This window comes from Pelobates fuscus, chromosome 5 (assembly GCF_036172605.1).
Source record: "Pelobates fuscus isolate aPelFus1 chromosome 5, aPelFus1.pri, whole genome shotgun sequence".
NCBI lineage: Eukaryota > Metazoa > Chordata > Amphibia > Anura > Pelobatidae > Pelobates > Pelobates fuscus.
In genome coordinates this window covers 334587112-334875469 of record NC_086321.1, presented here as the reverse complement: position 1 = coordinate 334875469, position 288358 = coordinate 334587112, and the positions used below count along the sequence as shown (strand labels likewise).

The window sequence follows — 288358 nt, the reverse complement described above, 5'->3', positions numbered from 1 at the left end:
GATAGTGGCTATAGTGGAGGGCCAGTGTGGGATAAGGGCTATAGCCAAAGATAGGGACTAATGTAATAGGGACAATAGTGGGGGGATAGGGGTAGATAGGGGCTACTGTGTGAATAGGGTCTTGCAGTGGGGCGATAGGAGCTTTAGTGATGGGAATAGCGGCTGTATTGGGGATATAGGGGCTGTAGAGGAATGGATAGTGGCTACAGTGGGAGTGAAGAAAATGGACTTTATTTTGACATTTTCTTCTATATTCGTGTGTTTCCTCCATTTACTATATGAATACTGGATATTAGTTTGGCAGTTTGAAACTACCGAACACCGACCACTCTCCTGGCTCGTTAAGTTCAAAAGAACCGTCATTAAGTGTTCCCTGGGTGGCCGCTGTTCGTATAGCCGAACGCCACGTGTAAAAGAAAATGGCGGCCATCTTGTTCGCACGAGGAGAGTCAGCAGGACTTGGTCATCGAGTGTCTGGAACTAAAATCGTACACTCGACCTCACGAACCACCGCTGAAACTACCGAACGCCGGCTTCTCCCACTTACCGAACAGCCAGAAGAGCGGCATTCGGTAGTTATGTTTGTGCAGACAAGGGGAACAATCGCTACTATGAGCCAGGAGGATCTATTCTGTATTTTGCTCGTTTTTCGCCTTTTTCCTAAGGAACTGGGCGAACTGTTTTGGGCAGGAGCCTCGTGTGTGTCGGTAAAACATGACTTCCACACTTTTTAAGAACCCCTGAACCGATCTGGGTGAAATTTGGATATGTTTGTCCCCCAGATTGGGGCTATCAGGCGATATGTATTTTGTGGGGATACCTTGTGGGGAAAGGGGTGTTCTAACTTTTGGGGAAAATGTGTGCCTTTTGCCTGGAGATAATTGATTTATTCCTTAACTTATCTCAATATCTCCCAGGCAGAGGGAGGGCGTGTATTAGTGCAAAACTGTATAATGATTGGTTAATGTATTTGTTTGCTGTGGGAGGTCCTCTTGCAGGAGGATTTCTCATAAAAGCCAGCCTGTTTTCAATAAAGTTCCTTCCTGTTACACCCTTATGAAGTCTAGGCTCATGTTTGGGAAATATTCTATTTGCTGGGGAGAATCGTCTTGGAAGCTGCATTCATCTCTATTATTCCTCTACTCCCTGCTGTAGCTATAATCTCTTAGGCTCAGCTATTGGGAAAGGAATAGAAGACCGCAGTACCATAACCACTGCAGGTCTTAACAGTGGGGGTATAGTGAATGCAGTGGGAGACAGTGATTACAATGGGGGGATAAGGCATATAGTTGAGGAATAGAGATAGTAGAAAGGAAACTGGGTCTGTATTGGGGGAATAGGGGCTGTAGTGGTGATACAGTGGACCTTGGGCCAGGGAAGGGGGAATCCTGATCTCTGGTGGTCCGGTGTGAGATGTGGGTGCAGACAGCTCCTTCTGACCAGCACCGGGAAATGTATCAGAGCGTTGGCATAATCCTTGGCAACGCTTTAATACAATGCAGGAGGAGACCAATTACAGTCTCTCTATTAGAGCCCTACAGCAGAAGAACAGGCTGGCTGGTGCGGTAGATCTTTGATCTCCCCAATGGCCGTGCCATGCCTTTCCTGCCTGCTCCCCTGAGGCTGTGGTCTTGGTGGACTTGTGCGAAATCTGACCCTGGCAATTCTGGCACTACGGTTATATTTTGTGGAAGAGCTGGGCATATCCGGTAAACTTCTGTCTAGCTACAGCACCAGCTTTATTTCTAAATTTTCCCATATCTTCTTATGGATGCCTATACCCTAATTCTTGCTTTATCACCAATTCTTGTGCAGCAAAAATCCCTGTAGTTCCCGAAAATCAAAAAATTGCCTTTGTGCTACAAAAATTGTGTTGTAGCTGTTTTTAAATGCTAAACAGAATAACCTTTAAAATTCAGATATTACAACGATGATTTCCTTTGCTAAAATGAGCCGTGCAGTGGTTATACCTGTTCCTGCAGGTTTTTAAATATCATATTGCGGATACTTATTATATACAATATTTAGTGGATTCATTTAGTTTTTGAAAAGGTAAAAGTGGCGAGGTTTGCAGGATAAAACCAGTGTTCGGTAAATATGTCGAAGTATACGAACGATTGGTGAATGGAGGCAAACTATGCAGCATTGAAAAGAGCTACATTGAAAGAATTATTGCAAGCAAGGGGAAGAAACGCCAGCAATAACACAAAAGCAACCCTTGTGGCAGAGCTCATGGAGGGAGACAGAGCAACCCCTGCAGCAGCCCCACAGGAGGCAGAACGCAGTGAATTTGACAAGGAGCTACAGGGCAGACTAGCCTACTACCCAGAGCCCCACACAAGAGAAATAATAGACCGACTGATGGCGGACGTGCAAGAATACCTGGTGGTCAAACACCAAGCAAGTCAGCAAGCCGGGGAGAGAGCTCCAACGCCTGTCCACATAACCCAGGGGAAGGCCAAGATTCCGTACCAAGCGTTTAAAAGCTATACGGAAGCGGACGGCGAGGTAGATGACTACCTGCAAGATTTTGAGAGGTTATGCCATCTGCACAACATCAGTGCGGCGGATAGGGTACCTCTACTGGCAGGGAGATTATCTGGCTGCGCAGCAGAGGCATATCGTGCCGTACCAGATGAGGACAGTACAGACTATGCAAAGGTGAAGGAGGCCATTCTAGCCAGGTATGCGATTACCTCAGAGGCCTACCGCCTAAAGTTCCGAGACATTAAAAAGCTCACCAAAGTCACGCACACAGAATGGGCACACCGCCTACAACGTGGCATGTGTACGTGCATATGCTGACGTATCGATCAGTTGGTTGCACGAGGCAAGATACGATCAGTAGTGTACGGAGCATGTGCAAGAATACAGGATGTAGTATTCCCCTCCTCCATTGTGCTGGACAGGCCATGCGGTCAAGCAGGAAGTTAATTCTTATTTGTATTGATTGGTTAAGAGAATGTGCGGGTGGAGCTTAATATGGGAGGAGTTATGTGCCTATATAAGGAGCCTGCACTATTGTCCGGGGCTCAGAACTTGCTGTATTTTGGTGACATTAGTCCCTCTGAGTCCCGATCGGTGATCCAATAAAGAATCTCTTCCTTCCTGAAGAAACCTGTGTCCATCTCTCTGTGCTTGGCTTCCGTCAGTTTCTCCGGTATCATTTGGTGCATTGGCCGGGAATCTCATCGTTCAACGGTAGCTGAGAGGCAGAGGCGTGAGACGGTCTATCTTTGCCCACGTTCTCTACGGCTGCACCCCTGAACTTCTGCGTGGACCTCCCTTCGTCTCGGCGCCTCTGCTGGGGTGTCCCCGTCGATGAGTGTGAACTCAGGTTCAGGAACGAGGAGGTAAGACAACTGCTGTTTTAGACGGCAGACCCACTAGGGGTATACCGATTGTGCGGTAGGCCCAAAAGGGGTTTAAATCTGTGTATGGAATCTGCCCCCTCTGTCGGAGGGAAGGAGCGAAGGCGCACCGCTCAATCGAACGCTCTTTAGTAAGACTGTTTGATTTGGTTTGGAGTCAGGCGGGGTTCTGTGTAAATAGCCCTAGCCGGACACCGGTGTCTTGTCTAGACTAGCGTTCTAGGGTGTATATCTTGTTCGCTAGGTCGGAGGGACCGGGAGACTAAGCGGCGTCTGTGTAAATTCGGTTCGCTAGATCTCAACCTATCTTGGCTAAGTGGGAAGGCGTGTAAATTTGGAACCCACTAGATTTTTGATAGAGTAAATAGACTAAAAGGGTGCTGTTGTAAATTCCGCCCTCTAGTTCGCTATATGTGGTGCTTGGGCAGTGTGGCTAACCAAAACGGATGTAGATAGTTTTAGGTAGTCCATTCAAGGTACTGGCCAATAGTTTAGTTGGGATTGTAAATGTGTTAAAGAGTGTTAGTTAAGTGTATATCTTGTTAGATAGCGCGAGCTCAGCCGTCTAGCGAGAGTGTTAATAGTGTGTTGCTGTATCATAGTGCACGGTACCATAACCCTGTATATTTACTGACACTGTATATAAGTACTAATCATTGTCGTCTATTGCATGTTTAACACCATAACCACTAATAATTGTATTGTGACCTTAAATTGTGCTTTGACCTATGCTAACCGTACTGTAACCGCTATTTGTAAAAGACGATGTTACTGGGGTGTGTTATAGACGGGTAATTCGTATATAGAGAATTATAGCGTGGGTGACTGTATAGTTTCGCCAAAGGGCATAATATTGATTATTTAGTGACTGGTGTAACAGCTGTGTGTGTACGGGAATTCCCTGAGTGTTTATTGTGTTATTGTGTACGTTTCACTTGGTAACCGTACCACGTGGTGCTGTTGCCAGAGGAAACGGGTGTGACTGTTGAATAGAGCGCGTGCATAGTATTCGTTGTCAACGACGTTCCATTGATAAGTATGGGCGCGTCGGAGTCAACGATTTTGGATCCCTTAGGTTGTATGGTAAAGCATTTTAAAAAGGGATTTAAAACATGTGATTTTGGGGTTAAAATGTCTCCTGTACGTTTGGTCACTTTGTGCACTAGGGAGTGGCCTATTTTGGTTGCGGCATGGCCACCACGTGGTAGTTTGGATCCAACCCTGATACAGCGTGTACACGTGGCTGTGTCAGGTAGGCCTGAACTTTACGGACAGTTTCCATATATTGATTGTTGGAGACAGGCCGTAAACGACTCGCCAAAATGGATTCAGATATGCCACGAGGAGCAATGTCGCCTCATGGTGGCCAGGACTTGTTTGTCCACTAGGACTGTGGTTAGGCCCATTTTGGACACGCCCCCTGAGTCCGAGATCCCTTTGCCGCCCCCTTACTTCCCTATAGGAAGAGGTGACGCGAGTGCAGGAAGTTCTATACCCCTCCCCTCATTGCCCTCATCCACTTCCGCTTCCTCCTCCAGTACAGAATCTACCCCCCCTCGTATTAAACCTCCCCTTCCGGAACCAGAACCAACCCCCGTTAGATCTGAATATCCTGATTTGGCCCTACTTCAAACTTCCGGTCAAGCTTCTTCTAGCTCGGCTGGGAGTATTCTATTTACTAGCTTTTCCCAAAATCAAGCTCCCACATCCTCATGCCTTATTTCCCCCCGACTGGAACCCATAACTGACGCCCCTCCACGTAGCCCTATACTAACCCGACAACTGACCGGTACCCAACAACTTAGACATTATCAGATGCCTCTTCGTCTGAATCCTGGGTCAGCCTATCTCGATGCCGCAGGTCAAATGGCACATGCTGACCCAGTCTTCGTATATGTCCCGTTCACGACTACCGATCTCTTGAATTGGAAGACCCACAATTCCTCGTACACTGAGAAACCACAAGCTATGACCGATCTGTTCACCTCGATAGTTCAGACACATAATCCGACATGGGCTGATTGCCAGCAGTTATTAATGACATTGTTTAATAATGAGGAAAGGACAAGGATTAACCAAGCGGCCATTAAAGCGCTAGAGGATAGAGCCTGTGCTTTAAATCAAGCCAATCCGGCAGCATGGGCCGCAACACATTATCCTAACACTGATCCCGACTGGAATGTTAATGGCGCAGATATGGTCCAACTCAAAGCCTATAGAGACACTATAATTGCTGGCATGAAAGCCGGAGGGAAGAAAGCTATTAATATGTCGAAGATAGTTGAGGTGATTCAGAAAAGTGATGAAGCGCCCAGTGTCTTTTATGACCGATTATTGGAGGCATACCGCTTGTATACCCCCTGTAATCCGGAAGACGCAGATAATTACCGAATGGTAAACTCCGCCTTTGTCAGCCAAGCTTACGGAGATATTAAGCGCAAGCTACAAAAGTTAGAAGGGTTTGCAGGAATGTCTATCACCCAACTAATGGAGGTAGCAAATAAAGTATATATGAACAGGGAAACAGAGACAAAGAAAGAGGAAGAGCGCAAGATGCGTAGAAAGGCAGATATGCTAGCGGTAGCGATCGCAGGCGTAGATAGACGGGGCCCAGATAGAGGCGATAGTAAGTGGAATGAGGAACCTCTGAGTAGAAATCAGTGCGCATACTGTAGGGAAGAAGGGCATTGGAGAAGTGAGTGTCCACGAAGGGAACACTATGAGAGAGACAGACCTAGGACAGGTTATGGAAACTTTAGAGGCAGAGCGAGAGGTAGAGGAGGCCCCGGAGGGAGCAATGGTAATAGAGGGAGTAATGGGAACAGAGGAAGTGTAAGGGAAGATAGGTATTATCCAGCAGCGCAAAGGTCCCGCGATAGAGAAGGTAGGGACTTTGTAGGATTGGCTGACACGGTCATGGAGGACTATTGATACCGACCGGGCTCCATCCCCCTTGGTCGAGCGGAGCCTATGGTCGATGTATCAATAGGGGGAAAAAGGAGTGCGTTCATGATCGACACTGGTGCTGAACATTCGGTGGTGACTGACCTAGTTGCTCCTCCATCTGGAAGAACTATTACTGTAATAGGAGCAACTGGAAGAAGTGCTGCAAAACCGGTTCTTAAAAGTCGACTCTGTACATTGGGAGGCCACGTAGTAAAACATCAATTCCTTTATATGCCTGAATGTCCAGTCCAATTGCTGGGATGTGATATGCTATCTAAGTTACAAGCGCAGATTACGTTCCTACCAAACGGAACAACATCCTTAAAGTTTAATGGACCTTCAGGTATTATGACATTATCCGTACCAAAGGAAGAAGAGTGGCGACTTTATACAGCGTTGACTATCCAAAACCCTAGGAGTGATGAATCCTTATTCAATATACCAGGAGTTTGGGCAGAGAACAACCCACCAGGACTGGCCCGCAATATTGCACCTATTAAAATCGAACTAAAACTTGGGGTTTATCCAGTGAGCCTAAGACAATATCACATCCCGCAGAAGGCTAAGAAGAACATCCAATCTTATCTGGATAAGTTCATACGGTATGGTATCCTAAAATTCTGTACTTCCCCCTGGAACACCCCATTGCTGCCTGTTCAAAAGCCCGGTACAGATGAGTATCGACCTGTGCAGGACTTGAGAGCAGTCAATGATGCGGTTGTTAGTATACATCCAGTTGTACCCAATCCATATAACCTGCTTGCTTTAATTCCGGGCAGGGCTACTTATTTTACAGTCTTAGACCTCAAAGATGCCTTCTTTTGCCTCCGAATTGCCGCAGAAAGTCAATGTATCTTTGCTTTCCAATGGGAAAACGCTGTAACGGGCTCAAAACGCCAAATGACCTGGACAAGACTGCCCCAAGGGTTTAAAAATTCACCTACCCTATTTGGTTCAGCTCTAAGTCAAGATGTACTGGATTTCGAGTCCATCCCAGGAAAGTGTGTATTGTTACAATATGTAGATGACTTGTTGATAGCAGCAGTTACAAAGGAAATATGTCAGCAAGCAACGCACGATCTACTACACATTCTCTGGAAGGCAGGATACAAAGTGTCTAGAAAGAAGGCTCAGTTGTGTTTGCCAACTGTCAAATATCTGGGATTCCATATCTCTGAAGGTCAAAGAATCATGGGGCCAGAGAGAAAAGAAGCTGTATGCCAAATACCGATACCCAGGAATAGAAGACAAGTGCGAGAATTCTTGGGGGCAGCAGGCTTCTGTAGGATATGGATTCCCAGCTACGCGATACTGGCAAAACCTCTGTATGCAGCTATCAAGGGTACAGAGCACGACCCCTTCTTATGGACTCAAGAACAGCAAACGGCATTTGAAGATGTGAAGAAGGCTTTGATGAGTGCCCCAGCATTAGGTCTACCTGATCACACACGACCATTCTACCTGTATGTACATGAGCAAAGAAGAATGGCTGTGGGAGTATTGACACAGTACTTGGGATCATGGCAAAGACCTGTTGCCTACATGTCTAAGCAACTGGATGCAGTGGCCAGCGGACTTCCACCTTGTCTGAGAGCCGTGGCTGCAGCCGCCCTGCTAGTAGCTGAAGCCGATAAACTCACTCTGGGTCAAGAACTTTATGTACGAGTCCCACATGCAGTACAGACGTTGTTGGATTACAAAGGAAATCATTGGTTTAGTAACAGCCGTATGACCAAGTATCAAGCAATGTTGTGTGAAAACCCAAGAGTGCATTTAGAGACTGTAAACACCTTAAATCCAGCTACCCTTTTGCCACAACCTACTGAAAGTCAACATGATTGTTTGGAAGTAATGGATGAAGTATTTTCAAGTAGACCAGATCTTCGTGATTTTCCCATCCAGAACCCCGATGTTCAATATTACACCGACGGCAGTAGTTATGTGAAAGAAGGGATCCGCTATGCAGGATATGCAGTAACAACGATAGACAAGGTGATAGAAGCTCAGCCACTGGCAAAAGGAACATCAGCACAAAAGGCAGAATTGATAGCACTGACACGAGCGTTACAATTGGCTGAAGGTTTAAGAGTGAACATCTACACGGACTCCAAGTATGCGTTTTTAACCACTCATGCCCACGGAGCTTTGTATAAAGAAAGAGGACTATTGAATTCAGAAGGCAAGGAAATCAAGTACGCAGCTGAAATCCTACAACTATTGGAAGCAGTGTGGGAGCCGAAAGAAGTCGGTATTATACATTGTCGAGCGCATCTGAGAGGAGATGGTGATGTAACCAAAGGAAATCGGATGGCAGACAGTACAGCTAAGCGTGCCGCTGAATCGGGAAGACAAGAGTATGTGGGGCATATAGCTGCTCTTATACCAACTCCACTGTCTCAATGGACTCCAGTTTATACAGCTCAAGAAGAGGAGTGGTTAAAGACTGAACCTGGAAAATATTTGGAGAACAAATGGTATCAGTTAGAAGATGGAAGAATAGTCATTCCAGCATCACTAGCGGTAGAAATTGTCCAAAACTATCACAACGGGACACATTCTGGGAGAGACAGCACAGAAGAATCTCTCAGAAAACATTTTTACATACCAAGATTGTCCAACAAGACTCAGGCCATTGTACGAAGATGTGTAACGTGTGCTAAAAATAATGCAAGGCAAGGACCAGTAAAGCCACCAGGAGTCCAGTTTATGGGGGGACTCCCCATGTCCGATTTACAAATTGACTATACAGTAATGCCTAAATCTGGTGGACATCGCTACCTGCTGGTAGTTGTGTGTACCTATTCAGGCTGGGTAGAAGCATTTCCTACTCGTACAGAGAAAGCAGAGGAAGTTGTGAGATTCCTGCTACGAGAAATAATACCCCGATATGGACTACCCTGCTCTATAGGATCGGACAATGGTCCAGCTTTTGTTCATCAGTGCCTACAACAACTGACTCATATGCTTGGTATAAAGTGGAGGCTTCATACGGCATATAGACCCCAGAGTTCTGGTAAGGTAGAGAGAATGAATAGAACTATTAAGAATCAGTTGGCTAAAATGTGTCAGGAAACCCAACTTAAGTGGAACGTTCTCTTGCCCATAGCTCTATTGCGAATCCGCAGTACACCTACCAGAAGGATGGGCCTCTCTCCTTTTGAAATCATGTATGGGCGACCACCTCCCGTACTTGGTAACTTAAGGGGGGATTTGAGTCAGATGGGAGAAGGAATAACCCGGCAGCAGGTTGTAGAGTTGGGTAAGACTATGGAGGAGGTACAGAAATGGGTACAAGATAGATTACCTGTGAATATTTATCCCCCAGTTCATAGTTACCACCCAGGAGACCAAGTGTGGATTAAAGAGTGGAATAATGTACCGTTAGGGCCCAAGTGGAGAGGTCCTTATGTTGTTCTTTTGTCTACCCCTACAGCGATAAAAGTAGCCGAAGTGACTCCGTGGATACATCACTCCAGGGTTAAACCAGCAGCAGTCGATTCTTGGCAAGCTACAGCAGATCCAGAGAATCCCTGCAAGATCCGGTTAAAGCGCACGACTCAGTCGGAGTGACGAGGAACCTTGTGGATTACAAATTTTATTGTTTCAGAGATTTGGTAAGTGAGTGAGAAGGCCATAATAAAGCCTGTCCGCTCACCAACGAGTGTATAAGCCAGGAAAAGTCCCGAAGGGACCCCTGTGAAGACGAGCAGAACTCCATTCCCTGCAGCCCTTACATCCTGGAAACTGAGGTGCCTTCGCACGGACGAAGACTGAGGATGACGACGAAAGATGTATTCTTAATAATGTTTTTATATGTGTATTTTTATATTCAGGAAGGTAGAGGTACCGACACTCCTAGCTGTGAGGTATGCATTAAGACTACAAGAACAGGTAACCATATTTCCCAAACCCTAATTTGGCATTCGCAATACGAGTGTAAAGGAGATGTATCAAGATGTAGATACTTAAATATAGAATATAGTGTGTGCCATTTAGGAGTAGGAGAACCTAAGTGCTTCAGTCCAGAGTATCAACCTCGTACAATTTGGTTGACTCTCAGGAATGGAGATCCACAGGGGACCCTAATTAATAAGACGGTATTAGAATCCGTACATTCTTCGGGTGTTCTGCTATTTGATGCGTGTAAGGCGATATCAAGTGGTAGAAAGCCGTGGAATGTATGTGGGGATCTTAGATGGGAGAGGACGTATGGGTCTAACGATAAATATATTTGTCCCAGTAGTAAAAATAAGTATGTGAGCCCTAGATGCCCAAATAGAGATTATAACTTTTGCCCATTTTGGTCTTGTGTGGGGTGGGCAACTTGGGGACAGACAGTAGACAAGGACATGATTGTGACTAAGTTGCCTGCCAGTCCATATTGTAAGTCTATGGAATGCAATCCAGTCCATATACTTATAAATAACCCCGACAAGTTCTTAGATAAATATGGTAATTTATTTGGGTTTCAAATATATGGGACGGGCTTAGATCCTGGGACAGTATTGTTTATAGGGATAGAGACTGATACGGTATCCTCCCAGACTCATCAAGTATACCATTCCTTTTATGAAGAGATGAGCATAGATAATAAGATCCCCCATAATGCTAAAAACCTGTTCATTGATTTAGCTGAAAGTATTGCCGGTAGTCTTAATGTTACCAACTGCTATGTGTGTGGAGGTACTAACATGGGAGACCAATGGCCTTGGGAAGCAAAGGAGGTAATGTCCGGTTCTGAGGCAGTTGACCAATTAATATCTACACAAGCCGATTATCATATGAGTGTTAGAGGTAAATCTGAGTGGAGATTAAAGACCTCCATCATAGGTTATGTTTGCATAGCGAGGAAAGGAATGATGTATAATACTTCTGTAGGAGAATTAACTTGTCTAGGGCAAAAAGCTTATGATGATGATATAAAGAATACAACTTGGTGGTCGGCTTCACATGTCTCAGAACCATCTAACCCGTTTGCTAGATACGCCAATTTAAAGGATGTGTGGTTTGATCTATCCATCACATCTAACTGGAGAGCCCCAGCAAATTTGTACTGGATCTGTGGTAAGAAAGCCTATTCGGAGTTGCCACAGGACTGGGAAGGGGCATGTGTGTTGGGTATGCTCAAACCATCCTTCTTCTTGTTACCTATTGAAACAGGTGAGACTTTAGGTGTTAAAGTGTATGATGTGAATCATAGGAAGAAAAGAGGACCCATAGAGATAGGCGCCTGGGAAGATAATGAATGGCCTCCCCAGCGTATTATAGATTACTATGGGCCACCCACGTGGGCAGAGGACGGTACCTTTGGTTATAGAACCCCAATTTATATGCTCAACCGTATTATAAGATTACAGGCGGTGGTTGAGATCATTACTAACGAGACATCACAAGCGCTCAATCTTCTAGCGAAGCACAATACCAGGATGAGGACAGCAGTATACCAAAATAGATTAGCCTTGGATTACCTTTTGGCAGTAGAGGGAGGTGTATGTGGGAAGTTTAACCTGAGCAATTGCTGTCTTCAAATAGATGACGAAGGGCAAGCAATAGCTGAGCTTACTAGCCATATGGTTAAACTAGCGCATGTGCCTACTCAGGTATGGAAAGGGTATAATCCAAGTAGTTGGTTTGGTAGCTGGTATGAGTGGTTTGGAGGGCTTAAGGCAGTGGTAGGTGGAGTCCTACTAATTTTAATGTTGTGTCTACTCCTGCCGTGTCTTATACCCTTAGTAGTTAGGTCTGTGCAAAGCCTGATAGAAAATATAGCAGAGAGGAAGGCTGCTGCACAGATAATGGCAATTTATAAATATAAGGCTCTAGATCAGGGAGAACCAATGCAGGAAGATGAGTGTTGAAGATTCACATCATAGATAAGTCTGGTCTGGTTCATGGTAACTTGTGGTGTATGCAAACCAAGGTTAAGTGATGCCTCAAGTAATTGTGAAATATCAAGAGGCATCAAAGGGGGGAATGTGGTGGAATCTCGGTAAAAATAAATTTAGTAGGCCGAGATTACCACGTGGCATGTGTACGTGCATATGCTGACGTATCGATCAGTTGGTTGCACGAGGCAAGATACGATCAGTAGTGTACGGAGCATGTGCAAGAATACAGGATGTAGTATTCCCCTCCTCCATTGTGCTGGACAGGCCATGCGGTCAAGCAGGAAGTTAATTCTTATTTGTATTGATTGGTCAAGAGAATGTGCGGGTGGAGCTTAATATGGGAGGAGTTATGTGCCTATATAAGGAGCCTTCACTATTGTCCGGGGCTCAGAACTTGCTGTATTTTGGTGACATTAGTCCCTCTGAGTCCCGATCGGTGATCCAATAAAGAATCTCTTCCTTCCTGAAGAAACCTGTGTCCATCTCTCTGTGCTTGGCTTCCGTCAGTTTCTCCGGTATCACCCCCTCCTGCCTGGGAAGTGTATTGTGTGGAATGCAGACCCCCCTGCGGAGGTCTGTGCTTAAGTAAGCTGTAATGAATAAAGAGAGTGACTCAGCCTGGTGAGATGTCAGTGTTTAAACCTCCAAGCTAGGTGTCGTCTCATTCTTGGGAGAAAAGGATTGTAACTACGCTACCTGCATTTTACCTACATTTTACCTGCTTCATCCTGTCTACCGTGGATAATACTACTACTCCGCTACAGTAAACAATGGACCTACTTCATTTTAAAAACACAACACTGTCACGTATAAAGCTACAGCTGATAAATGTCCTTTTATTGGTTGAATGGTGAGTCTAAAGATTTCATCAGCTGCAGAGAGTGAGTTGCATGCAAATGATCACGTATAGCTACACATTGCCAAACAAACTCTGTCTATGAGCTAGCTGTACTGCAGACTGGCTAGCTAACTCATCCGACAAGCAGGAAAAGTTTAATCTAGATATCTATTGATCTATACGTTTGTTAAAGGGACACTCCAGACCCCTAAAGCACTGCAGCTTGCTGAAGAGTGTGTCCTTTTTTTCTTAATTTTACAAAAGTGCAGATTTTAATAGAAATTAGAACTTTTATAAATTAACTTTGTTACATCCGAGTGGAGCTAAACTCAAGAGGCAGCAATTGCTCAAAGCACCTGCCTTGCAAAGACTTTTTATGAGCTGCATTGGGAGGTCTGTGGTTGGACAGCCACAGAAAGTCTGGGCTGAGGAAGAAGGGGAGGGCTGGCAAAGGATACAGACAGAGGCATAACTAGAAATCATAGGGTCCTGGTGCAAAAATTGCCCTAGGGCTCCCCTTTGCGTCTCATTCTCTCCCAGCCCCTCCATGCATCTCATTCCCACCACCCAGCCTCTCCATGAATCTCATCCATCCCCAGTACTTGATGTGTCTGAATACCCCCCAGCCCCCATGTGTCTCATTCCCTCCCCAGCCCCTCCATGTGTCTTATTCCCTTCCCTTTACCTCTCCATGTGTCTCATTCCCTCCCAGACTTTCCATGTGTCTCATCCCCCAAACCTCTCCATGTGTCTCATCCTACCACTCCTTCATGTGTCTCATTTCTTACCTCCCTCCCAGTGCCTCCATGTGTCTCATTCTCTCCCTCCCAGCCCCTCCACGTGTCCCATTCCCCCACCCTCCATGTGTCTCATTTCCCCTAGTCCCTCCATGTTTCTTATTCCTTTCCCCTTGCCTCTCCATGTGTTCTATTCCCTCCCTCCCAGTCTCTCCATGTGTCTCATCCCCCAAATTTGTCTCATTCTACCACTCCTCCATGTGTCTCCTCCGCCCAGTCAATTTATGTGTCCTATTCCCTCCCCTAGCCCCTCCATGGGTCCCAATCCCTCTTCCCCGAGTCCCTCCACGTGTCTTATTTCCTCCATGTGTCCTATTCCCTCCCTCATGCCCAGGGCCGGCCTTAGGCATTTGGGCGCCCTGTGCAAAAAATCTTCACAGCGCCCCCCCTTCCCGTCCCCCCCTCCCCCACTCCTTACCCCTTCCCACACACCCTGTCACACACACACAAGCAGACAGTCCCACACACACACGCGCAGACAGTCTCACACACACACGCGCAGACAGTCACACACACACGTGCAGACAGTCTCACACACACACAGGCAAACAGACACACACACAGGCAGACAGCGCCACACACACACACACACACTCACTAACAGACAAACACACTCACAGACACACACTAACAGACACAGACACACACTAACATACACAGGCACACACTAACATACACAGACACACACTAACATACACACACACTAACAGACACAGACACACACACACACTCACCCACATTAACACATTTTTTAAAATTTATTTAGACACCCCCCCAGCCTCCTTACCTTTGGGAATGCTGGGGGGGGGTCTCTTTCTCCCTGGTGGTCCAGTGGCTGCTGAGCGATCGGGCGGCACTGCCTGGCGGGCGGGCGGGCGCACGGCGAGGGAGCACTTCCTCTGAGCTGTATGCTCAGCTCCCTCGCGCGCCGCAGAGTGAGGCTGGGAGGCGGAGCCGGAATATGACGTCATATTCCGGCTCCCAGCCTCACTCTGCGGCGCGCAAGGGAGCTGAGCAGACAGCTCAGAGGAAGTGCTCCCTCGCCAGCCGCCCGCCAGCGCCGCCCGACCGCCCAGCAGCCCGGCATGTCTGTTAGCCGCAAGGCTAACAAGACATTTGCCTTGGGCATTTGGGGGGCGGCTTTTTTTGCCGCCCCCTGGAAAATGCCGCCCAAGGCAAATGTCTTGTTAGCATTGCGGCTAACAGACATGCCGTGTGAGCTATGCGGCCGCAGGGCGCCCCCTGCACCATGGCGCCCTGTGCGGCCGCACAGCTCGCACACCCCTAAGGCCGGCCCTGCTCATGCCCCTCCATGGGTCCCAATCCCTCTACCCCCAGTTCCTCCACGTGTCTCCATGTGTCTCATTCTCTCTCCCCCCAGTCAGTCTCTCCATGTGTCCCATTCACTCCCCCCCCCCCCCCAGCCTCTCCATGGATACGAGTACCAGGACTGACCGGAAGTGCTCTCTCAGTGAAGTGGGCAGTGGAGTCTCTTTAACAATCTGGCTTCTGCAAAATTAGGATTAATATACAAACTATAAATGGAGCAGACCTCTATTGTTCGTTCTTAGGTTCACTACCAGTTATGCCATTTATAAGAAATGTCCCAAGTCATTATTATGGTCATTGGATAAATTGCGATAAATTGCGAATTGCCAAGAATCGTGAGAGAAATCCAAGTGGCTTTAAAAATTTTAGGATAAAATAGTTACGTTCAAAATATTATGCAAGTCAGCCGTGTCTTCATGAAGATGCCCGATGCCGCCCGATCGCCCAGCAGCCACTGGACCACCAGGGAGAAAGAGACCCCCCCCCAGCATTCCCAAAGGTAAGGAGGCTGGGGGGGGGTGTCTAAATAAATTGAATAAAATTTGAAATTCACGTTAAACTTCCTTTGAATTCCTGATAATTCAGACTTTAGTGTATGGTATATTTAATAGATTAAAGAGTAAAGGGAGTCTGTATACAATGAACATGTCCTGTAAAAATACAATAATTTTATTATAGTATTCACTTTTATCTCCAGAGTGGAGTTACATGGGTGTTCTCAAACTTCTCCCTTGTTGCTCAACGTTGGGAGAAATGAGCATGTGGAGATGGGGTGATGTGAATTGTGTCATTGATGATGCCAAAAGATGCAGGGACACCCCAAATGGGGACTATCTTGTCCAAAAAGGAAGAAAAGCCAACAGCCTGCTTGGCCAACCCCAATCAGGCAGCACATGCGTTTTTGAAGTTATTTGGGCATTGGGCATAAATCTTTGAATTTGATCGACATACCATGAGTGTGTTTAATGAAGCCCTCTCGCTGAACAGATTGGTAGCAGTTCCCAGCGTATCTGGATGCAGGACAGGAACCTCAATGCGATCACACAGAGTGCCACTCAGACAGATCCCTGCCAAGTTATGGTGAGTGGGTCAGTGAGAGTAACTTGGACATGCTACAAGATGTGAGGAGACTGTAAGAGACTGGTAGATGGGTGGAAAGAGACACAAGCGGGGCATAGAGTGAGACATATTGAAACAGGGGATAGGAAAGGGCACACGTAATGTTCGCCCAAGGTCAACCATGGTGATGTGATCAGCTCATATTTTTCTTGCATTTACTATAACTGTCACTAAGTAAAATCATGATGTGGTAACCCTATATTGAGGACAGGCCCAAGTTCCACAAAAACAGATTCTAGAGTCCTTCAAAATTCATCAGGTCCTACGTTCTACAAAAAGTACAAATCCAATAAGCAAAATGGACAAAACCCTGGACTGATATCATTCACAGACAGATCATTAGGTTTAGTGCAGCCCGGGCTGTTTTGCAGTATCATTATCAAAGGCTGTGTCTACCGAGAGAAGGGATAGAGTGCAGTTAGTAATTTGATAGCTTATGGTTTTATGAAATACCTGCTACTGACCTTTTATCTCAGTCTAGACTAGTGTCTGGCAAACCGCTACATTTCCTTGCAGAAATTATACACACTGAAGTATAGCATCACACGGGGATCACTGATCTCTTTACAATGCAAACAAATTCGAATTAGATTTTTTTTTTGGCCCATATGGACATGCCTCCATTGATGACAGGTCTATCTCTTGGCCATTAGTTTAATTTAACGATCATAACAACTGTCCATGGATAAAAAAACAAAACCTTTATTTCATATAAACAGGCTTTCAAATTATGTTATTTTCCAGTATTAAACTATTTTATGTACCGTATATATATTTTTTCCTATAGACTGTTAGCTCAATTGAGCAGGGTCCTCTTCAACCTATCGTTCCTGTAAGTTTTCTTGTAATTGTCCTATTTATAGTTAAATCCCCCCTCTCATTATATGTTAAAGCTTTGCGGAATCTGTTGGTGCTATATAAATGGCAATAATAATAATAATAATAATAATAATAACGTCTTTATCTTTTGATTTTCACCATGCAGATAGGAATCAGCAAATCTGCAGACTGCTTCTATAGGATTCTTGACAGTTTGTGATTGTTTTTACACACCCCTATTTACCTCTTATGCCTGAAACGTTTTCTCAGATGCTATCAAACCTGAAAAGCAGGTTTGTTCGACGTACATTAATTTTTACATGATCAGATTTTCATTTATTATTGAGCACAATGAAATTCTCCACTAACTGCAGTGCTCCAAATGACCAGTGTGTGTCGCCATTTCTCCAAATAAATACGGTGTGCTCTGAAAACCACAAAATACATTTTAATTAAGGCTGATGAATAATAATTAGAGGAACACACTTATGAGTATCTCCTTCTTTTAAATATATATTTATTTCAGTTCTATTTTGTTTATTTTAATGATCTTTTTAGAGGGAATAATTCCAAACGCACACAACATGGAAAACATTTTAGCTTTTTTGCTTTAATGTCATCTTGATTAAAGATTTCTTCAGCATTACAATTAATAGAGCATTATAAAAAACAGCTATTGTGTGAAGATATTTGGTACCCAACAGAATGATACCCATCAGCTTCAGTGTGGCAGTTGCCCCTGGACTTCCCACAGGAACCGTTGTGATGAGAAAGTGATACAATTACCCATGACAAGGTTACACCATGATAAGAAATGAATATAGTTCCTCTGTCAGATACAATATGCAGAAGTAGAACAACGAACAGCAATAAAGTGACTATACTTGGAAAATGTTGTGCTACCACAATGACTGTAAACGTTCCTTGAGAAGATGGAAGATCAACAATAAAATGCATAGTTATGTGTTGTTTCGACATTGTTGAGATAGGTAGAAGTATCAAAAAAAAAAAGAGAAATGTAATAATGGTTCAAACTCAATCCAGTGATACATACTGGACGATGCCATACTTATCGAAAGATGGACTGCTACCCCAGATCACAGAACATGCACAATGTATACAAAAATATATAGGAATGTAGCAGATCTGAGAGGGTACAAAAAAAATAGACAAATAATGATGTGGTACTTCCGTAACACCACCACCAGTGCACGCAATATTTGCACTCATAGGCACAAATTTTAACTGCCCTAGTGCATTGAAGCTTGGTGAAGTTGATTATTTGCTTTTCTACCTGTTTTTAAGTTACGTACTGTGAGGGAAAAAAGTATTTGATCCCCCTGCTGATTTTGAATGTTTGCCCACTGACAAAGAAATGATCAGTCTATAATTGTAATGGTGGGTGTATTTTAACAGTGAGAGACATACTAGCAAAAAACAAATCCAGAAAAACGCATGTCAAAAAGTTATAAATTGATTTGCATGTCAGTGAGTGAAATAAGTATTTGACCCCTCGACTTAGTACTTGGTGGCAAAACCCTTGTTGGCAATCACAGAAGCCAGACGTTTCTTGTAGTTGGCCACCAGGTTTGCACACATCTCAGAAGGAATTTTGCCCCACTCCTCTTTGCAGATCCTCTCGAAGTCATTAAGGTTTCGAGGCTGACGTTTGGCAACTCGAACCTTGACCTCCCTCCACAGATTTTCTATGGGATTAAGGTCTGGAGACTGGATTGGCCACTCCAGGACCTTAATGTGCTTCTTCTTGAGCCACTCCTTTGTTGCCTTGGCTGTGTGATTTAGGTCATTGTCATGCTGGAATACCCATCCACGACCCATTCTCAATGCCCTGGCTGAGGAAAGGAGGTTATTACACAAGATTTGATGATACATGGCCCGGTCAATCGCCCCTTTGGTGTGGTGCAGTTGTCCTGTCCCCGTAGCAGAAAAACATCTCCAAAGCATGTTTCCACCTTAATGTTTGACTGTGGGGATGGTGCATTCCTCCTCCTCCAAACATGGCAAGTTGAGTTGATGCCATTTTGGTCTCATCTGACCACAACACTTTCACCCAGTTCTTCTCTGAATCATTCAAATGTTCATTGGCAAACTACAGACGGGCCTGTACCAATGGCGTATCCTGGTTTTGTGCTGCCTTTTTTTTTAATTCAATCCCCCCCCCCAGCCTCCTTACCTTTGGGAATGCTGGGGTGGATTAGCATGTTCCCTGGGGTCTAGTGTTGCTGCTGGGCGGCCGGCCGGTGACTGCGGGCGGCGAGGGAGCACTGATCCTCCTGTTCAGCTCCCTCGCGTGCCGCAGAGTGATGCCGGGAGCCGGAATATTAAGTCATATTCCGGCTCCCGACATTACTCTGTGGCATGAGAGGGAGCTGAGCAGAGAGCTCACTAATCAGTGCTCCCTCGCCAGCGCCGCCCGCCTGCCCGGATTGTCAGTTAGCCGCGAGGCTAACAAGACATTTGCCTGGGCATTTGAAAAGTGCCGCCCAAGGCAAATGCCTTGTTTACCTCGCGGCTAATACGTCCCTGGCCTGTACATGTGCTTTCGTGAGCAGGGGGACTTTGCGGGTGCTGCAGGATTTCAGTCCTTCACGGCATAGTGTGTAACCAATTGTTTTCTTGGTGACTATGGTCCCAGCTGCCTTGATATCATTAACAAGATCCACCCATGTGGGGCGTGGCTTGGAGGCCGAGGAAGATGGCGGCGTAAACCCGGAGCTCCCTTGCAGGCTCAGCTAAAATCCTCATTCTGGCACTACCAACCAGGCTACCATGGGCAAAACTCACCGGGCAACGCACTCTGCCAAGTCCGCCGATACGCCGAAAGGTGCCACTTCATCCTCCATGCGGCAATACCTGCTATCCCATGCCGACACGGCATCCCAGGCCTCTAACGGCTCAGAGGCATCTGGCGCCTCCCGCCCAGCCTCACCACGCGGTGACCGCCAAACCTCGCCAACCCAGGCGCCCCTGGACCCCCAACCGGACTGGGTGCAACTCTTCCGAGCACTCCCGACTAAGCAAGACCTTAAGGAGGCTAACTCCGAACTGCGGACCTCCATTACAGCGGAGCTGCACTCCCTCAGGGAGGACATACAAGGCCTCCGCGCTGGAAGCGGATTGTGACCACCTGACGGCCACTCAGTCTGCCACAACGACCACCATGCGGAGCCACACTGGCCTGATGCAACAAATGGCCCTACATTTGGAGGACTTGGATAACCATGGCCGACGACAGAATATCTGGGTAAAGGGCATCCCTGAGGATACCGACCAAACGACACCAATCCTGGACACTCTCAAAGAACTATTTAACAAAATACTGGGCCGCCCAGCAGCCACCAAGATTGATTTTATCAGAGCCCATCGGGCACTAAGACCGAGAGGCCCACCGGAGGCCCCCCCCAGAGACGCGATCTGCTGCCTGGCAGACTTTCAACTCAAGGAGGACATACTGCGCAAAGCACGCGGAATGGAGAAGATCGTACTACACGGAGTGGAGGTACAGCTTTATCCCGACCTATCCCCGGCTACCCTAGCCTACCGGAGGGCGATGAGGCCCCTCACCAGAGCGACTGGGCTACAGGCCATCACTGCTGAGGGCACCTTCACAGTCTGCCACCCTAAGGACTTAACTGACCTAATTGTGGAACTGCAACTCCCTCCCATCCACATGGCTTGGACCCCGCCGCCTTTTACACAACGAACTCCGACACACGGGGGCCCCAACCCCCACCCCGCAGGAGCAGGGGAGCCCGCCAGCAGGCCACCAGGCTCTCAGGGACCGCAGCCTAAGCGATCTGGAGGCGAATGCAGCGCATAACCGCAAGTAGCACCCCATGGGACTCTCTCTTCATCCGGGAATGCAATCCTATACTGACTTTCTGAGGCCTAAACTGGCTGACATGTGGTAACCGAAGTACAAAGGGGGGGGGGGGGGCTGGGGGTTGAGGGGGTTGTCAGCAGGGCCGGACTGGGAGAAAAATTCGGCCCGGGCATTTTTTATCACAGCGGCCCACTAATAAGGGGGCGGGGCAGAGAGGGTGTGCTTTGTCATCACTAATGACAAACACACCCCCTCTCAAAGTGAGCATGTTGGTTCAATGCTCTTCCAGGGCAGACCATGCGCAGAGCTCTGCTGAAGAGCTCTGCAGAAAAGGGCCCTGTATATGTTCTGCACAGCGCAAGCAAATTTAATAACATGCTGCGCTGTGTTTCCTTGCAACTTGTCTCTGGTGTCTCTATAAATGGATACCAGGAGACAAAAGGGCCAGGAAAGAGTATTGTGCATGTCGGTTTTAGTCGTGTTGTGTTTGTGGTGTAATGTAATGCATATGTGGCTAGGGGCTGTAGAGAATGTGTGTATAGGGGATGTAGTAAGTGTGTGCATACAGGCTATAATGTGTGTGTATAGGTTGTAGAGAGTGTGTGTTTAGGGTTGTAGTATGTGTTTGTTTACAATGAATCTAGTGTGTTTATAAGGGATCCAGAGTGTGTATTTTAGGAATGTAGTGTGTGTGTGTAGATGGTGCAGTGTGTGTGTATACAGGAGTCTAGTGTGTGTTTGAAGGACCCAGAATGTGTAGGAGATCTAGTGAGTGAGTATATATATATATATATAAAACAGATTCAGAGTGTATAAAGGGATCTAGTGTGTAGCCCACGGAGCAACGCAGGGGGGGAGTGGGCCTTGACAGGGCCAGAAAGTTGGCAGGTGAACTGGAGTTCAAGGGGTGGGCCTAGCTAGTGTGGGGAGGAGAGGGTTAGTTTAAATAGCGGCCATTTTAGGTTGAGGCCATCTTAATCTGAGCTGCCCTTACCTGTGAATTGTTACAGGTCAGAGTAGCTCTTCTTCTTTGTCTTTACTGCAGGTCATGGCGTCCGCCGAAGAAATCATGGCAGGAGTACGATCGTTGGTGCAGGAGAGAGGCTTCGGATGGTTACAGGAGCAGCTGGGGGTTCCGAGCACGTCTGCTCCCCCCGTCGGTGCGGCGGAGAAGAGGCCTGTCAGGCGGGCGAGACCGCCCCAGCGGCTCAGTCCGGGTGCGGTGCCGGCGGCGCGGAGGAAGAAGAGACCTGCGGTCAGGGAGCGTGAGGTGGCTGGTGGGTCTGGAAGCCGGGTAGGCTCGGAGCGGCGGCCGGTGCTGCATGGTCGTCACGTTGCCGGTCAGGTGCGACGGAAGGCCGGGAAGGGGCCTCTAGCCCAGAGCGCCCTCTGCCGGAGGGCGGAAGAAAGGACACCCCTGGATGTTGCTGGTGCCCAGGGCAAGGAGGCTGAGCAGAGGATCGGAGGAGGAGCAGTGCTGGTGTCCCAGCGTCCCGGTGAGTCGCCCCCTGGGGGCAACACTGAGGGGCAGGGGGGTGTCAGGGGATCGGGGAGGACCATGACAGCGGGCTCACATGGAGGTGGTGGGGTCCAGGCGGGCAGCTCGACAAGCAAGTCAGCCCTGTCAGGGGTTAGGTCCTCAGCAGTGGATTCCGGGGAGGAGGGGAGCCAGAGGAGAGGGAGTGTGCCACAGCCCAGCGGCAGGTCAGAGGTGCAGAGGGACTACAGCCAGGAGCGGAGTGTTGGAAGGGGAGTAAGGGAGATGGTGACCGGGAAGGACAGTGCGAGGCGGGATAGTCGAAGCCAGAGGAGGGGCCATGCAGACGGGGACCCCCGGGGGTGTGATGCGCGGGAGGCCTTCTCAGGTCGCTCCCAGGTTCAACGGCGCAGGGCGAGACCCACGAAGAGGGCAGATAGAGCCACACCAAGCAGCGGGAGGGATGGATATGGCAGTTCAGGACGATCTTCGGAGCCAGGCAGGTCCAAGGACAGGAGTAATTCGAGGAGTAGGGATAGGAGGAGGAGGTCCACCACTAAGGACGGATGGAGGAGGTACCGGCGCAGCGAGTCAGGGTCGAAAGACAGTGTTGTGTCCAGGCGGAGTGAGACTAGGAGCGACCGTGGGTCCCAGGCCAAGCGGGGGACGGGGTCTGGTCGTGACAGGACAGGAGACAGATGTGACGGACGGGTGAGGCTCAATATGGACAGACTACCCAGGTCACCTTCTCATTACAGGTCACGAAGTGTGTCGCCTACAAGATTGGATCGCAGCAGGGCGGGCAGGAAACGGCGTCCCCTGGACGCTTCGGAGCCGGTCGAGGCGGCCGAAAGGACGGTACCCCCGCGGCCATCCGAGGTCCGGGGAGTGGGTGGTGAGTTGACATCTACACCTCATTCTGGGAGTTTGTTAGGACGCTTACAATCACTTTTGGGGTCCTGGTCGGGGGAGGCTGGGTCCCCTGGGCACTTCGGGAAGGTGTGGGCAGCGGATAGCGACTTGGGTGTGGGAGGGGGTCCCGTGGCGACAACGGCGGGGGGCGCGAGAGGGGGCGCCGCGGATGCGGATGCTGGGAAGGTCGACTGTGCGGGTGCTCGGGAAGACCGCGGCGATATTTCGGAGGCAGCTAGACAGAATGTACACGTGTCCTTCGCAGGACCGTTAGGCTGTCATTTGAAGGCTGAAGTTAAGGAGAGGATAGGAAAAGGGGAATTTGTCGAAATATTTTCGCTTCTTCCCTTAGAGGAGTTTTTAGATTTAAAGGAGGAAGACAAGAAGGACGCAAAAAAGGAGGAAGAGGAGAAACGGCGTAAGTATCGAAAAATACCTAAGACATTCGGTAACTGGCTGCGTGCCTTCTGTATACTGGCGAGCGTGATCGGGGAAAAGAACCCGGAACGGTGCTCACAGCTTTTTTGCTATCTGGACGGCATTGGGGATGCATACAGGACTTACGGGGGACTCGCTTGGTGGAGGTATGATGAGCAGTTTAGGCAGCGCCTAGCGGCGAATCCGGCCATGCGGTGGGACCAGATGGACCTGCCTTTGTGGATGAGGTTGATGATGGCCCAAAAGAGTGCCCCCTTTCTCGGGACAGCCGGCGCGGGCCCTAGTGGTGGCGCGTCGGCGGGACAGAAGAAGGGGTTGTGCTGGCTCTTCAACGAGGGGCAGTGCAAGTGGGGAGCGTCCTGTAGATTCAAACATGAGTGCTCCGGCTGTGGCGGCAATCATGGCCTCTCCAGATGCTTCAAGAAAGGAAAAGCTGGCACTGGAGGGGGGGGCACTGGCGCGGCACCCCCTGTTGCTGCGGCGGGGGGCATCTCCGGTGAAGGCAGACGCGATGTTGCCGTGGCTAAGGCAATACGCTAATCGGGAAGTAGCCAGATTTTTGTGGGACGGGTTCACGAACGGTTTTGTGATTCCGTTCCAGGACAGGGGTCCGGGTGTGCTTTGCGGGAACCTCAAATCGGTGCTGGCTCATCCGGGGGTGGTTAGGGAGAAGTTGCAGAAGGAGGTGAATTTAGGGAGGATGGCAGGCCCGTTTGCGGCTTCGCCCATGCCGGGTTTGAGGGTGTCCCCGCTAGGGGTGGTCCCTAAGAAGGAAGTGGGCAAGTTCCGTTTGATACATCACTTATCGTACCCGGCTGGGGCGTCGGTGAATGATGATATCGACGCGACCTTGTGCTCTGTCTCCTATACATCATTTGACAATGCTGTCGAGTTGGTGCGGAGGGCGGGGCGCGGGGCATTGATGGCTAAGGTGGATGTGGAGGCGGCGTTTAGATTGCTTCCCATTCACCCGGATTGTCATCATTTACTTGGTTGCTACTTCGACGGGGAGTTTTTTGTGGATCTCTGTTTGCCTATGGGTTGCGCTATATCTTGCGCATACTTTGAAAAGTTCAGCACGTTCCTGGAGTGGGTGGTCCGGAAGGAGTCGGCCGGGGGTGCGGTGGTACACTACCTAGACGACTTCTTGTGTGTCGGCCCGGCGGGGTCGGGGCGTTGTGGGCAGATACTGAAAGTGTTCCAGTGGGTAGCACATAAGTTTGGGGTGCCGTTGGCGGCAGATAAAACGGTGGGACCGGTAACGTGCCTCAGTTTCCTAGGGCTGGAAATTGACTCGGTGCGCGGGGAGTGCAGGTTGCCGCTTGACAAACTGCACGCCCTGCGGGAATCGGTGGATGCGGTGGCAAAGGCGAGGAAGGTGACGTTGAGGGGTTTGCAGTCGTTGATAGGGAGCCTTAACTTCGCTTGTCGGGTGATTCCCATGGGGAGAGTTTTTTGCCGGCTGCTGGCTCACGCAACGAGCGGGGTGAAGCGGCCGTCGCACTACGTGAGAGTTTCAGCTGAGATGAGGGCTGACTTAAAGGTGTGGGCGCGTTTTTTGCGGGATTTCAATGGTCGGGTGTTTTTCCGGGTTCCGGTGGGGTCCTCGGAGGATGTGAGACTGTTCACGGACGCTTCGGGTAGCGTAGGGTTTGGGGCCTTTTTCGCGGGTCGGTGGTGCGCGGAGGAGTGGCCGGTGGCTTGGAGGTCGAGCCCGCTGATTAGGAACCTGGCATTCCTGGAGTTCTTTCCAGTGGTGGTGGCGGTGTCGCTGTGGGGTGGGGACCTTGCTAACAAGAAAGTAGTATTTTATTCGGATAATATGGCAGTGGTGCAGGCCATTAATGGCTTGTCCGCGTCCTCGTTGCCGGTTGTTCGATTGCTAAGACAGTTGGTGTTGTTATGCATGTCATTTAACATTGTGTTCAGGGCTAAGCATATTCCGGGTTTGGAAAACGTTGTGGCTGACGCGTTGTCTCGTTTTCAGTGGGATCGTTTTCGGGAGGCGGCACCGGAGGCGCAGGAATCGGGACACGCTTGCCCGGAGGAGATGTGGCAGCTCGCGACATCCTGCTTGGGGAGTACATAAAACATTCGCTGGCCCCGGGCACATGGTCTTCTTACGTTAAGGTTTGGCGGGTTTGGGATGAGACGGTGCTTCTGTTAGGCTCGGATGTCTCCGCATCTAGCCGGTTGGATGTATTGTTATGGATTCTGTGCCGTTTGTTTGCTGAGCGTTCCTCCCCCTCCATGGTGGATAGGCACCTCGCGGCCCTGGCGTTTCTCTTTAAATTCAATGGTTGGGTGGATGTGACCAAACATTTCCTGGTAAGACAAGCGGTGCGGGGCTTTCGGAAAGGTAAGAAGGTTCGGGATGAGAGGAGGCCGGTTTCATTTCAGGTTTTACAAGGTTTGGTGGAGCGGTTACCGGACATATGTTTTTCGGGGCACGAGGTGGCTCTGTTTTCAACGGCGTTTGTATGGGCCTTTTTCGGGGCCTTTAGGATTGGGGAATTGGTCAGTGCAAGCAAGGCGGGTAATGGGGGACTGAGATTGGAGGACGTAGCGGTGTGTTCGGACAGGGTGAGGATACGGTTGGCCCGTTCCAAGACGGATGTCTTTGGGAAAGGTTGTGCGGTTACACTGGGTGCGTTGCCGGGATCGGGTGTGTGCCCTGTGGCCTGCGGGGCCAGGTTCCTGGAGTTAAGGCCGGAAGTCAAGGGTTGCTTTTTAGTGCATGCGGACGGTTCAGCGCTGTCGCGCTTCCAATTTACTAAGATTTTTCGGTTGGGGCTAAAGGGGATGGGGTTAGACCCCTTACAATTCGGAACGCACTCCTTCCGCATTGGGGCGGCCACGGAAGCCGCACGGTTGGGTTTGGGGAACGAGCGGATCAAGCGTATCGGTCGTTGGGAATCGATGCGGTTTCGATCGTATGTACGCCCAGACAGGTTGGTGTGAACATAACAATATGGGGGTGCAGCTGGGCTGCTGGGGTGATACTTACTGTTGTTTTTGTCTCTCCTAGGTTGGACGGCATGGATAATTGGTCATTCTTACGTCTATTGGGCTCAGAAGAGAGCTGCAGTTCGAAAGAATGGGTTACAGCTGGGCTTTCCTTTGGAGCAAGTGGAGATATACTGGTTTGGGTATCGGGGCTTCGACTGGAGGAGCGTCAGTGGGGAACTTTTTCGCAAGGTGGCGGGTCGGGCATTGCCAGACGTGGTGGTGATCCACGGCGGGGGTAATGACCTGGGTCTGGTGCCGCTGCGCGGCTTGGTAAGGCAAATGAAGCGAGATGTGGATCGGCTGCGGGACCTGGTCCCTGGCGTGACAGTGGTGTGGTCGGAGATGGTGCCTCGGTGCAGGTGGAGACACGCCAGGGACACGGCCGCGGTAGCACGATCCAGGGGTAAGATCAATAAGATCATGGCTAGTTTTGTTCGGAGAGTGGGGGGCGTAGTGGTACGGCACAGGGAACTGGAGGAGATGTTACCTGGTTACTTTAGGTCGGACGGTGTGCACCTTTCTGATGTAGGTTGCGACTTATTCAACTTAGGCTTGCAGGAGGGGATCGCGCAGGCCCTATTTATGTGTGGTGGGGGTCGCACATGAGCTTAAGGGGTCAAGTCATGTGCTGTGGCGGAAATAGGGCTTGGGTAAACTGGCTATTTGGGGGTTATGAATGTGTTATGCCAAGTTCTAGGCTGGAGTAGGACGGAAGTTAAAGTGTTTGGTAGGTTCTAGCCCGGAGGTGGCGACGAACCTAGGGGTGTAGGGGTGTCTGGGTACACCCCTGCAGGTAAACAAATGTTGGGGGCCTCTTTGGTAGGCCAGGTATTATTCGTTATGTATCAATTGTTATGTTTGTATTGTTTTGGTAGGGTCATTGTCGGGGGTATTTGGGATCGAGAGGAACGGAGTTATTACTGTTGACAATGACCCTAAATTGTTAATTTAAATAATTTTATAATTAATAAAGCTGTGGACGTTGTACTCCAACAGAAGAAGCGGTGTCTGTGTTTTATTTATAATTTTGCACATGCCGAATAACGTCTGTGCACATGTCATGTAGCCCACGGAGCAACGCAGGGGGGGAGTGGGCCTTGACAGGGCCAGAAAGTTGGCAGGTGAACTGGAGTTCAAGGGGTGGGCCTAGCTAGTGTGGGGAGGAGAGGGTTAGTTTAAATAGCGGCCATTTTAGGTTGAGGCCATCTTAATCTGAGCTGCCCTTACCTGTGAATTGTCCCTCCCACCCTCCCTTTATGTTATGTCTTGGGGTAGTTCCCGTTTGGTCACAGCGGCGGGAAATAGGGCTTGGGTAAACTGGCTATTTGGGGGTTATGAATGTGTTATGCCAAGTTCTAGGCTGGAGTAGGACGGAAGTTAAAGTGTTTGGTAGGTTCTAGCCCGGAGGTGGCGACGAACCTAGGGGTGTAGGGGTGTCTGGGTACACCCCTGCAGGTAAACAAATGTTGGGGGCCTCTTTGGTAGGCCAGGTATTATTCGTTATGTATCAATTGTTATGTTTGTATTGTTTTGGTAGGGTCATTGTCGGGGGTATTTGGGATCGAGAGGAACGGAGTTATTACTGTTGACAATGACCCTAAATTGTTAATTTAAATAATTTTATAATTAATAAAGCTGTGGACGTTGTACTCCAACAGAAGAAGCGGTGTCTGTGTTTTATTTATAATTTTGCACATGCCGAATAACGTCTGTGCACATGTCATGTATATGATCCAGAGTTGGGTAAGGGATCTAGTGTGTGTCTGGAACGTAATGTGTTTAGGAGTGCAGTATGTGTGTGAGGGGTGCTGTAGTGTGTACATATATATATATATATATACAATATAAATATGTTCGCAAGTATTGTGAGTGTGTGTGTGTCTTTGGTGCAGTAGGTGTCTGTGAGGGATGTAGTGTGTGTGTGATGGATGCTGTGTTTGAGGGGTGCTGTGTGTGAGGGTGCTGTGTGTGATGGGTGTGAGAGTGCTTCACGATTTTTTAGGTCCCACCATCCCACCTTATTTCCCCGGTGTCCAGCTTTTGGGGAAACCTTGGAACAGTTCCCAACAAGTATAGAGAGATCGCATCATTAGATGCACTCGCCAATGCGTCTGAAGCAATATCAGGGCACTAGGATCATGCAGAGAGCTCTGAAACAGCTTTCCCTACAGAATCTGCTCTCAGTGATTTTGCCTGAATAATAGAACTGCCAGAAATTAAGGCGGGCCTGCACCCTTTACAGGTGGGTCCTGCTTCCTTTTGGGCAGAGTTGGTGGTGCAATCCTATCACTGGTCCTCCTCCTTACCCTCCTGCCAATGGCATCCAAATTCTCAGCACAACTCTATCTCCCCAACTCCTCTGCCAGCACATCGCCACCACAAAAGGGATCTAAATTCATAAAATTTGGCAGTTGCTCCCTGGGTACATAACACCCACCAATCTAGAACACAAAGTTAGGTTTCCTTTAATCCCGGTTCTGTCTTAAAGGAACACTATAGGCATCCAGACCACTTTAGCTCATTGAAATGGTCTGGGTGCAGTGTCCCAGGTCCCTTAACCCTGCATAGGTATTTATTGCAGTTTTTAATAAACTGCAATAATTACCTTTGAGGGTTAACTTCACCTCTAGTGGCTGTCTGCAAGAAAGCTACTAGATGGACATCCGGGTTGTTAGGAGCTGTAATCAGGTAAGTGACAGAAGGGGGTTTTAATGGACAGAGGGGGGCATTATAGGGAGCTATAGTGCCAGGAAAACAAATTTGTATAGTTCCCTTTAAGGAAACCTAACTCTAAATGAAATACGTTATATAAAAATGACATAACAGCGAAATATGTATTAAGAGAAATGAATGCCATCGTGGAGTTCTGATGAAATTCTTAAACTTTTTGACATTTGGTCTTGTGATTGATTACAATGTCTCCAGAATCTTCAAAGCTTTATTTTCCCATAATGCCTATCTCACCATTATACATCCTGTACATAATAGCATATTATAATATGAAAAGATCTCACAAACTCTCACAGTATAACTATTTAAGGAAGACTAAGAAAATAAACCATTAATCTGTACTATTTATTTGTAATGCATGTCATTTTTCTGTTAAATAGCTTGATTTGACTTATTCCCATGCTATAACCAAGTTAATGGTAAAACTAAACACAACACTAATCAGAAGCAAAACATTTTATTGGTAAATGCAGCACAGTTTCCTTCACATGAAATGCCTAAATTGCTGATTGCAACATGTGCTGTGTGTGATGGGTGTGAGAGTGCTGTGTGTGATGGGTGTGAGAGTGCTGTGTGTGATGGGTGTGAGAGTGATGGGTGTGAGAGTGCTGTGTGTGATGGGTGTGAGAGTGCTGTGTGTGATGGGTGTGAGAGTGCTGTATGTGAATGTTTGAATGGATTGTGTGTGTGTGTGGGGTAAAAAATAAAATTAAGCAGTTATAATGTCCCCCCCTCCCTTCTTACCTTTAGCCTGGGAGGGGGGGACTGGCACGCTGGAACCTGGGAGAGGGAGGGGGGGGGACCGGAACTCGCACTCCGACACCATCCCTGGTGGTCCAGTGGTGAGTGAACTCTAGCCTGCGGGCTAGAGTTCACTCTCGCGAGATCCGGTCGTTGCCATGGCAACGCTCCGGATCTCGCGAGAGGAACCCGGCGGAGCTGCAAGATAGAGCTCCGCCGGGTCCTCTCCCTCCCTCCCCGGCCGCAGGTCTATTTAAATGGGCCGGTGAGGGAGATCTTTGATCTCGGATAGTGCCGGCCCTGCATAGACCGGCAGGGGAAGTCCTGGGACCTTCCCCTGCCGGCCTCGGCCCCTGGCCACTGTGGCCCACCGGGCATTTGCCCGGTGTGCCTGATGGCCAGTCCGGGCCTGGTTGTCAGGTTATTCAACTATTGTTGCTCTGGTTCCAAGCATGGCACCCAAGCCATCTCTCACTGACCAAGCCGAGGGCCTGGGGAGCCTCCAGGGGGGGAAAGGAGGCACACATGGGCAGATAGGGCTCAGATGGGAATGGGGAATGGAGTGGATCAGGGCCTAGGAGAGGGACACTTTTAGATGATTGCAAGGTATCGGACTGATATGCTGTATGTTACCGATGGGGTGCGGCCTACCCTGGCCACATGGGGGGGGGCAGCCCAGACTGGGCCACGCCGCTGGGGCCCCAGTAGACTTGTGATGCCCCGAGCGAGCAGGCGGGGGGCCTCACCGACGGGGCCCACTCACTCACCCACAGCCCGAAAACACTCGTGACCCTCAGGGGGGGAGAGTTGACACACTAGGCGACCTGACAAAACGGCCCTGACCACCACCTCCGCAGCATGCAGACACTGGATGACTCAACCCCCACGCCATGCACCCCACTTTCCGACTCAACCTGACGCCCTCACAACGAGGAGCACCAGGGGGGACTTAGAGATGAGGGGGTTGCCCCATGGGGGACCCGGGAACCAATCAGAGATAGGGACACGCTCACCTGGGGGGGGGAAACAGGGGACAGGGAGCAACCGCCCGAACACTCTGAAAGGGACTCCTGTAATGTGGAATATGCTGTTGATATATGTATAGGTTTATATGTTATTGCATTTGTTTTTGTGCACAGTTATGATGTACTACACCTGCCTACTCCCAAGGCAGACACCCACGGCCAGCCCATGGCCACATGACCCGAAAACACACCGACGAGGATCATATTACAAGCACGACTCTCACAAATAGAGCCGACCAGGGAACTCACAGGGACCCGACGAACAGGGACCGAGACACTACTCACAGGTAATTGCCGACCACACAGTCACGGGGAGGGCTGGACCCACCCGCACTCACCTCACCTCCTCCTACACCCTTGTAGGGCACAGCGACCCTCAAAAGGTGAGTGGAACCCACGGACCGCAGGAGGCCGCGGGCCTCCCACTCCCCGTCGCTGACTCCTCCTTGTCACCCACAGGGGACAAGTTCACACACACACACTCCCCATTCCCACCGTTTTCCTTACCCACCAACCCTACATAGACAGACCCACCCGACGCACCATTCCCCAATATCCTTGACCAGACCGGGACGCATAGACCCACCGACGTATCCACCACCCCACTACGACGCAAATGGCTCTCACACCGGACGACCTCACCGTCCTTACAATTAACGCCAGAGGCCTCAACAAACCAGAGAGACGCTCTGGGGCGCTGAGAGACTTCCACGCTAACAGAGCATCCATCGTACTGATACAAGAGACACACTTTAGAGAGGGATGTAGGCCGAAACTGACTAACCACCACTTCCCGACGGGATACTATAGTGATTACCACGCAGGGAAATCCAGGGGCACAGCCATTCTGATCAACAAACGAATTCCCTTTGAGGAGGGGGGTCAGATGACGGACAGGGAGGGTAGATACTTGTTCATAAGGGGCTGTAGCGGTACTTACCCTCTCCAGGGGCCGGCCGGGGTCCTCTCTTCTCGCCGCGCGTGGTCCTGCTCCTGCACGAGCCGCGCGCGGCTCAGCCAACGATAAGATCTGTCAGGCGGGCAGTGACCGCGAGAAGCGGTCACGTGTCCCGCCCGACACTAAGAGCGCGCCGCGCGTCTCGGGCGCGCTCTTAAAGGGACAGTGGGAGACTAAATTAGAATCAGTCTCCCATTGGCCCCTGTCATACCACGTTCCCCATACACTCACGTTTTGGGGGCGTGGATATGACAAGGGCCAATCAAAGTGAACTTTAGGGTATTTGTACTCACCTGTTTCCCTTGCTCCTTGCCCTATCGTGGTTTCTGTCCAGTTCCCTTTAGTGCTTGTATCGTTCAGTTGGTTTTTTGGTGCTTGACCTTGGCTTTGTTCCTGACTCCGCTCTCTCCTTATCCTTGCTTGCTTATCCGCTGTTTTGTCCTCTGTGTACCAGTCCTCGGCTTGTTCTACGTTACGCTGTCTCTCAGTTCCCTTGACCTCGGCTTGTTCTAGACTCTGTCTTTCTTACTCGTCCTAGTCCGGCCATTCTAAGGTCCGGTAAGACGAACCCTGGTTTCTTGTCTATTGACTATTGAACTATTCCTGCGTGTTGGGGTATATTACCGTGACATTACGATAGGGCCATGGACCCCGCAGGTTTAGGACAACAGATGGCCACTCATGAGGCTAGATTCGCAGAACAGGATCACCGTATGGATCAAATGGCTCAAGCCACCCAGACACTGTTATCCAGATCAGCTCCGGTACCTGTACCTGCGCCTCCTGTAAACCCTATACCAGACACAGCTAATATGCCTAATGCTTCAGCACATCTAACCCCGCCACCTAGGTATGGAGGGGACGCTAAGACATGTAGGGGATTCCTTAATCAAGTGGAGTTCCACTTTGAAATGTACCCACGTTCATTTCCCACTGATAGATCTAAGGTGGGTTTTCTTATGCACCAGCTTACGGATAAGGCACTAGAATGGGCAAATCCTATTTGGGAGGCTAATGGGCCTATGGTACACGACTTCACTAGCTTCCTCACAGCGTTTCGTAGAACATTTGACACGACTAAAAGGTCAAAAAATGCCGCCAGGGCATTAATGAGAATAAAGCAAGGATCTAAATCTGTAGCCGATTATGCTATTCAGTTCCGTACCCTTGCCTCACAGGTAGATTGGACTAATAATGGGCTTACTACTGCGTTTATGGAGGGTCTGTCTGAAACTATGTTGGATGAGGTAGCAGCTAAGGACCTCCCTGTACCCCTGGAGGACCTGATTGACTATCTTATCGATATAGATAACAGGATCCGTGACAGGTTATATACCAGGTCCAGAAATAGACGTTTTGTTCCCGTTAACTCCCCTAGAGCTGAGACTCCCGAGGGATCTAAAGGTTCTGAGGAGGAACCTATGCAGTTAGGGGTTGCCAAACTTACTGACGCTGAAAAGCTTTATAGGAGAAAGGAGGGACTTTGTCTTTATTGTGGTAGGAGGGGTCATATGAGACAAGAATGTCCCGTGCGTCCGGGAAACTATCGCACCTAAGACCGTATAGAGGCCTTGGGTGTGACATCACAGTCCTCACATTTGCCTCTTAATAAATTACTTCTACCTGTTTCCCTGCACCTTGGTAGTAACTGCGTAGCAGGGAATATACTAGCCCTGGTTGATTCCGGAGCGGCCGAAAACGTTATTGATTCCAGTTTTGTCAAGGAGAATAACATACCCACCAGAGAGAAGGAGACACCCTTGGCCGTTGAGGCCATAGATGGTAGACCATTATGCTCTCCAGTTATCACACATGAAACTGTTCCACTACATATGTCTACAGGGGTGTTACACTCTGAGACCATTCGGTTTCAGATCATTACTTCTCCTTCTTCTCACCTCGTGTTAGGGTATCCTTGGTTACGTACTCATAATCCCACCATTGATTGGGAGTCAGGACAAATAGTTTCTTGGAGTGATTCTTGCCAAGAGTCTTGTATTGTTAAAATCACCCCTTTGAATTCTACTAATATTCCTCCCGTGCCTACGGTCATACCCCCTCAGTACCTGTCTCTTAAATCTGTTTTTGATAAAAGGGAGGCTGAAAAATTGCCACCTCACAGGCCTTACGATTGTGCTATTAATTTATTACCTGGTACGATGCCTCCCAAAGGGAGAATATATCCTTTATCTCCTCAGGAGAATCTGGTTATGGAGGAATATATTAAGGAATCTCTAGAGAAGGGATTTATAAGAAGATCCTCTTCCCCGGCAGGGGCGGGTTTCTTCTTTGTATCTAAGAAAGATGGCGAATTAAGGCCTTGTATTGACTATAGGGGCCTAAATAAAATCACCGTCAAAAATGCGTACCCCATACCTTTGATCACAGAACTATTTGATAGACTTAAACAGGCCACAGTTTTTACTAAATTGGACCTTAGGGGTGCTTACAATCTTATACGTATCAAAAAGGATCACGAGTGGAAGACCGCATTCAATACCAGGAGTGGCCACTACGAATATACTGTGATGCCCTTTGGTCTTTGTAACGCCCCAGCAGTTTTTCAAGAATTTATTAATGATGTCCTACGTCAATATATACATACATTCGTTATAGTATACTTGGACGACATATTAATTTATTCTACTGATTTACAGACTCATCACATGCATGTTAAATTAGTGTTGAGAACTCTTCTGGTTAACGGTCTCTATTGCAAACTCGAAAAATGTTCATTCGATCAATCTGAAGTCCAATTCTTGGGTTATATAATCTCTGCCAAGGGTTTTCGTATGGATCCCAAGAAACTGTCTGCCATTATGGAATGGCCTCTACCTCAGGGTTTGAAAGCCATTCAGCGTTTTCTGGGGTTCTCTAATTATTATAGGCGTTTTATTAAAGGGTTTTCTGCCATTGTAGCACCTATAACCAGAATGACCAAGAAGGATGGTAATACTCATGTCTGGAAACCAGAAGCACTCGAGGCCTTTGAATTCCTGAAGGCTTCATTTGCCTCTGCTCCTATTTTACAGCATCCTGTCCCTTCACTGCCCTTTATTCTTGAAGTTGATGCTTCTGAGATAGGGGTAGGTGCTATCTTGTCTCAAAGAGATTCACCTGAAAAGCCGTTACACCCTTGTGGCTTCTTTTCCAGACAGATGTCTAAAGCAGAGAAGAATTATGATGTAGGCAATCGTGAACTCCTGGCTATCATTTTGGCGCTCAAGGAATGGAGACATCTGCTAGAGGGTACTAGGGATCCCATCCTCATTTTAACGGATCACAAAAACCTCTCCTACCTTAGTGAAGCAAAAAGATTGTCTTCTAGGCAGGCCAGGTGGTCTCTGTTTTTGTCTCGTTTTCATTACATAATCACATACAGACCGGGTGATCGTAATGCTAGTCTATTGACTATTGAACTATTCCTGCGTGTTGGGGTATATTACCGTGACAGGGGCACAATAGCAGGCCAGACCTATACTATCGCAAACATCTATGCTCCTAATCACGGGCAGCATCGATTCCTCGCGATTACACTTAAAAAACTGCAGTCTTTCGCGGAGGGGATCCTCATAGTGGGGGGAGACCTAAATGTCGCACTTCACCCACGCTAGGACTCATCCTCCGGCACCTCCCGCATACCGACGCAACAACTCAACCAAATCAACTCACTCCTGACCCTCCACAAGTTGATAGACTGCTGGAGGGCTCACCACCCCGACAAGAAAGACTACACTTTCTTCTCACACCCTCATAACGTATACACCAGACTGGACTATATCTTTACCATGCACTATCACCTGCCACTAACACGCAGTGCGGAACACGGCACAGCGACATGGTCTGACCACGCCCCTCGTGACTCTGACACTCGCATCCCCTCTCTACAGACCGAGGTTCACTAAGTGGAGACTAAATGACTACCTCCTCACCAGACCAGACCTGACAGCAGACATAGGGGACACACTCAAGGAATACTTTCAGATGAACACGGCCGAACACACATCGCCGACCATTAGATGGGAGGCGCATAAAAGCGTAGTCCGCGGACATTTTATCAGACAGAGCGCCGCTCTCAAAAAACAGACTGACTGCCGTATGAAAGAACTGGTGACAGAAATACAAACCTTAGACTCCCTCAATAAAACTGCGCAACACCAGACACCAGGCGACGTTGCTACAACTACGACGTGAACTGACCAGCCTCCTCCACAGGAAACACCACAGAGATGTGGTCAGACATAAAGCCTTTTTCCTACTTCATGGCAACAAGAGCGGAAAACTACTGGCCAGAATGCTCGCCAAAAAGAGACAGACAACATATATTGACAAAATGAGGGACACTAGTGGCACCCTACAACGCCTGCCCTCTAAAATCGCAGACATAATACGGGGCTATTACTCAGACTTGTACGCCCTCCCACAGCCCCAATCGGACAAGGCGAAAGCCGGCCTCCAGACGAAAATCGTTAACTACTTGACGTCACACCCCCTCCCGACAATAGACACCGACGCCACTAACCAACTGGACGAACCCATCTCAATGGACGAACTAGCCCTGGCCATCAAAATGACAAAGAAAGGCAAAAGCCCAGGCCCAGACGGGTTACCACTTAAATACTACACGACGTTTGCTGAACACCTCTACACCCCCCTGCTAGACGCGCTAAACGCACTACGAGAGGGACATCGCCTCCCTAAACAATCACTGACCGCCCACATCACACTCATTCCAAAGGGGGACAAAGACAGGGAACATTGCGGTAACTTTAGACCGATCTCACTAATCAATAGTGTTGTTAAATTACTGGCGAAAATTCTTGCCACACGCCTCCAAACACACATCCCACACTTGATACACCCAGACCAGGCGGGATTCGTAATGGGCCGGGAGGCGAGGGACAACACGGTTAGGGCGCTGACTCTTGTTCACGGTCGGGGGGGCAGCGACGGAGGCCTTCTCCTGCTGTCCACGGACGCGGAGAAGGCCTTCGACAGAGTTAACTGGCAATATATGTTCCATACACTGACTCACATTGGACTGGGACCTCACTTCAGGAGCTGGATTGAGGCACTATACGACGGACCCACGGCGCATGTCGTTGTCAACGGGGCCGTGACACAAGAACTGACGATACAAAACGGCACAAGGCAGGGATGCCCCCTGTCCCCCCTACTATTCGTGCTGGCACTCGAGCCCTTTCTGGCCCATGTGCGGCACAACGCGGACATAGGGGGCATCACAAAGGGAGGCACACAACATTAGGTAGCGGCATACGCCGACGACCTCTTGTTCTTTGTCACCAACCCTGAGATCACGTTACCGAACATCTTGAGAGCGTTCAGGGAATACCGGGCAATCTCCAACCTTAAAATCAACTTTTCAAAGTCCTATGTCCTAAATATTAGCGTGCCCGAAGCCAGGGCCGTCCCACTGAGACAGAGCCACACGTTCCAATGGGCGGACCGCAAGATCCAATAACTTGGTACATGGCTGACCAAGAAGGCCAAAGACATCTACAAAGAAAACTTTGTCCCGCTATTAGACAGATTCAGACGAGACCTATCAGATTGGGCGTACCCACATATCTCTTGGTTAGGCAGGATCCAAGTTATAAAAATGAATTTTCTCCCACGCTTACTTTATCTTATGCAGGCCCTCCCAACCATTATTCCCAGGCACTTCTTTTCCACCCTGAGACAAGCAATGGGTAAATATGTCTGGAACCAACGCAGGCCAAGAGTCAGGATGTCCACGCTGACGTTACCTAAAGACAGGGGAGGCCTGGCTATGCCGGACCTCACCCTGTACTATGAATCCTGCCACCTCCAAAGAGTCATGGAGTGGTCAAAAGGGAAAGTGCTCAAACTTTGGAAGGACGTGGAAGAAGCGGAGGCCGGGAGGCCACTGTCCACCCTACCATGGCAAGTGGGGGGGGGGGGGAGGGGAGGACGATGCTCGCCCTACACAGCAGCAACGCTGCAGGTGTGGAGGAGGGTAGCAAAAAGACACAGACTGGCGCCGTACCCATCCCCACTCCTCCCTTTGACCCACAACGACAGCTTCCCCCAAGGCTCAGACCCCAACGCATTCAGAGACCTGCTACACCATGTCACCCCCAAACTACACCACCTACTCGACGGGACTGACTGCAAACCACTCCCTGACATACTGGAGGGAGCCACCCCCACGCTACTACACCACCTCAAATACAGTCAACTACGAAGTTATGTACGTACACTTACAGGAGGCACAGCCCTGACGAGAAACCCCACCACGTTTGAACGCCTATGCATGGACCCAGACCCCCAACCACACGGGATCTCCCTCCTCTACTCCACACTCCAGAGGGAATCCCCGGCAGAACTACCGAAGTTCATGGGGAAATGGGAACAGACACTAGGCAAAACATTCACTGAGGGAGACTGGGAGAAGATGTGCTATTTAACGCATCACTGCTCAGTCTTCAGCAAGACACAGGAAACGGCATTTAAGCTCCTCACAAACTGGTACTGCACCCCGACCACACTCCACGCAATCAACCCTGAACACTCAGAACTCTGCTGGAGATGCAACACTGCACCAGGCACCACACTTCACCTCTGGTGGGACTGTGAGGCTATCCGACCCTTCTGGAAAGGCATACACGGTCTCCTCCAAACATTTTCTGACGCACCACCACCCTTCTTACCCAAGGCCATGCTCCTACATCACACAAAGACCCCCAGATCGCGCTACAAGAAATCATTAACCATACGAATCCTAAACGTAGCCAAGCAGGTGCTCCCACAGTTCTGGAAGCAGACAGTTACGCCCCCACTGACGACTTGGTTCTCCCAAATGGAGGAACTTAGGGCAGTGGAAGAACTCAATATGTGCGCCACTAACACCTCAGACAAGTATCTAGAAATCTGGACACACTGGATCCTGACGACTTCCAAAACGGACTTTGCACACAGGCTCAGATATGAGGCCCAAGTGACTGCAGACGGTGACACATCCCAACAGCGACCCGACCTCCCACAGACAGAACCCCCACCCTAAATCCCCACACACTACACGCACACCGTTACAGTCCACATAAACCAACACTTAGACCTGGTGTATGACCACCCACGGTTATCACCAACACTCATAGCGACACATGCAGAACCACAACACCACGCAGAAGCGCTACCCGCAGAAGGGGGCCATACCTGAGGGCAGAACTGACAAGTAGGGCTCCAGTTGCGCACACACGACACCGCAACAGGTCCGACGCCACATGACAGTAAGTGGCGGAGCGGACACGGTCCAGGCACCGTGTGCCCACCACTCACAAACACCGACAGACACACGCAGGAGACCTGAGCCTAGACGTGACTCTCTATAATGCGGACATCTGAGACCCCTCTAGATGCAACACCCAGACCTACGGGCCACTGCGACACTGGTTTACGAGTCACGATACACTACTATATCCTAAAATCATGCACCACACGACAGGCGACAGGTACGAGATCCGTGTGGCCCGAGGCCTTAGACTTATGTGTCGCACAGAAACCTGCAAGTCTCACTAGCCTCTGCACCTACCCCAAAGGTAACCCTATCACGACACCACCTGCCGCCTACGGGCCCGCGAGCCAAGGCAACAAACACACAAACCCGCAATGACGCATGAAAGGGCTCGTAGCACCTCACCACGAACACTAACCTTGAGTACAAGGGGACCTGCGTGTCCACATAATCTTTCACTACACCGCACGGAAAAACTACTTAATACTTATGGTGTATGGGACCTGCGAGTCCAACAAATAACTGCCATTGTTGATACTCAGTGACCTGCGCGTCACCACTCTAAGTTTGCATGTTCAACTGTTTCACTCTCTCAATTATCTGAACGTATTGGACTCTATCTGTTGGGACCTGCGCGTCCGCACTATATGTTAACACTAAAAATTGAAACTACCTAATAAAAATATATTTACAAAAAAAAAAAAGATCCTCCCATGTAGTTCTCTGCTGATTCCTCACCATTCTCATAATCATTGAAACTCCACAAGGTGAGATCTTGCATGGAGCCCCAGACCGAGGGAGATTGAAGGTTATTTTGTGTTTCTTCCATTTGTGAAAAATCGCACCAACTGTTGTCACCTTCTCACCAAGCTGCTTGGCGATGTTCTTCTAGCCCATTCCAGCCTTGTGTAGGTCTACAATCTTGTCCCTGACATCCATGGACAGCTCTTTGGTCTTGGCCATGGTGGAGAGTTTGGAATCTGATTGATTGATTGCCGCTGTGGACAGGTTTCTTTACTACAGGTAACGAGCTGAGATTAGGAGCACTCCTTTTAAGAGAGTGCTCCTAATCTCAGCTTGTTACCTGTATAAAAGACACCTGGGAGCCAGAAATATTGCTGACTGATAGGGGATCAAATACTTATTTCACTCACTGACATGCAAATCAATTTATAACTGTTTTGACATGCATTTTTCAGATTTTTTTTTAATTTTCTTTCTTATTCTGTCTCTCACTGTTAAAATACACCTGCCATTAAAATGATAGACTGATCATTTCTTTGTTATTGGACAAACGTTAAAAATCAGAAAGGGATCAAATACTTTTTTCCCTCACTGTATAAATAAATGCTCTATTTTTTACTATACTGACGTCCTGCACTATTTGGTTTTCTTTTTTATCATGCTGAAATTCTGCAACAACAGATTTGATTGAAGGCTCTTTAAAATTGGTGTCTGTGAGCGCAAATCTTATGTGCAGAAGTATCAGGCCAGTCGCTACCGGACAGGCAAACCAAGAAACTGCTTGGGGCCCCGAGCTGGCCCGGGGCCCCAAGCAGAGCTGGGTCGTCCGGGCCCCACATTCAGTGGGTACATACCGGGTCGCAGGGGGCCCTGCGACCCCAGTATGTACCCACTGGGCCAGCCTCTTCTCCTGGGGGGCCCAGCAGCCGGTCACCTCAGGGCCCCCAAAGGCTGGCCCTGCTGACACCCGGCGGGCGCGCGAGGGAGCACTCTCCCTGGCTGAGTGCTTCCTCTTCAGCTCCCTCGCGCACCGTACTGATGCCGGAGCCGGAAGATGACGGAATGAAATTTGAGGGGGGGGGAGGAAATTTGAGGGGGGGAGGGAGGAAATTTGAGAGGGGAGGGGGGAGGGAGGAAATTTGAGGGGGGAGGGGGGAGGAGGACATTTGAGGGGGGAGGGGGGGAGGGAAATTTGAGGGGGGAGGGAGGAAATTGGAGGGGGAGGGAGGAAATTTGAGGGGGGAGGGAGGAAATTTGAGGGGGGAGGGGGGGCGAGGGAGGAAATTTGAGTGGGTGGGGGGGAGAGGGAGGAAATTTGAGTGGGTGGGGGGGAGAGGGAGGACTTCTGAGTGGGGGGGAGAGGGAGGACTTTTGAGTGGGTGGGGGGAGAGGGAGGAAATTTGAGTGGGTGGGGGTGGGGGGGAGAGGGAGGAAATTTGAGTGGGGGGGGAGAGGGAGGGAGGAAATTTGAGGGAGTGGGGGGGAGAGGGAGGGAGCAAATTTGAGGGAGTGGGGGGAGAGGGAGGGAGGAAATTTGAGGGAGTGGGGGGGAGAGGGAGGGAGGAAATTTGAGTGGGTGGGGGGAGAGGGAGGGAGGAAATTTGAGGGAGTGGGGGGGAGAGGGAGGGAGGAAATTTGAGGGGAGTGGGGGGGAGAGGGAGGGAGGAAATTTGAGGGAGTGGGGGGAGAGGGAGGGAGGAAATTTGAGGGAGTTGGGGGGGGGGAAGAGAGGGAGGAAATTTTGGGGGGGAGAGGAAGGAGGAAATTTGAGGGGGAGAAGGAAGGAAATTTGAGGAAGGGGGAGAGGAAGGAAATTTGAGGGGGGAGGGAGGAAGGAAACTTGAGGGGGAGGGAGGAAGGAAATTGGGAGGGGGGAGGAAGGAAATTGGAGGGGGAGGAAGGAAATTGGAGGAGGGAGGAAGGAAATTGGAGGGGGGGGGAGGAAGGAAATGAGAGGGAGGGGGAGAAGAAGGAAATTGGAGGGGGGAGAAGGCAATGAGAGGGAGGGGGAGAAGAAGGAAATTGGAGAGGGGGGGAGAAGAAGGAAATTGACGGGGTTAGGGGGAGAGATTAACATCCATCACACACACACACACACAATGCACCCCTTGCACACAGAAAAACACACAATGCATTACACACAGACACACATACACAAGCAATGCATCCCTTACACACAGCAACACACAATGCACCCCTTCCACACACTCAGTGCATCCCTTACAGCAGTGTTTCCCAACCCAGTCCTCAAGGCACACCTACCAGTCCAGGATTTAGGGGTGACCCAGTTGTGTCTAAGGTGTTTTTTCTTTTTTTTCTAAAAACACCTTAGACAAAACTGGGTAATCCTTAAATCCTGGACTGGTAGGTGTGCCTTGAGGACTGGGTTGGGAAACACTGCCTTACAGACACACACACTGCATCCCATACATACACAAACTCACCTTGCAGCCCTTACACATACAAACACAGATTCACACAATGCATTCCTTACACACATCAGGACCCCCCCCCCCCACACACACACACACACACCCCTGTGAACAAACTCATTGGTGGAACATGAAGGTGGACCCTGGGACCCAGACCTTGAGCTGTGTAAATGGCCCTCAAAAAATGGAGCTGCTTCCCGTTCTCCCAGAACATTGATTTTTGTGACCACAGTTACAAACCACCTCCAGAGAGCCTGTTCTACACCAGACCAGTGGAGCCAGACAGCAGCTGAAGCCCATCATCATCCTCATCTGGTTGTAAGTAGGCAATCTAGTATATTATTCGTGGCACTAATCTCTAATTTACCTCACATTAAAGGGACACTATAGTCCCCAGAACCACTGCAGCTTAATGTAGTGGTTCTGGTGTCTATAGCCTGTCCCTGCAGGCCTTTTATTGTAAACACGGCGGCACTGCAGCACTGTGTTAGTTAACATGGCAGATCATATGGGTGGGGCACTGTGATGTCACATGGGGGGCGGCAAACTTTACTTTTGCCTAGGGCGGCAAAAATCCTTGCACCGGCCCTGCAGACACTGCATCCCTGTGGCGGACATCGGGGGAAGGACCCAGGTGCAGGCGCCGGGGGACCCAGACCTTGAGCGTGCATGTGGGGGGTGGGGGGGTTGGAGTTTGGGGGGGCCTCCATGTCCGTTTTGCTTGGGGCCCCCAAATTCCTTCAAACTGCCCTGAGAAGTATTAACAATTCATGTGGTTTTTATGGGGTATTTTCTAGACTGTAAGGTAATTTGAGCAGGGTCCTGCAACTTATTGTTCCTGTAACATTTTATAATTGTCTCTTTTATTGTTAAATTTCCCCGTTTATCATATTGTAAATAGCTGCGGAATAATTTGACGCTATACAAATGCCAAAAATAAATTAAAAAATCTTTTGTTTACCATAAAACTGACTAGAGGAGTGATCTTTAGCACACGTTTTTATATGGTGGGTATAGAAAAAGAAATAATAACTTGATACATTTTCATATTTATGTATATTCTTTCTTCTGGTACAAAAGGCCTGTCTGCTATGATATACAAACATATGTTCTTCTGTGTCACACAAAAATAGAACGCAATTATTATTATTTTTTTTACAAAAACAGATTTCATCTTGCTTCGCAAATACAAAGTCAGTTCTTACAGTGTTGTTGTTGTTAAATGTTCAAGAGCTGATGGTAATTACTAGACATTCAGAGTGTTAGGTGGAGTCACCCTGTCCTTGACGTTCTGTGTCTCAGTGTCTGTGTCTCAGTGTCTGTGTCTCGTTGTCTCCCCTAACACTTATAATACATTCTATTTATATACACCACCAAAGCGAGTGTACAAGAATACATTAACATTACAAAGTCCATTTGATTGATACAATACTGTTGTTGACAATTCCAGTAACCTTATCAGGTCATGCCAATGCTCAATGGACCCTCAGAAACAGAAAAGAGCTTGAAACTTGTATAATATGCTCATATCGCTTAAGATCAAAGATATGGATGTGAAATGCATGTAAGAAAAAAATCAAAAAATGATACATTGGGTAACTCGAATATATGCTGAATGAAGTTATTGGCTATGTTTGGCAGTACTGATACAGCTCTGTAAAAAGTAAACCGTAAAAATACCTATATATAACCAGAACATGGCTTCCTCGGTAACCCGCTTGGAGAAGAGTGTATCTTTACTGATGTTATGTTTCTAATACCACACTGTTTCTCTCCAAGCTCCAAATTGTTTACTTCTGCAATTAATGGACTGTAAGTTCAAACTGTCTCAAGATGGGGCTGAAAGGAAGACCATTTTGAGATTCTCAAATGCCAATATAGCTTGAAGAGTTCTTAATTTTTTTTACCTTGTAAGCTGATCTCAGGGCCTTGTTGTTCCAGATGATCTCATAGGCTGAGGTAAGGAACTGCCAGTTAACCTTTTCGGACTTTTGGACAAGGTCATATTAATTTTTTTCATTGATCACAACCAAAAATAGCTGTAATGCTCCCAATGTTATACATCTTTATTGACTTACAACTGATTCCATAACCCTAAAGTGTGTTCTCTTTTTCATTTTGCAAAAAGTGCAGATTTCAATAAACATTTATAAATGAATCTTGTTAAAACCCCCGGCAGTCAATCAGACAACTGGTCTTGTTACTTCCTGGTTGTTTAGCTCAATGGAACTAAATTTAAGAGGCAGGAAATCCCCCATTTCACCTGAACTGGACAACTATGTGGTGCTGTGAGGCTTTATCGTGTGACAGCTGGCCAAGCTCAGAGTTCTCTGATCTGTCCACCCAAAGCAGAGTACATTTCTAGCAATTGGACAGCAATAACTTTTGCAGTTGCTAGTCTTTCATTACAGTCACTGGCTGTTTGCCGTTTAGCATACATGCCCCCACTCATTACATATGAGTGGAGGCATGGAGAAGGTATAAAACCTCCTTTGTATAAATGTGGGTAATAGTGACTCCCAAAGACATATGTAACTATTTGTCCACTGGCTGTTAGTGCTGCATCGTCAGCTGGCAGGACAATGTGGCTTGGCCCGTGAACTATGCTTACTCCCCTGCTGAAAACTGGGGAGAGGGGGTTTAACGCCTGGAAGTGGCGGTGGGGACTAAAAGCTAGTAGTCCAGAGGCACAGAGGCTGGAGAAAATCTCAAAGCCCTCACTGGCCTACGTAGTGTGGATTCAGCCTTCCACTGTGGACATGGTTTCCAAAGTTTGCTGTTGCAATGCTGGAAGATGGCACCAAGTCTTGTTACACCCCCTGACTGTCTTCTTGAAAGGCTTGCCCTCACTGCAGGCAGCAGGCTTGGCTGGCTGGCTGCTGTGTTTTTATGACATCCTTAGTGTTCCATCAGCCACAGGGAGGGAGAAAGCTGTCCCTTACTAGCCGGCTGCCTGCTTGCTGTGGCCCGATGACATCCTCAGTGTTCTGTCATCCTTTGTGATGTCACTCTGTCAGCTTGTCCCCAGCCAGCAGATAGTTGAGGTCACAAACCAGTCCAGGCTAAACTCTGACAGAGCAAGGAAGCAGAGGGCAGAGCTCAGCGCCAGGGAGGGATGGATCATTCTTGTTGAAGATTTGCCAGTGTAGACAAGGTAGGATGGAAAGAAAGAGAGAGAGAGAAGAAGGTTTGTGAAGGGGGCAAGTCTGCGCCCAAATGGGGTGGGTCTGCTCCTAAAGCAGGTGGCATGCTGGCTGATGGACTACCCCTTAAAGGTAAACCTTACTCAACTGAAGTGTCCTTTCTGCATATATATTAATGTTATCTCACATATATATTATTATTCTTATTATAGCCAAATTTACCACCCTAACTCCTCCCACAGTTTTTACACTACATACCATACATAAAATATACCAAAACGTGCAGATTGTTCCCGATTGGTGTGCTATTACTTTGTGGAACGTTTCGCCGAATGGTTCATGGAATATCGTCGTTCTCGAGGCAAAATTGGTCCCATAGGAATGAATGGCAATATGTTCAAAGCTAGAGTGGGAGCTGGCAAAAGCTGAAAAATCAGGACATGATTTCTAAACTGCCACCACTCCCTCATTTTCAAGCCCACCTACACAAATCTTATATCAAAATGTTCAGCTATCCCTGCTGCCACAGCTCAGCCATAGTCCTGTAGGTTTTATCAATATGACCATGTGTTTGCAACTCACGCCGTCCATTGACATTCATTGAAACTCCACTCAAGCCAGCTCAAATTTGAAGGGCAATTTCTAAACTGCGACTGTGCCTTCATTGTTAATATTTCAGAGACATACTATATATCAAAATGTAGGTCTGGGTCTTGTGATTCTCACAATATTAAGCTCTTCGCTGTAGGATTTATAGTTTTTAAAATACGACCGTTTGAAGATGGCAACCACCAAAATACCCTGACCTTTGCCAGGCTGGAGCAGCAAGTGATGTCATAGACAGGGCCTTTTGTACACCTGCTAATGTTTTTATAAATGTATGTTTTAATGTAACTGTGAAGCACTTTGGGCAACAACGTTGCAATTAAATGTGCTATATAAATAAATAATAACAGTTACTCCGCCCACTCCAGTTGTAAACTACTGGTGGAGGCAAGAACACTTCACACAATTTCCCCAGAAATTGTAGCTTTTCTAGTTTGTTTTTTTCTTTCCAAATTGTGGGCAGTGCCCCAACATGCGGCAGCACAGATTCTCCTGGCTGTGAATGGCCTAAATAATTTGCCAAAGTCCTGGTTTGTGGCAGCACAGCTACCCCAGCTGCTGTGCTTGTGGCAGGGCAAGCCTCTAAGTGGCTAAAGCACAGAAACTGGATGTCAGCCTACCCGAGCAGCCTCAAGTAGAGAACTGAGGAATTGAAACCAGCCAGGGCTCTAGGCGAAAAAGGTGGTGTGCCCCACCCCTGCTTGTCTCGGATCCAAAGAAGGACTTCAGGACCTTCCCCCAGGCCTTCCAGGGACAGATGCTGGCTGGGGAGGTGACTTCCCCGCAGCCTGCGTTGGTACCCCCCTAGTGGCCGAAAAATAGGGAAAAGGGCGTCCGAACCCGGCTCACTCCTAGCTTCCCCTTATCCTTTCTGATCGCTCAGACTCCCTGCTCTAAAGCGGGGGAGAGGATTTCGCTCGGGACAAAAGGCTCCCTCTCCCCACGTCCTTTGGCACGGTCCTGCTGCAATTGAAACTGGACATTGGGAGTTTCAGTTGCTTAAGGATTAGTTCAAGTGTCAGATCAGAGTTTGTTTTTGGCAGTATCGCTAATAAGTCTAATACTTATACTTTTCCTTTTTTTTTATTCTTTATTTTGAAAGAGAGCATATATGGAGTTATTGACGGCATGAAAAAAAACATACATTAAGCATAATGCCATTTGGTTAAGCATCAAATTACATTCACAATGTGTAACTCATTCAATAGTAAATATCAGCAGTTGTTGCTCTACTGCTCCCTTGTGTATTCTAGATCAGAAATGAATAAATAGAACAAAAAATAATAAAGGGAAAAGGAGAGGGGGAGGAAAAGACAAGTGTGGAGGAGGGAAGAGGTGTCCTGGTGTTGTTTACCATCAATATAATATGATATATCTTTCCTCCTGGTGGGTGACAAACATCGAGTATTTTGCTGCAGCTTCCCACATGTCTTCACAGTCTACACCCTCCAGAGTCAGCCTCAGGTCTACTTCCCTCTTATCTGTGTATTTGAGGCTTTTACCCCCCCCCCCTCCCCCTCCCTCCCCCCCCCCCCCCTTGCAGTGTCTCTAAGACGTGCATTTAAAGTAGTAATAAGCCCTTTCTGCATCTTTTTTTCCATGCAAAGTCGCTCAAAAAAGGTCAAGAGCGATGTGGCCATTGTCTTGATAACCTGCCTCATAGTGGAATCCCTCAGTTCTAAAAACCTGAAAGAAGTCACTGGTGGTTAGGGGAGCCAGTTGTTTGAGATTGTCATATGTAACCGGCCATTCCTCTGGGTACAGGTGACAATACCTCTGGGCCCCTGTGTTCAGGTGACCATACTTCTCAGAAGTCTCTGTCCCTTGGACCTGAAAAAAATGCTCTATTCCATAAAAATGGTGTTAGTGGGGATGGGGTCATGGTTACTGCATATTTAAGCGCACATCTGCCCCAGATGCAGATTGAGTTCAAAATGGTGGGGCAGGTTGTTTGCAGCATTGGAACCCAGATCCAGAACTGTGGTAAATCACATCCCATAATTAGGGATTATAAATCGACCCATCGCATTACATCTACTGGTGAGTGCTACTATCTGGGTCAGTTATGCGGCAACATAATAAAAATAAAGGTTTGGGAGGCCCAGTCCACTCTTGTTTTTGGGTCAGTGGAGGAGAACGTGTGTTACCCTATGTCTTCTACATTGCCAGACTATAAAAGGCTATCTACAGCCTATTGTAATAATTTTGCTTTTCACTGTCATAACAGTACAGAGGGTGACGTGTTTTGGACTACGTTGTGATATACCTGCTGTACATACAGAATAAAATGCCTACAGTAATCAGCAGAATTTCAAGATAATAACACTTTCATTAACCCCTTAAGGATGCAGCTTCAAAAACTGGACTTACCCTTAAGGACACAAGCCATTTTTGCTTTTTTTACTGTTTGTGTTCAAACGCAATTTGCATCTCTGTCATTTATTGCACATATTATATACCGTTTTTTAAAGGGCAAAAAGGGCTTTAATTTGATGTGACATATACATAGATAAATTCTCATTAATTATAAAACAAATGCCAAAACATTTATAAAGTACATACTATGTATAGGATTTCAGCTTATTTTGAAAGTTACAGGTCACAAAATAAAAGGACTAAAATACAATTTCAATGTGAAGCAATTTTAGAAGTTGGTATGTTTGTCTTGTAGGTTTAGTAGCCATCACAGAAAAAAAAAATTCCACACAAAAAATGATCTTTTTATTTAAAGTAGACATCACAGGCTATTTACCTAAGGTTATTTTGACACTTTTTACATAGCCATTTCATCGACAATCTCTGCTAAATATTGGAGTAAAATTGTGTTTTTTTTCTATTTGGCATACAAACATATAACAAGGTTTTTGTAATGTTTATTTCGTAAAGCTGGTGTGTGCTATTCCTGTACAGAAACGCATATTGTGTTCAGCTACATCTGCTGAGTATAACGATACCCCCATTGTATGCCTTTGGCACTATTCTGTAAAGCTACAATACGATATAATAGACAAGGCTATTTCAGTTTCTATAGTTAGAATTTTCATAGATGGATTTGACAGGAATATGTCTAATTTTGGGGTATTTATATCTGTGTGAGTATTCAAATAACCCTTCAAAAGGCTTCCATTTGCTAAAGCAGACACCACAGGGCATCTTATATGGCATTTTAGTGCCTTAACATTTTTTCACCAATTTATGTCAATGTTTGTGGTGAGAGGAAAAAAAATGGAATTTTTACATACATGTTGCATTTTTGCGGAGTATTTCTTACACTTAAAATGTACCACTGTCATAAAATCCCCCAAATTAAGTTCAGTTACATCTTCTGAGTAAAACAAAATGCCCAATGTATTTTGTGAAGGTACCTTGCTGTAAAAGAGACGTGACAAGTTCAGGTTTTTAAGTGTGAATTTTCATGGAGGGTTTTGATGTGTCCGTGTCCCACTTTGGAGCACTTGATCAAGCTACATATTCCAGCTACGCCATAAAGCATACCATTTCTTCAAGAAGACATCCCAGGGTATTTCAAAAGGCATATTTTGAACCTTAGCATGGGATCATTTTTCCGCTAGCTTGTACCAAGTGAAGTGGTAATAGGCATTTTTTCTGCCTTTTTGACACACAAAGTGAGTTTGCACAGTATATTTTGCAAACCTTGTTTGCTAGGACTGTATACTTCATATGTTGTTCAGCTTTGTCGTCTGAGTATAGCAATAACCCCCGTATGTACCTTTGCCAGGTATATGTGGATATTGAAGGGGCACATTTGAGACACAGCCATTCCATTTTTTTTTTTCAAACTTTGAATTTTTACGCTGTGTCCAGGTCCCATTTTGGAGTATTTTAGCAGGCTATATATTCCTACTATCCCATAAAGACATACCATTTATTAAAGAAGACATCCCAGGGTATTTCAAAAGACATATTTTGAACCTTAGCATGGGATCATTTTTCCGCTAGCTTGTACCAAGTGTAGTGCTACACTGTGTCTCAACATTCAAGAGTTGAAGGGACACCTTATACAAATTAGCTTGATTTAAATTAGCTCGAAGCATTGGTTATGTTCCCTGGTGTGTATTTAATCTTCCATGGTTTCATTTTACACTATCTAGAAATGTTTTAATAGAAGCCAAGACTATTCTCAGTGCCCGAGAGGGATTCACACTCGAGAATGTAGAAATGTGAGTTCTGCATTATTAGTGTGCAGGGGCGGACTGACCGGTCGGGCACTTCGGACGTGGTCCGAGGGCCCGGCCGGGAGGGGGGCCCGCCGCAGCCGTGCACATAATGTGCACGGCTGCAAAGTTATTCAGTGTGGAGATCGGGGAGATCGGGGCCCGGGCCCGGCGCTGTAATATTCACTTACTGCTGTATCAGGAGGAGGAGGAGGAGGGGCCCGGTCCTGTGCGCGGAGGCGCGTCGACGTCACTGCGTGACGCGATGACGTCGACGGGCGCCGCCTGCACGGGACCGGAATCCACATGGGTCGGCCATCTTCACATCCCAGGCCCAGCAACCAGCCAGGTAAGCCACAGACCCCCCGGCCAGCCACAGACCCCCAGGCCCCCCGCAGCCACAGACCCACAGGCCCCCCGCAGCCACAGACCCACAGGGCCCCAGGCCAGCCACAGGGCCCCCGGCCAGCCACAGACCCACAGGCCCCCGGCCAGCCACAGACCCACAAGGCCCCAGTTCAGCCACAGGGCCCCCGGCCAGCCACAGGGCCCCAGCCACAGGCCCCCAGGGCCCCAGCCACAGGCCCCCAGGGCCCCAGCCACAGGGCCCCAGGGCCCCAGCCACAGGGCCCCAGGGCCCCAGCCACAGGGCCCCAGGCCCCAGCCACAGGGCCCCAGCCACAGGCCCCAGGCCAGCCAGCAAGCCACAGGCCCCAGGCCAGCCAGCAAGCCACAGGCCCCAGGCCAGCCAGCAGGCCCCAGGCCAGCCAGCCCCAGACCCCAGGCCCCAGCCAGCAAGCCACAGGGCCCCAGGCCCCAGCCAGCAAGCCACAGGGCCCCAGGCCCCAGCCAGCAAGCCACAGGGCCCCAGCCAGCAAGCCACAGGGCCCCAGGCCCCAGCCAGCAAGCCACAGGGCCCCAGGCCCCAGCCAGCAAGCCACAGGGCCCCAGGCCCCAGTCAGCAAGCCACAGGGCCCCAGCCAGCAAGCCACAGGGCCCAGCCAGCAAGCCACAGGGCCCAGCCAGCAAGCCACAGGGCCCAGCCAGCAAGCCACAGGGCCCAGCCAGCAAGCCACAGGCCCCAGGCCAGCCAGCAGGCCCCAGGCCAGCCAGCCCCAGACCCCAGGCCAACTAGCCGGCCAGCCAGTCACAGGCCCCAGGCCAGCCAGCCACAGGCCCCAGGCCAACTAGCCAGCCAGCCACAGGCCCCAGGCCAACTACCCAGCAGCCGGCGACAGGTCGGCCACAGCAGCCAGCCACAACCCAGCAGCAGCCCACAGGCCAGCAGCCGGCCACAGGCCAGCAGCCGGCCACAGCCCAGCAGCCGGCCACAGCCCAGCAGCCGGCCACTACAGGCTGCCAGCCTGCCTATAGCAAGCCCACAGCCTGCCAGCGAGCCACAGGCCTACAGCCAGCAACAACACAGCCTGCCAGCCAAAGCCAGTAGGCACACAGCCTGCCAGGTGCAGCCTGCCAGCCGCAGCCAGCAAGCCCTCAGCCTGCCAGCCGCAGCCAGCAAGCCCTCAGCCTGCCAGCCGCAGCCAGCAAGCCCTCAGCCTGCCGGCAGTAGCCAGCAAGCCCACAGCCTGCCAGCCGCAGCCAGTAAGCCCACAGCCTTCCAGCAAGCCCACAGACTGCCAGCCAGCGACAGTAATTAAGGTAAGAGGATATCAGCGAGCTATGTTGTGTTGCTATATTGTGAATAGGAACCAGAGTGTTGGAGAGACCCCCCCTCCAGGCCCCATTGGACTCCATTGTAGTCTCTAATGGGACCTGGAGGAAATTCTTTCTAACACACTCTCTAAATGACACTGAGATAGCCTCTGCTAGAATGCTCCCCCCCTCCATGGTCCATTAGCCCTCAATTGTAGTCTCTACAGGGGCCTGGAGGCGACTGTTTCCAGCAGGGACACTGAGATAGCCTCTGCTAGAAAGACCCCCCTCCATGGCCCATTAGCCGTCAATTGTAGTCTCTACTGGGGCCTCGAAGGGATTATTGCACTTTTGTTCCTTGTGTCTAAAGATTGTGTAGGGTGTGGCTGGAGGCGGTGCATGGAGGCGGGACATGGGTGGCGCTTGCTGTGGAGTATGGGTGGGGCCTGTAAGGGGGCCCTTGATTTATTTTGCCCAGGGGCCCTGAGGGTTCTCAGTCCGCCCCTGTTAGTGTGGCTGCAGAGAGAGCAGGCTATAGATGTCAAGGAAAATTATACTTTTATTTAAAATATCTCTATAATAACAGCTTGACAAAAAAATGGGGGTATGGCATTCATTGACCTGTGGCACCATAACTACGACAATCATCTCTGGAGTTATGATGCTTAGAGATGGCTGTGCTCACAAACATTCAGGTAATATATGTTTACAATACATATGCTTGGTTTTTTAAACTTACAAAAATCATATGAATGATAAACTGGAAAATATAAGATTTGACTAAGTGACATGTCCACTTCAAGTCAGGAAGTACTTCAAATTATGTGTAGTTTACAGGACATTTTTCAAAGAACAAAAATTGAGATGGTACAAATCATAATTAACAAACTTTATAATTTTTTTTGAGCAAACTGTTTTGCTCATCAATCTATTATGCAATATTTTATGTAATTGCATACTTTCTTTAGAGCACCATAACCACTACAAATTAATGTGAAACACTGCCATTTTAGAAAAATGGAAATACATTCAGAATATGTCTCTTGTGACTGTCAGAAAGCCACTAAAGGCACTCGCTCCTTAAGACTTTGTGTTGCTAATGCGCTTCATAGAGAAGCATTAAGAACCATTTGATTGGCGGAGGGCAGCAACTGTAAAAGTCCTTAATGCCATTGATGCCAACAGTCTTGAATTTGCCAGGACAGTCTTGCAATGATATGCAGAAAGGACACTTCAGTTGAGTAAGGTTTACCTTTAAGGGGTAGTCCATCAGCCAGCATGCCACCTGCTTTAGGAGCAGACCCACCCCATTTGGGGGGCAGACTTGCCCCCTTCACAAACCGATTCTGCAGCCTGTTCTCTTGCCTGTTTACCTCAGCTCCAGAAGGTGGGCGAGGAAGATAGGCACGTGTGCAATGCCTTTCTGCAAGAAGCATCTGATTAGACCAGACGTCATATGACTAATGATCTCAATGAAGCAAAAAACAAAAAAGTTATGGTGGGAAAAAATTGTAATGAAAACCACTTCCACCTGAAGTCTGTGGATAGCCAATACAATGTTAAACAAAAATCTGCACACCAGTCAAGCCATAAGACTTGCTTTCCCCACAGAAATCACAAATTTGCAGTGATGTTACTACCGCAATGAATTCTGGGTGGGCATATGCAAATTAGTTCAACAAAGAATCACATTTTTGCCTCATTCCATTTTAAACATGGATAATTTTGAGTCTGTGTGTCTGCTGTATACAACAGCTTTGAAACACAACTTAGGAAAAGATGCAAAGCCAGTGAACCACTCATGGACAGCTGTTTCATTGTTAATGCAATTAAACTGATCTCAAAGAAGTAAGATTAAGCTGTAGCGAGAAGACAGTACAACATTGGAATACAGGTAAGTTTAATGTTTATTTATTTTTTTTAACATAAGGAGGGCCCTGAATCTAGACTAACACAGGGACCACTGAATGTTAAAAATAACTATATTTATTTTTCCTTTAAGAGAAGCTTTTATTATGTTCAAAGACATGACAGGTGATATTCACAATAACAGCAGTTAATTCAAGAACAAGAATTACTGACATTTTGGAGCCAATTAATTGTTTTCTTATTTTGCGGCAGAATTGGAGATTGCCTTAAGCTGTGTCTTTTGCCTCTTTTGATTACAATGAGAAATCATGCTTTTTTTAAGGATGAACTTGATGAAGTTGAATTTTTATCAGCCGATAATACTATGTAACTATGCAAAAGTGCAGGAAAGGGTTTGACATCAAACGAGAAAACTAAAGATTAAAGTAAAACTGTCATCACATTTTCACTTCTCGACTTATTACATTTAATGAAACTTTATGATTTTAAGAGAATTATATTGGATTTTTTTCTGCTCATCCTAACATGTATATTGCTGGAGGTTAACTCAGGGGGGGCCACAGCAGTCGGCAAATTAGGTTGAGCTAAAGTTGATCAGATAACAGTAGAATCTAACCTAACATGGCTGCTCAGCCAAATAAAAAAGTGACACTTTCTAAAAAAATAAATAAAAACTCATTAAGTTTCATTAAATGCAATAAACTTTTTTAAAAATCCAGAATTTAAGTTATGATGGCAATTGTCCTTTAAATTATCATGGTTCCATCAAATAAATGTTGGATGTAAAAACAAATGTCTAGGAGGCTAATCCTTTTTTGCCAGAGAGGACTGTAAATCATTTTTTGAATTTTCAATACAGTTTTCCAAAACATAAAATCATACAAAAAAATAAATAAAGTAATTTAAAAGAACAATTTGGAAACATTTTCATACTTTTACAGAACTTAAGACAGATAAAATAAAATGTCTGTCATTTTCATTAATGCTATTCACTTCCTGTTGTAATTTACAGTAACTTCCTGTTGTAATTTACAGTAACTTCCTGTTGTATAGTACAGCAACTTCCTCCAATATACTTTTAGACGGTGCAATGTTTATCCAAAGAATGTATTTTAAAATAATTGTAGTACGGGTAGTATGCTTGTAAATATTTAAATATATACTGTCGGCACAAAAGTCATAAAACATAGCACATTAAATTACTAACATATTGCATCACATCTGTAAAAATCACTTTTTTTTTGTTTTGCTTCCGGGGTCCAGAGCTGCTTGTTTGAGATTTTCTTGGGTTTATGGGACAAGTAAAATGATAAAATGGGGTGGAGGGCAAAGAGGTAGAAAAGGACAGTTCACTGAGGATAGGAGAAGTTTCAGGCGTGCATTTAGTTATATAACAGATTCCTTAAACCGGAAATCACTCGTTGCTCAAATTCCACCAGGAAGCTACAAACAATAAATAAAGTTAAGGTATATACATTCAAAAATATAATTTAAAAAAACTATATAAAGTTTGTAACATTGTATGGAAGATTGTATATGAGGAAGACATATATACTACCAGTAAGGAGAGAAATAATGTAATCGGATTCAATTCAAATTTTGGAAAATGTGTTATATTAATCAACAAAATATGTGGGTGGACTATATATCTTTAATCATCAGAAGTGGTCAGTACGCGCAATAAAAGACTGAACTCAGGCTTTATGTATTTATGTTTATTGATGACCTTTTATTACAGGGACATTCCAGACCCCTAACGCAGTTTAGCTTGCTGAACCGCTTTAAGTGTGAACGGTTTGTCCTCTTTTCTTTCATTTTTTAAAAAAGTGCATATTTTACTAAAAACTAACCCTGTTGCAACCCCCTGGCTGTCAGACAACATGTTCTGTTACTGCTTGGTTGTTTAGCTCAGTGGAGCTAAACTCAAGAGGCAGCCATTGCCCAGAGCACCTGCCTTTGCAAAGACTCTTCATTGAGCTGCATTGGGAAGTCTGTGATTGGACAGCCACAGAAAGTCTGGGCGGGGTTAGAAGGGGAGGACTTGCAAAGAGATCTGTCAGTGAGTGAGTGTATGTATGTCACTGCGTGTCTGTCAGTGAGTGAGTATATGTCTGTCAGTGAGTGTGTGTGTGTCTGTCAGTGAGTGAGTGTATGTATGTCAGTGAGTGTCTGTCTGTGTGTGTGTCTGTCAGTGAGTGTGTGCATGTCTGTCAGTGAGTGTCTGTGTGTGTGTGTCAGTGAGTGTGTGTCTGTCAGTGAGTGTGTGTCTGTCAGTGAGTGTCTGTGTGTGTGTGTGTGTCTGTCAGTGAGTGTGTGTCTGTCAGTGAGTGAGTGTATGTATGTCAGTGAGTGTCTGTCTGTGTGTGTCTGTCAGTGAGTGTGTGCATGTCTGTCAGTGAGTGTCTGTGTGTCTGTCAGTGAGTGTGTGTCTGTCAGTGAGTGTGTGTCTGTCAGTGAGTGTCTGTGTGTGTGTGTGTGTGTGTGTGTGTCTGTCAGTGAGTGTGTGTCTGTCAGTGAGTGTGTGTCTGTCAGTGAGTGTGTGTCTGTCAGTGAGTGTGTGTGTCTGTCAGTGAGTGTGTGTGTCTGTCAGTGAGTGTGTGTGTCTGTCAGTGAATGTGTGTGTCTGTCAGTGAGTGTGTGTGTCTGTCAGTGAGTGTGTGTGTCTGTCAGTGAGTGTGTGTGTCAGTGAGTAAGTGTATGTCTGTTGGTGAGTGTGTGTCTGTCAGTGAGTGTGTGTCTGCAAGCGTGTGTCTGACAGTGAGTGAGTGACATGAGGGGGTGGCAAAATGGATCTTTGCCTAAGGCGGCAGAAATTTGTGCACCGGCCCTGAAAGAGATCTGCAACTTTTGCAAGCTGTTTTAGATATACATCCAATGAACATATGCACAATTAAATGCATGAATGTTTTCATTGGTAGCATATCTACAAATCAGTGATTTTTGTATTTGGGCCATGGAGTGTCCCCTTAGGTTTTGAGAATACACAGGTCACCCCACATAAGAGATGTATACAAAATTATCTGTACTTGTACCTGGTAATAGCATTGTCCTGGTCTGCTCTGGACTGTCCAGACAATCGATGATCACTCTCTGAAAGGTTTTGCTCTGGTTTGATTGCAGATGGCTTTAAAAACAAGCAAACAAACAAAAAAATTCATAAGAAGCCATCCTGATTTCAGGTTCTGTCCCACTTAATCTGGTTGGTTCTCTGTTCCCACATCTGAGGACACCAGTGAACTGTCCCAGCAAGCAAAGCATTCGCACTGTGCTGATTGGTTGTCAGGGCAGTGGGACCATGCACAGAGCACTTAATGAGCAGTTTGTGCATGACCTCCCTAGGGTGGGGATAGCCCCTTCTTTTGACCTCCTTTCCATGCAGGATTGCCCATTTTGTGTGTAAAATGACTGTTGAGATAACATAACTCACATGTATGTCTGCCCAGTGATAACAGTACACCCAGAGCAGTGACATGTGTTTACTAGAGTCAATGATTCATTTCAATCCCCATTCACATGTCTTGTTCCAACTCTCTGTTTTTCTATTTCCTCCGTTTATTTTTTTGTTAATCATTAACATTTATAGCATTTGAAAAGAAGAAGTTACAAAACAAAGCAACATCTATAAACAACTCCATAAGAACATGAATCGAGAACAAGATAATATAATCTGAACGCAATGCAACATATTCTTCAATAGTACAGCATGCAGTCCATCCTTTTTCATTTTAACCTCATCTCTTACTGTGTCTACCAATTTGTATTCCATCTAGCTACCGGACCTATCTGTCTGTCCATGAGTCCTTATTGCCCCCTTTTCCATTCTCAAGATTTTTTCCAACCTCTTTGTGTCAGTTATTAGTCATATTGTTCCTGCTCCTTCTCCTGTTTCATTGTCTATAGTTTCTACCCATTTTCTTATCCATTGAATGTCTTTTTTTTTTTTACCTCTCTTGCTTCCCCATCTCTTTCCATTCTTTTTTTTTTTTTCACCTCTGTCTCCTATTCTCTCTTTTTCAAATTTTATCAACAAACATTTCTTTCTCAACCTTTGCTACCTTTTTTTTCTCTAAAAAGAACAAAACACAAAAACAGGATCTGTGGAGAAGAGGATACACACAATTGTATGTTTATATATATATATATATCTCCATGGAGCCTGTAACCAGTGAGACACTCCAGGGGAGACATCTCCGGGCTTAACTCTAAATTGTACTCAAAGAAAAACAGGCACACTATTCACAGAATGTGAAAGGATGCTACCTGGAAATATAAACAGTTTCTATTTGTAGTATCTGATTTGTATGTGTAATCGTACAAATGTAGCAAAAGGGAGATCAAAAACATCCATACAGATTCAAAATAATAATATGTACAAGCCTTATAAGGCTTCTCTTAAAAGAACACTATAGGGTCAGGAGCACAAACATGTATTCCTGATCCTATAGTGTTAAAACCACCATCTAGCTCCCCCCCCTTGTATTCAAGTCTGCAGTTGCTGGCTCTGCCCCTCTCGGCCTGCTGTCTCCTGATATCATCAGAAGTGGTGGTCTGAGCCAATCACAATGCTTCCCCATAGGATTGGCTGTCAAGGAGGCAGATCAGTGGCAGGGCCAGCACAAGTCAAACACAGCGCTGGCCAATTATCATCTCCTCACAGAGATTAATTGAATCAATGCATCTCTATGAGGAAAGTTCAGTGTCTGCATGTAGAGGTTGGAGACGCTGAATGGCAGTGCTGCTCACTGTGCAGCACTGCCCCAGGAAGCACCTCTAGCAGCCTTCTGAAACTTGGCCAGTGGAGTAATTACTAGGCTGTAATGTAAACACTGCATTTTCTCTGGAAATACCGTGTTTACAGCAAAAAAACCTGAAGGGAATGATTCTACTCACCAGAACAAATAAAAGAAGCTGTAGTTGTTCTGGTGACTGTAGTGTCCTTTTAAACTTGGGTGGTAGTCTTGAAGGATAATCTTCCTTTTGCTACATTTGTATGATTACACATACAAATTGACATATTTCTGGATAAACTTTAAAAAAATTTAATATTATGAAAAATATTTAAATGTAAAAATATTTAGACTTTATTATATATTAGTATATAAATATGTGAATGTTTGTAAAATGTTTGATAGTTTAATATTTCAAAAATATATATAAATTTTAAAAAGTTTACCCAATATAATAAATCATTTGAAAAGCTTGTCCAACAATCGAGACCTCTATTTAGTATTCTTAAAAACGTTACACCTAGGCTTCATATCTGGATACACCAAAATCCAATATTCATAGATTATGCTTCACACCTTCCAACTTCATTAATATTATAACAGATACATTTTGCTGCACACAGCCGTCTCCTAGACATCATTCCGTTGTCCCACATTGCAGATATGACTTTTAGGCAATGGGCTTAGAAATTAAATGAAGCTCTCGATCTCAATATCATCCTCCTGACAATTATGGCAGGCATAAAAGACTATATTAAAATGAATGCTGCCTCTTTTATCTCACCAGCGACCCTCTCGGCTACACTTTAAGCAATCATTAGCTGTCATTTAATTCGCCTTGCAGCCTACTATAATATAGACAATGTAAGCAAAACAAAACTGTGAAAACTTGAATTAAAGTACACTTTTCATGCCAAATGTGACTTTATATACTTTACTAGGTAGGGAAATGTATGGATGAGGTGTCATTTCACTATATTTATATATTTACCTATTTAGCTGAGATTTAATATTTTTGGCAAAGCTTTCCAAATAGTTTGATATTTTTGAATAAACCTTTAAAATTATTTAATATTATTTTTTAAAAATCATGTTTTATTATTTTGATTTTTTTTTTTCATATATTGATATATTTTTTTCATGGATGATATGTGTTTGGATATCTTAATGTGTTTAAAAAATCATTTTAAAAAAATGTATCCAAAAATATTAAATCATTTAGAATTCTTATCCAACAATATTAAATTGAGGCACTAGTCTTTTACCCCAAGGACCCCAAATCTGATCATCTTTTCATCTAAAGACTGTTGCAAGGAGAAACTGATATGTTATTAGTATGAACATTACTGCACTTAATCTAAAAAAAAAAAAACCTACAAGCTAATAGCCATAAATGTCATAATGTCGTAATTAAGTAATACTAAGTTTAATGTGTGTATGTATTTCTATGTATATATTGTATTACCGTACATTTTAAAACTTTTACTGGTAATTGTTTGTGGGTATTAATGACTTGCCTATATGGTGTCTAGTGAAGTTTAAAAATGGTGGGGAGCTACATTTTGGGACGGAACCTGACTATTACCTGACTTTTAGGGCTCTGCTCACTTAATTTAAACCCTTGTTCCCAACTCCTGACTCAGTAAGGGGCCATGCAACGTTCAACAACAACATAACCCTATAGATACCAATATTACAATGGGTGTCTCTTGGTCCACCCATTGTACAGCACTACGGAATTTGATGGCGGTATATAAATGATAAAATAATAATAATAATAATCTTGATATAATTAGCTGCATCTCTGACCATCAAGCGCTGCGGAATATGTTGGCGTTATATAAATGCCAAAAATAATAGTAATAATTTTTAAAAAGGACAAAGTGCAGAAGTAATCACGACAGACACAGGTTCTTTTCTAATACACATGTCCTTAATTTTCACCAACCCAATACATTTTTTTATTATTATGCTGCCCCATCCTTTGGACTAGCCTACACTGTCCGATAGACAGCTTAAGAACATGCAGAGATTGTTGACAGACATTTGATGCGATACTGCAATTAATGTAGTGGTGGGGCCAAATTTCACACCCCCAAGCCAATAACTTATTTTTTATTTTTAAAGAAATATTTGAAGCACCATAACCACTACAGTGTATTTCAGTGGTTATGGTGCAAAACATGCCATGTTAACCCTTCAATGGTGCCCCTCCCTGCCTTCTGTCTAGTTGAAAACTCTAAACTCTGAGTTGAGTCTAGTGGTGCAGGGCTTGGCTTAATGGCTGAAAGAAATTAAGCAACACTCTCAGCCAATGAGGGCTTAGCTCAGGAGAGCTAAAGGAAGCTCCTAGCAGGAGTTTGGGGCTCCGCTTCCTGCTGAAGCAGTGAGCAGTGCCTGGCAGACCTGTGTAAAAAGTCAAAACATTTTGGCTACTTACATTGGAGCGCCACCAAGAAACTCTTGGCACCATAACCACTATGGCATACTGTAGTTGTTATGGTGCTTGCAGTGTTCCTTTAAAGTCAAATAGCCATAGTTTTTTTTTCTTTTTTTTTTTTTTTTATAAATGGTGTTATTAACACCGATTAAACTTCCTTTGAAATGCAGGAGACCCCTTTTCATTCCCTCTGTGTTTGCCTCTGTTGAGGGTCCTATATTATTGTAATCACAGACTGGTATAGCAGCGTTTTATATAAGGCCAAAACTGAGTTTGCAGTGAATGAGTTTCTGTTCATTCTTTTTTTTTAAATGATGTATATATTCTAAATAAATATATTAACATCAGAGCTATGGAATTTAGATTTTTCCGTTAGGGACAAGGAGCAGTATTTGGGATACAGACAGGGATCTAGCAGAATGAATGATATGGTCAGGGGAAATATGTACATGACTCCAGGAGTCTTGTAGCATAAATTATCTTGTCCGGAATTATCTTGCTACATCAGTCACTACACAAGAGCACATCCAGTGACTTTCAATTAGTCTCTCATGTATTCACAAATTGCCCTTTCTAGATGAATGGAACGCTATTCACTTGCATTAAACTATGCGTAAAATGAGTTAATTAATATCTAGAATGTGATTTGCTTTTACTATTGTAGAAAAAAAGTCTATACCATTGCAAATTAGTCGCACTAAAAAGTGTATCAAGGACAAGAAATAATATTAAAGGGTTCCTCCAACGGCTGTCACCCCTTCTGCTTTTAGAAGTGGTCATGGTGGAAGGAATTTCTGCGTGTTGCATTTGTGCTTGAATTTTTTTGTTTTTATTTTTAATTTACAGCGTTTATAAGAGGGGTGACCTAAGTACTAATGCCCCATAGTGCATTCAAAATCATAAATAATATATATATTTAAAAATGGTTGGAGTAGCCCTTTAAGAAGGAAAAATGTGGCTAAACGTAAAAAAAAAAAAAAAAAAAAAAGAATTAAAATCCTGGCATAATTAGCTCTTGGCGTTAGCAGATAGGTAGCAAGAACTTCATTGGCAAAGTAACCCTTTTACAAAATAGACAAAACAGAAGAATCCAAATTACACCAATGAAGTGGACTTGGTTGCAAATGTTGCTTTTAGTATCAGGTTTTATGGAAACCTCAAAAAAGAATAAAAGTATGTAGTGTAACTCTGTAATCACTAAGATAGACTAAGTATCACATAAGGACTGCATTCTCAGTGAATGACTAGCCCAGTGTCATTCAGCAGGAGGGGTATAATCCCCGCTTCAGATAACAGTGTGTCCAACTCATTACAAAATACATGTCTGTTAATCCTCCTATTGTACAGCGCTGCAGAATTTGTTGGCGCTAATAATAATAATAATAATAATAACAGTGTAGCACAACTGCCCAACCACCACCATAAATATTCATAATTTATTCTGCTTCTGTAAGTGAAGCAAGAGGACATTGGAAAACACAATACCCTATAGATCATGCCCCTCAGAGTTTACTGTTCAATTCACTGCCATTTAGGAGTTAAATCACTTTGTTTCTGTTTATGCAGCCCTTGCCACACCTCCCCTGGCTATGATTGACAGAGCCTGCATGAAAAAACTGGTTTCACTTTCAATCAGATGTAATTTACCTTAAACAATTTTATCTCTTGCTCTGTAAATTGCACCTTAATCACATACAGGAGGCTCTTGCAGGATCTAGCACGCTATTAACAAAGCAGGGGATTGAAAAAAAAAAACTAAATTAAACAGACCTTGCAAAAAAAGGAAGACTCTTTACAGGAAGTGTTTATGGAAGGCTGTGCAAGTCACATGCAGGGAGGTGTGACTAGGGTTCATAAACAAAGTGATTTAACTCCTAAATGGAAGAGAATTGAGCAGTGAGACTGCAGGGGCATGATTTATACACCAAAACTGCTTCATTAAGCCAATGACTATAGTGTCCCTTTAAAGCCAAGCTTTCATGGCCTTGACATAGTAATGGTTTTACTGTATTCTATTACTTCTGATACAATGGTTGCAACTATTGCAGCTTCAAAGACCAAAGAAGAAAAGTCTTTAGATGTTTTTATTTTTTGGGGGGCTGAGACATTCACCTTGTCTTTTTATATTTATTAGTCAATTAATTATTGATACAGTTTTAATCTCACCTATTCCATGATTCTTGATCTTCCCAAATCTCATACAAGACATATCCTGACTCTGACTGAAGTCTTTGAGCGGAAATACTGAAAAAACAAAACAGATAAAGGTTTGAGTGATTATCGTGATTATCTCAAATATTGTGCCACAAAACACACAACATTAAAATAAAAGCTAAATTTAAAATAAACTGAAAGTTTCCTTCACGTAAAATTCATCAGTACTTGTGTATAAAGATTTATTATGATACGGAAACATTTACCCATATACATAAAAAGAGCTTGATTTACTAAAGCTTGTCATTTTTTTCTGCTGTCACAGCGAACCTATACCACAATGACATTGACAACCTGACATATTGAAGGTGCGTAAGCACATAAAAAGCGTTCAACTGCATCATGATCCATGACACCATCACAAGATTAAAAGATGGTACAGTGATTAACTGGAGTAAAAAAATAGCACATTTTGCATAAAAAATATACTTTATATATTAAACATGTATGGGATCTGTGAAACTCCACTGTAAACCTGAGAGTGGTGAATGATCCCCCCACCTTTCCCCCGTTGCATTATAAGCAGGGGATTTTAAAAAAGAGAAGCAAAGTGGGGGCGCCTAAGGATCTAAGAATAACCAGAGAGGGCTACAAATTACCCCCACTCTTCCTTCACCCCTGTGCAGGAAGAGAAATAAGACAATAATAAACTGTTCAATCAAGGGGGCATTTCTTAATATTAGCTAGTAGTTAAAATTGGAGTCTAGACCATGGGCGTAGGACCCGGGGGGAATAGGGGGGAAGCATCCCCCCCAGCTCCGCCGGCCCCCCTCATGCTGCAGCCGCCCAAGCGCTCTGCAGAGAGCCTCAGGTGGCTGTAGCTGTGCCCGGGCTGGTGCGTCCATGAGGGCGCACCACCCGGGCGCAGCATGAGGAGAGGGGCTGACAGGAGGGAAGTGCTCAGTGCTCCCGCCTGTCACTCCCTCACTGTAGCGTGGCCGAGCCCTGTATGGTCCGCGGGTACAGGGAGCATCTGTCTCCTGTACCCGGCCGGACTAACAGAAAGTGCACACTGAGTCAGTGTGCACTTCCTTTTAGTCCGGCTGGGTACAGGAAACAAAATCTCCCTGTACCCGCGGACCATACAGGGCTCGGCCACGCTACAACAGAGGTAGGGGAGGGTGGGGGGATAAATTGAAAGGGGTGGAGGAAGAAATTGACAGGGGTGGAGGAAGGGGGAGTAAGAAATTGAAGGGGGGAGGAAGAAATTGACAGGGGGAGGGAAGGGGAGGAATAAATTGAAAGGGGGGGAGGAAGAAATTGACAGGGGGAGGGAGGGGGGGAAGAAATTGAAGGGGGGAAGAAATTGAAGGGTGAGGAAGAAATTGACAGGGAGGGAGAGAGAAAGAAATTAACAGGGAGGGGGGAGAAAGAAATTGACAGGGAGGGGGGAGAAAGAAATTGACAGGGAGGGGAATTGATGGGGGAGGGAGGGGGAATGAGAGTGGGGAGGGGAGGGGAGAAGAGAGTGACAACGGGGGAGGAGAAGAGAGTGACATGGAGGGGGGAGAAGAGAGTGACAAGGGAGGGGGGAGAAGAGAGTGACAAGGGAGGGGGGAGAAGAGAGTGATAAGGGAGGGGTGAGAAGAGAGTGACAAGGGAGGGGGGAGAGGAGAGTAACAAGGAGGGGGGGAGAGAAGAATGTGACAAGGGAGGGAGGGGGAGAAGAATGTGACAAGGGAGGGAGGGGGGGAGAAGAGAGTGAAAAGGGAGGGGGTGAGAGAGTGACAAGGGAGGGGGGAGAAATTGACATCCATCACACACACACACAATCACACACAATGCACCCCTTACACACAAAGACAATGCACCCCTTGCACACAGAAAAACACACAATGCATTACACACACAATGAATTAGACACACACACACAAGCAATGCAACCATTATACACAATGCATCCCTTACACACACAGAAACACACAATGCATTCCTTACACACACTCAATGCACCCCTTACACACACTCAATGCACCCCTTACACACGCACACACTGCATCCCGTACATACACAGAAACACACCTTGCAGCCCTTACACATACAAACACAGATTCACACAATGCCTTCCTTACACACATATCAGGACATCCCCTACACACTCCACCGCCTGTGAACAAACTCATTGGTGGAACATGAAGGTGGACCCTGGGAACCAGACCTTGAGCTGTGTAAAGGGCCCCCAAAAAACAGAGCTGCTTCCCATTCTCCCAGAACATTGATTTTTGTGACCACAGTTACAAGCAGCCTCCAGAGAGCCTGTTCTACACCAGACCAGTGGAGCCAGACTGCAGCTAGAGCCCATCATCATCTTCATCTGGTTGTAAGTAGGCAATCTAGTATATTATTTGTGGCACTAATCCAATTTACCTCACATTAAAGAAACACTGTAGTCCCCAGAACCACTGCAGCTTAATGTAGTGGTTCTGGTGTCTATAGCCTGTCCCTGCATGCCTTTTAATGTAAACACGGCGGCACTGCAGCACTGGCGTTAGTTAACATGGCAGATCATATGGGTGGGGCATTGTGATGTCCCATGGGGGGGGCGGCAAACTTTACTTTTGCCTAGGTCGGCAAAAATCCTTGCACGGACCTGGCCGGGTGTCACGTGACTACCCGGCGCTCAGTCTGACACTGCGCCTGAGGTCCCCCTGCTATGTCAGGTAAAAGGGGAGACAAAGGTAGAACAATAATTGGAAGGGTTTAGGGGGGCTACTAATATGGATGTGGGGAGGGGTAGGTAGCAAAAATAATTGGAAAGGGTTAGGGGGGCTACTAATAAGGATAGGGGGAGAGGGGTAGGTAGAAAAATAATTGGAAGGGTTTAGGGGGGCTACTAATATGGATGGGAGGAGGTAGAAAAATTATTGGAAGGGGTTAGGGGAGTACTAATATGAATGGAAGGGGTAGGGTGGGTTCTAATATGCATGGAAGGAGTTAGGGGGTACTAATATGCATGGAAGGGTTAGGGGGGTACTAATATGCATGGAAGGGGTAGGGGGGTTAATATGCGTGGAAGGGGTAGGTTGGGTTCTTTTGTGCATGGAAGGTGTAGGGGTGGTTCTAATATTTATGGAAGGGGTAGGTAGGGTTCTAATATAAATGGAAGGGGTAGAGACGGGAAGTAAAATGTATGGAATGCATTTCTGACAGTGTCACTGAATGGCAGTTAGGAAATGTGGTCACCCTAAGTCAGGGGAAGTATTACACAATATGTATATGTATAAAAAAATATAAAAAGTAATCTGCAAAGTACAAAACGTTTGTGTCATATGTCGTGCTAAAAATTAAGCTGGGAATGTGCATATTTTTTTATTTTTTTTAAATAATTTTTAGAATAATGATACAGACATTTTATTTCTTGCATTTGTGATGATTCTTTTTTCCTCTCTATATTCAAGGGACACTATAATCACCAGAACCACAACAGCTAAACGAAGTAGTTCTGGTGTCTATAGCATGTCTTTGCAGGCTTTTTAATGTAAGCACTGCCATTTCGTAAAAAGGCAGTATTTACATTACTGCTGAGGAATACCTCTAGTGGACACTCAGATGGCCACTAGAGGTGCTTCCTAGTCGAGACATGAATGCCGCCCTATGAAGTATCTGCGCATGTGCGGCAAAGCTGCGCATGCGCACCAGAGAGCAATGACGCTTCTGAATAGAAGCATTTTATTGCTCCCTGCTCGCATCCTCCTATTTAGTCCTTTTGACGAAATAGGGGGCGCGGCATCAGGAGGATCCCAGCGCTGTATCCGGGTAAGTAAAATCCCTTCCCTGTAGTGACCCTTTAATGTTATTATTTAATCATTTATATAGCGACTGCAAATTCCGTAGCGCTGTACAATGGGATAAACAACTCCTAGTTTACGGAATAAGAATATACTCGGTGAGTAAAAATGCTATCCCCCCAGATTTTTTGGGGTTCCTACGCCCATGGTCTAGACGACCCCCAGGTTGTTGTTAAGACCCTAAGAAGGCAGGCCAAAGGGTAGCCCGGAAAATGGATATGTGTAAGTGAGGGGAGTGTAGATTCAGGGCAGGGGAGGTCTTGAGTGAGCATCAGGAGTGGAGCCCTGGGTAAGGGGTGGGTATCATATATATATATATATGTATATATATATAGGTGGCCATTTTCTGTAAGGGTTTCAACCATCTTAATAATCTCAGTTTGTGTTTCTAACTTGTGTTTCTTATCACAGTGTTCGGCGGAAGCGGTCCCTCGTCAATTAGGGTTGGACCAGTGGTCCAGTGAAAAAGGATGATCAGGACTGATCCCTCCCCTAACCTCTGTTACGATTATGGGTAATGTAATGTATGTGCCCACTGAGCCAGAGGCAGGCCAGTGGTTAGCATGGAGTTAATGTTAGGCCAGTTGTGAGGCAGGTTGGTGTATAGGACGAGGGGGGAGGGCAGGTGCCCACGATCAGCAGGAATGGTTGGCAAGGGTGTGGAATTGTGAATGTTTATGGTTACATTATGTTAATGTATGGTGTTCAATAAGCTAATGTTATCTATATATGTATTGATATTTAAAAAGTTGTGACCTGTTTGTCACCATCAACGTCTTGTGTCTGTTTAAAAAGGTAAGCTAATGAATGGGTATTCTCATCTCCACGGTCCCCACTACCTGCACACAAGAATCCTGCATGCATAATTAAAATCATACCTGTCAATCTTTCCTGCCTATCTACCAAGACGGAGGTGGGAAGGAAATAGAGTAGACTCTGTGCAGGTGGCAGGCCCAAATGTCAATGGAGCAGACCGGTTCAGCAAGGGGAAAGGCCTGCCTGACAAAGGGACAAAGGGATGTGTCAGCCACAGGGCCGGACTGGCCCACCGGGATACCGTGAAATTTCCCGGTGGGCCGTTGGCACCTGGGGCCGGGCAGACACCTGGGTCTGCTGGCGGCCGCTGGGGGAGGTCTGCTGGCGGCCGCTGGGGAGGTGTGCTGGCGGCCGCTGGGGGAGCTGCGGGGCCCCGGTCTCATTAGGCTGCACACTGGGGAGCAGAGACAGCGCAGCTCCCCCAGTGGCCGCCAGAAGACCCCCCCAAGCGGCCGCCAAAAGACCTCCCCCAGCGGCCGCCAAAAGACCTCCCCCAGCGGCCGCCAGCACAGGTGCCCCAGCAGCCTCCAGCACAGACAGCCGTCTGCACTGCACGACCCCCTGGCAGGTAGGAGTAATGTGTGTCAGTGTAAGTTTGTCTGTCTGTGTCATGGTGTGTGTGTCTGTCTGTCTGTGTCATAGTGTGTGTGTCTGTCTGTGTCATGGTGTCTGTCTGTATGGTGTGTGTCTGTCTGTCTGGCATGGTGTCTGTTATGGTGTGTGTCTGTCTGTCTGTCATGGTGTGTGTCTGTCTGTCTGTGTCATGGTTTATGTCTGTATGGTGTGTGTGTCTGTGTCTGTCTGTGTCATGGTCTGTCTGTCATGGTGTGTGTGTCTGTCCATCATGGGGTGTGTGTCTGTCCATCATGGGGTGTGTGTCTGTCTGTGTCATGGTGTGTGTGTCATGGTATGTGTGTGTGTCTGTGTGTCATGGTGTGTGGGTCTGTCTTTGTCATGGTCTGTCTGTCTGTGTCATGTTCTGTCATGGTGTGTGTGTGTGCCTGTCATGGGGTGTGTATCTGTCATGGTATATGTGTGTTTCTGTGTCTGTCATGGTGTATATGTGTGTTTTAAAATTAGTGTTTTTGCTCACCTTTTTTTTCCCCAGGCAGCGTGCTGGTCTCCCCTCGACTGGCCCTGCCTCTATGGCTGAGATCATCAAGCTTGATGATCTCAGCTAATCCAATGCTTTGCCATAGGATTGGCTACAAAACGCTACACCAATCAGCATCTCCTCATAGAGATGCATTGAATCAATGTATCTCTATGGGGAACGTTCAGCGCCTACAGAGTGTGGAGGCCCTGAATGTAGGTGCACTGACACAGGAAGCACCTCTAGTGACCATCTGAATGACTGTCACCAACGGTGTCACTTTGAAGCTTTGAAGCAATGTAAACACTGCCTTTTCTCTGAAAAGTCAGTGTCTACGTTGAAAAGCCTGTAGGGACATGCCATAGACACCAGTACCACTACATTAAGCTGTGTGTGTGCGTCTGCTAGTGAGTGAGCTTGCTTGCATGTGTGTGCCTGCTAGTGAGTGAGCTTGTGGTTTATGTCAATTAGCTGATGTATATCAGTGAGATTGTTTGTCTATGAGGCTGTGTATCAATGAGCTTGTGTGTCATTGAGATGTCAGTGAGATTGTCTGTGTCTGCATGTGAGTATGCTTACTGTATAATTAAACGTTTTACTCTGAAAGGACCAATATTTTTTACTCTGAAAGGACCAATATTTTATATTAGAAAAAGCAATATATATATATTACTCAATCATCTGTCATGGCAAGACATAGCCTTACATATTACACGCGACAATATATGGCGCAGTAACTTATGGGGCTGGCATAATTGTTTTTTTCCAGGGCTGCTTTGTATCCCCAGTCTGGCCCTGGTCAGCCACTAAAGAGAGTGACAAGGCTGACTGACAGCCTGTCCCCTCAAGTAGACCATGCCAAAGCACCCTGTGCATAATGCTAGTGCCCAGTCCCCTTCTGCATTCTGAAGTCTACTGGCAGATTTCAAAAGGCCAGACAGATCCCCAGGACCAATTTTTGCAGAAACAGTACACTAAAATGTGGGACTGCCCCAGCAAATTCAGGACTGTTGGCAACTACGAGTGAAATGAGTGTTAAGGAGATAGTTGCATGCTGAGGCACCTTGGACCCAATATGAGTTACGTCACTATTTTTCTTCCAGGTGATTACCTATTTGCAGCTGTATGCTCAAAATTATGCCCATGGACCTAAATAGTAAAAAAGCATGGATTTTTCTGCATTGTCCTCTTTTAAAGGGACACCACAGACCCTTGAAGCACTTTAGCTTGCTGAAAAGCTTTATGTATGAAGAGTATGCCCTCTTTTTTATATTTTGCAAAAAATGCACATTTCAATAGAATTGACATTTTTATAAATTAATTTGATTACACCCAAACAGACAACATGTTTTGTTACTTCCTGGTTTGTTTAGCTCAATGGAGCTAAACTCAAGAGTCAGGCAATTTCCTTGCAAAGGCTCATTGAGCTGCATTGGGAAGTCTATGATTTGACAGCACAAAGTCTTGGCAGGGTTAAAAGTGGAGGGCTTGCAAAGTCTGCAGACAAGAGAACTACAGATTTTGCTAGAGGTTCTTAGACATACAATGGAAAAAACACATAATTAAATTCATGCATGTGGTCATTTGGAGTATATCTACTAAACACTGAATTTTATTTATTTTGTATTCGGGCAGTGGAGTGTCCCTTTAAGTGCCAAGTGTTTTTTTTTTCTGCTTTTTTGTAAATCAATTTAAAAAAAATTCTCTGCAGTTTCGATTTTAGAAGTTTATATTTTTTTGCATTTTGTTTGCTAAAGGAATGTGAATAGAATGTGAAAAGTTTGATTTTAAATTCTAATTTATAATTATTCATTAGATTTAGGTGGGTTATACTCAACCTTTCTCATTATATTCCAAACCAAAATGTTACTGTAATGCTCAGAGAAACACTCGGAGTATCATAATCCACTGCATTGGTTATGGTACAAGGAGTGCTCTGACACCAATCCATAGTAAGTAGTTAAACCGTTTTAATATGGTTTGACAATTTATATAGGTCCCTGGGAGGCCTTCACTACATCCAGTCTTCTCCTGCAAGAGAAGACAGATGCAGAACAAACTATGGTTGGAACTCATTCCAAAACAGCATCCCACCATGTAGAAAATGTGGTTAAAATGTAACATGTCTATGAATTAATGTTTCTTGCATGTCTTAGAAACAATGGGATAAATTAAAATCCAGCTTGCTGGTTGATCAATAACGTTTTCTGACATTCGGTCAATATCGAGTGTGTACGTTTTCAACGTGATCATAATCCAAAAATGTCACAGTCTTTATCTTCCGGTAACAGAATTGTTATTGACTTACAACTGGCATTTACTACAGTTGTCATTGTTAATCACACAATTTCGACATCGATATTCCAAGTCTGCGAAGGTAAAAACAAAAGAAAATTGAAACACCTTGGAAAGATATGACCTGTCTATTTGATCCCATTCACGGTGGTGGTGATGGTAATGGGTGACTTGTGTTATTAACCGGTTCGCATTCCAAATCTACAATGTTACTCATCTATGTTTCTATAAGCATTGTCAAATTGTATAGTTTGTTTGGTATGTTATCGATTTTTCAATTTTATATTATTTTCATGTTGCTCACTTGTAATTTATTTGCTTTAATAGATTAATGAGGAATCGCTAGTTAAGTTTAGTGACGTTGCTTGCACTCGCTATCAACTCAGGGGAGTTCTGCTCATGAGAAAACACTTTAAGATTGTTTAATGTTTAGTAAAACATGCACAGAAGCCCTGTTCACCCGACGGGACATGAAGAGATTCCTGGTGGAATTTAAAAGGACCGTAGCGGAGAAACTGGACAAATGCCTGGTCCCGATTAAGGAAGGCATGGTTGACCTGGTAGCATGGGCCCAGGCAACAGAACACAAAATGGAAGAAATGGCAGAGGTGGTGAGCACACACGACACTGACCTACAAGACCTCAGAGAGCAGCTTCGCCTCCTGGAGGATACCAACGAAGACCTCAGCAACAGGATACAACGGAATAATATAAGCATAAGCGTAGGCAGGGCCGGCCTTAGGCATTTGGGCGCCCTGTGCGAAAAATCTTCACGGCGCCCCCCCTTCCCGCCTGTAACGGAGCTCCGTGTACCCCGACCGAGTACCCTCCGTTGATGGATGCTCCTAGCGCTCTCAGAGGACTCCAAGCACTGCAGACGACACCACAACCACCGCAGGCTCCACAACCGCCGTAGCTTAACTGGAGCCGCGCCGTCTTCCTTCCACCCTGGATCGGCTTCTGTCCTCCAGGACCGTGTGGGGAAGACCTCTCCTCCAGGAGAGCGTAACAGGAACAAGCTCTTAAAAGAGCTAAGTGATTAAGAGCTCAGGGGAATATGCAGCGCATAGCAATCCCCAGTGTGATATAGCAGTTCCCTCCAATAACGAGACACGGCTACGTATTGAGGGTCAGAAGAGGTCTGAGGACTGGAACACCCAGCCTGCTTTTTATTAGAAATAGATACACACAGAACACTCCCAGGGGGAGGATGAAAACAACCAATAATACAGATGGTAACACCCCCACGTCTCCTCCCCTCAGATAACTACATAACCCAATTAAAATGTCCACATTTTTCCACCAGTTCTGGATGTACCCCAAAAACAGGGGGTACAGCTTTAAATCCGGTAGCGCTGGATAGCTCTCCTTCAGGGGGACAATATATCCAAAAATCACCCCATTCGGATGTACAGTTCGGGAGATACAACGTTCCAAAGTTTTGACCGACCGCACAGACCAACTAGCCGAAATTAGTTCCATGAGTTTTGGCCTTGCGGTCGGTCTCCGTTCGCACGGTAAAAAGGTATGATACTCTGGCCATCCATGCGAATCGCGGGGTTCGCTGGAATCCCCATAGATGATTGCATATAACTACCGAACGAGGGGACGTTCGGTAGTTTCCGTACGAACTTATGGAGGTCTGGAGGATTCAGCGGTGTTCGCCTGTTTGCGTATCCGTTTTCAGTTCCATGCGGTTACAGGCAAACACCGCTGTTCGCACACAAGATGGCCGCGAACACGTGGAAAGTCCCGAAATGGCGGCCACCTATTCAGAGCACAAAGAATTCGCATGAAATCATGCGAACGGCTGTATTCTCCAGTAATGGCATTCTCATGCACTATATTCGCCTAAATCCCCTGGCTGTTAGGTTATATTAGCAGTCCAAACCTACAGCATAGATAAAGGGAAAAAGACAGTCTAATACAAGTCCATATGCCGGAATACAGGGTTTGCAGTGCAATATAGTCCAGGACCATAGTCGCAGGGGAGGAGGCGGGCAAGCAGGCCTCTCCAGGACAAAGTGGCGAAGGGCACCTCGTCACACATCTCCCCTTTGGGGGGAAGACTAACCAGGCACCTGACCTTCTGTCGGTCAGTGCCTCCGTTAGTCGATCCACCAACCCACAATAAACAGATGTCCGAGTGGCCCCCCCACAACATCAAAGTACAGGAACAGCCTACCCACAACACACAGTTACTGCACCTGGGTATTTGGCTGTGGTAATGAGGCCACATGCCGAGGGTACTTGAAGGGCAGAGGCCAACTGCACTCTGCCCAGATGCCAGCTCTTCTGCTGGGGTAGCCTGCAGGACATCAGGCTCTGGACCAGGGACAAAGGTAGGGCAGAGGCCGACTGCACTCTGCCCAGCTGCCAGCTCTTCTGCTGGGGTAGCCTGCAAGACATCAGGCTCTGGACCAGGGAAAAAGGTAGGGCAGAGGCCGACTGTACTCTGCCCAGATGCCAGCTCTTCCACTGGGGTAGCCTGCAGGACATCAGGCTCTGGATCAGGGACAAAGGTAGGGCAGAGGCCGACTGCGCTCTGTCCAGCTGCCAGCTCTTCCGCTGGGGTAGCCTGCAGGACATCAGGCTCTGGACCAGGGACAAGGGTAGGGCAGGGGCCGACTGCGCTCTGTCCAGCTGCCAGCTCTTCCGCTGGGGTACTGAGACCATAGTCCGGCTCAGTAGTCAAGGGAACATGGACGTCAGGAGGGGTTAGCATCGCCTCCGTTAACCCTGGTGCCACGCTAGGGGTTAGCTGGGGAGGGGAATTTGTACTTACCCCCTCCTCTGGGTGTCCTGGTGAGGGTAGTTGGGGATCTGGAAGGGCTGTCCAGCATCCCTGTAGGTCAGGCACAGAGACCACGGTCCCATCTGCGCCGTCTGGAGGATTGGTGTCTCCCCTTGTTGGGGGAAGCTGCCGCTGGGGAGAGGGGGTGCTGTGCTCCTCTCCTGGAAACACAGGCTGCCGCTGGAGAGGGAGACCGCCTGTCTCCACTCCCTTACCATGGTCCTGTTGCTGTAGAGAGGGACCAACTGTCTCTGCTCTCTGTAGGACACACTGCTGCTGGGGGGGAAGAACGGCACCTTCGGCCCCCTGGGGTACACACTGCCGCTGGAGAGGGAGACCGCCTGTCTCCGCTCCCTTACCATGGTCCTGTTGCTGTAGAGAGGGACCAACTGTCTCTGCTCTCTGTAGGACACACTGCTGCTGGGGGGGGAAGGACGGCACCTTCGGCCCCCTGGGGTACACACTGCCGCTGGAGAGGGAGACCGCCTGTCTCCACTCCCTTACCATGGTCCTGTTGCTGTAGAGAGGGACCAACTGTCTCTGCTCTCTGTAGGACACACGGCTGCTGGGGGGGAAGGACGGCCCCTTCGGCCCCCTGTAACTCACGCTGTTGTTGGGGCGCAGGGACGGAATACTTTGCCCTCAATGCCCGATATTCTGCTTCCATCTGCAGATACTCCGCCAGTTCTCTCCTTATTCTTGGTACCATTTCCTCGGTTAGAAGGGACCCGTAGAGATCCAACCGCCGCTTCAGCATAGCGTCAAACTGTACGTGACTATACCAATAGTCCAGTTTTGCTGGGTGTTCCCAGGATGCTGTTCCTCGCCCTAGGGAAGCCATCCTGTTGTAGCCAGGGGCGCTGCCCAATGGCTAGCGTTGCCCTCAATTGTAACTCCAAACGTTACCAGTGTCTCTGAGCTGCTTTTCCTCGCACTAGGACGCCATCCCACCGCTGCCACCAATGTAACGGAGCTCCGTGTACCCCGACCGAGTACCCTCCGTTGATGGATGCTCCTAGCGCTCTCAGAGGACTCCAAGCACTGCAGACGACACCACAACCACCGCAGGCTCCACAACCGCCGTAGCTTAACTGGAGCCGCGCCGTCTTCCTTCCACCCTGGATCGGCTTCTGTCCTCCAGGACCGTGTGGGGAAGACCTCTCCTCCAGGAGAGCGTAACAGGAACAAGCTCTTAAAAGAGCTAAGTGATTAAGAGCTCAGGGGAATATGCAGCGCATAGCAATCCCCAGTGTGATATAGCAGTTCCCTCCAATAACGAGACACGGCTACGTATTGAGGGTCAGAAGAGGTCTGAGGACTGGAACACCCAGCCTGCTTTTTATTAGAAATAGATACACACAGAACACTCCCAGGGGGAGGATGAAAACAACCAATAATACAGATGGTAACACCCCCACGTCTCCTCCCCTCAGATAACTACATAACCCAATTAAAATGTCCACATTTTTCCACCAGTTCTGGATGTACCCCAAAAACAGGGGGTACAGCTTTAAATCCGGTAGCGCTGGATAGCTCTCCTTCAGGGGGACAATATATCCAAAAATCACCCCATTCGGATGTACAGTTCGGGAGATACAACGTTCCAAAGTTTTGACCGACCGCACAGACCAACTAGCCGAAATTAGTTCCATGAGTTTTGGCCTTGCGGTCGGTCTCCGTTCGCACGGTAAAAAGGTATGATACTCTGGCCATCCATGCGAATCGCGGGGTTCGCTGGAATCCCCATAGATGATTGCATATAACTACCGAACGAGGGGACGTTCGGTAGTTTCCGTACGAACTTATGGAGGTCTGGAGGATTCAGCGGTGTTCGCCTGTTTGCGTATCCGTTTTCAGTTCCATGCGGTTACAGGCAAACACCGCTGTTCGCACACAAGATGGCCGCGAACACGTGGAAAGTCCCGAAATGGCGGCCACCTATTCAGAGCACAAAGAATTCGCATGAAATCATGCGAACGGCTGTATTCTCCAGTAATGGCATTCTCATGCACTATATTCGCCTAAATCCCCTGGCTGTTAGGTTATATTAGCAGTCCAAACCTACAGCATAGATAAAGGGAAAAAGACAGTCTAATACAAGTCCATATGCCGGAATACAGGGTTTGCAGTGCAATATAGTCCAGGACCATAGTCGCAGGGGAGGAGGCGGGCAAGCAGGCCTCTCCAGGACAAAGTGGCGAAGGGCACCTCGTCACACCGCCCCCCCTCCCCCACTCCTTCCCCCTTCCCACACACCCTGTCACACACACACACACAGGCAGACAGCCATACACACACACACACAAACACACTCAGGCAGTCATACACAGACAGCCACACACAAACACACACACACAGACATAGAATGTGACGGCAGATAAGAACCATTCGGCCCATCTAGTCTGCCCAGACAGTCACACATAGGCAGTCACACACAAACACACACACACACAGGCAGACAGCCACACACACACACAAACACACACAGGCAGACAGACACACACACAGGCTGGCAGTCACACACAGACAGACACACAAACACACAGGCAGACAGCCAAACACACAGAGGCAAACAGCCACACACACACACACAGTCACACACACAGACAAACAGTCAAACACACACTTGCAGACAGCCACACACACACAGGCAGACAGCCACACACACACAGGCAGACAGCCACACACAGACACACACTGGCAGACAGTCACACACACACACACACACACGCAGACAGTCTCACACACACACACACACACACACATAGGCAAACAGTCACACACACACAGTCAGACACACACTAACAGACACACACTAACAGACACACACTAACAGACACACACTAACAGACACAGACACACACTAACAGACACACACACACACTCACCCACATTAACACTTTTTTTACATTTATTTAGACCTTCTCCCCCCCCCCCCCCCCAGCCTCCTTACCTTTGGGAATGCTGGGGGGGGTTGTCTCTTCCTCCCTGGTGGTCCAGTGGCTGCTGGGCGAGCGGCACTGGCTGGCGGGCGGGCAGCTGGCGAGGGAGCACTTCCTCTGAGCTGTCTGCTCAGCTCCCTCGCGCGCCTCAGAGTGGGGCTGGGAGCCGGAATATGATGTCATATTCCGGCTCTCAGCCTCACTCTGCGGCGCGATAGGGAGCTGAGCAGACAGCTCAGAGGAAGTGCTCCCTCGCCAGCCGCCCACCAGCGCCGCCCGACCGCCCAGCAGCCCAGCATGTCTGTTAGCTGCAAGGCTAACAAGACATTTGCCTTGGGCATTTGGGGGCGGCTTTTTTTGCCGCCCCCTGGAAAATGCCACCCAAGGCAAATGCCTTGTTTGCCTCGCGGCTAATACGCCCCTGCCGTGTGAGCTATGCGTCCGCAGGGCGCCCCCTGCTCCATGGCGCCCTGTGCGGCCGCACAGCTCGCACACCCCTAAGGCCGGCCCTGAGCGTAGGATAGTATAAAGGGAGCAAGTCGGTTGTGGTGTGCCGAGACCGACGATACGGTAGGCCTGTAAATAAAGAGGGCAAAAATGAATAATCAAAGATTTAATACAGTCAACAAATATATACAAATTAACCAGACATTTCCTTAAATGCATTACAGTATTTAATTCCTGGAAGAATTTTGAAGGTCGGAATCTAGGACCGAAAGTGGACACCATTTGTTGTGGGTAGGATAGTATGTTATCTCTACTGTTGGTCCGTGTTGACTCGTTTCAGGATGTGGCAAATGCCCGGTGGGCCGCGGTGGCCATGGGCCGAGGCCGCAGGGGAAGGTCCCAGGACTTCCCCTGCCGGTCTATGCAGGGCCGGCACTATCCCAGCGCCGGCCCCGCTGTATTCCATGGAGGGCCGGTGGGGAGATCAGAGATCTCCCTCACCGGCCCACTTGAATAGATCTGCGGCCGCCGCGGGGAGAGAGGGAGGGAGCCAGCCTGCCCGGAGAGAGGACCCGGCGGAGCTCTAACTTGCAGCTCCGCCGGGTTTCTCTCGCGAGATCCGGAGCGTTGCCATGGCGACCGGATCTCGCGAGAGTGAACTCTAGCCCGCAGGCTAGAGTTCACTCACCACTAGGACCACCAGGGATGTGCGAGCATCGGTCTCCCCCTCCCACTCACCAGCGTGCAGGTCCCCCCCTCCCAGGCTACAGGTAAGAAGGGAGGGGGGGACATAATGGCTGTTATATCATTTGTTTATTTACCCCCACCCCCCCACACACACAAAATCCATTTTAACATTTATACAGCACTCTCACACACAGCACTCTCACCCACATCACACACAGCACTCTCACACACAGCACTCTCACCCACATCACACTCAGCACTCTCACACACAGCACTCTCACCCACATCACACACAGCACTCTCACCCACATCACACTCAGCACTCTCACACACATCACACTCAGCACTCTCACCTACATCACACTCAGCACTCTCACACACATCACACTCAGCACTCTCACACCCATCACACACAGCACTCTCACACACATCACACACAGCACTTTCACACACATCACACACAGCACTCTCACCCACATCATACACAGCACTCTCACACACAGCACTCTCACACACAGCACTCTCTAACACATCACACACAGCACTCTCACACACATCATACACAGCACTCTCACACACAGCACTCTCTAACACACAGCACTCTCTAACCCATCACACACAGCACTCTCACACACATCATACACAGCACTCTCACACACAGCACTCTCTAACACACAGCACTCTCTAACCCATCACACACAGCACTCTCACACACACACACACACATTCACACACACACACACACACACACACACACAGCACTCTCACACAAACACACACAGCACTCTCTCTCACACACACACACACACACACACAGCACTCTCACACACACATCATACACAGTACTCTTACACACATCACACTCAGCACTCTCACACTCGGCACTCTCACACACAGCACATTCAGCTCTCTCACACACAGCACTCTCACACACAGCACTCTCACACACAGCACTCTCACACACAGCACTCTCACACACATCATACACATCACTCTCACACACAGCACACACAGCACTCTCACACACAGCACACACAGCACTGTCACACACACATCACACACACCACACACAGCACTGTCACACACACATCACACACAGCACACACAGCACTCACACACCACACCCATCACACACAGCACCCCTCACACACAGCACCCCTCACACACACATACTGCACCCCTCACATACACACAGAACCCCCCCCCCCAACACACTGCACCACACACATACACAATAGTTCCAAACACACACACACACACATATATATATATTGTATATACAAATACAATATTCAAAGTCTGGCACTCTACCTTAAAATGGATTCAAATGCAAAAAAGCCTCGGTGCTGCAGAGCGTGGATATATATGTAGGAAGTAGATAGAGCACTCCAGAGGTCTTATACAAAATTATTTATTCGGTGAAGAAAATCAACGTTTCGACCCTAAGGTCTTTATCAAGATATTAAAACAAGTGCTGTGTTACTTGTGGCCATATGCTCACAGGCTCCTCATTCGCCCACCCACACTCAGGGAAGCATTATCCCATCAAACACTACATCACTTGCCTCACCACCCACGTAGTTTATTTAATATCTTGTCCCTGCGGACTATACTACGTGGGGAAAACTGATCTTACAGTACGGGACAGAATGCGAGGACATCGCTCAGGCATCATGACTGCGTTCAGGGACAGCAAGACAGACAAACCGGTGGCCAAGCACTTCTTGGAGATGAACCACCGGCTACCCACTCTCAAATTTATGGCCATCGATCACATCCCCCCCCTCTCTAGGGGGGGTGATCGTTCTAGGATCCTGCTCCAACGGGAGACATACTGGATTAAAACACTGGACACTGTACACCCCAGGGGCCTTAATGAATATGTCTCTTTCAACGCTTTTTTGGACACTCGTTGAATAAGTTTTGAATATATATTTTTCGAATTTTTTATTCTTCATATAGATTTGGAATACTTTTCCAAGTGATTTGTAATTATGTTTTCTCTATTTGCTATGTACTATTCGGATACTTTTCTGTCCCTTTTGAATATATTCACTGGTCTGAATCTACATCTATCCATACCTGGACATATTTATTATGCCAGACGTCTATTATCGGTTCAGCACGAAAATCGGGCACTGTCCATCTTCTTTGATTTTCTTTGATCTCTCCATCCTGTCAGTTGCTTAAGGCTTTATAATATTATTATTTGTTCTTATGGCATGGGTACATACCATGCATATACTACTGGATGTTATACTGCATAGCTAGATATAGCCACTTGCAGATTCTGTGGTTATTATGTATTTCACACATTAGATTCTTTTTTCCTCACCACTTTTCTATGTTCTTCCACACACTCACATGCTCCACACTCTTAACAGTAGTCTTAGCTTAGCGTCTTCTCTTTCACACATTCTCTCACTTACTTTTCTGGTCTTTATTAGTTTCACCATTTAGTCACACTCTCACTGTTATCTATATATGCATATAGGACCCCTCAGAATCACTCTTCGCGGGCTTGTTCACTCATTTAGATTTTATTTTTTGCTTTCATCACGTTTTGTCTTCATATACACATTATATACTTCACTTCTTATTTATTTTATCTTCTCTATCACTCTTCTTATGAGGGTCTATACACCTCTCATTCTCATGCTTCACACATCTCGGACTTTTTTCATTCTTTCCCTTTAGATATACATCATTTTGCCTCCTGCAACCATCAATAATCATATGGCTAGTCAGTACTTATATATTACACATTTTACAGTAACTTCCAGTTTTATTAGCAGTTTAGTTTTCTGTCCATATTCCTCTTAATACTGTCTCTTCACTATCAGCACGTATGGGTGTTCACGGACCGTCTCCTAGGTTACTCAGACGCACTTTCACGACCTCTTCCGGTCGCACTTCTGTGACGTCACTATTCCTCGACAGGATCACCACGGCACCGTCTGTTACTACACATTAGCGTCTACACATGGCTTGGGGATACACAACTTTCTCAGGTTAGTGATTACTGTCTTATTGGTTAGGTTATATAATGTCACTGTTGCACTTGTTTTAATATCTTGATAAAGACCTTAGGGTCGAAACGTTGATTTTCTTCACCGAATAAATAATTTTGTATAAGACCTCTGGAGTGCTCTATCTACTTCCTACATATATATTGTATATATACATACATACACACACACATACTGCACCCCTAAACACATTACATTCCAGACACACACTAGATCCCTTACCCAACTCTGGATCATCTACACACATACACACACTAGATCCCTATATACACTCTGAATCCGTTATAAACACACACTCACTAGATCTACACATTCTGGGTCCTTCAAACACACACTAGACTCCTATACACACACACACTACACTCTTAACATACACACTCTGGATCCCCTAAACACACACACACTAGATTCCTTGTAAGCAAACACATACTACACCCCTAAACACACACTTTCTACAAACACTACATCACCCATACACACACTCTATAGCCTGTATGCACACACTTGCTACATCCCCTATACATACATTCTCTACAGCCCCTAGCCACATATGCATCACATTACACCACAAACACAACATGACTAAAACCAACCTTATTACACAATACCACACCACAATCAGCTCACTCTACACACACGCAATACCACAAGCAGACTCCAAACACATGCACAATGCTCTTTCCTGGCCCTTCTGTCTCCTGGTATCCATTTATAGAGACACCCGAGACAAGTTGCAAGGACACACAGTGCAAGCATGTTATTACATTTGCTTGCAGTGTGCAGAACAAATACAGGTTTTTTTTTTCTCATGCTAGAGCTCTTCAGCAGAGCTCTGCGCATGATCTGCCCTGGAAGAGCATTGAACCAACATGCTCACTTTGAGAGGGGGCGTGCTTGTCATTGGTGATGACAAAACACACCTCCTCTTAGTGGGCCGCTGTGATAAAAAATGCCTGGGCCGAATTTTTCTCCCAGTCCGGCCCTGTTTACGTATGTGGGATTGTTGAAGACAATGATCTGTCTGAGTGGTGGTGATGGTAGTGGATTCTCTGGCCCGAGAAAGGCATAAAAGGCAATGTGCATGGCTGGTAATGGCCGACTTGGTAGTATAATTGAATGGTTGTAGATCTAATAGGTCCGATAAGGATGAAAAGTTGGATGGCTATTGGTAATCTCTGAGAGTATCGTGGGGGAATGGATTCCTGAAAACCTCCGAGTATATTCTTGTCTGGTATGATAGCATGACGTTATGGTAGTTTTGGCCATAGGTTATCCTGTGTTGTTGAATGCCTGTAAAATATATACTTAATGGTGTGTGAGATAAGGTGGCAAAAAGAAGCAAAACCTAGGATAAATGACACAGGTTGTTATGAGGTTGTTAGGAGTTATGACACAGGTTGAGATATGTTGTGTTCCAATGAGATTCTTTAAGCCAGGTAAAAAGCTGTGTTATGTGTTCTACAATTATGGGATGAAAGTGCTAGATGAGATAGTGCATGCTATGTATATAATAAATATATATAATATAATATAATATATATAATAAAAATCTATGCCAGCCCCATAAGTCATTGTGCTATGTGTGTATATATATATATAGGCAATATATATAGGCAATAGAAATAGTTGGCTGCACTCTTGGATTTCAGTGCAGCTAACTGTTTCAATTGCCTGGATATATCTATATATATTGATACATTTCTTCTAATTCAAAATATTAGTTCTTTCAGAGTAATTCAATTATACAGTAAAGCATATGCACATGCAGACACAGACAGACAATCTTACTGATGCACACAAATAGGCTCATTGACAGACACTCTCAATGACACACAGAGACAAGGTTACTGGCACACACAAAATTTAGTACAGACAAACTCTGATACACACACAAGCTTACTACAGACAAGCTCACTGTCACACACACACGCTCACTACAGACAAGCTCACTGATGCGCACACGCTCTCCCTACAGACAAGCCCATTGACACACACATGCTCCCTATAGAAGAGCCCACTAACACACAGATTCACTACAGACAAGCTCACTGACACACACAAACTCACTAGCAGGCGCACACACACACACACAGAGGCTCCCTCACTAGCAGATGCGCGCGCACACACACACACACACAGATGCTCGCTCGCTCACTCACTAGCAGATGCACACACACAAAGGGAGACAGTCACTGACACCGAGGCCAACATCCACACTTACAGAGACAGGCAGACAGTCACTGACACTGAGGCAAACATCCACACATACAGAGACAGGCAGACCGTCACACACACAGGCAGACCGTCACACACAGGCAGACCGTCACACACACAGGCAGACCGTCACACACACAGGCAGACCGTCACACACACACACACACGCAGTCACACACACACGCAGTCACACACAGACGCAGTCACACACAGACGCAGTCACACACAGACGCAGTCACACACACGCAGTCACACACACGCAGTCACACACAGACAGTCACACACACAGACGCAGTCACACACACAGACGCAGTCACACACACAAGCAGGCAGTCACACACACACGCACACACACAGAGGCAGACAGTCACACACACACAGACAGTCACACACTCACAGGCAGTCACACTCACAGTCACACAGTCACACACACAGACAGTCACACACTCACAGACAGTCACACACAGACACACTGACCTGCTTCTTACCTCCACATCCCTTGGAGCTCCTGGAGGCTGGTTGTTGGGGAAGCAGGGACTCCCTCCTGCTTCCCATGCTGCAGTCAGTCAGGCCCCGGCCGCACAGCAAGCTCCGCCCCGCCGCACGCTAAGCCCCGCCCCCTCCGCCGGTACCTGGACGTTCGTTTGTTCAGCGTTCCAGCGCTGGAAGTGCTTCGGCTGAGTTTCCCCGAACGGAGGGGGAGCTCTGAACTGGCGGGACGTGCGGCCGGAAACCGGAAGTGCGGGGTCATCGAGGAGGACCAGTGAACAGCGTGCGTACGGCAAGGTAGGAAGGGGGGAGTAGCGTTTATATAGGAACGCTTAACTCCTCCCACAAATACAGGCCTTACGGCCTTAAACATAAAATATATATTATATATATATACATATATGATATATATAAAAATGCATTTAATTTATTTTATAACATGTTTAATATTTTTTTTTACACTACCTACCAGGTAGACATTTCAGACAGTCCCCCTGCTGGCAGATCCACAGCCAGCTATAGGGGGCCATGTGATCGCTCTTTGAGGCCTGATTTGCTGGGAGGGCTGCCTGGGCTGTCAGGCAGCCCTCCAGAAGAGGATCGTGGTGAAGGTGACTACGCCGGACCTCCAGGGGCTGCAAGCCGTTACGGCGTTCTATGCCGCCGCAACGGCTTTAAAGCCCTTTAAAGCCGCGACGGCATAGAACGCCGTAACGGCGTTAAGGGGTTAAATGGACACAGTGACTGAATTAAAAGTATTATTTTGAAAACAAATACATATAATGCAAAAGTCCCAATGCAAGGGTAAACAGTAAATAAAGCAATTCCTTCATAAGAAATAAAAGTCTTTAACCCCTTGAGGACCGATGATGGTCCTGAACCGTCATAACGGAAAACAAGCAGCGGGAGCGATCAGAGATCGCTTCTGCCTAAATACCGCTGTTAGTATCTGCCAGACATGCGAGGCAGATAGTAACAGCCAATTATGTAGTTTGAGCGACACGCGATCGCTCATAATTGGCTCTTACAAACACTCACTTTGACAGTGATCTCTGCCCCTCTCTCCTTTGTAGCGTTTTGAGAGGGAGAGAGACAGAGATCGTGATAGTTTGTTGCCAGCAGTGTTGCCAGAACCTTTGAAAAAGAGTAAAACATTTATACAATTCCTTTTTAACCCCTTCCCTGCCCAATCCTGTTGTTTTTTGCCCTTAAGGGTTTTTTGGGGGTTTTTTTGCCCTTAACCCCTTAAAGGACCAAACTTCTGGAATAAAAGAGAATCATGACATGTCACACATGTCATGTGTCCTTAAAGGAACACTATAGTCACCTAAATTACTTTAGCTAAATAAAGCAGTTTTAGTGTATAGATCATTCCCCTGCAATTTCACTGCTCAATTCAATGTCATTTAGGAGTTAAATCACTTTGTTTCTGTTTATGCAGCCTGCATGAAAAAAAAGAAAAACTGGTTTCACTTTCAAACAGATGTAATTTACCTTAAATAATTGTATCTCAATCTCTAAATTGAACTTTAATCACATACAGGAGGCTCTTGCAGGGTCTAGCAAGCTATTAACATAGCAGGGGATAAGAAAATCTTAATTAAACAGAACTTGCAATATAGAAAAAGCCTAAATAGGGCTCTCTTTACAGGAAGTGTTTATGGAAGGCTGTGCAAGTCACATTGTCAGGGTACCTGTAGTCTCTACCTCAGAGGAGGTGAGAGACTTAGACGTTTATCCTCCCAGAGGGGTTGTTTCTTCCGTTCCTCGCGGTCCTCTCGGCCATTTACAAGCCGACCGCGAGGGATCCACTTCCTTATATGACGCGACGCTCAGTAGTCGACGTCATGACGCCAACCCGGGTCGACCTGTCAGTCAAGTCCCGAGCACTAATCAGGACTCGTCGGGGGCGTGATTACCCTCTAGAATCAAGGTATAAAGTAAGGCTTTCGGCATCTGCTCATTGCCCTGTCGTGATTCTAGCCTGTCTAGTCACTCAGTGCTCTTGTATTCTAGTTGTCTCTTTGGTTCTGACCCGGCTTGTTTGTACTACCCTGTTTATCTCTGTTACCCTTTGACTCGGCTTGTCTCTCGCTTACCTGTCCTCTCGTTCCCTCGACCTCGGCTTGTCCCTAGACCATTCTCTACTTACTCCTTACGTTAAGTCCGGCCATTCTAAGGTCCGGTATACGTACAAACAACCTGTTTGTACTCTGCGTGTTGGATCCCTGTCCCGATCCTGACACACATGCAGGGAGGTGTGACTAAGGTTCATAAACAAAGGGATTTAACTCCTAAGTGGCAGAGGATTGAGCAGTGAGGCACTATGCAGATAATTGTAATAATACTTTAATTATTATTAATTCTAACTACTGCCTTAGTAGAGGCTATAGCTTAAGGAGAGCATGGCATGACAAGTTCACTTTAAGTGAAATTTTATCTATTAAAGGACCACTATAGTGCCAGGAAAACATACTCGTTTTCCTGGCACTATAGTGCCCTGAGGGTGTCCCCACCCTCAGGGTCCCCCTCCCGCCGGGCTCTGGTGTGAGGAAGGGGTTAAACTTACCTCTTTCTCCAGCGCCGGGCGGGGAGCTCTCCTCCTCCTCTCCGCCTCCGATCCTCCTTTTCGGCTGAATGCGCATGCGCAGCAAGAGCTGCGCGCGCATTCAGCCGGTCTCATAGGAAAGCATTTACAATGCTTTCCTATGGATGCTTGCGTGCTCTCACTGTGATTTTCACAGTGAGAATCACGCAAGCGCCTCTAGCGGCTGACAGGGAGACAGCCACTAGAGGATTTGGAGGCTGGATTAACCCTTTTATAAACATAGCAGTTTCTCTGAAACTGCTATGTTTATAATAAAAAGGGTTAAACCTAGATGGACCTGGCACCCAAACCACTTCATTAAGCTGAAGTGGTCTGGGTGCCTAGAGTGGTCCTTTAAATGCACTCATAACATTGTATAGTTCAAGGATCTCTAAATGTAGAATTTTACAATTCTTCCCAACAGTGCTATGTCTGAACTTATTTAGACTGCTTAGTGGTATTCCTATCCATATATATTCAGTTTTTCAAATTTATTGAAAGATATGAATTCTCAGAGCTTGAAAACAATAATTAAATGTAGTTATGCAGGTATACATTTTTATATATTCATCCTTTATATAAATCTTGATGTTTCAGCACATGCTCAAGGCTTTAAGCAAAAGCTTGACTGCTACTCATCCAAATTAAAAAGTTGAGTTCTGTATAAGCATTTTTTGATGACCTCCTCCTAGGTGCGAATCTCTTTTTTCAGAAAAACTCTTGACACTAGTGACACCAATTGTGTGAAATCCCCAGTGCAGACTCTTTGAAAATCTATATATAAAAACCTTCCTCTATATATCTATATTCCTGTAAAAAGGGAATTCTGATGGGTTCAGACTAAAAGAGGATTTTTAACGAGATATTATCTGTAGAGATGACATATTCTCTCCAAGCTGTTGAGTCACATCTAATGGGAATTTATTTTTATAAGACAGTCGCGACGTGCCTCATATAACCGTTTTTCAGGTAGACAATATCCGCCACGAAGGATTGACCTAATAACAAGAGATCTAAGCTCCTTAAAGGGACACTATAGTCACCAGAACCACTACAGCTTAATGTGGTGTCAACAGCATGTCCTTGCACTGTAAACATTGCATTTTCATAGAAAAGACACTGTTTACTTTGGTGGCTTGTACCACCTCTAGTGGCAGTCACTCAGACAGTTTGTAGGTAAGTTTGGCTCATCTGAAGGATTTAAATAATTTTCATTTATATGTTCCGTTTCCATGTTCCAATATTCGATTATTATTTTAATTTGCAATGCCAATGCATCTAGTGCGATAAAAATAACTACATTAAGCAAATATTCAGAAACAATTGGAATGATTACATTTAATTAATTTAAAAATATCATCAAGTAGCGGATTGAAGTGACCCATGGTTCATGCTAGCATTTATTTCTCTGTAGGCAGATATAAGAAACAGAAATTTCTGATCTTGCAATCTCAATTTTAATGGGACACAACATGTACTATAACCACTTTGCCTCAATTAAGTGATTATGGTACCTGGAGTGGAGTCCCAATGGCTCCATGTTGAGCTGTTTTCAAGTAATTTATTGCCAAATATGGGTTCCCAACCTCCTGTAGCCTGTCTCTGTTATCTCAGATCAGCGATGGTTAGCAGTGATAGGTTTAGAATATCAGCTGAGTACATTTAGACTATTACTGCCGCCTATGAATTAGCATGGCTAATGTGGTATAACACTATGCCTTACCCACGAATAAATAAAAGGTGTGCTGTTCTTTTATGACTATCATAATGTGTCTGTGACTTTAAACACACAATCTATCTCACAGTAATTGGGGAATATAAAAAATTGTGTCTCCTGCCTTAGACGGGAAATGTTGGCCTTGATTCAACAATATGAGATATTTCTTTGGAATTGTCACCCTAAAAGTATATCTTGTTTTCAATGTTATTGCTACATTTTACAAATGAAGTGCTGCTTGCCTCAGTGCCTTTTGATACTGTTTGCAAGTAGTGCGGCTGTTTACCAACTGCAAAATATCACTACTAGGATCGGGGAGTTACCGGCTGCCACTAAATAGCAGCTATCAGCTCCCATTACTCTCTACCAGAGCTGCCAACTGTTACATAATGACTGGTCTCTGACTGTTGATAGGGACTGTTTAATGGCTGTGGCTAGCCCTCAATACATCAGCCCCTTGGCTGGTGCAAAGAAGTTAAAGGAACATTATATTATTTGGAATACAAATATACATTCCCAAGACTATATTCCTGGAGTGGCAGTTTAGGTACCTGGCCCTACTCAGATTGCATTAAAAAGGTATTTAAGCTTACCTTTTCTCCCTAGCCTATCCCTGCCTCCATGGCTGGGATCTCAGCCAATACAATGCTCTCCCATAGGAAGTGCGTGGACTTGTCTGAGCCCGTGCCCCAGGCAACCACCTTGGTCACCTAATGGGTAAGAGACTCTGATCTTGTGGAATACATCTCCCCTGACGCTTTGCTAGCATTATGGCTGTAAGAGCATTATGGTAGATGAAGTCCACAATACCTGGAGTGCCAAGCCTGCCAACCCCAGCCTTTGTGTGTTGTGTCCTTCACTTGACACTGCTATCAATAATATCAAGTGAAGGACTCAAGACCAGTTATGATTACAGTTACACCTAAAATAATATATAACTGGTATAGGGTACGTGAAAAGTTTACATGGCAAACCTTTTGTATCCCTGCTCACAAAATCTCTTTGCACAAATTCATAGGGTTTCTACAAATAGGTATCCACACTAGATTATTGTTTTTTTTTTCCGTTCTCTCCTGTATATTGTCTTGTTGCCATTATAGTAGCTCTGTATTTATTATCAGGTGATTGTTTTCATATCACTTCGAAGAAAGTGAAAAGACCTATATGCATTCTATCATTGCGAACTTGTCTAAGGTTCCCTGCTATTGAGATAAAATTATTGATTTCGGTATACAGTGTCTCACATTATTGGTCAGCTCCTCTTGGACTGCTAGGGCCCATATGACTTTGTGTCCTCCACTCAACTCTACATTGCCCCATCAAAATTAAACTCTACCTTCTAATTAGCTTGATAAGCCATATGAGCACATATATGTTGCGTTCTTCAACACAAGGAGCAAAGTTCATTTGTATATATATATCCATTGAAAAATTCTTATATGTTTTCAGGTTCCGTATATGGAAGGAGTGATACTCACTGTAAGCAGTGGCTTTGGGTGCTGGTTAATTCTGTATAGCGTCTAAGAGACTGTTTGAAAGTGTCGAGATGATGTTCATTCACTGTCAGCTGTTTCTGGGCAACCAGGATATTCTGCACAATGAAAGACACATGCAAAGTTATTAGGAAGAATAAACTATATATACAGATTGCCATGTCTTTGGGTAAAGAATAACATTTGTGTTGTGCATGTTCCTATCTAATATGCAAAATTGCATAACTGTCACCAATCTTTCGTAAATACGTAATCTTTAGATTCTTTATTAAAAATGTTTATATGTTGTTAACTTCAGCAACAATTTCATCATATGCTTAAATTTGTGGGAAGTAGTTTGCAGTGGATTCACTTGCATGAACCAATTAATTCCTTATCATTCACTAAGTGATCAAAACAATGAAGATGGGACAAATGCTTCGGGATTGACATGATTTGGGAGTAAATAAATATTAAAAGCAGACATTATCTGTCAACAATTATTTTCCCATAAAATGTTTTTTAATATGTTTAATTATACAGAGCATTATGATATTCAAAGTTCCACCATGACACAAGAGAGAACTCAAAAAGTTCAATCTAATCACTCATAATACACAAAGATTGGGGACCCAATAAAATGGTTAGTCTGGATTTTTAAAGGTGATTGGATGGATGGGCTTCCATATTAATCTTATGGCTGTGATAGGCTTTCACACTATCAGACTTTCCAATCACTAGAGAGACAGCTGATGCACCTCTTCTATTCAATAAGGTGAGTGTTGTGTTAGATATTGCAACAATCTCATAAAATGACTAAGCATAGAATGTAAAGTCTTTTCAGGATTAATTGTGGGGGAAACTGATGTGGATCAGTTTTTTACTAACACTATTAAAAGTCCCCTGGCTCCATTTACTGTGCCCAATCGTGGTTTCTCTTTCAGTATCGATTTAGTGAATTCCTATTACTTTGTCTGTTTTTCTGGTATTGATCTTAGTTTGTTTCTGAATTTTGAGTACCTCTGTAACCAAACTAGTTTATATGTCTTTCTGATTTTCTGTTATCTTAACCCCAGCTAGTATCTACAATTATATGTGTCTCTGTTACTCTGACCTTGGCTTGTATATTGACTATAATTTTTTCTTCTGCATGTTAAGCCGACCACAGTAATCCGTCTATTTTATATTCTCTGTTTGTTGTCATGCATTTTTTTAGCTTGATTACGTGCTTTATGTGTGTAGAGTGTGTCCTCTTTTTCATTTTACAAAAAGTGCAGATAGAGATTGACACTTTTATAAATTAACTTTGTTACAACCCCCCCTTCCCCCCATCCCAATTGTCAATCAGACAACTGGTACCGTTGCTTCCTAGTTTGGTTAGCTCAATAAAGCTAAATCAAGAGGCATCATTTGCCCAGAGCACCTGCCGTGCAAAGACTTCTTATTAAGCTGCATTGGGAAGTCTGTGATTGGGCAGTCACAGAAAGTCTGGGCCAGGTTAGAAGGGGAGGGCTTGCAAAGGTTTCAGACAAGAGATCTTCAGCCATTAAAAGCTGTTTTTAGACAAAATTTTAAAAAAAGTATAATTATGTGCATAGATGTTTTCATTAAGGGTATATCTACTAAATAGTGGTTTCTTATTCATTTATTTGCTTATTATTTATGCAGTGGAGTGTCCCTTTAAACTCAAAGGCAATTGCAATTTTGTGATTTTGATTTAAAAAACTGCCATGAAAAAATACATAGTTCTTCATCTGCATTAACACAGTACATTTTCTCTATTGCATGATAGGGCCCATTGCTTATTAGTTTCAAGCAATTTAATCTCTAACTCACTGATGCGGAGGCCAGATTCCGTACCATCTGTTTGCAAACTCATGTTTAATTGAATCTATTTAAAAATATTAATTTCTATGATTTGACTTTTGCCAAATTTAGCTCGTGGACAGAGATGATTTATGACTTTAAAAGCAGAAAAAAGCTGTTGTTTTTCCAAATTTGTATAAATAAAATATAGAGTGCGAGTGGAAAAACCTATAATTAGACTGATATGTAGATTTTTTAAAATTACTTTTCTATTTTGGCCTATATTTAGCAAATGAGATGTCATCTCACTGAATAAACCTTAACTCAACTGTAAAATTACAAAACAAGTTGCAGGTAGATTAGGGCACATTGTATGTATTAGAAATATGTATTTGTGAGGTATAACAATATTTCAATATAGAAATCAACATTATTCTGATATCGGAAGCCCCCTTACTAGTTCCATGTCAATCATTGTTATAAACTCTGTTCTACTTTGCACCTGGCAGTAAGGATAAAGAAAGCATACCAAAAGGAGGAGGAATTAAACAATGCGGAGGAAAAGGAGGAGGAATTAAACAATGCAGAGGTTATGGATTACGGAGTACCCTGGTTCCCCTAGTTCCTTTGACTTCTTACCTGGGGTACGCCAGGTGCTGCTCGCTTTCTTTCGTTTTCCGATATGGACAGTGGAAGCTCCTGCTAGGAGCATCCGTAAGGTCTCCTGAGCTACACTCTACTGTGCAGGCCAGCACATTGGATGAGGGTGTCAGCAGATCACTTTCAGCCAACGAGTGAAACCCTGCATCGCTGGGTTTAGCTCAGGGATAGGGCTGCCTGCAGAAGGCTGGCTCTATACTCTCCTCCTCTCCTTCTCTCTTATCTCCCTCAGAATCAAAATATCCCATTCCACCCACTTCCCTCAACAACACACTCACATTTACATTAATCCCTCTTTGCTACACTCCCCCCTTCTCTCATCTCAAGCCCCGCACTCATTTCTCTATTCTCTCTCTCCTGCTCTAACCCAATCTCACCCTTGTCGCCACCCATATAAAACCCATTCACACCTCCTGTCACTATCTCTCCTCCTACTTCTGGCAGCTGGTGACGTCTCTCCCAACCCAGGGCCCCTCACCTCATCTGCTCACACCAAAATAACTAGAAACCATGCAAACCTCCTCCAAATACCCTGCAGTTTATCCTCCTCTACCAAAATTCAGTGTGCACTCTGGAACGCTCGCTCCATTTGTAGTAACATCAAATCTACAGCTATACATGTAGCCCCATGTAGCTAGAGCGCAGCTAAGCGGAAAAAGCCCTTGACAGGGGTTAGGAGGCGGGCTTAGGAGGAAGTAAGCAAGGGTTGGAATTATGGGTAAGTGGGATTGGCTATTTAAATGAGCAGCCATTTTAGGTGAGTCATTCTAACTTTCTACCTGGTGGAGTTTGTGTTCACCTCGGTGTGCGCGGACTTGCTTGGTCGGATTTCTTTTGTCTCCTCTGCAGGGCCAATGGACGACGTGGAGCGTTTGCTGGAGGGGATCAGGTCGGCAGCACGGCATCAGGGTGTGGACTGGCTACGGGCACAGCTAGGCCCTGCCCTGGCGGAGGCGGCGGATCGGGACGGTGATGGCGGGAGACCGGTCCGGGCCCAGAGGCCCCCGAGGAGGCTAAGCCCGGGCGCGAGGCCCGGTGAAGTTGTCCCCGGAAGCAGTGGAGTTTCGGTTGCGACCGGCAGCAGGCCCAGGAGCCGCGTGGTCGAGGCCTTGCCTCCCCACGTGCGGCCGGAGCCTCGGATGAGCACTCGGCGGCAGAAGGATGTCGTGGACGGGGGCGCTGCTGCTTTCGGGTCAGAGGTGGCCGGGCGGCCCCCTGGTGGTGCGGGACCGACGGAGGGGAGGTCTAGGAGGGCTTCCCCCCATCGGAGAGTGACGATGATGATGAGGCTGGATCCGGGAGACCGCATGGCCGGCCTAGGAGGCAACAGGCAAGTGCAGAGGGCTCCGGCCGGGGCCCTCTTGGCGGGAAGGTCGCTAGGGGGAGCTCTGCCACGGAGGGAGGCGGGAGTAGGCCGGTGGGGGGCGCCCAGGCCATAGTCCTAAGGGGGGAGGGTCCTGGGGCCCCTAAGCGTAAATGTGGATCGAAAGGAGTGAGTTCCAAGGGCGGGGGGGGTTCTCGGGATGCGGCCAGGTCAGGGAGCGGGTCCCCCGAAGGGGTGGTGGGTAGGTCTGGGCCGACGGGGTCTGGTAAGCATGGGGGTAAAGGTAAGGGGGCAGTGGCGGTAGGTGCGGGAAAGGGGGTTCCGGAGGCAGTTAGGCAGAGGAATAGGGGAGGTCGGGGACTGGGATCCTCCGTAGTGGTCGGGCGGCGGGGGGGCCCGGGTTCTGGGAGTAGTAGCGGCAGTCCCTCACCCGTTAGATCTCTGGGGTCCCGGGATGCGCGGGGGAGGTCGGGTCGGCACTGCTCCCCCTCGGACAGCTCGGCAGGGGAAGGTGCGGCAGCGCCTAGGTATGGTCGGCAGGGGCGGCCTGCTGGTAGAGACGGGAGGAGTCGTAGCCCCAGGGGTTCCCGGGTGCCACGTGGTGGTAGAGGTCAGCGGGAGGCTTCGGTGCAGAGCAGGCGCTCCCGGGGTCGTGACGGGAGGGGTATTGATGTCCGTTACACCCTACCCAGGACTTCTTCTCCTTGTCCTAGATCTCGGAGCCGTTCTGCCTCCTCGCAGGCTGGTCACCGGGTGGGCTCCCCGGTCGGCGAGACAGCAGCGGAAGTTCCTCTTCCTGGACGTCGGGCGATCTGCACTGCAGCCCCCACCGTTCCGGTGTCGGGGGGCTTGGCCGGTGAGTCCAGTGGGTCACTACACTAGCGCTTTAGTTACCACACTTCAGGCACTACTCCACTCATTGGGGGCGGGGGGTGACACTAGCGGCATTGGTCAGGTGTGGGCTCCGGGTGCTGTGGCTACGGGCTCTCGGGTCGGGAATTCCACAGGGCCTAGTTCGGGCGGGGACATGGTGGTGCCGCAGGAAGTAGGGGAGACTGGGAGTGAGTGGGCTGAGTTGACTGGGGGTATCCCCGACGCGGCTAGACAGCACGCGTATGTATCTTTTGCGGGCCCGCTGGGGGTTCATTTGAAACAGGACGTAAAGGATAAGATATGGAAGGGTGAGTTCTGTGAGATCTTCTCCCTCCGCCCTTTAGAGGACTTTATTGACCTCAAAGAGGAGGATAAGAAGGACGAGAAGAAGGAGGAGGAGGAGAAGAGGAAGCGGTATCGCAAGATTCCTAAGTCCTTTGGTAATTGGTTGAGGGCCTTTTGCGTGCTGGCTAGCGTGCTCGGCAAGAAATCGCCGGGGTTATGCTCCTCTCTGTTTTGCTATTTGGATGGCATTTGGGAAGCGTACCGGACTTACGGGGGGTTGGCGTGGTGGCGGTATGACGAGCAGTTTAGGCAGCGGCTGGCGGCTAACCCGGGTATGCGGTGGGACCAAATGGACCTGCCGCTCTGGATGAAGCTGATGATGGCGCAAAAGGCGCAGCCCTTTCAGAACTCGGCCGGCGCTAGGGGGCAGTCCGCCTCGTCGGCCACCTTACCAAAGGGCTTATGTTGGCTCTATAATGAGGGCCAATGCAAATGGGGGGCCACCTGTCGTTTCAAGCACGAGTGCTCCGGCTGCGGAGGCGCTCATGGGCTCAACCGCTGCTTCAAGAAGGGTAAGTCCGGTGGCGCCGGTGCGGCTGTCGCGGCCGGGGGAGGGGGTGCATCCGCTTCCCCTGGGTTTAACCCCAGTGAGGCTAAGCGCGATGGAGCCGTGGCTAAGCCGCTACGATAACAGGGCGGATGCCGCTGTGCTCCTGGCGAGTTTTGCGACGGGGTTTTTTATTCCGTTTCAGGAGCGGGAGGGGGGATCGGGGAGGCTGCGCAACCTGAAGTCTGTGGCTGACTTCCCGGACGTGGTTAGGGAGAAGCTGGGCAAAGAAGTCGGGCTGGGCCGCATGGCGGACCCGTTCGCAGTGCCTCCGCTGGAAGGCTGCGGATTTCCCCACTTGGGGTGGTTCCCAAGAAGGAGCCGGGTAAATTTAGACTCATTCACCACCTCTCGTACCCGAAAGGGGAGTCGGTGAATGACGGTATTCATAAGGACTTGTGCTCGGTGCCATATGCATCTTTCGACCGGGCGGTCGATCTGGTCCGGCGGGCTCTGATGGCGAAAGTGGACATTGAGGCCGCGTTTCGGCTGCTGCCGGTCCACCGGGACTGTCATCACCTACTGGGGTGTTTCTTCGAAGGGGCCTACTTCGTGGACTTGTGCCTGCCCATGGGTTGTTCCATTTCGTGCTCCTATTTTGAGAAATTTAGCACTTTTCTCGAATGGGTGGTACGGGTGGAAGCGGGGAATCGTTTTATTGTGCATTATCTGGAGGATTTTCTGTGTGTGGGGCCGGCTGATTCCTTGGATTGCCTGCGCCTGCTGCGGACGGTTGAGTGGGTGGCGGGCCACTTCGGGGTTCCGCTGGCGGCGGATAAAACTGAAGGCCCGACCACGTGTCTGAGTTTCCTGGGTCTGGAGATTGACTCTGGGTTGGGCGAATGTCGGCTGCCCCGGGATAAGCTGGACAGGCTTCGAGGGGCGGTGGCTGCTGTGGCCGGGGCGCGCAAGGTTACTCTGCGGCAGCTCCAGTCTTTGATTGGGCTGCTCAATTTTGCGTGTCGGGTCATTCCGATGGGAAGGGTCTTCAGTCGTAGTTTGTCGGCCGCTACCGCGGGGGTTCGGTCCCCGCACCATTTCATCCGGGTGTCGGCGGCCATGAGAGCGGATTTGGGCATTTGGGATGCCTTTATGCGGGACTTTAATGGGACGGTGTTGTTCCGACAGGAGGGCCAGTCGTCGGCCGAGCTTGAGCTTTTCACGGATGCATCGGGCAGCGTGGGCTTTGGGGCATATTTTGGTGGCTACTGGTGTGTGGAGAGGTGGCCGGACTCTTGGGGTTCGAGCCCTCTTATGCGCAACTTGGCTTTCCTTGAGTTGTTCCCGTTGGTCGTTGCGATGGCACTGTGGGGCGACAGGCTGCGCGATCGGAAAGTGGTCTTTTTCTCGGATAACATGGCAGTGGTTCACGCGGTGAATCGTCAGTCTGCGGCCTCGAGGCCGGTGGTTAAGCTGCTTAGGCGACTGGTATTGCTGTGTATGTTTCGGAATGTTGTTTTTCGCGCGCGCCATGTTCCCGGCTATTTGAATGAGGTGGCTGATGCTCTGTCTCGTTTTCAGTGGTCCCGATTCTGGCTGGTGGCATCGAAGGAAGGGCAGGCTTGCCCGGACGAGATTTGGCAGCTGGGAGCATCCTGCTTGGAGGACTTGTGAAGGCTTCTCTGGCACCGGCCACTTGGGCCTCGTACAGTAAGGTTTGGGGCTTGTGGGAGCGGTCGCTGGACGGGTTGGCCATGGATAACGGGGATGCCCTGCGGGATGCTTTCCTGTGGTAGACCTGTCAGTTGCTGGCAAAAGGGGCGTCGCCTGCCATGGTAGACAGGTCCATGGCGGCGATGGCATTTTGGTTTAGGTGGCGCGGGAAGGAGGACTTTACCAAGACCATCGTCATCAGGCAAGCCCTGAAGGGTTATCGCAAGGGACGCAGGTCGCCGGATACCAGGCGCCCGGTGTCGGTTCGGCTACTGGGGGATTTGGTGGGCTTATTGCCTGAGATCTGTTTCGATGGGTTCGAGGCTTCGCTGTTCAAGGTGGCGTTTATTTTGGCGTTTTTTGGGGCATTCCGAATTGGGGAATTGGTGAGCGCTAATAAGATGGTGCAGGGGGGCCTGCAATTTTCGGGGGTTCGTGTCGTGGATGGGAAGGTGGTGGTGCACCTTGGCAGATCCAAAACGGACGTCCGCGGCGTGGGCCGGGACGTGGCGCTGGGGGCCTTGCCGGGCTCGGCTTTGTGCCCGTTGGCTGCTACGGCAGAGTACCTGGCGCGGAGGCCAGCGATGGGGGGTTCCTTGTTGGTGCATGCCGACGGATCGTCCCTCTCTCGGTTCCAGTTCACGAAAGTTTTTCGGTTGGGCTTGGGCAAGTTAGGGCTTCGTGCTGAACGATTTGGAACGCACTCGTTCCGTATTGGGGCGGCCACGGAGGCGGCTCGGTTGGGGTTGGGGGACGAGGTGGTGAGGCGGATCGGGAGGTGGGAATCGGTAAGATTCCGTTCCTATGTCCGGTTGGGTCTGTTGGAGTAATGGACTTGGGGACCGTTTTATGCAAAAAAAAAAAAAAAATGGGAATAATAGACTTGTAACTGGCTGTACTGAAATGGTTCACTGTGTTGTTTGGGCTGGGGCGGGGGTCTCTGTCGGACTTCCCTCATCATTTGTTTTTTTCCCCCCAGGGCGTGAGGCATGGATCGTGGGCCATTCGTTTGTCTTCTGGGCCGGGAGGAGGGCCGCAGCTCGAGCGCAAGGCCAGCAGCTGGGTTTTCCGAGAGGCCAGTTGGCAGTTCGCTGGTTTGGGTATCGGGGTTTTTGCTGGGGGGATGTTTGTGGTAAACTGTTTGGGATGCTGGCGGCGGGATGCACGCCAGACTTACTGGTCCTACATATTGGGGGTAATGACCTGGGCCTTACGCCGCAACGCCGGCTGGTGAAGTGGATGAAGCAGGACATCAATAAGTTGAGGGGCCTGCTTCCAGGGGTCATGTTGGTCTGGTCGGAGATTGTCCCGAGGCGCCGGTGGCGGCACGCTCGGGATCCGGTGGCTATGGATAGGTGCAGGAAGAAAGTGAATAGCTTGATGGCAAGCTTTGTCCGGAAGGTAGGGGGTGTGGTGGTAAGGCACCTTGAGCTGGAGGAAGGTTTGCTGGGATACTACCGCTCGGACGGTGTTCACCTCTCGGATGTGGGTTTGGACCTGCTCAACTTGGGTTGGCAGGATGGTATACGGATGGCTCTGCTTCTTCGGGGTGGCGGAGCTCAGACAGCTTAAGGGGTCAAGGTCTGAGCTTGTGGCGGGACGGGGAGCTGAAGGAGAGGAAATAGGCTCCCCTGGATGAACGTGAGGTGGAATAAACAGATTGTGGTCATCGGTGGTTGAGAGGTTTCGAGTCCTGGAGGTGGCTCAGAACCTGGTGGGGCAGGGGTATCCGGGTATACCCCTGCCGTGGTTAATGGATGGTTGGCACTTTGGAATGTTGGTGTATGTTATAAATATGTATATGTGTTATTATATGGGGGTCATTGCCTTTTGTATGGTAGCCGAAGGAACAGGATGCGAGGGGGCGGAGTATGGGGGGCAATGACCCATGTTTATCTGTTAATTTATTATCGTTATTATTATTATTATTATTATTATTAATATTATTATTAATTATTGGTTAATAAAGCTGTGGACAAATTTCCCCATATTACTTAGTGTCTGTGTGTTATTGGGTTAGGATATGGGGGTGGTTTGTCCTGGATTCCGACTGCCCAAATGGCGACTATACACCTGTCATGACCTCATCATCTCTAACTCACTCACAATACTGGCACTCACTGAGACCTGGCTGTCCCCATCCGATACCGCTACTCCTGCTTCTTTATGTTTCGGTGGTCTACAGTTCTCCCATACTCCTAGACTCGACTGTAAAGGAGGTGGTGTAGGCATCCTTCTCTCCCCTCAATGCACCTTTCAACCTATCCTCCCTGCCCATGCCCTATCCTTTACTTCCTTTGAAGTTCACACTGTACGCCTTTTTAAGCCCACTCCTTTAAGAATTGCCATCATCTATCGCCCCCCCGGTCACCCTAAACTATTTATTGAACACTTTTCCTCCTGGTTACCCCACTTTCTTTCCTCTAGCACTCCCTCTCTCATACTTGGGGACTTCAATATCCCTATCAACAAGCTCAACTGCCCTGATGCCTCTCGTCTGCTCTCTGTAACCTCCTCCTTTGGACTCAGATATTTTCCTCAGCAACTCACACTGCAGGAAACACTCTTGACCTCATCTTCACAAATCTCTGTACCACTTCTGATCTCTCCACTGTTCCATTTCCTTTGTCTGACCACCATCTGCTAACATTTAACATCTGCATACCCCATACCAAAATTTCACCACCATCAACTCTCCAACCTCGCAGAAACCTCAACTCCCTCGATCTCCAGCACTTCTCCACCACACTCCAAGCACTTCTTTTACCCATCTCAAATCTCAACTGCCCTAACTCTGCAACCTCACTCTACAACTCCACTCTCTCCTCTCAACTTGACATCATGGCACCTCCTACAGTTAAACGCAGCAAGCGCCCCCAACTACAACCCTGGCACACTAAGCTGACCCGTTACCTCCAAAAATGTTCCAGAACTGCTGAACGCTGCTGGAGAAAGTCTCACTTTGCATCTGACTTTGTCCACTATAAATTTATGCTGCGCTCCTACAGCATGGCTCTTTCCTCTGCAAAAGTAAACTACTTCAAAACCCTCATAAGCACACTGTCCCATCAACCCAAACACCTGTTTCACACTTTTGATGCCTTTCTTCGCCCTGTGACTCCCCCTCCTTCCACCACCTTGTCCGCCACAAACTTTGCATCTCATTTCACTGAGAAGATCTCTACAATCTGGAAAGAGATCTCTAATCTCTCTCCTACCCCTATCATTACATCACCCAACCCCACTCCCCCTGCCATCCTATGCACATTTGCACCTGCTACAGCACAAGAGGTTTCTGCTCTGCTCCTGTCCTCCCGCCCCACCACCTGCTCCCTCGATCCTATTCCCTCGCATCTCATCCGCACTTTGTCTCCCTGTCTTGCTCTTCCTCTCGCTAGCATTTTCAATCTCTCACTTTCCTCTGGCACATTTCCCTTACCCTTCAAACATGCAACCCAATTCTGAAAAAGCCCAACCTTGATCCCAACTCCCCATCCAACAACCGCCCCATCTCACTGCTGCCATTTGCCTCCAAGATCCTCGAGAGAGAGTTGTGTATGCCAGATTGACAGACTTTCTCGAATCCAACTCTCTGCTTGACCCCCTTCAGTCTGGATTCCGCGCTGGTCACTGTCGAAACTGCTGTGACCAAAGTATCGAACGATTTAATTGCTGCTAAATCTCACGGCCAATACTCTATCCTAATCCTCCTTGATCTTTCTGCCGCGTTTGACACTGTTGATCATCAACAGCGTCTTCACATTCTTCATAACTTTGGTCTACGGAATACTGCTCTCCTGGTGCTCCTCCTACCTCTCCCAGCGCTCTTTCTTTCTTTGTGTTTCTTTCTCTGGTTCTGCCTCTTCTCCCCAACCCCTCTCTGTCGGCGTCCCCCAAGGTTCTGTCCTCGGCCCCCTATTGTTCTCTATCTATACTACCTCCCTTGGTAAACTCATCAGCTCCTTTGGTTTCCAATATCATTTATATGCAGATGATACGCAAATCTACCTGTCCTCCCCTGATCTGTCTCCGCCCACCTTGAATCGTGTTTCTGACTGCCTCTCTGCTATTTCCAACTGGATGGCTGCTCACTTCCTTAAACTCAACCTGTCCAAAACAGAACTTCTAGTTCTTCCTCCCTCAAGTGCTGCTACTCCTGTTGTCTCCATCCAAGTCAACGGCGCTACTATCACCTCTACCTCGCAGGCTCGCTGCCTAGGGGTTCTTTTCGATTCTGACCTCTCTTTTACTCCCCATGTCCAATCGATAGTCAAATGCTGTCGCTTCCAACTCAAGAACATAGCGCGCATCCGCCCATATTTAATGCCAGACGCGGCTAAGATACTGGTTCATGCTGTTGTTCTCTCTCGCCTCGAGTACTGCAATCCCCTTCTCACCGGTCTTACATGTTCCCAGCTTGCACCGCTGCAATCTATAATTAATGCGGCTGCGAGGCTTATTTTCCTGTCCGGCCGCACCTCCCATGCCTCCACGCTCTGTCAGTCCCTGCATTGGCTTCCAGTTAGATATAGGGCCCCAATTCAAAATTCTGGCGCTTGCTTACAAATCCCTACATAATGCTGCTCCTCATTCACAAGTATGTCCCGTTGAGACCCCTGCGCTCATCCCAAGACCTACGCCTATCCTCTACCCGGATCCCCACCTCTGACGCTCGCCTTCAAGACTTCTCTAGGGCTGCACCTATTCTGTGGAACTCCCTTCCCTCCTCAATCAGACTTTCACCCAGCATCCACTCCTTCAAAAAATCTTTGAAAACTCACTTCTTCATTAAAGCGTATCAATTAAACTGTCAGCAGGCTTCTCATCCCCCACCCCATGACTCCTTTCCTGCAACTGTCAAAAATTACCTACCAAGCACTCAATAAACCCTTCTCTAACAAACTATTTAATTCCCCTACTCTAACCCTTTGTGTCACTATACCCCACTCCCTCTAGCATGTAAGCTCATTGAGCAGGGCCCTCAACCCCCTCTGTTCCCGTACGTCCAGTGGTCTGATCTCAATTATGTGTCTGTTAGTCCACCCATTGTACAGCGTTACGGAATTTGTTGGCGCTATATAAATAAATAATAAATAATAATGTGTATATTTTGACCTGCATGTGTATGTATGTGTGTCTGTGTATTTGCATGTATGCCAGTGTGTGCGTCTGTGTACCTGCATGTATGCCAGTTTGTGTATCTGTTTATCTGAATGTGCCCCTTGGATCTACATGTGTGTCCTTGTGTGCATCTGTGTGTCTGTGCATCCTTCATGTCTGTCTGTATATCTAAATGTGTCAGTGTGTGCACTTATGTTTCTGTATGTGTCAGTGTGTGCATATGTGTATCTGTGTGTGTCTGAGTATTCTACATGTGTGTCAGTGTTTTGTATCTATTATTGTCATTGTGTGTATCTTTGTGTCTGTGTATCTGTTTGTTTGTCATTGTGTGTGTCTGTGTGTATCTGTGTATCTGTATGCGTACCATTCTGTGTGCCTGCATATATGTATGTGTGTTAGTGTTTGTCATGGTGCATCTGCATGTGTGTCAGTGTGTGTATATCTGCATCTTTGGATCTGCATGTGTGTCTGTGTGGGCCTGTGTATTTGCATGTCTGTACCAGTGTGTGTGTATTTGTTTGTGTCTGTATGTGTGTCAGTGGAAGTATCTGCATATCTGCATGCTTGTCTGTGTGTGTCTGTGTATCTGCATGTGTGTGTATATGTGTGTGTATATATCGGTCTGTGTGGCAGTTTTTAAACGCTAGCAAGACACTCAAATACACCACTGCATTCAAACGTCAAAAATTACACATGAGTAAACCACTGCTCTGAAATGGCAACAATACATAAAACACACAACACTACACACAAATACACCCCTACATTCAAACACACATGCTCTATGCAAAAACAAGTTTATAATCAAAACACACAGACACTGCTCAGTGCTAAATACAACCCTGCAAGGATGATCAAATGGTCAATCCCCAGCTGGTAAAGCATTGTGGGAGTTGCAGAACAGATGTGGATATACCTTTTGGCCATCCTTGTGATGTGGAGGAGGGACAAAAAAGTATTGCACTAGGGCACCACTGCCAGGTAGCAAGTCAAATCCTTAGCAAACAGTATAACTCAGCGGTTCCCAAAGTGTGTGCCACGGTACACTGGGGCGCTGTGACAGGCATACAGGGGTGCCACGTAATGTTTCCCCGATACTATGATTATAGCACTGAGGAAACATTACTGCTCAACAGAGACCCAGTCGAGTGCCGTGGTCCTTCAAGACCACGACCCTGTAACGTCGGCCGGCTGGGAGGAAGTGACAGCCTGTCACTTCCTCCCAGCATCCTGCAGGGAGTTAGTGTGTGATGGAAAGGGAGAGGAGGCATCTGCAGCATGAGGGGAGAGGAGCACTACAGGAGCTGCTCCAGACCCCTCACTCACACCAGCCAGCAGGACTCCAAGCCACCCTCCTGGATACAAGGTAAGCTAACAGGAGGGTGGCTAGAGATATAAAAAATATATAACTTGTGTGTGTGTATGTGTATGAGTGTGTGTATGTGTAAGAGTGTGTGTATGTGTAAGAGTGTGTGTATGTGTAAGAGTGTGTGTATGTGCAAGAGTGTGTGTATGTGCAAGAGTGTGTGTATGTGCAAGAGTGTGTGTATGTGCAAGAGTGTGTGTATGTGCAAGAGTGTGTGTATGTGCAAGAGTGTGTGTATGTGTAAGAGTGTGTGTATGTGTAAGAGTGTGTGTATGTGTAAGAGTGTGTGTATGTGTAAGAGTGTGTGTATGTGTAAGAGTGTGTGTATGTGTAAGAGTGTGTGTATGTGTAAGAGTGTGTGTATGTGTAAGAGTGTGTGTATGTGTAAGAGTGTGTGTATGTGTAAGAGTGTGTGTATGTGTAAGAGTGTGTGTATGTGTAAGAGTGTGTGTATGTGCAAGAGTGTGTGTATGTGCAAGAGTGTGTGTATGTGCAAGAGTGTGTGTATGTGCAAGAGTGTGTGTATGTGCAAGAGTGTGTGTATGTGCAAGAGTGTGTGTATGTGCAAGAGTGTGTGTATGTGCAAGAGTGTGTGTATGTGCAAGAGTGTGTGTATGTGCAAGAGTGTGTGTATGTGCAAGAGTGTGTGTATGTGCAAGAGTGTGTGTATGTGCAAGAGTGTGTGTATGTGTAAGAGTGTGTGTATGTGCAAGAGTGTGTGTATGTGCAAGAGTGTGTGTATGTGTAAGAGTGTGTGTATGTGTAAGAGTGTGTGTATGTGTAAGAGTGTGTGTATGTGTAAGAGTGTGTGTATGTGTAAGAGTGTGTGTATGTGTAAGAGTGTGTGTATGTGTAAGAGTGTGTGTATGTGTAAGAGTGTGTGTATGTGTAAGAGTGTGTGTATGTGTAAGAGTGTGTGTATGTGTAAGAGTGTGTGTATGTGTAAGAGTGTGTGTATGTGTATGAGTGTGTGTATGTGTATGAGAGTGAGTATGAGTGTGTATGTGTATGAGAGTGTGTGAGAATGAGTATATGTGTATCTGTATGTGTGTGTGTATGAATGTGTGTATGAGTGTTTGTGAGTGTGTATGTCAGGGTGTGCATCTATGTGTGTATATATATGTCAGTGTGCTTCTGAGTCTGTGTGTGCACACATCTGTGTATGTGCATCTGTGTGTGTATTTTTATGTCAGTATGTATGAATGTTTATGTGTGTCAGGGTGCATGTGTGTATATGTCGGTGTGTATCTATGTGTCAGTGCTTATGAATTTGTGTGTATGTGTCGGTGTATTTATATAATCTGTCTATTAATGTGCATGAATATCTGTGTAAGTATGTATGTATGTGGTAGTGTATGTGCATACATTCAAGCAGTCAAAGACCAGCACAACATACAAGCACACTCCTGCAATCTAACACAAATATTACATACAAAAAAAACCTGCATTCAAACTCCAAAAAAATATAATCTGTGTAAGTATGTATGTATGTGGTAATGTATGTGCATACATCCAAGCAGTCAAACACCAGCACAACATACAAGCACACTTCTGCATCTAACACAAATATTAAATACAAAAACACTCCTGCATTCAAACTCCAAAAAAATATATACAAACATACACCTACACAAATCCAGTGAGGGGAAAAAGTATTTGATCCACTGACAAAGAAATGATCAGTCTATAATTTATAATAATGGTAGGTATATTTTAACAGTGAGAGACAGAATAACAAAAAAAACAGAAAAACGCATGTCAAAAAAGTTATAAATTGATTTGCATGTCAATAAGTGAAATATAACTTTTTTTTATAAACTCCACGCCTTCTGTATTTACTCCAAACCATGGTATATTAAAGGGACACGCATTATATTTTTTTTTAGCAGCTAACAAACACTTTCAAAAAGATATGCAAACACCACATACATGAGGTGACAGAGCTACACACTTCACAAACGCCCAGAAAAACGCACCAGGCGACCAAAGATATGTCCATGCAACAGGCCGCAACCAAGGCTACCTTTCTTTCCCTGGAGGGGAGAATCTCACACAGTCTCAAAAATAAAGAAAGTTACAAATCAGAAATGACGTAATGGAACATACTAACAAAGCACAGAAACCAAAATTAAAAATTCATGAAACCCCCCTCAGTGGAAAATACAAGAATGAACATAGGAGGAACTTAGGTGGCTGGTACGCCTGCTACTCATATGTATCTCTATAATGTATTGTACTAAAACACCATATGTCACTGATGTAATCGCAACCCTAAACGTCTCTTCTTCATTCTGTACCCCACCTCTTGTTATATTGTAAAACAAAAACTCCAAAATTGAAAAACAAAGAATAAAAAAAAAAGATATACAAAATAAATGATGAACACATTGAAAGTATGTAATAAATGTTTATAAACATATAAACTTGGTCAGAATTCATTGTTAGACACTCCTTTCGGCCCCCCACCCCCAGAAATACCCCTGCTCCACATTCACCAGACTCCAGTTTAGCAAAGTACCTTTGGAATCTGTTGGAACAGCAGATTTACTGCATAACTTTGCAGCTGATAAACATGTAGCATGTCTGATGTTATTAACAAAATATTTATCTATGCCCCTCAGCAATGCCCCTGCTCCACAAGTGAACAAACTTCAGAGATATTGTTTAACAGAGTGAAGGAGATTTTATATACCAGGGTAAGGCCTCCATCAGGGGGTGATAACCATGACGGCCCACAGTCCCAATGTGCACATATATATAGTGATTATTGCTCTATATATGTGCTCCTGCGGGCCATGGCCACCTGTATACAGTAGAGGAGGCCTAGCCAACATCATCTTCACTTTGCAGCAGCTCCCCTCTCTCTCTCTAACTCAAGCTAGCCCCTTGGCGGTCACAGTGTTGCCATGGGTTACAGAGAGAGGAGCTGCTGTAAAGTGAAGATAGTGTTGGCTGGGCCCCGTCTGCAGTATACAGCGCCTGACAGCTCAAAGCACCCGGACCACCAGAGAATGTAATCTCCCCCCTCCCTGACCACAGGTAATAAGCATGGAGGAGGGAATAAAATAAAATATTTTTTGTTAAATAAATGTTATGTTGCTTTTTTTGTTCCCACAGAATGCAGCAACAATTTTACTCAAAATGTACACACACTATATCCACTACTCAGTCACAAACACACTGCATTCACTACAAAACCACACACTCTGCATTTACTATACACAGACAACATCCACTACACACACACACACACACACACTACACATATACACACTCTGCATTTACTTTACACACACTACATCCACTACACAAATACACTCAGCATTCACTACACACTGCATATATTACACACAAACACTACATCTACTACACAAACAATCTCCATTCACTATTCAAACACACACTCTGCATCCACTACACACACACACACACACTCTCTGTATTCCCTATACACGCACTACATCCACTGCACACTGCATCTATTACACACAAACACTACATCCACTACACACACTACATCCACTGCACACTGCATCTATTACACACAAACACTACATCCACTACACACACTGCATTCATCACACAAACATACAATCGGTTTTTACTATGCAAACACTTACTGTATCCACTACACACACTACATCTACTATACACACACACACACACACCGCATCCACTAAACACGTACACTGCATCCACTATACACACACACCGCATCCACTACAACATACGTACACTGCATCGACTATACACACCTTCCTCATCCACTTCACACCCACTGAATCCACTTCTCACACACTGAATCCTTGTGGGCGGACTCAGGATGGGCCCTGTGGGTGGAATTGGGGGTGGTCCCGGGAGCCCACACCTTGAGCTGTGTAAAGGACCCTACATTTTTTTATTTCAGCCCTTTAGCAGGGCACCTCTGCATATTCAGGGCAATATTTCTGATGGCCGATTTAGGTTCTTCATTATCTCTAGGAAATCGGATTTTAAAGAGGTGAGATAATTTTAGGTCTAAAATTAATACAAGTCTGCTGAGCTAGAGTCACCTGGAATGTATCTCATTGATGTGTGTAAAAAGATTTGTAGACTTGAGAGATCATCTGTGCATGTAGCTAGAAAACTATTGGACACTGCACTTAGCTACAATACAAAAGTCAAGACTATTTAACATCTTTGAAAATATAATTTCTAATTTATTGCCACAAGCAAGGAAATAACTTTAATTATACTTGATCAACCATGGTAACTGTGAGATGTGCCAAGTGTTTCTGCAGAAGACTTACCTTCTCTGTGTAGTCAATATTCATCTCTTCCTTCAAAGGTTCCAAACGAGGGCACTGAAAGCAATTAAAAGTTTAATTTTAATTCCTTGATTATGTGAAATTAAAACTCATTATCAGAGCTTCATGTAATTCTCTATCTAGAGATATACTGTAAACACTGTATGTAGTATACACCTGTGTACCTGTATCTTAACAATAAATGGGGCAAACTACCAAGCAAAGTTAAAGGAAAATGTAAGCCTGTATACATACAGAATACAAATTTTGATAGAACAATGCATAGATCTTTTTTTTTCCTAATGTGTAATTTTTCATGACATATGTTTTTTTGTTAGGTTTGTAATATTTTCAGGTTTTTTTTATAAATATTTAACTATGGTATTTCATTTATTTCCCTATAACTCCTCATATTGCTCCATATAACCTCCCACTTTAACTCCTCCTATTGCTCCATATAATCCTCCCTATAACTTCTCTTGCTACATCATATAACCTCTCACTATAACTCCTCCTATTGCTCCAGATAACGTTACCTATAACTATAATATTCCCAATAATTCAGTTCCCTGATGTCCCTCATCATTAGACATGCTTGCACTTTGCACCCTGAATTAGGACCGAACAGAGAGAGCAAGATCAGCGTTCTCTGCATTGTCTTCTGTCTTAGGGGAGGCAAAGAAGCTTTCAATCAGCCTGGCATGCCTGAAGTCAAGCTGATATGCCCCTTCAGTGGCCGGACCACCCCCTATCATGAGTGTCGGTGGTGATACATGTTGTGTTACTGGTGATGCCAGCCAAGGTCCACCTACCCCATCTCAATCCCATACCTCCCAATGTTTTGAGGTATGATAGCTTGTTCGATGGTTTTAGCTAACTCAATGTTCTAGGTTTGTATAATTTAATATATTGTTCAATATAATTCCTTATCTAATGTGACTGTCATGATTTTTTTTTTATCTCCCAGCTCAGGAGAACTTCAAATCAGGTCACACATTATTTTGAGAAGAAGCTGTGTCTGCTAAATTCATTACAGTACAAGTGTTTATACATCGTTTAGTTTATTATATTTAAAGTAACATATTTACGCTGTTGCAGCTAACTCAGAAAACTGTTTGCTTAATCTGCATCATCTAGCACCGTGGTCCTCAACCCCTGGATCAGAACCCAAAATTGGTTACCCATGCTATTTTGGTAGGTCCCCAAAGATTGGAATAGACACATGGCAGTCATCAACTCAAAAGAAACTCCTCGTATAAAATTATAGCAGAAATGCCCCCCCATCAATGCAGTGGGGTCTGTTTCACAATGGAGAGAGACCAACTGAATGTTTTTTGTGGAATTTATTTTGTTAAATATTATAGTACAGTTTAAGAATTGGTCACCAAGCTATTTGTTACATAGAAAAATGTATAATTAAGCTAATGCTCTTCATGTGATCTGGGTCCATTTAAAAACACAAAAGGTAAGAACCACTGGCCTTGTACATTTATTGTGCACCTCTGATGGACCAGCAGAAGATTACTTCAAATTAGTCTTATGATGTTTGTAGCTCATTGTTAAGAGCAATGAAAACTGCCTGGGTCTGTAGGTAATTGTTTGCATAATAGCTGAAGTTAGGGACTTTACTGAGAGTATATGCAGAGGTATAAAGATGGGGTCAGCAAATGAGTGTCATGTAATACAATGAATCTCACTGTTGCAAACAATACATGATCTAATTTGTATTTCCCTTTCCCAGAGAGTGTTTGGTATTTTCCTATTCAGCAATGTTCCCAGATTCAAAGGATGAAAAGACGTTCAGAAATAACTTCTAATATCTTGCGCCAGAAATTAAAGCTCATTCATTTTGTTTACAGCAATGAGTTTATTAAGAACGGTCATATTTGCTACATTGGTAACCAGACCAGGGATAGGGAGTCTAAAGCAAACCAAATTATCTTTCCATGGTTGTAAAATGTCCGTTCTTCATTTACTCGTTGCTGTAAACAACACGAATAAGCTTTGATTTCTGGCGTACGATATTGAGCTATTTCTGAATGTCTTTTCATTCTTTGAATCTGGGAGCATTGCCGAATAGGAAAATACCCAACACTCCTTGGACAGGAAATACAAATTATATCATCTATTGTTACCAGCAGTGTAGTATATGCCACTCATTTACTGACCCCCTTATTATACCTCTGTATCTTTCCTCTGTAAGACCCTAGGTTCATGTAACTGTTACGCATAACGTTACCAAGAGATCCACACAGCGCTGGCGGGAGGAATCAGATCCAAACAAGGTGTTGAGGTGCCTACAGATAGTAAAGGTTCAGTTCTCAGGAAAGAAAGACACACAATCTTGTAAGGGATGGGATATTTTGTTTTTTCTTTAGATTAAAATCTGGTGCCCCTTTGTGAGCATACATCAAGCCATGTTTTTGTAGAGGCAAAGGTGTGTGCAGTTATACACAGTATTTTGTGTGTGGGGGGCACTGTAATGTTTTTTGTGTGTACTAGTAGTGAGGTAAGTAATTTTTTTCCTTCTTTCAGAGAAATTCTTTTTTTTTTACTTTTTTTTTATTCTTTATTTTTTTCATGCATCAAAAAAAAAAACCAAAAAACTGTTACAGATGTATTTGGGTTGCCTCTCAGGAGTAAACCAGGATCAACCCCACCAGTCCGGGGGGAGGGACTGGTAGGATGTTGGTGGATCCGCACCTCCGATGCAGGGACAAAGAGAGCAGACACCTCTCCCCAGCTCCGTCACCCGCAGGCCGTGTTGAGCCACCCCGGGCCCCCGATCACCAAAAACACTTGGGTAAAGTATCAGGCATTTCACCAGGGCACCCCTAACTCGGGTAGTGCACCCCCGCTTGTGTTCAATCTCGGTTATGGTGAGTATTCTTAGAAAATCAGCAATTAAAGCGGGAGTTCAGCTATCATGCAACTGCTCAGCTTGCTTGTTAGGTCCCACCCCCCAATAAAAATATTTTTTCAAACTAAAAGAAACACTGCAAGCACCAGTACAATGTTAAACCATTCTAAATGGAACATTCCAAAACATACTTAAAGAAACACTCAAAGCACCATAACTACTATAGCACAGCATAGTAGTTGTGGCATCAGAGTAATTTGTCAAACCATTGGATTCCTTCTTCTCTTCTACACTGAGTCGAGCAGGGCCCTGCTCATTGGCTGACAGCATTTGCTAGGCAGAAGGAAATTGGATACAGCACGGGCATCTAAAATAGTATGTCTGGAAGAGTGCCAAGGCACTCCTGGTGCCATAATCACTACACAGGGCTGTGGTGGTTATAGTACTTGGAGTGTTCCTTTAAGAATGGGCTCTAGATCTTTCAAACCATTTTAAGCAACCTGTGCTCACTCACATATATACATGTGCAATTACCCCAAAGAAAATAACCACAAAAAAGAACAATCCTTTACAGAAAAACACAGCCAAAGACATTTTATTTTTTTCCAGTAAAGTTAATCTGCACATGCTCATTGAACAATCATTGTTTTAACAGCTTTGACAAAAAATGTAAATCTTTATTGTACTGTTGCATGTCTTGCACTGTCTTATCACACGTTGGAGGAGGTGTCCCAGCCATCTCCCAATAATAATAGTTGGGTGGCATTTTCATCTCTCCAAGTAATATAACTGTGGGTTCAACCCTGAAGTGTCTTTCAGTCCTTGTGATCCCACATATCCCACATGTTTTAAGAATATATCCATTGGAACAGAAATAAGAAATCCCTAAATTCTGAACGACAGAGGGAAATTGAGTCTTTTCGTGAACCAATGGGCTAATGGAAGGAGTGTGGATCTAAGTTGCCACTATGACAAAAATCGAAAGCCCATGCTTCGTTATAACATACAGGACATTTAAGGTACCTGTGGCATTTGTACCCAGATCCTTACCATCTCCAGACCATTCATAGTAAACTGAAGCAATGGACACAAACCAGTGCCAGCATAAAGTTACCATTCAATGTAACCAACACATGCAGAGGTTTATATATGAATGTAAGTTCCACCAGATCTAACAGCTTTTTTACTAAATAGTTTTTCCCGAAGATCATGTACATAGCTAATGACCACTAAAAATTTAATTTGTCTCATACAGATGTACATGAGTGAAATCTACGCCCATAAGCCTGTGTACACACATCCTGGCAAACAGTTAACTCTACACAGCAGAGCAGATACTATATATATATATATATATATATACAGGGGCGTATTAGCCGCGAGGCAAACAAGGCATTTGCCTTGGGCGGCATTTTCCAGGGGGCGGCAAAAAAGCCACCCCCAAATGCCCAGGGCAAATGCCTTGTTAGCCTTGCGGCTAACTGACAAGCCCTCTAGGCGGGCGATCTGCTGGCGGGCGGCTGATGAGGGAGCACTTCCTCTGAGCTGTCTGCTCAGCTCCCTCGTGCGCCGCAGAGTGAGGCTGGGAGCCGGAATATGACGTCATATTCCGGCTCCCAGCCTCACTCTGCAGCCCGCGAGGGAGCTGAGCAGACAGCTCAGAGGAAGTGCTCCCTCGCCAGCGCCGCCCAGCAGCCACTTGACCACCAGGGAGAGAGGGAACCCCCCCAGCATTCCCAAAGGCAAGGAGGCTGGGGGGGAGGTTAAATAAAAAAAATTAAAAAGTGAGTGTGAGTGTGTGTGTGTATGTCTGTTAGTGTGTGTGTGTGTGTGTGTGTGTATGTTAGTGGATGTCTGTTAGTGTGTGTGTGTGTGTGTATGTCTGTTAGTGTATGTCTGTTAGTGTGTGTCTGTTAGTGTGTGTGTGTGTATGTATGTTAGTGTGTGTATGTCTGTTAGTGTGTGTCTGTTAGTGTGTGTGTGTATGTCTGTTAGTGTGTGTCTGTTATTGTGTGTGTGTCTGTTATTGTGTGTGTGTATGTCTGTTAGTGTGTGTCTGTTATTGTGTGTGTGTGTGTGTGTGTCTGTTATTGTGTGTGTGTGTGTCTGTTATTGTGTGTGTGTGTGTGTGTCTGTTATTGTGTGTGTGTATGTCTGTTAGTGTGTGTGTGTGTGTATGTCTGTTAGTGTGTGTGTGTGTGTGTATGTCTGTTAGTGTGTGTGTGTGTGTATGTCTGTTAGTGTGTGTGTATGTCTGTTAGTGTGTATGTCTGTTAGTGTGTCTGTGTATATCGGTTAGTGTGTGTCTGTGTGTCTGTTAGTGTGTGTGTGTGTGTGTCTGTTAGTGTGTGTGTCTGTATGTCTGTTAGTGTGTGTGTGTGTCTGTCTGTATGTCTTAGTGTGTGTGTGTGTGTCCGACTGTGTGTATGTCTGTTAGTGTGAGTGTGTGTGTATCTGCTAGTGAGTGTCTGCTAGTGAGTGTGTCTGTTAGTGTGTGTGTGTTTCTGTTAGCTAGGGTATGCGTATCTGTCAGTGAATGTGTGTGTGTGTATTTAGAAGGCAGGGCGGGGGAATGGTTGGGTAGGGGTGGCGCAGGCGGGCGGGCGGGAGGGGGCGCCTGAGTTTTGTCCTGCCTAGGGCAGCACAAAACCAGGATACACCACTGTATATATATATCCTCTGTGTGGTACCCGTGTATGTTTGTTTGTTTGCTTGTTGTTGTTTTTTTGCATGTTTTGGTACTAAATATTTGCGGTTGCCTGTGAATTTGACTTTGATGAGGCTCTCACCTGTTCTGAACTTTAGTATCAAAGCGGCTTTGTTGTACTGATTTCTGTCTGCACTGACAGCTACCTAGTTTACAGTGTATTTGCCCTCTTGCCTCCAACTTCTGCCTTTGATATACATGTTAATCCAGACTGATTAATGTCTACATTCCACAGTATTTTCTTTTGTGTTTGTTTATTTAGATCTGATAGGGTAGCATAAGCATATTTGTTTGATAACATTGCAATCAATATGTTGCCCATGTGCTGGGTCATCTTGGTACCTTGGTGCACTCTTAGAGTTCATAACATAAACTGCACATTTAAAAGACATTTTTTGTTGTTACAAAGCATTTCCTAACTCAGCCAAACATTTCATATACTCAGTTTTACTCACTGTGCTGAAGAAATTGTACATTTAAATGCTACCATGTTAAGACATTCTCTAATTATTAAAATGCTATATTGAAAACAAACACATTGAGAATTTAGCTTAATATGTTAATAAATGCAGTACATTTTAGGCAGAAGGACAGAACCTCAGATGGACACATCTATAGGGCCTCCCAAGATCAACTCATGTTATCTCTTACCGTGTACTCCAATTTGTCGATGAGCTGCTCAAGGCGGTTGATCTGTGCAGACCACTGATTGTCACTTTCCACTACCAGACCTGTTAGAAAGAAAAAAAACATTTTCATTCATGGACCATCACAAGGTCAGACATAGCATCATTCTAGAGAGACAGTGAAAACATGTCACCTGTGGTCAGAATCCCAGAATATGGGTCCGTTGGGGAGAGGCAGACAGACTTCTGAGTTCGGCGGTTGCACCTATGACCAGCACGCTGAGGTTCTGCCTTATTGAAATCCTGTCTTGAGTAGAACATAAGAAGAAAGAATTAGGCAAGACCTTCAAGACCCAACTTAATAACTTATAAGAACATTTTAACTTTTTAAACATTTTAACAGGTCATGTTACATTTTAACATAGGACCCCTTATTTGATAGAGCTTCACAAGTCTTGCATCCATTGAATTTGTGAGGTTTTGGACAGTTTCTGCTTGAATTTGTTTTAGCAGCTGCTCTCTTGATCCGATGCATGGATCTGGCAGAAATCTTCCTCAATGTGCCTTTATCTGCACGAACCCGTCTGTGCTCTGAATCAGCCACAAATCTCTTAATAGTGCGATGATCACGCTTAAGTTTTCATGAAATATCTAATGTTTTCATACCTCGTCCAAGGCATTGAACTATTTCACTCTTTTTGGCAGCAGAGAGATCCTTTTTCTTCCCCATATTGCATGAAAATGGTGCTCTGCTTAATAATGTGGAACACCCTCCTTTAGTAGTTTTTCCTTAAATTGGGCTCACCTGGCAATCTAATTAACACAGGTGTCCGAGATTGTTTTCAGTGATCAAAAGAGCCCTGAGACACAATGCCATCCATGAGTTAAACTGAAAAACAAAATATTTAATCTTTGTGACACTTAAATAGAATTTGCATAATAATTTGGAACAGGGTGTAAATTAATCTAGATCACTAAATCAATTTTTCTAGAAACTCTGATGCAGACGTTGTCAAGATGAAATCAGGTTATTTTTTTTTTTGGGGGGGGGGGGGGGGGGAGGCTACTTTTAGTCCATTATGTAGAAAGCTCTTTTTTTATGCTATTGTCTTGATGAAAAGAAAAAAAATCTGAAACTCCGATGCAGACGTTGTCAAGATGAAATCAGGTTATTTTTATGAAAATTTAACAAAATACATATTTTTATATTTCAGCAGAAATTTAAAGGGAAGTTGTCAATCCATTGTTTATGACTTTTGGTTTTTTTTACATTTTAGCCAAGCCTTAAAATGGAGTTCTCATTTTGATCGAACATCTATTTTACTTGCAACTTGCATTTAGACCTTGTTTGACTGATTAAACCTTATAATTGGAGGAAAATCCCCTGAGTTTCAGTTTGTGTCATTAATCATCCAGTAAATTATGTAAAGAGCCATTTGTGATGGGTTGATAATATATTTGCATAATTGAGTCTAAAATAGCAGAGTTGAGAAATCCTCCAATTCCGCTCTTTTGACCTAAATATTGGAGTTCAGTTTTCAACTCCAATACAACTCTGTCAAGATTATTCATTAACGTGTGAACTGTCAGAAATTTAAAGTGAATTGAAAATAAATTTCACATTTTAGGCGAAAATAGGCAAAATGGAAAAATTCTTTAAGTTATCTCTATTTTCAGGTAATCTATTTTGGATTCAAATTGGAAATTCACTCTGAATTTCCAACAATCACTACTTTAATTAACTATATAAATAAAGTAAGACACCCGTGATAGCAATCCACTAGAGGTATTATTGGGTATTTTGGGTATTAATATCACTGCCCAAATATTCTCAATTACCCAAAACAACATTGACAATATTGGGTATTATTTCATTCTAAATAAAAAAAGGAAAATAGTAAAATGGAATCTTCTCATTAACTAGGAACATAAGGTGGGTATTATATCCAGAACAGGCCCTACTGGGGTCTTGATAGATCCAATGCAAGGTAACATAACCAAATAATTACTGACCATCCAAAGATGATATCTCTTAGAACATGCCATCTTATAAGATGTTTTACCTTCCTAACACAATTATCTGCGAGGTCATGAAAGACAATCATCTGGATTTACAAACATACAAAACTAAGCCTTGCGCTCAAACTCAGACTAATTCTTGTCAGCAGCAAAGGCTATAGGTTTGCCCAGACCTAGGACCTTTCTGTGGACAGATGAAGGCCCTGTGGAACACGTCATCTGCCCACACTAGATAGCATTGTTAAATTCCCACGCATGCCCAGTAAAACACTATTGTCCTATTCAGACGGGAATTTAATCCATTCATTCGTCAGAAAGATGAATGAATGAATAGAAATTTCAGACGAACAAACACCGAATATCAGTGTTTGTTTGTTCTGTTTATTACAAGGAGGGAGCTACCAGCTCACAGCTCCCTCCTTGTAATATGTCAAAATAGAAGTGGCAGGGAGCTGCGCTGTGACCCCCATATTGGCATAAGGGAGATTTAAATCTCCCGAATGCCCCTTCTCGCTATGTAGGGGCATGTCTGCTAAGTCCCCACAGGAAGTGGGTCAAAGTTAGTCAAGCGTAGGAAAAATACATTAGACAAAGTAGTCTCTATTTTGTCTTATTTTTTTAAAGAAAACTAGATCAGTTAGGAAGAAAAGAAGAACAGATCCGGAGAGAGGGAGAGAAGAGGGAGTGATTGGGGAAAGGTTCGGCATGACAGTGCCGCTTTAATCGCCATTGGAGTGATACCTAAAACCTCCTGTTATTTAAATATGCATAGGAATATGGGATAGTGCACAGGTACCGTTTCTTTTGTTTTTAATCATCTGCATTTGTATACATCTGCATTTGTATTTTCATACCCTATCCATATATATATTTATCTACCTGGTAATAAAATAACACATACTAACTCTCCATCCAAACAAAGTTCTAGCTGTCTGGTGACCATAGCCTACCTCTCCGAAACAGCCTGGCCTTCAATTGTTTCCAAAGCAGACTCCAGAGAGTTCTGAAGTGAATGGAGCTGACTGATGGTCTCCCGAAGGAGAAACCGTGTAACAAACTGCTGTATCTGTGGAGAATGTTCATAATCCTAAGAGAAAAAATTATAAAAATTAGGGTCAATATAAGCAATACATTATAATCTTTAAACAAATATGCTAAAAGAAAAAGATATTCCATGCAATATAACAGCAATGTGGCATAGAGTCAAAAAAGAAGACCAGGTAATGTTTGCTATAAAGACCACCAATTGCCAGTGGGACAGAATATAGTTTTTCAATTTAAGACAAATAGTAACTGCAAATATAGATATATTAACAGTGCAGGAGATAAGATGATCTTAATTAAGCAAACTGTGCAATAAAATAAGTTGAAACATTAGATGACTCTTTACAGGAAGTGTTTAGGAAGGCTTTGTTAGTCACATGCGGGGAGGTGTGGCTAGGGCTGTATAAACAAAGTGATTTAACTCCTAAATGACAGAGAATTTAGTAATCAGATTGCAGGGACATGATCTATACAAACACCAAAACAATTCCACTAAGTTAAAGTTGTTTTGCTGCTAACAGTTTTTCTTTTTTAATGTTATCATTGGGTTTTTCCATGTAATACTAGATTGACAGCTTTGTGGGTTGCAGATCACCTTTCTCTGTGTCTACATGCCGGTGTCACTGCTATACTGTAATATTAACTTAAACTTTCAATGTATGAACAGAGCTCAATATAAGCAAAAGTAAACATTAATGTATTATTGACTTTTCCCAGCTTTTCCCAGGAACAAGTCAATTTAGGATAAAATCCAAAAAAATCACACCCCACCATTGGCATCCAGTGATTGACCAGGTTATGCTAGTCGTTAGCTTAGTTTTAAAAGCATTACATGCATCGCGTGATATTCTCATTGATCCAGTATACGTCATGACCCATCTGGCCTTGAAAAAAAGTGCCAGATCTCTAACAATCAACCATCAAGGAACCATAACAACTATGATTAAAGTGGTTATGGTGCATTAACAAAGGATGCCAGGTCCTGCATCACTGTTTATCTAAATTAAGTTGTTATAGTGCCTTACGGTGCCAAGAGGTCCGCAGGTGCACTCTTGCCTCAAGGGGTTAAACCGTTCCCGAAAGTGAGCTTTTAGCCTATCTCCACTTGCCCCTAGACAGTATCTGGCTTTCGGATATGTCAATTTCAGGAAGGTATGTTTCTTTCCAAGCCAGTTTTGTGAATGGGGAGTCACTGATTCCTGCCCTGCGGCACTCTGCCCTTCCTGAAACTGAAATTTGAGAAGCAGGATGTCTTCTGGGTGTAGTCGAGATCGGCGCTGGAGGCTCACTTTGGGGTTTAAACTGTTCGAAATTGGTTTATCCCCTTGAGGTAAGAGTGAGCCCGGTGGTCTGCTGGCACCATTACAACTTAATGTATTTGGAGATGTTATGATGCTTGGAGTATTCCTTTCGTTAGTGTTCCATTTAGATAAGATACTCTATCAACGGCATCCTGCAGCCCAGCTTCCAATTATGTAATGGCGGATGCAGAGCTATACTCCACTTGATGCTATACCAGGGCTATCAGCAGAATACTTATTGCCAATCACTTCCCCTCATTGCCAATCACGGTTTGACATGAGAGAGAAGCATAGCCCCGCCTCCACCATTTTGAAAATATAGGCCTGCCTGCGGGATGCTGGGCACAGAGCATCTCTGCTAAATAGTGAGTAAACTTTTTAGCAGTAATGCAGGACCTGATGCCTGCAGACTTCAGCCATCATAACCACTTAAAGAAGTTGAAGTGGTTATGGTGCCTACAGTTTTCCTTTAAGAAATGCTTTCCTGCAAACAAAATAAAACCATTCAAAGGGTAAAAATTAATGCTAAAAATCTCTATACCACATTTGCTTTAATATGTTTTTTTTGTTTGCTTAGAGTCAGGTATATACGGTATCGGAAATTCAAAAGCCATCTGTCACACTTATAAAAAGCTAACGCTTCTGGAACAGCTCGTATTAAATGGCAATCACACGCTATGTCAACTCGCGGGTTATAGATTCCAACTTAACAAACACCTTTGAAATCAGAAGATAATTTACTGTTGTCGAACGAAATTCCCTGAGTCTGTCCAAACCTGTCGCCTGTTTATCGCTGTAGCGAGAGGGTCTTTGTTCAGCAAATATAAAGAGAAATTCTATTTTTGTAACAGTACCAGTAATTTAACGTGCTGTTACATACTAACGTTATCAGGAATACAGCACTGCAGGTGAAACAGGCAGCAAGGAAATACGAATGTCTGCTCTATTTGTTCCCTGCCATTGTGTCCCGATGATGCAGTTTTTAACCTCTAAAAGGACGGATGGTATTCTTTGCAATCTGCACAATTTGGTCCTTAAAGGGACACTTTTTTGAAATTGTTATAGTGCCTGCAGTCCTGCCCCCCCCCTCCCCAAACCTCTGTAATTCACTAATTAGAGGGCGTAGAAGCACAGCTTAAAGCACCGCCTCCAAGAATCTTACTTCTTGACTCTCATACAGTAACATACTGTGATGTCACGCACACGCAGTGACATCACGGTCGGTCATAGAGAAGAATCATTGTATTCAATCACTCTCCATAACAGAATCTTAGGCGCACCATTGTATTCAATGATTCTCTATGACAGAATCTTAGGCTCATATTTGTATTCAATGATTCTCTATGACAGAATCTTAGGTGCACCATTGTATTCAATGATTCTCTATGACAGAATCTTAGGCTCATATTTGTATTCAATGATTCTCTATGACAGAATCTTAGGTGCACCATTGTATTCAATGATTCTCTATGACAGAATCTTAGGTGCACCATTGTATTCAATGATTCTCTATGACAGAATCTTAGGCGCACCATTGTATTCAATGATTCTCTATGACAGAATCTTAGGCGCACTATTGTATTCAATGATTCTCTATGACAGAATCTTAGGCGCACTATTGTATTCAATGATTCTCTATGACAGAATCTTAGGCGCACTATTGTATTCAATGATTCTCTATGACAGAATCTTAGGCGCACCATTGTATTCAATGATTCTCTATGACAGAATCTTAGGCGCACTATTGTATTCAATGATTCTCTATGACAGAATCTTAGGTGCACCATTGTATTCAATGATTCTCTATGACAGAATCTTAGGCGCACCATTGTATTCAATGATTCTCTATGACAGAATCTTAGGCGCATCATTGTATTCAATGATTCTCTATGACAGCATCTTAGGCTCATATTTGTATTCAATGATTCTCTATGACAGAATCTTAGGCTCATATTTGTATTCAATGATTCTCTATGACAGAATCTTAGGCGCACCATTGTATTCAATGATTCTCTATGACAGAATCTTAGGCGCACCATTGTATTCAATGATTCTCTATGACAGAATCTTAGGCGCATCATTGTATTCAATGATTCTCTATGACAGAATCTTAGGCTCATATTTGTATTCAATGATTCTCTATGACAGAATCTTAGGCGCATCATTGTATATTCAATGATTCTCTATGACAGAATCTTAGGCTCACTATTGTATTCAATGATTATCTATGACAGAATCTTAGGCTCATATTTGTATTCAATGATTATCTATGACAGAATCTTAGGCTCATATTTGTATTCAATGATTATCTATGACAGAATCTTAGGCGCTTCATTGTATTCAATGATTATCTATGACAGAATCTTAGGCTCATATTTGTATTCAATGATTCTCTATGACAGAATCTTAGGCGCATATTTGTATTCAATGATTCTCTATGACAGAATCTTAGGCGCACCATTGTATTCAATGATTCTCTATGACAGAATCTTAGGCGCATATTTGTATTCAATGATTCTCTATGACAGAATCTTAGGCGCACCATTGTATTCAATGATTCTCTATGACAGAATCTTAGGCGCATATTTGTATTCAATGATTCTCTATGACAGAATCTTAGGCGCACCATTGTATTCAATGATTCTCTATGACAGAATCTTAGGCGCACTATTGTATTCAATGGTTCTCTATGACAGAAACTTAGGTGCACCATTGTATTCAATGATTCTCTATGACAGAATCTTAGGCGCACTATTGTATTCAATGATTCTCTATGACAGAATCTTAGGTGCACCATTGTATTCAATGATTTTCTATGACAGAATCTTAGGCGCATCATTGTATATTCAATGATTCTCTATGACAGAATCTTAGGCTCATATTTGTATTCAATGATTCTCTATGACAGAATCTTAGACGCACCATTGTATTCAATGATTCTCTATGACAGAATCTTAGGCGCACTATTGTATTCAATGATTATCTATGACAGAATCTTAGGCTCATATTTGTATTCAATGATTATCTATGACAGAATCTTAGGCGCTTCATTGTATTCAATGATTATCTATGACAGAATCTTAGGCTCATATTTGTATTCAATGATTCTCTATGACAGAATCTTAGGCTCATATTTGTATTCAATGATTCTCTATGACAGAATCTTAGGCGCACCATTGTATTCAATGATTCTCTATGACAGAATCTTAGGCGCATATTTGTATTCAATGATTCTCTATGACAAAATCTTAGGCTCATATTTGTATTCAATGATTATCTATGACAGAATCTTAGGCGCATATTTGTATTCAATGATTATCTATGACAGAATCTTAGGCAAGCACTGCGCATGTGCCTAAGGTCCCCAATGGATTGATCAATTGTACAGCACTACAGAATTTGGTGGCGCTATATAAATAAAATAATAATAATAATAATAATCAATCATTCTGTGGTCGACGCAACCTGAGAATGAAGTCGCTGCAGCGCCGAGGGAGACTCAGGGCTGGATAAAAGGTGAGTAATTTGTTTTATTTGTATTTATTGTGTCTTTTTCATATTGGAGAAGGCCTAAATGGCAATGGGCATCAGGGCTGTAGCGTTAGAAATACAGATATGTAATGCTACAGTGTTCCCTTAAAGACTTTTCTTAGTACTGCTTTGTCAGCACTGACATCTCTGTTCACCTCTGCTGTTGTTAAATACATGGGGCTTCCCATTTTGTGACAGAGTAGCATGTTACAACAGCATATACTGTTTTTGGTCCAATTTATTATTCTAGTAACTTACTCTGAGAGGAAACATGGCGCATTGTGAGCAGTCAGGAACAAGCAGTAAATTGTTAACTAGACGGGTTGATTGGAGAGACAATGGTATCAGGCTCTATGCTGGTGTTCATTTAGCCCATACCACAATCCTTTCAGTTTTGCTTAGAAGACATGACTTCAGCAAAATGTAAAAACTGATCTCAGACACTGACTTTCTGTATAGAATGATATATGCAGAAATAAATACTCAAAAAGTTTATTTACTAAAAAGTAAATTGTAGTAAATTGACTAAATTCATTAAATTGCTCAAAGTTGGATGCATGGAATAGCCTTCCAGCTGAAGTGGTAGAGGTTAACACAGTAAAGGAGTTTAAGCATGCGTGGGATAGGCATACGGCTATCCTAACTATAAGATAAGGCCAGGGACTAATGAAAGTATTTAGAAAATTGGGCAGACTAGATGGGCCGAATGGTTCTTATCTGCCGTTACATTTCTATGTTTCTATGTTTCTAAAACAAGTTGTGAATATTCTCGGATTTAGTCATTTTGTTTTCCAACTGGGAAATGCACTCCATATTTACAATCTGGCTACCAATTCACCAACACTTGCATTCATCTGGTTATACTACACTAAAGGTGTATTTAGAACACAACGCAAAATTTCAAGACCTGCGCTACCAGACAGATCTAAAGGTTACTCACCACTGTAAGCCTGGAAGGTCTATGGCAAAGTCACACGGTGTGAAATTTCATTCACCTATAAATCTCTCTACAATCACAATAACTTTCCCCACTCCATACAAGAGACGCAGCTAACTCTATATATTTCATGGTTTTACCCTAATGCTGATTTTACTGTGCTTTGTTTATTTCAGACTGTGACTCAAAAAACATTTCAAATCATTCCTGAGAAATGTATAAATATGTGATGCCATATTCCTATTGTATAACTTTTATATGTTGCTTATTTAAATAGGTATTTATCCAGTCGACAAAATTCTGGCAACTTGAGACCCGACTTGTAAAATGTAGGCCAAGATAGTTATGTTGAACAACGTACCTTTTTAATGTTAGATAAAAAAATGTCCCCTCACCTTTTTAATAATTTTCATGCCACCACAAGTATAGTCCATGATTAAATGGCACTGTATAGGGGACAGGTCCTTTAATGCAGAATGATCTACATGGTCTTAAATTGTCTTTGCTAAAAAGATTACAATGTCAAAACCTCCTGTTATAGTAAAATTACGCATCGTTTTTAGAGCACGGTTAATGTGGTTCCTATATAATTGAAAACTAGAGAAATCTCAATGTATCCATCCTGGTAAAATATTTTATAAATAAAGACATTTAAAACAACTAAAAACTCCTACAACGCAGTTCTATGACCAGGCTCCTGTGGGACGACAATAAAATAATTAAACAAGAAAAGAAGGAAAAAAACAGAGGGAAAAAAATCAGCATCCAATATTTTTCGCAAACTTTAGAAAATTGCTGCTTTGGTTAATTCCCCTTGCTATTTAGCGTAGTTATAAATATGTAAAGAATCTCTATAATGCTCCAAGCCCTAACTCCTGGTGGACTTGTGAATTTCCATGAGATTTACTGCGGGCTGTTCTGCAATGTCCTGGGGGGAGGGAGCTATAAACCCATAATAGTGGAGTCCTGCTGAGCTGAATGCTGATGCTATTTGGATTTTATAAAACCTCATTCATACTTAATAACCTAGCTGTAGAATCGGTAGGGGCAGGAGAAGGCAGAGTCTCAATCTTTAAATCTCTAACCCTCGGATTAAAAAAAAAAAAAGCAATCTAAATCTTATAGGACATCATTTATATAAACCCATGTAGAGCAAAAGTTTAATCAAAAATATAAATAAATCTTCAGTTTTATAAGACCAGGTCTTATATTTATTTTTGCTCCAAAAAACGCACTAGTGCTTATTTTCAGGGGATGTCTTAACTTGTAGGGTCAAATACTAGCAAGCACGTGCAAAACAGCAGGTCTATGTTTGGGGGAATTTCCCCGAACATAGATCAGTTCACTAGGGTATGGAATCCTGCAAATCCATGTTCGGGGAAAATTCCCAGAACATAGATTTGCGAACTAGCGACGATCTCAGCTAGGGCTTATTTTTGGGGTATGGCTTGTATTATGAGCATCCCCTGAAAATAAGCTGGGGGTTATTTTCGGGAGATGTCTTATTTTTAGGGGGAAATGGTGACTTGAAGGATGCTCACTAAAGTGTGAATTGTCCCGAATGCAAATTAAGTTCAAAGCAAATTTAAAATTTAAGGCCAAAGTAGCCAAACTGACAATATAGCTCACATCAATTCCGGAAAACAAAGTCATATCAGAGTTTATTCAGGGTTCATTACAATTTCCTCAGGATCTGTCCACGAGAGCCCAAAGAAAAAGTTCTCAACTGAAATACAAGTCAGGTTTTAATCCAGGGTGGATTAAGGCAAGACTGCTCGAGAGAAGTCATGTCAACCCAGTCCTAAGCCATTGTATTAGAAGTTGGTATAGAATAGTCATCTTACAACAGTAATGTATATCAATATTTCCAAAGAATCTGGCTTATAAGCATCAACATGCATGAGAATGTTTACATTTTTTTGAAAAAGGCTGTGAGTTTAGTTGTAATTGTACCTAGTTAACTATTTTAGGTAGAGTTATTTCGTTTATAGAGCTTCAGGCATCCTGTATTTATTCTGCACTACACGTTAGAATGACATTGACTTGTTTTGCCACTATTTGCTAGTGTCTACAGTAGGAGAGAGCTAACTTAACAATGTAGAACTCTCCAATTACTTAATGCAACACAGTAATTCCTTGCATGGGGACTTTGTCAGATGGTGCCCATATAGAGTGATGGGTAGGAAGTTTAGTATTTTTGTATCTTTGGAGTCATCAGGTTATTCTTTACAGTGTGTTATTGATTTCTACTTACTGAGGAATTCTCAGTGATTTCCATATAATCACTACAAAACAATTCTCTTTCTCCATTGTCAACATGGCCAACATGATCTAGCTATGAGAGCAGCGATGTATCTTACACGTGGCAAACAAGGCATTTGCCTTGGGCGGCACTTTGCAGGGGGCGGCAAAAAAAAAACTTTGAAATGTGTGTGTCTGTGAGTGAATGTGTGCGCGTCTGTCAGTGTGTGCGTGTCTGTTAGTGTGTGCGTGTCTGTCAGTGTGTGCGCGTCTGTCAGTGTGTGCGTGTCTGTCAGTGTGTGCGTGTCTGTCAGTGAGTGTACATGTCTGTCAGTGAGTGTGCGCATTTGTCAGTGAGTGTGTGTCTTTCAGTGTGTGTCAAATCAGTGAGTGTATATGTCATTGTTTGTCAGTGTATATGAGAGCGTGTGTATGTCAGTGAATGCATTAGTAAGAAAGTGTCTGTCAGTCAAAGTGTGGCCTTGACAGGAAGGGGTGGCGAAAATTTAAATATGGGGGTGAGGGGAATTATTATTATTATTATTTTATTATTTATATAGCGCCATCAGATTCCGTAGCGCTCTACAATGGGATCCAAATTACACCACTGTATAAGAGATTAATTAATGATTAGTATCTCGGTGATCAGGAATTCCTACCGGTTCTTTTCCTATTTTCCATCCCTTTTTCTAGGGCAATGAGTATCTTCCTTTTAGAGGCTTTAAAATCGCCTACGAGTAGCAACTACGATTGGATTTGCCATTAGGGATTTAACAGGCCTTAGACATGCTGATCTTTTCTGATGAGCATACTCTTTTCATCTCACATGTCAGCCCCCTTTTAAAGATAAAAGCAGGTTTAATAAAAACAAGTATTTTTTTTTTCTGGATATAAACAATTCCATGATTTTGGGCAGCACACTTCCCCACAGTATACAGCATTCATATGCAGCAGGAAGGAGATGGAAAGAACACTGGAAGCACCATATCAACTACAGTGGGCTGTAGCTATAATGGTGCCAGAAGTGCCCTTTCACCAATGTACATAAACAAACTGTATGCCAATGGTTTGGCAACTTACCTGGGGTCTGCCAGTTGGCGGTCACTTTCTTCATTAAGCCAGAAGGTCCTGCCTTGCAGGGTCAGCTCATTGGCTGTGACCATAAGCTGATCATTCTAAGCCAATGGATGAAGCCGTGCACCAGAGATTATCCTAATGCAGAGTGCTCCTGGCTCTCATAGAGCATGTGACTGGTGCCATACAGACTCCATATAAGTTATCAAGCTATTAGCAAACCATTAAAATACTTACATTGGGGGTGAAAGGGCACTATATAGTGGTTATGGTGTTTGGAGTGTTCCTTTAATGAATCAAGAAGGCAGCCCAAAGAAACTGTCTACATCAAGCTATTGTGTTCCCTCCTGCGACATATGAATTCTTCATACTATACTACAGGGCAATACATTAAATTAATACATTTAATAATGTCCAGCCCATCAATTAAAATGATGTGTCAGGGAAGCATTGTGTAAACCTAAGCTAGGTCTATTCTTCGTTTCTTCGCATCATTTTCACATATCGGAAATTCTTCTTTTGACCATTCTCTCGCGCTCGGCTGTGAATGCTGTGTGGTTTCATCATTAAATGTCATCATTAGCTGCAGTACTTTATGTTGCTCCCACTCATTTTGATTTATCCATTTAGCCCCGATTTTCCTGCCTTCTATCTTGTGGCTCACCAACTCGCTCTCTCTACATAAAAAGTAATACTAATGATCTTTTTTTCATCATCATCCTTCCTGCTCTCCCTCTACTGACTTTTTGTCTTCTATTATATAGATTTCCAGCTTTTTATCTCTATAGCTTTTCTATCACAAGTGCTCTAAACCCTTAATTCCTTTATTAGTCTCACTGTCAGTCTATTTTAACACCTGTAAAATGTTACCCTACTTTGGTATTTCTGATAGCTTGACGTTGGTATGTACATTTTCTAATTACATGTACTGAAAAGTGTAAATCTTTTTCAGTCCGATGCATCATAAAGGGCCATATTAATGTACAGCATGTTTGTTTATGAGGTCACATGCCACCACATTCTGAAGACTTTACACATTGTTACAACAGTTGCGCTCAGGTGCAGTTACTTCACATCTCTCCCTTGCAATGGTACAACAAGAGTTAAGTTCATGTCTCTACTTTTAAGGTATGTTGAAGGGACACTAAAGTCACCAAATGAAGCATGTTTTGGTGTTGAGATCATGCCTCTGCAGTCTCACTGCTTAATTCTCTGCAATTAAGGAGTTAAATCCCTTTGTTTATGAAGCCCTAGACACACCTCACTGCATGTTAATTACACAGCCTTCCTAAACATTTCCTGTAAAGAGCAATCTAATGTTTCTACTTCCTTTATTGCAAATTCTGTTTAAATTAGAATTTCCTATCTCCTACTCTGTTAATAGATTGGTAGACCCTGTAGGAGCTTCCTGTATGTAATTCAAGTTCAATTTACAGAGCAGGAGATAAAAACATGTAAAGTAAGTTTTTGATTTTTTGATTGAATATGAAACCATTTTTTTTTTCATGCAGGCTGTATCAATCACAGCCAGGGGTGGTGTGACTATGGCTGCATAAACAGAAATAAAAGTGATTTATTATACGGTACATGTTATTTTTGTTTGAAGGGGAGGCCTGGGGATCAATTCAAAAGAATTTGCAAGAAATAAAAAAAACACATGAGGTCATGGTTATATAGCCAACCTCAGAAATAAATTGGTGCCAACATCCTCCATTTGCTGTCGGACTGCAACTATCACCTTCAAGCCATTCTCTCTGTGCACCAAAATCACTGCAATAAACTGTACTGTTATGGTACATCTCACTCTGGTGGTTGGGGCCTACGGTATGGACGTTTGTGAATCCCTCTGAGTTTCCACAAAATGAACATAACATGCTAGGCACGTCACAAAATTGTGTGTATATAATAACATGTTTTGGCTATAAAAGCAGAATAATTTTTTATTTTTTAAATTAATAATAAATTTTTATCTTTTCAGTCTAATTATTTTTCTCTCCAGCCATTTTCCTCAAACTTTCTCCCTGGGGAACTCATAACTCCCTTACAAACCATTAAAACTTAACATTAGGCAATATTGTTAAATCAGTCATTCCTATAACATGATAGTACGTTTATGTTGGTTTATATTCGGTTAAATCAGATGAAACGGGAAAAATTTAGCTGCCATCAGTTGCTGCTCTCTGTTTAGGAAAAACGCGGCCGCGCCCACTTATGTTTTGACTCTTCATTACGTCTCTAACCGGCTTTCCTTTTACTTGTTCTCCTCTCCACATCCTCTCACTAGGTCGGAATCTGCTGTATCGATATGTGTAATGGTGCACATTAGCATTTGGCAGCAGTCTCCAGACATTATCACAGCATATCTCCTTCTGCTCCTTCTCGTTCTTTGCAATTACTACCAGAAACGATAAAGCCAAAGAGGACGCTACATACCAGGTCATTCCTATTAAATCCTCACCCTAAATCCCACAATGTGGGAAACTGAACCACACAAACACGATTAGTACGAATGCTGCTCCAGAGCAGAAAAGAATGGCACTGACTTAACTCTCTCTTTCCCTACATATAGATATACACATACAGCCCCGTCCCCCTCAAAAAATAAAGGTTACCAAGGCTGCCTGGCACCTACGATGGATATGTCTGTCTCCCCCTCTCCCCAAATGTAATCTCTGTGTTACACCAGACACCCACAATCCTTAGTGTGAATTTCCTGGACCTTGTGTGTTTCTCCTAATCCCCCCTTTCCACCTTGTGTGTATCTTAACCTGCATTACTTCTTGTGTGTATAAAGGTAATGCCCAGTTACTTTTTATACCTCTTAACCCTCTTGCCTTTACCCCCCAAATACATGCACAATCACATACATTCATACAGACATGCAATCATACACGCAGTCACATATAAACACAGACACATGTACAGTCACACACAATCATACCCACACAACATAAACACAACACCCAAAATCACATACACACAGTCACAGTCACTAACACACAGTCACCGAAAAAATCACATACACACAGTCACAGTCACTAACACACAGTCACCGAAAATCACATACACACAGTCACTAACACACAGTCACCCAAAATCACATACACACATGGTCACCCACACATTCATTCAATTTCCCTCTCCTTCTCCTTACCAATATTGACACAGAGGATGAGAGAGGGATGGAATCCCTGTTGTTCCTGGTAACTAATGGTAGAGAAGCAGGAGACATTGTTTTTCCCTTTGCATGCAGCAATTAGCTGTCTGCTATACTCCACCCCCTGCTGCCTGTATTAGTGTAGTTCCCTCCCCATGAGACCCAGATTGAGGATAATGAAATTGCCTACCTACAGTTGTAATCAAAATCATTCAAACCGGATTGAAAATCAGGTTTATTGTGAAGATTGACAGACTTTCAGCTGTTTGCAATGAACAAATCAAACAAAAGCAATTGAAATAGCTCAATACAACAAATGCTTCAAGTGGTTTTTCCCCCAAATTCAAGTAAAAATTTAACTTTTAATGACTTCTTCTGACTTCTTCAGTCCCAAAATTATTCAACCCCCTGAATAGAATCCCTCAAAACAGAACAAAAATGCAGAGCAGGTGTTGTCTCAAGCACACCTAATTCAACTAATCATTACCTGCACCAAGTGTGCTTGAGCAGGAACACTTTGAAATATCTAAACTGGCTAGGAGTTTGTTTAGTGTCACATTTGACTGCATGTTATAAATAAGTTATATTATAAATAAGAATGGTCCACAAAGTTAAGAGAAGAGATCATTGCCTTTCACTAACAAGGAACAGGATACAAAAACACAGCAAAGGCACAGAATATTCCTACAGACACCATTGGAAGCATAGTTCGTAAATTCAAAGTTACGGAAACAGTGGTTACACAATGGCTGCAACCAGATTTCTGAGAAGGTAGGTTGTGAAAAACCCTCAAGTGACTGCAAAAGACCTGCAGCAAGATTTGGTAGCAACAGGCACTCAGGTTTCAGAGGGCACGTAATGAAGGCAAGGTTTTCATGCCAGAACTCCAAGACGCACACCACAGGCAACCCAAAAATACAAGAAAAGTCAACTTCAATATGTTCAAAATCATATAAATAAGCCACAGAGGTTTTGGGATTCTGTTCTGTGGAGCAGTAAAACAAAACGAGTATTTTTTGGCCTAAGGGAAGTACATCTGAAGGAAGAAGAATTAAACATACCCTGACACTCTGACTACAGTTAAGCATGGTGGTGGATCGGTGATACTCTAGGGCTACTTTGCATCCTTTGGTCCGGGAAACCTGCAGCGTGAGGAAGGCAAGATGTATTCATTGAAGTATTAGAAAATTCTAGGAGAAAACGTGCCATCTGTGAGGAAGCTGAAGCTTGGGCAACATTAGACCTTCCAACAAGACAAGGATCCCAAGCATACCTCAAATTCCACCAAGGCTTGGTTGCAGCAGAAGTCTTGGAAGAATCTACAGTATCCATCACAGTCACCTGACTTAAACTCCATAGAAAATCTCTGGATTTAATGAAGGCGGTTACCGTATATACTCGAGTATAAGCCGACCCGAATATAAGCCGAGGCCCCTAATTTTATCCCAAAAAACTGGGAAAACTTATTGACTCGAGTATAAGACTAGGGTGGGAAATGCAGCAGCTACTGGTAAATTTCTAAATAAAATTAGATCCTAAAAAAAATATATTAATTGAATATTTATTTACAGTGTGTGTATAATGAATGCAGTGTGTGCGTGTGTGTGTATGAGTGCAGCGTGTGTGTATGAGTGCAGTGTGTGTGTGCATGAATGCAGTGTGTGTGTGTATGAATGCAGTGTGTGAATGCAGTGTGTGCAGGGCCGGTGCAAGGATATTTGCCGCCGTAGGCAAAACATTTTTTGCCGCCCCCTCCCCCCCCATATGTCCTGACTTCCCCTCCTCCTCCCTCAGTGGTCCTTACCTCCCCACCCCCGTGTTCCTTCACCCCCCCCCCCAGTGGTCCTGACTCACCCCTCCCTAGTGGTCCTTACCCTCCCCTCCCCTAGTGGTCCTTATCCCCCCCCTCCCTCCCATAGTGGTCCTTATCCCCCCCCCCTCCCTCCCATAGTGGTCCTTATCCCCCCCCCCTCCCTCCCATAGTGGTCCTTATCCCCCCTCCCTCCCATCGTTGTCCTTATCCCCCCCTCCCTCCCATAGTGGCCCTTATACCCCCCTCCCTCCCATAGTGGTCCTTATACCCCCTCCCTCCCATAGTGGTCCTTATCCCCCCCTCCCTCCCATAGTGGTCCTTATACCCCCCTCCCTCCCATAGTGGTCCTTATCCCCCCCCTCCCTCCCATAGTGGTCCTTATCCCCCCCTCCCTCCCATAGTGGTCCTTATACCCCCCTCCCTCCCATAGTGGTCCTTAACCCACCCCCACCCTCCCATAGTGGTCCTTATACCCCCACCCTCCCATAGTGGTCCTTATACCCCCACCCTCCCATAGTGGTCCTTATACCCCCCCCCTCCCATAGTGGTCCTTATACCCCCCCCCCTCCCATAGTGGTCCTTATACCCCCCTCCCTCCCATAGTGGTCCTTATACCCCCTCCCTCCCATAGTGGTCCTTATCCCCCCCTCCCTCCCATAGTGGTCCTTATACCCCCCTCCCTCCCATAGTGGTCCTTATCCCCCCCTCCCTCCCATAGTGGTCCTTATCCCCCCCCTCCCTCCCATAGTGGTCCTTATACCCCCCTCCCTCCCATAGTGGTCCTTAACCCACCCCCACCCTCCCATAGTGGTCCTTATACCCCCCCCCTCCCATAGTGGTCCTTATACCCCCCCCCCTCCCATAGTGGTCCTTATACCCCCCCCCCTCCCATAGTGGTCCTTATACCCCCCCCCCTCCCATTATGGTCCTTATACCCCCTTTTTTTATTATTAATTTTTTTATTATTATTTATTTCTTCTTATTTTATTTTTATTTTTTTTCGTCCCCCCTCCCTGCTTGATATATGGCAGGGAGGGGGGCTCTCCTTCCCTGGTGGTCCAGTGGCAGTTCAGTGGGGGGGGAGAGGGGGGCTGGCAGAGCTGTAACTTACCTGTTCTGCAGCTCCTGTCAGCTCTCTCCTCCTCTGCGCCGTCTGTTCTGCTCTTCTGTCAGCTTACACTGTAAGTCTCGCGAGAGCCGCGGCTCTCGCGAGACTTACACTGGGAGCTGACCGAGGTGCTGACCGGACGGCGCAGAGGAGGAGAGAGCTGACAGGAGCTGCAGAACAGGTAAGTTACAGCTCTGCCAGCCCCCCTCTCCCCCCAGTCTGTATTATGGCAATGTAAATTGCCATAATACAGACCTTGACTCGAGTATAAGCCGAGTTGGGGGTTTTCAGCCCAAAAAATGGGCTGAAAAACTCGGCTTATACTCGAGTATATACGGTAATATTATTATTTTACTTGCCATTTATATAGCGCCAACAGATTCCGTAGCGCTTTACAATATTATGAGAGGGGGGATTTAACTATAAATAGGACAATTACAAGAAAACTTACAGGAAAAATAGGTTGAAGAGGACCCTGCTTAAATGAGCTTACAGTCTATAGGTTGCAGCATATTACTGAACTGGTGGCCATTGCTCAAGAGCAATGGGCTAAGATTCCCCAGGAACGTTGTGTCTGGCTATGCATCTCATTTGCAGGAGGTCATAACAGCAAAAGGGTGCTCTACTAAGTACTAAAGATGCTTGCCATGAAGGGGCTGCGTAATTTTGAGATTGGAGAAGCCATTATGAGTCGCATTTTCAGTTGAATTTGAACCACTGGACGCATTCATTGTGTTGTTATTTCAATTGCTTTCGTTTGATTTGTTCATTGCAAACAGCTGAAAGTCTGTACATGTTTACGATAAACTTTGTGGCGAATAATTACTGTGGGAGAAGGATTGGCACTTTCTATATGGCACTTCGGATGCAGCCGAAGTGCCGAAGTTGTCGAAGTTGCCGAAGTGCCGAAGTTACCGAAGTTGTTGAAGTCGTCGAAGTGACCGGCATCGGACAAAGGACCACGTGGCGGCGGCCATTTTAACGTCGAACACCGCCGACCCTTACCATCGCCTCCACTTCGACACTTCGACTAAAGTCGAAGTACAGGCAACACTTCCAATGGGACTTAGCTGTTTTTATGCAGGAAACTGACCGACCGCACAGCCCAAATCCATGGAACTGTTTTGGGCAAGAAAATAACTTTTGATATACTGGAGGGATTTGTATGATTTTTGAGAATGTTTATGTTTAAAGTATGCTGAGTCTGAATATGTTATTTTTATGAATATTGGATGTATGGTTTTAGAGTTATGAAAGTTTGGTAGAAAGTATGTTTTAACTGTATGTGTAATTGAGTTTCCTCTCAGGATAAGGGGAGGGGATATGTGGGATGTAACTGTGATATGATTGGTTGTTTTATCCCTCCCTGTGGGCGGTCCTGTATTTGCAACAACTGTAATAAAAACCAGGCTGGGTGTGCCATCACCTGAGTTCCTGCTTAACCCTCAAAGTGAAGTGTTGTCTCTTTCTTGGGGGGAATTTGACTGTATGCCGATTGTCAGGAGTGTAAGCTGTTCGTATTGCTTTTCCTGTTCGGCTGCTTCCAGGGTTCGTGTGCCTCTTGTTCGGGAGTTGGTGAATTCGTACAGTTTGCAGTTCGGGAAGTTGGTGATTGCAGTAGCTGCCTGTGTATCTGGAAAGGGGGATATCGCCTTTCCAGATACACGAAACGGTCCGCAACAAACTTCATTTTCAATGGGGGTTGAATAAGTTTGATAACAACTGTCGGTCCAGTGCAGCGATGCTACAAATAGTCACAGGTGAAATAGGGGTGCTCTGTGCATTCCCTTCTCATCTGTCACAGGGTGAACCACCCGCACCCCCTCCCCTCCCCCCTGGCACACTACTGCCCCCAATTGGTATGAATGTGTTGATTTCTGGCTCCCATTACTAAGCTAAGTACACTAGAACCTTGTGCAGAGCACTGTAACAGCACTCTGCGCTTTCACAGTCCTTGGTAGGATCAACCAGAATGGTTGGTGGTCAGCTAGACATATCCTCTGCTAGATTTGTGATCTTATTAGCCTCGTTTCTATCAGCACTATATTGCTTACCTCACTGGAAGTGATTTTAATTATTGTCAGTCATTCTAAGGTCTGCTAAGGTCTCCCTGTTTTCTTTTCCATTTTTCCCTTCTAGTTATGGCATGACCTATACATGCAGGTAATAGCTGACACTAACAATAACATTCTTCACATTATTGAGAGGTATGAAATGGAATGAGGTGGAAGGCATGCCAAGAACCAAAATTTCAATCATCAGTTAAGCACAGTGTTAGGCTGGACAGAATGGGGTCATGTCAGCCTGGCATATGTGGAGCTAACATGCATAGTGCATGTGAATGGACTAAATGCCCAACAATGACCTTATATTTTATGGAGACTTTTTTCTGCTGTTCCAAGAAAAGTAAATACATTGTTAAACACAGATCTGCACACATCATTTAAAGGGATACTGTAGTGCCATGAATACAAAGCTGTGTTCCTGGCACTATCGCTCCCCCTTCCCGTATCCTTATTCCACCGAGCAGGTAAAGGATTAAAAACCCTTTATTTACTTAACTTATCCCAGCGCCAATGTCCCTCGGCGTTGGGTTGACACTGGGTCATGGGAGGCCCTTTCGACGTCCTACGACGAGAGGGCTCTAATGCGCATGAACAGCAAATGCCACACGCGCATTACATCTCCCCAGAGGAAAGGATTGAATCGATGTACAGTGCACCCAGTCCACTTCAATTAGCTGAAGTAGTATGGGTGCCTACAGTGTCCCTTTAAGCAATAAGATTTGCTTTTCCCACAGAATCCTTGGTGGAATCTGTATAAAGTGGAATAAATTAGACTAAAAGGTGGTTCTTTGTTGGACTAATTTGCATATGCCCACCCAGAATTCCTTGCAGTAAAAACAGCATTACACATATGAGATTTCTGTGGGAAAATAAAATCTTATAGCTTGACTGATGTGTGCCGATCTGTGTTTAACAATTTATTGATTATACAGTGAAATCAGGTGAGAGTGGTTTTCAATCACATTTTCCCCCACCATAACTTCTTTGGTTAGTGTTCCAAAAGAGAGAGACCAAAGAAACTCTGGGTTCAGTGGTTTGCTGTTTGGCTGCAGTTGTTTAGCATCAAAAGCCCTACCAGTTCTATAATTATTGATGTTCTAAACTAGTGTTATCGGCACCTGCTACTACGGATAATGAAGTGCATTTGGTTTCAAATGAATCACGATTTGTCTGATTTTTTATTGATAGGTGAGTGGTCCAAATCACCGAACTTTGAATCATCTGAACAAATAAAACAAGGCATGAACTAGCCGTTTAATTTGTTTTGGAGTTCTCTCCGAGGACCAAAAAATTATATTACATTCAATATATTATATTTAAATGGACACTATAGGCACCAAAACAATTTTAGATTAATTAAGCAGTTTTGGTGTACAGATCAGGCCTCTGCAGTCTCACTGCTCAATTCTCTGCCATTTAGGAGTTAAATCACATTGTTAATACAGCCTTAGTCACACCTCATAAACACTTCCTGTAAAGAGACATCTCATGTTTAAACTTCCTTTATTGCATATTCTGTTTAATTTACAATTTATTATCTCCTGCTCTGTTAATAGTCTTCTAGATCCTACAGTAACCTCCTGTGTGTAGTTAAAGTTCAATTTACAGAGCAGGAGGTACAAACTTCTAAAGAAAGTTAACAGCTGATTGAAACATTTGTCAGCCAAGGGAGCTGTGGCTAGGGCTGCAAAAACAGAAACAAAGAAATTGGACTTCAGAGGCATGATCTACATACCCAAACTGCTTCATTAAGTTAAAGTTGTTTTGGTGACTACAGTGTCCCTTTAAAGTCCTTAAAATAAACACATGTATGGATCACATTTACAACAAACCATTGGTCCACCTCACCTAAAAGATACATTTCACATTTATAAGCACTCTAGAAATTATAGAGAATGATATATACTTAAGAGAAAGAGATTTATTGAATGAATGTGTTCAGTGTATTTGGCAAAGCATGGTGAACATACTGTCCTTTTAATTAAACATGCCTAATTAAATTTAATTAAGCAGGGCTAAAACATTTTAATACATTATTTCTATGTTGTTTATTTGTGAGCAATAGTATAAACATGGCAGATATGATTACCTTATCTCTAAGGAAAACTTAGAGAAGAATATTAAGCATTTGACATAAAGTGACATAGATGACATGTATTTTACATTTAAAAACGGAGGCAGACATTTTTTGGTATTCTTTCTACAAAACGTTAATACAGAATTTTGGGTGATATTGTATGTCTCCTAACTTCTAATTTTTCCCCCATAAATTCTGGATGCGGAGCTGTGACTGCTGATGTAGGGAATTTGACAAGCAAAGAAAATATGTCAGCACGGTGTGTATGTGTATGTGTGTTTTGCTGACAAACACGTTGCCAGCCGAAGAAGAGATCTGTATATGCTAATGATTTTCCTTTGTGGCCTGGGAGCTTATTGAACAAGTGAAACAGCAGAGAAATAAACAGAGTTAGCATGACACCGTTCCACAGTTAGGACTGTCTCACCAAATCTGGGACAACTGGGAGGTAGAGGTAGCTCTTCTAGGTTTGCTCATCTCAATATATGGACTGCCCTAAGTATCCACAGTGCTTGCAGGTGATACGGGTAGCTATAGGGCTTTATTTTAGATGATGATGTAGATCAAGCATGTCAAACTCAAAGGCTAACACGGGCCAAGTAAACAAGGTTTAAGTTCATGTGGGCCACAAAAAAACAAACTTCAGTTTTCATAAAAACGTAGGTTTACTTGGAAAAGTACAGTATAAAAAACAGTTGCCTGACACTGGACGTCCTCATGCTCGTAGGGCTTCAAAGTAAACAAAAGAGCGGATTTATTTTAAGGAGACCTGCATATAAGTGGTCAGTCCAAATACCATGACATTTTAAGAAAAGTTTGATAATAGGACTGAAATGGTGAATGTATACTGTTGACGTTATCATGTTTATTTTGAAATCCTATGAGTGTGTTCTTCACTTAGGCAGAGATCATCAAACTTCCTGTTACGGACACTCCACAGACTCATATTGGATTACCCTATGTTAAAGTACCAAAGACGGTTCCTTCAGTATTTCTATTACTTTTACCCATTTACACGAACCCCTTGGATTGCAAATTCGTGCATACGAACTCGGACCACCCGGCCCCTGGCGTGTGCCGCCACTTAACCCTGTTGACCTCGGAAACAACCGAACGGATGACCACCGGGAGGTTGCGGTTTGCGGTTAACCACAAACCTAAATTGACTACCACAGGGTGGCCTCGTTCGTCGACTATTTTCCCCGTATCCAAACTCCCGAACGAGGACCACCTACACCCCGGCGTGTGTCCGTAATTAGAACGCTGAGGCTGTGGTTAACCGCAGGCTAATTGGTCCCTTCAGGGCGGTCGGCGTTCGGTTCCCGAAGGGTTGGGACAACCAGCCAGAGAGCGGTATTCGTGCAGCTGGCCATCCGTGTTTAGTTCCAGGAGTTTTGGGACCGATACCCGCTCGCCTATTCACAAGCGGAAAAGATGGCTGCCATCTCGTGTTTGGGACAATTAGACACGAAAAGACTTATATCGCAGAGACTAGCCATACCGTTCGTAAGGTCTGAGCGCTATTCGTCTTTCTGATGCGCTCAGACCCGAGCTATCTAACGAATGGTGGAATATCAGAGACATTGTGTAAATTGGTATAAATATATATTTTCTTCTGTTTTTACATGTTGGAAATGCACGTGGGATTCTGTGCACTTGGAGATAATTGCATTGCCATAACCGTTGGAATCATTATCTCCAAGTTGAGCGGGGACTATTTCAAATGATGCAGTGTATTGTCATTGGTCATCTGTATGTATTGTCCCTGTATCCCATCAGGTCCAGAGGGGGCTGTCCCTGGGCCTGGGCTTTTGCATAAATAATGCTAACCCCGTGCCATTAAAGCCAGTTTGTGTTTGACCTTCAAATCGCAGCCTCGACTCGTTTTGTGGGAACCAGGGTATCCTAGCTATACTAGAGCTAGTGGGATTGCTTTGTATTCACAGGACTCTGGTGGTCTGCCGACCGGAATAGCGCTTCTCTCTCTCCACACTCGGGAACCAGGACATCCAAGCGGTTCAGCCTTCAGCGAGACTGGGGGTAACCGTAACAATTGGTGGCAGCGGCGGGATCTTCCTGGAGTTCCTAGGAGAGATACAGAAAGGATGGAGAGCGCTTATGACAAGCTGAAACGCACCACGTTAAAGGATTTATTAGAAAGCAGAGGTGGGAACGCTAGCAACCGACCTAGGAGGGAGCTGATCGCAGAGCTGACAGAACTGGATCAAAGCCTGACCATGACAGAGACACCGCTGTCCGCTAGCGAGGAAAAGAACCGGATTGTTCGGGAGAGACTCTCCTGGTTCGGCCCGAACATGGAACTAATACAGCAAACCATGACACAGGTCGATGTAGAGATCCGAGAGGCCAGAGCACACGAGATGAGCTTAAATCCACCACAGCAAAACCCCGCTGCGGGGATGGCAAGGGACCCGGCAGAAAGGGCTGGGAAGCCAAAGCTTCCTCATGCAGCAATCCGACCGTTCCTAGAGAATGAGATGGGGATCGATTAATATTTGGCCGATTTTGAGAGGCAATGTGCGCTTCATCGGATACCCAGCGAGGATTGGCCCACTATCTTGTCGGGGAAACTATCAGGCCGAGCCCTAGATGCATTCCGCACCCTGTCTACCGAGGAAGTGACACATTATGACCGGGTTAAAGATACGCTACTACAAAGGTATGCAGTAACCCCCGATACGTATCGTAGGCAATTCAGGAACACGAAAAAGAAGCCGAACGATACGCATACCGAATGGGCTCATCGGATGAGCAGAGCAACCGATCACTGGATGAAAGGGTGCCGAGCCGTAACGGGTGAGGAAGTATTACAATTATTTATTTTAGAACATTTCTACAATGGGGTAGATCAACAATGCAAGGAATGGCTCCGTGGTCGTAGACCCACTACTCTCACGGAGGCAGCTACGCTGGCTGATGAACATTGTGACTCACGACTGCATGAAAGCAACAACTACCGACCAACAATTCGTACAGAAAACCGAGAAAATTACCGAACGCCGGCACGGCCGGACTTCAGGGCTCTCGTACCCGCAGGACCTACCAGACACCTGGGACCTCCAGGTGGCCATACTACCGAACACCCAAGACCAACCTGTTACCGGTGCAAACAACCGGGACACCTCATGGCAAGTTGCCCCCTCAACAACCACCATCAAAGCCCCCAGACTTATAATAATTCCACGGGATCATCTCGACCCACCCGGGCGCAATGTGTTAATCAGGAGGGTCCCATGGAAGAATAGCTGGGACCCCTCCACGAGGCTGACCCCGTATATGCTGCCTCCGACAACCGACAACATCACAGGCAAAAGCTATGGCTCGAGGGGCACTCCACTGAGGGACTTAGGGACACTGGAGCTACGATAACTTTGGTTCAGAGCCACTTGGTACCAGAGCACAAGCGCTCCGGACAAACCACGGCCGTTCGAGTGACTGGGGGGGGATGTAAACAAGATACCAACCGCCAAGGTCCATTTGGATTGGGGGGCGGGGAAAGGCACTGTGAACGTCGGGATTATGGATAATTTGCCAGCCGAAGTATTATTGGGCAACGATTTGGGACCGATGACATCTGCTTATGCCCCAGCCTATAACTCTGAGGCTCATCCGGTGACTACCCAAGCACAAGCCAGGAACCAGCCTGACTCTTCACCAGTGCGGGAACCACAGGTAAGACTCACCCCGACCTTGACTGCCCCACCAGACCCTATACCCTGGGATACTCCCGCCACCTTTGAGCATGGATCCAAAAATGACCCTACCTTGCAAAAGTATAGGGAAAAACCCGAATCTGGAGAGGGGGGACTAGATAACGAGACATTTAGATGGGAGAAAGGGAAACTGTACCGGTTAACCGAAAAGAAGGGACAACATAGACGACAATTAGTAGTCCCGTACAAATACCCACAGGAGATACTCCGGATAGGACATGATATTCCCTTAGCGGGGCATCTAGCCGTAACCCGCACTCTTCGCTGTATTACCCATACCTTCTTCTGGCCGGGGATTCACGTAGATGTGCGGACCCATTGCAGCACATGCGATGTGTGTCAATGCATCGGGAGGAGGGGAGACCACCCTAAGGCACATTTAATGAATATGCCCATTATAGAAGAGCCATTCAGCCAGGTTGCTATTGATTTGGTAGGGCCACTGGCTACCCCTAGTCCCTCCGGTAAACGGTATATTCTGACCGTAGTGGACTATGCTACCAGGTATCCTGAAGCAGTAGCTCTATCTAACATTCAGGCAGACACTGTCGCTAATGCATTAGTACAGGTATTCTCTCGGGTAGGGTTTCCCAAGGAAATCCTATCCGACAGAGGTACACAGTTTACTGCCGAATTAACTCAGCAGCTCTGGCATGTGTGCAAGGTTAAATCGCTTCTCAGCACCCCCTATCATCCTCAGACGAACGGGCTCTGTGAGAGGTTCAACGGAACCCTTAAACAGATGCTAAGAACCTTCGCTCAGGAATATAGGGATTGGGAACGTTTCCTACCGCATCTCCTATTCGCATACAGGGAGGTGCCCCAGGAAACGACAGGGTTTTCTCCCTTCGAACTGCTATATGGACGCCAGGTAAGGGGACCCATAAACCTGATCCGAGAGCACTGGGAGGGGGAGACCGAGAACGCCGGGGTCCCTATTGTACCATACGTGCTGGAACTAAGGGACCAAATGGAACAATTAGCCAGGTCGGTCCAGGCTAATCTCCAGTCGGCCCAACGGAGACAGAAAGTATGGTATGACCGGGGTGCCCGAGCCAGGAGCTTTACCATAGGACAGAAGATGCTGGTACTCAAGCCAGTTAAAGCAGACAAACTACAAGCTGCTTGGCAAGGGCCGTACCAGATAATAGAAAAGAAAGGGGACACTACCTATATCATAGCTAGTTGCCATAACGAAAACCTGTGAAAAACATTTCACATAAATATGCTTAAGGAGTATCTAGAGAAACCTGGGAATGTGATAGCCATCTGTATTCCCCCTCACGAGGACCCAGACAACCTTCCCATCCCAGACCTGCTAGAAAGGAATCCCCACTCCAACTTAGTGGCACAGGTCCAGATCGGAGACAGACTTAATGAGGAGGAGAGGAAGCAATTGAGCCAATTACTCCACATTAAAAGTACTACATTCTCCCAAGAACCCGGGAACACTCACCTCACCACCCATCAGGTAGACACTCCAGGACAGCAACCCCTACGACAAACCCCCTACCGAATTCCTGAAGAAAGGTTAGGGGTGATTGAGCCCTTTGACAGTCCCTGGGCATCTCCGGTGGTTCTAGTCCCTAAGAAAGACGGAACCACACGATTTTGCATAGATTATCGGAGGCTCAACGACAAAACGGTAACGGACGCTTATCCGATGCCCAGAGGTGATAAGCTACTTGATCGTATAGCCAGGGGAAAATATCTAACAACCATTGACCTCTGTAAAGGTTACTGGCAAATTCCCCTGGCTCAGGAAGCTATCCCTAAGTTGGCATTCATCACCCCGTTCGGTTTATACCACTTAAAGGTAATGCCGTTCGGGATGAAGAATGCCCCCGCTGCATTCCAGCGCTTGGTGGATAGACTCCTGAATGGCTTCCAGGAGTTTGCCTGTGTGGACATAGCGATCCACAGTGAGTCCTGGGAGGAACACTTAGTTCATGTTGAAATGGTCCTGGATCAGATTCGGGCCGCTGGCCTGACTCTGAAGCCAGAGAAATGCCATTTTGGAATGGCTGAGGTGCAGTACCTGGGTCACCGTGTGCGGTGCGGGAAACAAAGACCAGAGCCGGCTAAAATAGAAGCGGTCACCAACTGGCCCACCCCCACCACCAAGACCCAGGTACTAGCCTTTCTGGGCACTGCAGGATACTACAGGCGGTTCGTGCCCAACTGCAGCACCATAGCTAAGCCCCTGACGGACTTGACTAAGAAAAACCTTCCCCGACAGGTCCTGTGGTCTCCCCACTGTGAAACGGCTTTCCAAGCTCTCAAAACTGCTCTTGTGAATGCTCCTGTCTTGGCTGCCCCAGCCCCTAACAAACGTTTCATTGTCCACACAGACGCTTCCATGTTCGGGCTGGGGGCAGTCCTTAGCCAAGTAGGAGAAGATGGAGGGGAGCACCCGATTGCCTACATCAGCCAAAAGCTCATGCCACTCGAGGTCAGTTATGCCGCAGTGGAAAAGGAGTGTTTGGCCCTGGTGTGGGCATTAAAGAAACGGACTCCCTATCTATATGGACAAGAATTCACATTGGTGACCGATCATAACCCCCTGGTGTGGCTAAATAGAGTCTCTGGAGACAACGGCAGACTCTTACGTTGGAGCTTATCTTTACAGCCATTTAACTTCCCCATAACTTATCGACCCGGAAAACAGAACGGGAATGCGGACGGGTTGTCCAGACAAACAGATCTCAGTCCAGCATAACCCATCAGTCTGGACAGCCTTAGTCTGCCCCGACGAGGGGTCAGACGGTGTCTGCCAGAGTGTTCCACTAGGAGGGAGCACTGTTACGGACACTCCACAGACTCATATTGGATTACCCTATGTTAAAGTACCGAAGACGGTTCCTTCGGTATTTCTATAACTTTTACCCATTTACACAAATCCCTTGGATTGTAAATTCGTGCATACGAACTCGGACCACCCGGCCCCTGGCGTGTGCCGCCATTTAACCCTGTTGACCTCGGAAACAACCGAACGGAGGTTGCGGTTTGCGGTTAACCACAAACCTTAATTGACTACCTCAGGGTGGCCTCGTTCGTCGACTATTTTCCCCGTATCCAAACTCCCGAACGAGGACCACCTACACCCAGGCGTGTGTCCGTAATTAGAACGCTGAGGCTGCGGTTAACCGCAGGCTAATTGGTCCCTTCAGGGCGGTCGACATTCAGTTCCCGAAGGGTTGGGACAACCAGCCAGAGAGCGGTATTCGTGCAGCTGGCCATCCGTGTTTAGTTCCAGGAGTTTTGGGACCGATACCCGCTCGCCTATTCACAAGCGGAAAAGATGGCTGCCATCTCGTGTTTGGGACAATGAGACACGAAAAGACTTATATCGCAGAGACTAGCCATACCGTTCGTAAGGTCTGAGCGCTATTCGTCTATCTGGTGCACTCAGACCCGAGCTATCAGAGATATTGTGTAAATTGTTATAAATATATATTTTATTCTGTTTTTACATGTTGGAAATGCACGTGGGATTCTGTGCACTTGGAGATAATTGCATTGCCATAACCGTTGGAATCATTATCTCCAAGTTGGGCAGGGACTATTTCAAACGATGCAGTGTATTGTCATTGGTCATCTGTATGTATTGTCCCTGTATCCCATCAGGTCCAGAGGGGGCTGTCCCTGGACTTGGGCTTTTGCATAAATAACGCTAACCCTGTGCCATTAAAGCCAGTTCGTGTTTGACCTTCAAATCGCAGCCTCGACTCGTTTTGTGGGAACCAGGGTATCCTAGCTATACTAGAGCTAGTGGGATTGCTTTGTATTCACAGGACTCTGGTGGTCTGCCGACCGGAATAGCGCTTCTGTCAGGGATCTTACCTGGAGTGGGAGTCCGGCAGGCAGAGTTAAGGCACCCTTTGCAATTCGACCGAGGGGACTCAGGACAGAAATCCCCAAGGGTGTGACACAGTGCACTGGGGCTGAAATACCCAGTGCTTCCTGGAACGCAGTACAGACAAGGGAAATCCAGAAGAGTAGTCGGTAACAGAATCAGAAGTCAGGGCTGGCAGCAATCAGGCGAAAACAGTAGACGAGCAGGAGATCAAAACCAGGAGTCAGATAAACAGCAGTGAAACCAAACGGAACAGGAAACACGATCTGACAACGAGGACCAGACTTGCGAGGTTTAAATAGGGAGTCTCAAGCAATGATCATGGAACCAGGAACAGGTGTGCAAATCCCAGGCAAACAGGCTCAGGCTACAGGATACCAAGAACATCTAGAAGCAGTCAAAGATGCGTGGAGACCAATGTAAGGATCCTGACTGGGATGCACGCAACTCAGGTTCGATCCCAGCCAGAGCCAAATACACAATATTGTGTAAAACACAATGATGATCCTGACAGCTTCTCTCTCTCTCCACTCTCGGGAACCAGGACATCCAAGCGGTCCAGCCTTCAGCGAGCCTATGGGAAAGCATTGGGAGGCTACTGTGCATGTGTGGCAAAAAGCTGTGCAGCCAATCAGCATCTCCATGGGGAGCGTTCAGCGCCTGAATGCAGACCCATTCTAATACACTTCCCACAAATCAAATACACTGCCCCCTCCTCCCATTCTAATACAATGCCCACACATCCAATAAATTTCCCCAAATCCAATCTAATACACTGCCCCCTCCATGCTTGATGTAGATTCACAACACTTCCAACAGTATTCCAGGAGCAGTGGGGATAGAACATGCATATTCAATATATAAGCTGATAAGAATGGATGAACTAAGCACACTCATTTAGATAAGGATATATTCTCTAATACAGTCAAATATATCTTAATATATCTGGATACTAAGAGCACAGATGGCTAGTGTACAAGAAAATATCTGACTTTATCTACACAGGTGGGAAGATCTTCGTCCAATTTACATCTCCTACAGAAGGACTATTGAAGGCTGAGTTCTAACATATATAATCTAATAACTAATAATAAATTAGTAGTATCTATCCTGATTTATTCTGAGACTTCATAAAAGATTGGTGTACCACTAATATTACTTAGATACTTTTTTGTATGATGAATTACAGAGTAATCTGGGCAGACTAGATGGGCCGAATGGTTCTTATCTGCCGTCACATTCTATGTTTCTAGCTTAAAAAAAAACACATCATAGTTTGCTTCTAATAATCGTACTGAAAATATGTCAACGTTGAAAAAACAATATGGCGGCTTCCGTCAATAATTTTCTTTGACCCTCTCTGGTCTATGGGAGAGGTCAGGGAGCCTAAATACCCATTAGGTATTCTCAGCAAACAAAGCCTGTTCTGATAACTTGACCTATTCTATATATTTCATCCCTTATTTTTCTCCATTTGAAATTATAATAAAATCTTAAAGGATCATTGTACATTCAAAGGATAGACATAATTTGTATGTCTTGTTTATTTTTTTTAACTCTCCTGCTTTATCATACATTTCCATCCCAATGCGTATTTTTCGTAAGCCCTTCACTTGTTTCCTCATTTTCCTCTCCTTTTTAAATTTATCATTGTTTCGCCCCACATTTTCCTTCAATCATTTTTTTCTCCAAAAAAAGTGAGTCTGGAATTTTTTATCTGAAACCTTGCTTCTTCTTTTAACCTTTTGGTTTTCTCCTCACACATAGATAAGAGACTTAACGTTAATATTTAGTACGAGGTATCTGTGTGTATCGTTCCCGCTGAGATCTGTGATCTGCAGAAAATGATGCGTGAATTCACAGTAATAGGATCAGCAGAAACCTAGGATTATAGATCATATTCTTGCCAAAGCTGGAGATGCGTAGAAAATTGCATTGAAAAAAAAAGGAATAGGTCCATTTGTTAGAAGTTAGAAATACTGAGAATTGTAAGAATTCGTTATCATATGAACAACCTTTTTATAAACCACTGTTTGCAGATTTCATATTATCTATCAAAATGTTTAACTACATTGACTCCCTTACAAGCAATCACTATCCTGCTGTTTAATGTAAATTAATTGCACCAATTGTTTCATATAATCAGAGATGTATAATAAATAGTGATGTCCCGAACGGTTCGCTGGCGAATTGTTCCTGGCGAACATCGCATGTTCGCGTTCGCCACGGATGGCGAACATATGCGATGTTCGGTCCGCCCCCTACTTGTCATCATTGAGTAGTATCATTTGACCCTGTACCTCACAGTCAGCAGACACATTCCAGCCAACCAGCAGCAGACCCTCTCTCCTCCTAGACAGCATACAATTTAGATTAATTCTGAAGCTGCATTCTTTTTTTTGTGTGTGTTTATTATACATTATCCTCCATAGCCAGTAACCTGTGTTTATTATACATTATCCCCCCATAGCCAGTAACCTGTGTTTATTATACATTATCCCCCATAGCCAGTAACCTGTGTTTATTATACATTATCCCCCCATAGCCAGTAACCTGTGTTTATTATACAGTATCCCCCCATAGCCAGTAACCTGTGTTTATTATACAGTATCCCTCCCATAGTGTAATGCCTTAACTATGGTATCCTCTTACTTCCTGGTTCCACGGAGCCTAGCCACACCCCTTTATGACACGGTCTGCCTATTTAATCTGACTGCACCAGCCTATCAGGGCTGGATTATTGAACTACGTTCCTTACTCACAACCCGGCTACAACTTCGTTGTGAAAGCCTCTGCTACCAGACCGGACTGAAAGACTCTGCAAAGTTCCCTTCACCTCTCCTCATCCACGACTAAAGATTAAACACTCTTCATACGCCTCTGAGGAGATCTCGGGAACCAGTGTTCTATATGCCGGAAGCTAAGTAAAACCAATGTGATAAGAGTTGCATCTAAAAGCTGTTATTACCTGTCTCCAAAAGTCCTTCGGTAAAAACAATCCCGTTACAGCTAACTTCAACTCATACTTCATATCAGTTATCTGCATCTGTCTTGCTTCAGTTAAAGTATGGAACAGCTATTGTAATTACTTATCACCTAAACCGTTAACTCTACTAAGAGACTCCTTATTGATTCAGTGTCTGCAATTTACTATCGTTTACTCCTTAAAGCTACAGTGCCTGTAATTGTGGACTTCAGTTATCGTTTACTACTTAAAGCTACAGTGCCTGTAACTGTGGACTTCAGTTATCATTTACTACTTAAAGCTACAGTGCCTGTAATTGTGGACTTCAGTTATCGTTTACTACTTAAAGCTACAGTACCTGTAAATTGGAATTAAAGTCTTTACCTTTTACTTTCTTTAATAAATATTCAAACTATACGAAATCTGCAGTTGTGTTCCTTCATAACAAATGTTTAGACGTGACAGAATAATCCAGCCCTTGTAATGGATCCAGCAGATTTCGATTCTACTATAACTACGCTGAATCAAAGAGTTGATACACTAGCCCAAAGTGTGCAAGACCTGCAAGTTACTAATGAAAGACTTCTCACTTATATCAGAGATTTACAAACTCATACTCCTCATACTACTCTGCACTCGGCTAGTGATCCTGCTGTGTGTAACCCTGAAAAGTTCTATGGAGATCGTTCCAGATACAGGGAGTTCCTCAACTCTTGCAAACTTTTAATTGCTTTGAAACCTAGATCCTATCCTACAGAAAGAACTAAAGTTTGTTCGGTTATTTCCTTTCTAAGAGGTGAACCTATGTCATGGGCTCATTCCTTTCTGGAAAACGATGACCCCATTTTAGATTCACTGGATGAATTTTTTGAAGCCATGTCTCTTCTCTATGAAGATCCTAACAAACAAGCTACAGCTGATTTAACAATCAGAACACTACAGCAAAGAAATAGACCCGTTGAAGATTACATTGCTGAATTCAAAAGATGGGCTATAGAAACGCAATGGAATGACATCACATTGCGCAACCAATTTCGAATTGGTTTATCGGAAGCTGTAAAAGATGAATTATCTAGAACAGAACTCCCTACTAATTTGAACGCTCTAATTCGCCTATCAATCAGCATTGACAGAAGATTAAGAGAAAGAAATGCCGAAAAAGCCCTTTCACATTCAAAAGACCGCAAACCTTTCACTCCCTCAAAAGCTCCAGATAAGACTTCCATACCAAGTGAACCTATGGAAATAGGGGCTCCAAAGCCTCCTGACAACCCATCTGAACCAATCGAACCTATGGAAATAGGGATAATAAGAAGTCCCCTCACTCCTGAAGAGAAAAATCGAAGACGTCAATTAAACCTATGCATGTATTGTGCCTCTCAAGTTCATTTAGTCTCTGATTGTCCTTCATTGAAACGGATAAAAGGCAGAAGGCAGTCTCATGCCTCTTCCATCCTAAGTGTACTTCCCTCTACAGCAAATACTCAAATGTCCCCTATCGTTCTTGTATTACAGTGGGACAATAAAAGAATTATAACCAAGGCTGTTATCGATTCCGGTGCAAATGGAGTATTCATCGACTCAGCCTTTGTAACAAAGAATAAAATTCCTTGTGTTCGTAAAAGAACTTCTGTACCTGTTAAAGTGATTGACGGGTCCCTCATCTCATCGGGACCAATACTTCATGAATCCATCCCTCTAAAAGTAACCATCAATCATACTCATACGGAAAGTCTTATATTTGATGTCATCTCATCACCATTATTTCCTATTATATTAGGGATCAACTGGTTAAGGAACCACAACCCTCAAATCTCATGGTTTCCCTTCTCTCTTGCATTTGATTCTGATTATTGCAAGAAAACATGCTTGCAACGTATTCCAATTCTCCAGTCTACGAAAGAACCAGCTAAAACCTCATGTTGTTCTGACACCGAACTGGAGTCTCCTCCTTCTACAGTCATTGGAATCCTATCTTCTCTTATCGACGACGTTAAAGGTCTCAGTGAAGACGCTCTTGAACTTCCTAAATCAAGTAAATTATCCAAGAAAAACGGTCTCTACTATTTTAAAGACCGGATTTATGTACCTCCCTCTTTCAGAATTAAAGTACTTGAAATTATTCATGATTCTCCTCTGGCAGGTCATCCAGGTATGAAAAAGACCCTTGAATTGTCTAAAAGATACTATTGGTGGCCTCGTCAAGACCAAACTATTGAATCTTATGTCAATTCCTGTTCTGTATGCCAAAGATCCAAACATGTGTCCTTGCTAAAGCCTTATCATCCTGACCCTTTCCAAAGAAATGTCACTACTTCTCCTGATCCCATATTGGTCCAGGGTGAAGAAGAATACGAAATTCAAAGTATACTGGATTCAAGGATCCATCGTGGCTCCTTACAATACCTCATCAGATGGAAAGGATATGGTGTTGATGAAGATACATGGGAAAACTCCTCTGTTGTTCATGCTAATAAATTGATTTCCAAATTTCACAAGCATAACCCTTCTAAGCCAACTCAATAGCACCCAGAGGTTGCTCATTAGAGAGGGGGTACTGTAATGCCTTAACTATGGTATCCTCTTACTTCCTGGTTCCACAGAGCCTAGCCACACCCCTTTATGACACGGTCTGCCTATTTAATCTGACTGCACCAGCTGATCAGGGCTGGATTATTGAACTACGTTCCTTACTCACAACCCGGCTACAACTTCGTTGTGAAAGCCTCTGCTACCAGACCGGACTGAAAGACTCTGCAAAGTTCCCTTCACCTCTCCTCATCCACGACTAAAGATTAAACACTCTTCATACGCCTCTGAGGAGATCTCGGGAACCAGTGTTCTATATGCCGGAAGCTAAGTAAAACCAATGTGATAAGAGTTGCATCTAAAAGCTGTTATTACCTGTCTCCAAAAGTCCTTCGGTAAAAACAATCCCGTTACAGCTAACTTCAACTCATACTTCATATCAGTTATCTGCATCTGTCTTGCTTCAGTTAAAGTATGGAACAGCTATTGTAATTACTTATCACCTAAACCGTTAACTCTACTAAGAGACTCCTTATTGATTCAGTGTCTGCAATTTACTATCGTTTACTCCTTAAAGCTACAGTGCCTGTAATTGTGGACTTCAGTTATCATTTACTACTTAAAGCTACAGTGCCTGTAACTGTGGACTTCAGTTATCATTTACTACTTAAAGCTACAGTGCCTGTAATTGTGGACTTCAGTTATCGTTTACTACTTAAAGCTACAGTACCTGTAAATTGGAATTAAAGTCTTTACCTTTTACTTTCTTTAATAAATATTCAAACTATACGAAATCTGCAGTTGTGTTCCTTCATAACAAATGTTTAGACGTGACACATAGCCAGTAACCTGTGTTTATTATACATTATCCTCCCATAGCCAGTAACCTGTGTTTATTATACATTATCCCCCCATAGCCAGTAACCTGTGTTTATTATACATTATCCTCCCATAGCCAGTAACCTCTGTTTATTATACATTATCCTCCCCATAGCCAGTAACCTGTGTTTATTATACATTATCCTCCCATAGCCAGTAACCTGTGTTTATTATACATTATTCCCCCCATAGCCAGTAACCTGTGTTTATTATACATTATACCCCCATAGCCAGTAACCTGTGTTTATTATACAGTATCCTCCCCATAGCCAGTAACCTGTGTTTATTATACATTATCCCCCCATAGCCAGTAACCTGTGTTTATTATACATTATCCTCCCATAGCCAGTAACCTGTGTTTATTATACATTATCCCTCCCATATCCAGTAACCTGTGTTTATTATACATTATCCCCCATAGCCAGTAACCTGTGTTTATTATACATTATCCCCCCATAGCCAGTAACCTGTGTTTATTATACATTATCCTCCCATAGCCAGTAACCTCTGTTTATTATACATTATCCTCCCCATAGCCAGTAACCTGTGTTTATTATACATTATCCTCCCATAGCCAGTAACCTGTGTTTATTATACATTATTCCCCCCATAGCCAGTAACCTGTGTTTATTATACATTATACCCCCATAGCCAGTAACCTGTGTTTATTATACATTATCCTCCCATAGCCAGTAACCTGTGTTTATTATACATTATCCCCCATAGCCAGTAACCTGTGTTTATTATACATTATCCCCCATAGTCATTTATCATTGGACCTAGGCAGCATGATGTCTTAGGCCGGCCCAGAGAGTGAGTGAATAATATAATATATATGTTCAGAAACATATTAGTAATATATGTAAATAGGGTTCATGCAAAGAGGGTGAAAAGGTATTAAAGAAAAACACACTCATTGCATCAAATTTACAAAGCCAAACTTTTAAAAGCTTTTAAAAGCTTTCCTCATTTATTTCTCAGGATGAGGAATATATCGGTTGTAGACTGAGGATTTCCATCTGCCCAATCTTTTAATAATATGCAATGGAGTGTCAGTGTTGAAGGAGACCGAAGCTGCCCCTATTCTAAATGAAAGACCCTAGACATGGATACAACCCAATCTTAGGAGTAGTGTTCTGATGTAGAAGATACATTTAGCCGTAGTCAGAGGGATTCAGTGAGAGTACTGGTGAAATGTGTGTGGCATGACTGAGTGTGGGTAAGTAAGAGTCAAGTATTTTAACTGGGCACTAGTTCTAGGTGGGATAAAGTGGTATAGCGGATGGATGAGTAGTTTGGTTCGTTTTAGAGGTTTGTAGAGAAAGTATATAGTGATCATGATTTTTAGCGATATCCAATATTTTTAAGGTGGTCTCAAACAAACATAAAATGCTATATAAAATTTGTGGGAATATCGAATAGTCGTATACAGTAAATCAGAGAGGGCTCAGAATATCGAACCATCGATCGGTATCCAACCTTGTGCAAATGGGGAGTTTGCGGTTGTGCAAATGGACTGTTTGCGGTTGTTTGCGGTGCGTTAAACGGGGAGTTTGGTCTGTCACTGTGAAGCGGGCGTAACCCTTACACTACCTGATCGATACAACATCATACCTGATGTTTTAAAGCACGTTATTCCAAACAATTTAGGAATGTTAGGTGATTTATGCCCTTTATGGATTAAAACCAGACTCTGCATCAACTATGTAATTTTCCATGGGAGTTTTGCCATGGATCCCCCTCCGGCATGCCACAGTCCAGGTGTTAGTCCCCTTGAAACAACTTTTCCATCACTATTGTGGCCAGAAAGAGTCCCTGTGGGTTTTAAAAATTCGCCTGCCTATTGAAGTCTATGGCGGTTCGCCCGGTTCGCCCGTTCGCGAACATTTGCGGAAGTTTGCGTTCGCCGTTTGCGAACGGAAAATTTTATGTTCGCGACATCACTAATAATAAACCATTAGGGTCCTTGGAAAAACATTTACAAAGGGTTTGGTCTGCGATATAAAAAAATATTAAAGGATCACTATAGTGTCAGGAAAACAAACCCATTTTCCTGACACTATATAATCCTAAGGGTCCCCCCACCTCAGTGCCCCCCTCCCTTGGCGCTGAAGGGGTTAAAACCCCTTCAGCAGCTTACCTTAATCCAGCGCCGGGCTCCCTCGGCGGTGGTGACCTCTCCTCCCCCACTGACGTCAGCTCCCTAGTGGGGCCGAATGTGCATGTGCGTCAAGAGCCATGTGCGCATTCAAACAGTCTATAGGAAAGCATTTCTCAATGCTTTCCTATGGACGTTTTGTACGCTGGATGCGATTTTCGCATCCAGCTTCGCAGAAGCGCCTCTAGCGGCTGTCAGGAAGACCGCCAATAGAGGTTGGATTAACGCTGCTATGTATACATAGCAGTTTCTCTGAAACTGCTATGTTTACATCTGAAGGGTTAAAACCTGGGGGACCTGGCACCCTGACCACTTCATTGAGCTGAAGTGGTCTGGGTGACTATAGTGTCCCTTTAAGGTTTATTAACTGAACACCAAACTGTGAATTAAAAAAATATTTCAAACATTTAGGCTTAGAAAGCCAAGCTTTAATTTTAGCCGAAATGTTTCAAACATTTTGCAATTTGCGTTTCAATTCATTATAATTTGATGTTTAAAGGAAAACTACAGCATTAGCAATACAAATGTGTGTTTCTAACACTAAAGTTTTTAACTGAGGACTTGAAAAGCGAGATTTACTTACGTTTGAGCTTACCTTTTTACTTACCTTTAAGCCGGACCTCATGATGCTGCTCTGCCTCTTTGGCTGAGATAAGTGTAGATGATCCCTTATAGGGAAACATTGGGAGGCTAGTGAGCATGCGTGGCAATGCGCTGCTTTGTACCAATCATATAGTCTCTATGAGTTTAACTAAGCTATGGGGTTGGAAGTGCCTTTAGTGGCTGTCAGTGAGACAGCTACTAGAGACATGTTAACCCTTTAATGTAAACTTTGCCAACAGCTCTGGTAGACATTCCTGCAGTCAGCATGCCAATTGCACGCTCCCTCAAAACTTGCGACATCTGTGGCATTGTGCTGTGTGATAAAACTGCACATTTTAGAGAGGCCTTTTATTGTGGCCAGCCCAAGGCGCACCTGTGCAATAATCATGCTGCTTAAATCAGCATCTTGATATGCCACACCTGTGAGGTGGATGGATTATCTCGGCAAAGGGGAAGTGCTCACTAACACAGATTTGGACAGATTTGTGAACAATATTTGAGAGAAATAGGCCTTTTGTGTACATAGAAAAAGTCTTAGATCTTTGAGTTCAGCTCATGAAAAATGGGGGCAAAAACATATAATAATTTTCTTCAGTGTATATATTCACTGACAGTTAAACCTCTTGCTGACTTAAGGCTTAAATAAACTGATTTACATTTATTTTATCACCAACCCACCAATCTGAGAGCAGAATGCCTGTTGTCATGCTTCCTTTTATGCTCCTAGTGACCTATATTTTTTTAGCCTATAATGTAGACACTCCCTGGGGGAGCATTAATATACGGACTCGGCAGGTGCTCAGAGGAGCTCATTAAAGTATTCATGTTTATATGGAGCACGCCACATTCCCAGTTCGGTGCTTCTATATTCCCAGCACTGTGCTGCTGTAACTAAGCACTACTGAAATTGCTTGTAAGTGCTGCGCTGAATGTGAAGAAGTCTGCAGAATATAGCCGTGATAACAGAAATTGGTTTAATTAGAATTTTAGCACCCTGCCCCCATACCTACTAGATTCCCCATTGATTTGGGGGGGGAGAGAGGGGGTTGTTAGTGCACAATAAAATAAATCGGAGGGACAATGACTGGAAACTGCATTTCCTTTAGTTTTACCTTACTTTTGTCTACCTACATGACATCTCTTCTGTCTTGGCATTCTAGAATTATTTGCCTTTTTTTAATAAATATATATATATATATTTCCTTTTCTGCACTTTCTACCACCTCCATACCTCCATTAAGTCTTTGCTGCAAGGCTATGGACTATGTCTGCCCCTATCCCAGCTGCAGTTGAACCACAATCAGAATTGTGCAAGTTATAGCGTAGCAACAGGATCTTAACATGTATAGCTTGGAGGAAAGACGAGTCAGGGGGGATATGATAGAAACATTTAAATACATAAAGGGAATCAACACAGTAAAGGAGGAGACTATATTTAAAATAAGAAAAACTACCACAACAAGAGGACATAGTCTTAAATTAGAGGGACAAAGGTTTAAAAATAATATCAGGAAGTATTACTTTACTGAGAGGGTAGTGGATACATGGAATAGCCTTCCAGCTGAAGTGGTAGAGGTTAACACAGTGAAGGAGTTTAAGCATGCGTGGGATAGACATAAGGCTATCCTAACTATAAGATAAGGCCAGGGACTAATGAAAGTATTTAGAAAATTGGGCAGACTAGATGGGCCGAATGGTTCTTATCTGCCGTCACATTCTATGTTTCTATGTAACAGCCGGAGGACAATTTGACACACAATGCCTTCTAGTCCTGTTCTCTCTTACGCTTCATTCCCCATATCTCCTGGGCCATTGTCTTCAACACCCTTTTCAGTTTACTTTATAGCTAGACTGAGACTCTTTCTTTTCTACTTCCTGGCCTTTCTGCCTCCTTCTTCGATCCATGTTATCAATTGTACAATTTCTCCTCTCTACCGCCACAAAGGTTTGATTACTAACGTAATGGGTAAGTGAGTAAGGCAATTTGCAAACTGTAGGACAACGTAGCTGAGATTTACAAATGTCTAAATGTTGACGTCTTGTTTCTGGTTTACCATAAATCACTGCTTAGTACATACATCCCCATGTTTGTCTTCTTCTTTACCGATCTCTGTCTATTCTCTTCCTCTTGCTTCCTTTTCTGTGTTGCTTCCCTCTCTCTCTTTCAGTGACACTCTTCTCCCTCTCTCATTTTCTCTGTTACTCACATACTGTTCTGTTATTCTCTGGGGCTCTCTCCGTACATCTTTTCAGTTCCCTTTGGGGTTCACTGTCTAATATTTCAAGTTATTTTTAAAGATTGTTTTTTCTTTAAAGATTTCCTAAATCCAGTCAAATTTCTGTATATATACCAAGGTCTTCTAGCCTGAACACCATGGGGACCGCTGATTGCAGTGGTGTGACAGCTGCTACCAACACCAAACTGCTTCACTCACAAGCCTGAAGCAAATAATATGATTTGTATGGCAGTCATACATACAACACCACAGCATGAAGCAGTGATATGTAAAATTGTCCCACAGAATCATGGCAGCCTTGCAAGTTTAGCTACGGGAAACTTCAGGACTGGGGGAGTGGTGTATCCTGGTTTTGTGCTGCCCTAGGCATGACAAAACTCAGGAACCCCCCCCCCCTCCCCCCCCCCGCCTTCTAAAAACACATACTTTCTCACTGACAGATACATATACACTCCGTGTCAGACACACACATTCACTGACTAACACACATACGCTAGCTAACAGACATACACACTCACTGACAGACACACATACACACTCACGAACAGACACACACACACACACACACACACTCTCACTAACAGACACACACACTCACTAACAGACACATACAGTCACTAACAGACACACACTCACTAACAGACACGCATGTACTCTCACTAACAGTCATGCATACATGCTCACTAACAGACACACATACTAACACACTCACTAACAGACACACACACTAACAGACACACACATAGTAACACACTCACTAACAGACATACACTCTCACGCACAGACACGCATACACACTCACTAATAGACATACATACACACTAACAGATACACACACTAACATACTCACTAACAGTCACATCTCAGTGTAGAGAGGAAACCAGAGATCCATGCCTCTGTCAACAGAGACCCACACTTTTATTGTTAGTTCTATGTTCTTAAGAAACTTTATTTTAACAAAGTAAGTGTTTGACCAGAGGGCAAAATACTACATTCAGACTGAATTACAGAGTTTCTCAGAGAAAAACTGTAGTCCCCCGCCTCTTGCCTTTCTATGACATAATAAATCTTCTGTGCTAATGATATTTCCAAGTTGTTGAATCCAGTCACCAAAGGGCTTCTACTGCAGCAATTTAAATCGACCCCCAAAAAATACGTATTTCACAAAAATAAAAAAAACTTTATGATACTCACATTGCCTGATTTGGAATTTCACTTAAATTCCAGCACAGTTAAAATATATCATAAGACAAAGTAGGGATTACTTTGTTTTATGCATATTCCCTATTCTGGACAACATTTGACAAAAAGTGATCAAGTTTTGTCATATCCTCAAGCCATCACTAGTGGCTATGAGGGAAAAGGCATTGTCTATGACAGCTTTGGCGGTCTCACAGAATACTCCGTAGACATGTTGTACTCTTCTGCGTGCACAAGAGTACAGCATTGACGTGGGCTCCTGGCAGATGAAGCACCAGGAGGACCCACCAGAAGAAGATGGCAGTGACAGTGAGCGACCTTTCCAGGTAAGTAAAAACAACCTTTTCCCTGCACCCTGGGCCACCGCACTGCAAGCGGCGATGTCACCATTGGGGGTCTTTGAAAAATATGTGAAGACCATATATCGTGACAGAGCAACCTTAAGATTTACTCACAATACATGTATCTATATGGCCTTACTCTCCCTGAACACAGTAATGACCTTGGGAACATGACCATGGAAAAATGCACTTAAAATCCTTTTTCTTTAACCCTTTTCAGGTCATGGTCTCGCTCTTTTTTTATCTATTCCTCCTTTAATGTGCTTTATTTCACTCAGGTAGCTGATAGGCTTTAACTGGGAAATTACATTAACTGGGCTCCTATGGACCATCCAGATAATGTCATGTCTACTGCACAAATTTAAGGAGATAGAGCAATGTGCAAATGGACATGGTGACACTAAAATTACCCATTTTTGTATTTTTTTACAAATACATTTCATGCATTGTAACGTGTGCATATATTTTTGTTTAGTGTGCATTTTGTATTCATAGGTCGGATTTGCTTATACGCCACCAGCATGGTTCTGCTTCTCGTAATGCACGCTCACATTTCAAGCTCCTCTACCTTGTGGAATGAAGCACAAATCACACAAACCATCACGGTACATTATCAGGATAATGACAGGTTGACATCTTACTCAATGCAAGAAGGAAATATACCTTGCCGTCAGTGGGAAACTGAGGGTTCAAAAGTCACTTGCTTTACAGAGATATAATGAAAGCAACACACAAAATATAAAAATAAATGAAAAAAATTTGAGAAAAAGTAGGCTGTTGTAGATATATGTCCTTAAAAGAACTCCCTAGTCATCAATACAACTTGCGATTGATAATTCTATGATTGCCAAGTCTACTGGCCAACTCATTCCAGTCTATCTGTATGTCTATCTATCTATCTATCTCTCTAATCTTTTAGAAATAGCTGATCAATTTGCATAGAAATTAACTCTCACCATCTTAGTTTTGTCCATAGCTGATAATATGGTAATGTTGAGTGTCTGCAAGGCTGTGAGCACATTCCTGTATTCACCCAGATATTCTGAGAAATATTCTGAAATAAAAAATAGGTAAGATAAAGATAAATCAATAAACTTTACATTTACAGTAATTCTCCGAACAGTTACAGTTAGAGTCTACGGAATACTTGTAAAGGTAATGAAAGACACTTAAGATATCTTTTTGTGGGTAGCTACGTAGTTCAATTATTTTAAATGTTGACTATGCAGCAGTTTTGGTTTCCATGGCAATAACTCTACCTTTGGAATGTTAGTCCAGAATTACTCAATAATGGTCAATATAAACAAGAAACATCTTTTAGCAGAGTCTGGATTTGTTTAAATGGTCAAGGATAAAATTTATAATTCCCTCATATTTCAAGGACCACCTCCTATGTAAACAAAATGCCAAACTGGCTGTATTAAGGCCATTCACGCACTATAAAAGCAATGCATATTTATAGTGCACCATGCGGAGTTAAGGTGAAGTAACATAGAAACATAGAAACATAGAATGTGACGGCAGATAAGAACCATTCGGCCCATCTAGTCTGCCCAATTTTCTAAATACTTTCATTAGTCCCTGGCCTTATCTTATAGTTAGGATAGCCTTATGCCTATCCCACGCATGCTTAAACTCCTTTACTGTGTTAACCTCTACCACTTCAGCTGGAAGGCTATTCCATGCCTCCACTACTACTAAGTCTGGTGCAATTTGGGGATTTCAGGGAAATTGCGAGTTAGTTGGCCACAGACAAGCACTTTTATCTGTATTGGCAGCTTTATTAACAGATTAATTTTCTATATTGTGGATTCCTGGAATGGAACCTAATACAATGTTAAGACAAGTTATCACCTGCCATATATTAAAGTGGCACTATAACTACCAGAACAACTACCTGTAGTTCTTCTGGTATCTACTGCTTGTCCCTTCAGGATTTTTAATGTAATGGATCGTAGCTTCAAGAAAACCCATGTGGCGCTTCAAAAAAGGTGAGTAAATCACCTTTTTAACAGGGGGTAAGTGAGGCTTGGAACCTAAACGACCATTTTTTTTTGTAAATTCTTTATTTTTGGAATTTATTTAGAAGGTTTTGTTGCTTGGGGTGGGGGGTACAGAAAAGAAAACGGATGTAACAATTTGTGGAACAGTTTTCACAAAACATGTATAGGCTTTGATGTCATTCAAACAATCCAAACGTGCATATACGTTGTTCGTCGATAGTGTCTGAATACATTGTTAGCAAGTAAACATTTACTGCCTTTTTATCGACTTCTGGTATTGTTTAGTCTTGGGTTTGGGGAGGGGTACAGACATAAGAGGGTTGGGGGATAGGGTGCCCTATCGTATACTTTTTTTTATAAATTCTTTATTTAAGGCTTTTGAACATATTTAAGTATGAGCAGGGAATACAGAAAAGAAAGGAAGGGGGTATTACAAGATGGGGAGAGTACAATTCATCTTTTGGTTAAGGACACTGGTCCTTTGCGTTGGGACCTTGCGTTTGCCACTCAGTGCCCTTAGCTGTAGGTAGGCTGTCCGTGAGTTTTTGGAGAAATCAAGGGACTGAGGTTATGTTTCGTCTTGTGGCATCTCTGGTAGTTGCGTGTAGGGGCCTTATTTGTAGTGCCAGTCTTCTGTGTGGCCGAGGTGGTTGTCACTGGTTAGTTTGCTAGTGTAGTTGGTGTGGGGTTGTAGTGTCGTCTCTCCTTTCTATCTGGGAACGTCGTGGGTTGTCTCGGTTGTGTGTGGGGTGTGTTCTTGTGTGTCTGGTTTCCTATCGCGCCCTGGCGCACCCCCGTGTTCCGGCCAGCCAGGCCCACCCGCAGGATTCATAGGGTTGTTGGGAGGTGAGGGGGGGGTTGGGCGAGGGGGGGATGGGCGGGGTGGTGGGTGGGGGGTTGGTGTGTGGTGAAGGGTGTGAGGGGGGGTGGGGATCTTACGTGGGGGTGCTTGTGTAGGTGTGTCTCTCTGTGCCGCTGTGTAGGGTTGTTCCCGCTCGGTGTAACTCTCTGTTGCTGTCGTGCTCGTGTAGTTTGTGTTGGGGTGGAGGTATGTGGTATGACTTCTATGATGTTGGGGAGGGGGAGTTTTGGGGTGTCTCGTGATGACTCGTGTTCCGAGCTTTGTCCTGATTAGTGGGACGCTTGTTTCATGGGGTGTTCACGTCAAGTCTTGGGTAGTTAGTGTCCCAGAGGTCCAAGGTCCTGTGAAATTATTTGTATGTGTCGTGTATCTGTGCTGTCAATTCATCCAGTTCTCTTTTCTCGTTGATTTTGCGTATGATGGTGGAGAGTTTGGGGAATGCGTTGGTCTGCCCAAAGTTCTGCTATTGCGCGTCTTGCTGCTAATGTTATGCGGGCCGCTTGTTTATTCTCGTTCCTTGTGAGGGATTCCATGGGCTTGTTCAGGAGCATGGTCCAAGGTTGTGCTTTGAGTGGTTTGTTGATGATGTGTTCTATGATTCTTAGTACCTCTTCCCAGAGTGGTTTGAGTTTGGGGCATTGCCACCAACAGTGAATGTAAGACCCGGATTCTCCGCATAGTTTCCCAGCATTGGTTGTTGCGCAATTTCCCCGTTTTGTAGAGTTGGTGTCATGTACCAGTGGAATAGGGTTTTATATGCTTGCTCTTTATATGTGACACATACCGTCAGCGTGTTTGTGGCTCCCCAGATGTCTGCCCAGTCTCCTGGGTCCTCCGGTGGTCCGAGGTCGCGTTCCCATGCCGTTATGTAGGTTAGGTTGATCTGTGAGGTATGGGTTGTTAGGGTAATATATATGTTGGAGATTTGTCCCGGTTGTATTGATGCGTCGAAACACTGCCGCTCGAATGGTGCAGGCGGGGCCGTTCCCGCTTGTTTGATCATGGATTGTTGTGCCAGATCTCTCAGTTGGAAGTATCTGAAGTAGTCCGCGGTGGTTAGCGTCTCAGCATTCGGGAGGTCCGCATATGCTATTACTTCTCCTTGGTGGTAAAGGTGTAGTAATCTGGAGATATCCCTTTGGTCAAAGGAGTGGAAGTGCTTCGCTGTTAGTCCCGGTGGGAAGAGTTTGTTCCGGTAGATTGGGGTGACCAGTGATAGGAGCGAGGACAGATCATATTTGGGATTGAGTTTGTCCCATAGGGCCAGCATGTGGGTGATTGCGGGCGAAGTGGGTGGTGGTAGTGGTCTTTGTGTCGGGGGCATCCATAGGTAGGACGATGGTAGTTCCCAGCCCAGGATGTCATGTTCCAGGTCCACCCATCTTTTTTTCGCCGGTGGCACGTGCCATTGTTGTAGGTGTGCCAGTTGTGCTACATGGTAGTAGTGTTGGAAATTGGGGACACATACATTATGTTTGGACACATACATCGTTGCTCTGCGTATCCTGTTTTTTTTGTGTTTCCATATGAAGTTGTCGACGGCGGCTTGTAGTTGTTTGAAGTCTGTCTTGCGTATTGGTAGTGGTAGAGTCTGGAATAGATATTGGAACCTAGGGAGTAGGTTCATCTTGATCGTGGTGATCCTCCCCAGCCAGGAGACTCCCAGTTCTTCCCATCTCTGGAGGTCGGCCAGGGCCGTTGTCAGGAGCGGCTTGTAATTGAGTTCGTAGAGGTCCGTGAGTTTTGGGGATAGCCTGATTCCCAGGTATGTTAGAGATGTGGTTCTGATTTGGAAGGGGAAGAAGTTGCAAAGTCGTGTGATCTGTTGCTGGTCCATAGCCATCGGCATGAGTACGGATTTTGCCAGGTTGATCCTATATCCTGAGAGGCACGCGTAGTCGTTGATCAGTGTTAGCATAGTGTGGAGAGATTGTACGGGGTCCGCTAGGGTCAGCAGGACATCGTCCGCGCATGCCGCTACCTTATAGGTTTCTCGCCGGATTCGGACCCCCTGGATGTCTGGGTGGCGGCATATTGCCTGTAGTAGTGGTTATTGCAAAAAGCAGGGGCGAGAGGGGGCAGCCCTGTTTAGTTCCGTTTGCTATAGGAGTGTTTGGGCTTCTAGGTTGTCCTGGGTTTAGGTGGTCCTTTCCTGGTTTCGGCAGCAGGCAAACGTCTGCCATAAGCATTTCTGGTGGGAATGGTTGTCCCTCTGGGAGTGAATTGAAGGTTTTGCAGAGGTGTGGGATGAGGTGTGCCTGAAAGGTTTTATAATAGAGGGCTGTGAAGCCATCTGGTCCCGAGCTCTTCAGTGGTTTCAGTGTTTTGAGCACCTGAGCCAGTTCCTCAGTTTCCATGGGTGCCGCTAAGATGTCCTTGGCCTTGGAGGGGAGGGGTTCTAGGAAGGCAGATATTCGTGCCTGGGAGTTGTCCGACTTGGAGGGTGGTGGTGTGGAGTGGTTATAGAGTTCAGTGTAGTAATGTAGAAATTCTTGGGCAATTTGTTCTGGCTGATTGGTAACTTAATTTTGGAAAAAAATGTTGGCTTCCTGTCGTTTTTTTAGGCAGTTTGCCAGTAGAGAGTCTGCCTTGTTACCCTTCTCATAAAATTGTTGTTTAGTCCCCATGAGATTTCTTGCCACGTCTGTCACTGAGATAGTTTTTATGAGGTCTCATATGTCCGATAGTTGTGTGAGGAGTTCATCGTTGGTGTCCGTTTGTGGAGTGCCTCTAGTCTGGCCAACTCCGCCAGCGCTTCCGTTAGGGATTGTAGACGGCGTTGTTTGAGGGCAGTCGCTATGGCTATGAGGTTGACCCTGATGGTTGCTTTATTATTATTATTATTATTAATATTATTTTATTATTTATATAGCGCCAACAAATTCCGTAGCGCTGTACAGTGGATGGACTAACAGACACATAATTGAGATCAGACCACTGGACGTACAGGAACAGAGGGGGTTGAGGGCCCTGCTCAATGAGCTTACATGCTAGAGGGAGTGGGGTATAGTGACACAAACGGGTTAAAGTAGGGGAATTAAATAGTTTGTTAGAGAAGGGTTTATTGAGTGCTTGGTAGGTCATTTTTGACAGTTGCAGGAAAGGAGTCATGGGGTGGGGGATGAGAAGCCTGCTGACAGTTTAATTGATACGCTTTAACGAAGAAGTGAGTTTTCAAAGATTTTTTGAAGGAGTGGAGGCTGGGTGAAAGTCTGATTGAGGAGGGAAGGGAGTTCGACAGAATAGGTGCAGCCCTAGAGAAGTCTTGAAGGCGAGCGTCAGAGGTGGGGATCCGGGCAGAGGATAGGCGTAGGTCTTGGGATGAGCGCAGGGGTCTCGACGGGACATACTTGTGTATGAGGGAGGATAGGTATGTTGGAGCAGCATTATGTAGGGATTTGTAAGCAAGTGACAGAATTTTGAATTGGGCCCTATATCTAACTGGAAGCCAATGCAGGGACTGACCGAGCGTGGAGGCGTGGGAGGTGCGACCGGACAGGAAAATAAGCCTCGCAGCCGCGTTCATTACAGATTGCAGCGGTGCAAGCTGGGAACATGTAAGACCGGTCAGAAGGGGATTGCAGTAGTCGAGGCGAGAGAGAACAACAGCATGAACCAATATCTTAGCCGCGTCCGGCGTTAGATATGGGCGGATGCGCGCTATGTTCTTGAGTTGGAAGCGACAGGATTTGACTATCGATTGGACATGGGGAGTAAAAGAGAGGTCAGAATCGAAAAGAACCCCTAGGCAGCGAGCCTGCGAGGTAGAGGTGATAGTAGCGCCGTTGACTTGGATGGAGACAACAGGAGTAGCAGCACTTGAGGGAGGAAAAACTAGAAGTTCTGTTTTGGACAGGTTGAGTTTAAGGAAGTGAGCAGCCATCCAGTTGGAAATAGCAGAGAGGCAGTCAGAAACACGAGTCAAGGTGGGCGGAGAGAGATCAGGGGAGGACAGGTAGATTTGCGTGTCATCTGCATATAAATGATATTTATGGGCGGCCCAGATCATTGCCGGGGCGACGTCGGTAGTGGTGTTGGTGTCGAAGTAGTCGCGGATGTTGTCCGTCAGTGTTCGGACGGTGGCGTGGTCCTTCAGGATCCACGGATTGAGGTGCCATCTCCATGGGCGTATTAGTTTGGGTATTTGAATGGTCATGCTGATCTCAGTGTGGTCCGACCATGCTATGCTACCAATCTGTGTGTGTGTGGTCCAGGGTTGTACCACGTGAGAGATGAGGAATCGGTCGATTCTAGAGTATGAGCGGTGTGTGTGGGAATAAAAGGTACTAAACGACCATTTTAAACCTATAGTGTGAGGAATACAGTTTTTTATTCCTGACACTATAGTGTTCCTTTAAGTAAAGGACTTACTTATATATATAAGTATTGTACATATATTTTTTCTTTTTTTATGTATCATTAGATGATGAGTTAATTGTAATAATAAATGCTGACAATAACAATAAGTCAAACATGTAGGAACACATGTTATAATCAAAAGTGGATACACCACCTGCTATAACAATTCATATTATGCTATTTATTCTTCCCAAGTCCTCAGCCTACCACTTCCAATTGCCCTTTGTTTTTTATTTGTTTTTTTCAGTTGGATTTGTGAATAGAAATGGTACAGTAGCCAAGGAAAAGGCATCTGCATCCATTATCTTCCAAGATCCTTTTCCTTTGTGAACATAACACCAGCACGACACACGAGAAATGGTTGCGTTAATGCGCTTCAAGTACAGTTCTTGGCTGCATCAGTGCACACATGGGAACTAACCCATATGTCATTGTACGCCTCCTGGGCAGGAAAGAGTTACCTCTAGTTACACATTTAATGAAATCAAAGCTCCCCTGGAGAGGTGCTCTAAGGAAATGTGTTTGATAAAATTCCGCAAGATCAGACATTAAAAGACCTAGAATCTCAAAAGCTTGGAATGTGACTAAAGAAGGTGCCCGAGGCAGGAACAGAGAAATCTGAAAGGAACTTAAAACACTGACTAAATCTACAAATGAGAATCACAGGAGTACAAGGAAAGAGTAACCCTTCGTCTGCCGTGGTTGCATTGCAATACAAAAAGTAAATTTTGTAGTTTGAGAGGCTTATTTATCAAGTTAATCCTATACCTCCCAATGTTTGAAATGGACAAAGAGACACACTTTAATTGTAGAGGTGTGTGAGTGGGGATGTGGACGGGGCGGGCTGTTTTGAGAAATTTTAGGTGACTTACCAATAACAATTTATGCAAACAAAAAGTAATTTAGATCAAGAACGATGTATATTATATACACAGGCTGATTTCTAAACACATTCATTGTAGTTTAAAGGCACATTAGTGTGAGTATTATTGCTGTGGAACTCCTAGAAAAGAAGGACATTAGAATAGAACAGTGGGACTAAATAGGAACACTTGGAAGATCGGTAATAAACATGTGGGGACAAATGTTCTAATCACACGTGGATACACCATCTCTTATAATAATTCACAAAATGCTATTTATTCTTCCCTAAAACTCATCCTACTGCTTCCTATACTCTCGTTGCACCACATATTTCTTCCCTGTAACGCCTACTGCTTCATATAGGCTATATAGCCCTCCCCATAACTCATTTTATTGCTTGCGTAACTCCACCTATTGCTCCATATAACCCTCCCTATAACTCCTTCTATTGCTCCATATAACTCTCCCTACAACGCCTCCTGTTGCTCCATACAACCTTCCCTATAACTCCTCCCATTTCCCCATATAACCCTCCCTATAACTCCTCCTATTGCTCCATATAACCCTTCCTATAACTCCTCCTATTGCTCCATATAACCCTCTCTATAACTCCTCCGATTGCTCCATATAACCCTCTCTATAACTCCTCCTATTACTCCATATAACCCTTCCTATAACTCCTCCGATTGCTCCATATAACCCTCTCTATAACTCCTCCGATTGCTCCATATAACCCTCCCTATAACTCCTCTGATTGCTCCATATAACCCTCTCTATAACTCCTCCTATTACTCCATATAACCCTCCCTATAACTCCTCCTATTGCTCCATATATCCCTCCCTATAACTCCTCCTATTGCTCCATATAATCCTCCCTATAACTCCTCCGATTGCTCCATATAACCCTCTCTATAACTCCTCCTATTACTCCATATAACCCTCCCTATAACTCCTCCAATTGCTCCATATAACCCTCTCTATAACTCCTCCTATTACTCCATATAACCCTCCCTATAACTCCTCCGATTGCTCCATATAACTCTCACTATAACTCCTTCTATTGCTCCATATAACCCTCCCTATAACTCATAAATTTCCTTTATGGGTTGATGATACATATGTTGGGACATAAATCTCTCTCCATTTCATAGATGATAAGATTATCTATGCAAATTAGTCCCTACCATTTAGTAGTTCATAATTAAGTTAGCTTACCACACAGTCGTTCTGTGTCCATGTTGCTGTAAAATAAATAAATTAAAAGATGTTATTGTAAATAGTGTGGATGCTCCATCTTATTTTTTATTAGTTTACATTGTAATTTAACCCCTTAAAAGACAGAAACCACAGGAAAAAATATTTTCAATCAGTTAAAGAAAGTTCACTTCTATAATTAATTGCTCTTCTACATATTTCTATTGTGAAGAAGTAAACACTTGTGGTAGGGAAAAGTGTTTCCATGGCAGCCATAAACAAAACACAGTCCAGCTAATCGGCCCAGGATGCAGATACACAATGGATTGACCTAATAAAACCCACACTAGTCAAGGACAATAAAGTATAAACACACATAATCAAGTGTGCAGAGTAATCTGGAGACAGCTTGACACTGGCGTACTAATGGGGGGCGGCGCAGAGTGGTCCGCCCTGGGTGCCATTAACTAGGGGGGTGCCATGAACAGGGTGATCTTAGGATGTGTGTGTGAGCTGTGTGTCTGCCATGGCGCCCCATGCGGCCGCACAGCTCACACATGCAGGGACAGGGAGCCGCAGAACTTCAAAACCGCCACAAGTTAGCAAATCGGGGGCGGGGATAAGTGGCAGCAAAGGCGGGGCAAAATCAGCAGCGGGTGCGAAGCTAAGCACAGCCCCCACCTGCTGCTATTACTGCTGCACATCACGAGGTAGCAGGAAGGAGTCCCTGCTTCCCCAACAACTACACATCAGGGTCTAAATCAACTCCTCCTCCAGCCCAAGCTGACTGTAAGTAAGTAAGAGAGAGAGTGTGTGTGTGCCTGTAACTGTGTGCGTGACTGTCTGCCTGTCACTGTGTGTGTGTGTGTGTGTGTGTGACTGTCTGCCTGTGACTATGTGTGTGTGACTGTCTGCCTGTGATTGTGTGCACGTGCGTGCGTGCGCGTCTGCCTGTAACTGTGTGTGTTCAAAAGGAATAAACGCAGGCAACACTCCAATAGTAAGGATGGTATATGTATTGATAATTGAACCACCCCATATCAAATGCAACATTTCGGTTCAGCAGAGTCTTAATCATGCATATGGATAACAAAGTGCAAATGTGCATATATATATAACCCCACAACCAATTAACTCATCAATAGAAATAAAAACACATGTATCTAAATGACATGCATGATATCATTAGTAAAACATGACATGGAGTTCTTTCAAAGTATGAAACAGTATAACTAAATATATGGCATGGAATTTGACAAGGCATAAGATTATATTTTTTAATGTTAAAGGCACAGTGCACCAATAAAGGTTATATTCCAGCAAACTAACTTAAATAATTAGGGTCATCTTGATCAATATATTGCAGATGGTGGAAGCATGTATCTATAACAAATGTTCGAATCTAGGGAAATCACAGCATTTATGCTGATACAGTGTCAACAAGACATTCTCTTAATATGTATACAAAATTAATCTATTTATCATTTCAAAATAGGTCATATGCAATTATGTAATATAAGCAGATAGAAGCTGTATTTTCTGTTGAGTCAAGTTCTCCCCATGTGAGACCGCCATGAATCTAGTGGACACACAATTGGGACCAGACTTCTAAGTCAAACAAGCTAAAGCGTAAACAGGAAAAGTGACCAATCTGATTCCAGAGGCAGTGTATATTAAAGAAATTATAGAAAAGAGGTAAGAGAAAATTCTCTATTGAGTCCCTTAGGCCATAAAGCAGGGATAGGCAACCTTCGGCACTCCAGATGTTGTGGACTACATCCCCCATAATGCTCTTACACACATAATGCTGGCAAGGCATCGTGGGAGGTGTAGTCTAAAACATTGCAATGCCGAAGGTTGCCTATGCCTGCCATAGAGTGTCTAACGTGTGAATCCAAAAGGACTCCCTCTTTTTGAGTAAGCTTTGTCGATTACCTCCTCCTCCTCTAAGTGGTGGTATATGGTCTATTATTTGAAAACGTAATTGAGATATGTTATGATAACATTCTAAAAAATTAGCAGGAATAAGTAAATCTTTTTGTTTGGTTCTGGTTGTGGATTTATGTTTATTAAGTCTCTCCTCGACTTTCATTGTCGTCTCCGCAACATAGAGAAGACCACAAGTACACTTGAGAATATAGAATACATAAGTCGATTCACACGTTAAAAAAAACCTTTTATGTTAGAAGAACGACCAGTATAGGGATGGAAAAATCTATCACCCTTAATAATGGAGTTGCAAGAACTACAGTTGTGGCACGGAAAAGTGCCGTAGACTGGTGTGGACAAAAACCATTGTGTTTCTGTTTTGAAAGAACCAATGTTGGCTTTAATCAACATGTTCCTGATGTTTTGTGGTCTCTTGTATAAAAAAAGGGGAGTCGCTTGAAACTCTGGAATATTTGGGTAGGATCTTCTCCGAATCCCCCAGTGTTTATGAACAATATGTGCCACACTGTAAATACAAAAGGTATCCTAGTGCGCTCATTTGATGGGCGCTTTTTAGGCAATAACAGGGAATTTCTCTCCAATTCAAGTATTCTTTCCTTCTCCATATCAAGGAGTGTAGAAGGATAACCTTGACTTAAAAATGTATCACTCATCTCATTGAGGCGATGTGATCGTGTAGCAGGATCCAAGACATTTCTGGCTACGCTGATGAATTGACTACGGGGTATGGAACGAATAGTCCACTCGGGATGGAAACTAATGAATTCCAAGAGGCTATTTCTGTCTGTGGGCTTGGTGTATATATTCGAGCCCATTGTAGTGTAGTGTAGTGCCATTGTAGTGCCTCTGAGCTGTCTGTAATAATTGTCGCCAAATAAGAGATAGTTTCTATGAAGCAATAAATCCAAAATGGACACAAAAAATTTGATCTGAGCATTTGTGTTCTGACTTTTTTCAAGAACATTTCTGATAGTATTTAAGCCTGCTAAATTGGGAATAGAAGTATAAAGACTTACTATATCCCAGGTGAATAATATAAATGGGTTATCTATCTTCAAAGAAGATAGTTTGCGCAGAACATCGCTACTATCAAGTATAAAAGACCTAGACTTACTGACAAGAGGCTTGTGATGAAAGCCATTTCACCACTGGGTTTTGGAGGGGACAACTTGCCAGCCTTTTACCCTGTGACTATGGCCCCTTTAATTTATTTTGGCTAAGAGACCCTAACTGTGCCTATTGGCACTTTAAACATTGGTTTTTCGAACTCCCGAACCGCGAATAGACTTCAGGGGGACTTAGCCGCGAATGCCCTGGAATTATTTTTGGCATGAAAACCTTGCGGTTCCCGGTCAGTCCTCCAGCGGTACTTAACCACGAATCTATGGAACTGTTTTGGGCATGAAATCCTGCATTCGCCTGGGCAAAAATAGGACTTCCATACAATTTTTGAACCCCTCATCTGATCTGGGTAATTTTTGGATATGTTGTTCACCCAGATCAGGGCTATCCAGGATGTACGTTTTATGGGGATGTGTTGTTTTGGGGTACTTATTGGACTTTATAAAAATGTGTGTTTTTCTGTCTGGGGATAATTAAGTTATTGTATTATCTACCTTAATTGCATCACAGGCAGAGGGGAGGGATTGTTTAATGTATGTGGGAGTGTCATTCATTGATACACTGTTTTTATTGGCTTGCATGTTTTGTGTCCTGTGCCCAACCAGGTCCACCTGGGCGTCAAACTTGTTGAGAAACTTGTATAAAAGACCAGTATGCGCCTTACTACACCCTCAATACTGAGTTCTGTCTCTTATTGGAGGAAACTGCTACAAGGGATTGCTATGCTCCCTTGAATAATCACTACCTCTTCTAAGAGCTGTTCCTGCTTCATTCTCTGGAGGAAGAAAGGTTCACCCACTGGAATCTGGAGCCTTGTCATAGGTCCAGGGTGGGTAAGAGACGGAGAGACCCCAACCAAGCTGCGGCGGTTCGTGGGGTCTGCAGTACTTACGGTGTCTGGAGAAGGGCTGTGAGTCCTCAGTAAGCACTAGGAGCATCCGTCGGCTGAGGTACTCAACCGGGGTACAGGAAGCTCCATTACAAGGCTGTAGTATTCTGTCCAGGAAGACCGAAAGTGGCTGAAGTGCAGAATCACTACAGGCCACTATCGGTCTACCCAGAGGATCCACCAGCCAGTGGCGTCTCTAGGATTATCTAGGCACATGGTGGGCCAGGGACTTAAGTAGGGGGGCACATTTAACCCCGCCCTCACCGCAGTTTGACCCCCGCCCCTGCCGCATGTTAAGCCCCGCCCCCGACACAATGTGTTTTTTGTGTTTTTTTTTAATAATCCCTGGTGTAGAATTCATTATTTTCCACCAAGGATTATTAAAAAACAAACACATTTCCCTTGATACAGTCCATACACACACACACACATAGACTGCTGAGTCCTTACACACAGAGACATACAGACTGCTGACCATACACACACACACACACACACACAGACACACAGACTGCTGAGTCCATACACACACATAGACACACAGACTTCTGAGTCCATACAAACACAGACACATAGACTGCTGAGTCCACACACACACACACACAGACTTCTGAGTCCATACACACACAGACTGCTGAGTCCATACACACACAGACTGCTGAGTTCATACACACAGATTGCTGAGTTCATACACACACACAGAGACTGCTGAGTCCATACACACACACACATAGACTGCTGAGTCCATACACACACAGACACAAACACAGACTGCTGAGTCCATACACACACACACACACACACACACACAGACTACTGAGTCCATACACACACACACACACACACACAGAGACTGCTGAGTCCATACACACACTGCTGAGTCCATACACACACACACACACACACACAGATACTGCTGCTGAGTCCTTACACACACACACACACAGAGACTGCTGAGTCCATACAAACACAGACACATAGACTGCTGAGTCCATACACACACACACAGACTGCTGAGTCCATACACACACACAGACTGCTGAGTCCATACACACACACACACACACACACACACACAGACTGTTGAGTCCATACACACACACTGCTGAGTCCACACACACACAAACACACAGACTGCTGAGTCCATACACACATACACACACACAAACACAGACTGTTGAGTCCATACACACACAGAGACTGCTGAGTCCATACACACACTGCTTAGTCCATACACACACAGTGCTGCGTCCATACACACACACAGACTGCTAAGTCCATACACACACACACACTGCTGAGCTCCTCTGCCCTGAATTCCCTCCCTAGGGCTGTAACACACTGTTAAAGCCCGAGGGAATAGAAAGTAAGAACATGGCCACTTGGCCAGCAAGTTGCTGGCATTTGGGGTGGCCCAGGGGGGGGGCACAACATGATGTAGGGGGGGACATGGCTCCCTCTGGCCGCCACCTTGCGACGCCATTGCCACCAGCCTCTTGTGAATCTTGGGTAGTATGTAAAATGTGGGCATAATCGGATGTTCCTTAATAAGGTAAGTTTTTAAAGTTTGATCTGTAATACCTTTAGTGATAGCTTCTTCTATAATAATATCCTTAATGAGTGAAAGTCTAGGATTTTGGGGACAAATCTCGTAGGTGTTAGTGTGTCCTAACTGACACTAACTGACTCTGCCCCGACCCTTATCGACAGGCTTAATAATGAGGTTACGGTTATTCTCTAAACATTGTAAAGCCTGGTACTAATTTTTTGTGTTTGTAACTGTGAGTGATTATCTGCCTGGGACTGTGTGCATGTGGCTGTATTTGACAGTATATGTATACAGTGGCATAATAAGAGTGGGGTCAGGGAGGGCTGTCCGCCCTATGTGCCACTAACTAGGGGGTTACCATGACTGCCTGTGCTACGATCCATCCAGTATTATACCGCACGCTGCAAGGGCTGCGTCCAGGCATCACTATTTGTAGGAGCAGTGGGAGGAGTGTGATGTCACACCAACGTGATGTTGATGTGCACCAGTTGTCCGTCAACAAAGAGTTCTAGCAGTAGCGGAAAGGGGGGTTCAGGGGTTTTGTAGAAGGGGGTGTCACGATTGTCATAATGGCTTACGCATTATTTGTGTTCTTGGGCCTGGCTGGGTTTGAACCTGAGTCAGGCCCAAGTAACCTTACCTTGGGCTCCACACTTCTTTGGTTATTTTCTGATCGTTCCTGGTATCCTGTTGTCTGTGTCTCCCCGCTTGGACCCTGCACACCTTGTAGCGGAGAGCCGATCTTTCACAGCTATTCTCCACTAGAGATCCCAGTGAGGCTCAGGAACAAGGTGATGATAAGTCCACAGGCAAGGTTTCTAGCAGGTAGAGTAATACAGCAATATCCCCATCGCAATCCCAATAACTGGACGACACACAGTTTCAGGAGTAGAACTGACAAGCTTTATTCCACAGTTCCTTATAAAGCCCTCTCCCATGCAAGGGAGGAGGTTCTATCACTTAAGACATTATCCAATCTGTGAACAGTAACCTCTCACACATCTCCTCCCCTCCTCTAGCATCATAATCCCCTTATCATGTACATAGTTTTACCCAAGTTTTGGATGTACCCTAAATACTTGGGGTACATCCACAAATCCAATATCTCCAGATAGCCCTAGTCTGGAGGAACAACATATTTTAAAATCAGCCCATTCGGATAAACAGTTCGTGAGATATGGGGTTCCAAAGATTTGACCGACCGCATGGGTAAAGTATCCGAAAACAGTTCCATGCATTTTGGCCCTGCGGTCGGTCACAGAAAAGGGAATGAAACAGACGAATTGCCTGGGTTATAGAGACTAAGGGGAATTCGCATGAATCCCCTAGTTCGTGAGTTTCTTTCTACCGAACGGCGGGTCATTCGGTAGTTTCTATACGAATTTCTGGAAGTATGGAGGTCTCAGCGGTGTTTGCCTAGTCAAGTGTCCGATTTTAGTTCCAGACACTCGACGGCAAAACACCGCTGTTCGGTAGTTTAAGATGGCCGCTGCCACGTGTTCGTATCCCGAATGGCGGCCACCCAGAGGACAAAGACCACACTGCACGAATAGGTAATTACCCGTTTGCAACATTGTTGCAAACGGTAATTGAAGGCACACTTTACACAGGGTGGTCTGGTTGTTCGGTAGTTTCATTCCCTTGTTTCATTCGAATGATTCTACCGAACAACCAGAGAAATACAGTACTTTACACACATTCAACTGCCAATATACCCGGATACAATGATTTCTATGCATGTTCACACACATTAAACTAGCAATATGACCAAATACAATTATCCCCATACATGTTGTAGGACAGCCCGGTACCAATCCGCTACACACCTGTTCCTGATAAGTGGCTGATGTTTCCCTATTTAAACCCTGCCTGGTTGGTGTCTCGTTGTCAGATCGTTTTGTTCCTGTCTGGTGTTTCTGCTGTTAATCTGACTCCTGGTTCTTGATCCTCTGCTCGAACTTCGTTTTGCCTGATTGCCGCCTGTCCTGACTATTGATCCTGTCCCTGACTACACCTTTGGATATTCCTTGCCTGAACCTCGTTCCTGGAAGCACTGGGTATTATCAGCCCCAGTGCATTGTTACACCGCCTTGGGGATTTCTGACTTGAGTCCCCTTGGCTGGTGTAAAATTGCAAAGGGTGCTTTAAACTCTGCGTGTTGACTCTCAATCAAGGTAAAATCTTTACATAACGATCTGACCATGGAGTCTGCGGAGTTGAAGCAAGCCCTAGCAGCCTTGACCCAGCAGGTCTCCCAACTTACCCGAGCTCTACAGGGTACACAGCGTAAATTGGCTTCCCTTAAAGGGAGAGTACCCAGTGTACCTGAACATACGGTTATACTGGTTATGTTGCCTACACTTCAAGTTGGATTGTGAAGTCCTGTTCTCCCTGAAACCGATTGCCTATACTACGGATTTTGTTAAGGTGAGGACAGCCATCACCCTACTGTCGGGGCATCCTAAGATGTGGGCTCACCAATTATTGCTGACCAAGGATGCAGTGCTAGACTCCTGGGAGGCCTTTATACAGTCCCTGGAAGTACGCTGCAATATGGCACGAAAGCCTTGTGTTTCCAGAACACCTTCAGTTACTCCACGGAAAAGGCATCCTGATCTGGAAAAGGACTATACTGCCCCTTACACATGGACTGATGCTTTAGCTAACCCAACCGTGTCCAAGTTACCCGAAACTCCTGAGATTTCGTATACGCCTACTTTGGATACCGTGGAACCCATGGAGATTGGGATGACCACATTCAGACAACCACCCCAGGAAAGGGCAAGAAGAAGGGCTAAAGGACTGTGTTATTACTGTGGGGAGAGGGGACATTTCAATACTTTCTGTCCTATTCGCCCATCTAGGCCTCAGGTTCTCCTTCTGGGTACTATTCGTACACATCCTATGGGGCCTGTATGCCAACATGTCACCTGCCCGTGAATGACCACTCCTCAACCTCCTACGGCTGTTGCTCCTAGTGTCCTGCAGGAACCTGTTACTTCTACAACAATAGAGGATTCAGCTGCCAAAACGGCAAGTACCGCAACTGCTACTTGTTCTGTGGAAAAAGATCCTCCTCCTGGCTACACTTACGCATCTGATGGGACTCTAGTGGTTATGGAACACTTACAAGACTTTGAAAGGGCACTGCAAGCCCTTTCGATTTCGCTCATGCTGCTAGCTCCAAAACGAAGAAGCCCCAGTGCACTGTTTCACCGCCTTGGGGATTTCTGCCTTGAGTCCCCTTGGCTGGTGTAAAATTGGGTGCTTTAAACTCTGCGTGTTGACTCCCAATCAATGTAAGATCCTTACAGGGGGGCAGTAGAGGGGTTTGTAGAATGGGGCAGGAAATGCGTTTTGTAGAATGGAGGGCAGGTGAGGGGATTTGTATAAAAAAAAATTAACATCTTGCTGTGGGGGTGGCGGGAGAAGGGGGGTTGCCAGACACAGGATCTGCCTCGGGTGCCAAATGCTCTAGGTACGCCCCTGCAGCTTGAGCAGGCAACGTGATCGCAAATGGATAGAGGGGCATGGGGACAAGTCTATAGTGCAAGGATCTCGAACTCTGCCCTACTGATGTTAACAACTCACAGAATTCTCTGAATGCAATAGATGGCCAAAGAATCATGGGAGATGTAGTTTGGCAATATGTGGGGGAGCAGATGTTAAGATGCCTGTCATGGCGGAACCTGGAGGCTAGGGCAGGCATAGGCACAGGCAACCTTCGGCACTCCAGATATTTTGGACTACACCTCCCATTAAATGCTTTGTCAGCATTATGGGTGTAAGAGCATTAACGGGGATGTAGTCCACAACATCTGGAGTGCCGAAGGTTGCCTATCCCTGGGCTAGGGTCATTTGTTGAAGGTGGGTGGTTTAAATGAAATGGCAATCCTTACGGTGAGGGTTGAGGGTGTAATAAATATTGTCAGACTTTTTTATACTATAATTATATGTACTTGTTAAGGCATACACAAATTTTAGTGGACAGTAGTCCACTATCATTAATATTATCTTTGGAGCAGTGCTACTCAACTTCTGAATCAGAAAATAGGAACCTCATGCTCTTTCAGTGAATTCCTAATGGTTTGGAATAGTGGTACTATATTGCAAAGTGCAATGGTGAATACCTTTAGACGCTGGGAAGAATCTGGTGAAGGTGTTTTTTAGAATGTATCTTCATTATATATTGCATTATACCGTATATACTCGAGTATAAGCCGAGTTTTTCAGCACATTTTTTGTGCTGAAAAACCCCAACTCGGCTTATACTCGAGTCAATTGTCTGTATTATGGCAATTTACATTGCCATAATACAGACAATGGGGCTGTGTAGGAGGGGGGCTGGCAGGGAACTCTTACTTACCTCTCCTGCAGCTCCTGTCAGCTCCCTCCGCCTCCGCGCCGGTCCGTTCAGCACCTCTGTCAGCTCCCAGTGTAAGTCTAGCGAGAGCCGCGGGGTCATAGTGCGGCCGTGAGACTTACACTGGGACTTACACTGGGAGCTGCACGGACCGGCGCGGAGGAGGAGGGAGCTGACAGGAGCTGCAGGAGAGGTAAGTAACAGCTCTGACAGCCCCCCTCCTACACAGCCCATCCACTGGACAACCAGGTAGTGAGAGCCCCCATGTATCAAGCAGGGAGGGGGGACGAAAAAAAATTAAATAATAATTAAATAAAAAATAATTAAATAAAATAAAAAATAACAATAAAAAAATTAAAATAATTAAAAAATAATAATAAAATTGCCCACCCCCACCAAGGCTCTGCAACACACACACACACACACACTGCACTCATACACACACACTGCATTCGTACACACACACTGCACTCATACACACACTGCATTCATACACACACTGCACTCATACACACACTGCACTCATACACACACTGCACTCATACACAGACTGCACTCATACACACACGCTGCACTCATACACACACGCTGCACTCATACACACACTGCATTCATACACACACACTGCATTCATTATATACACACACTGTAAATAAATATTCAATTAATATAATTTTTTTAGGATCTAATTTTATTTAGAAATGTACCAGTAGCTGCTGCATTTCCCACCCTAGTCTTATACTCGAGTCAATAAGTTTTCCCAGTTTTGGGGGGTAAAATTAGGGGCCTCGGCTTATATTCGGGTCGGCTTATACTCGAGTATATACGGTAATTAATGATTGGGTTGCTAATAAAATGAAATTGGGTCCCTTTAAAAAAATATTAGGAGCCCCTGATTTCAGGGAAAATTATACCCAAAACATAAACAAGCATATGAACATGGAATACCTCTTGCCATCAGCAGTTTAAATATAAGCAGTAGACGAGTTCATATGTACAGTACATGATGATAAGTAACAAAATGGCAGCTGTAGGAGTCATCATACTTTTCTACCAATAAGCACGCAGTAAGAATTACTGGGAGTGAGATGTGAGAAACATAACTATCGATTTATACTGAGCATAAAAAAGTACACATACAATGTAAGGTGGAGTTTCTTCTTGTTTACAATAAGTCACAATTAAAATGGGATTTCTTCTTATTAAAAATAGATACCCTAGAGATAAAACACAGAAGGACACATCATAGTGCAATATTGTCTGAATGTTTTATAAATATCAGGGAAATCTGTGAAAATAAACTCACAAAGCGAGAGCCTATGGAATAAGGCTCAATTTTCCAGCGTTGTGGGATTAAGGTTCCCACTCCCTTCTTTGTGCTGCCTGAAGGTGATGGGTAATATGGTGTCCTCTCACAGATTAGTACAGGAGGTGGTAGTGCAGATCAGTGCAGGAAGTAATAAATAGAATGATGTCCTCTCACTGGTTGGTACAAATAGTATAAAGTGCTTTATTAATAAAGTGCACGAGAAAAATATAAAAAATAAGACCTTACAGTTGTAGACAGTCTTATAGAGATAGTCTCTAGTAGCAAAACGCGTTTCTCCTCTTGATGAGGCTTCCTCAGTTGCTGTAGATTCTTGCTGTGGGTGTTCCTCCTTTGTAGTTCAAATTTCGCGCCGTTTTCCCGGCTCAATTATTCAATCGTAGCGTTTTTACTTCCGCGTTCCACGAGGTAAGTAAGGTCTTATTTTTTGTATTTTTCTTGTGCACTTTATTAATAAAGCACTTTATACTATTTGTACCAACCAGTGAGAGGACATCATTCTATTTATTACTTCCTGCACTGATCTGCACTACCACCTCCTGTACTAATCTGTGAGAGGACACCATATTACCCATCACCTTCAGGCAGCACAAAGAAGGGAGTGGGAACCTTAATCCCACAACGCTGGAAAATTGAGCCTTATTCCATAGGCTCTCGCTTTGTGAGTTTATTTTCACAGATTTCCCTGATATTTATAAAACATTCAGACAATATTGCACTATGATGTGTCCTTCTGTGTTTTATCTCTAGGGTATCTATTTTTAATAAGAAGAAATCCCATTTTAATTGTGACTTATTGTAAACAAGAAGAAACTCCACCTTACATTGTATGTATATTTCGTTTATTGTGAGGGCGAAGGGTACTCACTAAGGTGTAGGAGGATCTCTTGGTTTATTTCTATATTTGTGTATCCCACTGGTTTTACTGCATTTCTTTATATAAAAAAGTACACCACTGCAGTGAACCTAAAATGGACCTCTCAGGAGTCCAGATAACATTGAAGAAGACAATTAGCAGAGCACTCGGTTGTGGTCAAAAGGAGACAAAGTTTTTAGGATTGAAACATAAACTATGTATGTATTCTTTGATGGAATAAATAATTCAGCTATTCTCCGCAGCATAGTGTGCTATAAAGTGACCACTTAGAAGCAACACAGAAAAGTAATAGAGATAAGAGAGACAAACATGGAGACAGGTCTGAAGGGAAGTGAGAAGTAAAGACAAAAAAGATGCAAAGCGAGAAGAAAGTCAATCTGGGTCAAGCGAAGGGTAGAGTTATACATACAACACAATAAAGTCAACACAAGTATAGGCGAAGAAATATGGAGTGCTAATGAATTGAATTATAGATTGCGTGATGAAAGAGTTAAATAAACTCAGTAATCTACTCTTTTAACCAGTGTCCAAACTGGATTTTGCGCTATATGTCTGTTATTATATATCATATACACTTATTATATATCATTTTGTTTAGGAGAAACAGGGCTTTAGTTTCTCATGAACTATTCATATATGAAACATAATTTATGATGAATAAAATTTAAAAAACTGTGAGAAATTAAGATTTTTTAAAAAAAAATGTTTAGTTCTGCCTGACATTTTAGCTGTAAATGTCATAATACTGTTAGCTTTTACTGCAATAAAATGCAAATATTTGTATTCAGCAAAGTCTCACGAGTACAACAGTACCCCCATTAACAGATTTTATAGTGTTTTGGAAAGTTACAGGGTCAAATATAGCACATTCCATTTTTTTCACATAAAAATTTGCCAGATTAGTAATGTTACCTTTGAGACCATGTGGTAGCCCAGGAATGAGAATTACCCCATGACGGCATACCATTTGCAAAAGTACACAACCCAAGGTATTGCAAGTGGGGAATGTCCAGTCTTTTTTAGTAGCCACTTAGTCACAAACACTAGCCAAAGTTAGCGTTCATATTTTTTTTTGTGTGAAAAAAGCAAAAAACTAATATTTGGCCAGTGTCTGTGACTAAGTGGCTACTAAAAATGACTGGACATACCCCACTTCCAATACCTTGGGTTGTCTACTTTTGCAAATGGTATGCCATCATGGAGGTAATTCTCATTCCTGGGCTACCATACGGTCCCAAAGGCAACATTACCAAACTGGCAAATTTCAGTGTGAAAAAAAATGAAATGCAAGCCTCATATTTGACTCTCTAACTTTCTAAAACACCATAAAACCTTTACATGTGGGGTACTGTGATACTTGGGAGACTTCACTGAACACAAACATAAGTATTTCAAAACAGTAAACCATATTTCAACAATAATATCGTCAGTATTCACTTTTATTGAAAATATCATCGTTGTAATACAATTTATGATTTTGAAACACTAATATTTTTTGTAATTTTTTTTTTATTCTTTATTTTGTTTGTGCATTGTTTGTACATACATTCTTGCTTAGCCACAACAGCTGATGCAAGTAGTTTCTTTCAAACAAAGGTATATTGTGGTTGGCATCAATAACACGGCACATTTTATGTTATAGTATGAAGGTGATTAATACAAGTTGTTTACAGTTAGATGTCTAGCGTGCAGCTCCTGCTTAAGTGATACAAGGTGCGTGTGTTCGTATTGCATATGGGTCAGGGCGCAACGGTCGCCTCTTTAAACATTAAGTTTAACCAGGGTTGTTGAACTAGGAGCAGGTTAGAGAGGCCTATGTCCCCCTTCTCTGACTCCTGGGTCAGTGATAACAGACGTTTTCTCCAATGATTATAAAGGGGGACTGGGGGGGTAGGCGAGCAGGTAATAAAAATAATGTAAAATTTCATGCTTACATCAACATTCGAGAGGAAGTGTATATATGCCAAGAGTAGTGGGCCATAAACTTAGAACATAAAAATATAACGTTACTTATAGATTAGAGGTCGATACTAAGGCTTTAAGCCCTGGTGTTGCTGGAATGTTCTTGGCAATGAGGTAGATGCTTTTTCCCCACGCTGTGCTGCGGGCACAAAGGGTCGCGATGTGGCGGGATTCCAGGCTGTAGTTGTTGTTGGCTTGTTGGATTCCACTGGACCCGGTGGTTGCTTTTCCAATGCGAGCTGTTGCAGGATATCAGGTATTTCGGTAGCTTCTTGTAGTTTTAAATCACCAGTGTCTCTGGGTATGATCAGGGTATTGGGTGCGCCCCAGCGATAGGGTATATTATGTGTCATGAGTTCTGTGGTCAGGGGTCGAAAGGAGCTTCTCCAGTCCATGGTGGCTTTGGACAGATCCGGATAGAAGGTTAAGGAATGGCCTTCAAAGTTGAGAGGGGTTTTGCTGCGCACGGCCGCCATGAATGTCTGGTAATCCCGGCCTTGTTGGAATCTGATGATTACATCATTCCCCTTCTCCGGTGTGCCGGTTTGTGGTCTGGAGAGTCGAAAGCAACTATCCAGTTGCATCCCTTTGGCTTGTTTGGTCGTAAAGAGCGTGTTGAGCATTCTGCGGACTAGATGCGGCAGCTCTGCGGTCTCTACCGCTTCTGGTAGGCCGTGGATTTTAACATTCTTCCAGCGCCTCCTGTCCTCGAGCGCTGCCATATTGTTTTGGTGTTGCCTCTGTGTTTTTTGTAGGGCGATGATTTGTTGCTCCACTGACACCAGTCGGGACTCCTGTGCAGCGGTAGTAAGCTCCGCGTTTTGCAGGCGGGCCACCACTCCGCTAATTTTGGCTCGGAACACGCCTATGTCGGCTGCTATGTTACGGCGTAGCTCTCCCAGCATGTCCTTGAGCTTCCCCTCTGTGAGGCTAGGGTGTGTGTGGGTCGGTCTGCTTACCGCTCCAGCACTATAGTCATCCTCTTCCGACTCAGTGGCCTCGCTGAAGGAGTGGTATAGGCCTTCCCGCTGTGGCGCCATTTCAGGCCTCTGGAAGTTTTGGGGCCGCCGCAGGAGATCCCCGATGTCCGTGGTAGATGGAGGCCTGTCCGGCTTCGCTTTTTTGTTTCGCTGTCCCATGTCTATTAGAGAGCGGGCAGCTGTTAAATGCGTCGTGAAAAGTAAGTTTTTCTCCTTTTTTTTATGTTTATTAGGCAGGTTTCTCTCGGAGCTCGATGCACGTGCCTCCTCTCGGTATGGCTGCTAGCTCCGCCCCCCTTCAAACACTAATATCTGTGTTCAGCAAAGTCTCCCGAGTAAAACAGTACCACCTATGTACAGAATTTATGGTGTCATGGAAAGTTATAGGGTTAAATATAGTGCTTGCGAATTAAATTTTCTACACTTTCTGTCTGGGTTGTCAGGCACGTCAATCAAATTTTAATTAGTAAAATCACATAATTATGTTAAGATTACTTAAATATACACGTAGAATTTTAATATATTTACATATATATGTATTTAAATTATATGTGTATACTTATTTAATCATTTATGTAATTATATATATTTTTATATATATATATTTGCAGTTATTTGTATTTTATAGATAGATACATATAGAATGTCATTCTAAGTGTATTTTGTTACATATATATATGCAACAAAATACAGTTAGAATGAAATTACATATGTATATATAATTAATTTTTATGTAAAAAAATATTTTATTTATTTTATTATTTTATTTATTTATTATTGTAATTATACGTATATATATATATATATATATATATATATATATAATTATATATCTTGTATATATGTAATTTCTTCTAAGTGTATTTTAATACTATTATATGTAATTATACACTACATATGACGTTACATATATATAAGATGTGTATATATATGTTATGGGCAAATGCAAATATTACAAGTTTTAGAATGAAGTGTTGTATTTCTTAAACTGTGTACTTTGTCTTTAAGAGATATTGCAAGTTGACAAGGTGTTAGAAATGGAACATATTGTTTTTCATAGATGTTTCTTTAAGCCATAACCTAAGTGCATAATATGTTTGCGCCATTTTGTCCCAGACGAATTACAATAATTACAATAATAATAATAACAGTAATGCATAAACAAGCTTTAAAGGACCACTCTAGTGCCAGGAAAACATACTCGTTTTCCTGGCACTAGAGTGCCCTGAGGGTGCCCCCACCCTCAGGGACCCACTCCCGCCGGGCTCTGGGGGGAGGAAGGGGTTAAACTTACCTCTTTCTCCAGTGCCGGGCGGGGAGATTTCCTCCTCCTCCTCTTCTTCCTTCCGACGTCATCGGCTGAATGCGCATGCGCGGCAGGAGCCGCGCTCGCATTCAGCCGGTCGCATAGGAAAGCATTTATAATGCTTTCCTATGGACGCTTGCGTGCTCTCACTGTGATTTTCACAGTGAGAAGCACGCAAGCGCCTCTAGCGGCTGTCAATGAGACAGCCACTAGAGGCTCTGGCGGCTGGCTTAACACTCAATCATGGGCGTAGGAACCGGGGGGGATGGGGGGGACGCATCCCCCCCAGCAAATCATGCGGGGGGGACAGGTATGGGGAAATCCCCCCCAGCTCCGCCGGCCCCCCTTTTGCTGCAGCCGCCCGAGCGCTCTGCAGAGAGCCTCAGGCGGCTGCAGCTCTGCCCGGGCTGGTGCGTCCATGAGGGCGCACCGCCCGGGTGCAGCCAGAGAGGGTTGCTGACAGGAGGGAAGCGCTCAGCGCTCCCTCCTGTCACTCCCTCAATGTAGCGTGGCCGAGCCCTGTATAGTCCGCCGGTACAGGGAGCATCTGTCTCCTGTACCCGGCCGGACTAACAGGAAGTGCACACTGAGTGTGCACTTCCTGTTAGTCCGCCGGATACAGGAAACAAAAGCTCCCTGTACCCGCGGACAGTACAGAGCTCGGCCACGCTACAACACAGGTAGGGGAGGGGGGAAGAAAGAAACAGGGGGGGGATAAAGAAACAGGGAGGGAGGGGGGATAAAGAAACAGGGAGGGAGGGGGGGATAACAAAACAGGGAGGGGGGATAAAGAAACAGGGAGGGAGGGGGGGATAAAGAAACAGGAAGGGAGGGGGGGGGATAAAGAAACAGGGAGGGGGGATAAAGAAACAGGGAGGGAGGGGGGGATAAATAAACAGGGAGGGGAGGGGGGATAAAGAAACAGGGAGGGAGGGGGATAAAGAAACAGGGAGGGAGGGGGGATAAAGAAACAGGGAGGGAGGGGGGGATAAAGAAACAGGGAGGGGGGGATAAAGAAACAGGGAGGGAGGGGGGGATAAATAAACAGGGAGGGGAGGGGGGATAAAGAAACAGGGAGGGAGGGGGATAAAGAAACAGGGAGGGAGGGGGGATAAAGAAACAGGGAGGGAGGGGGGGATAAAGAAACAGGGAGGGGGGATAAAGAAACAGGGAGGGAGGGGGGATAAAGAAACAGGGAGGGGGGAGGAGAAAGAAACAGGGAGGGGGGAGAAAGAAACAGGGAGGGGGGAGAAAGAAACAGGGAAGGGGGGAGAAAGAAACAGGAGGGGGGGAGAAAGAAACGGGGGGGAGAAAGAAACAGGGAGAGGGGAGAAAGAAACGGGGGGAGAAAGAAACAGGGAGAGGGGAGAAAGAAACGGGGGGAGAAAGAAACAGGGAGGGAGGGGGGGAAGAAACAGGGAGGGAGGGGGAAAGAAACAGGGAGGGGGGAGAGGGGGAGAAAGAGTGACAAGGGAGGGGGAGAGAGAGTGACAAGGGAGGGGGAGAGAGAGTGACAAGGGAGGGAGGGGGAGAAAGAGAGTGACGAGGGAGAGAGATTGACATCCATCACACACACACACAATCACACAATCATGCCACCCTTACACACACAGAAACACACAATGCATTCCTTACACACATTCAATGCACCCCGTACACACACTCAATGCACCCCTTACAGACGCACACACTGCATCCCGTACATACACAGAATCACACCTTGCAGCCCTTACACATACAAACACAGATTCACACAATGCATTCCTTACACACATATCAGGACATCCCCTACACACTCCACCCCCTGTGAACAAACTCATTGGTGGAACGTGAAGGTGGACCATGGGACCCAGACCTTGAGCTGTGTAAAGGGCCCCCAAAAAATGGAGCTGCTTCCCGTTCTCACAGAACATTGATTTTTGGGACCACAGTTACAAACAGCCTCCAGAGAGCCTGTTCTACACCAGACCAGTGGAGCCAGACTGCAGCTAGAGCCCATCATCATCCTCATCTGGTTGTAAGTAGGCAATCTAGCATATTATTCGTGGCACTAATCTCTAATTTACCTCACATTAAAGAAACACTATAGTCCCCAGAAGCACTGCAGCTTAATGTAGTGGTTCTGGTGTCTATAGCCTGTCCCTGCAGGCCTTTTAATGTAAACACGACGGCACTCCAGCACTGGCGTTAGTTAACATGGCAGAAAAATAATTGGAAAGGGTTAGGGGGGCTACTAATAAGGATAGGGGGAGAGGGGTAGGTAGAAAAATAATTGGAAGGGTTTAGGGGGGTTACTAATATGGATGGGAGGATGGGGGAGGTAGAAAAACTATTGGAAGGGGTTAGGGGAGTACTAATATGAATGGAAGAGGTAGGGTGGGTTCTAATATGCATGGAAGGGGTTAGGGGGTACTAATATGCATGGAAGTGGTTAGGGGGTACTAATATGCATGGAAGGGGTAGGGGGTTAATATGCGTGGAAGGGGTAGGTGGGGTTTCTTTTGTGCATGGAAGGGGTAGGGGTGGTTCTAATATTCATGGGAAGGGTAGGGGTGGTTCTAATCAGGAGGATCCCGGCGCTGTATCCGGGTAAGTAAAACCCCTTCCCTGTAGTGACCCTTTAATGTTATTATTTAATCATTTATATAGCGACTGCAAATTCCGTAGTGCTGTACAATGGGATAAACAACTCCTAGTTTACGGAATAAGAATATACCCGGCGAGTAAAAATGCTATCCCCCCCAGATTTTTTGGGGTTCCTACGCCCATGCACTCAATATAAACATAGCAGTTTCTCTGAAACTGCTATGTTTATAAAAAAAAGGGTAAAAGCTAGCTGGACCTGGCACCCAGACCACTTCATTAAGCTGAAGTGGTCTGGGTGCCTAGAGTGGTCCTTTAAGGCTATGCTACGACTCTTTCAGTACACTATACTGTGGTAACCCCAAGTTAATGGAACTTCCCCAAATCCGGGAATCTCCCACGACTGTGCACTTACGTCTTAGTATAAACAACAGATAAGCTATTCAGACTTTAAGATGCCATCTTGAACAAAGTCAGGAAAATTTCCATGACATATGCATCTTTTAGTTATGGCCTTGTATGTTTGCCAAGTTAAGGGAGGTCCTAAAATTAATAAAGTAAAAGAAGTGTTACTTTTTCATATATGAACTACGGTAACCCTAAAATGGAGACACCTAAGGTATAAATAGGTGTACTTTTAAATGTTAAGACACGGAGGAGAGACTTGGAGACAGACGCTGCTCCATCTTAAAATGACTGAGAGGCTGACATGATGACATGTTCAGAAGGGTATGTTAACCTATTAATGATATTTGCAAGCATTTAATTTCATCTTATAAACTCTGCTAGAATGGATTTTATATGTCTATATTTATATTTTTATATAATAAATATCTAAAAGACAAAACTATTGCTTCCAAGACAATCCTTATTTTATATTGTATTCTCAATTATTTATATATGTTAAATAGAGGATCTCTTACACTAACTATATAAAATTATGGCTAAGATATCTGTATGGTTAGCCCTACTAAGTTCTATGCTTTAAGACATTATAGTGGTAAATAAGGGAACCTGCCGCGATTACATATATATATATATATATATATATATATATATACAAAAAGAGAAGTCCTGCGCTCACTCCCATCACTACTCCCATCAACGACCACAGTACACATCAGCCCCAATATATAGCAAAAACCAAAGAAAAGAAAAAGTTACCCGCGCTCTCTCCTTAATCCCTATGTATATTTAGACAAATGGAGGTCATTTAGTTGCTCCAATGGCCATTGTAGGGAATGCCCGCCTGCCAACGTCAAGGCAGACCCCCCTAAGTGGGTCCTAACACTGACCCTTCAGCCTGCTTCCTTGAGCTTCTGTTAAAGATATCTCTAATGAGACAGAGAGGGGTATTATTTATATACACCCCTATACACTTATTAACCTTTAATAGGGAACACATGGGATGGGCGGCAGCATTGTAACAAGGCTGTGTGATACAAAGTAAATACAAATACAAAAAGAGAAGTCCTGCGCTCACTCCCATCACTACTGGGCCGGCAGCAACGACCACAGTACACATCAGCCCCATATATATATATATATATATTTATTTAATTTTTTTTATATATATATATATATATATATATATATATATATATATATATATATATATATACACACTTCCCACCAGCAGGGGGACTGTCCGACAGCCCAAACAGTCCCCCTGCAGGCAGATCCACAGTCAATTATAGGGGACCATGTGATCGCTCTCAAAGAGCGATCACATGGCTCCCGGGGGCCTGATTTGCTCTGGGAGGGCTGCCTGGGCTGTCGGGCAGTCCTCCCGAAGAGGATTGCGGCGGAGGTAAGTCCACCGGAGCTCCTGGGGGCTTAAGCTGTTACAGTGTTCGATGCCGCCGCAACGGCTTTAAAGCCCATTAGAATGGGGACGGCATAGAACGCTGTAACAGCGTTAAGGGGTTAATTTCATGAATCAAGTGAGATTTTCTTTATCTAAATGGGGAACTGTCATATTTAACAAATTATATTTGAGAGGTGTTTAAAATAAAATCCACACCTCTATTCTGCAACTGGACGCCTCCATCTTAGCTCATTGTCATAATGATTGTACTTGGAGAGGCCTGCTTGCCAGCCTCTTGCCCTGTGACTATGGCCCCTGGGATGTATTGCCCTTTGAAAGCTCTATTTGGGCATATTGGATTTGAAAACACTTTTTATGCCCCTTTAAATCCATGGGAAAACCTCTTCCTCTCCCACCTTTTTCCTGTCCTATTGTGTCTCCAGCAGGGTGTTGTCGCAGGAACACTGCCAGACCAGTTTAAACTGGCTGCTTTGTCCCTCCTCAATCTCCCATCAGCCCTTGCAATTTTCTGACCCCACCCTTCCTTGTACTATAGGGCACTTTTAACATTGGACATATTGAGCGCTCAGATCCAAGCTACCTGGGGATATGTTGGACATATAGGTTAAACATTGTATTATAAGAGTTATGTATTTTTATGTGGTTTTTGTAACAGTTTTGACTTAGAGATATTTTCTGTACCTGGAGATAATTAAGTTACCACAGCCACTTAAGCCAATTATCTCCAGGACACAGGAGAAGATAGACCGGCCGCACAGCCTAAATCTGTGGAACTGTTTTGGGCATTAAAGCCATGCTTGCAGTCGGTCAAATGTGACTTCCAGAAAACCTTTGAACCCCTGCTCTGATCTGGGTAATTTTTGGATATGTTGCTCACCCAGATCAGAGCTACCCATATATAATATTTATGGGGGGGGGGGGGGTGTTATGTTTTGGGGTGTTTCTTAGACTTTGGAGAAAATGTGTGTTTTTCTGCCTGTGGATAATTAGGCTATTGTATTAGCTGCTTTAATTATATCCCAGGCAGAGGGAAGGGCTTTTGTGTGCTGTATGAGGGAGTGTCGGACATTGTTGTATTGTTTTGATTGGTTTATGTCCCTTGTGTGCCTGAGTACCATCAGGTCCAGGGGGTATGCCTATGGCCTAAGGAATTGTATAAATTGTGAATGCTTGCTTACATTAAACAGACCTGCTTGACCCCTTCATGAAGTCTTGGCTCATGTTTGGGGGATGGGATAACTACACTCTTGGGGAAAGCTATAATCACACTGCTATGCTCTCTCAAGTAGGAGAGGTCTACCCACTGGAAGCTGGATCCTGGCCTTGGGTCCAGGGTGGGTGGAGGACGGCGAGACCCCAGCACAGCTGCATTGCTGGAAGTGGGGTATGCAGTGCTCATGGTGTCTGGTGGAGTGCTTGGAGTCCTCAGCAAGCACTAGGAGCATCGATTGGCTGAGGTACTCGGTCGGAGTGCCAGTGCTCCGTCACAGTTATAAACTAGATTATTTGCACCTGGCTAGTAGTTAGCATATGGAAATCATACAGACTAGTGGAGAAATGAAACAATGTTTCTATTTCTCCCCTTCATTTGCAAGTTTTGCCCTGGCTGTGCCTTGTCTGAACTGGTTTATGATGTTAAATACTAAATCTGTAATTACATCTAAAGAAAAACAGTACATTTCAAGTAAACAAGGTAAACACAAGTTATCAGTGATTTTGATGTTTTATTCCTTTGTATGACTGTAGAAATAAAATTAAAAACTAGGGAAAATACTATTAGCACACCAAACAGATCCGATCACGCACGGATGGAGAAGTTAAACTAGAAATCAGAATACTTTGATGCAACCAAGAAGATTAAAACGTAGAACTTTGACCCAACAGCAACTGCCCTGAAAGGCCTGCTCATGTAGTAAGCACTTTCTAGAAATACTTTGCACGTCTTCCTATAAATACTGAAAACATGGTGTAGGAGACACACACTGAGGATGGACAAAATAGCTCATTTTCTAGCTAGCTGCCCTCACTGGGCCTGCACGTAAGAAAGTCTAGGAATGGAATGCTTTGAAGGACAAAAGAAATAGCAAACCCCAATTGTGTCTGCATCTCATAGTAAAGTTATGGACGACACGCCACTTGGGAAAGTGAGCGAGAGGTCCATTTCTGGATAATGAAATAAACAGCTATTGATTTGAAGAGAGATAAGGAACAACAGTAGAAATATAATGATTTTTTAAAAGAGCTTGGGACATTGGGCTTTAATGAGAAGCTTAAAGTATTACTATAGGGTCAGGAACACAAACATGTATTCCTGACCCTATAGTGTTAAAACCACCACCTAGCCCCTCTGGGCCCCTCATGTCTCCCTAAAAATAGAAAAATCTTACTGTATTCAAGCCTGAAGCTGTAGCTCTGCATGCTGTTAGACTCAGCATAGTCAATAGTCAAAACCTGTCTGCTGACATCATCAGAAGTGGTGGCCTGATCCAATCACAATGCATCCCCATAGGATTGGCTGAGACTGACAAGGAGGCAGATCAGGGGCAGAGCCAGCATGATTCAAACACAGCCCTGGCCAATCAGCATCTCCTCATAGAGATGAATTGAATCAATTAATCTCTATGAGGAAAGTTCAGTGTCTACATGCAGAGGGAGGAGACACTGAATGTTTGGATGCATTTTAGGCAGCCATGACCCAGGAAGGATCTCTAACAGCCATCTGAGGAGTGGTCAGTGAATTTATCAATAAGCTGTAATGTAAATACTGCATTTTCTCTGAAAAGACCATGTTTACAGCAAAAAGCCTGAAGGTAATGATTCTACTCACCAGAACAAATTCAATAAGCTGTAGTTGTTCTGGTGACTATAGTGTCCCTTTAAAGAAGATGCGGTGCGTAGGCATATTGAGTGGGTAAATGCTAGTGTAGATAATGGGATTAACAGATTGGATCAAGGTAGATAGTTGCTTGTGACTAAAATGCTTAAAAGGTATGGAGAAGAAGGGAAAAAGGGGAACAGATATGTTTTAGATGTATGAAAAGGGTGACTTTAAAAGAGTCAGGCAGGCTCGCTCTCCGGGATAATGGGCAGGACAGTCACGAGACCGACATCTTGGAGAGCACTGTGATGAGATGACATATTTATTAATTGATTGTTAGGAAAGTTATCAAGTTACAGGGGTGGCCATGGCATCAGAAGCACAGCACAATACCCCATCAGCAGAAATGGAAATATTCCCCCACTGGATCACCAGTGTCAGGGTACCTTGCATATTTCCTGCTGGAACTCAGCCTAGGGGAGGCCTGCAGGCAGTTTGGGAACGTCCTCATTGTCCTCCCTCCACCTCCAGAGTAACAAACGCCGGCCACTGTGACTCTCCACCATTTTATGATGCAGTGAGTGTGCGCCACTGCGACAAACAACAATTTTGACCACTTTGGGGGCGCGGCTAACTAGTTAAGGAGCCATATTATAAAAAGGTTGCTAGGGCTCAGGTCTATGCCCTGTTTTGGTTATGTTTTGGTTCCCAATAGCACGATGCACACCTCTTATTGTCTATCAGCTTTTGATCTGGGCAATTGTTGACTATTCTGGTTTCCCTAACCCTTCTCTGTCATCTGCACATTAAGGCCGGCCAGTCTAAGGTCCGGTTTACGTTTATACCTGTATCATAATTCACACACTTAGCGTTGGGTCTCCCTTTATTCTGGACAGCCAGGCATTGCGTAAACTACCAGAGAGAGCTTGGAGGGGACTTCACACTATAAGCACGACAGAGGCAGACATTCCATTTAATGACTTTAGTCTCAGCATGTCTTTGGAGAATGTCTGTATAAAAATAAGAAATTACTTTGTGAAATGATTTCTCTATATCAAATCATCTATAAAGGAATGAGTTCACAGAAGAATCTTTATTCTGTGATTGTCATTCTTCCTTTGCTGGATCCTGATTGAGCTACACAATCAGCATCCTTCCATCTGTCCTACCCTATCATCACAATTTTTATTCCTGCCCTTCAACATTACAAGTCCCTCTTTTGTCCTTGGCCTTTTCGCGCTCCCATCTCCTAAATCTTAACCTGCGCTACTGAATACTAATGTTTCTATAAAATATTTTGCCTTCTGATAATTCTTTTTTTTTTTATATCTTTTGACAGAGCAGCCTTCGAACCCTAAAATTGCATTCCCATTTTACAGTGCATGCTCTCCAAAAGGTTTTATTTTGCCTCTTCTATTTCTCTCTCGTCTCTGTATCCTCTAACAATAGTCCTACATCATCTCCCCCTCCTATTTGAACAGCCCCTACTTCTTCTCGCCTCTTCCTCTCATCAAATCTCTTATCCAATCGCGTGTTCATTTTATACACATATTCAAAGGCAGAACACGCGTTACTTTATCAGATTGAAACAAACAATTATGCTGTGAAATTAGGCTGCCTGTTACACTCATCTGTTATAATGCCTTAAAGGAGCACAACTCCAAATTAGATGGACAGGATTTATAAGCATTATAAAACATAAAAGAAACATAGACACATTCATTTTGATAGCAGATAATAACACGTTATATCATGCAGTCTTTACATTCCCAAGATGAAAAAAAATCCATTTAATTTTTATTTCTTGATAGCCAAATGGATAACACACGATGGGTAGAATATTCCTACAGCCCTTGGAAGATTTAACATAATTTCGTGGAGCAGTCTCTGTCAGTAATACAAGTTGGTCCAGCACGTAGAACTGTATCACACCTAGGACTCAAAAGTAACGTCTTACCGGGCCTTAGAATGGCCGGACTTAAGGTACCAGAGAATAGTCAGAATACTTGCTTAGGTCAGGGATACAAAAAGAGACACAACGATGAGGGAAAGCCAAAAGTAAGGGAAACCAGGGCCGGTGCAAGGAATTTTGCCCCCCCCCCCTTCCCCACACACACTGGTTCCCTGGGTACTGATAGGCATGCAACACTTCCCCTGCTGCTGGAAACGCCTACAAGAAAGCTCTGGTTAGTGCCACTGACCTACGCCCAGCCACGCATTAACTCTCTCATTGGTCAACAGCGCTTAGCTGAAGCTCTTAACCAATAAGCGAGGTCCTACATGGCTGGGCTTAGCTCAATAACAGGAGTTTCTGGTGGCAGCCTCCTGAAAATTAACCCCCTCCCTAAGCAATATTAATAATCACATAGGCCTGCAGTTTACTCCATGCCTCCCAAAAATTGGAAGTCCTTATTTCTTTGCAATTATACCCTCCTAAACTAAAATTCCATATTTCTCTGCAATGTACCCCTTTATCCTTAATTCACATCATGGCTAGCTTCCCATAGCAATTAGGTCAATTAACCCCTTCCAGGTTCCCCGTCTGCACCCTTTTATAAGCTTTTCCAGATACTTCTGCTCTACACACTTACAGTGTAACAGTCACACAACACTCACTCACAGATAGGGGCACACAGTCATACACACACTGCTCTCAGTCACACAGGAACATAAATTCTCAGAGATATACATAACTATTACATACAAACACATTCAGTTAGTCAAATAAAATCACAATCAGAAATATTCTCATACACATTTACAGTGATACTCACAGCATAAACAGCCTTCAGAATGGGAGCTTGTTTCCCACTCCCTCGCGGTCTGATGACATACGTCATGTTATGGGAGGGCTGATACAGCAAGGGGGCGGAGCTTTGTAAACAGCATCCAATCAAACCTCTGCAGGGCTGTTACAATGCCTCAGGGAGGTCCTACAGCATCCAGGCTTCCATAGTGTGTCTCCGTAGCAGCAGCTCTGCCCTTCAAAACACCGGCAGTGTGTGAGTTGTGAGGGGCGGCTGCTGCGGGCTTAGGGTGTCAGAAATATTTAAAAATCCAAGTCTTTGACCAGGCGCCTTATGGACGTGCAGGCTCTGAGGGAAACCAGAATACAGGAAAGTCAAAGGAAGCCAAAGTCAATAACCAGAAAAAAACTCAGGAATACACTCTCGGACAACCACTAGGGAAACCATGACAAGGCAATGAGCAGAAGGAATAGGTAGCATTAAATACCCCTCTTGTAGATCCAGTTGGCCGAAACCAGCCTTTGACCCCAGAAAGTGCGCGTGTGTCCTTTACATGACGTCATGCGCACGTCGACGTCTCTCATGCCATGAGCGGACGTGGGGTTATAAATTAGTGTGGATCCGCAGCATCAACATGCTGCAGGGGTCAGAAACATTGACGCATGGCAGCTGAACGGCACCACTGCGTTTATTGGCAAGGCAACCACCATCAATGTCGCAAGGTGAGGACTGAGGGCCTCCAGGGTATTAACCCCGAAGCATCAACCATGCCGACCGGGGGTTACCCGCCGCAGGCGGCGACTAAACACCAGGGCCTTCTGTCGCCCACAATGTTGGATGTTGAACTATTCAGGGGTTAATATGCATCGGTGGATATATATTGCTACTTTCGTGCTCTTATGAATGCTACATGCAGCTATACATGATTTATTATTGTTTTGACTCCTATTTGCTTGTATTGAAACATAAGCCTGCCTCAATAAAAAAAAGATTGACAAAAAAAGGAATATTCCTACAGTATTTGTCCTTGCTATGCCTTAATATTGCCAATAAATTGAATATCTAATTTTATAGATGGAAAGGACAATACAAGGAGAATATTGATTTAATGATCTCCTTATGAGACATCTTGATGTATCCTCTGTTTCTTTCCCTACTGTATTGTAAGGAAACTGCAGTCATAATATATTGGTTATGTTTATCACAGTGGCAGAAATTAATGAACATGAATGCCCAGGTCTGTTAGCACATGGCAATTTGTATCCAATATCTGTCCCAATGCTGCATTTAGGTATTGGGGCAAATGTCACTTCTCTTTAATTTACAACATTGATTTAAAATGTAAAATCACCAATAACTTGAGTTAACCTTTTATTCATGAGAAACTCTATTATCTGTAATTTTTTATTAAGTGTAGCAAATGGTATCACTATCCAGTTCAGACAAGACAAAGCCAGGACCCAGGGCAAACATGGCAAATAATGAGGAGAAATATAAACGTTGTTTCATTTCTCCTCTTCTCTGTATGCTTTCTCTATGTTGACTGCCAGGTGAAAAAGACAGAACTTGTAACAATGATTGACAGGGAGCTAAGGATACAATATAAAGATACATTATAGTCACCAAAACAAAGCTGTTTTGGTCTATAGATCATGCCCCTGAAGTTTTACTGTTGAATTTTCTGCCATTTAGGAGTTAAATCACTTTTGTTTCTGTTTGCCACACCTCCACTGGTTGTCAGTCACACAGCCTGTGTGTGTGCGAGTATATTGGGGTGAGGGGAGGTAAATATGACAGGATTAAATTGTTAATATGACAGGGTGAATGTGGCATGGTTGGGGAGGTGAGTATTACAGGGTTGGGGTGAATGTGGCAATGTTAGAGGAGTGAGCGTTATAGGGCAAGGGAAGATGAATGCAGTGGCGTAGCGTGGGTTGTCAGCACCCGGGGCAAGGCAAGTAATTTGCGCCCCCTAACCCGTGGATTTTAGCACTCGAGTCTCTTCCACTAGATTAGTTAAAGAAACCCTTACCCCCCAAGCACATGTATTGTTTGTTATGAAAATACTTATGTAATTAAAGTAAAATGCATCTAAATACAAGTTTATTTTCCAACACTTTATTGAGTGCGAACATGCATTACACATTCTCCACATTTTCAGCAGGTCTATGAATACAAATATACAAATGTAGTAACCTAGCATGGGCCATGCTATTATATGTCGTCTCACAACCATCGTAAATGACAAAAAATATCATCAAAATCTAAACATCAAAATGGAACCATACCCTGGAGATGATCCAAGACTGGGCTAGATGGAGCCAACTTCCTCAATCCTGTACCTCTAATTGTAATTATTTAATAGAAGTGCAAGATATCAATCTGTATATAATATACAGATTAATTAAAATTCGCCTGCTTTTAACTAGCGCAAATTTTTCAACAACGGAATTGAAATCTACATTAAAGTCTCTCTCAATGGACAGTATTGCTAGATTACTCAGTCAAAATTCTAAAAAAAGAATTGTATAACCATTTCTTTACTCTTAACATAATGTTTATTCACCTTCATGCCTATTGCCTTACTCTTTCAGCAAAAAAAAAATTAAAGGTTGCTAGACCCACTGGCTTACATCAACTTATGTTGAGCTGGAGCAGCTACATATGGATCGAAATCTGTCTCGTCACTGTTGAACCAACCAAACTTCAATCCATCTGGTCAGCTCAACATGCCAGTCTTGACCTGCAGACCGGGAACATCCAAAAGAAACTTCAGTTTGGGAGATGCTCTGCTAGCACTACACAGCCAGCCCACTGAGCCCAGTACTACTCCAGTCAGTCCTGACTCCTACCTTTTTTTTCACTGGCTGTCCCGGACCCGATCACAGCAGTCAGCAGGCTAGGTTTTCTCCTCCAGGTCCTCCTAGGTTTTCCTCCTGCAGCGTCTGTCACCACTGGCTCCCTCTCTCCTCTCTGGCCTGTGTCACCTGCCGCCGCTGCCAGCTTCTTCTTGCTGCTGCTGCCTGGGCTGGTCTGGTGTGGTGTGGTTCTCTCCCGCGCTCAGCGCTGCGCTGTGCGGCCGCTGCACTGTCCCTCCCCCAGATAGTCCCTCGCTCTCTCTTCGCACTCACCGCACCGCACGCCTGCCCCCCCCTCCACAGTGGGCGGCGACCCGGCGGCTCGGATCGGATTCGCACAGCCAGCACTGCAGAGAGAGTGAGTGAGCCAGGCAGGGGCAGAGACTGAGAGCTGCGAGTGCGAGCGCGCCCCCCCAGATGTTGCGCCCGGTGCGGCCGGCCCCCCTGCACCTCCCACACTATGCCTCTGGATGAATGTGACAGGACTAAGAGGGTTAATTAACTGGGTAAGTGTGGCAGAGTGAGGGGGGTGAGTGTGACAGGATTAGATGTGTTAATGCGACAGGGTGAGTGTGGCAGGTTGTGATGCTTACTTGGTAACTATATGGAACACAACTGCAGATAACTGATTCTTTTATTTAATGAATATGAGTGGGGATAATGATTTGATTTAGTACAGGTACTGTATCTTTAAATAATTGGTAGTTGATAAACGGAACAAGCAGCAGCAGAATTTGCATTTAGTTTAGGAGAAGGCAATAGTTAGTCCATGGCAGAGAGAGGCTTTCCAAAGCAGAATTAGTTCAGTAGGTTGCAGGAGATATTAGTTAGATTGTAGCAACAGAGAGTAAGCAGAATTGCAGAGCAGTCAGAATCCAATTCTGGATGAAGAGTACTACTTAGCTTTGTAGGGGTGGAAGTCCAGGCTTGCTCACTCAGAGAGAATGAAGGTCTTGGCAGGTAAGAGTAGGTCCTTGGTACAATCCGTGGTCGAGGTGAGGAGAAGGTAGGTCAACGTTTTTCCAGTCCGGTTCCGGTACACAGAGGAGGTAGAAGAATATTGTCTTGCCGGTTTTAAGGTTCGCGGGTAGGCTTTCATTAATCCAGCGTTTTGAATCTGGCGCGGTCTCCCTATGTAGCGTGGGGAGACCGCGTCAGAGAAGGGGGCGTGGCCAAGCTCCGTCTACGTGGAAGTCTTAGGGTAGCGGATATGCCGGCAGGTTAGGACATGACAGTACCCCCCCTGTAAGAAGCACCCTCAGGGTGCTATCAACAAGGTTTAGATGGATAGCGTCTGTGAAACGCGGTAATTAACCGGTTTGCATGGACTACAGAGGAGTTTTCCCAAGTGTCCTCATCGATTCCGTAACCCTTCCAGCTAATGAGATACTGTAGGGAGCCACGATGGATCCGTGAATCCAGGATCCTTTGGATCTCGTATTCTTCTTCACCTTGTACCAAAACAGGATCAGGAGTAGTAATAGGATCCCTCTGGAAAGGGTCGGAGAGGTGAGGTTTAAGCAAGGAAACATGGAAGACAGGATGAAGTTTTAAATTAGGTGGAAGCTTCAATTTAACAACGTTATTGTTGATGATTGACAATATTTGAAAATGACCAAGAAAGAGGGAACTCAGTTTCTTCGAGGGACGGTTGGTGGCAATGTTTTTTGAGGAGAGCCATACAAGATCACCTATTTTATAAGCAGGAGGAGGTTGCCTTTTAGCATCGAAAAACTTCTTTTGATTAAACGATGCGAGTTTAAGATTTTCACGTAATTTGAGAAATAGGGAAGACATGAAAGAGTTTTGATTTGAAACGGTGGGGTTAGAAGAAGGAATGGTTATGTTAGGAAATGAAGAGGGATGGAACCCATAGTTTGAGAAGAAAGGAGTCATTTTACTACTGGCGTGAATAGAGTTGTTGTACGCAAATTCTGCCATAGGTAACCATGTGATCCAATCATCTTGTAGGTAAGAACAATAACATCGTAAATATTGTTCTACGCATTGGTTAACTCTTTCTGTCTGCCCATTGGTTTGGGGATGATAGGCTGAAGATAATTTGCGTTGAATATGGAGGGAAGAACACATCTCGTTCCAGAATTTGGAGGTGAACTGAGTCCCTCTATCTGATATGATTTCATCAGGAAGTCCATGAAATTTCACTATATTGTCGATGAATACCTTAGCAAGTTCAGATGATGAGGGCAACTTCTTCAAGGGAATAAAATGGGACATTTTTGTGAAGTGGTCCACTACTACTAAAATGGTGGTATGATGTTGAGAAGGAGGGAGTTCTACCAAGAAGTCCATCGAAATGGATTGCCAAGGTCTTTCGGGGATCGGTAGGTTCAATAATTGACCAAATGGTTGATGATGTTCAGACTTGGATCTCTGGCAGGTTGTAACAGGTTTTGACATAGGATTCGATGGTTTTGTCCTGGCGAGGCCACCAATAATATCTCTTAGATAACTCCAGGGTCTTCTTTATACCAGGATGACTCGCCAAAGGAGAATCGTGAATTAATTCGAGTATTTTATTCCTAAATATGGGAGGAATATAAATTCTGTTATTGAAATAGTAGATCACGTTTTTCTTTGTTAGTTTGTTTGACTTGGGAAGTTCAAGAGCTTCTTCTTTTAGATTTTTTTTGTCATCTATTAGTGATGATATGATTCCAATAACTTTATAAGGAGGAGTTCCAAGTACAGGAGGACCTTGGTGGATTCTGGACAGGGCATCCGCCTTTTTGTTTCTGGATCCGGGTCTATAAATAATTTGAAAATTAAACCGAGCAAAAAAAAGATTCCATCTTACTTGTCTGGCTGAGAGAGTTTTGTTGGAATGAAGATATTCAAGGTTTTTGTGGTCAGTATATACTATTATAGGAGTTTGTGTCCCTTCATGAAGATGCCGCCAGGTTTTGAAGGCTGCTTTTATACTCAGTAATTCTTTTTCATCGATAGGGTAGTTCTTTTCAGCAGGAGACATGGATCGTGAGAAGAAGGCAACTGGATGGAGAGGATCTTGAGGTGTTTTGTGTTGAGAAAGGACAGCTCCGATAGCTGTCTCTGAAGCATCTGTTACCAGGACGTAGAGAAATGCAGGGTTCGGCAGTTGAAGAATAGGAGCAGTTGTAAATCTTCTCTTTAATTCATCGAAGGCTGCTTGAGCCTTTTCATTCCAAGTAAAGGGATGTTTATTGCTGTTAAGCAGATTAAGTGAATGAGCTACGTCGGAGTAATTTTTAATGAATTTTCTATAGAAGTTGGCAAACCCAAGAAAACGTTGTAAGTCCTTTACATTAGTAGGAGAAGGCCAGTTGAGAATACAATCTATTTTGGAACTATCCATTCTTATAGTATGAGGTGAAATAACGTACCCTAAGAAGGTAAATTCATTGACATCGAAAAGACATTTTTCTGGTTTAGCGTATAACTTGTGAGTTCTCACTCTGGATAACACCCATCTCACGTGTTTCCTGTGTTCCTCTGGACTGTTAGAGTATATAAGTATGTCATCTAGATAAATGATAACACATACATCTAGAAGATCCCTGAAGATGTCGTTTATGAAATGCTGAAAGGTTGCGGGGGCGTTACAGAGCCCGAAAGGCATAACAAGATACTCTTAAAGACCATATCGGGTCCGGAAGGCAGTTTTCCATTCATCATTAGCTTTAATTCTAATAAGGTTATATGCCCCACAAAGATCAAGCTTAGTGTAGATGGTAGCTGTTCTTAACCTTTCGATCAACTCATTTATCAGGGGAAGAGGATAACGATTTTTAACTGTTATTTTGTTTAAAGATCTGTAATCTATGATGGGATGTATAGTCTGGTCTTTGTTTCTTACGAAAAAACATGCTGGAAGCAGCTGGTGAGCTGGAAGGTCTAATGAACCCCTTACGGAGGTTTTCATCCAGGTATTCCTTGAGTGCCCAAAAGGGATAGGAGCAACAGGAATGAGGTCTATTGGACAATCATAGGGTCGATGAGGTGGAAGAGTCTCAGCTTCCTTTTTACTAAATACATCTGTGAACTCGGAATAATAGGCAGGTATAATCGGTTCTTCAGTAACCTAAAAAATGGGGATATGTTGTAAACATGTTCCTTTACAATAAGCAGAGCAAAAGGTGAGAGAGAAGGGAGACCATGTAATTTGTGGATTGTGAGTCCTTAACCAGTTGATTCCTAGTATAACCGGATAAAGAGGAGATGCGATAACATCAAATACAAGAAATTCGTAATGAATATTATTAGTAGTTATTCTTAAAGGAATAGTTTCATTTCGAATGGGGCCCGAGGATATTAAGGAGCCATCAATAACTCTGACAGAGACAGAAGTGCTTTTACGAACAAAAGGAATTTTATTTTTTGTTACAAAGGATGAATCGAGGAACACCCCATTTGCACCAGAATCGATAATGGCCTCAGTCGTAATTCTTTCTTTGTCCCACTGCAATATGAGCGAAATAGAGGAGAAATGAGCGGTTGATTTTGGAGGAAGCACACTCAGTATAGAAGTGATAGAAGCATGCTTACCGCCTCTTGGACGTTTCAATAAAGGACATTCTGGGATCACATGATCTTGTGAAGCACAGTACATGCAGAGGTTTAATTGTCTTCTTCTGGTTCTCTCTTCTGGAGTAAGAGGACTTCTTATTACCCCTATGTCCATAGGTTTTGTTTGTATAGCTGGTTTTTCAGGTGTCTTTGACGGAGTGAATGTTTTTTTCCATAATGAACTCGAGAGAGCTTTCTCAGCTTTTCTTTCTCTAAGCCGTCTGTCAATGCTGATTGAAAGTTGAATCAGAGTATTCAGTGTAGTAGGCAGTTCAGTTCTTGAGAGTTCATCCTTTACTGCTTCGGATAACCCAATACGGAACTGGTTGCGTAGGGTTATGTCATTCCATTGAGTTTCTGTTGCCCATCTTTTAAATTCAGCAATGTAATCTTCGACGGGTCTGTTTCTTTGATGTAAGGTTCTAATGGTTAAATCTGCTGTAGCTTGTTTATTGGGATCTTCATAAAGAAGAGACATGGCTTCAAAAAATTCATCCAAGGAGTCTAAGATGGGGTCATCGTTCTCCAAAAAGGAGTGAGCCCAGGCCATAGGTTCACCTCTTAGAAAAGAAATAACTGAACAAACCTTGGATCTTTCAGTGGGATAAGATCTAGGTTTTAAGGCAATCAATAATTTGCAGGAATTAAGAAACTCCCTGTATTTGGACCGATCTCCAGAATACTTTTCGGGATTGCAGACAGCAGGGTCGCTAGCCGAGTGCGTAACAGTATGAGGAGTATGTGTTTGTAAGTCTCTTACATAAGTAAGGATCCGTTCGTTTGCAATCTGTAGATCTTGCATGCCTTGGGCAAGTGTATCTACTCTTTGGTTCAATATAGTAAATTTGGTATTGAAATCTGCTGGATCCATTATAAAAAGGCTGGATTAATCTGTGATGCTTACTTGGAACACAACTGCAGATAACTGATTCTTTTATTTAATGAATATGAGTGGGGATAATGATTTGATTTAGTACAGGTACTGTATCTTCAAATAATTGGTAGTTGATAAACGGAACAAGCAGCAGCAGAATTTGCATTTAGTTTAGGAGAAGGCAATAGTTAGTCCATGGCAGAGAGAGGCTTTCCAAAGCAGAATTAGTTCAGTAGGTTGCAGGAGATATTAGTTAGATTGTAGCAACAGAGAGTAAGCAGAATTGCAGAGCAGTCAGAATCCAATTCTGGATGAAGAGTACTACTTAGCTTTGTAGGAGTGGAAGTCCAGGCTTGCTCACTCAGAGAGAATGAAGGTCTTGGTAGGTAAGAGTAGGTCCTTGGTACAATCCGTGGTAGAGGTGAGGAGAAGGTAGGTCAACGTTTTTCCAGTCCGGTTCCGGTACACAGAGGAGGTAGAAGAATATTGTCTTGCCGGTTTTAAGGTTCGCGGGTAGGCTTTCATTAATCCAGCGTTTTGAATCTGGCGCGGTCTCCCTATGTAGCGTGGGGAGACCGCGTCAGAGAAGGGGGCGTGGCCGAGCTCCGTCTACCTGGAAGTCTTAGGGTAGCGGATATGCCGGCAGGTTAAGACATGACACAGGTTAGGGGGTGAGTGTGGCACTGTTGGAGGAGGGAGTTTGACAGGAAGGGGAGTGGTGAGCGTGACACTGAGAAAAAAGGTGTGACAGCATCAGGGTTGCATGTATATATTAATATCATATTACATTATGCGTACATAAAATTAAGCAAAACGTTTGATTTTTTTCGCATTAAACTCCAACTCCCTCTCTCCTACCCAAGCTCCACTTGCGTCTCTCCCTAAAGCTTCATCTTCCTTTCTCCCAAGCTCCACCTCCTTTTCTCCCCCAGATCCACCTCCCTCTCTCCCCGAAGCTCCATCTTCCTTTGTGCCCCAGCTCCACCTCCCTCTAGCCCAGCTCCATCTCCCTCTAGCCCAGCTCCATCTACCCCCAGCTCCACCTCGATCTCTCATGCTCCACCTCCCTCTAGCCGAGCTCCATCTCCCTCTAGCCCAGCTCCATCTCCCCCCAGCTCCATCTCTCCCGCAGCTCCACCTTAAATAAAATTAAAACAAGATACACTAAATAGGAAGAAAGGGTGCACAGTGAAGTTTTGAAAGTTGGGAAATGTAGGGTTATGGTGAGGTGTAAAGGTAAATTGTATTCTTACCCTAACCCTCAATGTCATACTAAAATGAATTTAAAGTGCTCTGCTAACCCCATCTGCAACCTCAAGTGTCATTTCCTTACAGAATTACAATGAGCTGCCCCTTAAAGGGACACTATCTCAATCAGTGGCGTACCTACCATGGTCGCAGGGAGCCCGGCCACAGCCATGACCCCTGCGACCATGGGCCGCCTAAATGCTGCCCCCTCCGTGTTCCCCCTGTCATAGGGCCCCCCCCCCCCCCCCGGCAGGCGACAAAGTTCCTGTCAGACGCGGCGAGGGAGCTGTGATCTCTGTGCTCTGCTCCCTCGCGTGCCGTTTGCTGATGTCGGGAGCCAGAATATGACGTCATATTCTGACTCCCGAAATCATTATACAGCCCGCGAGGGAGCAGAGCAGAGAGATCACAGCTCCCTCGCCGCATCTGACAGGAACTCTGCCGCCCACCGCACTGAAGCCCCACTGGACCCCAGGGACAGATCCACGCCAGCTCTCCAGGTAGGGAGGCTGGGTGGACATTTAATATTAGTAATTTGTGTGTGTCTGTATGTGTATGTGTCTGTAAGTGTATGTGTGTCTGAGTGTGTGTTGTATGTGTTTGTCTGTGAGTGTGTGTGTCTCAGTGTGTGTGTGTGTGTCTGAGTGTGTGTGTGTGTCTGTAAGTGTATGTGTGTCTGTGTCTGTATGTGTTTGTCTGTGAGTGTGTGTGTCTGTAAGTGTATGTGTTTGTGAGTGTGTGTATGTGTATGTGAGTGTACGTATTTATATCTGAGTGTGAGTATATGAGTGTATGTGTGTGTGTCTCTGCGTATGTCTGTATGTATGGATATGTGTGTGTATGTGTGTCTGTATGTATGTGTCTGCATGTGTATCTATTTGTCTGCATGTGTGGGGAGGAGGGGGGCGGTGTTGTGTGGGGTAGGAGGTAGATGTATGGGGGGCCCCAGGGCAATTTTCGCACCGGGGCCCCGTGGTTTCTAGTTTTGTCTCTGATCTCAATTAAGTGATCTGTGTGCAATGTCCCTATTGTTTTTCTGCCTTTTCAGAGGTACGGAAATGTTAACATTGCGGGGGTAAACATGCCTGCCAGTGACTCTCACCCTGATATCCACTAGATGGGGCACTTTCTCATTCAGAACCGAGTCATATTAATTTCTTGATGTTCAACATTCTCACACATTGCATGAGGACGTTGAACATTCAGTGCTTCTCTGTGATAAGTAGTTGGTTGGCGTATCAAGGCAATTGCTGTGAGTATGTGCATTCTTCTCTATGAGAAGCATTTGATTGGGCTAGATGTCATCATGTCTGATGACATCTAAAGGGGTGGGACAAGCTGCAGAGAAGAGACTGTGTCAGCACTGGATTGCAGGTAAGTAAAGGGTTACTCGATAATATTTTTTTTTAAAGTGGGGGGCTTAAATTTTAATAGTCCAACAGACACTAGGGGTTAAAAATAAAAAAAATAGCATTTTCCTGGTGTAGTTTTCCTTTAAGTCAATTTGTATGCGAGATTAGGCATTCAATCTCTTGGAAGAACCAACTTTACCATGACACCGGACATGAATTAATTGTTTTTTCTTGTCCCCGCTATTAGAGTGTTTGACAAATGCAATCTCTACTAGAAAATAATGTGCTGATCCCTTAGCTTTCATAGTTAAAATACCCAACACGTAGTACATAGCAGTTCACATGTCAGAGGAATTAAATTACAGAGCTTCATGGATTATAAATTACTTTAAACCCAGCAGAAACAATGATAGTAATTATCTTAGAACCAGGAAAATACATAAATGTTATATCACAGGCTCAGAAAGGTAACAAGAACTTGATGGACACAAGGTACTATTTTCGTACTTAAAGCAATAAATAAAAACAATGCATGGGAAAATAACAGGCAGACCCCTAATTGAAAACCAACAGAACATTCTGGGGAAAAGGAGGGCCAGGTCTACTAAACTAGGTCCTAATATGACTGCTCTTCCATAATGGTTGGGTATATTTCTTTAAACTGTACAGAGGTCTAAATAATGTGAAGATTATTTGGTGTTGTCTCTGAGTTTATGTGTTGACCTGGGCATTAAGATCTGTCCAGGTAGCACCACCTCAACATTCTAAAAGTCCAGTGTTCCAGTCTTGGACAAAATAGATATTTCTTTTTTCAGTGTCTAATTTTTATTGAGTTTTTTGTCAAATTCTTGTCGAACAAAGTACAAAATAAATATGAGCAAAGGGGTACAGAAATAAGAAAAGGAAGGGAGGGTATGAGCATTAAATATCAGCTTAAGTGCTGTGCAGAGCACTGGATTAGTACATCTTATCTCACAACTGTTATTGATCTACAGTAATAACATTGACCGAGTTATGCATGATACATTGATAGTTATACATGGTACATTTTGAGGAGTATATGTCCCTATGAGTTTATGGTAACCGTTGGCCTGGATATGTCAAGAGCGTGTGGGTTATGTGAGTATGGTTTTCAAGTTCAGTCGGTGCAACGTCCAACTGGCCCATTCTTTCGCATGTAATTCCTCCCTCCCCCTAATTCTACTCACCATGTGCTCGTACTCGTATGTGGAGTCCACCCTGTTCCAAATTTCTAGTATAGTTGGTGCATTTGTTGCTTTCCAGTGGCTCGCTATACTAATTTTAGCTGCCATTAATAAGTGTATGGCCACTACTCTTTGGTTGGACGAGAAAATGGCTGGGGAGAGGTGTATAAGATAGCATTCTGCTGTAAACGGGATGGGAGTAGGTGTGAGCCTCTGGAGAAGTTTTCTACCTGCCGCCAGTACGGTACCAAGATGGAGCATTCCCAAAAGATGTACTTAAAAGATCCCACATGTGTTCCACATCTCCAACACAGAGGGGAGACGGATTGGTACATGTGAGCCAGTCTAGCTGGGACCAGGTACCACCTCATCAGAATCTTGCAGTATGCCTCCCAATGTGACAAGCTTTGTGATGATGTTCTAGTGCGTTGTATGGCTTGAAGCCAAGTAGGTAGAGGTATGGAAGTGTTCAATTATTTTTCCCATTGATCTACATATCCGTAGCTTGATAGTGGGTCTGCCTCATTTATGGAGTTGTAGCACAGGGATAGTGGTTTGGCCTTTGTGCCTTTGCCAATGCTGTGAAGCCCAAATTTGGTTAACTCGGACTCCTCACAGCATTGTATATTATAGGTTTGTAAGATATGTTTCACTCGGATGTATGCGAATATGTCTCTAGAGGGTAGGTTAAATTCAGCTTGCAATTCAGGGAATTGTTTAAGGTTTTGTGCATCATACAATTGGTGAACCAGTTCTATCCCCTTGGATACCCAGGTTTTGACAGGAATGTTTTCTGATATGGAGTTGAGAACTTCAATAGGGGCAAAAAATAGACGGTTTGCTGTTCCAGTAAGTGGGCCAGCCCATCGTGCCCAACCCCGTAACATTAGTTTTGTGCTAGGCAAGTAGCCCTTCTGTTTTTTTGTCCACCTCTGTGCCCATCCAGATCATCTGATCTATCGAGGCTGGGTGGACGCAAGCATCCTCCTATGGTTTCCATATTGGGGGAGTACCACCAGTCAAAATCCCCAAGCCCTGCGCTAAAATGGTTGCCTTATAATAAGCCTTTATATTAGGGATCCCCAAGCCTCCTTTCATCGGTCTTTGCCAAGTTAGGCGCCTTGCATTTCTTGTTTTTTTTTTCTTCCAGATATAGTTGTTAAAAACTTTTTGGAATCTCTTTATAAGTTTGTCTGGTAGTGCCACCGGTATTGTGCAGAATAGGTACAGCACATGGGGCAATGCCATCATCTTGGTGGTGTGGATACTGCCCATCCCTGACACCTCCAGACCTTGCCATGAGTCTAATTTGGCTTGCAGTTTGTGGATTACTGACTTGTGATTTTCCTGTACAAGTTGGGCGTTGGATTTAGTTAGGTTGATGCCCAGGTATTTTATGTAAGTGGATCTCCAATCAAATGGGTGAGTCATTGCTAGTGTTTGTATTGCAGAGGCGGGAAGACCTATGGGCAATGCCTGGGTTTTTGGCAGGTTATTTTTATAGTAGGACACTTTGCCATATTGTTGTAGTAAGTTCATTAATTGAGGGATTGATGTGTGGGGGTCCGTAACATATCTGCAAGTAGTGCAATTTTTTTTGTGTCCCGGCTGGGGTGGTGAGCCCTCTAATGTTAGGGTGTGTCTTTATGTGATGGATGAGTGGTTCTAGACATAATATAAACAAGATGGGGGAGAGTGGACAGCCTTGGCGGGTGCCGTTACTAATGTTGAAAGGGTCTGATAGGAACCCGGAGTTGAACACTCTAGCTGTAGGTGTCACGATTCCGGGAACCCAACACGCTAACAGACACACACACACACACAGAAAAGGTGCCGTACCGGACCTTAGAGTGGCCGGGCTAAGCACCCACAGAATAGTCAGGAGACAAGCCGAGTCAGGGGAACCAGAAAACAGGATAACGATAAACAAGCCGAGGTCAAAGGGTAGGAGAAAGTCACAGAGTCAGATTAACAAGCCAGAGAGTACGTAACCAGAAATCACAAGTTCAGAATCAATACTATACAGCAAAGACCACAACAGGGCAGGGAGGAACAGGAAAGGTGAGTATAAATACCCTAGGTTAAATTCTGATTGGATAACTTCCAATCAGAATTAACAATCACACGTGGGAGATATCTAAGCCTCCCACTGTGATTGTGGTACTGTTGCTTTAACGCCGGGTCACTCACGTGACCCCGGCGTTTGCATAAATCAACGACCTTCCAGCGTGCAGCGTTATACATGCTGCCGCTGGGAGGCGTGACGGATGCAAGCGGTGAGCGGCGGAGAGGAGACGCCGCTCGCCGACAGGTAGGAGGAGGGGAGACCGCGGGCGGCGATGGACTGAGGGTGAGTGCTGCGAGCTGCGAGCAGCCTCCCCTGCTAGCCGCCCGCGGACCCCTGACAGTAGGGCCATGATACAGTGCCAGAATACCAGTTAGGGTGGAAGTAGAAAAACCCAATTTGGCAGGCGTCATTGTCATATATTCCCAGTGTAACCGATCGAACGCCTTTTCAGCGTCAAGCGCTAGGATAACCCCCTTCTGACTGCTTTTCTTGACCCACTTCGTTAGGTTGATGAAGTGTCTAGTATTGTGACCAGCCTGTCTACCAGGAACAAAGCCAGCTTGTTCTGCTGACACTAAATCCGTGAGTAAGGGTTTGAGTCTTGTTGCCCATAATTTTGCGTACAACTTAACATCAGCATTTAACAAGGAGATGGGTCTAAGGTTTCCACAGACAGTGGGTTGTTTGCCTGGCTTAGGGAGCGTTACTACGTGGGCTTCCAGCATCTCTTTGGGCATGGTACCGGAGTTTTTTATGTCATTAAAAAGTAAGGTGAGATATGGTACCAGGGTGGGTTTCAGCTGGTGATAATAATAATTAGACAGCCCATCTGGTCCTGGAGCTTTATGCTTCGGAATGGATTGGATGGCTTTTGTGACCTCATCTTCCGTGAAAGGTCTGTCTAGAGACGTACTTTGAGCTAGGGTTAGTCGGGGTAGTGAGGTAATGCCTTCTAAAAAGGATTGTATATCCATGTTGCTTGGTTGGGATGTAGATGTGTCGTCTTTAAGGTTATATAAATTATGGTAGTATTGTGCTAGTTCATTTACTATGTCTTCAGGGTTATATAGGTTGCCCTTGGAGTGAGAATGAATGTATTTTTGGACTGGATGCGCCTGGCCTTGAGTTTGTTTGCTAAGAGTTTGCCCGCTTTATTGCCCTGGGTGTATTGTGTGAGTTTTAGGGATCTCATCCAGCGTTTGGTGGTTAACAAGGACAAAGATTGTAGTTCATTCTGGAGTTCGTTTATTTTCTTGGATAGAGATTTGGAGGGTTTTAATTTATTTTGGGTTTCTAATGTCATGAGGTCGTACGTTATCTTGTTTTGGGCAACTGCAGTTGTTTTTTTACGTTTCAACGCCTCCCGAATGAATACCCCTCTCATTACCGCCTTATGTGCTACCTATATTGTGCTAATTGGAGTATCATCCAATGTATTTTCCTGGAAGTATTCGACTGCTTCAGGTGTGACTGTTTGCAGCACAGATGTGACATCTAGTAGTCCTTCATTAAGTCTCCACTTCCCCCTACCTCTGGAGGGGTTAAGGGCTGCTAAAGTGATTGTGACTGGCGCGTGGTCTGACCATGTCCTCACCCCTATGGATACCTCCCTCACATTTGATAGTGTGGTGGCATCAACCACACAAAGGTCTATACGGGAATATGTCAAATGGACTGGGGAAAGTATGTGTAGTCTCTTTCTTTGGGGTATTTAGAGCGCCAAGTGTCATACAGGTTGTTTTCAAAGAGCAGGGTGGAAAGAAGGGAGCTTTTAACTTTCGCTTGCTTCGTGGGGTGTTTGTTCGATTCCCTGCGGATATCGAGTTCGGGGTTAAGGGTGCAATTAAAGTCGCCACAGATGATAACGTGTCCTTGTTTCATCTTATTAATTTGTTTCAGGGCTCGGCGGATAAATGGTATTTGGTCTTCATTAGGAGCATAGAGGGAAGCTATAGTAACCAAAATACAGTTTAAAGCTCCCACCAACACCAGCAGTCTACCCGCTGTGTCTGTGTGGCGAGAAGTTTCTGTGAATACCCAATCTGAGTGAAAAAACACGGAGACCCCCTTAGATTTACTTGGAGAGTATGCGTGGACAGCTTGGGGGTATTTCTTATTACGTAGTTGTGGGGGTTTGCGAGAACAAAAGTGAGTCTCCTGATAGCACACTATCGCTGCTTCAGATTTTACCATTTCCAGTGCAGCCAAGCGACATTTATGCGGGCTATTTAGTCCCTTCACATTAAGGGATACAATTTTAAAGGAGGCTGCCATATTATTTACAGCATGGTGTTGCGGTGAAGGGTGCCATGGGTTTTTGAAACATTAGCGCTATGCGTTGGTGGTATTGGAGTTGTGAGGGCATGAGACACGTGGATTGTGGACGTTTCGTCAATATAACATTCTGATCTCGTTCACTCTTTGTGAATTTATGCTCAGGGGGGGGGGATTGGGTATGGGTGAGGGAGACAAAAAAAGCGGAGTTGTACAAATGATAACCTAAGTAAATAACAACTTTGTGAGAGCCGCAAAGAATGCAACCTGAGTGTAGGTCACAGAGGGCACCACACATGGATCGGTCGAGGAGGGGTGGCGGGTGACCCACCTGTTAGTCGCCCTCATTATGTGTTTGTGGCTACAGTGCATTTTTAGACATAGTCATATTGGTCGACACAAAGATATATACATTTCAACATCATAACATAGCCCTTCTAATTGTTCATATGGCAATTACCTTTTCCCAGTACCTGCCCACGTGAGCATGTGGAGGACATGTTGACATTGAAACTAACATTAACATTTACAGTTAAAACATCCGTGCAGACAGGTGAATGTCGTTGATTAAAGTACATGGGAGTAACAAGAAACATTCCCAGTACCTGCTCACGTGAGCATGTGGAGGACATGCTGGCATTGAAACTGACATTAACATTTACAGTTAGTACGTCTGTGCAGACAGCTAATTGTCATTGATTAAAGTACATGGGAATAACAAGAAAAGAGATAATGAGAAACAATTAATGATACTTAAGTGGTCCGTGCGTGTGAAGGTGGTTTGTGGTAAGTTACACCGAAGGCACGGAATCGTGTCCATTCAGGCCTCAACTTTCTTGGTGGGGACTTTTGTGGTGCGGAGTGTCCCATTGCATGGTGTAGGCCCCATTCCTTGAGCTTGGCTAGTCCCACTTCAGGTTCTAATATGGGCACTGATTTCCCTTTGTACCATACCTGCAGTTTCGTTGGGTAACCCCATCTGTAGGGTATATCATGGTTTCTGAGGGTTTTGGTGACATCTATGAACTCTCGTCTGCGCGCCATGGTGGTAGCCGATAAATCTGCAAAGATAGATATCCCTTGGTAGGGCTCAGGCAGAGTTAGAGATTTTCTCGCCACCTTAAGGAGCTCGTCTTTAGATCCATAATAGTGGAAGCGAGCGATAGTGTCCCTAGGTGTGTCTGCAGTGAACCGGGCAGGCCGTGGTAGGCGGTGTACTCTATCCAGCGTCCAGGCTTCCCCAGCCAGGTGCGGCACCATTGCTTTGCATAGGCCTCGCAGATATTGCGTTAGTTCCTCTTGAGGCACCGAGTCTGCTATGCCCCGGAAACGGAGGTTGTTTCGACGTGCTCTATCTTCCATATCTGCCAATTTGGGTTTCATGGTGGAGTGTTCCTCCTCTAAGTGTTGAATGTTGTCCACAGAGTTCATCCGTTTTATTCTCCAGCTGACTTGTGCGGCCCCCCAGCTCCTTGATATCGCGGCTGAGGTCGACTGCTATTTGGCGAAAATCTGCCTTGAGGGATCCTTTGAGGTCCTGCAGCATCGTGTGGAGACTCTTATTTGTCACCGGGTAATCATCTTGAGTTAGAGTTGTCGTCCAGGTCTATCAGGCCTTCAGACATGGGTGATTGTGGCATGGAGTCGTCGCCATCTTGGATTTGCCTCACCCGATTTTTCCCAGTTTGCCGTACCTGGTCTGTAATTTTTGTTTGTTTGGAGGGTACCATATTGCAGGCTGATGTTGTTTGTCTCCAAAAATGCAATTTTTGTGCCTTAATCGTCGCTTATTAGTAGCTTTTGGGCTTGGTGGGTCGCAGAGCACTCACTCCATGCGTCCGCTCTGTTCGGCGGTTAGCCACGCCCCCTCCAAAGTAGATATTTCTAATGAAGAAGTGTAATTTCCATGATAGCAATATGCAGAACCACTGACCAGGTCATTGGCACCCAAATGTACTTTGATTTGTGCCAAGCTCCTTGAGAGCTGAGGGACACCATCAGGGCTATCTATGCACCATAACCACCACTAGTATGCAATAGGTCTATTTGATGCATTTGCCAGAGACCAGATAAAAATGGTGGGACTGTTCAATACACTGTACACCTAATAAAATAGTATGGGGACCAAAATTTGCCTCTTTATCGGACCAGTTCAGACAGGAAAAACCAAGGGCAAAGGTAAAAAAAAAGTTTGATACCATTAACAAACAGTTTGACAAATTACCGACAGATTGAGTTCAGATATTCATGACACTATAAGCATTACAATGTACTGTAGTAGTTATGGTGCCTAGAGCTTCCCTTTAAATCTTCCTAAATTAAAGTACTGGAAACTTAGAAAATAAAACTGTCTGTTCATTGTTTATATTCTTATTCATTCACACGTGAGTGCAATGATTATAGAACACACACTCTTATCATTCAGCACAGGTTTTTCTATTGTTAATTTTAGTCTTCTCTTTTTTTCAGATACATAATGGGTTTTTATTCATTAAACAGACAATGACAATTAATTGAAAATGTAGGCAAAATGTAGGCAAAAATAGATCATTTCAAATAATTATTCAACTCATATATAGTCTCTGGCACAGCTTGTCATTTTTGGCTTTTTTAGCAATTTGTTTTTCACTTCACTACAATTTTTTGTTTAGTAATTAAATCCTTACATGTAATGGCTAAAAGTAGACTTGATTTTGAAAAATCTTCCATCAAACATCTGTTTTCTTGCGATGAGATCAATACATGCTTCCTTGTTGCACCAACCAATAAATATAGTGATATAGCACAACATCACATTAAATATAGGCCTCATGAAGAGATCAAGGCTTGGAGAAAAAATAAAATGCAAACCACATGTCATTGAGTTTTTTTTTTTTTTTTTTTACTAAAGGTCAGATTTCTATCACTAAATTTGGCTCAACTCATTTGTATAATGCTCTTCCATTAAAGGGACACTCCAGGCACCCAGACCACTTCTGCCCATTGGAGTGGTCTGGGTGCCAACTCCCACTACCTTGCAGGGTTAAGTCCTCCTCTACTGGCTGTCTTAGCCAGCGGGGTCTCAGCCAGCGTGGGAGACTGCGCATACGCATTAGGTCTCCCCCCGCTGGCTGACGTCGGCAGGGGAGGTGAGTAGGCGGAGCCTGACCCAGCGCCGAGGGACATCGGCGCTGGACTCCGGTAAGTCACTGAAGGGGATTTAACCCATTCAGCAATGGGGGATGGGAGGGAGAGGGGCACTATAGGGTCCTGCAGTGCGAGGAAAACTTATATGTTTTCCTGGCACTGGAGAGTCCCTTTAAAGGACCACTATAGTGCCAGGAAAACATACTTGTTTTCCTGGCACTATAGTGCCCTGAGGCACTATAGTGCCAGGAAAACATATAAGTAGTGTTTGTGAATAGGCAAAATCAATCCCTCCAAATGTCAAAATGCCAATTCATATGAAATGTCCTCTAAAAAACAAAACAGTTTGTCTCCAGACATTTTCATGGAGCATGTCACAACAATGTTTTGTTCTATCATCTCATACTTACTTGGTTTGCTGACGGTCAATCCTAGCGAACATTTTTTTTAGCTCCTCCTGATTAAGGACTCCGTCAGAGAAATAACTTTGAAATTCTTCAAATGACAATTTCCCATCATCTGCAAAAAGATTTGTGGATTGTGACCGACTGTATTATGTAGATGTTGGGTAATATCACTTTTCCAAGCTGCATCTACAGATACATCCTAAATCGTCCTTGTCTAGCTCATGTTTGTGAGGAAGTGTTTGAGTAAAGTTGGTCAATTGTTTCAATAAGCCAAGGATTCATTTCCACACCAGAAGTGGTTCTACTCTCTCAGTTCATGAGCCCCCTTTATGTTATGTGCAGACAATCACACATTAGGTTTTAAGTATTCCTATTAATTAAGCCATTATTTATTAGAACTAAACACTAGACTTGTGCACAAATGCATGCAGCTCTAGGGGTATAATAAAAGGGGGTGTGATCTACATGAGGGTGCAGAGCCTAGCACAGCACACCCTGTCTCTCTATAGGGCACCGGCTTTGGTCCTTGATTTATATGTGGAGTCTTATTCATTGAATTGGACTCCACAGATAAATCCTGGATGGCTCAATTCATTCTTTACACACTTTTAAAGAACATTATTTGTAGAGATGGGAAGTGATAGGCAAGAACTCTAAAACTGGTGGGGCTGCATGTGGGCATTGATTTACTATGTGTAGAGGCTCAATGCCTTGACACATTAATTTTCAAATGTAACCTTTAAGTCACTGTTCCACCATTAGGTTTAATAACTACATAAATGTATTGTGGAACAGTGGAGAACCTTCAGAGGAACTGCAAATTTTAGACCAAAATAGCTACGCTGTCCTATGAGATTGACTAACATCCAGACACTGTCACTGCATCCGTTACTTGCAAACACAAAATGTTCACATACTTTACTCACAAACACATACTGTTATTGTGTTCTTTATACCAATACATATGGACACACTGCCACTCTGTGCCTTATCATATACCACAACACACACACACTTATACACACACACACTGCCTCACACACTGGATTCCTTACAAACATACACTACCACTGCATTGTTAAAACACACACGATGTCATGAGCACATGCTCAGACACTGACACAACATTATACACACACACACATACAGCACTATTGCATTCCTTATGCGCACTGTACCACTGAATTCCTTTCCCACATAATACACTACTACTACATTCCTTACAATCACACACTGCCAATGCATTATTTACACAAACACACACGTAGGATAGTTATATGCATTACTTATACATATACCTACACGTTCTCATATGCACGAACATACACATGCAGACTGCATTATTCATACATATTTACATCACTACTACATTCCTTAAACATATCAACACACTTTCACTGAACACATGAAGACAAACACATTACTTCTAAATTCACTGATGCACTCACACATTACCACTGCATTCTTTACACACTACCAGCAAATTGCAAACACACAATTCATATTTACACACACACACATACAGGAACACTCATATTACTCCAGCTTTATTTACACACATTCAGCACATCTGTATTCCTTACACACATTCCCCATGCATTGCTAAGACACACCCTGCCAGTACCCCCACAAGCACAAACACACAATGACAAACAGTGCATTGCTCACAAACACACACTACGGTTACATTGCAAACACACACAGACATATAGAGACTAACAATTCACTGCTAAGAAACACACACAAACTACCAGTAAACTGCTAACACACACATACACAAATAAACACTAACAGTGCATTCGCAGCACACTCACAGACCACCATCCAATATAAACCTCCTTCCTAGAAATAGGAACGCTCATCCCTAACTGCTCTCAGTGAGTGGTTACTGTAATAGGCATTTCCAATGTTATCGATGCTAATCTCCATTTGTGTTCAGTAACGACATAATAGCAGGTAGATACATTGTATCCTGGCTCCAGGGAGGATCTGCCCATCAGGGAATTCCTGAATTTCATTAGTTCCCGCCAGCAGGCTGGATCCTTGCTGGGCTTGTTTGCCTCGCTAACTCTAGCCTTAGTCCTAAGAATAACCTTCAGCAGTATACCTCACTGGGTGAATGTATCCACAGGGATCCCGTGTGACTCTCTAAAGGAGCTTTATATGTCATTAAATATTTTTCTTCCCATTTCTTAAGCTCCTTCACGTCTTCCCTTGCATTGCTAGCTCTTTATCTGAATCATTGCAGGTACAGACTGAGATTGGTCATTAATATGGATGTACCCCCTCTCCCCCCTCCTGCCATGCCCCTGTCCCCTGTGAACGGATATCTAACTGTCTCTGAGACCACAGGACGCCAGACAGGAGATAAATCCATATTTGACACTTACCATTCTTGTCTGCTCTTCGAAATATCTGTAAATAAATAAAAGGAATTTATCAGAGCCAAGTCTTATTTTGATCAAGGTTGAGCTATGCTTTATAGTTTCTGAATGACATTCCATTTTGAAATATCCATCTTCCAGTTTTTAATATTTATAATATCCACTGCTATCTTTATTCTGAAACATAATGGAAAATCCTCACTCAAGTCCATTATAATAAAATAAAGTGATCGTATAAAAGTAATAAGCAAAATAGGGTTGGCAGTTCTGAATTTAGAAAAAGAGGGAAAATCACAAAATAGTGGACTCCATTTTTCCAGATTTTCTATTATGGTTTAAAGTTTGAAATTAGCTTTGAATTAGTTTTGAATTCCGCACATTTCTCAATGACCTTGGGTGACACATTATCTATATTTCAAAATACACGGGACACTGGAACCTTGAGGGCTATGCCAGGAAGCTTGCACTCCGTTCCCACTCGCAATCACTGAAATTACTAAAATTACAAAATTACTAAAATTAGTTACTTTTATTCCGCTTGCTTTGCAAAATCTACTATTTTTTAGATCACAGCAATAGGATACTTCACAATGCATTCCATTAAAATGTGATATATTTTACATCACACCCTCTTTTCTACTAATATTTTTAGACCTTCATTAGAATATGAGACTATTACAACATTCACTCACTCATTACCATTACTCTTTCCATGTAACAATTAGTATAATGCCACATATTTTTACTTCTAAAAATCTCTATCTTCCACGCCACCATTTGTGTAATCTCTTCATCATGATATACTTTCATGGTAATATTGGCCCTAATGCCATTCTCACATTAGTATGGTATATAGCAGGGATAGGCAACCTTCGGAACTCTAGATGCTGTGGACTACATCCCCCATAATGCTCTTACACACATAATGCTGGCACAGCATCATGGGAGGTGTAGTCCAAAACATCTGCAGTGACGAAGGTTGCCTTTGCCTGGTATATAGCATTCCTGTGCTTCTAGTGGTATCAGAATTCTCACTGTTAAGCGAGCACTGATATTAGCACAAACATTAGTACAGTTTATGTAAATTCCATGTTCTCAGTGATATGATGTATTTTACCTACGTATTCATTCCCATTTGCAGGGCTCACAATTCCTACTTATCACTAGCCTTTTGCGAGTGAATATGTAGTTCTGACGAGTAGAAATCCACCACTAGTGAGTGTCACATGGACCGTGCAACGCAGGCTTGCAGTGACAAGTAACTTTTAAAGCCTGGCTAGTAGTGGCAAAGAAGCTGAAATTGTCACCCTGATATGACATCACCTACTCCTTCTTTTCCAGTGGTTTTAGTCCTGACATGACGATGTTCCCCCATTGTGGACCTTAGCCAACTTCTATGCTCCCATTGGTATGACATGACTAACTAATAGTTCCAATTATATAATATCTCTCACTTCTTTATGTTCCCATTGGTTTGAAGCTTTCCATTCCTGTGTTCCCACTGGTATTCTCCCCCACATCTAGTTCCCACTGGTTTAGCCTTTCCACACTACCACCCACAAGTGTAATTTTTTTCACTTCTATGCCCTCGATGGTATTGGATTACCCACTTCGATGTTCCCACTGAAACAATGTCTTACACTTCCATCCTCCCGCTAGTATGACACCCCTCCTCTCATATTCCCAATGGTTTAGCTTCCCCTACATTCAAAGAAAGAGGATAAAGTGATCCTTGGACACAAAGTCCAGGATACACTAATGAGATATAGGTCTGAGTAACCTGTTACTTTAAAAATATATAAATGTATTAATCATAAACATGAACAAAAAATAATAAACAAAAATAAAAATAAACACACTCCAATAGATAAAGAGGAGATATAGGAAGCTCAGGGAGCTAAGGGGGGAGCCTGTACTGAGAGTAATGGGAGGTATCTATAGTTCATAGCAATATAAATGCCCAAAATAGAAAAAGAGAGAGACTAAATGTGTCTCTCAAAAAAAAAAACGGGCAGTAGCTATTGCAAAATCTGAAAAAGATACCCTCCAGCCCCAGTATGGCTACACTTAAGGATACTACCTAGAGCAGCTGATACTCCATGCTACATAGTAACACACGCTGGTGTGACAAAATGGCTTTTGTCACTGGGTCTGCATGTGACAAACTGCCCTGCCCCCCTATCTCTTGAAGGAGCCGGATTGCTAGCCTCTTACCCTGGGATGCTGGCCCGTTAAGTCATGGGGTCTTAAGGCACTTGGGACAGAGCCCTCTGTCTCTGGATCACATCATTCGCCTTACTTGCTTGGATTGTACATTTCCCCTGTTACACTCGTATGTGGGTTCGTGCAGTTTAACTTCCATTACAGCTGGACTAAGGCTGTTCGTACCAACGAACAAACTGCCGAAGGGCCGACCACCCGGTCTGCGGAGTGTGCTGCTTGTTAGCCACCCAGAAGCTGCGGTTAACCGCAGCTTAATTGTCAAATGCCTGGGTGGCCGGCGTTCGTTTGCTGAACACGTGGCGGCGGTGTCAGGGTACCTGAAGTCTCTACCTCGGAGGAGGTTAGACTTCCCAGCGGCCGTCCTCTCAGGGGGGCTGATTCACCCAATCCTCACAGCTCTCATAGCCGTTCACACGCCGGCCGCGATAGCGCCGCTTCCTTTTATGACGCGGCGCTCAGGAGCCGACGTCATGACGGCAATCACATCCCGACCTGTCAATCTAGTTCTGAACAACGAATCAGGGCTCGGCAAGGGCGGAGTCATCAATTAAAGAACCAAGGTATAAAAGAGGGATGTGTGTAATGGTTCATTGCCCTGTCGTGGTTCTAGCTTGTCTGGTCCCTCAGTGCTCTTATTACTATTGTCTATTTGGTTTTGACTCGGCTTGTACTTTCGTTCCAGTTTATCTCTCGTGTCCTTTGACCTCGGCTCGTCTCTCGCTTACCTGTTCTCTCGTTCCCTCGACCTCGGCTTGTCTCTGACCATTCTTTGCTTTCTCCTTACATTAGTCCGGCCATTCTAAGGTCCGGTATACGTACCTATCTCCTGTTTGTATTCTGCGTGTTGGATCCCTGTCCCGATCCTGACAGGCGGCCATTTTAAATCGCCGAATACTCAGCGGTAGTTTGTCGTCGACGCTCTGGAACTCTTTTCGGGTACATTTGCACGGACAGCTGGTGAACTTAAACTTTACTCGACGTTATTGAGAACTGTGTTCGTGGGATCTGAGCGCTATTCGCCTATAATATGCGCTCAGATCCAAGCTATCTGGGGGTGTGTGGAACATAGGGACTTCGTTCAGCGAAACATGAGTTATTGATTTTAATACAGTTTTGTTAAAAGGTAAAAAGCACATGTTTCTCTCTGCCCGGAGATAATTAGGTTCTCTGCAACCACTTAAGCTAATTATCTCCAGGATAGAGAGGAGGGGTAAGTTAATTATCTCCAGGATACAGAGGAGGGGTTACACTCTTCCTGTGGGTGTGTATAAGAATTGTACTGTATACTGATTGGTTCTGCATATTTTGTTACAGTCTTCCACAAGGTCCCATGTGGGAGTTCCCTTGCTGGGAGACCATCATAAAAGGGCTGATTTTGGCCATCAATAAACACATTAGTTTTACCCCTTCATGAAGTCTCGACTCATGTTTGGGGAATTGGGAGCTATCATCACTACTTCACTCTTTTCAGCTTAGATTTCGGGAGACGCTACAAGGATCAGCACTGCACGGATAGCAGGATCCTTTACACCTGTGGCAAGTGGCGGGATTTTCTCCCGAATGGATATACAGAACCGAATCAAGTAGTGAATAGCATCCTAGCGACACCGGTACCATGGATTTATAATTAGGGCAACGCTAGTATTCGTACAGTGCCCCTGGCTACAGCAGCATGGAATCAGCTAGTTCCTGGACAGCGTTCTATGAGGAGGAGCACCCGGATTACAGGGATGCAGCCCGGAAAGGCGTATGGCATGAGGCCATGGAGGACATGCAGCGACAACGGAGCGAGAGTCTCCCCAGCGAGGAGCAGAGGTTGCGAATGCGATTGGCGCTGCGAAGGCCTCTGCTGGGGGAGGAGCCCCTGAAGGAGTGGGTGTCGGAGCTCGAGACCCTGGTATGGCAGGAGACCTGATTAGAGGACGCATACCAGGCACTATGGTGGGACACAGTGCGGCAGGCTCCCTGGACGGAGGAATACCACAGACCCGAGGGTGAGGATTACAATGGCCCTGGTCTATTATGGGAGTCCTTTGACAAAATGGATTTTGGGAGCACGGGAGAGTCCAGATTCTGAGACCTTATGGACTACAGGAGAGACCTACACGATTAGCCTCCCGAAAGGGGGGTGAGAGCAGATCTAACATTCCTGGTCAGAAGGGAGTGGGAGCTGGAGCAGGACTACCAACATCTGTTCAGCTTGATCCACTCACAGCCTAACCTGCAGCACTACCACTGGCAAGACCAGGCTGAGGTACACCCAGCTCCGCTACCAGCTGCAGAGGTAGGGGACCTCATAGACTGGTCCGGGGAGGACCCACAGTCGGCAGGTGGAGATGGGATCGAGGTCTCTTCACCGGTACTGCAGGGAATTGGGAGCCTAGTCTCCATTCCCCAGCGGCAGTGTGTCCAGCAGGGAATAGAGAGCTCGGTCTCCTTTCCCCAGCAGCAGGACACTGTATTAGGAGTAGAGACCGTAGGTCTCCAGCAGCAGAGCTGTGCAGCCAAAGAGGAGACAGTCGGTCTCCAGCAGCAGAGCTGTACAGCTAAAGGGAAGACAGTTGGTCTCCAGCAGCAGAGCTGTGCAGCTAAAGGGAAGACAATCGGTCTCCAGCAGCAGAGCGGTGCAGCTAAAGGGAAGACAGTCGGTCTCCAGCAGCAGAGCTGTGCAGCTAAAGGGGAGACAGTCGGTCTCCAACAGCAGAGCTGTGCAGCTAAAGGGGAGACAGTCGGTCTCCAGCAGCAGAGCTGTGCAGCTTAAGGGGAGACAGTCAGTCTCCAGCAGCAGAGCTGTGCAGCTAAAGGGGAGACAGTCGGTCTCCAGCAGCAGAGCTGTGCAGAAAAAGGGGAGACAGTCAGTCTCCAGCAGCAGAGCTGTGCAGCTAAAGGGGAGACAGTCGGTCTCCAGCAGCAGAGCGGTGCAGCCAAAGGGAAGACAGTCGGTCTCCAGCAGCAGAGCTGTATAGAAAAAGGCGAGACAGTCGGTCTCCAGCAGCAGAGCTGTGCAGCTAAAGGGGAGACAGTCAGTCTCCAGCAACCAGGCTTCAACCAGACTACTCCCGTAGTAGTGCTGGTACCAGGGCAGAGTACCGCTGGTCTCTGCCCACTCAGCCACCCACCAAGGCAGCCTACCAGTCCCACACACAGCCGTGGTGAGGCACCTGGACATGGACAAGTTTTTCCCTCACTCAGGTGTAGAAACCAGTTATTGTGGGGGGGCTGTACTGCTGTTTCTGTTTTGTCGGTGGGCTGCTGGACTAACAAGGGCACTGACCGGCAGGAGGTCAGATACCCTGTTAGTCCGTTTGGAAAAGGGGAGATGTGTGACAAAATGGCTTTTGTCACTGGGTCTGCATGTGACAAACTGCCCTGCCCCCCTATCTCTTGGAGGAGCCGGATTGCTAGCCTCTTACCCTGGGATGCTGGCCCGTTAAGTCATGGGGTCTTAAGGCACTTGGGACAGAGCCCTCTGTCTCTGGATCACATCATTCACCTTACTTGCTTGGATTGTACATTTCCCCTGTTACACTCGTATGTGGGTTCGTGCAGTTTAACTTCCATTACAGCTGGACTAAGGCTGTTCGTACCGACGAACAAACTGCCGAAGGGCCGACCACCCGGTCTGCGGAGTGTGCTGCTTGTTAGCCACCCAGAAGCTGCGGTTAACCGCAGCTTAATTGTCAAATGCCTGGGTGGCCGGCGTTCGTTTGCCGAACACGTGGCGGCGGCCATTTTAAATCGCAGAATACTCAGCGGTAGTTTGTCGTCGACGCTCTGGAACTCTTTTCGGGTACATTTGCACGGACAGCTGGTGAACTTAAACTTTACTCGACGTTATTGAGAACTGTGTTCGTGGGATCTGAGCGCTATTCGCCTATAATATGCGCTCAGATCCAAGCTATCTGGGGGTGTGTGAAACATGGGGACTTCGTTCAGCGAAACATGAGTTATTGATTTTAATACAGTTTTGTTAAAAGGTAGAAAGCACATGTTTTTCTCCGCCCGGAGATAATTAGGTTCTCTGCAACCACTTAAGCTAATTATCTCCAGGATAGAGAGGAGGGGTAAGTTAATTATCTCCAGGATACAGAGGAGGGGTTACACTCTTCCTGTGGGTGTGTATAAGAATTGTACTGTATACTGATTGGTTCTGCATATTTTGTTACAGTCTTCCACAAGGTCCCATGTGGGAGTTCCCTTGCTGGGAGACCATCATAAAAGGGCTGATTTTGGCCATCAATAAACACATTCGTTTTACCCCTTCATGAAGTCTCGACTCATGTTTGGGGAATTGGGAGCTATAATCACTACTTCACTCTTTTCAGCTTGGATTTCGGGAGACGCTACAAGGATCAGCGCTGCACGGATAGCAGGATCCTTTACAGCTGGCTAGTGCTGTCAGATATATCCTAGGTGAATAAGAGCCATCTAATAAAAGCAGGCTAACACTCTCCCTAAACTACGCTCCAAACAGATCTTCAACTCCTCTTACCCTAAATACACACACCAAACAGTGTCAAAATAAAAAGTGCTGTGATGATAAAATCATAATTCGCCTAACGCGTTTCGGCGCTAAAACAAGCGCCTTTCTCAAAGGCTATCAACGAGGAAATACACTCGAGCTCGTGTTAAATATGTTCAGCGGCATTAGTGAGCCAATCGGAGGAGAATATAGGCGGCGTTACATTTACACATCTGCCTATCGAATTGGTCCCCCCCTTCCGTCAGTCATATAGACTTGCTCCAATCAGAAAAGGGGGAGGATATTGTGGGGCGGAGCTAGGTGCCGATCACGGAAACGCTTGTTTAATACGTTGCCATGGGTATTGGCTCATGCATCTCCTACAGAAAAACGAACTTAAGCAACAAATCGCAATAAAATAATAATAATGATAGTAAATATTGGGAACCACTGTATATCCAGAAACATCATGAACCTGTTGTGAGGGTGCACTAATAGTATTGTACATATAAAAAATGACGGCTAAACTTAATACACACAGAGATAAGAGTATATAATCATATGCACTGAAATCATCTGTATATATATATATATATATAAGGCTTCATCACAACAGAGGTCAAGGCAATATACTGCACATTAATAGAAAAATAGCATTATAATTCCGGAAAATGGTAGTAAATAAAGCAACAGTGTTTAAAAAAGTAACTAAAAAAGAAGAACTTTCCTATTTTAAAGTTGTATCACAAAGAATTTTATAAAGTGATATGATGTTTTTCACACCCTCACTAGTGTGGAACACCCCCACTCTCATGTTTGCAATGGTTCAGCTTCCCCTACATTCACACCCTCACTAGTGTGGAACACCCCCACTCTCATGTTTCCAATGGTTCAGCTTCCCCTACATTCACACCCTCACTAGTATGGAACAACCCCACTCTCATGTTTACAATGGTTCAGCTTCCTCTACATTCACACCCTCGCTAGTGTGGAACCACCCCTCTAATGTTACCATTGGTACAGCTTCCCCTATATTCATGCTCCCACTAGTATGGCACCCCTCCCCCTTATGTTCCTAATGGTTCTACTTCACCTACATTCATACCCTCGCTAGTATGGATCTCCCCCTCTTGTGTTCCCAGTACTTCAGGTCCCCCTACATTCATACCCTCGCTATTATGGAACCACCACTCTAATGTTCCCATTGGTTCAGCTTCCCCTAGATTCATGCTCCCACTAATACGGAACCCCCTCCCCTCATGTTCCCAGTGGTTCAGCTTCCCCTACATTCATGCTCCCACTAGTACGGAACCACCCCTCTCATGTTCCCAATGGTTCAGTTTCCGGTACATTCATGCTCCCACTAGTATGAAACTTCCTCTCCATGTTCCCAATGGTTCAGTTTCCCCTACATCCCCGATCACACTACTATGGACTGTATATTTCACAAGTTCATCCTATCCTCCTATTAGCATGATATCTCCCTCTTCCAAATGCTGCTAGTATTGGCTCCCACTAATATATTGTCTCTCATTCACACGGTCTTCTTGTATGATTTATGACATTGTACATACTCCCATTAGAACAGTAGTTTGCACTCCCATTCACACACTTAAACAGTAAAAAATCCTAATTCTCATGACCCCCCTTCGCCCACAAAAAAAAGATGATCCCCATATTTCCACAAAAACAATCATATTGTCTTCCATCCTCCGGCTAGCCCCACCAGCCTTCCTTATATCTCTGATTCAAGAAGAACAATCACTGTGGCAGTCATTCCTATCACAGTTTTTATAAAGCAGTAACATTGACATTTATATATAGATATTTTATAACAGCTGGAATTACACTGGGATAGCCATATCCCATCTGCATGCTCATGTTCAGCAATTGAAAAGTTCCTGAAGTGCACAGAAATTTTGTGAGCCAGGAACGAAATTCAAAAGGAATTGCCCTGATCAGTTAATCGACGTTCCTCCTGTAGAGTGTGAACTATATATACAGTGAGACAGCACTTTTCATGGACCAACCAACATCACTCTAAAGTGATTGTGTTAACAATGCAAAAAAAAAGAGGAATGTGGCAGAACAAATGAACATCACATGGACTAAAGCATGTGGAAAGTGAAAAGTCCCTGTGACTTGTATTTGTTCATGACTCAATATGATGTGTCTAGTGAGGTAATCATGGTATGTTAGACACAGATGTCAATCAAACCACCTGGCTTATTCATCCATATATAGTCTGTTCCTTTAACAAACATCCTGTTTCAAATTCTGGTAACTTGATTACTCACACACCAATTATGTGAATTAAAGCGGCACTGTCATGCCGAACTTACCTTTCCTCAATCTCTTCCTCTTCTCCCCCTCTCTCAGGATCTGTTCTTCTTTTCTTCCTGTCTTCTTTAGTTTTCTTTAAAACCATAAGACAAAGTAGGGACTCTTTGTCTTATGGGATTCCTCCGCTTGACCAGCTCTGACCAGCGGAGGAGCAAAGTGTGCTTCATTTCCGCTGGTCAGAGCAATTTTCCCATGATCCCTAGCTTTCCTCCCAGTTCCCACAATGCTTCCTGTCAGTATTGCCGAACGTCCTGTCACTTAGACAGAACGCCGGCAAAACTGCCGAATTGCATCCTAACAGAATGAGCACTGTTTCTCCATTGGTGTTAGGATGCAATTCGGTACTTTGTTTGTATCGGAATTTCATTCTAATGAATGAAACTCCGATCCTATTCATTGCCGCGGCTGCATCTTGCAGCCGCTTAGTAGATAACTCCCTAATTCCCACGGCATCAGGGAGCTATCTACTAAAAGGCTGAAATACCTGAATTGGTCTTTCAGCCAACTTTACTAATACTAAGTAAAGATTACTTAGTATTAGTAAATAATATGCCCCTACTCGCTATACCGCGAGTAGGGGCATGTCTAGTAAGCAGTGAGCAGCCTGTGGCTGCTCACTGTAAAAAACAAAAAACAAAAAAAAAACTAATAAACACCCCCCCTCCCCTGCGCGGGGGTTAAAGATTGGGGGGGGGGGGGAGGCTACTGTCTTCCCTCCTGGCCCCCACCCCTGCGCGGTGGGTGGGGGCCCTAATAAAACAATAAGGGGGGGGGGGACCTACTGTCCTCCCCCCCTGGCCCCCACCCCTGCGCGGTGGGTGGGTGCCCTAATAAAACAATAAGGGGGGGGACCTACTGTCCTCCCCCCCGGCCCCCACCCCTGCGCGGTGGGTGGGGGCCCTAATAAAACAATAAGGGGGGGGACCTACTGTCCTCCCCCCCGGCCCCCACCCCTGCGCGGTGGGTGGGGGCCCTAATAAAACAATAAGGGGGGGGACCTATTGTCCTCCCCCCTGGCCCCCACCCATGCGCGGTGGGTGGGGGCCCTAATAAAACAATAAGGGGGGGACCTACTGTCCTCCCCCCCCCGGCCCCCACCCCTGAGCGGTGGGTGGGGGCCCTAATAAAACAATAAGGGGGGGGACCTATTGTCCTCCCCCCCTGGCCCCCACCCCTGCGCGGTGGGTGGGGGCCCTAATAAAAACAATAAGGGGGGGGACCTACTGTCCTCCCCCCGGCCCCCACCCCTGAGCGGTGGGTGGGGGCCCTAATAAAACAATAAGGGGGGGCACCTATTGTCCTCCCCCCCCTGGCCCCCACCCCTGCGTGGTGGGTGGGGGCCCTAATAAAAACAATAAGGGTGGGGGACCTACTGTCCTCCCCCCCGGCCCCCACCCCTGCGCGGTGGGTGGGGGCCCTAATAAAACAATAAGGGGGGGGGCCTACTGTCCTCCCCCCCTGGCCCCCACCCCTGCGCGGTGGGTGGGTGCCCTAATAAAACAATAAGGGGGGGGACCTACTGTCCTCCCCCCCGGCCCCCACCCCTGCGCGGTGGGTGGGGGCCCTAATAAAACAATAAGGGGGGGGACCTATTGTCCTCCCCCCTGGCCCCCACCCATGCGCGGTGGGTGGGGGCCCTAATAAAACAATAAGGGGGGGACCTACTGTCCTCCCCCCCCCGGCCCCCACCCCTGAGCGGTGGGTGGGGGCCCTAATAAAACAATAAGGGGGGGACCTATTGTCCTTCCCCCCCTGGCCCCCACCCCTGCGCGGTGGGTGGGGGCCCTAATAAAAACAATAAGGGGGGGGGACCTACTGTCCTCCCCCCCGGCCCCCACCCCTGAGCGGTGGGTGGGGGCCCTAATAAAACAATAAGGGTGGGGCTCCTATTGTCCTCCCCCCCCTGGCCCCCACCCCTGCGTGGTGGGTGGGGGCCCTAATAAAAACAATAAGGGTGGGGGACCTACTGTCCTCCCCCCCGGCCCCCACCCCTGCGCGGTGGGTGGGGGCCCTAATAAAACAATAAGGGGGGGGACCTACTGTCCTCCCCCCCTGGCCCCCACCCCTGCGCGGTGGGTGGGTGCCCTAATAAAACAATAAGGGGGGGGACCTACTGTCCTCCCCCCCGGCCCCCACCCCTGCGCGGTGGGTGGGGGCCCTAATAAAACAATAAGGGGGGGGACCTATTGTCCTCCCCCCTGGCCCCCACCCATGCGCGGTGGGTGGGGGCCCTAATAAAACAATAAGGGGGGGACCTACTGTCCTCCCCCCCCCGGCCCCCACCCCTGAGCGGTGGGTGGGGGCCCTAATAAAACAATAAGGGGGGGACCTATTGTCCTTCCCCCCCTGGCCCCCACCCCTGCGCGGTGGGTGGGGGCCCTAATAAAAACAATAAGGGGGGGGACCTACTGTCCTCCCCCCCGGCCCCCACCCCTGAGCGGTGGGTGGGGGCCCTAATAAAACAATAAGGGGGGGGACCTATTGTCCTCCCCCCCCTGGCCCCCACCCCTGCGCGGTGGGTGGGGGCCCTAATAAAAACAATATGGGGGGGGGACCTACTGTCCTCCCCCCCGGCCCCCACCCCTGAGCGGTGGGTGGGGGCCCTAATAAAACAATAAGGGGGGGACCTACTGTCCTCCCCCCTAGCCCCCACCCCTGCGCGGTGGGTGGGGGCCCTAAATGAACCCCCCCCCCATCAAGGTGACTAGGGGTCCCAAGCCCCTAGTCACCCCCCACCCAAAACATTCTATCCCCTACCTACCCCCCTCACCCTAAAAATAGTGAGGGGGGAATAAAATAACTAACCTGTAAAAAAAAAAAAAATTAAACTTGCCATTTGACGTCTTCTTTTTTCTAAATTCTTCTTACTTCAGCCCCCCAAAAGGCCAAATAAAAATCCATAAACCCGTCGCACTTTAAAAAAAAAAAAAAAAAAAAACGAGCGCAAACAAAAATTAATCCATCTTCACCCATGGAGGGCACGCCGCGTACTGAGCTCCGCAGGGCGGGTCAAGGCTTATAAAGCCTTGCCCCGCCCTGCAATTAGGCTTAGAACACAATGATTGGTTGGTTTAAGCCAATCAGAGTGCTCTGTGTCATTTTACACAGCGTGGGAAAATTCAAAAGAACTTTCCCACGCTGTGTAAAATGACAGATCACTGTGATTGGATGGTTTTCAAACCATCCAATCACAGTGCTCTGTGTCATTTTACAAGCGTGGGAAAATTCCAAAGAACTTTCCCACGCTTGTAAAATGACACAGAGCACTGTGATTGGATGGATTTCAAACCATCCAATCACACTGCTCTGTGTCATTTTACAAGCGTGGGAAAGTTCTTTGGAATTTTCCCACGCTTGTAAAATGACACAGAGCACTGTGATTGGATGGCTTGAAAACCATCCAATCACAGTGATCTGTCATTTTACACAGCGTGGGAAAGTTCTTTTGAATTTTCCCACGCTGTGTAAAATGACACAGAGCACTCTGATTGGCTTAAACCAACCAATCATTGTGTTCTAAGCCTAATTGCAGGGCGGGGCAAGGCTTTATAAGCCTTGACCCGCCCAGCGGAGCTCAGTACGCGGCGTGCCCTCCATGGGTGAAGATGGATTAATTTTTGTTTGCGCTCGGTTTTTTTTTGTTTTTTTTTTAAAGTACGACGGGTTTATGGATTTTTATTTGGCCTTTTGGGGGGCTGAAGTAAGAAGAATTTAGAAAAAAGAAGACGTCAAATGGTAAGTTTATTTTTTATTTTTTTACAGGTTAGTTATTTTATTCCCCCCTCACTATTTTTAGGGTGAGGGGGGTAGGTAGGGGATAGAATGTTTTGGGTGGGGGGTGACTAGGGGCTTGGGACCCCTAGTCACCTTGATGGGGGGGGTCATTTAGGGCCCCCACCCACCGCGCAAGGGTGGGGGCCAGGGGGGGAGGACAGTAGGTACCCCCCTTATTGTTTTATTAGGGCCCCCACCCACCGCGCAGGGGTGGGGGCCAGGGGGGGAGGACAGTGGGTCCCCCCCCTTATTGTTTTATTAGGGCCCCCACCCACCGCGCAGGGGTGGGGGCCAGGGGGGGAGGACAGTAGGTCCCCCCCCCTTATTGTTTTATTAGGGCCCCCACCCACCGCTCAGGGGTGGGGGCCAGGGGGGGAGGACAGTAGGTCCCCCCCCCTTATTGTTTTATTAGGGCCCCCACCCACCGCGCAGGGGTGGGGGCCAGGGGGGGAGGACAGTAGGTCCCCCCCCCTTATTGTTTTATTAGGGCCCCCACCCACCGCGCAGGGGTGGGGGCCAGGGGGGGAGGACAGTAGGTCCCCCCCCTTATTGTTTTATTAGGGCCCCCACCCACCGCGCAGGGGTGGGGGCCAGGTGGGGAGGACAGTAGGTCCCCCCCCTTATTGTTTTATTAGGGCCCCCACCCACCGCTCAGGGGTAGGGGCCAGGGGGGGAGGACAGTAGGTCCCCCCCCTTATTGTTTTATTAGGGCCCCCACCCACCGCGCAGGGGTGGGGGCCGGGGGGGAGGACAATAGGTTACCCCCCCCCTGGTCCCCCCCCCCTTTATTGTTTTATTAGGGCCCCCACCCACTGCGCAAGGGTGGGGGCCAGGGGGGGAGGACAGTAGGTCCCCCCCCCCTTATTGTTTTATTAGGGCCCCCACCCACCGCGCAGGGGTGGGGGCCAGGGGGGAGGACAGTAGGTCCCCCCCCCTTATTGTTTTATTAGGGCCCCCACCCACCGCTCAGGGGTGGGGGCCAGGGGGGGAGGACAGTAGGTGTCCCCCCCTTATTGTTTTATTAGGGCCCCCACCCACCGCGCAGGGGTGGGGGCCGGGGGGGAGGACAATAGGTCCCCCCCCCTTTATTGTTTTATTAGGGCCCCCACCCACCGCTCAGGGGTGGGGGCCGGGGGGGAGGACAGAAGGTCCCCCCCTTATTGTTTTATTAGGGCCCCCACCCACCGCGCAGGGGTGGGGGCCGGGGGGGGGGGGGACAGTAGTGTGGGTAGATGACGTGTCCCACAGGGACTTCACCTACCCACACAAAGATGGCGGCGCCCTGAATAAAGATCGGGGCAGAAGATAAAGAATTAAAAAGAGGTAATGTGGGGGGCTTAGGGGCATTTGGGGGTGACTAGGGGGTCGATTGGATGTAGTGGAGGCGGGAGGGGGGTTAAAAAAAAAACGGGATTCGGCATGACAGTGCCGCTTTAAATAACCATGCCTGCGTTGTAAAGAAAATATTTACCTAAAATCACATGCTCCTGTAGCAACCGCTCATTGTGCAACACTGCAGAATTATTCGCTATCCGTGGATGCATTATTACAAATCATCCATTTCTTTATTACACAAATACAATGGGAGCACTTGTACAACAAAGCCGTTATGGCGACTTCATTAAATTGATATTAATATTATTATTTGTTTATTTTTGCTGCATCCCCCTCACTAAAATTGCTGATTTCTCATTCCAAGCAGCAGATATATTGCAAGCTCTTCTAAAAAGGAGCAAATCTTATTATTGCTATCTTGCCATAATGCATATATTTTCTATAGTATATGTATGTATATTTATTTATAAAATATTTTACCAGTGAGATTTCTCTCGTTTTCAAGTTTGTCCTGGGTATATACCATATACATTTACTACATATACAGTTGCAAGAAAAAGTATGTGAACCCTTTGGAATGATATGGATTTCTGCACAAATTGGTCATAAAATGTGATCTGATCATCTAAGTCACAACAATAGACAATCACAGTCTGCTTAAACTAATAACACACAAAGAATGAAATGTTGCCATGTTTTTATTGAACACGCCATGTAAACATTCACAGTGCGGGTGGAAAAAGTATGTGACCCCCTAGACTAATGACATCTCCAAGAGCTAATTGGAGTGAGATGTCAGCCAACTGGAGTCCAATCAATGAGATGAGGTTGGAGGTGTTGGTTACAGCTGCCCTGCCCTAAAAAAAAACACACACCAGTTCTGGGTTTGCTTTTCACAAGAAGCATCACCTGATGTGAATGATGCCTCGCACAAAAGAGCTCTCAGAAGACCTACGATTCAGAATTGTTGACTTGCATAAAGCTGGAAAGGGTTATAAAAGTATCTCCAAAAGCCTTGCTGTTCATCAGTCCACGGTAAGACAAATTGTCTATAAATGGAGAAAGTTAAGCACTGCTGCTACTCTCCCTAGGAGTGGCCATCCTGTAAAGATGACTGCAAGAGCACAGCACAGACTGCTCAATGAGGTGAAGAAGAATCCTAGAGTGTCAGCTAAAGACTTACAAAAGTCACTGGCAAATGCTAACATCCCTGTTAGAGAATCTACAATACGTAAAACACTAAACAAGAATGGATTTCATGGGATGATACCACAGAGGAAGCCACTGCTGTCCAAACAAAACTTTGCTGCACATTTACAGTTTGCACAAGAGCACCTGGATGTTCCACAGCAGTACTGGCAAAATATTCTGTGGACAGATGAAACCAAAGTTGAGTTGTTTGGAAGAAACACACAGCACTATGTGTGGCGAAAAAGAGGCACAGCACACCAACATCAAAACCTCATCCCAACTGTGAAGTATGGTGGTGGGGGCATCATGGTTTGGGGCTGCTTTGCTGCGTCAGGGCCTGGACGGATTGCTATCATCGAAGGACAAATGAATTCCCAAGTTTATCAAGACATTTTGCAGGAGATCTTAAGGCCATCATCTGTCTACCAGCTGAAGTTCAACAGAAGATGGGTGTTGCAACAGGACAATGACCCAAAGCATAGAAGTAAATCAACAACAGAATGGCTTAAACAGAAGAAAATACACCTTCTGAAGTGGCCCAGTCAGAGTCCTGACCTCAACCCGATTGAGATGCTGTGGCATGACCTCAAGAAAGCGATTCACACCAAACATCCCAAGAATATTGCTGAACTGAAACAGTTCTGTAAAGAGGAATGGTCAAGAATTACTCCTGACCGTTGTGCACGTCTGATCTGCAACTACAGGAAACGTTTGGTTGAAGTTATTGCTGCCAAAGGAGGTTCAACCAGTTATTAAATCCAAGGGTTCACATACTTTTTCCACCTGCACTGTGAATGTTTACATGGTGTGTTCAATAAAAACATGGCAACATTTCATTCTTTGTGTGTTATTAGTTTAAGCAGACTGTGATTGTCTATTGTTGTGACTTAGATGATGATCAGATCACATTTTATGACCAATTTGTGCAGAAATCCATATCATTTTAAAGGGTTCACATACTTTTTCTTGCAACTGTATACTTCCATACATACATCTTACACACATATTTAAAACATGCTTTTTTTGAGATGCAGCAAATCATATTGCGCAGGGTTTAAGGATGTGGTTTTCTAACATAGCTTTAACACTTTCATTACTTGGGAACTTCAAGGCAGAGGCCATAAAGGCCAACTCATGTCTCTGGCTAATGAAGATGTACAGAGAGTGAGACTAGAACATACAGTATCCATACAGAGCAGGTAATCAATAAGCAATCAAAGAAGAGAATTAACCACTTCACTGCTGTTCTGGAATGTTTCATATTTCAACTGCCAAAAGAGATTTAAAATATATCTGTTTAAATAGAATTATGCATGTATGTGCATATATGTTACACCTTGCCAGAATTCTTATTCATGCAAATTAATGTTTAATGTTATACAATCTATGTTATGCAACATTTACCTGGCAATTAAGGGGCAGATTCAATCTTAGGGTCAGGTAACACTGCCCCTAACACTATCACACTGATTGGGTGATAAATTAACATTTTTGTTTGTTAATGGAATTCCAAAGGTGAGGGATTGTTCACTTAAAAAAGCACTGTAAAAATGTTAAATTGAGAATTGCAAATTCTAGGAACAAATTGCCAAAATGGAAAACTGAGATTCTTTTTTTCTAATTTGACAGATCTGGGATATAATTTGCAATTTCCTTGTCAGGTCTTCACAATCCCCTGTTTAGGGAATTCACCCCTGATTAATCAATACAGTGTATCTTCATGTCCTGTAAAGTTTGGGCTATCCCTAGAACCTGATGCTTACACTGAAATTCTGTGATAAGCTAAATATCTATAATTTATAGAATCTTGGGGTTGGTTTATATAAAAGTTCCAATTTCCTGGGTATGTACATGCAAAAGTATATATAAACAAACAGCACACAAGGCATAATACCAGATACCTGTATGGGGATTAGGGGATGATGGGTGTTATACTCACATCTTGGAATATAGACAGGTGATCTTGATTTGATAGTTCATGGGGAGCCATAGGCTTTTTCATCTCCTGTGAGTGCTTGGCAGACAAGAGACACATATTGATCAGCTCAGCACAAGACATCATATTGCAGACCAGGAGAATAGGGCACAGCAGCACCTCTGCTAGAAGATGGAGGTCAGTGGTCTCTGTTCAAGCAACAAAGAGAGAGACTAATTCAGGGTCCGCAGAGTATGTTCTGATTTCTTAAAGGAACAGATCAACAGCTGGGTGTCTAGGACATGACATTGAATGTTTAGTGACTTTACCCCAGTGTACAGTCAGCAAGCAGAATGATGTGTAAATCTTGAGTCAGGCTTGGGATGCAAAGCTGACAGTGGAGAGCCAGGATGTAAGGCAGCAAGTTCAATAAAATACAAATAAATGTAAAAAAAAAAAAAAAATCTGAAAGAGGGCACTGTGCTCTGTGTGCAGTGCTGGGAGCAGGTCCAGTGACCAAGATGCAGTGACAAGGAGCCAGTGAAGTGGAATTCAGGATACAGTAGGTTCGATGCAGTGACACAGTGCAGGATGCAGCACTAGTAACAGGTACAGTATCCAGCCGTCAGTCCTGATAACACATGGGATGCTTGGGAACCAGTGCTCAGGGCAGGTAGGTACAGCTGCACAGGAGAATGGCCAGGTAGGAGGCAAATGTCAGCTGGTAGTGTTACAGCAGGTGATGATGTGCCTCACTGCAGCTTTACATTGGGTACCACCAGACAGAAAGATGCTGTAGCTGCTATGAGCAACATCTCCCTGGGATACTGAACTCCTCCCTATCCATTCTGATTGGTCTGCCTGGTCCTTGAACAAACAGCTAAGCCAATGAAAGATAACATTTAACTCATTTTTATTTGATGTGTTTATTTTTTTGCTATGTTTGTTAAGCACAATACTTAATTCTCTCTTTGTATGTTATGTTAGAACAGGGATGGCCAAAGGGTAAATCCCATAGAGGCTGCAGAACTTCAATTGCCATGTTGCTCTACCACCTGTAAGAATAGCTATGCATCATGGGATTTGTAGTTCTGCAACAGCTGGAACTCCACTTCCTGGCCACCCCAGTATTGGAATTTGGACCCAAAAAAGAGCTGAGTTAAGACTTCCTATATAGTCCCAGGTGAGCAGTTATGTGCTCTCAAAAAAACCTTTAATTGCAGAGAATCATAGAGAATGGGTCTCTCAAACAGTGGATTTACGTCATAAAAACAATCATTTAGGAATTGTTCTCACTAAATTCCCAATTGTAGGAAATTGGAGTCTGACTGGACAATTTGTAGGAAAAAAAATAGCTAATCTGGAAAAATTCCAAGCTATAAGTAAGTATACAAAGCAAATGGATCTCCAATTAAAAGCTCAGCACTACATATTTCATCAATTGCAACTTGTTTCTTAAAGGAACACTCCAGACACCAAAACAACTTCATCTAAAAAAAGTTTTTGGAATGATTTAACCCCACAGTTACCTCTGAAATCGACGTCCACTCCCCCCCTCCCCTGCTGATGCCCTGATGACCACCATACTAAGAGCGGTCAGCTGACACTCTCATCCAATCAGTGACTTCCCATTCACAAAACTGGCTTGCAAAAGGTATGTTTCTTTGCCGCCAGGGGAAGAGTGGAGACCAGCGCTCAAGCAGTTTAACCCTTAAGGTAAGTGTGCATTCAGGGGCCTCCTGGCACCAAAACAACTTATTTATATGAAGTTGTTTTTGTGCCTGGTGTGTCCCTTTAAGATTCCCTCTCTTACCTCTTAATTTTACTTGCATCTCAATTTGTTTATCAATATCTGTTTTCACATCTATCCAGTGTTACACCTGTTCTCTGCAATCCCTCATCTTAATCTGACAGCCTTTTACTAAGATTTTACCTAGTTAAATTCCTGAAAAATGGCAGATGTATCACGTAGCTTAGTTATGATTTACCACAACCTACTTATCTACATTGTAAACATGTGTATATTAAATTATAAGTGCATGTTTTATCCTTGTTTGTGAGAAAGTGGGCAAGAAAATTATTTCAGTACAGATTAGGACTACATCTCCCGTCATGCCCAAAATAAGTGTGGCTGGGATTGATAGGAGCTGTGTTGCATCACTGTTGTAGACACTCCATATGGCCATCATTGATGAGGAACTGGTGATGAAAGATAAATATGTCCTCGAACAAAACATAACATGAATGCAACTCCCAGTGTGCTCATCAAATATATTTAAGGAGACTTGGAACTGAGATCTATTATAGATTGAGAGATGGAAGTTAAATTGGGCATCGGCCCTTAAAGGGGCACTGTAGGTAGCAGAGTCACTTACATCTTAATGTAGTGGTTCTGGGTCAAAAAGCCTGTCCCTGCAGACTTAGCTGTGTAAACACTGCCTTTACATTCTGATTGCCACTACAGGGATTTTATGAGTTCAGTCCTGCAAAGACTGCAGAACCGATGTTCAGCGTCTCCACGCTCTGCATGGGCACACTGAATGTCCCCCATAGAGTCAATACATTTTTATGAGGAGATTCTGATTGGATTTACCACGCATGCAAACTAGCAACCCCAAGCCTCGATTTTTAAGATTGCTGATTGGAGCTAAGAGGCAGGGTAGCTGCACAGAGACTGGCACACTGGCACAAATTTTGGCAAAAATTGCTTTTTTACATGCACAGGGGCTGGGTGGGGGACCTGATAATCTAAAAAAAAAAAGCTAAAGAATACAGGATTATATGTCAGACATATCCTGTGTCACCCATGACAGTTCTGGAAATGGCTGCTGGTAAGTAAATTAAAGAGGTAACTGATGAATCATCACTGCCATCGTGCTTTATTATCTCTGAAAATAAAATATTACTTTTAATATAAGCTCATTGTGTATTATGTTGTAATGTACATATATATTTTGTTTTCAGTGCATCTCCAGCGTTTATTCGCTAAGACCGTATATAATTTGAAGCCTTGAAATCATTACCTTATACATTTTGGAGATGTTTTGCCCTTGCACCTCGATGTCAGGATTCACACACACTAACGTTTAATTATTTTAACTGTTTCTGGTTGGATAAGCTGTGCTTCTGAACAAAGACTTAAAGATGGCCGCCGCTCCCACAGAGCAAGGCTAAGCTACGTGATGCATTTAAAAGATGCATTTACTTATGTAGTGGCGTAGTGTGCGCGGGACCACAGGGTTGGCTTCCCCCAGGCGCAAAATTCTTAGGGGTGCAAAATTTAAAAATAAAAAAGTAATAATATTTTAAAATGTATATTTATATATAAAATATAAATTTATGGGGGCGGGGCCTGCCCGCCATGCTGACCGGTCGCATGAGGGAGAGGCTCCGGAAGAAATATGGCCTTATCGACTGTTAATCTGGGCTTACAGCCTATATGCGAGCCGGAGGGAAATAGCAAGGTGCCGGAGCTGAAGCTGGCGCAACAGCAGGCTCTGAGATCGGGAGTTTTGGGGCCCCACGGGCCATACAAGGCTTTGGAGCTTGCGGCCTCCATGTGAGAGAGGCGGGATGGACGGCCGCCACCCTGCCTGCTTACTTATCGGGCCGCCACACGACAGCTCTGGGGCACACCTCACAGGCCCCTTCCCCCCCCCCCCCCTCTGGACCGGGGGGGATATCCCGGTCCCCACTGAAGGGCACCGAAGCGATCCCCACCGAAACCTGCGGAATGCGCTCCGATGCCCCGGACCTAAAATGGCCGCCGCACTGCCTCGCCGCCACGCGGCTACCCGAGTAGCACTTCATCTCCTCGAGGGGACTGGAGCTCTGGCGATAGGGCAACCAGCAACAGGACACACCTGCCCAACCCTCAAGCAAGGCGACATGGCACCCCACAGGGTAAGGCTGCCCAGTCCCCAGCTACCCACCTACTGCAACACATCTAGAACAGGAGAGGCAAATATGGCCGCCGGCCGCGAGGCAAGACAGGAGAGACAGGAGAGTACGACACTACCAGCACCGGGCACTGATGATCGGCTCACTGACACACCACATTGCCACACAAAGACACTCGACCGCCTGCCCTGTGTTGTAACAGGTGCCCAGTGGACACACTCTAACCTAGGAGATCAGGCATACCTCTCAGCCCACTGCCTCCAGCAGCCCGAACGAGCAGGACAAGGGGAACGGAGCGACTTGCATGCGAGGACCCAGTGGACTTAACCAGTTTGTTTTGGGTTTTTTTTTGTGACTCTCACGTTTATTTTATAATCTAACTGCTCTAAGATTTAACCGGCGAACATACACAGTCTGTTAAGTATCCCATCAGAGTAGTGATTCTGAGCCCAAAAGTTGCTACACGGACCAGCTCATATGCATAGCTTGCAATTGTTCATGTTAATAACCATGTAACTTCTTAGACTGCCCGAAATCTTCTGCGTAGCACTGTTGTATACGCACTAACACACTTGTCACATATAGCATGTTAATTTTGCATGAAAAATAACAAAAAAATTGCTGTTTAACTGCATGCCATAATAATGGCACTGCAAGAACAAATGTTGTCTGTCCTCATATGCACAAAGAAAAATAAAGAATTAAAAAATATAATAATAATATTTTAAAATAGTGTGCATTCCCATTCACACAGAAAATCTCCCACATTCTTCACAGTTTTTCAACATGACGGGGGCAAATAAAAATTGCCACATAATATTTTAGAATATTTTTCTTGCTAATTACAACCATAATGTCTTTGTGTAATCCTTATTGGTGAATTACATGATGCGTATTCATAGCGTGATTTCCTGTTTGAAGAAACCGCTGGTATCTTCAAACGGGAAATCACGCTATTAATAGGTATTATGTAAATGCCTACTAAATGGTATCATACTGGTAAGCCGATAACGGTAACCTAGATAGCTTTGCTCACTATCCCAAATCCCTATGCATATATAAGTATCTGTAGGTTTATAGTATTACTCCCCTAGCCATTAGATTGTAAGCTCACCTGCCACATCACGCCTTGACGTGGCAGGTGAGCTTACAATCTAATGGCCATTGGAGAGATACTAAAAACCTTAACTTATTTAAATGTGCATATGGATTTTGGATAGTGCGCAAGTAACTCTTTTCTTTGGTTTTTAATAAAATAACATATACCAGGGACTAATAAGAGTATTAAGAAAATTGGGCAGACTAGATGGGCTGAATGGTTCTTATCTGCTGTCACATTCTATGTTTCTATGGTTTTCATTCAAAAGCCTGTGTCTGAGCTCCCATATTGTCCAAAAAGCGCTCTGATTGTAGATTCCACGCCCGAGTTATGAGTTATGAGCTCCAGGGAGGCCAGTACCCCCAAATGTTATGTGTCCTAGGAAAACACTACTTCGAGCATACATGCTGGCCAAATAGTGCTCTCATCTGAGAATCCACCCCCCAGTTATAACATGTTATGATTTGATCGCTCCAAGAGTTCCAGGCCATTTGTTTGTAATTCCCGGTCACTTTCTCTGACCTCTAGCGGGTCCGAGGCAGGTGTCTTTCAATGCCTCTCTTCCTCCTTGATCTCCCCTTCAAAAAGTGCTCTAAAAGGTGCCTATGGGATTGAGAGCTGCTCGGTCTGCTGCGACTCTGCAAACCAACCAAGAATTCTATATAGTCTGTGGGTTGCTCCCGGTCAGGCGTGCCGTGCCTCTGTAGTCTTCTGGTCAGCTTGTGGCGACCCCTGGGCCCAGGCATAAGGGGCGCTGAGCTGGCAGACACAGACTGGAGAGGTAATTGTATTATAGTCTTTTCAGGGAGGAGAAGGAGAGTCCTGCGCCAGTTGTTAGAATAGCGATGTGAGTACAATAACTTAGTTCAGCAGACAAAAGGAGCCGCGGGGACCAGGCCCATAGTCTTTGGGCAGGAGGCTAGCCTTCACTTCTCTCCAAGAGTCTGTGGCACGGACGTTCCCGTCACATTGTCTATTAAAAAAAAAAAATTGGAGCATTTATTTCTTATCTTTAATTTGTTCCCTAGCTCCCTCATCCCATTCTTTCTGGATTAGTGTTGGTCAAATCTGAAATAGTTTTTATTTCATCACATTCCATATGTCCACAAAAATAAGAGAAGTACTAATTTATTTTGTGCGTGATGTAGAAGCTGAAGCCATGCGTTACACAGAACATTGGGCATATAATTGGTTGTGATTTTTTTTTACATTGTTACATTTCATCTTTGTAGAAATAATTTCAAGCTTGAAGGAGATTTTTGCCTGCAAGTGACAGCCACATCAATGAGGATCAATAAGTTCCCATTTACTGTCACTGTGTCAATGTTTGATTCAGGCGGAATATGAGTTCTCGCTCTCTCTCAATCTCGTTACAGTTTACGTTTCCAGAAAAAGTTTCTAAACAGATTTACCGTATTTTTCGCTCCATAAGACGCACCTCACCATAAGACGCACCTAGTTTTTAGAGGAAGAAACCCAGAAAAAAAATATTCTGAACAAACTGTCCCATAGTGTTTCTTACTATGGGACAGTTTGTACAGAATATTTTTTTTCTCCCCTGTCCCATAGTGTCCCCCCCTCCCATAGTCTTCTCCTCTCTCCCATAGTCTTCACTCACCCCCTCCCCATAGTCTTCACCCACCCCCTCCCCATAGACTTCATCTCCCCCCCTCCCCATAGACTTCATCTCCCCCCCTCCCCATAGACTTCATCTCCCCCCCTCCCCATAGACTTCATCTCCCCCCCTCCCCATAGACTTCATCTCCCCCCCTCCCCATAGACTTCATCTCCCCCCCTCCCCATAGACTTCATCTCCCCCCCTCCCCATAGACTTCAATCTCCCCCCCTCCCCATAGACTTCAATCTCCCCCCCTCCCCATAGACTTCATCTCCCCCCCTCCCCATAGACTTCATCTCCCCCCCTCCCCATAGACTTCATCTCCCCCCCTCCCCATAGACTTCATCTCCCCCTCCCCATAGACTTCATCTCCCCCCTCCCCATAGACTTCATCCCCCCCTCCCCATAGACTTCATCCCCCCCCTCCCCATAGACTTCATCCCCCTCCTCCCCATAGACTTCATCCCCCCCCTCCCCATAGACTTCATCCCCCCCCTCCCCATAGACTTCATCCCCCCCCCTCCCCATAGACTTCATCCCCCCCCCTCCCCATAGACTTCATCCCCCCCCCTCCCCATAGACTTCATCCCCCCCCCTCCCCATAGACTTCATCTCCCCCCCTCCCCATAGACTTCATCTCCCCCCCTCCCCATAGACTTCATCTCCCCCCCTCCCCATAGACTTCATCTCCCCCCCTCCCCATAGACTTCATCTCCCCCCCTCCCCATAGACTTCATCTCCCCCCCTCCCCATAGACTTCATCTCCCCCCCTCCCCATAGACTTCATCTCCCCCCCTCCCCATAGACTTCAATCTCCCCCCCTCCCCATAGACTTCAATCTCCCCCCCTCCCCATAGACTTCATCTCCCCCCCTCCCCATAGACTTCATCTCCCCCTCCCCATAGACTTCATCTCCCCCCCTCCCCATAGACTTCATCTCCCCCTCCCCATAGACTTCATCTCCCCCCTCCCCATAGACTTCATCCCCCCCTCCCCATAGACTTCATCCCCCCCCTCCCCATAGACTTCATCCCCCTCCTCCCCATAGACTTCATCCCCCCCCTCCCCATAGACTTCATCCCCCCCCTCCCCATAGACTTCATCCCCCCCCCTCCCCATAGACTTCATCCCCCCCCCTCCCCATAGACTTCATCCCCCCCCCTCCCCATAGACTTCATCCCCCCCCCTCCCCATAGACTTCATCCCCCCCCCTCCCCATAGACTTCATCCCCCCCCCTCCCCATAGACTTCATCCCCCCCCTCCCCATAGACTTCATCCCCCCCCCTCCCCATAGACTTCATCCCCCCCCCCTCCCCATAGACTTCATCCCCCCCCTCCCCATAGACTTCATCCCCCCCCTCCCCATAGACTTCATCCCCCCCCTCCCCATAGACTTCATCCCCCTCCCCATATTCTTCTCTCCCATACTGTCCCCCTCCCCTTGTCCCATAATTACTTACCTGTCTTGTAGCGTTGGCCGGCAGCACAGGGCGCACCGCGGTAGTGGAACTTGAATTTCATGTTCCGGTTTCCGGCGGGACTGAAAGGAAGTGCGCACTCAGCTTGTGCACACTTCCTTTCAGTCCCGCCGGAAACCGGAACATGAAATTCAAGTTCCACTACCGCGGTGCGCCCTGTGCTGCCGGCCAACGCTGCAAGACAGGTAAGTAAAGCTTCATATTCGCTCCATAAGACGCACAGACATTTCCCCTCACTTTTGAGGGGAAAAAAAGTGCGTCTTATGGAGCGAAAAATACGGTAAATGTTTATTAGTCAGGATCACCAAGCTCTGGGTTCAGAATAAAGAGAGTATACACCAACGTGCAGGTGAGGAAGGAAAAACTTAATGCCAAACACAAAATGGCAGTCACAATGCATAAAGTGATAATCCAAGTTAAAGCACCACTATAGTGCTAGGAAAACAAACTCGTTTATATAGTCCTTAGGTCCCCACCACCCCCAGAGCCCCCCTTCCGCTGGGCTGAAGTTTTTTTTTTTGTGGCCTTTATCCAGCACCGGGCTCCCTCTGCGCTGGTGACCTCTCCTCCCCCTCCGACATCAGCTCCTGAGTAGAGCCGAATGCGCATGCGCGGCCAGAGCTGCGCACGCATTCAAACCGCCCATTGGAAAGCATTACTCAATGCTTTCCTGTGGACGTTCTGCGTGCTCAATGCGATTTCCGCATTGAGCGTCTCGGAAGCGCCTCTACTGACTGTCAGGAAGAGGCTGGAGTAACCCTGCAATGTAAACATAGCAGTTTCTTTGAAACTGCTATGTTTACAGCTGCAGGGTTAAAACCTGGGAGACCTGGCACCCAGACCACTTCATTGAGCTGAAGAGGTCTGGGCGACTATAGTGGTCTTTTAAGGTATGTAGCAGATTAGTATAGCTATAAAAGCAGATCAAGGTCACGGAGACTGGAAGAGTGGGTGTTTTAGCCTGAAAGGAAGTTGAGGCCGTGTCAACTCTGGTGACTCCATGCTGCCTACCGCATTCGTTTGCACTATTTATGCCAGGACCGGCCTTTAACCGTCTGACCCAAGGGGCATGTACATGGCTGAATGATCCTGTCACATACTAAAGGTAGGGATGTGTATTTTTCTTTTTTTCTTTTTTACATATACTTTATTTAACAAATAATCTATTTCTTTTCCAAACTTGATGAAATGGCAACTATATTAAAAAAAATTGGTGTTTCAGTCTTATTATGTATTAGTGTGTCAGTTGTATTAAGCTCTACTTTATGCACCTGAGCAGAAAAATCACACTTATGGATCTGTCGTGTATTTCTTGGTTCAGATGCAGCCACCAGTAAGATATGAAAAAGAAGAGCAGAAAAGCAATATGGTGTATGTTCAGCAAAAAAATCGCTATATAAGTAAATAAGTGTATGCACTCACATGTTATGGAGCCTCAAGATGCATAGCGTCAAGGGATGAAGTGGTGGGCTGGAGGCTCTCTGTGCACAGCCTCAGTTCTAGTTAGAGCTGAATTTTCTGGGAATTGTAGTTCAGTAATTATCCTGCTACTTATGAAACATATTAGCTAAACGACAACTCACAGAATACTTCTCTGTACATGATAACGTGTTATTGGGGGAGGGCAGTGTACACAGGTACTGGGATGAGCAAGAAGGAATTATCTTCAAATAAGGTTGGGTTAAGATGCAGAATTCTGAAAATATTTCATGACTTCAGAAATGACAAAATCGATCATGCAAAAAATTACACCTAATTATTAGACGAAAAGCTATAAAATACATAAAAGTGATGTTCATGGCTGGAGCTTGCCTTTAATGAATAAACCATGGTTCCTTCTACATTGAAGATATATTTGCATCAAGAGACTGAGTGACTGATCTGATGGCAATGAATATCTCTACAGGGTACTTCAAAGTAAGTCCATTAACGTCCTAAAACATCCCATCATTCAATTATGCTAAGCGCTGTACACATGTCAATCATGTTACCCAATTCTCGGATGGTTGCAATATTCATGAGATGTTGAATAAATTAATGTCTTTTCTTATTAATTCTGAAGATTTAGAAACCACAGTATTCCAAACATTAGTGTTTTATCCTATTGTGTTACAACTAAAATAAAATTTTTGATATCAATAAATAATCATCTAACGGAAATCGCAAATGCAAATATTGTAGGATATTAAATTATCTTTTCGATAAGAACAGACCAGATGATAACGTTTGGTTTATTCTGCTGTCCAATTCATTGTTAAAAGAATGGGTTTTATAATATACTTTATTTTAACGAGGATGACATTCTGTAAAAGTGTAGACATATTGGACATATGCAATGTGGCAATGGTGACAGAGAACTGTCCTTACCACCATTTCTAGGGTACAGATTCAGGTAAAGTTCTCCTGAAGCTCCAGATGAAAGTGACCAACCACTGCTCAGAATTGGTGTCATCTGATTCTCAACTGGATCATCTGCTACACTTCTTCAAGGGACAGTCAACCAGACAAGAGCATCAGACCAAGAAAGATGCAGGGCTTCTGACGATGTTTGGGGTAGCCAGTTGCCTCACAAGCCTAAATAGAGGGTAAGACCACTTGGAAAGACATGCATCCTGTGTGTTGATTAGTGAGTAGGCTTGTAGTCTGGTGGTGACCATCAGTGACTCTATAGAGTTCATTATAAAATTACACAATAAATAGACTGTTGTTTACAAGCAATACATTCTTTTCGTCAGTCACAAAAACAATACTATAAATAAAAATACATTGATTATGGCAAAACCTATAACAAAATTAAATGACATTTTAGTCAAAAAGTCTGTGATGAAAAGTAAATCAAAATTTGCTGTCAAAATTAACAATGATTCTTTTAATCAGAAGTGCTACTCTCAAATATTACTAAAAATAAAAACTGTATTGGTTGTAAAATGCCTTTGCACCTATTACCTGAGCCTGAAAATAGAAAATGCAACAGTTAAAGGGACATGCATCCCTTGTTAGATAATTGTTTAATTCAGAATCTGGACCCCTATATTTATGGACCCCTTCTTTGTGAAGAGTGTGCCCCCGTTTTTTTTTTTTGTATTTTTTTTATTTTACAAGTGCATATTTTAACTGAATTTTGCACTTCTATAAATTAACCTTGTTACACTCCCATGGCTGTCATACTACAGATACTGTCACTTCCTAGTTGTTTAGCTCAAATGAGCTAAACTCAAGAGGCAGCAATTGCCTAGAGCACCTGCCTCGCAAAGACTTCTCATTGAGCTGCATTGAGAAGTCTGTGATTGGACCGCCACAGAAAGTATGGACGGGGTTAGAAGGGGAGGGCTTGCAAAGACTGCAGACGAGATCTACATCTTCTGCAATCTGTTTTAGATATAACGCAATCTGTTTTAGATATAAGAAAAAAATGCAGAATTAAATAATTATAATAATATTAAGAATGTGTTTGTTTGGGGTATATCTAATAAACAGTTATTATTATATTTGGGCAGTGGAGTGTCCCTAACTAAACCCACTAGATTTTAGTCAACTAAATCTACCGTAGACGATTTAGTTGACTAAAACTAGACTAAAAAACAAACAACAATAGAAAACGGATTATATAAACATGACTAAAACTAAATGGGATTTTTAGCAAAAGACTGGCTAAAACTGAATCAAAATTTACTGTCAAAATTAACACTGCGTAGGTCAGAAAATACAGGATGCAGAGTGATTGGGCATGGAAACAACTAACTAATTTAATTTGACTCATAGAATCAACAACATAAGAAATTACATTCACTTTATAATAAACTGATCTATAGAACATAAGGGGAATGAGGGAAAGATTTATTTGAATTAAACACTATAGTCACCAAAACATCCTAATGCAGCAGTGTTTGTGTATAGATCATGCCCCTGCAGTCCTATTGCTCAATTCTCTGCCATTTAGAAGTTAAATCACTTTTGCTTCTGTCCATGCTGCCCTAGACATTTCTCCCCTGGCTATGACTCACAATCACAAATGAGTCACAAATCCCTCAATCAGATGTTAGCTTACTTTAGAAGTTATTATCTACTGCTCTGTAAATGTAACTTTAATCTTACACAAGAGGCTCTGCAGGGTCTAGCAAGCTATTAACGGTGCATGATGAGAAATTCTAAAATAAACAGGCTGTGCAATGAAGGAAGTATGAACATTAGATCTCACTTTACAGGAAGTGTTTAAGAAGACTGTGCACGTTACTTGCAGGACGGTGTGACTAGGGCTGCATAAACAAAGTGATTTAACTCTTAAATGGTAGAGAACTGAGCAGTGAGACTGCAGGGACATGATCTATACACCAAAACTGCTTAATTAATCTAAAGTTGTTTTGGTCACTATAGTGTCCCATTAATTACTTTTTATGCAGGAATATAATTACAGTGTGACTGCAGACATCACAGATGTCACTGCAACACTGCAAGTCAACTTCTGTTAGAGCATTAAATATTCTAATTGTTAACACATGACACTTTGCTTCCCCTCTGCCCTCTCCCTGGGGCCTGATTTTGGCTGGGAAACGGGTAGGTATCCTATGAGACCATTGCTTTTCGAAGCTTTTCTGTAAGATTTGTGGAAAATAAATTCAATATGAGGTAAGATATGCTTTATGGAAAACCTGTGCAAAACACCCAACATATCAATACGTTTTTAAACATATCATCTTGCATATTAAGATGCCCTAGGTATTCACTCTACGTCATTTGAGAAGAGGCCTTTAAAGTAAAACTCCAAGCACCATAACCACTACAGTGAGCTTTAGTGGTTATGGTGCCACCGTGCCAGGAGTACTCTGGTGCACTTCATACAACGTTTTGATTCCTTCTCCTTGGTCCGCCTCCCATCCTGGATCCACTACAGCTCAGTAAGAGCTGGAAGCCCATCACGTGAGCTAAGCTCTGAGATCCAACAGGTGACATAACAGAAACTCCTAACATGAACGTTTAACTTTCACTTCCACCTGTATGGGGGCAAAGAGCAACAACCAGATCACAGATAACAAGTCAAACCATTCTAAAATGGGTTAACTACGTACAACAGAGTGCGCCATGACATTCCTGACACTATAATCACTACAGTGTGCTTCACCTAGTGTTTCTTTACCTTCAGTTGTAAATGACAGGACATATCGGCAATCAGGCTGGTTTTGTCTTTCTGGGCCAAGTGCAGAATTTCTATTTAAGATAAAGTAGACTCTTCTTTATTGAAGTATATTGTTTATACAGAATGGAATTTCACAGAAATTCCAACAAAATTACTTGTCCAACTTTCAATGAATAATGTATGTTTCTTAAAGACTACACCCAGACGGATCATTTTATCACCTACATTTGACTGGCTCGGGGTGTGAGAAATCACTGCATATATAAAGCAGCGGCCACTACTCTGGATTGTTCTGTTGTGTTTTAGCCCCGGGCAAGAATTCATAATTAGACAAAAACTCCCTTTGCATACCGATCTGTGAGATACATTATTAAATGCTTATGTGGTTTCATTTATTGTAGCATAAAATGACAGACAGCTTGAAGAATGGGTTGCAGAACATGAACAAACCAAGATAGAGGTATATGTGCAGAAAGGCTCCTGTCAATCTGAGCATCATTATAACAGAGCTACTGTAACCAATAGATACAGCATACAAAGCACAAAGCACACTAGCTTTAAAACCGATACACCTTGTAAAAACAACTGACTAATCGTAGTTTAAATAAAAAAGGATTTTGTTAAAGGAACACTATAGTGTCAGGAATACAAAAATGAATATAGTTGTAAAAGCAATATTTAGGTGGCCGACCCCCTGTCAGATGAGTTAAAAGTAATTTTGCTAATTTTATTTCCAGCACCGTGCTGGTCTCGTTTCGGCTGGCCTTGACTGAGATCATCAAATTAACGATGTCAGCCAATCCAAATTTAGGGTCTATTGTGCATGCGCAGCAAAACACTGTGCCGAGCCAATCAACATATCCTCATAAAGATGCATTGAATCAACACACACTGTGCAGCACTGACCCAGGAAGCACCTTTAGTGGCCGTCTGAGTCTTTAACACGGGGCAAAAAGGGGCAGCTGCCCCGGGCCCAGTCAGTCTTAGGGGGCCCAAAGCCGCTGCCCCTTTAGCCCTCCAGCCGCCGTGGTGCGTGCGGCCCGCTTGGAACTACCACCGCGGGCCGCACAATGTGGAGGCTCATCGGGTGGTCAATGATCTAAGGGCCACCCGATGGCGATGGATTTTCAGGGGCCTGCACGATTTGAGAGCGCGACCGGGTCCCCTGTGATGATGTCAGGATGCTGGGAGGAAATGACAGCCGGTCACTTCCTCCCAGCATTCACCGAGCACCGCGCGGGAGGAGGAGAAGAAAAGGAGGGAGTCAGAGTGAGAGCTCTGACTCCCATCAGCCTTAGCCAGCCTCCTGCACTCCAAAGGTAGGAAACACATAAAAAAAATGTGCATGTATGTATGTGTCTGTTTGTATGTATGTGTCTGTTTGTATGTATGTATGTATGTAATTGTCTGTATGCATATGTGTTTGTATGTATGTGGCTGTTTGTATGTATATATCTGTATGTATGTATGTGTCTGTCTGTATGTATGTGTCTGTCTGTATGTATGTATGTGTCTGTTTGAATGTATGTATGTCTGTATGTGTGTATCTGTTTGTATTTATGTATGTATCTGTTCGTATGTAAGTGTCTGTATGTAAGTGTCTGTTTGTATGTATGTGTCTGTATGTATGCATGTGTGTATCTGTTTGTTTATATGTGCAAATCTGTTTGTATGTATATGTTTGTATGTGTGTATGTGTATCTGTTTGTATGTGTGTTTCTGTATCTGCATGTGTCTCTATGTGACCCTGTGTATCAGTATGTGTTTCTGTGTGTCTGTATGTGTGTCTTTGTATATATGTGTATCTGTGTCTGTTTGTATATGTGTATGTCTATATGTGTATATAGACAAAACAAGAGAATGGGGGATGGGTCTGCGCCACTGTAAATCTATTTTATTAACAGTATATAAAAACAGTAAAAATATCCAATATCCTGGATATTTTTACTGTTTTTATATACTGTTAATAAAATAGATTTTGGTCCTTTTTACGTCTAAACCATCATCTTTTATTACTACCTGGCTTTTATATATATTTTATACCGTATACTTCTTTTATTTTTTATTTCCTGGATATAATACTCCAAAGAATCCCAGGTGGGGATTATACCACCTACGCTGTTACATAGAGCAGTTAGTCTGCCCTATATATTGTGAGTATATTTTATTATTTTATTTTATCACCAAAGATTTTATTGAGAGCACTATCGCTGTTTTATCTTCTCTCCGAGCTATTGATATTCGCGTCAAGATCACTCATCCTATATCCTGCAAGCGGGGATTATACCGCTGCACGCCTAACAACCTAGAGCTAGCGGAAGCTCTACCGAATGTGAGTGTATCTATTATATTTTATATCTTTTATCGCATGTGTGGAACATACTGCACCATTATTGTTTCCATTTTTATTTCCAACTTGGTTACCTGCCACTACATAGAAGAGGACACTTGCCGTATATCCTGCAAGCGGGGATAATACCGCTATAAGCCATTCACACCAGAGCTGGATTAAGCTCTGCCAACTGTAAGTAAGAATTCTTCTATTTTTTATACAATTGGACTATCCTCCATGTCACTGACATCTTCTGGATATCGTATAAAGTAGAACTTTGGACACAACGATACAGATCCCATTGGACTTAATATTATTATCTGTTGTATACAGTGGCGCAGACCCATCCCCCATTCTCTTGTTTTGTCTATTTACCTACAGGGACATTAGAGGGAGTCCCTGTTTGGGACTGCTGCCTTTCTGATTAGCGCTGACTCTATTCCTTGTTTTGCTATATGTGTATATGTTTGTATGTGTATCTGTGTGTATGTTTGTATGTGTGTATGCATGTCTTTGTATCTGCCCGCATGTGTGTCAGTGTGTATCTGTATGTGTGTCTGTGTATCTGCATGTGTATCTGTGTTTGTATCTGCGTGAGTGTCATTCTGTGTATTTGAATGTGTATCATTCTGTGTGTATGTGTAGCTGCATGTATGTCAGTGTGTTAGTTTTTCTGTTTATCTGCATGTTTGTTAGTGAGTGTATCTGTGCATCAGTGTATGTAGGTGTGTCAGTGTGTATCTGTGTATCTGCATGTGTGTCTGTGTATGCACTTGTGTGTCTGTGTATCTCTCTATGTATGTCTGTACCTGTGTATGTGTGCATCTCTATGTATGTCAGTGTTTGCATCTGTATGTGTGTTAGTGTGTGTATTTTGTCTCAGTAAGAAACAAGAAGTGTGTGTTTTATTTTTATTTTTGTGTGGGCGTTGATGGTGTGATTGCATGCTAGGAAGGGGAAAGGCTAGGTCAAGGGGCCCCAATCAAATACCTGCCCAGGGTCCAATCAGTATTAAAGAAGGCCCTGGCTAGAGGTGTTACTAGGCAGTAATGTAAACACTGCTTTTTCTCGGTTTACATTAAAAAAGCTATAAATACCACTGAATCAGGAGCATAACCATAAAGAATAAAAGATCACTTTATTAATTGGGTCCAATATGTCAGGTATCCCAAAGATCATACCAAAAACATTGGCAGTAATATAAAAAATAATATTAAATACAAAGCAAACATCGTATATACATTAGTAACATGTATTCATGGAAACAGCAAAAAAATCCATCAATGCTATTCATAGTATAGAATCACAATGATACCTCAAAAAAAAAAAAAAACAACTTAAAAATGCATACCAGAAAGCAGGAGAATAACAGAAATAGTGAGAAGAGGGAGAAAGTCAGGATAGCCTCCCCAACGTTTCTGCAAAATTGCCTTTATCAAGGGAGCATTCTGTGAAACCTAAATAAACCTTTATATACCCAATATTAAAAACATTTAATATAAAACACCTATGTGTTGAAATTGGGGTATTTTTGAAATACAAATATTTACCATCATTGTATCCATACTTCCTGTTTATTGGTATCCTTGGTGACCATAGCGTTGTGATTATGGTTGGGAGGATCCTAATCAATATGGGTGGCCACCCATTTAACTCAGGTGTTTTATTTTTAATGTTTTTAATATTGGGTATATAAAGGGGTTTATTTAGGTTTCACAGAATGCTCCCTTGATAAACGTTGGGGGCTATCCTGACTTTCTATAACACTGATATCATGGAATGTTGACTTGACAATGACACCTGCCCAGGCAGGCACAAGGTATCAGGATTCTGTAATGACCTAACAGTGCATATCTACTCACAACCAACAACCCACTGTCAGGGACCTGCAAATTGCCCACCTACTGGTATGATTCTGGACTGCTGATCTCACAATGCACATCTACTCAGGGGCCCAGTGGATATGAGACAGGCACAGAAGAACAGCCTAGGGGTTAAAAACATTGCCCACTCCCCTGGCCGCTCATTGAGAGGAATTCTTTAGAAATGCACGTATGTAAAGCATTTCTCCCAATAGGCAGTCGTTGATAGGCTGAGAGTATCGTCTGATGCTTCTAAACTTTCACCAGCACACAAGTACATATGTTCGTTACTTGTGCCATGGCTGTAGGAGGCGAAAACTAAGGGGCAGAGCTGAGCAGCTTAAATCCATAAGGAAGAATAGTGCCCAGCACCTCTAGACTTCATTATGACTTCACTGAGATGAAATTGTTATTGGGGCTGAGGTATTAAATTTCTCTTTTCTTTATGTAATAATCACAAAGCTTTTGATGTTTCCTTTAACCCCTTAAGGACACATGACATGTCTGATATGTCATGATTCCCTTTTATTCCAGAAGTTTGGTCTTTAAGGGGTTAAAGGGCCACTATAAACACCCAGACCACCTTATAGTAATGAAGTGGTCTGGGTGAAGTGGTCATGTTGTTTTTTTTGGAAATACACAATGTTTACATTCCAGGGCTAAACACATCTCTACCGGCTGTTACACTGACAGCCACTAGGCAGTGTATCCCGTGTGAGAATTCCTATAGTTCCACGTCTTTATGCATTGCATGAGGACATGGAACGTTCAATCAATGCTTCTCACGTAGAAGCATTGGATTCAATGCTTCTCTGTAAGAAACAATTTATTTGGACAAAATATCAAACCTGATAATATCAGAGAGGCGGATTAGGCTACTCAGAAGATTCTCTCTCAGAACTGCATACCAGGTGAGTAAAGAGTTATTTTAATATGTGTTTATTTTTTATTTATTTTTAAAAAGGAGGCCCTATAATCTAAAAGCCCTTGCTATTTTAGTGCAAAAAAATATAAAAATAATGATGGGTACATAGTGTTCCTTTGCAATAGTGCATATTTATTCAATGATCATTAATAATACATTTTGTGAGCTCCTTTATTCATTTCAAAAAGGTGAGGGGTGGATATTTGGCGTCATACCACTGTTTATTGATAGAGTACGCATGTTCTCTGAAAGGAGAGGACAAAATCTATTAATACTCTCTATGGATGAATACTTGATTCGGGCCTGAGTGTGCAGCATCAAGAGGACTGAGGACGCAGCTATCATTAAGCCGTTTCCTTGACAAAAGATAATATATTCCTTGTTATTGAGCTTCTTGCTTGATTTCTTTATTTTCTCGGTTCTCTGAAGAATTACCAATTGTGAACAACCTTGAAAAGATCCTTTGGAGCTTTAATCACTACTAGTGTTTGCGTTACTGTATCAATTTATATAACTTATTGTCTTCATCTATTCATGGTTCAGGGAGGGGAAAATACTAATGCAATTTTTATTCAAAGAATATTGAGAGATTGTTGTTTTAGTCTTTAATAAAAGATCTTAGAAAAAACAGCCATGACTGCCTAGCGAGCACAGTGGTTATTTCTTATTAGTGAAAAAGCCTATAGTCATAACAGTTCATTTTTTGATTACTGTTGACTACAAATCTCTGTACTTGGCACTTCATCTCAATCCTGTACCAAGTACCCATCATTCATCATGTCTTCATAATATCCCTTCACCTCTTCTCTACTTCAAGTCCCACCTAGAGAGACCCTTAAAGGGAAACTCCAGTGCCAGAAAAACGATCCGTTTTTCTGGCACTGGAGGGTCCCTCTCCCTCCCACCCACCAATCCCCGGTTACTGAAGGGGTGAAAACCCCTTCAGTCACTTACCTGGGACAGCGGCGATGTCCCTCGCCGCTGTCTCCGCCTCCGCGACGCTCCTCCTGGTGATTACGTCGGCCAGTGGGCGAGACTAATCTCGCTCACCGGCCGAGGAGACCTAATGCGCATGCGCGGAAATGCCGCGCATGCGCATTACGTCTCCCCATAGGAAAGCATTGAAAAATCATTTCAATGCTTTCCTATGGGGAATAGAGCGACGCTGGAGGTCCTCACACAGCGTGAGGACGTCCAGCGACGCTCTAGCACAGGAAACCTGTGCTAGAAACTAGGAAGTGACCTCTAGTGGCTGTCTAGTAGAGGTGGAGTTAACCCTGCAATGTAATTATTGCAGTTTATGAAAAACTGCAATAATTACACTTGCAGGGTTAAGGGTAGTGGGAGTTGGCACCCAGACCACTCCAATGAGCAGAAGTGGTCTGGGTGCCTACAGTGTCCCTTTAACTCCTGAGAGCAAGACCCATGAGTGTGTTTATTCATCCTTTATGTATCTGCACATTTTCATGTTCTTGTAACACTGTCAACATGTGATGCTGACTTCACAAGCAGCATGTCAACTTCAAGGCCTGAATCCATAATGACGTCACAATACACATCTACTAACAACACAAATTCTGCATTTATGACCTCAAAATTGCCATATAGTCAAGTGCCCATTGGCTTTAACTGTGGGGTTGACCAGCTATAGTGTCATCTTTGGGCCAACACATGTATCTTCTGGAATGATGGTTTTCGATCCTGACTTATCTGTACCTATCTAACCCTTTCAGAAGCTCATACCTTGCCTTATTGCGGGTTCTTAGTATTCCCAAGAGTGAGTCTATATTATCGGTATAGTTTTGGGTTTTTTATTAAACACAGATTGTCCTCATGCCTTCTGCTTACTGCCACTCCTTGCTTGGCTTTGCTTCTCAATTCTGGATTTCTATACTCCCTTGACCACTGCCTATTCTGACTACCCTATCTGCTTGCAGGTCTGCTATTTTACCTCTTTAGAGCCTGTAAGTTATGCTTAACCACTGTAAGGATCAGTAATAAGTATCCAGCCTGAATTCCCTATTTTGCTAGGATGGTACTTGGATTATTCACCCAAGTGTTGGGCCCATCTGACTATTTTACAGCAGGCAACTGGATGTGTCCACCAACCCATTAAACATTATTGGTTGTAATTATGAGGAGGCTTGCTGGCACAGACTTTGGCTGCGTACATAAGGAAATGGCAGCCCTAGCATCCAAGCTGGTTACAAACACCAAAGTACACAAAGACAAGGAGTTGGCAGGGCTGGCAGAAAAAGCAATATCACTGAGATGGGAGAATGGGAGAATGTAATGGGAGAACTTTGTCATTGAATATTACCTATGATTTCCTACCCGTAATTCCCTAATATACTGTCTTCAACCACTGTCACATCACATAGTGGGACCAAGGATAAGAGGAAACTAGAGCCAGCCAGTACATAAACAACTGACCACTGTAATACCCCACTGGGCATTTGTTTGGTTTCCTAATAGTCAGTCCATGCCCCAGAATAACTTTGTAAATGATTCCACGTTCCACTTGAAACGTGATGGTTTAAATGCAGCATCATAGTTGCAAAGAGCTATACTAGGTAATAATGATAACTGGCTCCAGTTCCTAAAGTTTTTCAATTTCTTTTTTTAAAACCAAAATTAGGTTAACTTGCACGTGTGGCGAGTATGAAGCATGCACTGTTCTATAATCATCTGCTCAGCATGCAACTTTTTATTAAGAGGCGGTACTGGAAGTGGACTGGGATTACAGCAGACCAGCAAAAGCTAAACGCTTACTAAATGTACTTTTTCCTTAAGCAAGTGATTAAGACTTGTAGAAATAAATCAAAATACAGATGCTCTTTGTGTTCTTCCCTTGCCTTGGGAGGTTTCATCACTTATCTAATGATTTTCTTTTTAGGAATCAAATCACTTCATGTGTTTTACTGCTGGGAACCATATAGTATGGCTTTCATGTAATTACTCTGCCATCTTGTGGTGGAATTATAATACTACAGGTCTTACATTTGAATATTTGCATTGGTATGTCATTATAAAGTACTGTGTGCTTTGAAAAGGATGAAAACTAAAACATGGTTTAATTTTAATATAAATGTTGTTCTAGTAATTATTTTTGTGAAAGTAGTTTTCTATGTAGTTATTTAAGCATTCAGAATAAGATATACAAATAATTTAAGTATTTATCCCTGTGATTGGCCTATTGTAGTGTTACAGCTTGCAGATGTCCACTTATCCCACCTCACTGAAAAGGTGGTCTGTTTCAGAATAAAACATAATTTTTGACATTTGTAGGCAGAGGAGAAAAAATAATTTTGTTTTTCTATGTTATAGTCACCAGAACAACTACAGCTTATTGAATTTGTTCTGGTGAGTAGAATCATTACCTTCAGGCTTTTTGCTGTAAACACTGTCTTTTCAGAGAAAATGCAATGTTTACATTACAGCCTAGTGATAACTTCACTGGCCACTCCTCAGATGGCTGTTAGAGATCCTTCCTAGGTCATGGCTGCCTAAAATGCATCCAAACATTCAGTATCTCCTCCCTCTGCATGCAGACACTGAACTTTCCTCATAGAGATTCATTGATTCAATTCATCTCTATGAGGAGATGCTGATTAGCCAGGGCTGTGTTTGAATTGTGCTGGCTCTGTCCCTGATCTGCCTCCTTGTCAGTCTCAGCCAATCCTATGGGGAAGCATTGTGATTGGATCAGGCCACCACTTCTGATGATGTCAGAGGAAGTTTACAGGCAGAGACAACAGCTTCAGACTTCAAGTAAGATTTTACTATCTTTAGGGAGGCAAAGGGGTCCAAATAGTGTTTTTAACCCTATAGGGTCAGAAATACGTTTGTGTTCCTGACCCTGTAATGCTCCTTTAAACAACCTTGTCTTCTACTTATTTACCATTGACAAGTTCACTACTATACTGACTTTTAGAAGTTTTGTTGTTCCTCAAATAAATGAATAGTTTATCTCTAACAATAGCATTAATTCGTCCACGTTAAATTAAGTTTTCTAAGTTAGAAATTGTTTGAGCAAACTTTTTCTTTCCACATAGAATCTTTTTTTTAAATTTAAGTTTACTTTAATGAGTATAGTATAATAAAAGATCTATAAACTCTAGTTTTGGATATTCAATCAAGTGTGAATTGTTGAGAATTCAAAGTAAATTTCAATATTTAGGAAACAAAATATAACAAAAGCACAACAGAGGATTTGTCCAATTCATAATTTTATTTTAATAGGCAATTGGAATCATTTTCATCTATTTGGACTAATTTTTTTTTGTTTGTTTTTTAACTATTATGGCACATTTTCTAGATTTTGAAACTGTGAGCCATCCTGCTTTAGCCTTTGAAGACGTTCTAACGCCAGGGCAAAACTTTACAAATTTTAATTTAATTTTTTTGTTAATATGGCTTTAAGATCCAGACGATACTTGCTTATATTATGGGAGGTGAGGAGGGGCAAGGAAGAACTTAAAAATAAAAAAATAAAATAATAATTCTATTCACTGCAGTACTTATGCACCATTTACTTTTGCGATTTTGGGAGTGACATCAATATTATAGAGCTCTTATGATTATTTGTTTATCTACACTATTTAATTTTTTGTTTTGTAATATAGTTTTGCATAAAGAAGACTCCAAGGAAGTATCTCCCTCCTAAAATATACTATATTTAAGTATGTACATAAAGTATATACTGACATGTAAAAACATTTTTAGCTTTAATAATTGGTTTAGTCACCCAATATTGTATGTTGATTAATGGTTGCATATCTTAGTTTCTAGATTTTACTTTTAATAACTTAATATTGCTGTATTAGATAAAGCAAAATGGCACATAAGCCATTAATTTTTACTCTCATCTATCAAATTTAGCATTGCCGTGTTGCTTGCATTATGAGAGATGTTGACCACAACATTATGGAGTGCTGAAAGTGCCTACCCATGCCTGAGGACATGTCTACTGCATTTATATAATGGACCTTCCCTCTGTAATTTCTATATATTCTATATTCTGAAACTGACATGCTGTTTCAGTTTACAGTGTTACGCTTGGCAAGATACCACATGGTAGATTGAGAACTGGGGAAATCTGAAAATTTCTCTCTCATGCATGTACATCTGTACCTTAGGTTACTCTGCTAGAACTGCCACTTGCAGCAATTTAATTGGCCGATTTAAGCTATACATTTCTTAAGCCCTATTCTACCAGTAGCACGCGGTTTTGGATATAATGCCAGGAGTAGTTTGCATACAGTTTGACACCTTATCTGGGGTCCGCTGGATCCTGTCAGCTGGATGTTCTCTGAACAGAAATTACCCCAGCACTACAGGACCAAGCTTATTGGCTGAGAGTACTCAGCCGACTCAGTAAATGAGCCAGTCCTGCGTTACAGGGCTTAGCTCAGTGGTACTAACAGAAGCTCCAGGTAGGAGGATCTGACTCTAAGAGGCTGTTAACAGTACATGGCAGACCCCAGGTAAGTTGTGAAACCATTCCTAGATAGTTTGACAATTTACCCTTGGAGCATACTAGGACACTCCTGGCACAATAACCACTACAGTGTAGTGGAGTGTTTTATTTGTTTGCCCATCGATCCTTATTGTATTTGCTTTTGAACATAACAAAATCATACACAAAACTGTTAAAAACAGCTTATGCACGAAGAAGAGAGGAGGAAGAGGAGAAGTAAGGAATTATAGAGCCAGTTAAATGGCAGCATGAGTTGTCATTATATAGAAGGATGAAGGAGTTACATATCCAGATACACTTCTCTTGCCACAAGGCTTTCAGTCTGAGCATCAATAGTCTAATTCAGTATTGCACCATATAGTGGGTGACATCATTTTGGCCAGTATGCTTGCAGGTAACAATACAGAATCTTGCTCAACATACAGCAACACCATGGTCAAGCATTGGATGGTGCACTCAATATGCAGCTCTGGGTGATACAGTCCCCACATTAAAGTCAGATATTTAAGCTGGAAAATATCTTTATTGAAAACAAATACACATACAAACCACACATCCAGATAAATTAAGCTTAAATCATTTGCTAACACATTGATCCGGTCTGCCCTACATTTGCAAAAGTGAACATGAGATTCATTCTATATCACAGGGAATACCAGACAAATATTTACTCATTTATAAATACTATATTTCTAGGTATGTTATAGTATAAATATACATACAAATCATGACCTAAAGCAGGGAAAGGCAACCATTGCAGATTCCATGGACTACAACCCCTACCAGTCAAAATGGAATGTAAGTGGTTGCCTACCCCTGACCTAAAAGGATGGAGGGCAGTTGCTTTCCTGCAAATTGTTTCTGCAGTAAAGTATTTAAGAGTGCACCAGTCACGTAAACATGAAAATAGTGACACCCAGTGCTTTAGTTTCATTTACAATTTGTGCTAGACAAACTGCTAGCCAATATATATAGATCGTTTATTGCTTTAAGCTTTTTAAAGATTCTACTTGTTGTCTGCATAAAAGATATGAACAAGTATGAAGACAGCAGTGAATTGACGTGCATCTGCATGTTCTCAGAATTCTGATCACTCTTCTACATGACTGGAATTATGAGAGCACACAAAAAAAACCAAAAAAAATTTAAATGTTGAACTTGCCTGAAATTTGGATAAGTAAACCTGAAATGGGCAGTCATCTGCACATTTGTAGTGGACAAAGCCACTTTAAATAAGACACCAAGAACCATACCACTACAGCCCTCTAATGGTTATGGTGCAAGGCAGTGCCCTGGCACACCTTTACCTCACGTAAGTAGCAAAACTTTTTAAAACGGCTTGACGTGTCTAGGGTCCTCAGAGCAACACTCTCTGCCTCCAATGCAGCTGGAAGCTCTCCGTTCTGTGCAAAGCCTGGCAGGCACATCTGCTAGACGTTAGGCAATTGGGGTGCACCAGAGACTCCTGGCACCATAGCCATTACAGTGTTTATGGTACTTCAACCTTTAAGGTGACAGCAGGCAGTTAAACTGAAGGAATACATCTAACTGATCATTATGGAGGGGAAAGAGCGAGAGCGAGAGCGAGAAAGAAAATATTTTTTGCATGTTGATGTTATATTTTGCAAAAAAAAAAAAAAACACCCCATCCATTTTAGTAACCACTTGCAGTTTAACCTCAGCCATCCGGTCAACCCCAATGCCCAAAAGACAATGTCAAGACAAAAATACAGCTATACATTATCCATAAAATGTAATGGTTCTACTGATCTAGTGGAGCTTGAGATTTGTAGAGCATCCAGGCAGAGCAGGATGCAAGCAGTTTCATGCATGAAAACAATGTATAGAACTACTCTTAAACAAGTAGCTCTGTTCAGATTTTCCATTCATTAAACAATTTGCAACCATTTGCCATGTGCTGAATCAACCAACATTCATCTGAAAGCTGAAGGCAGTACTACAGCTCCCATAATCCCGTACTGCAGGGCTTATAGAATATATACAGGGATACCTTTGAAAACAATTGGGGTAACCAGTATTGAACAAAAATGAAGGGGAAAAAAAAAAAAAGGTCCCATTTCTTTTTCTCTGTGCAGATATCACTGCAGCAAGTATCTTGTACCTTCAATATTTTCCAATGTATAATTTGCATTTTTTTTGCATTATCACCATAGGGGAGAAAAGGAGTCAATTATGGCCTTGAGTGTACCATTAAAAGAAAAATAGTAGGAGCAAGGCACATGGTATTAATGAAGCCGATACACCAATCAATTTCAAATTAAATGGTTTTGACAGTAAAAATAGTTTTAGATTTGGCAGTGAAAAGCAGTATACATTTAATGAACTTTAAGTCATCTGCTTTTCAAAGCAGAAATATGAAAACTGACGACTTTAAGGGCACAATGTGAAAGACAAAAAACTTCCATAGGCCACAAGTAAAGCTTTAGAATGCCATTTGTCCCCCATACTCCAGGATGTTCTTCACCAACTCTTTGCTCGCACATTTTCTATAGCTCCACGTAAGTGCTTTCATTAGGATATGGATTGCGGTCACAGGGTTAAGAGCCTTTTCATTTTGATACAAAAACGCTTGATTAATAAAAAAATATTAACACCTTCTTTGCAACTGTCTTTCGAATGCAATAGTCAAATACAAAGTCAGGGAGTCTTAAAGATCACAAAGATTGAATCATCTTTTGTACTGAATCTCCTCAGCCAACACATTAATAAGTCACGTCTCTTTACAAGTCGAAAGATGTTAGATCGCCAAAGTCACAGTCAAATAGATCACTAACACCCTCTGTGTTCTCCAGGCCAAAGTGGTACTCGTGAGACATTGGAGGAGACAAGCTGATGAATTCATCATTTAGAAGGTCTGGTAGGACATCCCTGGCTTCAGTTAGGAGAGTTGCATTAGACACAGGGGATAGGTGAAGGCCCTCTGGAGTGTATCCCATGGGCAAGTCAGTTTCTGGAGATAGGAGAGACTCTAGAAAAACAAAAATTGTGCAATGTTACAGTTTAGCATTTCACAAAAAAAGGAATAACAATTAAAAAATACTCTATGTAACTTGCCATTGTGCAGATGAACTTTCTGTTGTTACTCATGTTGTATTTTTTAAACAGTAGCAGTTTATCACTTTTTCAGAGCCACCATGTGACATTTGGCTGCAAATTTTCTGTAACTTAACCCAGCCCATTTCTTCTTACCCTTTAAAACTTCCTGAACAAATTAGTTCATTTTTCATAAAAAAAAACTAAAAAGGAACTTAATAGGCAGTAAGGTAATTACATTTTTAATTCATAAGCCAAACAAAACCTTACACAACAAATGAGAGCAGTAGGTGAGGTCCTCCCTGACCAAAAAGAAGCCCCACAGATCACTTGCTGTTAGCAGCCTTTGCAAGCCCTGAAAATCTGCACCAGTGTGTTTAAAGGGACACTATAGTCACCTGAACAACTTTAGCTTAATGAAGCAGTTTTGGTGTATAGAACATGCCCCTGCAGCCTCACTGCTCAATCGTCTGTCATTTAGGAGTTAAATCCCTTTGTTTATGAACCCTAGTCACACCTCCCGGCACAGCCTTCCATAAAACACTTCCTGTAAAGAGAGCCCTATTTAGGCTCTTTATTGCAAGTTCTGTTTAATTAAGATTTTCTTATCCCCTGCTATGTTAATAGCTTGCTAGACCCTGCAAGAGCCTCCTGTATGTGATTAACATGCAATATACAGAGAAAGAGATACAATTGTTTGAGGAAAATTACATCTGATTGAAAGTGAAACCATTTTTTTTTCATGCAGGCTCTGTCAATCATAGCCAGGGGAGGTGTGGCTAGGGCTGTATAAACAGAAACAAAGTGATTTAACTCCTAAATGACAGTGAATTGAGCAGTGAAATTGCAGGGGTATGATCTATTCACTAAAACTGCTTTATTTAGCAAAAGTAATTTGTGTTCCTTTAACAGCGGCTTCTCATTGGAGCTGTAAGAACACATGGCTTTCCAAAGCATTGAAGTTCATTGTGACAAACTCCCCTCTCCAAGTGAGTTTGCCACAAAGCTCCTGGAGAAGCCTGCTGGTCAGTCTCCTGCCCACAGACTATGGGCCCTGCAGGGAAACCTGTACAAGACTACCAAACTTGACCGGCTGTTGGCACTGATTTCCCTGGCACCATTTTGGGCATAGGACCATGTGCACAGTCGGTCAGAACTAGGACTTCCAGGAAATACCTGAACCCCTGCTCTGATCTGGATGATTTTTGGATATGTTGTTCACCCAGATCATGGATATTGGGATATGTGTTTTGGGGTACTTTTGGGACTTTTTTCTGCTTAGAGATAATGGAGTTGATACAGTAATTAACTCAATTATCTCCCAAGCAGAGGGGATGGATTGTTTGCCTTGTGTGGGAGTGCCTTACATTGTTAATGGTTTGGAAGTTTGTATCCCTGTGCCCAACAAGGTCCACATGGGTTTCACCATTGTTGGGAAACTTGCATAAAAGGCCAGTGTGCCTCCATTAATTTGCTATTCCAGCTTACACTCCAAAACGGTTTGTCGTCTGGTTGTTGGAGGGAAAGAAGATTTACTCCTATGTCTGCTGTTCAAGCTTGCAGGGGATTCGACGGGGAAAGTCTTTTTAAGGACTAGAGCCAATCCCCCATTCGGCTCCAGGGCCCCAGTCAAGCCACGGCAACTGTGGGCAGAAGTGCTGCGGTTTGTCCCCTGTTCCAGCTAGAAAGCAGTCTTTTGGCGGAGGTACCCAGTCGGGGTACAGGGAGCTCCGTTACACTCATTAAAGCGGGGAAGGCATACAGACTCTCCTCTAGTGTAACTACTACTTCCAGCTTTGTGGAGCCAATGAAAGTCTAATTGACAGAAGAGGAGGTGATGCAGGGAAGTTTTACAAAAAAATTGTTGGAAAGCCCCTCTAGTGGCACTCCAAGTAACATCCACTAAAGGCGGCATTAAGCAGCAATGTAAATGCTGTCTTGTAATCTTGCAGGGACATGCTCTTTACCCCAGAACCACTACATTAAGCTGTCCAGTTTCTGATGCCTATAGCGTCCCTTTAAGAGCTAAATACTCTCTCGTTGTAGTTGCCCTGCCTACCATGCTGAAATCATGAATCCGGATTTCAGCTAATCCAATGTTTCCCCAAACTGAAGCAGTGGGGGGTCGCTAGTGCACATGCGAGGCAAATGACCATACTGTGCTAAACAGCATCTTTTCATCAAGATACATCAAGTCAACAGATTTTTTGCCCATGAACCACTACATAAAGCTGTATAGTTTCTTGTGACTGTAGTGTCCCTTTAAAAAAAACAAACAAAAAAAAAAACCGAACGAACATTGTGAATGGAGCTTTTTGGGGAACACTTCCACTTCACCATTGAGCAGTCTCTGAAGCAACATGACTGTTTATTGATATCTGCTTATCAGGACCACCAAAGGAAAAGCATGTTTACCCGTCAGACACAGAGCCCTCAGGCTGCATATGGAATGCTTAACTCAGAAGGTCATCTTGTCTTACTCGTAATCTGAATGAGTACACTGTAAGCCTGCATTCTCAGTCAATAACAAACTATACAGTACTGAGAGAGGTTTCAAGCTAGAACATGTGCTTGTTGAGGTGAAAAATGGAGATCATTTGTTTCTCCTTTACTTTACTTTCCTGGTGATTGTATATGCTCACCTTGTTCACACGAGAGTAGTCCCAAGCCAATGTCATGCGTGGTGTGGAGGTCAGGCGACCCATCACTAGCATGAGCAAGAGGAGAATGCTCATGGCTAGCAGCTTTTGTGGGACTTGACTTGACTGGACTGCAGACCCCAGAGCTGTCATCTGGACAGAGAAAAACATCAATAGGGCCACGGGTGCTTTTTAAGGATATCTGAAGTGCCTGAAAGAAAGAAATATGCTTAACATAGGATTCATTTAGATCAATGCTCCAACAGCTCTATTTAGATCTTTTCTACTTGATACTGATGTTACATCAAAGTTAAAGGAAACTATAGTGCTAGGAAAAGCAGAAGGTGTTCATAACCTCTGTCACTTTCCTGGGTCCAGCAGTGATGACCCTCAGGTCAGCCGGCGGGGGAGACCTAATGCACTCGTATTAGGATTTCCCTATAGGAAAGTGTTATTCAATGCTTTCCTATGGGGATTCCGGTGACGCTGGAAGTCCTCATGCATAGCCAAGACCCGGTTTCTTAAAAACTACAATAATTACATGCTCATGGTTAAGTGTGATGGCACACTGCACCTAGACCACTTCAAGGAGCTGAAGTTGTATGGGTGCCTATAGTGTCCTTTAACAAGCCACAAGTATTGTAACAGATGATAGGGCATTTGTTTGTCATTCTGAAGAGCTTGGCCATCAAAGATCATCTGGCAAGAAATTAATTTTTTGGCATGTGGTATGTCTATTGGGTATATTTAGATTTTTATGCCCAGTCTGCAGCATTAACATGGATAAAGCAACTCAGAATGCCTCATGAGCTGTACCATCCCCACTTAAGAAGCAGTTTGAAAAATCCAATAAAACAAATACTTACTTCAATTGGATCAGAAACCTGCATCTGTGTTTCTGGAGGAGCCTTGATAACCATTAGCATTCTTTCAGATGGATCTGCAATGCTACGGAGATCTTGACAAGTTACATATCCCAAAGTACTGCCAGAAGGGTTAAGGATCATTCATGAAGATTTTTATGTGTATTTTATTGCACAGAGTAATTCAGAATTAATCTAGTTGTATACTGGTTGGCTAGATACACCAGGAAGCCAATCAGGATATATTGGGACTGTGTGTTAAAAGTACTTGTGACCGGGACTGTCCCATGTTAATAAATACATTTCAAAACGGACAATCATACTACATATCCCATAACCTTAAAAACCTTTGCTGCACTATTGGAGATCACAGCCATGTTCTCGTCTCTGCCAAGGCTGTAGATAACAACTTGTGCAAACAATTTCATCGATGTGAAAATTAAGCAAAGCAAACGAGGCAGTGCTGTAAGCAACAATTAAGGCTTGTAGTAATCTTTACTAGACTACAGTCAATATTCAGCAGGCAGGGCTCCAACCACACACATTTGCAACATACAAAAACGAATTTACTTGAAATAGTTATCAGGTGATGGGGGGAGGCTCAAAGAGCTTGAAAAGTATACTTCAGTGATGAATGGTACAATTATCACGGGCCAACTATACACCTCTGAAGATCTCCCCTAAAGCAACTTGAATATGTTTAGGGGATGTTATAGACTAATGCAATTAAAAGAAGACTGTAATGATTATGTTGTCTGAAATGCCCTGATGTCTACCTATGGTAAAAAGTGTAAAAATCTGCTAAAATGGATTGAGAACTCACTTGGGTCTTACTATATGCTCATGTAGCATCTGGTCTTCAGCAGAAGCCAAATGTCCCTGCAGATCAGAGCCAATATAGAAACCAATAAAGTTTGGTTTTTTTGGGGGGGGGGGGGGGGGTTACCAAATTCTGTGACACCATAAGTCTTGGCAGAAACTATTTTAGGGTTTGTTGACCTACATGTAAGATTGTAGAGAATTACAAAAACGTACAAATGTAAAACACCCGACATATAAAAATATGGTTGTTTAAATTTTCCTATATTAAATATGGAAGAGCTGTGTATTTAAGATTTAAATATAAAGGAAAAACACACTTTTTATATTTGTTCCAATTTCCTTTTTGTTTGACATTTGGCCAAAAAAAATTATTTTTCTTCTTGACTTTAAAGGGGAGTTACATGGATTAAATAGTGCTTTCTTTGTGAGTTGAAATGGTTCAAGTGTAGTCTTGGTGAGAAATGTCTTTAATCTAGTAACAATTGACGTACTTTAAATCGCAATATATGCATGAGATGCATATATGGAAATGTGGAATTACAGTCCAGGCTTGACAAACTTGCTTGCTAATTCTAAAATACTAATTCTTAAAAGGGACACTATAATCACCAGAACCACTGCAGCTTAGAGAAAAGGACAGTTTACATTGCTGCCTGGTAACACCTCTAGTGACCGTCACTCAAACGGCCACTAGAGGTGCTTTCTAGTCCAGTGCTGCGCAGTGTGCAGCACCTATGTTCAGCTTTACCACGCTTAACAGAGGCACTGAATGTTCCCCATAGAGATGCGTTCATTTAATGCATCTCTATAATGAGATGCAGATTAGTGCATGTCTTGGCTTAAATAATTATGATTATCCAAGACATGCAGGCAGGTCCAGCCATGGCGAAACCATCACAGCATGATTTTGGGAGTAAAAATAAATAAAAGCGTAAAAGTTACCTTTCCCATGCAATAAGAGGGAGACCGATCACCTAAACAGACACACATACTCAGAAGTTGTAATTTAAAAAATAAATTGAAATTCACTCAGCCTCCCTACTTTTGGAGAGCTAAAATGAATAGATTTCCTTGGGGTCTAGTAGGTCTGTCATCTCCATGCTCTGCATCCTGTCGCGCACTGTTTAGTATGCCAGCCCACCTCTGCTCTCCCACAACACCAGCTACTGGCTCGCTGCCTGCACTCTCCCTCGCTGCTTCGGGCTGACCTCCCAGGCGCCAGGAAAGAAAATTAAAAAAAATTAAATTCCTAGGCGACCTGGTGCCCTGGATTTGTTGAACCCTGGCATATGTATTTATAGATTTTTATTAGAGTCTGGAAAAGGTTTCCCTTTGTATCAGATTACATTAGATGGTGTTTGTGGCGGTACACCGCCACTAAATGCCATGCCCACTGAGTATTCAGATGTTTTTTTTTTTTATTTTGTGCCCCCAATGTGCATTGTTAGGATTTTCCATTGTTAAATATGTGTTTCCCCTTGTATTTTTACACTCTATAATGTATTTTACTTTTCAGCCACGCGGGGGCGCTCCGGCGCACCACCCCGATTCTCCATTTAGAATGTGTGGTTAGAATGTTTACACCTCGTTAACAAGGTGTGAAAACTGCAAGGGAACAAGCGGCGCGTGCTCCCCTGGGTGGCCGCCGGTTCGTATAGCCGAACTGGCCTGCGCACCCCGTCTTCGGTCCCCGTGTCGGAGACCATACTACCAGCTCTCAAGGAAGCTGTAGTCACTAGTCCCTTCCCCCTACCTGGGAGCTACGAGGCTAAGCTTGTGGTTGCCCAGGAGAGCACCCTCTCCGGGGATATCCACTGACGAGAGGGACGCACGCAGGGAATCTTTGGAGCTGTGAATCAGTCTCACATCCACAGAGTTCCGCTGGCCGCATGGAAGTCTGTGCCGACCAATAAGAGAGGGAGTGCCCATTCAAACTGGGTTCGCTCCATTCTCCTGGTAGGACGGCACAAGTAAGCGCTGATTTGTCACTGCGGGCGCAGACGACCAATCGGAGGAGCGCTTGTTCAAACGGGGTTTCGCGCCCTTTCTTCTGAATGGGCCGCAAAACTTCCTCCCCCGAGCGCTGATTGGCGCAATTTGGTTCGCACCCTTTTAGCCAATTGGTTGATGCTTGGTTTAGGCGTGAGGTTTGAATTTGATGGACTAAACCCAGCAACGCCATGGAATTAATTTCAGGGATGTACAGAGCCTCGAGCCCCAGACTTTCGACGCTGATACCTCGACTCTGTACATCCGATCGCCCCACTTTTTGCAGGGATCCCAGATGGGACCCGGGGCTATCTAGCAATGTAGGTTTCAACCCTGTAACCCTTTCCCTTCAAGGTGTGCCAAGCCCCAAAGTGTAACTCTGTTAAATGTAATATGGTTTAACGTGTATCCCTGTGTACTGTTTGGCATCTCCCAGGGCAGGAGATGGCTATATGTAACCCAGCCCCCTCCTGCCTGGGACTAAGGGAAGTGTATTGGGTGGAATGGAGACCACCTGCAGGGGTCTGTGCATAAAAAAACTGTGCTCAATAAAGTTTGTCAGCCCAGTGCTTGGAGGGAAGGAAGATTTAACCCCTGTGTCTGCTGTTCCAGCTTGGAGGGGATGCAACAGGGAAAAGTCCTGTTAAGGACTAAGAGCTTCAAGGGCTAAGTGTCGTCTTTGCCTGGGAGCGCATAGAGCCACGTCCCCTAACCATGTAAGAGTTCCTGATCAGCTGAAGGAAGAAAACTAACAGGAGGTAACCAGTCGGGTTACTGGAAGAGGTCCCGTTATTGTTTTATGTGTTAACTGCAGAGATTTTGCGCCTATGCTTTTCAGTATAAAAAGATGGTGTGGGTTAGTGTTAATATCTGAGGAAGGTTGAAACATTGCTCTAACGTGGTGCAACACCAATATACGGATACATTTTCTGAAATTATTTACAATTTTAGAGAGCAAGTCACATACAGCATTGATGCTGACAAAAGAAATCCATGCAGCATAGAAACAGAACAGTGGAAAAGAGAAAACGTATGATTAACTGAAGCAGAAAATTAACTTTGTCTTGCATCCTTAAAGGATTAAGCTCTGCTCCGGTCGGTGCCATCATAATAGGTTGACAGTGACCCCTCTACTAAGGGTTGGATGCCTACATGGACCTGGAATGCTAGTTAAGCCATGAAGGTGTATGGTATTTAAAGACCATTATTGTGATGTCAAAACATGGTACTTAATAGGTTAAAAAGTTTTACGCCCATTATGCATGGCATCCCTTGTAATCTGCTGGAGAAACAGAAACAGAAGTACAAGCAGTGTGTGGGTTGCAGAGAGTTTTACTTTGCTGAGCTCTGCTGTTATATTGTCACATGATACATCGTTACCCGGTGCATCAATCCTGTAAACAGCAGTTACCTAATGAGCAATAAAAAAAATTGTTTATTGACATACACTATTGTGGGCACTTTTGGGTTTACAAAGTCTACAGTAAAGTGGATGCCACTTATTTTCACACCTTCAATACAGGAAATCACCGACCAAAAATAGGTGTATTGTTAATAAAAACTGGGGTAGGTCACTTTATGTAAAGGATATTTTTGACTCTCCGATTCCTCAGTGAGCAGTTTCAGCTGAGTGGTGCACATGTGAAGTAGGTCATCTAAACGCTGTTCCTTATTGAGAAGGTCCTGGCATTCATTAACCAGCGCTTGGTACCTACTGCTCGATTCCACCACAGTCCTGCTACCCCTGAAACAGAAATGCACCAATCATATATACATAAAACAAAACAAAAACAAAAACAAAAAAAACTGCCCATTTCTATGGTCAGGATAGAGAGATATAGATATATTTTTTTTTTGTTTTGTTTTTTTTTTAATAGAATTGGGAGAGGGGGGTTAATGAATTTTGTTCCCAAGGTTTCCCCACTACAAAGTGGGCAGGAAATATGCACACCTAGGTAGAAGGAATGAGAAAGTTATAAAATGACAAATCTTTGGAATGCAAGATTAATCAATCATTTTCAACAAACAGAACCAATGTGTCAAACCACTACTCAGGAAGTAACAGACACCTGGATTCCTTAAAGGAGGAATTTGTGAAGGTTGATAGAGGACTTTAGGAATTCATGAGGTGTGACTAATACTATCCTGAACATGAAACAAGCAAGTCGAGCCAGATTTCTTAATAGGAGATGGATCAAATATATCTCAGAATTAGCGCGCGCAAGCACACACACAATGTTTGGGCTATAAGGTGCTGTTTGACTACAACTCCAATTGTCTTAAACAACTACTGCAACATGATGGGAGTGGGGTTATCATCAAAAGGCACACGTCTACCACGGCAGAGTTTGAAATGAATGAACAATTAAGTGAAGCTAAAGCAAAAGTAGAAGGATAATTTCTGTACTCACAGCCATTGGATATGGTTCTTTGATTTCTTGGTGATCAAGTGGATACCCTCCAATACATTGGTGATGTCATATATTCTCCTCTTTTGCACATTCAGCACCTGAGCTGCCCAGTTGAGATCCACCACTCCATCTGGAGACTGGCTCAGCAGCTCCAGAAATCTCTTTGTGGTGAGGTTCAGAGAGGTTTCGTAACGGGACCTTTCTCCAGGAGACTTCACAGCTATATATAAATGAGAAAGTTTTACCATTCACATTCTGATTTACCAATTCTACAATTCAGCAGTCTCTAGGGCAAGGAATTATATTTTAAACCAATGACAGTTCAGGCCAAATTACCCTGATGCTCCACCAAACAAGCCCAACATGTGAAGAAGTGACTACATGGGCTGCACTCTGACATTGTGTGGCAGGCAGTTCCTTATTACTACGGTCAATGGATACACACAATCCGTAAGAGTATCTGTATCCATTCCCCAATTCCTCAGAGTATCATTGTCCCCTTCCCCATTCCCTCTGAATCTGTTATTATCCCAAGAAAACTGTTCGTTGCTCCCTGTCAGAACAGGTAGAGGATGCTGAAGAAGATCCTTTACCCTCGGTCCGTGCAAACATGCTAAAAGAAGTGACTGGCAGGTGGGGGAGCGCCGTGCTATGCTCTCTCCTCCTGCCAGACACTCAAAGCACAGACATTGCACCCTAGACAGCGGCTTAGTTTGCCTAGCAGTAATACCAGCTCTGGCGGTGACAAAAACTTTGTGGCAAAAAGATTTTTGGCCTAAATGTTGAAAAATTATATTTCAGTTGACCTATGAGTCACCCTTCCTCCCTGTATCTTAAAGGGACACTAGTCACCAAAACAACTTTAGCTTAAAGTATTTTTGGTGTATAGTTCATGCCCCTGCAGTCTCACTGCTCAATTCTCTGCTATTAGGAGTTAAATAATTTCATTTATTTATGCAGTTCTAGGTACAACCCCTGCATGTTACTTACACAGCCTTCCTAAACACTTCCTGTAAAGAGTTATCTAAATGTTTACACTACCATTATTGCAGTTTCTGTTTCATTTAGTATGCATTATCTCCTGCTTTAATAGCTTGTTAGACCCTGCAGGAGTCTCCAGTATGTAATAAAAGTTCAATTTACAGGACAGGAGATAAACTTTTAAAGTAAGTTACATTTGATTAAAAATAAAACAATTTTGGTTTAATGCATGGTGTGTCAGTTACAGCCAGGGGGTATGGCTAGGGCTGCCTAAACATAAACAGTGATTGAGAGGCAGATAATTGAGCAGTGGAACTTCAGGGGCATGTTCTATACACTGCTTAATGAAGCTAAAGTTGTTTTGGTGACTATAGTGTGTCTTTACCTGAATTATGAAAATTAAAAACACACACAAAATGCAGGCGGAGCCAGCGCTCGGCATGAACGGTCGCACACTCACTGCTCTCCGACGACCGCAGCCCAATAAAGCCCAAAATCGACTGCAAAAAACACCCTACCAGACAGCAGACAGCCTACTAACACTCCTCCACCGATGGGGAGAAAAACAAACAAAAAAAAAACCGCTTCCGGAACGCCCGCGGTTCACGGCCGATATAGGCAACCTACTGAGGAGGCCTCATGGTGCGGCGGCACCCAACATGGCGTCCGACTTTGAAGATTACTCTGAGAGTTCGGATGACACATCCCTCCACTGCCCTGAGAAACTGGGCTACAAGGGACCTCCCAAACCTAAGCAACAGCCGATGGGTTTTCCAGTTACCACGGAGATACTTACCTCTCTCCTGACCGACCTACGCCAGTCGCTCTCCACGGAGATCTCCCAGGTAAGGGAGGATGTTAAGGGGGTTCACTGACCACCTCTCAGCAGTGGAGCAATCCACTCAGGCACAGACAGCACAAATAACAGAGCTACAGAATCAGGTCAAAGACCTCTCCTCAGCCCACATTACACTCACCCACCAACTAGCAGCTATGGAAGACAAAAGGAGGTTGAAGCATATTAAAATCAGAGGCCTTTCAGACGCAATATCCCCAGCTGAGCTTCCCCATCTTCTAAGACAGCTTTTCAAAGCCCTCCTGGCCCCCCAAACAAGCTAAAGGGGTACAGCTGGATGGCATGTTCCGCCTGCCCAAGCCACCACAACTCGCAAGGTCTGCAACAAGTGACCTCCTGGTCAAATTTCTAAATGGGCAAGACAAGGCTGCTTTAATGGGCGCCATCAAAGGGAAGAATCCCTACCACTTTGAAGACATGGACTTAACGTTTTACTCTGATCTCTCGCGCACAACCCTGCAATGGCGTAAATCTCTCCGACCACTTACAGCGGCATTGACGGCTAAGGGAGTGAAGTATCGTTGAGGACCATCACACATACTCCTCATCCAACACCAAGGCAAGGAATATAAAGCGACAGACATCGCGGAGATGGACACTGTCTTGGCAGATATGGGAATCCTACCCTCCTCGACCACTACTGCTTGGGATCCAGCCAAGATTGTCCCATTTGTTCCAGCATCCAGGGGATCACTTGGAGTGAAGACCACCTGAACGGAGCTTTTTTATATGTTACTTTCTTTTCTTATGTTCTCCTTCTTATCCATGCTACCGTAATATAAATGTTGGCATAGGCCCCTATGGATGTATAACCCAGAGCTTCCTGCACACACATAGCAGGATTGCTATACGGAAAATGTAAAAGTAAATTCATGGTGGGGGGTGGAATGCAGTCAGTGAAATCTCTTGTTGAACTGGAGTGCAGTCCTTTGAAGCACAACAATAGGCTCGAATATAAAAAGGTATTTGAAAGTAGCCAATTTGGAACATAAGCTGCCGTACATATTAAAATGATCAATATCACATCTATATTTTGGTGTCCTATTAAACATAAAACCCTACTCAAGGTGTATGAGTGCAAGTATTGCTATATTTCCATTATAACAGTTGATAGCTTTAATGCATGCAAATGTATTAATTTTTTTTCAGAAACAATTTTCAAGGACTCAAGCTGCCAAATAATGTGCCAAACCTCTTCCACTAGGATTCCTGGTCTTCCCACGAGGACTCTGCAAAGCCTCTGGAATGTAACGGTGTCCTGCTTCCAAGTCCAATTTTCGCTTGACCTGTGCAATATTTTAAAACAACAACAAAAAATAAGAAACACTCATGATCAACTTATAAGAAGTATAGAAATATACTAATGCACTGTTTATTTTATATAAATCTTAGCCCGATGAAGGCTAGTGATGATGGTATTTTGTTTTAACACATTGTAATGAAGCTGCATATTAAACTAAAAGAACAGAATGGCATATCCGCTAATGAACACATTTTAGGGAGACACTTTAACCATATTACCCAATTCGTGGCCCTATAAGGTAGATACATTTTTGACAACAGGTGTCAAACTGGGCTTCAACAATTGCCTCTATGAAAGCCGAGCCCATAGCACTGAGATAAGCCTGCTGGTCGAGGGCTTAACTCATTGGCTGAGAGCGACCAGCTGCCGCTCTCAACCAATCAACTAATTCTCAGTGCAGGAGGTGACTTGTGTCCAGAGGACCACAAGTAGATTTGGCTACTTACACTGGGGCAATCCTGGTACCACAACAGCACTATATAGGAGTTATGGCTCTTGGAGTGTTTCTTTAACACTGAACAGATTCTCTGCAGCCAAACTCTTGCTGAAGGTATAGCCAAGTAGGAGAATACATCACTTTAGCCATACCAATTCACAGCACTGAATGGCTATGGTCAGCTGACACTCTCAGCTACTCGCTACCGCCCATCCCTGGTGCTAAAGTGGGTGGACTGCAGGCATCCAGGGGACTTGCTCAGCACAAATTTCATGTTCTTTGTTATAGACTCTAGATCACACTAGGCAACTTATATTACTTATTAGTACGAGTAAAATCTTAAAGCAGCCGTTATGTATACATTCTTAATTGTAAGATTAGAAACTGCTTTTCCCCCTTACCAGTAGTTTCCTGGTAAGTCCCAAAGACCATGTGCCTTCTCTATCCCTGTAGGACATTCACAAACAGCCAAAACGCTCCTAGAGCTTAACCAGGAGTACTTGTTGACAAGAGCCAAGAAGTTAGCATACATGAGAAAACACCCTAGCGCCAAAAGTGTGTATTCCTGGCCTTTTCATTGGCTAATCCAGACTTAGAATGTTTACACTATGTTCCTCAATTGTGTGCATCCTCCAACGTCATGCAGTTAGCAGCTGTTTTTAGTACCTTGGTAGAGATCACTTCAAGAGAGCTAAGTGATAATCTGGCAGCATTTGGGAAAGAGAATACTGCAGATACATGGTTGTAGAATGAAGACAGACAGCAAGGAAAAGGGCTGCATTAAAGGAGTGAACAACCCAGCATCCAATTAAAATGAAGTGGTCTGGGTGCCTTGAGTCCCTTTAATGACATATCACTCAGTACACCATATATTGTCTGTGTACTTACAGCAGGGTAACAACTTACTTCTGAATTACGGCTCAAACTATGCAGCATCATTTTTAAATACAGTTACAGTGTCCAGGTTTAATATAAATATATATAATGAAAATTTACATGAAGGCTTCAGTTATTGCTGTTATTTTTCACAGTGCATTTACATTTCTTCATTGTCACTGTCAAAATTAATTTACATTTGCTGTGTCAAAAGGTTAACCGTTTCTGCCGCACACATAATCAGATAGCAATGGGAGCACCCTGGCATGTCCCTTTAAACCACTCCCTTGGTGTTTCAGCTGCTTTTTGGTAGAGGACCCCACCCTACTTTATACTGGTTTCTTAAGGTGGGAGCGTAGGTGGTAGCATTCCTGCATCTCATTCCACTGGTTCCTCCACCTGCTTACAGCCTACAAACCAGTCCCAGCAAGGGGTAGGGAGGCATAACCACATAACATACATGCCAGAAACACTCCATCCAGTAAATAAAAGCCAGCAATTAGTCAACAACAAAATCCTAACACTGTTTCAGAGCTAGAGGGGTTAATGATCTGCGAGGCCACACAAAGACACCCCCACCCCACAGCATTTCAAGAAAAGAATCAATTTTCTGTCAAAAAAAAGCCGTTACCTAGCCCACCGCTGTGCTTTTTTAAACTTTATTTAGAACAGTTTGCAGATCAAATGCCTAAGAATTGGGTTTTTTGTTTGTTTTGTTTTTAAAGAACACACACACGACTTATGGCCCCTTCTGTAGGTTCTCCAAGGACCAAGATTTCACTGCCCAATTGTTCTTAGTGGGAGCGCATTACACATCCCATAAACTTCAGATTAAAGGTTTATGGCAGAGCTTGAAAACTTATAGGGCCAGAAGTCATGGCGACAAATACAAAAGAACTGGCACTAAAACTTCCTCCTTTCTGGTCATTTGTTGTCCTGGTATCAGCAAACAAAATCTTTATTTGTGCTATTGTCAGGTTTTAGCAGTATTTCAAACCATCAATCGCAGATTGGGGAGGTCCAACCAGGAAATGGGTAGGCACTCACGGCATCAAATGTGCAGGGCACTACCTTATAGGCTCAATGCTACCCATTGTAAAGTTCTGAGGAATCTGTTGGTGCTAACAACAACAATACTCTGAGCTTAGTTTGCACTCAAGTTCAACTTTGGAACGGTCTTGCTAAACCCAGGACGGTCTGAAAGTATGTGTAAGGTTTCAGTAGATCATTGATGAAAGACTAATGGAAAACTTAGTCTAAATAAAATATACAGACCAACCAACTGCACATTATACACCGCTTCAATAAGTAAAAACAACAACAACCTAAATACCGCTTCGTATCTGGAGCCTTGCAGGAAATTGTGGAAGTGGGCAGATAAAAGCTGAAAAACAACCTACAATTGATACTTCTGTAATGTACAGGCCTTCCAATAATATACTGCACACAAAAGGATGGATCTAACAAGATGAATAATAAATGCAAATTCGCACAGCCTTTGTGTGGGACCCTGATGAGAATCTGGTCATCTATACATTGCCAATCATCCCATGCATTCTTAATTGATGAACATAAATGGAGTTTGCGCAAACTTGTATTTAACAGCTACAAACTAACACATTCACTTTATAGAAATGAATTGGAGTAGCTCATATTGACTTCTGTTCACTTAGTCAAGCAGTTTTTCCATTCATTTCCTTAAAGTGAATTAGATCTCAGTCAGTTTGTTAAGATTAGATATTCGCCTTAGAGATAAAGTTTTACAAATGCATAGGAATAAAAAGTATAATAAAGCCATCCAGTAATGCTTCCTTTAAATTCAATGACTGATTTAAAAGTATATTTATACAAAAACCATCAGTGCAGTGCCATATTACAAAGTATATTTATACAAAAACCATCAGTGCAGTGCCATATTACCGGTGGACGTCCTAGAGCTGGTTTCTGTCCAGCAGTTGTGGTACTGGGCCCTTGTGGTGTTGTAAAAAGCATCAGCTCAGCCTCACTGAGTCCAGAACCTCCAGCACCCTCTGCAGGGACATCTGGCGTGGATATGATGACAATCTGCTGCTCAGCAACATGAATGGTGCTCGTTTCCCAAAGTGTTCCAAAATCTCCATCAATGCAGCCGTAAGATAACCCAAACTCCTGGGACATGGTCAGTGGGGGGTTATTCCTTCTGCCCCGCAGTCTTTACACCTCCCATGCTGGCCAGGAACAGCCAAGGCTATTGTAGTATCCAAACAATAGATCTTGTAGGCGGTTGCTGCAGACAGATTTGTGATTCTCCAACAACAGGTGTATCAATCAACAAGCTTTTAATTAGTTGCACTCAGAATTAAACACAATCCACTGTTTGTTAGTGAAAGTGTCAAACTGTCCGAGAACTTTAAATTCTCAGAAGATTTAAAAAAAAAAAAAAAAAAAAAAGTCTCTGCCAATATCCTTCCAAAAAAAAAAAAAAACCCCAAAGTAAGAATGCTAAAAGTGCAATTAAAAACCACTGATCTTTGTTTGCGGAAAGCTCCTAAATCACAAATGCTATACTTCTAAATCAGTCTTCATTCTGGGTATCCCAAAACAAAAACAATGCAAGAAATAATTGCTGGTAAAAAAAATGTAGATCGTGTATATTTTACCTACACAAATAAATTATACATTAGAATTCCTAGCATGGAATTAGCCATACATGCAGCATTTAAACCAATAAATTACAAAATAATATTTATATGCAAGTTTCTTCAAGCATGCATATATTGAGGAGGGGGATTCTAGAGTTAAAGATAGGGTCTAAAATTACATTTCAGTGCAGGAAGCAAGTCTTGGGTAAAGCAATGCACAAAATAGCATTTAAATTAAATAAATGAAAGTGCTTTTAAATAGGTCTACCACCCATTATTATAAATATATTAAATTAATGCACTATTACACTTCCTCAAAACTGTCTGCAAATCCCACCTCCCCATACATAAATCAAATAACATAAAAATAATTAAAATATCTATATAATTATTATTTGTCCTGGGGTGAGTTAGAGCTCAGTCTGTAATCAGTCTATGGGAATTATTAGAGCTGCAGCACTTTAAGGCCAGATCCCTCCCATTACAATAAGACTGGGTCGGTTCCCCGGAGTCCTGGCAGCCTGGGCAGTGTGGTGGCCGGTTCCCGGTCTGTGAGGTGGTCTCCGGCTCCCAGTAAGCAGTCCCGGCCGAGCTATTGATTTACAGTCCCAGCTGATCTCCGGGTCTCCCACCGCTCGCCCATTTACGCGCCAATTCCTTTTTTGCCGCGAAAGTGCTGCTGATGTCACCGCAGGCACGCCATTGGCTGGAAGGTGGCTTGGCTCGAGTGTGATTGGCTCCTCTGGATTCCTGGTGCGAGGAAGCTGGCACGGCCTGGGGTGACAGACTGGAGGGGAAACCAACGGCCAGCCAGAGTGAAGCAAAACAAGGACGGTGATTGGATGGAATGTGGGTGGAGGGCGTTACCTGCTGCCTGACAGGGAAAAAAAAAAAGAATGCCAATTTCCTAGAGAGTGCAGGGGGGGATGAATGGGCAGTGACAGATGTGTCTCAAGTAATGATGGGGACATCTAGAGTCACCACCCACAGCTCCCTCGGTGTTTAATTATGGGGCTTTGTTCATAAACCAGAGGGGGGGGGGGGAAATAAAAAATCTGACTTTACAGTTTTGTTCTGTTTTGTTTTTTTGTTTGACAAAAAAAAGTACACAAGCACTAAAATAAATAAATTAAAATCAGTTTTGTTTTTCTAATCTAGACAAAATAAAAAAGTACAAAAATTTAACAAAATACATTTTAAATTAAAAAAGTGGTGTTATTTGTATATTTTCTGTAAAAAAAAATATCCAAGCTGAAAAAAAGAGTAAAAGTGGAGAATGTTTGTAGTTAGATATAAATTTTGAAATTATTGAAAAACTTTCCAGTTTAGAGAATTGAATCCTCTGTATTGAAAATTACATATACAGGGTTATTTACTAAATGCGCAGTTTTTCGCGCTGAAATAGCCACGCTGTAACTAATGTTGCACATACTGAGTTTAACCCCTTTGCTACCGGAGGTGTAACAACACCTCCGTCAGTGTCCCTTGGACGTCATAATGTTCATTCTCTGCATGTACCTATGTATAGAGTTGTATTTATTGGCTGAGAGTGGTCAGTTAACACTCTCAGCCACTGAATGGCAGGCAATATTAACCCTGCAATGTAAAACAAAAACATTTTTGGCAGTGTTCTACAGGGTCACTGTACCCAGATCATTTTATTGAGAAGAAGTGGTCCGGATGCCTTTGATGGTCTTTTAAGTGGAAGACTTTGATGGCATACAGTTGAGCAAACCTGTCCTCTATGGTCTAGTTTCTCAACCGATGGTACATGTACCCAAAGGCATATGAGCACCAAAAGTAGGATGTACGCCAAGAGGTTGCCACCTTAGCGCCACTCAGGAGGCTTTCAGCTGGGGGAGAATGGAGCTGTACGCTACATGAACTTCCAGCACCGCTCCCTCACGCGCACTGCGGTGATGCCAGGTGCCATGTTAGGATGTCACTCCAGCCCTAGCATCACTAAATAGCGTGCAAGGGAGCAGTGCTGTAGGAGCACAAAGATTTCACAAGCCTCACACTGGACCCTAGAAAAAGGATCCACTCCAGCTCTCCCAAAGGTAGGGAGGCTGGGTTGACTTAAATAAAAATAATTATATGTGAGTGTGTGAGAGACAATGTGTATGTGTCTGTCAGTCAGAGTGAGTGAGTGAGTTAGTGTGTGTGTCAGTTTCCTCTATGTGTAACTATTATGTATTATATTTTCATTTTGTGACTTTTCTTCTTTAGATCAATAGTTTATACACTCGTCCTTGCATACACGATATTCACATTATGTCATATTTATTTAAAAAATATTCTTTACTACCTTTAAGCAGGCTTGTTCTCCAATATGGGATTAATTTATTTTTTCCCCCTCTGGAGACACGAGGGGGATTCCCTCGCAGGCAACGCCGGGTAGCCGGGCGGATCCACGCCGCCACCTTTCTCACAGCCAGTCTGTAGAGCTGTCTCCGGACTTTGAACTGCGTCCAGAGGTGGGTGCATAGCCGGTCAAAGAACTCCTGCGTGTGTTTGGGTTATGCAGAGTTCTCTTAAGGTCACACCACAGCATTTCAATCCAGTTAATGACTGGGCCATTGCAACATATTAATTATTTTTATTTTCAGTCTTTCTGTTGTAGATTTGTTGGTTTGCTTGGGATCAGTCCTGTTGCATGACCCGATTTCAGCCAAGCTTTAGCTGGCGGACAGATGGCCTCACATTTGACTCCAGAACACTTGGTATACAGAGTTCATGGTTAACTCAATGACTGAAAGGTTTCCAGGACCTGTGGCAGCAAAACAAGACCAAATCATCACCTCTTCACCACCATGCTTGACAGTTGGTATGAGGTGCTTGTGCTCATAGACCGTGTTTGGTTTTCACCAAATGTGGCGCTGCGTATTATGGCCAAACATCTCCACTTTGGTCTCATCTGTCCAAAGAACATTGTTGTAGAAGTCTTGTGGTTTGTTCATATGTAGAGAGAAAGGTCTTTCTCCTGGCAACCCCTCCAAACAAACCATACTTGTTCAGTTTAATTATACTGTCAATAATTTTAAGATTTAACATGCCAACGGAGGCCAATTTTGGGTAAAATTGCTGGGACCTTAACTCCTGGGAATATTGGCAACTGTCTTGAATGTTTTCCACTTTTGAATAATCTTTCTTACTGTAGAATGATGGACTTTCAATTAATTGGAAATTGCCTTATAACACTTACCAGATTGATGGGCAGCAACAATTGCTTCTCTAAGATTATTGCTGATCTATTTCCTCCTTGGCAACGTGTTAACACAAATCTTAATTGCTCCAGACCAGCAAACTGCTGAAAGGTCGGCTTTTATAGAGGTGGTCACACTTGCTGATGATCACTTAATCAAGTGCATTTGATTATCAGCACCATTCTGCAACCTAGCCTCTTAATTCCTTTATAAGCAGTAAGGGTGTACTTTTTGTTTTTCACACGTCTTCACACTTTTTGGTTTATTTTTGTCAAATAAAGGTTTATCTGAAGTTGTAGTTACCTAGATTTAAGACATGCTAACAGGGCCGGACTCGCCCACCGGGATACCGGGAAATTTCCCGGTGGGCCGTCGGCACCTGGGGCCGGGGTGACCTGCGGCCGCAGGGAGAGCTTGATTGGCGGCCGCAGGGGAAGCTCTTCTGGGCCGGCGGCCGGTGGGGGAGCAGGCTGTTCTGGGGGAGCAGGCTATTCTGTCTCTTCTCCCCCTCCCTCACAGGCTAGAAAGAGACCGGAGCCGGAATATGACGTCATATTCCGGCTCCGGTCTCATTAAGCTGCGCGCGAGGGAGGGGGAGCAGAGACAGAACAGCCTGCTCCCCCACCGGCCGCCGGCCCAGAAGAGCTTCCCCTGCGGCCGCCAATCAAGCTTTCCCTGCGGCCGCCAGCACATCAGTCTGCCCACCCACAGGTACCAAAGAGTATGTATGTCAGTGTGTGTCTGTCATGCTGTGTGTGTGTGTGTGTGTGTGTGTGTCTGTCATGCTGTGTGTGTGTGTGTGTGTGTGTGTGTGTCTGTCATGCTGTGTGTGTGTGTGTGTGTCTGTCATGCTGTGTGTGTGTGTCTGTCATGCTGTGTGTGTGTGTGTGTCTGTCATGCTGTGTGTGTGTGTGTGTCTGTCATGCTGTGTGTGTGTGTGTGTGTCAGTCGTGGTGTCTGTGTGTGTTTTTAAAAATAATGTTTTACTCACCTTTTTTTTTTTCCAATGTCGTGCTGGTCTCTGCCTCTATGACTGAGATAATCAAGCTTGATGATCTCAGCCAATCCGCACCGACACAGGAAGCGCCTCTAGTGACCGTCTGAGTGTCTGTCACTAGAGGTGTCACTAGGAAGCAATGTAAACACTGCCTTTTCTCTGCAAAGTCAGTGTTTACATTCAAAAGCCTGCAGGGACAGGCTATAGACACCAGAAACATTACATTAAGCTGTGTGTGTGTGTGCGCCTGCTAGTGAGCTTGCTTGCTTGTGTGCGTGTGTGCGTGTGTGTGTGCCTGCTAGTGAGTGAGCTTGGGTTTTTATGTCAATGAGCTTATGTATATTAGTGAAATTGTTTGTCTATGAGGCTGTGTATCAATGAGCTTGTGTGTGTCAGTGAGATTGTCTGTGTCTGCATGTGAGTATGCTTACTGTATAATTAAATGTTTTACTCTGAAAGGACCAATATATTATATTAGAAAAAGCTATATATATATATATATATATAACATAACTCTATTATCTGGGGTGGCAAGACATAGCCTTACATATTACATGCAACAATATATGGCGCAATGACTTATGGGGCTGGCATAGATTTTTTTTTCCAGGGCTGCTTTGTATCCCCAGTCCGGCCCTGCATGCTAAGGAACACATGATTGTTAGTATGTCCTAATATGTAAAAAAACATAGAATTAAAAAGGGTTTACTTTTTCCCGCGACTGCATGTATATCTTATTTAAGTATTGATTTTTTATTTTTTTTTTTTATCATCCCTTAAAGCGAAATACATTTTTATATTGATATTTGCATAATAAACTAATCATTATGAGGTGCTTAAAAATAAATATGGTGCAAACTTAAAGAAAGCAGACCAAAAAATGAATAAATAGAACCTTTAGTTTTATACTGTATAATTATACCAATAAATGTTCTGTTCTGGAATTCGTTGCATGCAAATGAAAGTCAATCATATTAAACAAGTTTCTATCTCTCATTTAAAGACCTTTTAAACAGGTTAAACTACCATGATCCTGAACCTCTCGCAGTGGTATTTAGTTTGTAGGTTGATCAAAGTTTGCTTGTGTGCTCTACTTATCTATGATTCACAGAGCGATGTTCCTGTAAATGCATGATATGGCTCTGTTTTACAGTGTATGCGTACAGCTGGTGTAGATTGTAATTGTACAGAATTAAGCTGAATATACACTAGTATGTACTTTACACAGCTGTGATGTTGAGGAAAAAAAACAAACAATATATATATATATGACTTAGATAATGTATAATCAGCATGGATATGCCCTTATATGTATATCTCTGTACAATGTTTAGATATTGTTTTATAACAGCTATATAGTCATCACGTGTCAGAAGGACAAAAACCTAACCCAAGAATACATGTTGCTGCAAGTGGGATAGTCCCATTAGAAAGCAATTATAACATTTATATGTATATGTATATTCATTTCCAAAGCACTATTTTCTTCTTTGAAAGTCATTAAATCTTAAAGGAAAAATCCTAGCACCATAACCAGTACAGCCCCACTGTAGTGGTTATGGTGCTAGGAGTGCCTTGGTGCAGTCACATTGTAAGTAATCAAACCACTTTAGCACAGCCCTTGCTTGTGGTTTCATCTGCATGAAAATCAGACTAGCTAAACAGTGTCACTACCCGAGACTGAATGTAGCCGGGGCACCTAGGGGACCCAGGTAAGTTGTCAAACCATACTAAAACAATGTGACTACTTAATGTGTGATAACACCTCGGTAATCACAACAAGATGTGGGTTTTATAGTGCTTGGAGTATATACACACACACAACATTATTTATAATTATAAATGATTGGCAAAACAAATTGATGAGAGGGAGATATATATATATATCATCAATTGCTTTATCAATCATTGATTTTATAATGGTCACAAACAAAAATACAACAAAACATATACCATTTTAACAAGTATCTAAAGGCAAAGAAACCCACAAAGGTAATATAAGTAATGTTTCAATTTATTAAAAAAAAAAAAATTGTTAACAAATGTACAATTTGTGTGAATTAAGAAAACTGTACAAATTATGACACAGAGCGGATTACAAAAATCTTACCAGTTAAAAAAAAAAAAAAACACCCAGCAATTTAGGAATTGGTACAAATCCAGATGATTAACACACAAAATGACCTAAATGATACGTCCTTCTACCCATTGTTATTGAAGTCAAGTATAATTTGTAATGCATATAAATACCATATTCTTTGTCTGTTGTGTGTAAATATATATATAAAAATAAAAAGTATATATGATGTACAACAGGGTTCAAATTTCCAGTCACCTCTTCCAATATTTCAAATGGCCAAAGAGGGACACTATATATTAAGGGCTGTGAGTCAGGGTATGGCCAGCTCTGTTCTGAAAAAAAAATTAGGTGACTTACTAATAATTTATGCAACTAAAATGTAATTTAGAACAAGAAACGTGTATCTTAGTTACACAGACTGATTTCTAAACATATTTATTGTAGTTTAAAGACACATTACTGTGAGTGTCATTGCTGTGGAGCTATGTTATACTCACTCAGACACACCAACAATATGGAGTTCTGAGCAAAGAGGGACAGAGGGATATGGGCTCAAAATAGGGACACTCGCGAGGTATGCCTAGCAAAACGCGAGTAGAAATTCAACCCCTACGAGTGAGCTGTAGACTCTCCAGTGGTGTCTAACTTTTAAATGCTGCCTAGTAGTGTTGGATCTCAAATTTTAAGCCCTACAATGTATACATACACACACACGTCAGTGTATAAAATATTGCATTAATGTGTGTGCAAATTATCATACCATATACATTTATAGAGATTCACACCTAACAAACGAATCAGTGCTATAATGTAAGAGTACATTCATGGTTACCAGTAGATACTTGCTCAGTGCCAGTGGTGTTTCCTGGTTTTGTGCTGCCCTAGGCAGGACAAAACAAGCACCAACCCTTCCCCCCGCCCTGCCTTCTAAATACACACACACACACATTCACTGACAGATACGCATACACTAACAGACACACACACTCACACACTAACAGACAAACACACACTCACATTAACACTTTTTTACTTTAACCCCCCCCCCCCAGCCTCCTTACCTTTGGGAATGCTGGGGGGGTCATCTTTCTCCCTGGTGGTCCAGTGGCTGCTGGGCGGTCGTGCGGCGCTGGCGAGGGAGCACTTCATCTGAGCTGTCTGCTCAGCTCCCTCGCGCTCCGCAGATTAGCCTGGGAGGCGGAGCCGGAATATGACGTCATATTCCGGCTCCCAGCCTCACTCTGCGGTGCGCGAGGGAGCTGAGAAGACAGCTCAGAGGAAGTGCTCCCTCGCCAGCCGCACACCAGCGCACCCCGACCGCCCAGCAGCCCGCCGGCATGTCTGTTAGCCGCAAGGCTAACAAGACATTTGCCTTGGGCATTTGGGGGCGGCTTTTTTTGCCGCCCCCTGGAAAATGCCGCCCAAGGCAAATGCCTTGTTTGCCTCGCGGCTAAAAATCAGTGCTGCAAAACCAAAATCTCTAAACTAGATTTCAAATTGTCACCATTTGATAACCTGCTCAGGCTAACTGTGAGAAAATGGAGAATGGAGATTCACTATTTAACCCCTTAAGGACCAAACTTCTGGAATAAAAGGGAATCATGACGTGTCACACACGTCATGTGTCCTTAAGGGGTTAAACAAAGTTACAATACTTTGTCTAAAGGCCAACTTGACTTGCTCTGAGGCATACCTTTTACTTAAAGGGACACTATAGTGACCAGAACAACTACAGCTTAATGTAGTTGTTCTGGTGAGTATAATAGCTCCCTTCAGCCATTTTCATGTCAACACTGCCCCTAGGGACACCTCCAAGTGGCCACTCCTTAGACGGAGATGCACAGTAAGCAGCCCTGCCGTTCTGCATGGATACGCTAAAGTTTCCTCATAGAGATGCACCTGGTTGGCCAAAAGGGCATTTGGGCCCGTGCCGATTTTAGCCAATCCAATGCTTTACCTAGGGGAAAGCACTGGATTGGCAAAAAATCGGCCATTTTGATGTCACAAAGGAGGCAGAGCCAGCGCAGACAGACTTGTGCTGTGCTGGAAATAAGGTGAGTTTTAAACTTTTAAGGGGGGGGGGGGGGTAAGGGGAAGAAAGCCACCTAAAAGGTGGGTTTAGCACTATAGGGTCAGGGATACATGTTTGTGTTCCTAACCCTATAGTGATCCTTTAACTTACAGCTTAAAATGGTCTTCTCAACAACCATTCCTGGAACCAGTACTGGTTCAAGGTCAATCCTTTTTCAGCAGTTCCTGATATGCAATAAAGGGCCATACAATAAAACAAAGAAAAGGTTTCTGGAATGAGCAATTTGCATGCTGTCCTCCTGGTCCATTGACAAATCCATTCTTGATTACAAATACTACTTAAATAATACAAACCACTTTACACTCAAAGCCTGAATTTCAAATATAGTATTTGTAAGTGGTTTCACACATTTTAGTTTTTTTTATTTGCCAGTTGTACTTTTAATATAAAAGGTTGGCTGTTATCAATATCTATTTCTCGTTAGTATTTAACTGGATTGCACTATTGGCTCATTGCATAGTTCACACATTTTCCTTCACCCCCCCCCCTTCTTGCATCCCACATTTTCTGTTTTCCAAACAGCCATGCAACAAACACAAGCAGATTCGTCAAAATTAGTAACTTTTTTTCTAAACATGACCATGTGAAGGTATACTTTTATAGTATAGTTATTGTAGATCACACATGGTGTCCTGTGGTACCCATCAAATTGTGTTGACGAAGCATCATAAGAATAAAAATTCACAAACATCTAGTAACAATGTTATCCAACATTTGCATAGGCTAAAATCTAGCGGGCAGAACACTCATTTAACTGTAAAAAGCCTGGAATACAGGTTCTCAAAGCCCCTAATCACAGGGTTCACAATTTCAACTCGCCACTAGCCCTTGGCATGTGTAAATGTAGCCCTGGCAAGTAGAAATTCACCCTGGAGGGTATACTATGGCCTGGCTAGTAGCATAGGACTAGAAATTGTAAGTTGTGCCATATTACATTACCAGCACTAAAGAAATAAGAAAGCAACCTTATTTTATTTGGAAAGATAGTTTAGTTGGTTAAAGCACCTGCTGTAATACCAGCAGATCAAAGCACAGGATGGCCAGTTTTATTCCTAACAGGTTAGATTATATTATTTCTTTCAAAGCTGATAAAGAGTATTATTGGCTGAGTGCAGGTAACAAATATTTTGTCAATCGAATTGGTTACACTCAAGCTGTATTTCATGGTTAGAGTCCTCTATATATTAAAGTTTATAATTGTTATTATATTGGTCTTTCAAAATACAACAAACTAGGATGTTTCTATTAATTATGGCTACCGTTGGAAGCTATTCCAATAACTGTTGCAGATTTGATAAGAAAGAACACGGTGGCATGTGACCAAGAGGTTAATTTACCAGAATGTGTACAATCCACTTGGGGTAGACCAATTTGGATAATAAAAATACTGCACAAGTGTGTACAAAAGGTCACCTAAAGTGACACTTATGTACAGCCTGAAAATATAGGTAACCATTGTAAACAGTCTTTGTATCCAAATATAACAAAATCACATAATACATACTAATGAGTGATCCTGCAATAAAGTAATACAAAGTATCTATATAGACAACCTCGGAAGGTTAACTCCTATGTCTGCCCAAGGCCCAACAAATAAAATATATCAGAAAGCACTCTTGATAGATATACCTCACTCAGACATAGGAGTTAACCTTCTGAGGTTGTCTTTATAGATACTTTGTATTACTTTATTGCAGGATCACTATAGGGTCAGGAACACAAACATGTATTCCTGACCCTATAGTGTTAACACCACCATCTAGTCCCCCTGGGCCCCTCATGCCTCCATAAACATAGCAAAATCTTACTGTATTCAAGCCAGAAGCTGTAACTCTGCATGCGGTTTGCCTCAAAAAAAAAACCAGCAGTCTGCTGACATCATCAGAAGTGGTAGCCTGATCCAATCACAGTGCTTCCCCATAGGATTGGCTGAGACTGACAAAGAGGCAGATCAGGGGCAGAGCCAGCATGATTCAAACACAGCCCTGGCCAATCAGCATCTCCTCATAGAGATGAATTAAATCAATGAATCTCTATGAGGAAAGTTCAGTGTCTGCATACAGAGGGAGGAGACACTGAATGTTTGGATGCATTTTAGGCAGCCATCACCCAGGAAGGATCTCTAACAGCCATCTGAGGAGTGGCCAGTGAAGTTATCACTAGGCTGTAATGTAAACACTGCATTTTCTCTGAAAAGACAGTGTTTACAGCAAAAAGCCTGAAGGTAATGATTCTACTCACCAGAACAAATTCAATAAGCTGTAGTTGTTCTGGTGACTATAGTGGCCCTTTAGTACTCATTCTGTGATTTGTTATATTTGGATACATAGACTATTTACAACTGTTACCTATATTTCCAGGCTGTACTATGTCACTTTAGGTGACCTTTTGTACACACTTGTGCAGTATTTTTGTAATTTACTTGGGGTTATGCCCTGAGAGACTCCTGGAGTCTCTCATTGGTGCAAAGGATACATTGGAACAGGATTGACATAAGCACTCGTGTCATGTCTTATCCTGTCTAAAGTATCTATCCTTTTTTGTATACGTAATGTGCATAATAGTCGGGTGAATTTAGTAGGAATTGGAAAAACATGTCTGAAAACATCAATGCTATCACATGGAAACTTAATTCCATTTTAATATCAGACATCAGAAAATAAAAATTGGAATTCTAAACTCTTCTTAAATTTACTACAGTGCACACAGAATGTTTTGAATAGACGTTATGTTAAAGAAATGCATCATGTACGTAACTGCATAGCTATGAGTTTCAGGTATTTCTTTAACCTACTACGGCCTTGAGTTAATACGCCTTCAGATGATTCTACATGATTAGAAAAACATTCCAAATGATTTATCTACAGAAGACACCATTAGTGGCAAGTTTTTTGGATAAACGCTTATTGAATCGAAGTCCAAGTTTCAAGAAGAAATAAAAAAATAAAAAAATAACAGGGTTAAAAGTGTGGTTTTAAAATCTGGAGAATTAACAGCATACAGATAAACAAAACACAGTTACAGTTGTAGTTTCAAGGTCAAACCTATTTTTTTTTGGAAAGTCCAGAAGAATCCTTTAAAGAACCTATAAAGGGATAAATGAGTTGCCACATATCTTCTAAACTTTTCATGGTTTTCATACCAGCAGTTGATCAAATCTGTTAAGCATCACATAAGTGATGGAATCCGAACAACTCTACCCACTTAGCCGTCAAATCTTAAAAACATAGCCTTCATGAAATATATGCATGTTTACGGAAATATTTTACTCCTGAGCACTTTTCCATTTTACCAGGTAGGAGGGTACCTGGTAATTTATGTATTTATTTGTGGTATAGGACATAGAATGCAGGGATAGGGAACATGTGGCTCCACAAAGAGTAGTTGATTTACAGCATCAAGTATCTGATTGAAGATGACCCACAAATGTTAGCTACCTCTGCTGTAAAAACCTAAAGAGGTTATTTGGTTGGTTTGGCCTTGTTGTATATTAAGAAGTCTCTGATGTCATGCCAGATATTACTGTCATCGTACAAGTATGTCATGGAGGACTGCAGAGATGGCTGAAGGGTGTGTCTGTGATATTCAAACATCCAGAGCACAAAACCCCAAACCAAGGCAGAGAACAGAGGGAACACATCATGTTTGGGTTCAGGTATATAGCCTTTCTCTACTGCCAGTCGAGACAGACCAAAGAGGACACGTGACAATAAGTACATATTGATCTGCAGGAGGAAGAGAGGAAATATGTTATTACAAAGCACTTTGTTATACATCACTAGATCCTAATACAAACATGTAGGAGTATATACACACACACATGTATATACATAAATATATACACACACACTTCTGGACAGCGATCTCAGATGTCCCACATGGAATCTGTTTAAGCCACTCCCTCAACAAAGGAGTCACAGCCCCGAGTGCTCCTATCACAACTGGGACAACTACCGCCTTTACTTTCCATTTCCTTTCTAACTCTTCTTTCAGTCCTCGATATTTGTCCAACTTCTCATGTTCCTTCTTCCTGAAGTTATAGTATATATATTCGTGGTCGGATACAATAAGCAGAGTTAAAGTAATGGTGGAGTAAGTCAGTTGTGGTGTGCCGGAGCTGACATTCGGGGAGGCCTGTAAAAGAGTGCCCACCAAGATGAATGGCTTAAAAAAGGGAGTGGCGGGTGTGCTGAACCAGGTGGTCTCAGACCAGATAAAGGGGAGGTCTGTATTTATAGGCTGGGTAACTCCTCCCACAACAGGCTCCGCCTTCTCATATTAAAAAAAAAAAACACACAATTACTGGTGTCAATATTGTGCACATTTAAAGTTTTGGAGAAAAACTATTTCGACACAAATCTGGCATTAACTGACATCCAAACATGTAGAGGGCTATTATTGATAGTTGTCTGATTGCAATCACACTCCTATCACTCTCAGTCAGCCAACCCAGTACATTACAGTAGATTATTCACCACCTCACCTCTCTGTCTTCAGCTGAGCTCTGCTGACTCACAGAGAGGGGTGACGTGAGGTCGCAACAAGGTACCTCATTGGTTGTGTCAGGGTATTTATATCGGCAGACATTTTGTGCTATGATAGAAATTAAAAGTGTATATTCTGAGTCACTCTGAACAGACCAGACTCCATTTTGTTATTTTCAAGTTAACAAAGAGACACGCAATTTCTATCCTTTCTGTAAAACTAACCCCTTTGCCAGAGCTAAAGGAATGCATAGTATAAACAAACCAAGTGATAAGAGACTGTCTAAATTGCTAATGGAATAGAATAAATTCTAAACCCAGACATTTGTGACAGAGAAGATTAAATAATTTAATTTTACTTTCGATAATGTATAGAGTCCCATTGTAATTTAAGAGGTCAAATTAAGTTTTAACTGTCATATTAGAAATTATAGCAGAATTTGCCAGACACAGTCTGGACAAAACTTAAAGAAACTGTTTGATCTGACAGAAAACTTAAATTATGGCAATCATATAGATAAGCCAAAATTATGTCAAAATAGCCACCAGGAAAAGTTAACTCTTTCCTGGATAGGTATGTTTAGTGGGACGAGACTGCCCTCTATAGACCAAATACCTAAATTGTTATCTGGGAGGTAAACACACCCCAGTGTTTCTGTTGGTCTATCACCTAGTGAATTTCTCCTTTAAAAGTTAAG

General features: G+C 44.3%; 3 protein-coding genes across 3 annotated transcripts in view; all 3 read right to left on the bottom strand.

Annotated features, from left to right (window-relative positions):
- Positions 1-55163: 55163 nt before the first annotated feature.
- On the bottom strand, positions 55164-232894 carry NECAB3 (N-terminal EF-hand calcium binding protein 3). Its single transcript, XM_063455733.1, has 13 exons — positions 232147-232894; positions 214886-214910; positions 212499-212607; positions 166238-166263; positions 157891-157988; positions 117034-117170; positions 114259-114371; positions 114090-114169; positions 107875-107928; positions 89897-90009; positions 63473-63550; positions 57172-57263; positions 55164-55582 (listed from the first exon to the last, which is right to left on the bottom strand). Exons 1-13 carry the CDS (start codon positions 232267-232269, stop codon positions 55554-55556), a joined length of 1077 nt encoding a protein of 358 aa, XP_063311803.1. The 5' UTR covers positions 232270-232894; the 3' UTR covers positions 55164-55553.
- A 23571-nt stretch (positions 232895-256465) lies between these two features.
- Positions 256466-274543, bottom strand: E2F1 (E2F transcription factor 1). Its single transcript, XM_063455729.1, has 7 exons — positions 274101-274543; positions 270758-270851; positions 267729-267948; positions 266909-267061; positions 262510-262624; positions 261647-261854; positions 256466-258939 (listed from the first exon to the last, which is right to left on the bottom strand). The coding sequence occupies exons 1-7, from the start codon at positions 274335-274337 to the stop codon at positions 258692-258694; spliced, it is 1275 nt and encodes a 424-aa protein (XP_063311799.1). The 5' UTR covers positions 274338-274543; the 3' UTR covers positions 256466-258691.
- Positions 274544-286455: 11912 nt separating this feature from the next.
- Positions 286456-288358, bottom strand: part of PXMP4 (peroxisomal membrane protein 4) — a 13867-nt gene continuing 11964 nt past the window's right edge. The window contains exon 4 of the mRNA XM_063455728.1: positions 286456-286901. Coding sequence (XP_063311798.1) covers positions 286638-286901 — 264 coding nt within the window. The 3' untranslated portion in view covers positions 286456-286637. The remainder of the gene's footprint in view (positions 286902-288358) is intronic.

What these genes read in the sequence shown, in the direction of transcription:
- NECAB3 (XM_063455733.1), bottom strand. Translation starts at nt 232,269, where the DNA reads ATGATGTCTTGTGCTGAGCTGATCAATATGTGTCTCTTGTCTGCCAAG. An exon ending in TTCTGGGATTCTGACCACAG is followed by an intron (nt 114,170 to 114,258) that starts GTGACATGTTTT and finishes TCTTTCTAACAG; the next exon opens with GTCTGGTAGTGGAAAGTGAC. An exon ending in ATATTGACTACACAGAGAAG is followed by an intron (nt 90,010 to 107,874) that starts GTAAGTCTTCTG and finishes TTCATTGTGCAG; the next exon opens with AATATCCTGGTTGCCCAGAA.
- E2F1 (XM_063455729.1), bottom strand. Translation starts at nt 274,337, where the DNA reads ATGTCCCAGGAGTTTGGGTTATCTTACGGCTGCATTGATGGAGATTTT. An exon ending in CAGCTCTAGGACGTCCACCG is followed by an intron (nt 270,852 to 274,100) that starts GTAATATGGCAC and finishes AATATTGCACAG; the next exon opens with GTCAAGCGAAAATTGGACTT. An exon ending in GAGGAATCGGAGAGTCAAAA is followed by an intron (nt 262,625 to 266,908) that starts ATATCCTTTACA and finishes TTCTGGCAGTAC; the next exon opens with TTTGGGATATGTAACTTGTC.